At 44.9% G+C, this 288358-nt stretch overlaps 1 protein-coding gene across 1 annotated transcript; it reads right to left on the reverse strand.

The window, feature by feature from the left end:
* Positions 1-5644: 5644 nt before the first annotated feature.
* On the reverse strand, positions 5645-233978 carry LOC119646908 (homeobox protein invected). Its single transcript, XM_038047578.1, has 4 exons — positions 232143-233978; positions 28242-28247; positions 6982-7088; positions 5645-6833 (listed from the first exon to the last, which is right to left on the reverse strand). Exons 1-4 carry the CDS (start codon positions 233728-233730, stop codon positions 6585-6587), a joined length of 1950 nt encoding a protein of 649 aa, XP_037903506.1. The 5' UTR covers positions 233731-233978; the 3' UTR covers positions 5645-6584.
* Between the last annotated feature and the right edge of the window lie 54380 nt (positions 233979-288358).

Below are 288358 nucleotides of genomic sequence, written 5' to 3' on the forward strand. Positions count from 1 at the left end.
TTTCGCTTTTCTGCGGGTTTAGAGAGAGTTTCCAAAGAGTGAAGTACCAGTAAAGGCCGTCTAAATAGGAATTCAGGCGGGCTTCACTGGCCGGGATATTTTTGGTGGAGGTGTAAAGGATGAGGTCATCCGTGTATTAGAGGATTCGGATTGAGTTTGTGTGCGAGATTGGTTAGGGTAGGTCTGCGGTGAACAGGGAAAAGAGGGTAGCCTGATCTTTGAGGGATGCCAGTCGGACTTTAGTAGGGAGAAGAAAGGTGCTATTGGATTTGAACTTGGGATTTCCTCCCGTCAAGAAACCTAAGAATTAGCTTGCATAGGTGCCGTTGGGAATGGAGGACTTCGGAAAGCGAGTCTGTATTGCCATAGGGAGTCGAAAGCCTTCTTTACGTCGGGGAGACAAGCTATGGTCGGTCCAGTTGAGCCCCAGGAGGACGTCCGATTTGAGTACGAAGAGTGCGTGCTCAACCGAAATTTGGACGAATTGAAAGTTGGGGATTGTGTGATTGGAGTCACAGCACTCGTCAATGATTGCTTTTATGTTTCGATCAAAGATCTTGGCGGAGGATGATAGGATCGAGATAGGCCAGTAGCAGTCGACATTTAGGTGATTCTGGTTCTTTTTTGGAATGGGAACTATCCTATCTGATTAGGCAGTAGTTCATCATAGAGGCATAATGGACCAATGCTAGGAGTATATTTTTTCAGGACGATGGAAAGAATTTTGTCAAGTCCAACCCATTTTCTTTTTCGAAGTGGCGAAGGACGCCATGACGGAGTCTGGACTGACAAAGTGGATGGGGAAGGTACTTTCACGCAGACTTGGGTCGGCGTGTGTTTAGTTAAAGGGGTTTTGGATAAGTTGAGAGATGTGTGAAAGAAGGGAGGGAAAGAAGCTGGGAGATTTTTCCGTTTACCTCGTGGTCAAAACGTGGCTCACGGAAGTGGAGGGTGCAGTGGTGTGCTTAAAGGTTCACCTTTTCTATTGGGGTAGAATCACATTTTGTTGGATTGATTTGTCTAAACGTGGGCAGGCCTTACTGAGTTTCTTGTACATCCCAGGGTTCATTTCAGTGTTGGAAGATATTTTGTAGAGGATCAGGACTTTTTCGACCTGTCTAGTTCACGAATTTCGGAAAGTAGGTGAGACAATTGTGGAGAATATCTATTTCTAAATAGTCCACCAGAGGGTCTTTTCGCATTTGATAACGTAATGAGGTTGCGGTAGTTTAAGGGACGAGATGGGATCAGTTTGTCACATACTTGCTGAATTGGTTCAGTGTATTGACGAACTCTTTGATCGATGTTGTCTTTGGAAACTGTACTACTGGATGGTAGTAGGAGGGGTTGAGATTTGAGAGCCAGGGCACTTGATGCCTAGGATTATGGCATCATGGTCACTGATTTGAGGGAATGTTTCGAGAAAGGGAAAGGTGTTTGAGAATAACAGGTAGGTTGCTGCTAATCAAAAAATGGTCAAGGTAGGAATGGTGGTAGCCTTTGTTGAATGTTGGAAATGCCGGGCTGAAATGGGCTAGGTTGATGGTGGGATAGGTGGTTGTGAGGAAACGGTGGAATTATTACCCGTTCTGGTTCGACCGTGCATCGAACCAGGACGGGTATCTAACGTTGAGGTCTGTGCCCATAACTAAGAACCACTGCTATCCGGTAGAGCGAGGTGGAGAGGCGCAGAGGGACTTGATACTGATGAAGTCGTAAGTGTCGAGGAGTTGGTTAGGGCAATAGACGGAGGCAACGAAGACTTAGGTTGAATGGGATTGGAAGAAGATGAGGGTGGCTTCAATTGATTTTAAGGTGTTGAGAGGTGGGTGTGTTTGTCTGGCTGGGAATTTTTCGGTAATGAGGATGGCCGTTCCACCGCAGATGTTGTCACCCTGAGGGTTGGCCTGTGGTCGGTCAGTCCGGAAAAGTTTGAAATTGGGAAAAGACGGTGTGTATCTATAGTTCAACCCAGTTTTACAAAGGAGAGGTATGTGGGCTTTGTGCTCGCAAAAAAAAAAATTCGAACGCGTCTCTGCGAGCTCGACTAATAATAAAGTTAATGTTCAACTCGATTATCTTAACATCCATTAACGGATATCACCCGCAGGAATTCTTGAGATTTCCTGGCGAGCTCAAGGAGGCCAGAATTAGAGATTGTACTAGGATGGGTTATACGGGTAGGTGACTATGGCGAAGTTCCGCTTTGTGCGGCGTCTGTTAAGTACATGGACGGACGGGTGAAGGCGGGATTGGTTGTGGCCGTTGTGGGGAGAGAGGGTGGGTAAAAAGCGCACATTTTTGTGCATTTCTCCTTGCCACTACCTGGACAAACCGAAGCCATTTTCTGTGGTTGGAGAGATGGTGGTGGCCCTCGCAGTTGACGCACTTTGATGTCTGCTCTGCAGTTTTGGCGCACTCACCTAGCCCATGAAGCTGGCTACACTTGACGCATTAGTATCCTGAGGAGAGAGCGTCTAAACCGCGGAGGATGAGGCTGATAGTCTTCTGGGCAGGGAGCGTATAAGTGAAGAACTTATTACGGTCCTCCACTAAGATCTGCCTGGCGGTAAAATAGTCTTCCAGTGTTTTGGTTAATATTTGATGTGACTTATCTGATTTTTTAAGCAGGTAGCTATTAGGGAGGGGGCGTTTGTTTGTTGGTATTTTTAAACGTTTCTAGGTTCTCGACAGCAATGAGTGGAGGGATTTTTCGAATTACCAGCTGTTTGTTCCTTGTTGTGGCACTGCTGGTGCTAGCTATTGATTGCCTCGTCTCCTCTGATGATGGTTGCTTGGCCGTGCTGGTGGGACGTAGCTTCTTGGCTTCGGCGAGTGTGGGGAAGGTTTCGGGCTGGGACCCCGTTGGGAGCCCAATTGGTGACTAATCCACGTGCATGGTCGTGTCCATCTCCTCCGGAGGAAGACTTAAGGAAGGACTGAGTTGGGTATTTCAAACTGACCTTCTCAACTACTTTTTCCTAAAAATTCAGTGACACGATCTTTATTATTTTTTCGGCATTTTATTTCCCATAACTTTTTATCAAAATGCAATGCAATCCACAATACAACTTTTTTCTTAACTTCCCTTTTTTTCTCATTCACTCGACCCTAACAATATTCGATAGCATTCTTAGAGATACTACAGTGACGGTGAATGTCCTTTGGTAAATATACTCTAGATGATCAAGATTGTTCCTTATTTCTCATCAACTAAGGTCAGTCCGGCTCATTTCGTGTAGGACTTCACCATTCTCGTTACCTCCATCGCGTAGATTCCTCATTTTTTGGGTAGTGTGTTGTGTTAACCACATTTTAGCCTTCTTCGAAACCAACAACACAGTGCCTTTAACGATATCCTTGCTATATCAATGTACTCTCCTAATGTATGATATAATAGTCTGCCTATAGCTTACGAGTGTCAGTTTCTTTATGTGTGTTCAGTGGGTAAGGTTATTCGTTTGCAGGGCGTTTTCTCTTCTTCCTCATAGTCGCTGCAGTCCACCTCACTCCCCCCATGACTTCTCAAGCTGCTCGCACTCCCCCTCTACTGTTCTGCGCCAGACGCTCTTGAAGCGGTCCTCTCGTCGGCATCTTTGGAGAGTAGATTTCACTGCATGGCGTAGCCTCCCTCGCAATTTTTGCCCCTCCTTGATTTGTGACTTATCCACTGCCAGTAGCGCCCTCCAATCATGCGTACGAATGCCTAGCCTGCCGGCTGACTTAGTTTTTCGTTTGACATAGTGTCAGATCAGCGTACTCCGATGACACAATGCAGGTGGATATTGACACATAGCAATACCGAAAGAACATTAGCACAGAACAGTCTCAACCTGATCTTCCAGAGCCATTTGACCAAGGTCCATGACCCGGTAAGAGGGGAAACAGTCACTGAGCAAATAGTGACAGGATGCAAACCTAGCGGATTCCGTTTTGGACCGGGAACCTCCGGGATTTTACCTCGTTCTATCAAGTGATATTTTGGGCCATCATATGTCGCTCTGTGTCCGAATAGCTGAGTGGTCAGAGCACAAGGCTGTAGTACGGAAGGCTGCGGTTCAAATCTCACTGGTTGCAGTCGGAAACAAGCCCGCTTTCTGTCAATAGCGCTTTCGAGATGTTCTTTGATGCGTTCAAAGATTACTTTAGCTAATTGCTTTCTATCATGAAAGTTGACTTTTGTTTCTGTAAAAATCTTCATAGTTTACGTAAAATTATTTGTTACTTGGCAATTTGTTAATCAGACATATCGAATGACTGTTTAATGTGGAATTCATTTCATTCAATTTGAATCAAATGTAAAAAAAATATAGGAAATGCATAAAGTGTCAGAAATGTCTTTCAGCATTCGCTTATCTCATTCCAGAATCTGGGAGACTGCCAAATGTTTGCCGAGATGACGTTCATGGAGCCTATCAACACTAACGAGCAGAAAACAAAGAACTGGAAATAATAGCGGAATACGTGTGAGGTTTCGTACAAGACGGGGATCAGGAGCCGATAAGAAGGACAATAAGGTCGAAGATCAATGCTTTCATTCCCTAGAAGATTTATGAGCTGCCTGGAAGTTCGTACAATGATTTCCTCAACAGACCACATTCACTCAACCCTACACTCGCTAGACAGTACGCTTGCAAAATGCACGAGGCCGACTGTTTCGTTACTTACCACGATTTTCTTACAACTCTGGGTTTTTATTATGACTTCATATTTATCGCTTCGCTACCCACGTTTCCACCACCGAAATATGGTTCTTACCACTACCCGTAAGCACGAGCTGTTGAGTTCATAGGTCCTTTTCTAGCCATACGCATCGTCTGCATGCATTCCGGGGTTCCTGTCACATGACCGAAACTTGAACGACTCGTCCTCCTTCATAGTCGCATAGTTTAATCCTTCTAATTTTTTCACCTGATCGTTCGACTTACGTTTCTTGCTGCTGCTTTTAAAGCTCACTTTGGTCACGGTTATCAACCCTCGATTCAAGTTGATTGTCTGAATTAAGTCCGTGAAAAACGGATGGAAAAGGAACGGCAGCGAGCGTGGGAATAAAGCGACAATACACTTGGCTACTTCATTTTGAAAAGATTAGGAGCTATCATGTTTTGGAAGCTCGTTCCCAAATTTAAAATCCATTTTATTAAGTTTGAAATTGATCCTACAAGTGTTGTTCTTGCCAAGATTTCCATTGGTTAAAATTCCGGGTAAAGGTAAGAACAATACCAAAAGCAGCAACAAAAAAATGTTAATGATCATTTTGGAATATTAGAGAGTCTCTATATTAAAATGGAAAATATTTTCCCGTCAGCTTGCCACTAGGCAAAGCGAGCGAATTGTTGCCATGAAACCACGGACAGTGGCCCGGGTTGGGAAATCGATTACAAAACATCTGCCAGCTGAACAACACAGATGGCGGAAATGCAGTTCATTGGTATTTTTCCAATTCTGATATTTACTCTTGTGTACCTATGATTCATTAAAAGCTCAAAATCACATCCCTGCGGTCAGTGCTTATCCACGACTTCCATCCCTTTTAGTCGCCTTTTACAACCCGCTCTAGCCCCTAGACAAAGGAAATTGAAGAACTTACCTTGCTCGTTACTATTCCATAAAATAAAAACAATTTATTTATCTAAATCCGTTTTCCTTTTATTTTCTCGTGTTTATAATTAAATAACCTCTTCTTACACATTTCTTCAAAATATTCTTCGATTTTAAATATTATACAATCCGAAACTTTACAACACCAGGAGCCTACTAGCGTAATTTTAGAATTAAAATCAAAATAGAAGCAAATAAATGCAAAGTTGTTTTTTTTACCAATTAAATAAAATATTTAATAAATTACAAAATAGCTCTAAGGAATTCGCCGTCAGCAAATAAGGACACTACCCTCCATTTAAATAAAAGTCATTTATTTTATATGTACACGTTTGAAATATTCAAAATCTATTTTGTATTGGTTTCCTACTGTTTCAATTCCAATTATTCTAATCGATAATAATTATATATACTTATTAGGGCATTCAAGACTAGTATAGAGAAGTCTAAGAGTTTTGTAGGTATACAACAAGTTCTTTCTCATTCGCATTAGGTGGCATTACTTATTAACAGTATCGTCTTCCTCTTAAAATATTCTTAATTTAGGAGTTGTATCTATAATTTAGGTTTCGGTAATTAATCGAATTTATACAAGTTGTTGCTCTCATTTTGAAAATATTACTTCAACGAATTTTATCTGATTTTCTCAAATAATTCGCTTTTTACTATGCTGAGAATTCACCCTGTCGGAGTTTAGTACACTTTTCTTTATTGAATCTTTGAATGATAACTAGGGAATCTAGATAACTAAAAAAAGATAGTTCTCATTGTGTTGGGAAGAAAATGGATTCCTTCAAGATAAATTTTCATATGTCGTATATTTTCACATCGGCACTGTTACATTGTAATTTTTCTTCAGGATTGGAAAAGTCAAAACTGACATTTTGCTAGGATCGTATGGAAACATAAAGATATAATGGCACTGGACGGGTCACAGTCGCTTCTGTAGAGCAACACCAAAAGATCCCAACTACTGCAAGGATTCAAGCAACACCTTTTGAATGAAGTTCCTGGAGTTCCTCCTCTTCGTGTGTTAAGGGTACAGTTGAATGATTATACAGTCCTTGGGCCATCAATTGTAGAGCTAAAGGATTTTTCGTTCCACTCGCCTTTTTAATTTTTGCACGTTTATTTTGAAACCAGATTTTTATCTGAGCCTCATTTAAGCCTAATTCAGCGCTGAGCTGTTGTCGTCGACGTTCGGTAAGGTAGCGATTTTCATTGAACTCATGCTGTTTGGGAGGAATAGAGAAAGTGAAATAAGTAAAGGATTAGGGGATGAAAGTTGAAATTTAAGATGCAGTTTTAAAGTTGAAGCGTGTTTATGACCATTCAAAAAAATTCTGAAATAGAATTATAATAAAAATATTGGAAACCTACCTTCAATCGAGCTAATTGTGGGCCACTGAATGCCGTTCGCGGACGTTTCTCATCTGATGATGTTCCCTTTTCACTAGGGGGTTTCTTTGGCTTACGCGTGCGCGGACCTAGGCGACAAGGAAATTGATCATTAATTTTCCAGTTTTATGAAAAGTTTCAGTTTGGTAAACTATAAAACACACACACATACATACTTCTGTTATTCATTCAAGAATATGATCTAAACATAAATCAGGTCTTCCCTAATAATATTTATGATAAAATCTTAAGATACGTGCTTACAGCTACAATTTTTTTCAGAAACTGGATGGTAGGCTGGCTCAGGACATGCAACCTCAGTGCCTTAGTAGTGGCAAGCTTGGCTAATTTAGCATCTAATGCTGTAAGGGATCTTAGTAGAGTGGAAATAAGATCTAAACCGGATCCTTTTCACAAAAGCTGGGAGGTAACCACTGAGGGCAACATTACCCCTATGCCCCTTAGGAGATTCGTCGCAGGACTCGAAAAGGAACTTGCATAGTCTCTGGATTGACATAATTACCGATGCCGTAAAAGACGACCGTGGAAGGCAACAAACTTCAACAGCGTTTGTTTTACTGGGGGGAACGCATAAATGAACTCGGTGAGTTCATCAAGGAGAGACGGAATATCTATCAAAATATCAGGGCTCTGGTATGTGGCATTAGGTTATCCTATATTAGGGCGGTAGAGGAGAAAAACGTCCAAGCGTCATGTGGCAAAATCACCTGGCAGACACAGGTGACGCTTCCTCAACTTAAGGTAGGTGAGGATGCGGCAAACAAAAAAAAGACGAAAACAAGTAGGGAAACCGGAAGCTGGACGCTTCAGGTACGAAAGGTTTTGTGCATTTCTCAGTACGTAGCACGTAATATATGCATATACAATATTATGTGAGAATATCCACTTTCGGATGATATTGACATTTATAGCCTTTAATTTGCAAAGAAGCGACAATTTTGACGTATTACAACTTTGCTCGCAATAGTGCGATTTCTACTAAACTTGGTAACATCATGCTCTATGTTACACCCTATATTGTTGCGAAATTTGGTGGTCCTAGCATGAACTTAAGGGGGGTTTTGCAGCGAATTACTAAAAATTATAGTAATATACTATTATTAACTTTATTTGTGCAGATATCAGTGTGGAAGGTATTTCGGAGCCAAGGCACCATATAGTGGCAGCCTCTTGAGTTTTTTCAGATTTTTCGGTTTGGTAGTTTCTGAGAATGGCCCCCGTAAAGGAATGGTCACTTTCAACCTCCCGCACTCCCCACCTTTCCAACAAATGTTTTTGAAAAGTACTGACCGAGACCTTTAATTTGATACCCCACATGACTATATTTGATGAAAAAAAAAATTACACCCCCAGGATGTAACTCACTGTATGCGTGAGCGTTCACAGTTCCCACCTTTCTACCAAATTTGGTGTTAATCGCTGTAACCGTTTCCGAGAAAAATGCGTGTGACGGACAGACAGACAGACAGACAGACAGGCAGACAAACAGACAGACAAACAGACATACATATGTCTTTTGGACACGGTGGGGAAAATGCTAGAGTGGGTAATCTATAATAGTTTACTCCCGGTAGTTGAGAGCCAAGGCGGCCTTTCAGATCGGCAGTATGGGTTCCGTAAAGCCAGATCAACCATTGATGCCATCAAATTGGTTACTGGCTTGGCCGAAGATGCAATCCACGGAAAGGGTAGTACCAGCAAATATTGCGTGGTAGTAACCCTGGACGTGAAAAATGCATTCAATCCGGCCAATTGGAATCTAATACGCAAATCTCTAGCGAAAGTTGGTATTCCCGCCTATCTCGCTGCTATCGTCGATAGTTATTTAACTGAAAGAACGCTCTGGTATGACACTGATGACGGACCCCAGGAGTACGTTGTTTCCGCGGGTGTCCCACAGGGCTCCGTATTGGGCCCACTACTGTGGAACATCATGTGCAACGATGTGGTGGGTTACGCTGACGACATAGCACTGGTTGTTGTCGCAAAGCATCTTGAAGATGCTGAGTTATACTCACGCGAGGCAATCAGTGCTGTCAAATGCTGGTTGGAGAGCTCTGGTTTGACGCTTACGGAGGAAAAAACAGAAGCGGTCCTCATCACTAAGCGCCGGAAGAGAAATTACGCCTGTGTTAGAGTCGGGAATCATATCATCACTTCCAAGCCGGCCATCAAATACTTGGGGATGGTGATAGGCAGGAAGCTCAGCTATAAGCAACACGTACAGTATGTTTGTGATAAATCATCCAAAGCTAGTATGGCCCTGGCGAGGATGATGCCGAATGTGGGAGGGCCACGGCATACCTCTAGGTTGCTTATAGCCAGGGTGGTGACCTCAATCATGCTCTATGCGACCCCAGTTTGGAGGGAGGCGTTGCGGATGTCAGTTAACACTAGCAAACTGAATGCAGTCTACAGGAGGACAGCTCTGAGGGTATGCTCTGCCTTCAGGGCTGTCTCAGATGATGCAGCATTCGTCATCTCTGGAATGATGCCGATTGACATCTTGGCAGATGAGATGGCGAATATATACCATGTGAAGCCAATCTCTCCCTTATTGCAGACGAAGGAGGCTGAGAGGGAGAGATCCATAAATAGTTGGCAAGAGCGGTGGGAACGCTCGGGAAAGGGTCGGTGGACTCACAGGCTCATTCCTGCCATCAAGGAGTGGTTGGAGAGACGACACGGTGAGATTAATTATAATCTCGACTTCCATCACTTTGCAGGAGCATATACTAGTGAGCACGATAGGTCGATAAGGTGCAGGAAGTGTGGAGATGAGGACCATCTTATCAAAGATTCCACTGGAGATCCCCGATGTATGTTGTGCAAAGGGAAAAAATAAATAGACGACCGGCGCGTTGAAGGTGTCCGGCATATAGGAAGAAGCTAAATGAGGTTGTGCACATCAACCTCAACCACTGCTATGCAGCTCATAACTTGCTATCGCAAACCATTCCAGAGTCAAATGTGGACGTGGAGGTAATATGTGAACCTTACCGAAATTACATTAGTGCTACATGGGTGAAAGACTCATCTAGAAACACGGCCATATGGGCAAGCAGACGGCAAGTCATTCAGGAAAAAATGAACTGAACATAGACTGGAGAAGTCGAGTTACGAACACCAGGGGCCAAATCCTGCTTGAAACCTGCGCACACCTGGACACCGCACGTTGAATGCGTACTCACCTTCCGAGGCAGAAGGCTAGGCTTAATCATCGATCTGACTTAACCTCAGTGCTTCGTTGGCCAGAGGGATGATCTGGCAACCACCTTTCTCTATATCAGAAACCTGGGAAGCGACGGTCGAGTGAGTAACAGAGTGGAGAAGTGAGTAGTTCACTGGAGCTTTCGAAGAAGAGACTTTCCTGGCGGCCTTAAAAAGAGTAAAATGAAAGATTGCTTTGGAAGATATTTTCCTTTTTTTGGCTAAAAGTATCTAATCTATTCAAATACGTATTTCGATGGCCAACTGTCCCCTTCTTTAGTGTTTTATTTTCTTTGTATAGATACTTTTAACCAATAAAAAGGAAAATATTTTCTAAGGCAATTTTTCATTTTAAGACTTCGTACAAAGTTGAAATGAACAATATTCGTGGACAAAAATCACCCCAAGTGACGTGCCCGCGACTCTTGTTGAAAATAATTGCCATCCTTTTCTCCCAACAGGAGGAAAGTGGACCTCAGCCCACGGTCCCACAGGATGTCTTCACAATCCCCGGGGCGACCGAGGAGGAACTACGCGAAACTTGTGGTCGAATTGGGGATATTAAGGCTCCGGAATTGGACGGGACTCCGCACAAAGCCCTGAAGTTTCCTGCTAAAATCAAACCTTTATAAACACATTTTAATCATGCATGGTAGAAGGAGTGTTACCCGCCAGAGAAAAAGGCACCTGGTGCATCCTCTCATGTGGCCCTATCTGTCTTTTAGACACTATGGGGAAGATGTTGGAGATGGTGATATACAACAGGTTGCTACCGTTCGTCGAATTAGCGGATGGTGTATCGAAGCTACAGTATGGGTGTCGCAAAACAGGATCAACGGTCGATGCAATAGCAAAGGTCGTAGGCCTGGCCCGGGAGACATCGGCCGCTGGTAAGTGCTGCGCAGGGGTGATGCTGGATGTCATGAATGCCTCTAACTCGGCCAACTGGGGTTTGCTAAAGGCGCTCTAGCTAATCTGGGCGTCCGAGCTAAGTAGCTAGGATAATCGAGAATTACCTCTTGGAAAGAGACGGTACGAGACGGACGAATATGTTGTGACAGTAGGTATTCGTCAAGGCTTCATATTGCGGCTCCTGCTCTGGAACATAATGTATAATTAAGTGCTCGCATGGAAACACTGATTGGTTTTCAGACGTGTTGATGGTGGTAGCAGTTGCAAAACGGCCGCAGAACTTGAAACTGAATGCAAGTGAAACCATTCATGCCACCAAAACATGGCTCCAAAAAGTGAAACTGAACCTGATGGAATATAAAACGGAGGCGGTCCTTATTACCAATCGGAGGAAAAACAATACTGTCAAAATCCGAAGTCGTTTCAAAATCGATCATTAGATACTGGCGGGTAATGATCGTTGCCAAGTTGAGCTTAGACTTCTAACGAATTAGGCAAACAGTTTTGACCGAAGAACGGGGGCGAATCGTCCTGAAGTGACTACAGACTTCCGGAGAGCCACTGGCAGGAAGCTGTACAGGAGATGACAGCAACGATGAGATAATTTCGAAAAAGGCCGCTGGACCCATACATTGATCCCGAATTTTGGGAGAAGAGGAGAGTTTAATTACCACCTAATACAGTTCCTTATAGGACACGGTAGATACAGGAAGTACTTGAATCGCTTTGGATTGGATGAGTCACAAGGCTGCCCCGACTGCGTCACTACACCCCAGGAGCTGAAGCATGTTATGTTCCATTTCCGAGATCCACTATTGAAAGAGGCTGGATTAACGATGCCCTCAACGCAATTATCAGACCGCACGATTTCGCGGAGGAGATGCTCAGGTCGGAAGAAAAATGGATTGCGATAAATGCAAAGGAAAAACTGCAGGAACTGGATCAAGTATGGAAAGTGCGACGAACGTGCGACTTAGCCGTGCCGGTGTAAACCAGAGCTCTCCTTGCGAAGTAATACTTCTCGGTGGACCCGCGAGGATATGGCCGTAGAAGTGGGGTGGTTTTTGTGGGTGAAAATCTCACACATCGCCGCGGCGTCTTTTTAAGATTTCTACCTCCATCCATAAAAGGAAATAAAGAAGCCTAGCTAGCTTCTAGCTTATTTGTTAACCCTTTGGTTAACCTGACACTAGCTGGATATATCCAGGCATGATGATGATTGATGGCTCAATTGTAAGACATAGATGTTCGAGAAATATATAAAAATTAACTGAATTATCTAACATTTCATTTGAATTAAACTCCGCTTGCATTTTATTATTATCATTCTTAACGCTAAGCTAAGAACGGTTACCATTCAACTAGCTCGGTCATCGCACCGTCAAAATTAAAACAATTTACTCAGTTTTCTATCCTGGCGTTATCTGGATGTACCTATTTATATATATATGGTTACACACCGGAAGATGAAAAGAATCAACTTAACTCCGAGAGAAAAAGCTTGAAAATTTTCTGAAAATCTGCATAAGTCTACAAATAAAACCCGGGAAAATCAAGGAACTCGGAGCAAAAGCACAATAATCTCTGTAATAAGGACGATTGAGGTGGATCCTCACGAAGAAACCGGATACGATTTTAGTGAGTGAGAATCCCATATGTAGTACAAACTGGCACAGCAGTGGCTTTGTAAGATTTCTTCCTCCTCCAACTATTAGAAACCCGGAAAAAATAGACAGCCAAACAATTTTAATATTTCTTTTCTACAAAGCCCTAAAAACAACCCTTCATTTCATTCATCTATCGCATTACCGCCCGCCTTGCAGCTCTCTATGTTTCCTAGATTCGCTCGACTAGATAGACCAATGAACGTGGCGTCGCGGTATTGTCGACGACGATATTTTGTCGAATCGGTGGCGTAGACTGCTATGATCACATCTGAAATGAGAGCATTTATGATCGATGTTGGACTGCCCTCATTATAAAAAAAAATATTAGAGAATAGTCTTTGATGGCATTGTTGATTTGCGCTGCCAAGAAATCCTTAGCTGAACACCGAAGTCGATAGCAAACGACCAAAAACTGACCACAACAACGATCAATGCGCTAGTTAGTAATTTGAGATCTCTTGACTCGACCCGGATCAAGTGTATTACCGAAAAAAATGGTGTATTCGATCCAAAGGAACTGATCCCACCCCAAGAGTTTACATTGAATTCTTTCCAACATAAATACTCTGCAAGGATCATATGTAGTTAACTCCACTCGGGGTTCAGGAAAGTATTTGCTTTTTGCTTCTATAGCGTGACTATCACCCATCCCCCAAAAGCCAGGGAATAATTTTCACAGTATTCGATTCAAACATACAAAAACTGTTAACATTCCACTGCTTGTACCACTTCCAGGAAGAGTATCATAACGGTCATTTGGAAAACAATGACTTAAGTAATGAATTTTCGAGAACCACAAGAGGACTCCTTAGTGTCATTATACAACCATAAAACTCTCATTTCTCGACCAATAACTGCTTAATTCCCAAAGTTCCAAGATGACATTATTGCTTTGCCTGCTTGCAGGCATCCAATTGAAATCCCTCGAAACTCTTGAAATAAAGTGGTAAGTGTCCAACTTCACCAATTTTAGGAAGCGACCCTTCCCTGACACTCTGCCTATGCCTGGAGATGCTTGAAAACAATTCGTAAACTGAAATAATTAGAATCGTAATAACCGTTTCACTCCTAAGAAGTCAAGAAACCAGAACTTGTGAATTTCAACAACCCTTCCTTGGATTTCGAGGAACTTATGTCATTGAACTATTTGGTTTCGAATACGTCTATGTACTTCGTTGAGGCGAGAGGATTCTTCTGGTTGCCATCCCCTAAGTATTGCAATGTTAATTTCTCAAACATCTTTTTCCACGCTAATATCCTCGAAACAATATTGACATGAAAACATTCAGTTCCAAGGATAGAACAATGTACGACCCTTCTGTACTTGGTGGCTTCCTTAAGGATACCAAGGAAGTAATTCTTGGCTCGGCAAGAAATGTTTCCCGCCAGTTTGAAATTAACTACACTTAGTCATGATGAAATAGCAATGATATGCCATTTTGGGGTTGTTTAATTGTTTTCAACCCTCTAAGGGAAGTTTTCAGCGGATTTAACTCCAACTATCTATATGTACGTTGGTATGTTCATGGAGCGCTCCTGTAAGCATTTTCTCAGTTCATTTCAATTTACTTTCAAAAATTGAACTTCAATTTACGAAACAAGATCTTCAGATTTAAGGTGGTGTTCCTGTTTGAGGGTGTATGAATCTGTTTTCGATTCAAAAGGAGGAGTCGAAAGAGTCGAAAAATTTGTGGTTATTGTATACGCACAGACTTCAGGTTCAAATGGAGGGACGATACAAGGGTAGTATGTGCCCCAGCATGGTAGGCCGTGGTGTACTACGATTAAAAACTAGGAAATGACCTCTGATTTACTACCTACAGCTCTGCTACCAAATCGTACTCTCGCCTACATGTGGTATCCGTCGGGCAATGGTTGACTCTGGGCTGACGTTTGCAGCATTTTACCGAAATGACTTTCAGGCTAATGCTATGAACGCCTCTGTCCCACTAGTTCTGGCAGGCCTCAGAGAATGCTCAACATTTTGTCCCCATTAGGATGGTGTTGTAGGTCCAGAAGGACCATACGTGATTAACACTGATGCAATTCTGAGCGCAAGACCCATAACCCGCTGAACGTGGATATAAAAATGGAGTTAGTCACGGAAGGAAGCAATATCCATAAGGCGAAGCAAATTACAAAATTGGAAGAAATGTTGGAAGACGGAAAAAGACGTTCCATTCTTCATAGTATGCGGATATACTGCGTGGTGTCAAAACTGACCCGAAACCGCAGGAAATCGACAAAATGTTGTCCAGAAACAGGGATCCATTGCTTAAGCTAAGCGAAAGAGGAGAAAAATTAGATGAATTCAGAAGGACCATCGGAGGAGCCCTGGACGTTCAAATCCTAACCCAACGTATTACCGTCGAATGTAAAGACATCGATGAAATTACTGACAATGAGGACATAGTCGCGGCGATTAACTGTCAACTCGAAATCGGAGAAGCAGTAACATAGGGAGATAATGCAGGATATCATTGTCAGATTGCGAGAGGCAACTGAACATGGAAGGGCTCTTTTCAATATGCAGTTTGGATTCAGGAAAGGTCACTCCATTGCCGATGCAATGAAAGTAATGGTATACACTGCAGCCACTGACATAGATGGTGAGAGATGGCGATGGGATCAGTGCGCAGGTGTGAAGAATGCTTTCAAATCGGTAAACTGGTCGGCCATCGAAACCTATCTCATTCGAATGAACATTCCCCGCTACCTGAGGTACATAATGTCTAACTACTTTACAGAGAGAGAGAGCTAAAGTACGAGAGTGGCCAAGGCACAAGTTACTACCGTGCCTCAGCTAGAATCCCTCAGGGGTCGACTCTAGGTCTACGTTTGTGGAACATCAGGTTGGCAGAAAGGATAAAAATGATAGGCTTCATCGACGATATTGCTATGTTTGTAGTTGCAAAGCACATTGGAAGAACAAGGGTTGGCTGGAAACTGGCGGACTAGTGCTCGCAAATCACAAAGCAGAAGCCGTTTTGATAACACGTTGGAAAACCGGTGCCCTGAGAATGATTTGTGGCGTTCGAATCATATAGTCAGGCTGCTGCCGGAAGATATCTTAGCTGAAGAGATGTCACACACCTTCATCAGAAGAACGAGAACCCATGATCAAGAGCGAAGAATGGGCATCATCAATGATCACATGGTAGATCCAGATGGGAAAAGGGGTATAATTAGGAACGGGGCGCAGGATGGAATACATGCAGGAGGAGGCTGCAGATTAGGAGCTAGGGGTTGATACTAAGGATGGGTAGGTTTTATAAATGGGATTGGGAGTAACTGCCGGTATAGAAGACTATTCTACCTTGGGGCTCGAAGAGGCAGTTTTAGGATTGTCGGGATAAGAGAAGTTGAGAGAACAGATGAGTACGAAGAAAATTGTCCTCAGCGTTCTCAATCTGCATGGCCTGGATGATAAGGGAATTGAAGTGTACTACAATTTGGTTAACAAATTAATGGCCTACAGGCGTCTATACGGGGAGTTTGACAGGAATAGTATAGGATTTGGTTTGAGATATACTTGAGATATCTTGAAGCACTAGCGGAGGATCTTCCGTTCTCTTAGGGGGAGCCTCTCTATTTGGGACGGAGAACTATCGAACCAGAAGATGAAGCCAACAGTGAGAAGAGGTCTGATAAGCTGTTTGTAACAGAATAGCTCGGGGATTCGGGGCGTTGGGGCGCTGTATTTTGGGACGGTATGCAGGGATTTGCGGACACCATTTGCACGGTTTAGTGCCTTCGAAACATTAGATGCGTGAAAAAGACGGGAAGTTCATTGTCACCCCTAGGTAGGTGACTTCGTTCACAGTGGGAATGGGCGTTCCATGGATTTTGAAGCAAAGGATGGAACTTTCTCTCCTTACTTTTGGCGTGATCCTCATGTTGCCGCGAAACACAACTGTTTCACACTTTGGGGGATTAACGGGTAATTTCCAAAGGGTAAAATCACTATAAAGCTCGTTCAAATAGGAATCCAGATGAGCTTCGCCAGGAGAAATATGTTTAGTGGTTATGTAAAGGATCAGATCATTCGCATCAGGACTCGATTTAGGTAGGTCAGCGGTAAACAGGGAAAACAAGGTGGCTAAGGCGACTGAACCTTGGGGAATGCTCGCTGGACATATATATGGGGATGAAAAGAGTTGTTGGATATTAACTTGTAATTTCCGCCCATCTAGAAAGTTAAGGATTAACTTACAGAGGTGCAGATGAAATTTGGGAACTTCAAAAAAACTTGGCATACGGAGTCGGGCAATATCGGAATAAGCTGTTCTTAGGTCTAGGAAGCAGGGTATGGTTGAATTCTTCTGGTCAATACCGTGAAGAGTATCTGCTTTAGAGACAAGAGAGAGCAGCGCGTGCTCGACCGGGTATTTAGGTCGATTTGCAAACTGGAAACCGGAACCGGAAAATAGACTTAATAGTCCGCTCGAAGATGTTGGCGGAGGACAAAAGGATGGAGACAACGCTGTAGCTATCAGGATTAACAGGGTTTTCGTTTTTTTGGAGATGGGAGTTATACGAGCACTCTTCCAATCGATGGAAAAATGGGTGTTGAGTGCGCAATGGTTGATAATTGGGGCACGGAAGGTGGAAATGCTTGGAACATTTTTTTGAGGCTATGGATGGGATTTTGTCAGGACCTACCGATTTCTTGTTTTTTTAATGCCACGATCGACGCCGTGACCATGTCCTGTGAGAGGATTTGTGTAGTATGAATGCGATGGGATGGGATCGATTGAAGTCGGTAAATTGATTCGTTCACCGGTTGACCGTATGTGCAATGTGAAACAGTATGCTTGCAGGAAGTGCTTTGCTAGGATGTTAACCTTTCCAAAAAGGGAGATGATTAAGAGTAGGATTGGGGTATGTTAGGTTATTTTACCCAGGGTTAAATTCGGTGTTGGAGAGGTATTTGTGGAGGTAGTCGGTATATAAACTCCTCTCTCGGGTGGCGCTCTGCTACAAACCGCTTCACCGTCGAAGCAACTTTTCATTAGCAGACTTCCCTATAATTCTTCTTCTGATGAAGTTCCTAATTATATCAGAAGTAAAGCTGGTTTATCTCTATCGCCTCTTTCATGAGTGAAACTAACGAAGGATGGCTCCTCCGACCGCGTAATTGCATCCTTCAAAGTAACGTATCCAACCCTCCTTTTGGCCGCAAGAAATATTCATTAAGCCTTACCAGCGGAATAAATTATGAACAAATTTCCGTATCGCCTGCCACGCCGCCCAGCATTAACAACTTATTATATTTATGTGAGAGGCCTACGTACCAAGCTGTCGTGTTTCAATCTTTCTGCTCCGGCTTTCCAACACCATCTCATCTATATTACTGAAACGTGGTTGGATGATAGGATCTTAAGCTCTGGGCTCCTCGAGGGGTTGTCTGCCTTTCGCTGCGACAGAGATCGCGTGGCTCCAGGTAAGTTAGCTTGTGGAGGTGCCTTGATCGCAGTTATGTTCCTCCTATGAGCTGAATCCATCTGTTCTTCATCTTCTATCCACTATGATTGCATCACCTTGTATGTTTTCCCTCCCAACGCCAGTTCTTTTATTATATGTTGCATATACTTCCCTTACCACAGTCCCTGCGATCTGTACGATGAATTCTTCGACAATCTTTCAGAAGTCCTTACTGTAACTTTCCCCTCTCTTCCCTTCATTTTTTGTGGTGAATTAAACCTCCCTTTGGTCTCGTGGTCGTCTCTCCCTTTATTCATTTTCATCAACACCGTGCTAAATCTTACTCTCGTACGGACTTTGACCATTTCAGCCCTCTGCGATCTTCAGTTAAGTCGCTGATAGTTAAGTCTAGGAAGAATTATCTGGACAGTGTTGAAATTGAATGGGCGTGTAGTGCTACTAATCTTCTGGATTTCACCAACTTTGTGGCGAAATGCTTCAACTCTCGGCAGAAAGTCCACGTCATTTACCAGGACTTTTTATAAGGCCTTTGTCCAAACTCGCCTCTCCCAACATTCGTCTATCACTTATTTCATGACTTGGCTTCTACCTCTCCTTCCGATCCTATAGCGTTTCCTTTGATGGTTGCACTTCTCTTCTTTTTTCCCTCACCTCTGGTGTGCCACAGGGTTCCATTCTAAGACTTCTTTCATTTTTATTCTTTATTAACGACATTCCCTCTATTCTCACTTGTTCTTGCTTGTTATACGTTGATGACCTCAAGCTGTTTCGTCCCCAATAGATTGCGTTTCCCTGCAGTCAAATCTGGATACTTTGGTCCATTGGTGTACAATTAATAAGTTAGATCTTAATGTCAGCAAATGCTACTCGATGTGTTACTCGGTTAAAACCTCTTCCAAACCTTTCTCCCACTCCCTTGGTGGTTGCTCTCTGTCCTACCTGAACTCTATCCTCGACCTGGGGGTAACCTTCGACAATAAAATCCGTTTTGACAGCCACTACTTCGATATCACCAATCGGGCTTTCAAAATGTCAGGTTTCATAGTGCGTTCCTGTGTTGATTTCACTTTGGCCCAACCCCCATAATGCTTTTTAGCTCCCTCGTGAGAAATATCCTTGAGTATTGTTCCGTGATTTGGTCCCCCTGCTGTTGGATGGGAGCAACAGTGGATCAAGTCTGGACTTAAGGATCCGGTCAATGAGCTTCCAGTTCACCTTCTGGTAATCGGAAACTGAGGGTGGGAAGGGTCAATAGCCACAGCGGAGCGGTTGAAGGATGCACGGATGTGGTTTAGTACATAGGCGGGAATTAACGTCCTTGAATCACGCAAGCCTTTGGTTTCCGCTGATGTCTTTGGAAGTTTTCCACATACTGGCTTAGCCGAAAAAGAGGTTCAAATTGACAATTATCTTTACGAATGCACGAAAATTTGAGGAATTTTAATTACAACCCTTCAATGAAACCGGAGTTTAAATCAGTTCAGCGAACTCCTAGACTAATCAATGCAGTAGAAGGGATTCACTCTGAGATCCTTACTATTTCTCGATGACAACCTCCACTTTGTATAATGGAAAATTCAAACAATTCCCCCAACTCACCCCCTTAAACGAACATCTAAAAGTTCTGCCTGCGTAACTCCCAAAATGGAAGCAGCAATTTCCAATTGCCTTACTGAATGAACTCCACTTTTGAAAAGTCATTGACTAAATGTATTCATTCGCTTTATTGCTACGAACCCATCGTCCTCGCAATGGAAAGCTCATTTTAAAGAGCAATTCGCGGAAATTGTTTTTAATTACGTTTATTATTAACATGTCTGCCACTTAAATGGCTCAACACCCTCCGCGCTTTCTTTGTCGACCAGTGAACAACTCTTTTAATTTTACGGGCGCACGAGTGTTAAGATTAAGTGTCAGCAATTATGCTTTTGGCAGCGCATTAGCCCAATGAGGACTTATTTCTCAGAAATTTCCACGTCTTTCGTAAGACCGTGTAAACTTTAATGGCAGCTCCCAAAGAAATTCGAGACATCCTCTAATATGACAGAAATAAATTTACTCGGCAACTTTTTCAATTATTTCGTTGATATGTTTTGTTGTTTGTTGTTTTCGTTTGTTGTTTGGGATTCAAAATTGTTCTGGAGTGAACGGACAAATGTCACCGTTTCGTGGAAACCTGAAAGACATTATCTATTGTAACAAGAGAACAGGTTGCAGGTCGAGTTAGATTGATTTTTCTTTGGAAAGTTAGAGGAAGCTAGGAGCAAAGTTAGATACTTCGAGCAGAGTTGGATAACTGCTGCCACGCGGTCTAGTCTTGCTGAAGAGCTTCTGAAGTGAACGCTAGCCCTAGTTTAGGGTTCTAGATTTGAGATGTACAATCCATCTTGCAACCGCAGTAGAAGATTTGAATATCTCCTCGAAATATTGAAACAAGATACTTCCCCGGACGACCACACATCCTGCTCCTCCAACCACATTTCGAAGGTTGCCTATCGCTGATGTGAATCAAAACATATTTAGAACAATCAATCTGAGCCGAAATATCTTTGTTGGGACCTCCGAGTAAAGCATTACCCTTCTAGTGTGGTATGATGTCACGAATGTGAAAAATGTGATAAATTGCAATGGAGATAATCTGGGAATGAGCTTTGTGGCTTTATGGCTACCACTGCAGGTCGTTTGTTCGATTCTGCTGTTAATCCCCTTCATTGGAGCTACTGATGTTATAATTTTTCTTTTCAGGTGTTCCACATAATGACGGCTATTACTCTTCTCACTACTTAGCGAGTTTCCTAGAGCTTATGATATTGTTACTTTCTCGACATTCGATATTTTATGAGGCTTTGTTGTTTTTTGAGAATAGCATTATTTATTGGGCGATAGACATGACATTTGAAGGTTTGACAAATATTGACCGTGAATAGTAATCCAATACTTTGAAAAATTAGGTAAGTGGTCAACAATTTGCTTCAGGTCATTTAAATGAATACTGTTTTCTCCTCTCCTTTTCCTACAAAGCGTACCAGCTTCCTGGGGTTCCTCGGTTCACATTTGACAGTTTTTATAATATTTATATATTTCTTGAGCTTCTTTCTCATTTAAAAGCGGCGTTAAATCGTTTTGTTCGGATTTCCCATTTTTCTTGGTTATAGGCTTGATCTAGGTGGAGTTAAGAGGCTTTCAAATCGCCCCCTTGGGTTCGCCATCGAATGCATTCTGCTCACAGCTGTCAAAAAAACCCCGTCGTCCTGTCTCCTGATAAGAACTTCTATAAGCTCCAACTGTTATGAAGGAAATCAGTTGTTTAACTTTAAGCGGCCAGCTTTTCTGGAAAACTGCCCACCCAAACAAACATCGGACGACAAAACCACTCATTAGTAATACTCCAGAGGATGACATTGTAGAGGAGTTAGCCATGGAATCCAAGCGCTGTAACTGCGGGGGCTCTCATCTCCTGTGCGACAATAAGAGACTAGGCGTAAAGAATACAGCTCAGCGGGAGCAACTATCGGAGCTGATCGGATCGGTCAGCGATCTAATGAAGTTCCTAGAAAGCAGACTTCAGGTAGCGGTACCTTCTACGTGCGGCCAACTATCTGCATCGCAACAATCTGAAGTAAACGTTAGAATCGCGTGTACCGGTGGCATTCACACGGATCCCGAAAGTGAAATACTCTTCCAAGTTGTGAAGAAGATAAACCTCAAGAGGAAGGCCTTAGAGTGTCATTAAAAAATACTAAGGCGGACAAGACACTCATTTTAGCTAAGTCCATTAAGGACTATAACAAAATATTCTCTCTTATCAGAAAGGAAACAACAAGCACCCTACCAACCCTAATAATTCAGTGTCTTATGACTAAGAGTCTCCACAGGGAACAGATCCTAAGGACATCCTTTCGGATTTTAACATGGAGCACTTTCGATTAAAAGTGCGTTCGGTTGCTAATTTTCTTGCAAAGAAGGAAACGACTTTTCACAAGGAAAATCCTTCGTTTCCACTGTTGTCCCAATCGGGGTTGTTCGTTGCTACGTTCGAGGTTTTCAAAGCGAAATATATCTTCCACCAGAAGATCACTTCACAGAGTTAAGTGCGTTGATGATGTCCAGTATTTTAACTGCTAGAATTTCGGTAATATTGCGCAGAAGTGTCATTCAATAAAAACGAGCTAAATGCCACCTGTTGCCGCTTTCGATCACGCTGTTCCGCAGGGTAGAGGCGCTGAAGCAGAGTCTGATGAGATCGCCTCTACCCTGCGATCGAAACCGTCAAGTCAATATTATAATTTTTAATAGCTATTAGTTTCTCCGAAGCGCTCCTCCTATGTAGAATACGCCAGATGCACTCCCTGTTCACACTATCCAAATCTTCCTCGAAATCGATAAAGAGCAGGTGAAGCGAAGATTTCAACTGCATGCACTATGTTTCCTAGGGTGATGATGTGACTAATGCAGGAGAATCTGGAGCGGAAACTTGATCTCGGTTCATCAGACTTTCGAAATATTCTTTAATACGTTCCAAGATTGTTTTAGCTATTATTATTTGAGCGCCAGGGGCACGCAGATACGCCTCCAATTGTCACATTCAAAACGGGTGTCCCTTTTGGAGTTTTAATGACCATTCCCTTCTTCCACCCTCTGGGAAAGATCTCGTACGAGTGAAAGAAGCAGATCGACGGTAACTGCGGGTGCAGTGATAAATAACTCTCAAGCCTAGAAGCTTTACTCCGTTTAAGATTAGTAATGGCCGAAATAAGTTCTCGTTTTCTTTGAGGAACAATCCATATTCGCCTGTTACGGTGACTAGCCATTTCATCCAGAAGAAGAGAAACCTCAACGGATGCGATAGGGTTAAGAATCGGGATGAAATGTTCTTTCCATCTCTTTAGCTGCTCGCCATCGTGGATCAACCGTTGATGACCTTCACAGGACCATAGAACGATTTGCAACCACATGCAAGTTCCTTCGTGATGCGGTATACGCTTCTGAAACAATTGCATCCTGCGGCAATTTGCGCTTCCCTGACCAGCACAATAGTAATTTCCCTTTTCTCACGGCGCAGACTACTATGTTTAACTTCCCGGAATTTCATTGAGTATCAGCGGTCAATAGAGCCTTCAACCCCTTCCGTTCATCGATTCGCTTCCACAATTCGGCAGTGAGCCAGATCTTATGACGCTCCTTCAGGACGTGGGCGACAAGCTGCGCAGCATACAAGGAAAAAACATTTTTGACGTCAGCCCAATTTTCATCGATATTTTCAGGCAGGTTATTCAATATATCTGCCGTCCGATCAACAAAATCGCTCTCCCCACTATCAAGCGATAGCTGATTCATGCAAATGGTCCATGTTGATGTTGACGTTGGGGGGTCGTAGCTAAACAGATGGTGATCCCTTTTAAGACTGATTTCAATGCCTCTGCACATGTAGGAGACAGCTCCAATCGCAAAGCGGTCGATCTGATTACGAATACAGTTGAAATCCAGCCGACCTTATGGCAATAACGAGGCAGTGGAAGCTGCAAAAATTCACGAACATCCCATTATCGTTACGGTCGCCAAAACCGTGTTACTCATTCATATGTTCGAGGAAGGTGCTGAGAAAACTTGGCATTCAGATAATCTACTGCGATTACAATATCAATGTCGGGAAGCCTCCCTTGAACTGCGTGTAATTGCTCATAGAAAACATGGTTCTCCACTATATCGGAGGTGCTCAGAGGTGGCGGTGAGGAAGATGGGGCGGCAACCCTATCGGCCAAACCAAAACCAAGTGGTCGAGGAGAACCTCCATAGTGGTGGCACCGGGAGACGCTAAAATCACTTTGGTGTGCCGGCCGTGATTCAGTAGGCAAATGCTCCAAAGGCCTAATCAGGGTGATCAGATCCGAGTCTGCACGGGGACTCATCTGAAGTGGCAAATTGGTCACGAAACCTTACCAGGGGTATACTGGTACCATGGGAACCGGGAAAGCCCCCCTAGTGGGAGTTTCATGGTGGTTGTGGTTGTGCTCAAGCGAGAAGAGACCTTCGGGCCTCGACGTGGTGTTGCGTATCAACACATGTGCCGTACTCCATAGTTCGGTAGAGATTTAGGTAATTCTTGCATCCACGAGTATGAATGCTAAGCCATGCACTTGGTATAGACTGGTACCGTTGTTGCTTGTCTCAGCGGGGCTCTGATTGTGGTCACAAAATCAATCGGTGTCTTAAGAGGACCGTAGGATTAAGTCTTACGACAGGTGCCTACGTAAAACACCATGGGATTCCACTATATCGGAAATCTCCGTTGGTCCAAAACACTGTACAATTCTTATGTTTCTTACCACTGACCAGGATCTTTCATTCAGAAATCTGTCAGAAGCCGGCTCCCAGATCAAAAGAGCGCGCCACACCGTCTTCTACCACTCGCCTTTCCAGCTTTCCATTATTGTAACAAGCAGGAAAAGAGTACTCTCCAGAGTTCCATTATCTTTTCCACTTAGACCCAGAATGTCCAGCTTATATCGTTAGAATTGAGTTGGAGAAAACGAGCATTCTGAGGATACTCGACACCGTTGTCAAAGAGAGTGGGCATATTTCAGAAACAAACCATAAGTCTTCTGCGTGAGGAGAGTCCCGCAGTCCCCCCATTCGTGGCGTTGTTGTTGTTTCTGTGGCCATAAAATTTCTTTCCCTTTTAGTCATTCTTAAGCTCAAAAACACAGGGTCCCTTTTGAAATATTCATTGAAGTTTTTAAAAACAAGCATGCCCCATTAAATTCGCTTTCAGTCAACGTGACGTTCCGTCTCTCCTTAGACATTATTAGCTGATCCAATATGAAATATGACTAACTAATTTTGAAAAAATGTTACGAAGGTGGGTCGCATTCATTTCATTCAATCTTACGAGTGGGTTCGTTCCGTTTTGGGTCATTGTTGTTGTTAAGGAATCTTCGCGAAAGGAAGCCACCATCCTCCAACTAAAGGTCCAGTTCGTTTTGGTGGGTGCCATTACGAGGTTCGACCCAAGGATCAGCTTATTAGGCGCCTGTCAGTAAGTGAAAGTGCAAAGCTGAATCACTCGCTGACTAACTAGATGCTTGGCAAACACGCCCTCAGTCGGCTGCACTGTGAAATGGAGGAGCTCGGTGGGGACGAACTTGACGCGGAGTTTCTGTTGGAGGACGCGCCGGTCGTATTAGCGTGCGCGGTCGGCAGCTCCCTGGAGGTATTGACTGCCACGACCGATAAAATACACGAGGTACATGCACGCTCCGTGATCGCCGAAATATCGGGCGAGACCACCGAGATTGCGAAAATGTAGAAGCAAACAGCTGCTCTTACAGGATTATGGCCACATTTTCACCGTCCATCTCATGAAATAGACGTTTGAGTAGTCACGTGCCACGATCTGCACCGAATGTGTACTGGTATCATCGTAGATTTTCAGGCAGAACCACTAAGTGTACCACCCCATTCACATTTATCGCAGCACAAAAAAAAAGAAAAAGTTTGCTTGAAGACGCAGCGACGGCTACCCGAAGCGCAGCAAGAAGGGCAACAGGCGCAATTTTCTAGTGGACCCTGATTGTTTCTGCAGCAGCTAAAATTAGTGATAGCAAGCACCACGCCAATTAGCATTCACGGCTGCAGGCAAATAGACATGATACTGGGCTTGCGTAGGACTTTTTAGTGGCGTTTCGTTTTAGCTGACATCAGCATCCCCATATTACGAAATCACGTCTTGTACCACTACGAACTACTGGTGGATATGCGGCATAGACCCTTCATAGAAACCAAAGCGTCTCTTAGGTCGTCAAGGGAAATTTTAACCCGCTCAAACAACAGCACTCTTTCGATTGGTTTTGGGGTCCACGTACTCGCCCAATCATTACTACCAAATGTGGTATTTCCTAGCCAGATAAGCTTGATGTTTAGTACCACATAAAACTACCCTCTCTCCAATCATTTCGAAACTGTAGTGGTACAGGACGTGAGTTCCTAATATGGGGATGCTAATGTCATACCAACAAATGGTTGTTATTCCCGAAAATATTCCAAAGGCAGCAATTTGCACACCTTTCGGACTCTTTGAGTTCACACGGATGCGTTTTGGCCTGTGCAGTGGGACGCAAATCTCCAGACATTCATCCACTCTCTACTACTGAAGTTAGACTTCCATTTCGTCTACTTAAGCGACGTTCTGGTCGCATCATCCATCCCTTCGGCACATCTCGAGTACGTTTTTCAACACTTCCTTGATCATGGCCTAGTTGTCAACGTTGAGAAATGAAATTCCACCTATCGCAGGTGAAATTTCTATCTAATTTCACCACCCCTTACGGTGTACAAGCCGACCCAGGGTAGATAGAAGACGATTCGAAACCTTGTTTCCTGCCCAAAGCAGTGCACTGCCAGTCACTCCATAACGCTTTCCTGTCTGGAGGTAAAGCCAAAGAACCGCGGGAGGTTGTATGGTCTCCAGAAACCACCCAGATGTTTGAAACCACTAATCAGCAACTGGTAGACGTTACATTTTTGGCATTTCCTTAGCAGGATGCACCCGTAACCATGCTCGTCGAATGCCTTAGACATCGCAGTAGGCACTGTTCTTCACCAGTGAACCAAAATTAGCAGCCTACGGGTTTCTTCTCAAAACATTTGAATCCCGCTTAACGGCATTACAGCATCAACAATCGTTACCTACGTATCTGAGCATTAAATACTTCCGTTCTTCCCTTGAAGGCAGGCTGTTCACCTTGTTTAAGGACCATAAGCTTATCAGTTTTGCTTTACGACAAAACCAACGACAATGCCTCACCTCGCCAAATTCAGCACTTAGCCTTTATAAGCCAATTTATTTCGGACGATGAAGACAACTTATCCACTGAAACTTTGTCCTGCTCTCTTCTCGGAGCTTGGTTTCAAACATCATTGGACAATGGCATACCATCTGCTAATATGGCACACGATGATCCGTACCGGTCGCAGGTCTTGCTTTTCGTTTTCCTTGGCCTCCATGCAGCCGCCCACGAAGAGTTTTCTGCCTGTCCTTATGATCTATTGTACGGCAAGAATCTACGACTTATCAGCTACCTGGGCTTCGCAAGAGAAACGACCTAAGAGAGTCTGAGTGTAATTATGTGGTGTTTCCAGCGATTAATTATTTGAAATAATAAAACACTTGTTTTTTCTTTTTCGCTGGTATAGGTATATTTATTTTTGCAAATACCGATATTTCGGAGAGATTGGATTGTTGCGGGAGGCCGTTGCCAAATTGAAACCGCCTCCACCATCTCGTCACGCGCAGCCAGTTGTCAACACCTCTAGGGACATCGGTACCTTTAGCGACGCTCTGGCACGTTATACCAGATTAGTCGAAGTATAAGAGTCCTACTTTGCAGACTATTAAAGTTTTGCAATAACTGTCAGTCCATATAGGTGAGGGAGATCCAACCCGGAAAATCTATAATGACAGCAAAAGGAGACGTGGGAGAGCCTGCCTCAATTGAAGCAATGTCGTAAGCCAAGACGCCAGAGAGCTTTTAGTGATATCAAATTGGTGGACCTTGGTGGAAAACCGTGATGCCTGAAGGTCCTTATCAAGGTAGGCCTACACCATATGTGCGTCACACACTAATAAGTGAGGACGACCCCAATTACGCAGAGACTGATAAGCTATTGCAGAAAGCTAGAAAACGAAAATCTTAGCTCCTGAAAAAGTAGGAAAATAATAGTAACTAAAAACTATTTTAGCCACAAAGGTTATCCTTCTTGATAAATGGGGGAATTTATTTAATAAACGTTTATATACATATACCTGAAAACTGATGCCATCAATTCAATCACGATAAGCCATGAGCTCTCCCATTTCAAAGAACCCTTGTAAATGTGAGCTTATCAATAAAGTTTTCAAATTGAATTCCTTAACACCCTATAACTCACTCATTCACCTCCACTCGCACTTGTCACCTCTCCATTAGATTGTCGGGAATGCATACTTACTTCGTCCTGAAATAAAAAGAACAGAAAAAAATAAATTAATGACAATCTATAAAATCGCAATTGATTAAATTCGGGAAAGAATGTAAAATTAAAAATAGTCCAAGGTGGAAAAGCCATCCTTGGTGCGGATTCACCTAAGCAAAACGTTATTATCATTTCACCGGCACAACACAAGGCTACCATCCCCAATTGCATTTCAAGGCAAATGGTCTGTATCAAATTCACGAAGGTGAGGGTAGTAAAAGGGAAAATTCGCCAGAGTGAGAAGAAATCCACAACGACTAATGGAACAAATCAATTTTCCTCGTAAGCACTTTGTTGGAAAATGCGCGCCTTCTCCAAACTTATTATCTTGCCCAGAACACGTGTTCAATTGATTTCTCCCCCCATTCCGGCCTACTTCGTGACGATATAAAAATTTTAAAACCCCGTTAAAGACTACGAAAAGAAAGGCAATTTAGAGAAAAAACGGATCTCAAAAATCAACAATATCAAGACATTTCAGAGGGGTGAGAATGCCGTGTAGCGCGAAGAGTTCTGCGATAAGGCATTATGTCAAGGGTAGCTACCAGGCACTCCGGGGTGCAGAAGGTTACCCCTACCCCGGTTCCGACCGGGCTTGGACATATCGGGGCCGAATTGTCAGCAAAGCAATGGAGCGCAACGCAGTAAAATCGAGCAAGGACTCTAAAGTTTCACCCACTCATTCGACTCAATGATGCCAAGGCAAATGTGGGGACAACGTGATACCTCCCGCGCACAAACGGAAGGGTTGCTTCGACAATCAACCAGGCCAGGCATTCTCGCCGAGCGAGAGTTGTGTCTATATTGAATTGAGTTTTATTGAAAATTCCGGAAATTTTCCGGATGAAGAAGGCCACGTTACAGATTGGATGGTGTGACGAATATTTGATTGACTTTTTATTGCTCACTCGTTCGGGATATCCTTGACATTCTGCCGGATCAGCTATTACATGGTATCGCCTCGAGGAAGGACAACGACATCGGCGCGGATTAAATTTATAGACGCACATAGGTTATATGGCCAAAGAGCGGGGATATATGCGTGCGTAATTAAACAGGAGTTATCACACAGATCAACTTATCACCCGGTCCTGACAGATGATTTCGGGTTTTACTAATTACAAGTCAGTTTTTCAACGTTAAAGTGACGTAGGAGCTACGACATGTTGAGCCGATGAAATGTTTCATTAAATTTTCCCACATCAACACTGAGAACCGTTTCATTGAATGGGACCAATTAAAAAATCGATTGCCATTTATTGTAAAGTTTCCCTGCTTCGCAGGCACCTCGTCCTATTTGATCCTTCACTTTTTACGTTTTCATTCAATTTCAATTATCTAAATACGTATAGAGTCTGGTAGCATGTACGCTTTGCCAGACAACTTTTCTGCTCGATTAGTCCTGAGTAGTCTCGTGTTTTAACAGACACGCCGCCATGGAGGATTTAATTAAATTTTAAAACAATGACATGACGAATTTCAGGATTAGTTCAGAGGAGTTATTTCCATCGCAGATTACACAAATACAAATATAATCATGTAGCCATGGCTACAGCTTGAATTGACTTGTTGGTGCTAGCAATTGTGGGGATTTATATATATTACGTTTCGTTGAGTGAATTGTGTCTGTACGGCCTTGGGCGTGAAGGTAACTCAGCGCAAGCATCCCATTGAAAAATTGAGGAAAATAGGTCTTTTAGATAATGTAATATAGGACTAGCCCAACAGAAACTTCTTTGATGATTATTCTTGCCGGAGTGGGGGAAAATAAAGAAAATCCTCCGGAAAACAAGGAGAGGCACATGAGACCAAGCGTTAATCCAACTTCAATAGACTGAGAGGCTAAGGCGCGACTGCGAACGGTGAACTCAAGCTACCAGACGACCTTCAGTTCCAACTACCCTTGCCTTTGCTAAAATAAACTGCCAAGATTGACCAATGGTATCTTCCTCAGTGAAACAAAGACCATGACAGCCAGTTAAGAAACAACACACAAAACACCAAAAACAAAAATTGAAATTAAATTTGAATTGTGGCGGTCGAACCCTGAGCTCATCGATGGAGAACTCGAGTCTGGGCACTGTCTCTCCACTTATTCAATATTCGGCGTCGACGGGGTGATGTGAGGGTAGCTCTGCCAAGGTGGTAGTTGCGACGTGTATCAGGAGCCAGCCCCTTCGGGACCCTGGTCGGGAAGTGTGCATTGAACCGGTGTTAGTAGACCGCGTTGGCCCGAGCGGGCGCTGATCCGTCCGTGAATTCCGGGATCAGTTAAACGTAGGTCAGGCCTCAGGGAACTGGGGTAGGGGCTGCGTTCTTGACTATTGCGGCCCGCTTCCTTGCACACGATGCGCTGGTACCTTTTTCATGGAGAATATTCAGAAAATTATAAAAAAAAACGACGAAACAACAGACAAGGAGGAAGAGCTGTGTGCGTTTGGGCGGAGCACAAAAATGTGTCGTTCACCGCAGCGATCAGTGAAAGAGGCAACGAGGGCTGATATACCCGATGAGACACCGGGGCGCCCAAATAAAGAGGAAGTCTCATCAAGTGGCGCGACTGACCATGCGGAGATGGCAACTCCATTACCTTGCAGTGCCCCTGTTTTGGAAGTAAGCTCAGTGAGAAACGCTAGTCCTGAGCAGATGGATTTGGACACAAATCGAGTGGAAATGCATTCGACCGTCCTCGCTAGAGCTGAGGAGGAAAGGCTCATCAGAAAATGCTCAGCAGTGGTGAAACGTATGCGGTCGGCAACGTTCCTTCAGAGGAACGTCAGCAAAGGCGTCAAAAACGGGCTGATGGAACTGGAGGAACTACTGGACCGGATTTCTTTTATAGACGAACGTGGAGAGCAGCGGAAGACGATTGTAGAGCAGAAACAGTCGCACTCCCCGCTGAGAATGCTGTTTGTGTCAAACGGACTGCAGATAACCCTCTGCAAAGTGAACAGGGGAAAAAGCGAAAAGAGGACGACGTGCCTGAAGGAGACTTTATCGAAGTAGTCTCCAAGGCCCAAAAAAAGAAGGCGAAAAAGGATAAAAAGAAACAACGGACTCCGTCGCTAGAGACATGTCTGTCCAAAAACAAGGAGACTGCCAACCCAAAGCCAGTAGCGGAAAAAACGAGGAAACGAAGAAGGACTAGACCATCGGCTCTGCTCATTAAGCCGACGGAAGGCAAGACATTTGCGGAAGTCCTTAGTGAAATCCGCTACAGGATGAAATCCGAGGAGAACGGAGCAGAGGTGTCTACGATACGGAAAACGAGGAGTGGTGGAGTTCTCGTCGAACTGGGCCCAAAGACGACCAACAAGAGGACGTTCTGCGAAGCGGTCAAGGGGCTATTGGGAGAGAAGGCTCTTGTTTCCAGCCTAGAACCCATGTGCTCTCTAGAAATACGGGATCTTGACTGCCTCACAGAAAAGGCCGAAGTAGAGGAGGCGCTAAAGCGTGAATGTCCAGAGATGACCAATGCCCGGGTAGGTATTACCTCTGTAAATGCTGGCCGTGGTGTAAGTCCCCGAGCAATATGCGAGGAAACTCCTTAACAGCGGGAGAATCAAAATCGGATGGGTAGTATGCAGGGTACGAATGCGGATAGTCCCCACCAAGTGCTACAGGCGTCTGAACTATGGACACACGTCAGCAGCTTGCAAGGGTCCGAACAGGAGGACAGCATGCCGGAGATGCGCCCAAGCTGGTCATCAAGCGAAGAGTTGCAAGAAAAGCGAGAGTTGTATTCTCTGCAGGGATCGTGGCGCGTCTGGCCAAAGCGTCGCACACACTGCGGGCTCAAGACGGTGTCCGATCTTCAGGACGGAATTGGAGAGGGGTAGGGTGCGAACGCCATGATCCGCATTTTGCAAATTAACATGCACCGGAGTGCAACCGCTCACCAGTTGCTAGCACAGTTCGCTGCGGAAGTAAATGCTGATCTAGTGCTGATTAGCGAGCAATACCGAAACAAGGACCCGTCCTCATGGTATCTCGACTTATCGGGCACCGCTGCCATCTGGGTTCGGGACGACGTTCGACTTTGTGTTCTTGCCGAAGGCCGGGGGGACGGATTTGTTTGGATCCGGTGTTTAGGGATAACGTTTTTTAGGGTTTACCTGACGCCGAATGAGTCGATTCCGGACTCTCATCGCCGGCTTGATGCTCTGGAGGACGCCGTTTCGAGCACGGAGGGACCCCCTGCGTGTGGAATGTCGCGAGGGTGGACACCGGAAGGTTCGTCGAAGCTCTTGGAGCAGGTAGGGCTGCGCTGGGGGGCACTCCGGGGGGTGGTGGTATCGCAGCTGACACCGTCGTAAATTCAGTGATGAATCTGATAACGACGGCGTGTGAGGCTTCCATGCCCCGGAGGGGCCCCAGGCGCGACAAGCCTTCTATGTACTGGTGGACGGCAGAAATTGCCGACCTACGGAAGGAGTGTCATAAGCTCCGCCGTTTGGCACAACGTTTGTACGCCAACGGGGAGGCATGTGCCATAAAGGCACAATATAGATCAGCAAAAAGGAGACTCCACAGCGCTATAAATAAAAGCAAAGCTCGCGGCTGGCAAAATCTTGTTAATGAGGTGAATGATGACCCGTGGGGACTTGGCTATAAGCTTGTCACTCGGAAAATCGGGGCTCTCCGGAAGCTCTGCGTATCGAGCACCGACCAGATGGACCGCATTGTGCGGGCATTGTTCCCCAGACACCCCGTACGGGTTGATGTAAATAGCGCGGAAAGCGTCGTGGATTGCCCCCTTTTCACAATGGGAGAACTCGAAAAAGCGGTTCTCACTATGAAAAACAGGAAGGCGCCAGGTCCTGATGGCATCCCGGCGGAAGTTTATAAACTGGTGTTCCACCAACGGCCAGAATTGCTGATCGAAGCGTTCATCGCGTGCTTGAAGGAGGGCATTTTTCTTTGTCGCTGGAAAGTAAAGGAGGCCCGGAGCTCCCGTCTGCATACAGACCGCTGTGTATGCTTGACACGGCCGCTAAAGCGATCCGTGCTGCCGGGGACTTATCTGCAAGGCAGTTCGGGTTTAGAACAGGAAAATCTACATTGGATGCTGTTATGGAGGTCGTAGATGCGTTTAATCGAGCGGGGGCACACAGTCGCCGATCTCGACGGATAGCGCTCCTCATAACGCTAGATGTCAGAAATGCCGTCTCCGAACCGGCTGTGGTGGTGATTGCGGGAGTGATCCCCGTTGCCCTCCTTGCCAAGGAGCGCAAAGCTATCTGTCGCCGTAAGGGCGAAAACTTAAGAGAAGTGGTTGCCCGTGAAGAACATCAACGCACCCTTAATGAGTGGCAATTTTCTTGGCAAAATGAGCCAAGGGGCAAGTGGACTGCGTGGCTCATCGACAAATTAGACCCATGGTTGAACAGAAAGCACGGTGAGATTGATTACTTCCTTACCCAACTTCTAAGTGGGCATGGAGGTTTTCAGTCTTACCTGCACAGGGTTGGGAAGGCACGATCTCCTGATTGTGTCTTCTGCAATAAAGTGGCGGATGACGCTGAACACACCTTTTTCTCTTGCGAGAGGTGGGACGGCCTCCGGCAGCAGCTTTATGCAGACACAGGGGAACTCTCTCCAGACAACATTATCAGAGAGATGCTGAAGAGCGCTGGCACCTGGAATCGTATTGCGCATTATGTTCGGGCTCTTCTTACTGCGAAGAAGATTGAACTCGACCGGCAGAGGGATCGGACGGTAAGGGGTTCCCTGAACTAACAACTCCCTTCCTCCCCTCCCCTCCCGTTGGTGAAAGGAATTCCCTGACTTGAAGGCTCCCAAAGCCGGGAGAGCGGCAGGGCTAGCCCGAAGTAATGTGTCAAACGGTTCCAGGCTAGTTCTCTGATGACAGGGAGGTGTTTAGTTGGTAGTCCAGCGTGCTGTTCCGGGAGTCCAGCACTCTGTGCGTAAACGCATTCACTTACCCTACTCCCAAAAAAAAAAAAAAAAAAAAATAGAGATGTAATTGTTAACGAACAATCCGAAGCAGGCCAATTCTATCAGCACTCCTGATCCAGGACTCCAGTCGGTGCCACCTGCTAAGGCATTTTGGAAAAAAACTGCCTCTGGGCAAAATAATGCCTCTGGCAAACCATGTCTGAACAAACCACTAAAATTGAAGATAAGGTTTGTGCGGAGCTTCTGCAGCTTAGGTCAAAACCGAATTGGCTGCAATTTTCCGTTGATCTTATTTCGTCAACGTATATGGTAGCAAAGAATAATTAACTAGCAACGTACCAACACCAATCCATCAGGTTAGGATCAAGAACGGCGAAAGTAGCGTCGGAAAAAACTCCTCCTAGCTATAGAGATCAGGTCACAGAGCTGCTATTACTGGAGAAGTGTTTTCTCTGGCTTCCATAATGAGATTTCGGAACAGTTTCATATCTAAAACCACCTCAACACCACCATCTGCATACCGGCAACAGAATAAGAGAAAAAGCAGATAAGCCTGGAACATTCCCTATTATAGAGGTTTGTGAACCGGATGTTAGAAAGGTTCCAGGACAAATGGGCTGGTGGCTCTACCACAAGCTTGGGACAGCGTCGAAACAATGCCAGCTTCCAATACTAGTGAAAAGAAAATGCGGCGCTCGCTATCCTCATCTAAGCCATCCTGTGGCATAATGTTCGTCCAGTAAATGTATGGGATTGTGAAGGGTTCTACTAATTAGTTAGCGATTTTTTTTGTTGTTGGTGGAAAATCTTAGAAAGACTCGTCCGCTCCCGCTCCACCGTGCGAACGCAGTTAAAAAGGTTGCGTGTGGGATTCGTACTCACTAAAAATCATCCCCTTGTCTTTCCAACTCCACCCTCGCGGGAATACCATTTCGTGGGATACCCCAGTTCGTTTCGACTTCAACATCTACGAAACTATACTTCCCAACGCTTGATTCAGGTTCTTTCTCTCCATCGCGAACCTTGGGCAGAAAAATATCACATACTCTGCATCCTCCGGGACTCCAGGACAATTTGGCCAATCATTTAGCCGAAAGTGGTACCGATACTGTCTATAACATCCACTGTGATGCCCCGTGAAAAATTGAGTAACGTGGTAGTTGATTTTTCTGAGATTTCTCTCAAGTCATACCCTAATGTTGGAAATGAGCCTGTGCGTCCATCAATCCATTGAAGACTCGTTCAATCGACGTTGCCAGAGATCATGCGACTCCGACCTTGGGCCTTCTTGCGTTTGGTGTGCTCCTCCATATGTCTCAAGTGATATAGCACATTAAAATCATTCGCCAGAATATGGACTGGCCACAACCTATACGTCCTCATCTGACTTACTTTTAAGGCGCTGTAAAATTTCAAACCCGTCAACCTATAGATCGAATTCACCTTCTCTGAGATTTCACAAATGCCTTCGCCCATACAGACGAAACGTAAAGCACCACTCCGGCTGAGTGCTCAGAGGCTATAGCTTCTCTCCCCCACAAACCGCAAACAACGTTGGGCAACATTCTTGAAAGTGCGGCATTGGCACTAGCTGCCTGCTGTTATGTATATTCTCAGCTCATTTCGACTTCAATAGTCACCATCAGGTGCTTGATAGCCGGCTTAGAGGAGACCATATGTCCACCGACTTCCGCCTTCACCGTATTTTTCTTTATGCGGTTCGTTGTTAAGGCCACTTCCGTTGTCTCATCCGCCAGCATCAACCCGGTCCTTTGCAGCCATATTTTTACCACTTTTGCCGTCTTCCTTGCATAAACCTCCAAATCCTCTGGGTGCTTTGATGCTAAAACCTCAGGGAGAGGTTACAGAGAGTTTTCTCTGAGAGATAATTTTTGACCAAACTCGCCAAATATCCAGGAACACCTATGTCAGCCAATGCGTCTTTAATTTAGGCCCAGTTAGCGGAATTAAATACATTTTTAACATAACTGTGCCCATATGGCGTAGCAATGACCAGAATTCAGTGTCTTTTGCCAGGTTGCCCAGCATACTTATTGCATCACCGTAGAGTAGGCCGAAACCTATACTGGTGTTGTGGCAAGCCATTGCCGTTTTGGATGATGGTTGACAGTCCGTTATAGGCGACTCTCTTCATTATGTTCCCCATTGTATCCATCAGATAGTTCGGGAAATAGACTGGATCCCCGGGTGGCTTATTGGGTTGGGAAATATTCCATCTGTTAAGCACGCCTCGAAGGAAGTGGTTTGGCCTTATCTTCACTGCCAACTTCAAAAGCTCTGTTAATGATGTCGTCCAAACTTAGAGCCCTTTTGTCACCGATCCTATAACAACTATAACTGTTTGCCTTCCGCTGTTTCCGTTGTGAGGGAAGAGAGTTGCAACAATTTTTTTCAGAGAACACGGACAGGTCACCTGGGTTGATCTTCGCATCCTTTTCATCACCACCAAGTAACCCCCCTCGCCCCACCCCTCGCAATAGTTCATATCGATATCTTCGCACAATCGTTTGAAAAAGCCCCCTTTATTTCTGCAAATCGCCTCTTTTGAGCGGGACCGCAGTTGTCCATGCATTTTCCCTCCATCGCCGCTACCAGGTTTTAAGCCTCCTAGCCCGAACACATGCGGCTCGTAAACTTGCGACTTCGTTGTTCCACCAGCAACTGGGTTGTCTATTGGGGAGCAGTCGGCTTCAAGGGTATATCAAAATTCGCCTTTCTTTCTTCACTCGAATCGGCAACCCACCCAATGCTCTGTGAATACTCCTCGTGGAGCTCGATTCGCCCTTGATCTCCATGAGAATTGCATGGTGGCCACGATCAGAGATTGTCTCTATGGATACCTTGTTGTGGCACGCATTTACGAACGAGTGTGTCCCTTGAATGTAACTTTGCCGAGAATACACAGTTCAGACCTTCATAGCCAACTCACAGGGAATGCTAGGAAGACTAGACTAGTTATATTCGCTAGGAAGGTTAGATGGGCCAGCGACATGTTGCCTACCTTGTCATCTTGGTACAAACAATCAAGTACTTAAGGATCCATTTTGACTCGAAGATAACGCGGGAGCATCACATTTACGACAGGTTCACTGGTTGGATGCATAGATAACAAAGCCTATTTTGATATAAGCATGCATCGTCTGATGGCCGCTGTTGAACTTTGTTGACAGCAGAAAGCTGCTACCACAGATCCAAAGGATCCATTGCCTAAATATTACTAGAGTGACGAGTACCAGACTGACCGCGGCAGCTATCCTAAATCTACCCTCCATTCATTTGAAAAAGGAAGTGGAAATAAGCTAACGACGCATTTAGGCTTGATACCATTGGCCAACGAAAGAGCACCAATCATACGGTCAATGGTCTAACTGAAAATCCCAGGAAAGTATCAGGTAACCTTAATGCCCGTCGATCATATGGTCGCCAGATTTGTCTTTGAGAAGACATATTCTATCTAGGTGAGGATAAATGTCATTTTACTGATAGCAGAAGATCGTTTGCTAAAAAAAGGCAAATCTGTTTCAACAATCAGACAGCATCAAATAGCTACACCGAACATTACTAGTAATGGGAAGATTAAAGGACTGGCCTCCCGAAGGTCCAGCTCCACAATGAGGAACCCAGTGCCAGCTTTTTGGGTTAGGCCGTTCACTGTCAAGGGTACTTCAAATGGTAAAGCTGCAAGGAGTAACGTAGCTAAATCCATAAATTTGAATTGCTGGTGATATGCGAAAATCTTTATAAAAAAAACCCTTGATCTCTAGAGCGGCATTTTCCTGTTCCTATTTAAGGTAGAGACGAAAACCATGATAGGGATTTTGACAGAACACTGTTTCTCCAAATACTATCATATATGAGATAATGGTCTCTGCTATATTTTACCAATGCAAAGAAGAGGAGAAGACGGCCCCCCATTTCATCTGCAGCTGCCTAACTGCCTTAGATCCTGCATGGGGATACCTCGGAAAGGTTTCGTTCAACGAAGAATCTGCACAATCTATCCTTTTTTAAAAACATTCTGGCGCAGGTGGGAGGTCGGTAAATAGTTGATTTTAGTAGATAGTACTTCACAATGAGCTTCATAAAAGACCTGAGTGTTTGGTCCTAAGGCTCCCCTCGTTAGAATAGCCTAGCCTAACCTAAGCTAACCCATCATAATCATGCATACATGCACATATCCCCGGAAAACAAAGACATCAAAACCATGTCAATCTCTGAATAATCATTTGGCTACTGTTCAATATAAAGACATGACTCCGAACAAGGTCTCACAATGAATTAATCTCGTGTATCTAATCGACAACATTAATTTATTCAGGATGGCATTCCGATTCGGGCAAAAAACGTGCTATCATATAATACATTGAAGAGTTCAGAGAAAAACGAAAACTAATTAAAATTCGCGCAGTCATCATGCGTGGCAAGCAGAAGAGGATTAAGAAATTACTCTATCCATAGAGGGCAGGAAAAAAGAAATTATTCGGACAGAAATAATCGCAAGGAACCACCAAAACTGCAACATTCCAGACCTCCCAAAAATAGTCGCGTTCCCGATCTGAAAAACAGATTCAAGACTTTCTAAGGGAGTTCCTATATGGAGATTACGAATATCCACTGTATGGTTGACCATCATTCTCATCAATGCCATAAGGTTGGTGTAGTTGTTTTGAATTAAGGGAACCATACATGAGCGAAAGTTTTACTAGTTTAATAGAGAGGTACTTGACTGAATCAAATGACCCTATTTTTTCGGGCAAAACTTTCGGTGGTCAAAGGGTAGTAAAGGTCCCAGAGCGAAACGTGGATAGGTACCCACGATGGAGCATAAAACCTGGGAAATGCCTGCTGAACCAACACCAACAGCTCTGCTACCAAACCCTATTTCCACCTCCACGTGGTGATCGTTGGGAGCTCTTTCTTAAGGAAAAGCTGCAGACGGAGAAGGATGAAGGCGAACCTCCCGCGCCTAAAAACGGGACAAATTGTACCAACTGGTCTTACAGGTTGGGGGTTGGGTAGGGCTGACAACCCTACACGGTAAACAACTTGTTACAAAGCCACAACAGGAGCCTCGGACTGGAAACCATGCCCAAAAATGTATGCATCGTTATTTACAAGATCTTGGTATTCCAAATTGCGTATGAAGGTCGTCCGTCCCTTATTCCTATAGATGACTTCCACTAACTCCAACCTTAACATACCATTTTTCATTTTAGGTAATAACGACAGACACACGTCACTCGAATCAATATAAAGCCTCAATATAAAAGCCTCACAATGGTTTGTAGTCTGGTTTCCTTTTGATTTTTGGCCAACAACCTTGCATACCCATTGTATACAGACTTTTTGAAGGTCATTTTCTCTGATGATCTTATCGGTATCTCCTGCTTAAAGTGGCTTAATCAACAGTGAGCCATGGTTAACCAGATGAAGTCAGAAACTGCAAGGACATTTTCATCAACAATACTAAACCTTTGCCATCGATTATACCTCAGGTTACGTTTTCGCTCAGTCTTGCAAGTTCAGCTGAGCACTTGGGTCGGAAACAAATCGCGATCACTAACCTGCACCTTCTCTAGATATGTGGAGGCTAGCCCCATTTGTTGGCACAACAAGATTCCGCGCGAACGAGGAAGACCACGCGATCGCCATCTACAACGACTTTTACGGGCAAATCAGTGTGACTGTAAGCCATTACTAGGCCATCGTTCATCAACGGGGCAGCTCCGCTTCATATGGTCCTCAAGGACAATGGGAACTGGCAAACGTGTAGGGATCGCTATCCAGTACGACACATAGCAGACTCCACACAGACGCTCCACAGCAACAAGATCTTCTTCGTAATCAACTTGGTGCGAGCTTTCAACCAAATACTAGTGGCAGAGGAAGATATTGAAAAGGTTGTCATCACAACAGCATTTGGCCTGTTCGAGTCACCGTTCAAGACTTGCGGATAGCGCAATACAGCGCAGACATGCCTGGACGACAAGGTTACCCGGGAACTATTTTTTGCCATCCATATATGAACGACATCCCCGTCTCATCCATAGACCCACCATCCGAGAAGATCGAAGCCGTCTGCAACTATCCGAAGCTGAACACCGCCAAGGAGTTACGTCAGTTTCTTGCCGCCGTTAACTTTTACAAGAGCTGCATGCCAGGCTGTGCTAAAACACAAGCACCACGCAACAGTTTTCTCGTCGGTAACTTCAAAGGGAATACCGAATTTCGTTGGACTCCTGAAGCTGAAGCGGCTTTTCACAAGGCAAAAGACAACATTGTGCAAGCCACCTTGCTCATCAATCCTTAGGCTGGACCGCTACTTGATATCCGATACATCGCTGAACAGAATGACATCGGAGCCGATGCGTTCTCTTGTATTAAGGGAACATTAAAAGAAGCTAGAAGCTGCTGAAATAACGAGATGACAAGGTACATAACGAGATAACAAGGGCTGAAACAACTACTCGCTTTTCCATCTTCACTCCAACTGAAGGAAATAACGCTCGCTACGACATTTCCACGCAGACTGCTCAACCATACATGCATCCAGTCTCCAAACCAGAGGACATCATCTGGTCATCCATCCGGGCCGACGCATGCGCATGGTTGTAACTGTGTATCCAGTACGACATAATCAGTATGCCTTGCTTAGAGGGCCAACTATATTGTCTTACAGGTGTAGGCAGTTTCTCTCAATGGCCCGAAGCGTTCCCAATGTCGGATTAAGAAGCTGACACCGTTGCTCGGGCATTCTATAATGGCTGGATATGTGGTTTCAGCACGCCTCTTTGAGTGAAAACTGAGCAGAGAAGACAGTTCAAATCACACCTGTTTTCAGGTACGACTCCTCCCCGTACAACGCCATACCACACTCAAGGCACCGGATTTGTGAAGCTACTATTCGATGCCACAAGAATGCGCAATGGATGCGCGAATTACCAAGAATTCTTCTAGGCATTCGCGCAGCGTGGCGCAAGGATTTAGAAACCACTGCCGCTGACCCTGTTTATGGCCAACCACTGCGGCTTCCTTCCTTTTGAGCGTTTTGATTCCTCACATATCATTTGTACAAAATCAACATGTCTATACCGATACGTGTAAAAATTATGCGCGACCCGAGTTGACGCAGGCTCAAGGTGTAGTGCCCGATGCTCAGAGCCCATATTTGTGTTCGAGGCTCGAAACTCAGACGATCGCTCTCGAACCAGTCCTTAAACTCGATAGGCGACATAGTCGTCTGTCACTCTTACATCCCGCGTCTAAGGATCAACTCAACCCACAGGATCTCTCCTGGTAAACTCTTGCCGCAGAGCGCTGACAGGTCAAGCTCAGCAGAGCTCCATTGACCAAGAGATGACGTCGAAGGAAGGCAATAAAGATCGCGAAACTCCTGATCCCGTCGAGGAGACACACTTCTGATGTCAAAGAAAAATAACGAAAGGTAAAACGTTTATCAAAGATCGCAATTGTAGCCTCCAAGAATTTCTGGTCGAAGTGTGTGCGAGACATTTTCCCGTTTGCGTGTGCGTCGCTGAGAAAATTCAGGAAAGAAAACAGGGAAAAAAAAAAATTCTGCTATATTTCCCTCCCTTTCTCCTCCTCCTTGATCCCGAAAATCCTTAGTAGGGAAATCCTCCAAATAATGGCCTGAAGATATCAAGGATGGGAGGGAACCTCAGAGGCCGGCCATCAATAACCATCTGAGGCAGAAGAAGCAAGGATCATGACTATGATCCGTGGTGGATCTTACCTCTAAAACACGGTACTCGGGTCCGGAGACTTACGGCTCCACGCGTACGTTTAAGCCGTTTTTTTAATTTCCAGGTTTAGCTCGCGTTCTGGTTCATTTCGTTAGGCCGTTGCGAATTCCTTTGTTCGTTGACTAGATCCGCTGCAAACCCACGCATTGGTATAGACAAGTTAATTTTGTGCAAATAACACGTGAGGGATCAAAACCCTCAAAGAAAGGCCCCCACATTCCCGAGCCTGGCTAGCACAGAGGCGTGCCAGCACGTGTCAACCGAGCACTTTGATGAAGCTTCAGTATTTGCGGGCGGAACTTCACGGCCAATTTCGCCAATTTTTTAGGTTTCTGAGATAGCTCTTCCCTCTAGGTCGTCTTCAGCCACTCAGGATGATCGTTTGATCATCCGATTTCCTCTAGGATCATTACATATCTTTATCGACCACTGGGAACCTGCCTACATACTTCGGTTGAAGCCATATGATGGGTGATGAGCCATTTCCACAGATTCTTTCCACCCCTTCAGACAAGGGTCGTTACGTCCTTTGAGTGGACTGTGGACCACGCTTGTTTCCTTCTTCTTGGACGAACGACGAACGAGGACAGCCACGCAACGACCATCGACAACAACTTTTAAGGGCAAATCAGAGGGAGTCGGCTATTAAGAACCGTCTCGAATATGGACGCCCTGGTGCTGGAACCATGGACCAACGACCCAATCTGTGAATCCTAATTCATTGTGGTTTTGCTGTCAGTCTTCAATAAACTGTCAATCTTTGGATAAACGAGCAGAATTATGGGTATTCCAGTTCTCTTTTTCTTCAGCTGTTAACTAAGGAACTACTTTTGGTTCTAAAAAGTCATATGCGAGTGATTGATGATGTTCTAGTGGTCCACACTCAAAATAGTGGAGGAAAGCTGATCAGAGACAGAAAACAGGACTATTCTGAAAACTCATCGCAATAGCGTAGGTCTTGTTAAAAAAATATTTCTTTTATCTATAAAATTCAATCTTCAATCTGAATATTCAATCAGGCAAATTTATACAATGTGTAAGTGCCCTATACAAAGTAAGTCTCTCATGGAATCAAACCATTCTGGGGGTCCACAAGAAAGAAGTTTTGGGCCTTGCGGGACCCCATTGCGGCGATGTACAGTACTGGGTCTGTCCTATGATTGATGGTTCCAAAGTGAACGGGTTTTTATTACTTGTATTCGATTCGGAAGGCTCACAATAGGCGACAGCAGTCTCGAAGATGTCTTCATTTATGGTGCCCGCGAAGACCCCGTTACTGGGCACTGAGCCCAGTCGGTCTTTATGAACTTGACTTAGTTTCAAAAGGCTCCCAGTAATTTTCAGAGATTAAAATTGTTTTTCTCTTTGAGATTTAGACAATATTGATACGATGGTGGTCACTGCATGACGTATAGACGCCAATCTGGCGAGTCTTTTCGGATTTGGGTTGTAGCAGATTGAACGGAGTTTGGTCCATATCTAGAGGCGATTTGGCAATCTTTGGATTTGACGATTATTTAGCAGTAAAACCCTGCTATTAGCGAAACGTTTTGCAAATAACCTGTAATTAAGTGCTTCATAAATGCAATTATTTAGAATTCTGTGAGACTGCGGAGATTCCTTTCGGCTCCTCGAAGTGACTCAGAGACCTTGGAAGTTTTTGGGGTTTGTCTGATGAAGTTTTTTGCCTCTGTTCATTCCGCCCACGAAGAATTTCAATCTATTGTGCTATCAGCTAACAAAGTGGTGGTATTAGCATTCTTGGATGTTACTGGGGGATGCGCAGACGGTGACAATTACCGCGTGTTTTCGCCTCGGTTAATATTGGGTCAATCCAATACTTTTCCAAATATTATTGGGATATTTGGAAAGAAAGTAAGATATAATCACTTCAAACCATTAGCTTACGAGGTAAGTGATTTTCTTCTGATAATCTTCCAACGAGTTCACATGCTTTCCCAACTCTCCACATATATTTTTTCACCCCATGCAACGTGTAACCTACACCGATGACCAGTCACCCTACTTTCCCCTTTCTGAGAAAGTAATATCGTTGAATTTTGCGAAACGCTATGCCTTTTTTATTCAATTGGAAATTTGATCCTTTTACTTCACATAATTTCGTTACGACCGTATCGATTTGGGCTCTGGTGCGAGAGGTGTTTAATAAGTCGGTGAACTTGTCCTCGTACAATACAAGCTGTTGCCTACTTGGCCTACCTGTTGTCTTCCAAATCCGGAATTATTGTCGTTGTATTAAATGCAACAACGTTTTGTCGAGTGTCAAATGTCATCGACAATTTACATTTCGAATTTACACACGACAATGACGACAGGTTGAGATATCAGGTTGCACGAGCTAAGAAGTGAGTTGGAAGCATGATTCGCTTCTTTTGCTTTGTGGTCCATGGTAACGCGTCGGTGATGATAGTGCTATTCAAAGTGGAGGGCATTCGATGGAAATATCGTTAACTTGCAAATAAGTTTCACTTTCTAGCATGTACTTTTGGAAATCGTCCCCAAAGCAGGACTAAATTCTTAAAAGTCACTCCCAGATGACCCCTTTCCTTCCGAAGAGGAGTTGCCACCAGCTAACCAGAGGAACTCCTACAACGACCCCATGCATCGATACCTTTAGCATTTTCACATCCCTCTCGATGCTCAAACCAATGCTACTTGAAAACACTTGGACTTGGGGTATTACCGAAGTTGAATTATCGATACCAGGTAATAATTCAGGTGTGCGGAGGCAATTGTAAAGTGAGACCATCGTCATGTTGGAACTACTACTAAAGTTGCCCACTTTGAAGCATGTCGGTTGTAATTTCATTTGATAATGTGTCTGCTCATTGAATGAGTTAATTAATTGGTGACCTAATCGCAATACAGGTGTTAATTTCATAGCCTGAGTATGGTCGTGCATTTTATTGGTAACTAGGTACAATAGGAAGTGAAATTTCCGTGTTGGGCAATGAAGTGGCATTAAGAGCGTTGTCTGAAGATGCAACTGACGGTTAGGCCCCAACAACTGCACAGATCACTTGACTTCTAAGTGGACATCCTAGTTTGGGTTGATTAGTAAAGTGAATACCTCCCAAAACCTCCCAAAGTAAACTATTCTCTATGAAAGTCCTTACAACATCCTGAGAGCCTGGAAGTCAGTGCAAAATGATCCGAAATAGATGGTTAGTAATAAAGCAAGGACGTTTTAATATCATATTTCTAACCCAATAGTAAAACCGTCTTATTCTTCTAAGAAGGGCGTCCTTATATGAGGTGGGGCGAAAGTAATCACTCTAATGGAAAACGCCATAACTTTTGCAAATGGCGCCAATTGCCAATTCGGTTTTGACATTTGGGAAGTACACGATACAAATCGACAAGTTTTACCTCAATTCAGCCCTCCTTAACACTCCTTGCTTCCCTTGTCAAAAACTGACGTGACTTGACTTCCCTTGTCAGAAACATCCTGGAATATTTCTGTGCAGTCTGGTCCCCCTTGACAACCCCCCGGACCCTCTTTTACAAAAAGAACCTTCCACGGGTTGATTATCCGTCACGACTCCGCACCCTCAATCTCCCCTCCCTACAGCAACGGCGCATCTTTTCAAACTCTGCAATTGTCTGATGGACTACTCTGCCAACTCGGATATTAATTTCCGCACCGCCTCTCATAACACACGCAGTGCGGACAGTTTTGAAGTACCTTTCGCGGAGCTCGAGGTTTAATTCCACTCCCCGATCCCGACGCTATACCGTCCTACAACGCCCTACAACTTGTGTCCTTTGATTCGTTCTCCTTCTCTAGTTTTAAGCGTAAGGTAAGCCATTTATTTGGTCATCCCTCTGAGGACAATATGTAATTAGGAATATGTTTTCTATGTATTGTCTGCATCAAATAAACAAATAATTGTTGGCGCAGCGTGAATTTCGTCGCAGATTTCCTGAACGTCCAACACCAACTGGACAAACATTGCAGCGTTTAGCCACTTCCCTTGAAGGTGATATTCTCAATAACCGGAGGAGAAGAATCCGGAACCGGCATTAGCCGGCGGTCCCTACGAAGAATTTTGGAGGAAGATTAGGAGATGTTCCTTTGCAAAGTGCATACTGTTGACCGCCAGACACGTCTAACCTAGGCGCAAGCCATCCTGAATCTCAACGAAGAAGGGGACGATTTTTCATCGAAAGTTATCATGAGCCATGAAGCTCATTCCCATCTTAGCGGTTACGTGAATAATCAAAATAATCGTCTCTGGGACGCCGAAAATCCATGTACGAAGAGCCATTACACCCGCACGCTGGAGGAGTCATCGGACCATTCTTCTTTGAGAACGTTGCGATTATGGACGGACCGCGCTACAGAGCCAGGATTACCGATTTTTTTCTTCCTCAAATGGATGAATTGGGACCGGAGAACACATGGTTCCAACAGGACGGTGGAACCGCGCACGCTGCTTGAGCCACAACTGATATTCTGAACGAAGTATTTCCGGGTCGCTTAATCTCTCGCTTTGGCGAGTTGCAATGGCCAGTCAGATCACCCGATTAAACTGTTCCAGACTTCCTTTTATGGGGTCCTTTCCTTTGAAAATGTGGGCGAGGTGATACAAGTATCGCCTATTCAAAATACCAAGGAGGAGAAAACGGGGAAGAAACTGCGCAAAAGGTTGAATTAATCAACAGGCCAGCAAACCCCCCCAAAAAAAGGCCTGAATTTCCGGAAAGTGGAGCACGTGAGAACGTTCCCCCGACTCCGGAGAAAGGAAGTGAACCTCTTAATCTGAATATGGAAGCCTGAAGAAAGGTAGCACCTAGGGAAAGATAGGACTGCAGGTGGTCGTGGTCGTCTCCAAATGGATTAAAGGGTCGTAAGCTAACATTCTCAGAAGAGTGAGGGCAGACCCCAAACCCACCCTTTTGGGAGACAATGTCATTCGCATTAGATGGTCCCTGAAAACAGACTTTATGTTGGAGCACAAGAAATCCAAGAATCTTATCACGAACAAATCGTAAAATCGTTAGGACAGGAAGCCGAAGATCATTATAATCTGCAAAGAGATAGGTTAGATCATAGAGAAGAATAGACTGTGTTATGTCGGCTTAGGGAGCAGGTGGCACTGAAGCGATGTTTTATATGCCTTGGCTTTGGTCACATTGCGAAGCAATACAGTTGTTGCGGAGTAGAAGGCCATATCAGCAGGGGCTGTGTAGCGAACCCAAATAACTTACCGTGCAAAGGGAAGGAGTGATTGGACTATCGGCACATTGTAGGTAGCAACAATTACCCCGAGTACAGAAGAGCCCGCAACACAAATCGCAGTTGAGGTTGACAAAAATCAACCTCAACCACAGCCAGGCGATACTGGACTACCTCCCGCAAATTTGAAACCGCCCCTATATTTCCAGAAAACTCTACATTTTTTATGGTAGCTATATGAGACCCTTGTCACTGTTGCAGTGTTCGCGACGGAAGCAGGATTTTATTCGACTTCTTTGGGATTAATTTGATCAGGTAATTCATTCTATAGTGTGCAATCACCTCAAATTTCGCCGCATATTTCATATTATTAAATGAATTCGGGCGAATTGATCGTGACAGAGGGGAATGATCTGCCGAATCCGTCAACGTTGCTGGGCATTTTGCTGGCAACATGAACTCGAGAAGTTCAAGGCCAAGTTTAGTGGGACCGGTTGACCGAGGAGATCATTTTGGCTCAGATTTTGACTTGCTGGAAGTGAGTGTGAGTTGACAGTTGTGCTGTTCTTTGTGCCAACAAACAAGGAGGAAGATTTTAACCCCGAGAAATCACACTTGGAAGTGAAGGAAGTGGATCATTTTTCATTTCGAGCACATTTTCTTTTTTGTTTTTTTTTTGTTAACATCTCGTATTTCCTTTAGATAACTTCACTAAAAGATGAAGGATTTGTGGGATTCGTTGAACATTGTCCGGACGGATCGAAACCGCTAAATTCCTGTAAAAGCAGATATTTATTTCGGATCTCTAAGGGGCAGTCAGATCGTCATTCATTGTGAAGTTGAGCTCCCTGATTTCTAGATGTGGCACAATTGAAAGGAGAACGGGAGTTTGTCGTAACGGAGTCACATCGAACGAAGGATGGCTTTCCGCGATTTTCCTTTTTCAATCAAAAATCTAAAAAGATTGTAGCTCGGAGGATTTTCCGTAGTTAATTGTTTCGTGTAGTTTCATCGGAATTTTTATGGATTTGGTAGCCTGAAAACTTGCAAAGTTAGCCACCTAGCGTGGTGAAAGTACAAGATTTTCTCTTTGTCGAATGAGAAATTTGAATCGCAAAAAGGATACTTACAGTGTTGAGTTTCTTTCCTGCGTTTGTTTCGCTTGGAAATTGTGTGACATCGAGTGCGGGAAATTAGGAAATGACTCATTGTTTGGGAAGAGTTTTGCGTTCAGCGTAGAGGAGATGCTATGCCAGTTTTCGACCCCAAGTGTTTTTGTTGATTTTCTTTTTGATTTTTGTGAATTGTTGTATGATTCCGAAGAAATTCTGCTCGCGAAGGAGTGTTGGCTGGACTGCATCGTTAGCCGATTGTAGTTAATGTATTTAATTTTTAAGCGACTCCGTGCTTACTCAATAATTTGGGAATCTTATCGCTAGGTCCGGTAATCGAGCTGCCCGCAAGTAGCGCGTCCATGATATTATATATATATTTTATTTGCATTATTGATGGTTGCAATGGCGCTAGCATTCGCTCTAATACTTATACCATGCACTTTAGGTAATTTCTCTAATTTGAGCACATTTTCCTTTTCTCCTCCTCCTTGACCCCACAAAACCTTTACATATGGACATCCTCCAGAGGCCAGAGGATGTCAAGGAAGGGAATCTCAGGAGCCGCGCTTTATTGAAAATCTGAGGCAGAGGAAACAATGGTTTAGGCTGTGATCCGTCGTGGATTCCCCCTCCCTCTTCTGAAGCGGCACTGGGATCCGCAGACTCATATAGACATGACAAAAGACACGTAGGGGATCGAAGCGCTTAAAGGACCCCCACACATTCCCGAGCCTGGCTAGCACAGAGGCGTGCAAGAACGTATCAACCGCGCGCTCCGATGGAGCTTCAGTATTTGCGTGCAGACCTTCAAGGTCACTTAGCCAAATTCTTTTAAGTTTTGGGGTAGCTCTTCCCTCTAGGTCGTCTTCGGCTACCCACGAAGGTTCTTTGACCACCCTGATCCAGAGGAGATCATTACACTGTGCAAGTGATAAGCCTAAATGACACTTTGAAACACAAAGATGATCATAAACATCCATGATGAACCGAAAATAAAATCTGGAGAAACAAAAAACAATTTGTTTTGTCTAAATATTATAATGTGTATCGAAATGCGTTCCTCGTCCATGCCGTGATCTGCCCTGTTTCCTTTCTATGCAGGGAAACCCAAACAGTAAACGGCCTGGTAAGTCAACTGATAAGAGCCGCAAAGGGAGGAGAATTAAGGGATGTAGCAAATAAGCAAAATCATTTGTATGTTCACAAAATACCTTGGTTTAATAAAATTCAGAGTAATTTAGAGTAGTAACTTATAGGTTATGAGAAATAGTGAAAACCAAAACTGGTGGTTTGCAGAGCCAGACTGATAAATCTGTTTATATGGTCTCCTGAGAAAAAGTACCATAAATGTGAGATAAGTGAGCTTCTGTGAACTTTATTATTTTGTTAATAATAGCGTCCAGTTTCAAACTATGGTGGTTGCTCACAACCTGCTGCATTAATTACAATCTTTATTTTAAAGCTCCCTGGTTGTCGAGATTCTTATATGTATGTCATGCCGCTAGTCAAATTTCTTCATAGTGACTAGAAAACCCACTTTTAATAAACTACCAACCAACCTACGGACTCTATAAATCTCTTTCGATTTTATACCCATGTTCTTCCTGATAATTAATGCCAAACATGACTTCAATCATTAAGAAAACGCACACCAAGCGCCAGATGGTCTATTAAATCTCAATTTAGTGGGTAATCTATAAATATCACACTATCACCTACTTTCTTCATGTGCACATTGTCAATGCGGCTCCTCCCAAACTCCAAGTTGGACGGAATTTTCCGACAAACTGCGCCTACATGGCAACCCGCACACGTGCGTCCGTTTCTGATCTATACCGCTCCTCGTATAGATTTGAGAATTTATAGACACTCTTGAAACGATTTAGTACTCCTCCTACTGGTAAAAAATGCTCAGTACATTGTGGGGCAGGTGATCGTTGTCACTTATAAAGAAATTGGAATTTGATTGACATATTATTCATAAAGTATATATGTATATACATTTGGGGGAGATTAATTTGATAAAGGGGGCTGAAATCTGAATCTTCGTCGCCGCCGGACCCAAAAAAATGCTCCCCCCCCCAGGCTATAAAATGAGAAATTAACTATCAAATCTGCAGCGTTATATAAGGGACATAATTAGCCAACTTTTGTTTAAGGACTCGAATTGGTCCTCATCTTTGTACTGGATGGCGGACCGCAATAACTTTGAAGAGTATCTAACTTCACTCGATATGATTCGTCAGTCAATATAATCGGAGCAGATACCATCAATAGCCGCTTTCAATTACGACCCCCCCCCCCCCCCGGATGGAGGTGAAGCAGTATCTAAAGAGAATTAGATAACCAAAAACAAACAAAAGGGAGCGCAAGTATTCAATCTCCCTCGTTTGGAGTCAGAAAAATAAAGAGGGGATGAATCGTTGATGACAGAATGGCTCACCATGTACTCGACTGCCTTCGTATTCCATGAAGGATTCATCTCACCGCTTCATCCCCACGAAGAAGAAAGTTAGTTTCTCAATTAATTCTGAAAAATTCTGAAACAAAGAAGCAGCAGTTTCACATAAAGATAGGGAAGGACACTCCTCAGAAGCTCGGACGACAATACATTTCAGCATATAGCCGCAAAGGTCAGTAAATGCAGCGACTCCTGGAAGACAATCACCTACGAGACGTTAAACCTAAAAGACAAACACAATAAACGACTAGCTCTTGTGGTATTCTACTAAGGTTAGGGGAGGAAACTCTACCTTACAGGGTGAGAAAGGAAATTGGGACTCAGGAAGACTTGCTTCCGGGGATATAGACGTGAAACCTAAAACTAGAAGAATGAAGGCAAGTGTACATAGAGCCTAGACCGGAACAATGTTGATAACATATTGATTCTCTACCCAACACAACAAGACGAAGTTGTGTGCCCGAATAAGCTACTTCCATGGATTCAAGGAACCTGAAAATAATATTAGGCCTGAATCCAGGAAATGTTGGGGCCCCACGTTGGGCGCCATTTGTAATGAAACATAGGAGGTGACTATGGCCATCCCCATTGACTATGGTCAAACAGAATAATCATGCTAATCGTCTCCAGCCAACACACTCATTATAAAATGATTACCAAACTGGGGCCTTACTTTCACTATAATTGAATTCAGTTTGTTAAACTTCGCTTCCCGGCTAGTCTTCACTTGATATTATCTTCAAACTTTGTCGGTTATAGGACTCTTCCCCATGGAGCAAGTGTCTCTTTGTCAATCTGTGAAGTAAAGTTTCTTTAAATTTTTTATTCTTAGTGGAGCCAACAGCCAAGGAGGTCTAAAGCCTGCCGTATAACATACAGTCAAATCCTGTCAATTAGGCCTGAACAGTTCCGAGTCCATTCGGGTGCCTGTTGGATTGAAAACACAATACACGTACCGCAAGCTGGACGGCACGCGGGGGCCGTGAAAGGGGTTTAGACGTAAGTTCAGAAATTTTTTTGATGTTACCCGTTGTATGTAAAGAAATTCGCAGACCACACGTTATTACCAAATTTCGTGACCATTTGTTCAACCATTTTCGAGTAAATCGCGTGTGACAGACAGACAGACAGACAAGCAGACAGAAGTGGAGTTTATGTAGCACAATTCAAGTAAAGTATTCGAAGACTATAAATTTCAGGACAGAAGAGGATGAAGTAAACTAAGCATGGCAGAACGTGAAACACAACTCGGAGATCAGGCCGTAACCCGGCTACGGAAGATTGTTTCACAGCCAAGACACGAAACACAAAAGTGTGTCAGGGAACCCATTGACGATTCGACGACGACGGTACATAAACAGGTACAAAAGAAAAAAAAGGATGGATCCTCCATCAAAATATCAGTGAATGCTGGAGTAAAAGGAGCCAGCAGCCGAAGTTGCACTTTAATTAAATCAAGAAAGGAGCGGGGTGAAGGTGAAGAAGGAAAAATGATTACAAAACCAATCCGTCAAGAATCGCTGGTAATAACAGCTGATATCAGTCCTATGCTGATATTTTACGGAGGATCACGGCAGATCCTACGCTGAAGGACCTTAGGGAGGGTTGCTGTTTGTACTATCGAAGGAAAAGATGGATCATGATGATCTGCAAAGGAATATCGAAGTTTCACTCGGCGAGCAAACGACCGCCCGCGTAAGTCGGCCAATAGTTACGATAGAATGTAAAATCTTGACGAGGTCACTACCAAGGAGGAAATTTGTGCAGCGCTCAAACACCAATTGAAACTGGAGGACGTGCAAGAAACGGTCATGAAAAACCTAAGGAGAGGGTATGGTACACAGGCAGCGACTCTAACTATCTCTGCGACTTCAGCTACAAAAGCACTCTCTACTGGTGAAATCCACATCGATTGGGTGATATGCTACGTGAGCAAATTCCACTAAAAAAGTGTTTTAAATGACTCGGATTCGGACATATGCGAGGGATTGAGGGATTGCTCTATTACTGATAGATCCAAACTACGTCGATGATGTGGAGAGGAAAATCATCATTATCATCAAATCCTCACTGCCATCTATGCTGGAAAACCAAAGATCGCGATTGCATAACGGGTAGCACCAGGTGTCCAGTCTACAGAATCACTTTAAGAACTCTACGTAAATGAGGGTCATCCAGATGAATCTGAATCACTGCCGCCCAAAACCTGCTAGCACCGAAGGTGTATGAAAAGGAAATTGATGTTGCTATTGTCTCTGAACAATACAAACGTTTGGGAAATAGACATAAGTGATAATCGAGCCTTGCAGCAAACAATCAAGCATCGCGAACACGTTTTTGTGAAGGTTAAGATCGATAACCTCTACATTTATAGCTGTTATGCCGCTCAAAGCATGACAATACTAAAGGATTGCAACACGTTAGATAAACTAGCAGGAAACGCCAAAGACCGCAACCCCAAAATTATTGCTGGCGGCTTCAATGCTTGGGCAATGGAAATGGGAAGCCGGGAATCAAATGAAATGAGAAGAATCGAGGTTTTCTTCTGCCTAAACGTCAGCTTGGGCAAGATCGGAAGCGAAAACACTTTCAGGCGTGGAGAGCTAGGCTCCGTCGTGGATCTTACTTTCTTAAGTGATTCGCTGCTCAAACGTCTACACTGGCATGCTAGCGAAGAATATACACATAACAACCACCAAGCGATATACATGACAATTGATAAGGGACCCAGAACAATAAATCCTCACCTGAAGAAACCAAAAACAAGTTGGTCTTCAAGAGAACTTGATGAGGATACATTTCTGGAGGTATTGCAGTGGAACGGCCATAGAAAAAGTATCGCAACTGCCCCAACAAAGATACGGAGTATGTGACGCTTCCATGCCACTCTCGGAAGCCCAACCCTAATTACTGGTGGAACGCTGGAATAGCGAAGTGTCGTGCAGAGTGCCTCAAAAGCAGAAGGTGGACTCCACGCCGAAGAAACACGCCAGAGTATATACAAAGGTACCTCGAATATAAACAGACACGGGCAGTGGGCCATCAAGAAAAGTAAAAATTATTGTTTCAAGCGATTTTGTGATGAGGAAGACACCGATCCATGGGGAGAAGAGTACATGTCGGTTATGTCGGCAATAAAAGGCAAAAGGTTTTCTCCTATTATGTGCCCTAATTATTGTAGCAGATAGTTTCGATATTGTTCTCCCAACATCCGGAAAGAATATTCCCAATGATATCAATGAGGGCCGAATACATCCCTCCAGTAACCAAAGACGAAGTCCTGGACGCAGTGAAAAGGGTCGGGGATACCGCAGCCCACGGTATTGATCGAATCCCCAATAAGCCGCTGAAACCGACAATTAGAATGGCACCAAGCATCTTCGGACAGGTATTTACAGACTGCCTTAAAGAAGGGTCCTTCCAATATTTATACAGACTACCTACAGCTTAGATAATACAAAAATTTGTATTGAATCCGAGGGCAAATAAGCCGATAGGTGAACGAACATCCTATAGGCCTATTTGTCTTCTGAATACAATGGACTGGGTAATCTATAACCGAAGGAAGGCTCGGTCAGCAGTTAATGTTACCAAACTAGTTTTTGAGCTAATCAGAAAAGCCTGCAATGAAGGGAAATACTATGCACTGGTTACTTTCCACATCAAGAACGCGGGCTCAATTCTGCAGATAGAACTAGATCATCGAAGCGTTCATCGCGGCACAAACGCAACAAGCAGAAGCTACTTTATAATTTGGACGGAAGGTCGAAAATGTATGATATGACGGCAGAGCTCCACAGGGGTCAGTTTTGGGTGCCCTGCTTTGGAACTTAATGTATGATGGCGTTTTATGGTTCCGAGTAACTAAACAAGCCGTTGTCGTCGGATTCGTTACAATAATAACATAACATCCAATCACCGCGACGAAGTAGAGGTCTATACAAATGGGACTGTACGGAAAATCAAGGCTGGGTTTAAAGGCCAGCCGCTGGAGCTTTCCGAACACAAGACGGAATTGGCGCTCTTTATAAAGCGGCGGAAACAGAAAGCAATTGAAATTTGCAACGAAGCGCTTGTTTTTAGCTCTCAGCCATCACTGAAATACCTGGAAGTAACATTCGACCTCACATAAAGCTTACTGGGCAGAAGCCGGCGACTATCAGGTGAACACCGTGAATAGACCGATAGACCAGTAGCTTCCTCCAAACTACAATTCTAAAGCGGTAGCAGCTCATTTAGAGTGGACAGCCAAGAGCTGAACAGCCCCGCGAAGCAGTACCAGAACGATGGTCCCGCGGGGAGAGTGTGGAGAAAATATGAGAGGTTTTAGTCGATAAGAGTCCGGCATGCATGTCCTAAATTCCAGATGCCTATCCATTATGGATTTCCAACAATAAAAAAAAGACAAGCAAAAGGACAGAGTAAACCAATTTTAATAAGGTCTTGTTTTACACAAAAACTTGAAAAGACAAACAGACAGACATTGAATCGATTCTAATAAGGTTTTGTTGGTAATAGATAGACATGGTGTTGGCCAATTAAACAAAGAGCTTTCTATTATACAAAATAACATGTGACTCAACGTTGAGATGATACACAGTAGAAAACCTAATTTGTGATGGAACATGAACCGCCTAACCTTCACTCAGGCCTCAGTCGAGCCCGACAGTTATGCAGAGAGTGGAATATAGAACTTACAGAGAAGGAAACAAACCTCAAGTTGTATAGTGAAGTGTGAAGGAGCTCTATTCAGGGACTAACATAGGCTTTTAGTGGGTCGTTAGAGAGCCTTACGAGTGATCACGTACAATAATTTCATAACCATTCAGGGATTATTACCTTAGCAAAGAAGAGATAGTGGCTGCCATAAGAGACTTGAGAGTTAGTAGTTAACTCTGCAGTAATCATAGCCGAAATAAACTTCGGGCCATGAAGTAAAACGTTTGCCAAGTTGGGCAGATCAAACATTGGATTGGAATTCATCCCAGTATTATGGGAGTGGCAGATATCAGAGATGAACTCAGATGTCCCTAGCGACGACCAATGCTGCCAATAATTTCGCTACTTTTGCAGAGAGCTATCCAGAGAAAGAAGGTTGTGGTACGATCTGATGGTGGATATTATCTCGTGAATATTCCACAACGCTCTCCCTCTCTCTCGGGACAGAAGGTGAACATAAAACTTACCATGACAAAGCGCTGTAAAAGAAACCAACTTGCCATTAACATAGAGAATCATATCGACGTGTATTAAGTTAGTCATTATGTGGGAGTGATGCTAAACACAAAGCTCAATTTTAAGCAGCTCCTGTAGAACACTAGCTACAAAACGTCCCCCAACAGTATGGTCTAGGCGAGCATGATTCCGAATACAGGTGTTGTGTGATATATACTCGTATTTAAATTGTTTACGTCTGCGGAGAAAACGTGATTCTCTTAGCTTAAAATTTCCTTGGGATCCGGAGTAGAGACACAAAGAAAAAACTAAAGCGGCAATAGAGGGGCCCGCATAATTTCCCCACTGGGCTTGGATTTCCTCTTCCTCCCCAGAAATATTTAGAGAACCATTTTCCCTAAACAATCAAGGACATGTTTTAGTTAATTTAATCTTTTATTGCATTCGATTCAATCCAGGCTATCACAATTCTTTGTCACAGCTCTTAACACTCTCCCCTAGTAGGCATATTTCAAAGTTGAATTTTTACGTTGAGTTTACAAGGTGATTTTTTGGTTGGCCTCCTTTGGCCGGCGGACGAGACTAGAATCACCTATTATTATTATTCTGTTAAGGGAAAGCCGCACCGCGTCCTTGAAGAACTATTGTGCCCCTTTTACTGGTTATAGTGTACCTGTTGATCATAGTATCTCAAGCAGGCCTGTAACCGTTAGGAACTTTCGTATGTTCCCCATTTCCAGAAGTTTCAGCTTTGCATCTGGTATTAAGTGTTCTCCCAGATGTATCGACCTACTTTGCACAAGTGCCGGACACTGTCCCAGGACGTGCATAGAGGTTTCGTCCTCCTCCTCACAGAACCTGCAGGCAGTGTCCATAGATATCCCTAGCTTCCCTAGGTGATAGTTCAGCCGACAATGAGCAGTGAGAATTCCCCCTATGATTCGGAGGTTCTTTTTGGATAGGTTTAAGCAATTCTTTGTACGCATGGGTTCGTATCCCCCAATAAGCACCCTGGACTGCTCCATCCCTGGTAAGTCCGCCCAATATAGTTCCCTCAACCGTTTCTCTTCGTTTCTTAGATTCATAGCCATGAAACCGTTTCCGATTCCACAGAAGGGTTCTGGCCCGTGTAAAGGCTCCCTTCTTGGCTAGTTCATCCGCTGCCTCATTGCCTTCCAACCCAGCATGGCCTGGAACCCAAAGTATCCAGACCTTGTTGGACGAGCCGAGTGTATTCAGTCTCTCAATGCATTCCCATACCAGTTTAGAGTTCACCTGGTTGGACCTAAGTGCCTTGATCGCTGCTTGGCTATCGGTGAGAATAGCTATGTTCTGCCCCCTGTAGTTCCTTTGCAGATTAAAGGAGGCGCATTTGTCTATGGCGTAAATTTCGGCTTGGAATCACCTAAGACTGTTGAAAAAAATGTCGTCCTGACATTTGTCCCCCAGTCTCGTGTCAGGCCGTCAGCTGTTCGCTGCGCCTGAATGCTGCGGCGAAGGCGAATTTGTAATGGCGCCAAGGTTCGCGCCTCCGATTTTAAGTCTTGGCAGTGAGCTAAATGCTACAGTCAAATAAAAAATGAAGGAGCCAAGAGCCTGCGGTCGAGTAAGGGGAGGCCTCCCTGTTCACGACCTTCGTAACTATGTATTATTGTCAATATTGTTCTTAATGAATGTCTCGCTGTCTCCAAACCTGTACACATTCGACTGATGCCACTCAAACGCTTCTCACTGTGCTCAGATGCTCCACACGATGGATACAAGGGCGTTGGGGCTTGTATTCCGTTTGGCGATCTGTTTGAGCGCGGTCCATTGAATACAGATGTGTTTGTTTTATGTTATTAGAAGATGTTTTAATACGCGAGCGAAATGAATGCCGTGAACATGCTTAATTGGGCCCCCCGTGTTGTATTTGCATGTGTGGGGTCCGCAGGTCTGGAGATTTGCGATATTTGTGCCGGGGCTGCGCAGTCTTTCTGAAGTTTTTCAGATACTACAAGAGAGGCGAATTGTGATTGCGATCGCAAGTCTGGCGGTCGCGCGATCAATTCAATTTCTCAACTAAAGTTTCTTTAAGTTACACGCTCAAGTTCATGACGATGATGATCCATTTCTTTAGCTTTTACCAAGTCTTACATTGATTGCACACGCTGGGTCACGAGATGCAATTGAAGATCTAATGATATTGATCGTGCAGAATGGGGTTGGAGGAAAAAGATACTTACATACGGGGAGCATCTTCATCGAGCCAGAAATTCAGGGCGGCTCCAAGTGCTCAGATGGTGCTATTGGGTCACAGCGACTAAAGGCCATCACTTACCCATTCTCATCTGTATCTGTTGAGAATTGGTCACATATCTCCCTCCCTATATCATGTTCTATCCAAATTTGGATACTTCAATTGCAAATCAAGATTTATATCTGAAATTTAAGATACGACAGGCGTAAATCTCGAATTCAAGGGGGATTTGTCATATAAATCTCCAATCCTCAAAGCAATACTTTCCAATTTCAATTTACAGAAAAAAAGATACACTTCTCAGTATCCCCAACCATCTTTACGGTTCATACGTAATCAGCCAAATATAAAAAGATATCGATGGACGGCACGATCGATGATCAGTTGATGGGCAGTCATGTGGTCGTCTTATTTTACAGCTTAAGAAGTTTTGATGTCTGTATTAAGAGGAAGACTAGCTCTGAAGGCTATGCCGGTTCCCAGCCCACATGGTAGTAAACAGACGACGATACGGTTGTTCACCAGCATAATATGTTGACAGACACAATTTTTAAGGTGATTTCCAATCGCGAAAGCCTCTTGATGATCGAAATTGTGCGGAGCCAAGAGAGACATTGGGGGACCCACAAGAACTTAATCTGAGCAATTCGACCACGTCAATATCTTGCAATTAAGGTGAAATGTGGAGGTTTTGAGTGAAATATGTCCAAGCAGACCACCCATTGTGTTAACCGCGATACGATATGATCTGCGCTAGCGGAATTTTCAGTGAAGGTGGTCTGCCAAATAATCTCTTCGCGGTTCATCAAGACAAATAGGATTTTTTTTTTCAGGGCACTTGTTCGGTTTCGCAAGGCCGGTTTTCATCTGATTCCAAAGTAGATAATCATAATAGTTCTAGTCCGTATCAATAAATGTGAGATTAGCTTAATTTTCATATCTAATGGCATCAGATTTCAGGGAAATTCATCAACCTTTTCTAAAGGTGTTGAATTCCTTTCAATATCTCAGAGGTAAGGAAGCCATGACTCATTCAGAGGTAGCTGACGTTTTTATGTAACAATTTACTAGAATTATTGCAATAATTAGGGTCATTACGCATAAAATGTGATGTGTCTACAGCACAGACCCCACAGCCCACTCCAATGCACATTGCATGATTAGCAAAACACCTTTGCACTATCTCGAAGATGGCTCCCTTCAACTACACCGATTACATCTAAGTTGTGATAACTTTTCCCGTACAATTTCCTCCTCAAGATTTTCCGTGATGCGTTTAATTACACGGAGTTTTCCCGGCTAAGTACTACGCACAGTCATCAAATCAAAATGTCTACATCACTTCTCAGATTTCAAGAATAACAATTACTTTTATTGTTGCACAATTTTTCTGTAGAAACTGATTACTCATGCAGAGGCTTTCGTGCAATGATTTATTCATTCTATTAAGTCGGCATTTAATTGCTCAATCAATTATTAAATGAAATGCTACTGTTGCCGCTTGTGGTGCAGGCGGCCGGCCTCTAGTTAACATGTCGACACCCATTTGGATGAATGCTGCTGGTGACTTTGGCTAAGATGCAATAGAAAAGTTATTAAGCAATAATTACTTCAATTGCTTCCAGATGACGATAGATGGTATCAGATTTTCGCAGTGAGTTTAGATTACATCCGTGATATATTAGTAAGAGATGCTTTCAGGCCGGCAACTATGCCTTGTTGAAAATAGGTCATGGGACCTGACTGTCGGAGAAGGAGGTAGTTTAGATTAGATCGAAGGGAGAGCTCCAAGCTCTCATGCGTTTAGTAGTCCCATCTTACTGTCCGCCTACAGGACAGCTTCGCGCCGGTTTTTGTCCGCAGAGCTAGACAATGTTCAGATTCTTCGTTGAACAAAGGCTTTTCCACCTTATCTTCGTCTGAGATCTGAAGAAGCCAGGCAGAGACCCAAGTGAAAGGGGGGGGGGGCATCTCTTCCTCTTCCTTACATTGGCTTAAACTAACTGAGACCACCACCCAAATCTTTCCCATTTGGTAAGCCAGTGTCCTGTTAAAAGTCCTACCTGGGTTTCTAAGTCCCACTTCTTAAAGGAAAATAAAAATGTCGCTCTAGAAGCCCTGGGTTCTCTGACAAAATTTTTTTCAATTGGTCCCGCCATTGTGGAGCCACACCCTTAGCGAACGAGTCTGCCTCCTAATAACCAGTTGCGTTCGAATGCCCTGGCACATCAGAGATATTTCATAGAGTCGGTTGAGCTAACTAGTTGTATGTGGTGCTGCTACTGATAAAACTGCTGGACTGCGGGAACAGATTCAAATGGTTCGACCCCCCGTTTTTGTCACAAACACTCTTCTGCCGCCACTAAACAGGCACATATCTCCGCCTTCCGAAAGGTTAAAGGTTATGCGAGAGTACCCCTGAGCTCACTCTATTTTTCGTAGTTGCCGTGGTAGTGTTTCCTGCCCACTCCTTAGTAGAGTATATCCACACAGTCAGATACAGCAAGCCGTGCAAGTGATAAGCTTACAGTAGCAAGACGAACACAAGCCAAACACAGGCATCTATGAGAGCTGGGATTCGAATCCAGAGCAGCGAGAGTGGGAGGCTGTTGGTGAAGATTATTAAGTCTTTAATCCTAAAAAAGTCGTGGCCATTCTTTCTTAGTGGATACGACAAAGAAGGACAATTTTTGCCTGTACATACACAGAGATGTGAAAATTTTAAACAAATACGTCTGCTCCACCTAAACAATGCGAACGATGAAGCTAAAGGGGGCTTTCCAGCCTCGACCTCGCGGGACCACTATTTAGGTATTACTTCCCGGAATGGCTTTGTCTTTAGCTATTCGGGCTTCTGCTTTCTACTTTCTTGCTTCATGCTTCCTTCAGCAGCTCATTGTGTAATTTTACGATTGCGGAGGAAAACAGAAGCCAGTTCCCTTCGTGAGGAGTTAGAGAGTATGGTTAGTTGGTTTCTCCCTGTTTCCACTCAAGTTATACCAAAATGTTGGTAATGATCTTGTGCATCCAGCGACCCTTCGTAGACAACTCCAACCTGCGTTGGCAGAAATCATACGCCTCTGACCTTTTTCTGTGTTCAATGTGCCCCTCCATACGCTTTGCATGATATACTACACTCACTTCTTTCGCCAGAATATCGACTGGGATCATGACTATCAGTCCTGTCTCATCTGACCTGGCTCTAAAAACGCTGCAAACTCTCACTGCCATCAACCGATAAACCGAATTCACCTGCTTCCTTCCCTGTCAGATTGCAAATCCCTCCGCCGACACAGATGATACGTAAAGCAGAATGGATCACACCCACCCGGCTAGAAGTAATCTCCGACAGTATTTTGGCCCACAAATATTCGCCAACATTTTTACAAATGCCACGGTGCACTAGCTGGTTTTTGACATGCATATTCCAAGTGTTTCTTAAAGCTCAGTTTAGCATAAATCATAAGCCCCAGGTTTTCTACAATTCGCTGTTAAGACCGCTTTTGTTTTCTCGTCCGTCAAGATCAGCGCGGTTCTTTCTAGTCAGGACTTTGCCGCTATCACTGTCTCCATTGCAAAAACCTCGACATCCTCTGAGTGCTTTGCAATAACAGCCACAACTAACCCAATCGTAAAGCCGATAGTCATATCCTCTTCGAAGAGCAAATAGGAGATCCAGTACCGAGCCCTGTGGCGGTATAATGACATACTCTCTAAGGCCCTCGTCCGTCCAGTGCCAGCAAGTTCTCTCCGAAAGATATTTCTGGTAATTGACGGAGTTAAATGCATTATACGGTATAGTAGCCATCAGAACCCCCGTCCTTTGCCAAATTCAGTGCTTATAGCATCCACCGCCGAGTCCATCCTGGCGCTCCGACAAGCTATTGTCGCTTTCGACGATAGATAGCAGACTGTTGTAGATGACTCTCTTCATCATCTTCCACATTATATCCAACAGACAGATCGGACAATATTACACTGGATGTCCAGATAGCTTATTGGGTTATGGAAGCAACAATAACTTTTCCACTCAGCACCGAATATTCTTTTTTTTTAGGCACATTTCGAAGGGGTCAGCGAAAAGTATGGACCAATGCTCCACTGCCAGCTTCTAAGCTCCGTTACAGATGCCATTCAAAACTGTGGCTTTGTTATCAAGGATCCTACCAAATCTAGAAGCCATGTGATCGGTGTGCATGAGAGTCATTTGATTTATGGCCTGGGATTCCCAGATGGACGCATGACCCCTGCCTTTACACGTGCCGAGGGTATCACGTCTATACGCGCCATTAGTTGCTTTCCACTTCACCACTCCATAAATAGGAGAGGGTAGGCTTTGGAATAATTTCAACTTTCACGAATGGGGTAGTTCTAATCGCCCCTGTAATACTTAAGCAACTGCACTTTAGGGTCTTTACTAGCAACGTCCTGCTGTTAAAAAGCTTCTATCTTATCTCCTTTTCGAGATATACTCGTAAATGCCTGACTGTTCACACTAGCTGAATTTCCAGCCCTGGTAAGGCGATTAACATGTGCACGCACGTAACGCTTGCAGTGAACATAACTAGTTCAATTTTCTTAGCATCCACTACGAATCCAATACGGATACCCGTGGGTTATCTGCAAAATTGTATCCAAACAGACAGATTCTATGTCCACAAATTTGCTGATAACTATAACAGCTAGATCTTCAACAAATGCTTGCAGAAGGGCCTTTGAATCCTTTCTAGGACTCACAGCAATGAAGAGAGAATCCCTAACTGTTGGTAACTCATAAGACATCCTGCCTCAATAACCTCCTATCCGACCAATATGCGAATCTTTCACTTCAACCTGTAAAGAATGTAAAGGATTAACAGCAGAATGATTCTGTAATGTCTTTCCGCGTCATAAATCGCTGCAAATGCGGAAATAATAGAAGCCACCTCCGATCTCCATGAATGCGAGTGTGCCCTTTTTCGGATAACGTTCTCTCAATTTTTGCCGTGAAATCTTGAAGTGCTTGCCATCCTGAACCGCTAATTTACATCTATGGAACCAGCTAAATGCCTACTTTTCCGATTACCTGACACTATTTACCACTGGAAAGTCCAGTCTATAAGTTAAGGGCTTCATATGGGTGTCGGCCTCTGAGCTGTAATTTTGGAAGCTTTCTGGGAAGTGCTCTATGAACAGATGATTTGTCGTTTCTTCACCGTTTCGAATGCACTGAACAAATAGCTTATTGAACGCCTGTCAGTGAGTGAAACCGCTAAGCTAAATCACTTAATATAGGAGTTCCCGCTTGGTAGCAGTGAGCCAAACCAACTGCTGCAGAGACCTCCGGAAAGTACACAGGTCTTCCTAGCATGTTCGGATTCAAAGCCTCTGAGTACGTTGGCCGCCATCATCGACAAAATCCGTGGATCTCCGCACGCGAATTGTGATTGACGAAATATCCCGTGACACATTAAACCAGATGCCCTAATTGTAGCAGGCGGTGTTTTCGTTTTTAAATTGGTGAAGATGGTTAGGGCTTTGCGCTCGGGATGCGGGACTAGACCACGACCGAGATTCTCCTCACGAAAATAAAGATCAGGTAAGAAGTCATCAGGCCCCTCCACAAGTACTGAGGCATGGTGGCATCACCGAAAGTTGGCCAAAAAAATTACAAAACGTATCAGCTCCTGCATCTAGTCTTGGTCCAACGGACTCTTCGAGCTCCAATAGAAGACTTTTAGACTGTCTAATGAGTAATGGGCTTCGGACGTTGCCTTAGATACTGCCTTTCACCGAGAGGTGAACTAAATCTGGCTTCTTTTCAATGCAATTGAAACCCACTCAACGGAAAAAATCTCTGCGAGATACGAGGGTACGTTTTTTGTGTACAAATGTCACTACATACCTCCATTGACATTCATCGTTAGATTGACAAAGTTTTGACAGATCATTTGCATTTTCTCGAGGAATGTGCGAGATAGGTCCCCAAATGTCCAGGGAGGACCACAACCGGTAGCAACAAGGTAGTACCGACGAAAGGACTATATTTTCATCTGTCAGTCTCTTGGTCCAATTCGTATGATGCGCAGCCATCCCCCTTCCCGCCCCTTTCTTGATCTTATAATTTCCACTTAGCACCTAGCGATTATCCTGCATTTGAAGTCACACTCAAGTGGAACGTATTTCCAGCCCGGCATCATGAGTTGAAAGACGCGGTCGAGTGTTAACTGCGCTATGCGACGGGCAAAGATTGCCAAGACTACGAAAAGCAACGAAAAATAGCGCAAAATCTGCAAATCTTTTCATCCCTCCCCGAAGAACTAACATTACGCATTACTTCTTAAGGGAGACAAAGAGTAGCTGGACTAACTTTTATACCTACATACATACCATATATTGCTATAGTATGAACCTTGGTCTCTTCAATAGTCACTGTGCCTACTATTTCGAAAGCAATTTTCGAAAAATCAGTCAATGAACCATGGCGTTCAATAAAGAGGATCCTCTGTAATCGACCCATTAACGATTGCCTAAAATTGGAAATATATCGCAGCGTTGTTCGCTCTGTCTGTTTCCATAGTTCTGAGTTCTAGATAGCCACTAAAGACGACGAATATCAACTCATGGATATGGAGATGATATTGGTCTGGTATCATCCTATTGCTATTGCCTAAATCGTTGTGTTTATGTCCGAATTCAGGACATTGGTGATCGGGATAAGGTGGTTGACACAAGACCCTATTTTGTCCTAGTAACAAGCCCTATAACCAGCTGAAAAGGAAGTGCATTTAAAGTAATTCACTAGTGTAAATGTCTCGAAATAAGTGAAAGTGACGAAAACTTTAGATCCATCAGAAATCAGCGCATGTTAAGGAATGAACAGGGGTTCGTGCCCAGAGACGGTTCTAGAATGCAAGGAATAAAGAACAAAGTGATCGTGACAGAAGAGCGAAATTCGCTTGTGAATTCCATCGTTGATTTGTTCACAGGGCCGGAAGGACAGAGAAACTAGCGAGATTCCTCCGGAGGAGACCCAAAGGCTTCGTGGTACTTAATGAGGGCATCGAATGTACCACTGACTTTCTTTAGCGCTAACAACTTTACCCTCGTCTATAAGTAGTCTAGGTTAGGTTGCCGCCGCATCTCAAAGGATTTTACGTGAGTATCTGTAGTTGGAGGCACAAACCCGCAGTCATCTTCACATATTCATTGAATTTCTGGCCATAATCGGAGCCCTGCTATGAATGCTATAATAATGGAGTCGGCTTATATTCAGTGTAGGCTCACCATTCATGCCAATGAATCTAACTCTTTTGCTGCATTTAAGGGGCATGGCCCTGAATCGTAAGTCGCAATTTTATACATTGGACCACTAAATAGTTATAGCCACTCAAAATGGGAATAACCAGAGGCCGCATAAAATTTCCACAAGAGATATCTCCTGTAACACCGCCTCTAAAAGAGGTACATGGTACTAGATGTGTGAGGCTATATAGGAAGAACCAATTCAGATGGGCCCCCTGATAATTCGGGTTCGATCACCACCACGTATTAGGTAGACACTACCGGTAATACTGGACCAGTCCTAGCTTAGGTTAGCTAAACCAGAATATGAAAAACAAAGCTCGTCACTATCTGCGGTAAGCTAGCTATAGCTTGTATACCCCACCCATAGTAAACCATAGTACATGTAGAAAGTCAATGTATAAAAAATCTGGGACCGATTTTCAGCTGGTCCCTAAACCGCGTAAATGTCAGTCAGGATCTGTGAAGCTTGGAAAATCGGGAAGTATACTCCCCAGCAATCAGGCCATCTATCAAGATCATTGATGTATCTCTTGGTAAGTCTGTTCAGATGATTTTCTCTCTGCTTCGCTCGGTGTCTTTTGTGAATCTTAGAAGGGCTTGGAATGGACCACTGCAGGAAAATTTCCCTTCGAAGAAGACCTTTCTCAGATATCTTCGTTATACGTGTGAGGAAACCACTGGCTGTCCCTCATCTTCTATAGATAATCAGACTCACCCCCACGATTTTCTCGAACTTTTTTTTTCAAAGGGATAACAAAAGAAGCGTTCTAGCACTCTCAGGTTTCTTCAAAAAGTTTTTCGCCTACCTGCATACATCCTGAGAGGTTCGCTCTTCAGGAATCTTTAAAATTCTATGTCCATGAGCATCACAGCTACTGCTAAGTGATTTCCAAATGGGCGCATGGTAATGCGATTGATGATTTTTTTCATGCGAAGATACTCTCAATTTTCAGAGTTTTCCCACTCGGATTGAGAGTCGGAATTTTGATGTGCGTTAAGCTCTTCAACTTTACGATTATTCTCCTCTAGTAACGTGGCCAATACTATTCCTGGTAATGGGATTATCATTGCTATGTTTCTGTCAGCGTGACGGTTCTCTTTCGACGGCTGTAGTCCACTATTCAAGAAGTTTCTAGTTAAAATGATTGCTTCATCAGCATCACAGACCTTTCTTAGATAGTAAGATAGTTGATTCCAAGCAACTCCACACCAGCCTTCGAGAATCTGTGAAGATAGAATTGGCTTCAATTTGTTGCTCCAAATCACTTATTTCCGCATTGATGAGTCCATTTGGTTTGCAAGGGTCGTCAGTGATTAATCGAGCCGAGTCCCGAACTATAATCTTCTGTCCCATCATTCATAAACCTGTCGCAAAACGGATAATTTACATCTTATCAAATAAAAGCGAATTACGACTGCGAAACACTTTTGAATTCATGTAATTTCCATGCAATCCGTGCTTGTAATCCTTGTTCGTTACAGTGCAGCTATCCGCGGATGCCACCCACGTAGGAACCACTAAAGGGAGTAATTTCCAGTAACTAGTGTAGCGCATCAGGCGCATATTGCGCTACGAGTGCAGTCTCCTCTACGAACCAGAATTATTATGTACGTCTGAGTGTTTGAAGTACTTCCATAACCCATAAATCATGCAGGGATTGTCTGTAAGCGATTCCGATGAATTCGTCAGTGACATATACCCCCTCGGTCCTGTGGCCAGCCAGCCCGGCAAAGATTTCCAAGACTACAAAAACCAACCACATGCTGCCGAGGGGGCGGCAAGGCGGCATGCAATGTGCAATTACATCAAGAAATGCATAAGACGTGCATTTGGTATGCCGCATCTTAAAAGATTTGCTGGGCGATAAACGCTCTTGATACGGAATTTGCCAGCTTCTTTTCAGAGTCGGCCGAAGATTAAGAACAAGTTCAGCGGGCATCATGTTTGTGTAATGGGAGCATATGTGCTTCCTTAATTAAGCCATCTGTCAATGAATGTGGGCACTTTGTGCTTTTGTTTGTTTGATGTGTCGCTGCGAATGTGGGCACGATCAAGTATGTGGGCCAGTGAAAATATACTTTGGTTATGCAGAACTGGTTGCATGATTGGCATAGCGTATCTGTAGATAATGCGAATTTTCTAGGAGCAATTTGCAAAATATGTAGATTTTCGGGAGAAATTGAGGCGATGGTTGGAAAAGGGCAACTTTGAATGAATAGAATACATTCGCCCAATTTGTAACAGGTGGTCAGCTCCTTGATATATTGAAATCCTAAACTTTCTCTTTGAGCAGCGTACAAGCTTAACTGTGACCACTCGGCTCAAGATCTCAGGATGATTATTCGAACTTTCCCCGACAGCGGCCAAATGGCGCCCAACGTGGGTGCCCATACATCAAAACGTATCGCCACTTGCAAGGCATGGGCTGACAATGAAAGGTGCCGTTCACAATGTGAACACCCATGTCGTCTCGATTGTAGATGACAGAGCAACACAACGCCAACAAAGAAATTCATTGCCCAGTCAGGGGGAAGCCCATCTCAAGTCGAAAGTCCACAATAGAGCTCTCATTGGCAGGCTCCCATCTGATTTATTCATATGCAACCCGACCTTCACTACTTTCTTCTCATCTAATCTGCCATTTGGTTGTAACACTTGTCTAAAAACAGTCTAACCTAATTGCGATTAAACATCCGCTTCGCGCCGAACCCGCCTTCTCCTCTGGTTCTTCTTATAATGCTGTTACCTTACATATCTCCCCGTCCAACTCCATTCTGTTCATCGTATCTTATATATACTCCCCTTGTGCTTGCTCCTCCCACCTGCATAAAGAATCGTTTGACAGTTTATCTAAACTCCTTATTGTACTCTTTCTTCCGCTTCGAAAGTTTCAATCTCCCCATGATCAAATGACTCAATCATCCTAGCTACCCAATTCCTTCTAACAACCACCCCCACTCTTGCCATTTACATTCCTTTTTTATGCCCTGTAATTCAACACCACCAAAATTTCCTTGGACTCCACTGCACTTTCGATCTCTTTCTCTCTAACCTGCCCTAATACCATCTCTCCATATTTCTTTGCGTTCAACATCCAGCACTTTAATTCGGCGGTCCTCCGTTCAAACTCCAAAACCTTGCATAAATCACTTAAGTCCAATTTTGACAGTCTCAACTCAGCTTTTGCTTCAATGAACCAAGATCGCATATTATCTAGCTCAACCTGTGATCAAACTCTTAGTAATCTTTGCAATATCCTTTCCGATCTCCTCTATAGTTAAGCCCCTTCTCCTCCTACTTGTCTGTGTTCTTCCCCAACTTGGTTCACCACGGAAATTCCTGACAACATCCGGGTGAAGCATGCACTGCGGAAGTTTCTGGCTTCTAAGAATGGCTTCCACCATACTCATTTCCAGGCCATGAGTTCTACTGTGAAGTTTATCACTAAAAAAGCACATAAGAGATACTTGTTGAACCTCGAGACCACCCTTGCTCGTGGTGGTTTGAAACTGTTTCGGCCCCACTCTTTCAATTACCGTAGTCCCACCCAAACTTTCCCTTCTTCCATCAACTTTGCTGAATTCACTACCAATTCGCTAGAGCAATGCTGTCAATTGTTCTATTCTTCCTTCTTTTCCGTGTTTACTTCCCCGACTACCACGCCTTCTATGCCTCTTCTAAGTGCAGACTGTTCCTAATATCTCGACATACCTTTTCTTACCTTCTCATTAGTAATTTTCACACCAATGTCCCGCTTGGTCCCAATGGGCTTCCTAACCTCTTCCTTGTTGATTTTCAGCAAAAGTCTGGAGGTCTCTAATGCTTCAAATATTCTGAACTTTATCAACTTCGGTGCTAAATGTCTTAATTCACGACAGAAGGTACACGCTATTTCCACCGATTTTTCCAAAGCCATAATATTCTTTTCTCCAAACTGTCCTTACCCAGCTTCCTCTCCTCAATAGTCTCATGACTCTCCTCCTACCTATCAAACCTTATCTGCAGAATTTATTTTCATGGTTACTCATCCCTTTCCTTTTTTCCATCATTTCTAAAGCTCTAAGCTCTAAACTACGATTCCAATTTCTTATTAGTGACCTCCCGTCCATCCCTATCTAGTGGGGTTTGTTTTACGCAGACATTCTTACATTATTTTCCTTTGCTTCGTGTCCGCTCAATTAACAAGCTAACACTAAACGCCAACAAATGCCGCTGAATATGCTATTCGCGTAAACTGTCCCCACATCCTTTTCCTACTCTCTTGGTGGACAATCCCTATCACTACCGACCTCCTTTGGAGACCTAGATGTATTTACGCTGACAAACTTCATTTCAATTCTCACTTCGCTGACATAATTAAATCGCGCTTCTCAAATATCTAGTTTTATCCTAACTTTCCCCATCGACTTCACCTCAATCCAGCCCTCCTTAATACTTTTCAACTACGTTGTTAGAAACATCTTTAAATATTGCTGTGTACTCTGATCCCCCTTCCACAACTGTGACTGTAGCACTCTTGAAGCTGTACAACGAAAATTCACCCGATCCCTTTTTTTTCAAAAAGAACTCTCCTTGTGTCGACTATCCTTCCGGGCTTCTCATCCTCAATTTCTCTTCCTTGTAACAACTTTGTAATTGCGTGACCAACTATTTTGCCAACTTCGATATTATATTAGGCAACGCTTCCCGTAGTACACGTACTGCAGGCATTTTTGAAGTCCCCTTCGCGGAGCCTAACAACTACTTTCACTCTTCGATCCCGAGATTATACCGGTCCTACAACTCCTTGCAACTTGGGTTCTTTGGCTCTGTTTTCTTCTTTAGTTTTCAGCGTAAGTCAATCCACTTATTTGCTCCTCCTTCTGAGGACAATACATAATTAGAAATTTTCTGTTCTGTGTATTACTTATTAAATAAAAAGTAGCAGACGGACCTGGTGCGAGCTCGTTGGCCGTGGTATGCTCTAGATCGAAAAGAGCAACACCCAACAGCACATGCAAGACCTACGGTGGAACATACTGGAAAGCATGAAGCAGATTTCAGCCTTGCATCAGATCACAATACAACTCATCAGACGCTGCCTCAACTCTCCAGGTAGCAGCGTGACCAAAAGTCGCACAAGTGGGAATCATTCCATTTATATTATAATCGCAAACACGACATGAGTACGAATTATATCGAAGTGAATCCGTCGTAAGTTCAGACTTAATCCAAGCCGAAGTGAATTTTTTGTTGAGGATGCAGGGAGTCCTGAGTCCGCATTCACTTGATGTGATCCGTCATCAGGACTCTCTGCACTCTCATCAAAAAAAAGTTAGGCATCTACTCCATACCGCTCTGCTCGAGATCAAGTCTTATGCTCCCCTCAACAAAAATGAGAAGATTATCAGCGAATGCAACACATTCAGCTGCCAAATTAAGTTCGCTTAGTAGTTCGTTCATCATCACGATCTAAATAAATGGGCTTTCGATAGATCCCTGTGAACTGACGTGTTTGATATTCATCTACACACTCTCATTAACATCTTGGGTGAATGCTATTCTACTGAGAAAGTAATTCTTCCACAGAGCTAATCCCAAGCAGAGGCACTTACGAATTTAGACAACACCGAGGACTAATTTAGATAATCAAATGCACGTTTGAAATCTACAGAGACTCCAAGAACGTACTCTTAGCACAACGGGGTGATGGAGGTGGATCTGCCACTTCAAAAGCCGCACTGCATGTCCAACAGCAGATGAAATGCTTTCATCTACTGTCACAGTACCAGAATCCTGGGAGAAGGAATGCAGAAGCCAGGAGAAGAAATATAGCCCAATACGTCCAAGGATAACTCCTATCTTCCTTTGGTGATTTTGGGAGCCTAGCAGTGAGACAGCGTTCATACAAACCCTGGACATTAGACGAAGGATGAAAAAGTTAAAACACCTTCTCTCCTGTGTCGGTTTCGGGAAACATAGAAATTGAAAATTGGATTGGATACAGTGGATTACAGTGAAGTAGTCCCTCGCGGCTGACCGGTCAGCGTAATGAATGGAGTGCCACCAATCTCGCCAAGAATTTTGTAAAAGTTTCCAAAAACAGGCTTCGAAAAACCACGAATTATTTGAAGAACTGGAGGGGCCTGGCCTGTATCGGTAAAGAGAGCAGCAAGTCTGCGTCAATCGTTTTAACGAAGCGCTGGTGGAGATCGGAGCATAGAAAGCGAGGGAAACGATCGACGCCTGGAAAGGCGGTATTTGTAAAGCCGGCTTCAGAGTAGGAACTGATGTAAAGGAATAAGCGAAGAAGCCTGCACTCTTATACCGGGTAAAATAATTAGTAAGAAGCCTGCTGATCACACGATAGCGGAGCTACATGTTTATACAGATGAACCATGGTTCTAAACTCTGCGACTTTATCAAGTGTCGAAAAATTACACATGGAATCCGAGGAACAGAAGGGCTACCGGGTGGGTCAAGGGGTTGCAAAGAGCAACTCATTATCGACTCGGTAGTTGTAGGACAAGCAACTAGAGGCCAAAAAAGTCTCTTTGGTTGCTAGATCGATTATGCCAAGGCTTTCGATAGCGTCCCGCATTTCTGGCTAATCGATGTCCTATATCTGTATGGCATTGATTCCAAACTAATAAAGTTTTTGGCGACAGTCATGGAAGGGTGGTACACAACCTTACCGGCGTGTGATGAACGCGGTACCAATACCTCAGAGCCTATCCATATACGTAGAGGTATCTTCCAGGAGGATTCGTTGAGTCCCCTTTGGTTTTGCATGGCACTGAACTCCCATTCATGGCTACTGAATGATTTTAGGGTATGGTTTTTCAGTACGGTATTGCCTACGTGCTAAGTGCGAATTCACACCCTTGATGTACTAATATGACATCAAGTTGTATGCTGCTACTGACGACTATCCTGGAAGTCTGTTGCGAATAGTAGAAATATTCGGCCGTGATATTCGGATGGAGTTTGGATTAGACAAGTGACAAGGCTGTAACGGTACACTACAGTACAATGTAGGGGGCAATGTGTTCAGTATTGTGCTCACCCGAGATCATTACCCTGATTTGACTCAGATACTCATTCGCAGCTGAATCTGCTGATATCCGACATCTAGTCGCGATAACAAATCCCTCGGCCAGCAGTGAGATTTGAACCGCGACCTTCCCCTATGACAGCCTAGCGCTCTAACCACGTGAGCCATGCAGACACTAATCAATACTTCACAAAAAGGTAAGGTCACCTATGCCGACATCATGGGCAAGGTTAAAGCCGACCCTGTATAGAACGTTCTGGAAGAGAACGTGAATCAAGGACTGATATTGCTGCCCAACGGTGGAAACACCTCTTCTTTTTTGCAGAACGAATCTGAGGTCAGTTTTCAACAAGAAAATGTGTTAGTAACAAGTAAGCAAGAAACATTGATGCTATACAATTATAGGGAACCCGGGCAATCTTACATTTAGTGGGGAAGAAACTCAGGACGGTTTACTGAAAAGGAGCTATTGCTTAAATGACTGAAGTGTTCGTCGAGCCGTTGCTATCCAAATAAGATTTTAGAAGCTCCAGAGAGTAATGTAGATCAAAGGATGAACGCTTGAAGCATGCGACGCCGTTGTGTCGAGATAACGAACGTACCCCAGCAGCCAGTCAAATTACTAGTGGAGTGAAGAAGTCTTTCAATTACAAACTGCGTGTTCACAATGAAAAGACTGACCACTGAAAGTTGTAATTATTTTCGAGGTAAGCTTAGGTACGTTTTGGAGCCGAAGCAAAGCTTAGACAGAGGGGTCCTGGGTACCTTTGCAGAGAATAATCTACAACAAGTCCATTTCTGAGAGTCATTACGTTTCATGGAGCTCGATCTACACTGGGTAGGATGATGGGGAATGCTCAACTTTCACCGCCGCTTTTGTCCAAGGGCTGCGGGTATACCAGCCCTGCTGGACAACTTCGCAGCGGGTCGCCCGCCAAGAACAAGAAAGTCCCCATAGTGCGGATGCAAAAAGCCGAAACCGCATTTTGAAATAGCAGACTAGCGCCCGCCAACGTAACTATAACTTTTTGTTCCTCAAGTCAAACGCCTTGCTACTCCTGAGGACGGATACTTCTAATAATACTATCTGGGCTGCCCTTGAGGAGTGGGAGTTTCCCTGTGATACCCGACGTCGTCTGAGATTTTTCTCTAAGCCATTGTAACTGGAGATAGGCTACTGCTTCTACAACCGGAACCTGCTCACGGTATTCATCGCCCTCAAGCAGTTCCAATGCCATCTGGAAGGGCGCTCCTTCACAGTGTTCATCAATCATCGAATTATGTGGAGAAATTATACAGGCCTGGGGAGGCCCTATTTTTATCCGGTCTTTTCCATTCCAAGCCTCCAAGAAGAGTTTTCCACCCCTCTCGTCAGGCCTGGTTATGGTCCATGTATAACTGTGTATTCAGTCCATCCGTGCTTGCCCCAAATAAGTAGTCCAGTACCCCGGACTTGTAACCTGTACTTCATATGTTTCCATTCCTAGAGTGAACCCCAGTAGCATGAAATCTGTCCGTCTCTAGAGCATTCCAGAATAGTATATTCCTCCTCACATGCTAGCAAACAAATGTTTTAATGCATGCCAACAAGTTTTATTGTCTCGCTAACATGGTCATCTTGAATTAATACTAATCGTTCTTATCCCCCAAGGCATAAATTATCAGCTTTTTAATACTTTCAATTTTTTTTTTAAGACAATTCACTTGATCGACAAGGAAATATGTCAAAAGCATGGAACCTTCCCAACAGACAAAAAAAAAATCTGCACGTACATTATCTCATCCAAACCGACCAATATATCGCCATCTATCGTTCACTTTCCAATGCCGCGGACCACGCGGTGGTTATTAATAAAGACCACACAACTGACAAGGAGACCACCCAACTTGCGACAGTGAGAGTGAATTATGTTGGATCCCAAAGCCGCCGTTCGCATTCGCATTCGCCTAAGCGCGCGTTCGTAATCAAAATGTGCGCGGGGAGAAGGCCAGTACCGTAACGGATGAGCTCCACATGTGCAAAGCTGATATCAGAGAGGATTCGCCTGAAGACATTGCCTCCGCTTAACTAGAAACGGCCAAGACAAGTGCCTTGCGGCCTTCGCAATCCCAGCTCCTACTTTGTTCTAGCGACTAGACAAAATCCATCTAAAATGGTTATATCTGAGGAGTACAATTGAAGCAATTAAGTGAATGCAAGATGTTAACGCAATGGCACGCACTTCCATATCGAGAAACCTCGTATGCTGGTGGTATCTTCACTGGGTCTCTGGTTTCTGGCGGCTGTCACATGGGACCCCCCGTCTGCTTGGACCCTCACCTCGACCTCTACTTCAGCCTTGGCGGTCGCACCAGTACCAGCCATCTGAACTCTAAGCCCCGACTCAGACCGGCTTCAATGGTCATCTATCTCCGCTTTGGAGGAATCCCTTAATTAATGTATGACCAGACGAACTGTCCGGCGAGCGCTACATTCACAGAAAATCCCAATTAGCTTTGCCTTCTACTTGATGACTTAATTAAGCCGATGTGGCGCCCATATTTGGGTTTAGTCGGTCCCGAGTTTTGTTGCTTTCTCCGCATTTTTTTCTCCCATCAATTTTTTTTCCCTGTGGGACCGGGGTATGTATGTCGTTCTTTGTATCGACGTGAATTATGCTAGGCGCCTATCGTAAAATATACCTGTTCCTGGGTGGTGTTCTAGAGCAAGGTCATAGCGAACAGGATGAGGAGCAGTGCGGGGACCCACCAAATTCCAAAGACCTCTCTATTCAAATCTGCGAAGGGGACCATGTTCATGCAAACCCCATAAAAGGTGGTTTTTCTTGGAATATCTTTTGTGTCTATGATCAAAACTCTACACTTCCATCAACCCCGAGAATAGTTGTTGGTGGACGAATTACATCTCAGACCGCTGCACATCCAATGCACTCCCATCCTCCATTCTTGGACCCAAATTTTCCTGCATTCAATCTCGTCGGCAATGTCCAAAGAACTTTCCTCTAATGAATTCGTTACGTTGCGTTTCGATTCAGGAAATGTGTCAGAAGCAGCATCCACACGAGTACCGGAGCGCAGCCATCTGGGACCGCTGCTGTTTAGGCGATGCACCGATACTGCACACAATCCAGATGCTAGAGAACCGTCTAAACGACATCGAACCTTGTGGAAATTGCTTTAAATGAATTGGGGGCCTATTTATTGACACTAATAGTGGTGTCCCGCTTCCCTACCGCGTCGTTTTGTCTGACGCGTATTGCTTGGGGTATCATCAATTGATTGATGGCATAGCGCCCTCGTCAACGTCACCTCCACTGACTGTTTGTTTGGATTATTGAAATCTTTTGTTGGCAGCTCGATATTGGTGTTCTTTTCAGTTTTCAAGTTTTTTTTTTCCTTGTTTCCTTGGATAATATTTGCGGTGAAATATGGGCATTGGATTGGAGTTGAGGAATTCCAATTTGTACATGTCAAAATATTTGGGATGTTGTATTATCCTACGATTTGCTGATGACATTCAAATTTGTATACTTCTGGCAACTATTATGGCTGCAATGAGAAGTTTCTATGATGAAATATTTCATCAATCTTCACTAGTGCTATCTGAGAATCGTAACTATCATAAGTAAACGTAAAAGTCAAGGAAATGTTTGACAGTTGCAAATTATTTGACCTTTTGTGCCGTAATTCCGCAAGGCCTGCAAAAACTCAATTCACCCTTGAAGCCTTGGCTCAAAGTCCTACTTTCCCATGAGATGTTACCTCCTTCATTTGCGAATTTCCGAACCTGACTCTGGTTCATCTCTGCATTCCCAAAATAGTTCATATCCTTGTCAACTTAGCATCCCACCCCAACTCCAGAAAGCATTAAATCCCAGAAAATTCTTTCATAATCCACTAAATAAATCATCCCCTGTTAAAAGCTTCTAATTATCTCCCTCCCCATCTACCGCAACTCTACTAACATATGTTCCCGCATTACTCCCCATTGTTGTGCGAAAAACCTTCCACTCCCTCTCGTCCAGCCTTTATTCGAGTTAATAAAATTTACTGGAGACATATGCTCCGACACACGAGTGGGAGATTTAACAGATAAAACACCACGGGGCTGTTGCTTTCGCCACTACCCACATAGATTCCCACCAGAGACCAGTCGAGGAGTCAACAAATAAGGGATAAACGTCGAGGGTGAAAGTTGTATGCATACATTAGCAGAAAAATATGAAATGTTACCAATACCTCCCCCTAGGCCTCCAAGTTGTCTAGCTGCTAAGCACAACCCTCATCATAATAAACATTGAATTTGCTGATTTTATAGGGTGTGTAATAAGGTCTCGTTGTGTTTAACCGAGATAAGCCGTTTGAGGGTTTTTATGGGGAAGTTTCTTGGGAAGGGTGGCTTCTAGGGAGTGCAGTGATGATAAGATGGCAATAAAAAGGAGTATAGTGATTTGCTGAAGAAGATACAGAAGCGGAGAAGTAAAGTAAAGAAGTGATTAAATGTTCAGATTGATTTACTGCAGGATGTTGCTAATTTTATCATTTTGAGGAGTGACAAATTTTTCATTACCAACGAAGGTTGAAGGAGATACAAATTTTATTGGAATGAATTTAAACGAATTAAGTATCCCGACAATTAAAAACAAGTCGGGAAACCGAGGGGTAGGATCATAGGGAGAAAAGAGGTGAAAATGATGTACCCCCGCCCCTGAAATTGCGCAATTTGTTAATCTGTTTAATTTTGTTGATTTGTCTACTCCGGCTGTCGCGGAAACTCCGAGCCCAGAGAAGTCCTCCTTGTCTCTCTTGATGAGTCTGTTTCAATAGAATTCTTCCCATTCTTATGGATCAAATGGTCTAAGATTTCGGTGAAATTTTGGAAAGAAAATATTCGACCCCAGGAAACTATCCAAGATCTCTGGAACCTGCAAAAAAAGTTCCGCCACTGCTGCAGTAATTGTGACTTTTACAGTGCTGTTAATATATATCGGCGGTCAAAGGGTAGTATAGACCTCAAGGCGAACCGTGGATTGGTACGCACAATGGAGTATAAAATCTAGGAAACGCCTATTGAACCAACAACAATAGTTCTACTACCAAACCCTATCTCCTTTTTCTTAATAAAAAACTGCAGACGGAGAAGAATGAAGGCGAGTCTCTAAAAAACGGGGGAAATTGTACCATTGGTTGGGTAGGGCTGACAACCATACACGGAACGCCGATATTACGAAACCACAGAAGGTCAAGATGGAATTTGAAACGACGAACCCGATAACAACAACAGAATAACGATTTGCGCATTTTTTCCTTTAACGTGCACTCCCTGTACAGACCGAATGCTGCTCAGCATTTAGCCGATACCCTGTTCCAATATAAGGCTGATGTAATAGAGCTGCAACAAAAGCGCTTTACAGGGACCGGTTTCCGATGATATGTGGAGTCGGCGCGGGGGTTTTCTATAATAGAATACACAAAATGTATCCGTGTCGTATGGTCTCCCGGGTTTTACCAGTATATTCCTAGCGAAAGTACTGGCGATACTGAAAGTCTGTCGATGAGTGGAGCATGATCTAAGCCCCAAGCGTAATATAGCCATTCTGACCGACAGCCAAGTGGACATCAAGACCTTGTACTCAACAACGACATCCACCAGGTTAGTGAGGAAGTGCAGAGACACCCTCCTCTGGGTTTCCGGACATAGGAATCTAGAGGGAAATGAGCGGGCTGACGGATTGGCCAGGCGGGGCTCTGCTCTTGACAGTCCTTCGACGGGTTCAATCGGTGTCTCGCTGGCAATCTCCTCAGAGAGTTAGGTTCTTAGCAAAAAAATTGCGAACTCTTGGCTGAGTTCGAGAGAAGGATCCTCCGAAGAATTTTTGGCCCGCTACTTGAAGATTGACAATTCCGTAGCCTACAGCGATACCCCGGCCGTCTGGTTATGGATAAAATCCAGCTCAATAGGTTGCGGTGGACGGGCCACTTAATCCGTATGGATGAAGATGATCCAGCCCGGAAAGTCTATAAGGGCAATATCTATGGTAGGGAAAGAGGACGAGGAAGACTCTGTCTGAGATGGAGCGATGGCGTAGGTCAGGACGCACACAACTTTTCTGGGTATCGAATTTGTGGACCTCGGCGCAAAACCGGGGTGCCTGGAGTTCCTTACTAATGCGGGTCTTGATCGATGATGATGCATCTAACTGCCGTGGACAACAGATACTTTTTTTTTCAAGCCCAAAGAAAACCCGTGCCTACCCAGGAAAAATTCTCACCATCGCTACCAACTGCCAGCTTTTAGGAACAGAGATTTATATTGTTGCCGGACGTTGTAACTCGTCAACAAAATTGTAGGCACTCTGTGTCGACTTCAAAATTATGTTTCCTTTTCTTCCATAAATTAAGAAAATGTTTTTTTTAAAAATAGATTTTAGCAATTTCAGGTAATGAGTATGCAGAAAAGCAACCCTAAGCCAGGATGACGTGGGGTGGAGTTGCCCATGCCATCCGATGACAATGGCAGCAATAAATGCCACAAAAACAAGGACAGTGCGCTAAGTATGATAATGTGCTGTGTAAAAATGAGAATCAGCCGACTCAAATTAAGTTGCTGATGAAAACGATCAGCGAATTTATGGACAAAGTGAAATCCCTGCAATCTATGCTGGAGGCAGTTTTTGCCGCTGTGAACGTGGAACAACACCAAGCCAACAGAAGTACTAGCTGACTGTACTCCACTGCGCGAGCTACGTGAAGCAGCGACTTTGTCAGTTCGTCCAACGCGTCGAACCGTCCGTCGGCGGAAAAAGCAACAAGTGAGTGTTAAAAGTATAAGTGCTCCCCAAGTGCCAAATGTCAGTGCTTCCTCTGGTAGTGCTTTAAAGACCAAAAAGGAGAAAATTCCTCCAATTACGGTATATAACATTAATGTTCCGCAGATGCTGAAATCACTAAAGGGCAAAGACTAAAAGGCGACTCTAAAAAACACGAGGAGTGATAGAACCCTCTTTTTTTCATTAAAGAACAAGGGTTATTGCCACCACAAGAACCCCTCCATCCCTTAGAACTCAGTCCATAATTATCCACGGTCGCCACAAAGAAACTGACCCTGAAGAAATTATGGTCCAACTCACTTCAGAGCACCCACTTCTGAAAGTTCGGTTAAAAATTTTGTAACCAAATAAGATAAGGCCCTCCAGAGGAAGAATCCTTCGCTCTTTTATCAAACCTCAATCTGGTATTTTTATAGCCAACTTTGAGCCCTCCCAAGAGCTAAGTGAAGTTTTCAAGGTGAGGTACATCCTCCATCAAAAGATTACTTTCGAAAAGGTCAAATCAGTGAAGGAAGTGCGTGTGTAACAACTGCCAAAACTTCGGGCATATCGCCCAAATTTGCTCGATGCGTTAAATACGCGAAGAGCCATCCACGTGAGGTATACTCAAGACCCACGACGGAAGTTCCGTCTTGGCACACCTCCTGTCGAAATTGGACAGTCAATATAAATGGGGAAACTCTGCTAAAATGGATCCACGATCTTTTTTCGTTTACTAATATTGAAATGGTTTTGTCAGGTATACCGGCAAGACCGAGTAGCCAGTCTATCCTCGACTACTTTCTGCTGTCTGACCAAACCACATAAACGAGGCAATTTTTGAAATGAGATTTTGGCCAGAAGACGCTGCTCTGACGCTCGCAAAGCATAAAACTAGTTTTGATCACCAAGCGAAGGAAGCAAACGTCGATAAGGATCAGAATTGGCGAGCACACAATGCCGCCGCCGACTTCTTATCTCGAGAGTTGTCAGCTCCATCTTGCTTTATGCAGCTCCAGTGTGGGCATCGGCACTAAAGCTGGAAGCAAATAGAAGGAAAATCGCAGAACCCGCAATTTTTTTTACACAAAACCTTAATTGTTTATGCTATCTTTTTTAAGATTTTGTTGAAAACTGTCTGTCTGTCTGTCAGCTTGCTAGTCTTTTTTTTACTTTTTTTAAGGAGGAGTTAGTTTACTTTAGCCAGGTCTACTTGCTTCTACCCACCGCGACTGTAACCGCTCCTTCCTCACCGTTTCTGTTTTCCGCAATTTGCTACTACGATCATTGAGTTGATGACATCGCAATTATCCTAGCAAGCTCCATCCGAACAAAATTTTCCAATGATAGCATTCAACCTAGAGTCTCCTCGAATTTCCTCTTTTCTGCCGCGAACCTTGAGCGCTGGAAAAGCTCGCGCGCTGGGTCCTCCGAGACCTCATTGCAGTTTGGACAATCAGGTAAGGTGTCCAATTTAAACCCATACAGGTATTCCTCTCGGATCTCCCTTTCGGCTTTTTTCCCTTCTGATAAAGGAGAGATGGATTTCATATTATACATGTCCATCATCCCAACTGCCAAGATGTTAATCGTCACCATCCCTGAGATGACGAACGCTGCTTCATCTGAGACGATCTGGAAGGCAGAAAATACCCTTAGGGCTGGTCTTCTATAAACCACACTCAGTTTATGTGCTCTAAATAAAATATGCATCACTGATCCACTAACTCAGCATCCTGGCTACAAACACTCTGCAAGTATATCACAGACTTCCTACATTCAGCATCATTCTTGCCAGAGCCATATTGGCGGTGGATATATTTTCGCTAATATACTCCACGTGCTGCTTAAAACTGAGCTTTATGTCTATCATCATTCCCAAGTATTTCATGTCTGGCTTGGAAATAATAATATGACTCCCAATCTTAATGTGAGCGAAATTTCTTTCCCGTTTCCGTCTTTTCTTCTGCAACCAACCCCATCATTGTGGCCTCCCCTGAAATCAGAAAATTAAGAACATCGTTATACTTGGTGTTTCGCAATGGAGGACCCAGTACGGAACACTGCGGGACACCGCAGAGGCAACATAATCCTGAGGTCCATTGTCGTTGTCATACCAGAGCATCCGTTCTCACAAATATCTGTCCACAATAGCAGTGAGATGGGTGGGAACGTCAATCGCCGCCAAGAACTAATGAATAAGGCTCTAATTGGCATAACTGAATACATTTTTCACGTCCAGGGTTGCTACCACCCAATATTGACTGGTTCTACCCTTTTTATGAATTGCGTCTTCGGCCAAACCATTAGCCAATTTAATGGCATCAATGGTTAATCTAGCTTTGCGGAACCCACACTGTCGATCGTAGAGGCCTCCTTGCCTCTTAATGACAGGGATCAATCCATTATGGATTCCCCACTTCAGCATTTTCCTCCTAGTGTCTAGAAGACAAATGGGTCTACAGTAGGATTGGTCACCTACATGTTTGCCAGCCTTAAGCAATAGTACCAACTATTTCCACTTCCAGGCTGCACGCTTCGATTTCACGGCGAACTTCAGAAACCCTTTGGTATTCCGTCTGGGTACGAAGTTTTGTTGTCACCTATCCTGCTGCAGATTCGTTACAGCCTGTCTATGGTTACTGTCAAAATTGCCATCACATTCAGAGATCCCTGAAATATGTGAGCACCCCTCTCTTTTTGGGGGAATAACCCTTGGAAGGCAAGAGAGTAGGGCATCTATGCAAATTACCGGCCTCTGAGCCCTCTCAACATAACTCTATAGACACTCGCCTACGGGTTTACATCTGCCTTAGAGCAGAGCTCCTTAAAGTATTCCCTTTTGCTAAGCTGGACGGCCGGCTTGAGATTTTCATGGACTTGCATGCATACCCCTTTTGCAGCTGATTGATCCGACCTACCGCCCTCTGGGTCGTTCATCTCACTTGGTGGCAGACTGAGCGAAGGCCGGCCTGCACAAGTAAATCCTGAGAAACCATGCAATGATTGAGATTTATTTCAATAAACCTGATTTTTCCATTGTAGTCAATTCCTTTCTGAATTCACTTCCTTTCTCCGCACAATAGGCACCTGGGGGTAAGACCTTTCTCCCAGCACCTTCTGCATCGAGCGAACTAATCAATGGCGTTGCGGCATGCCTTCGCGAAGTGTCCAAACATGAGACACTTAAAAGACCTCTTTAATGAAATTTGCTATTTCGGATGGCAGACAACCCATCCAATTTGAACTTTCCCTGCTTCTGCGCTACCTATACTGTTAGTCGTATTATGACCAATGGAGAATACCATAAGCTTTCCTCAAACTCGTAATGGATTCTTCACCCAGTTTCTCCAACTCACAGAGTGCAAATTTCTCTTCTGCATGTTACTTCGTCGATTTTGGCATCACCAGAGAATCAAACCAGCTTATTTTGCGGTTGGGTTTGGGCTTACATTCTTACAAGACTATGCTAACGAAAGAATTGTAGCCGGATGACCATAAACAATGTCGCGAGCTTGCTAATTGGGCGGCGGTCGACAGTCAAACAGCTAAATTTCCAGAAGGAATTTTCTTAAGTTTCAGAGTCAAGTCCTTGACGTTGACGCGGTCATCATTTGCAATCAATCCTCGATGTGCCAGATGAGCTTGCTCGGAAAATCAGGGGAAATTTTCAGATCACGAAATAATATTCAAGGATAGTTCTAACCTGGAAATTGGCGAGAAAAAAGAACCTAAAATAAAACCTGATATTCAGCAAGCGTAATTAAAACGAAGTACACCCAAATCTTGAAATGAACTGAGATAATGATAAAGGTTGTCTGCAAACGAATAGGAAAAGGAAGTTGAGCAGGTTTTGAGCAAGTAACACATCAAGTTCAGGGCCCATATTTTCAGAAGACCAGGGCATAAAGCGTAGGAAATTGATAGGAATATTGACACATTAAAGTTATCTGTGTAGACAGGAAGGGAAGTAAATGACAAACAAGTCGGAAAACTATAAGCTGGACGCTTCAGGTATGAAAGGTTTTGTGTATTTCTTCTTCGTGTAAATTTACTGTGGAGGGGCTCGGAACGCCAGCACCGGCGACTTTTGGGAGTGGGCAATACCTCGACTACAGTGCCCCGGTAAAGAAAGCTTAGTCACTATGGCATCTAATGCTACAAGCAACTTCAACAAGGAGGTGTTTAAACCGAGCACATCGCTCCCTAGAATACCCATAGCAAACGCGCAGAAGGATGTGCCCTAGAGAGGACGTTGGTCGCTAAGAGCCGCAGTGACGCATCCGAGCGTAAAGAGTTAGGGGTGGTTCCTCAGTATTGAGAGCCGGATCCGTTTAAGAGGACCTCAACGATTATGAGATCTCCCCCAATATCCAAGGTCTTAGGAGCGCCATTAACGCCAAAAAATGTGCGGAAGGCAGAATGGAGGCTTTGGACCAGAAACCCGACCTAGAAAAGTCATCCTTGATTTTGCCTGGACTGAAAATTATTGAGTTATCGGAATTCCTCAAAGATAAACACAACGTGCACAAATCAATCATGGCATATGGTAAGTGCCATCAGGGTTCTATATAGCAAATCGCGGAAAGATGAAAAAGATTTGAAGGAGAGCCCTACAATTACTGCTTCGACGGCGACGCAGCTGATTCTCAACCGTATACTCGCAGATGGGCAGAGGAAAAAAGGGTTCGTGAAAAAGAACATCCAGGACATTAGCACGTTCCCAAAAAAGAAAAAGGCATATCACCCGCTTTGAAGAAGGGGTCGAACACCTCGGTAGGCGGGTAAATAGTGCCTAAAACACCAGGGGAGCCGATGTCTCAAAAGGTGCTCGATGGTTGAACTAAGGTTGGACCAAGAAGCCGAAAAAGAAAAAAGAGAGATTGAGGATCCATCCCGAGGCAATCATCCTTTCAAGCACGGGTAGTGTGCCCTATGCAGAGATACTAAGAAAAGTGAAAGCTGACCCTGATCTCGAAGACCTGGGGGAGGGGGGGGGGGATTCGGAGGAGCCAATAGGGGCCTGGACAGCGGGCATGTTGCCCAAAGCGGCCAGTGTCGCGAGTTCAAAAAGGCGCTAAATGTAACGAGAAAATGACGTTGATCCAAATCAACCTCAATCTCTGTAGGGTTGCGCAAGATCTGCTCTCAGAGCCCACCCATGTATCAGAGGTGCAAGTGGCTATAATAAGCGAACCCTAACAATAATGTATGGGAAATCAATCCAACATGTGGGGCGACCTTGTAGGCATACGGGGAACAAGTCATACAGGAATCTGTGAGGCAGTCCACAAGTGGGTTCGTATGGACAAAAATAGACGCCATATACGTCTACAGCTGCTATGTTCCTTAAAGCCTGACGTTGACTAAATTTGAGGATATGCTGGACAAATTTTCTGGATGCAGAAGTCATCGCCGGTGATTTCAATGCATGGGCCACAAAATGAGGAAGTTCACTGACGAATGCAAGAGGAAATTGTCTCTTGGAGCCTCCAAGAGACAATGCCCACAATGAGACAAAACCTTAAAAAAGGATTAATAAGAGGCTTAAAGAGAATTGTAAGGACTAATTTCGAATTTAGCTACTTGAAGTTAGTGAATGATTCGTAATGCTGTTTGGAACAGAAGGACCCAAGATATACAAAGTAACCCAAGGACATTCCATTCTTGACCAAGAGTCACAAACCATTCTTCTACCAAAATTGTAAATGCAGCCATGATTTCATCGAAACATACCAAAACAGTCATCTTCCATTTATATACACACATTACATATATATACCTGCAGCTATAAACGAACCTGTCAATAATTAATTATTTGATTCGAGCCCTGTCGCATTTATTATCAGCTCCATGTCAGCTCTAAGTGGAAATCAATTGACCGTTTTGGCTGCAAACGTTGTGTGGGAATTTGTTGACAAGTGGCTACTTATCTTTTCCATTTCTTTTTTGTTCTCGTTAGGTTTGCCAGGTGTAAGTAGGTAGCCCCCGTTCCACATTACCATCAGTCAGGCATGAATGCGTGATAAAATTCGATTTAATTGTGTCCCTTTTACGTTTCCAATTCCCATTCAACCATGAACCCTGATAAAGGCTTTTAATTAACAGAAACGAAACCGATGGTGGAGGAACTCAAAAAGGTGTAATCCACGAAAACTAGCCACTAATTTGATAGATTATTGATTGATTGATTAGATATGGGTATAGGTTCAGATATTGACATTGTTTGATTAATATTTCCATTAATTCTTACTTTTGGATTGAAGGAATGAGTGGGTGGACTTATAGGGCGAGTTTCTTATGAGGAGTTTGGACGGATTGGATGTCCGAAGGCGGTTTCTTGGAAGAAACTTTTGAGGGAGTAAGTGTATCATTAGTTTCAGCGGTTGAAAAAAAACACACATGCTGGAAAGTAAAACATATGTATGGTGGATCAAACTTAAAAGTCAGGAAAAGTTTGTCAAACTATAAAACAATTGAGTATTTTTAAAGAAATGCCTTACTGAAGGGCACCTGGGAACATGACAATGCAATGACCGCGACTCCCCTGGACAACACGTTTTGAAACCCTAAAGAGTCTTTGGGTTTAATAGAGTACCAACTGAAGGCTAACCTCGATCTTCCCAGCTTTTTTTACGCAGCACATCTTATCGGTCAATTACTTACTAAGGTTACGGCTCAAATTAGGTATGCTGTCAAAAAAAATTACCGGTAATTGGTCAATAAAATACAAAATATATGTTATTTATTCAAATTTATTGTGTCGCCTTTAAAGTGGTCACCTTTCTGAAAAAACACTTATGATAATGAATAAACCAATCATCAAAGTATTTTCCAAGCGCATTTGCCGGAATTTGCTTCAGTTCTCGCCGCAAATTCTTTTTTTATCAGTCTCGGCCCATTTGAAAGGCGCCATTGCGAAGGTTGTTGACTAGCTGCCATGTCAAACTCATGAGGAAGGCGCCATTGCTAAGGTTGTTGACTAGTTTGCATGTCAAACTCATGAGCCCATGTCTCATCACCAGTTAGAATGCGTTTTGTGAATTTTGGGCCGAAATAACATGTCTTCAGCGACCTTTAACTGACTTAAATCGAACACTGCAAACAAATTAAATGAGGAACTTACTGATTTGATTGGACAATCTGAAGCAACGGTTCGTCCAAAGATGGAAAGTCCAAGTAAATTCATGAGTGCATAAAATTTTAGTCCCGTGTTTTAGCACTAGAGATGCACTCAATGTCTCACCCCATGGTCATATTCCTGACTATCAGTCAGTCATTTCGTACGTAAACACCTTCAGAGAAACTGGTTTCACTTCTACAAATTGCCTGCACCAACTTAATCTGGACGATTTTGTTGCTCGACAGGAACGTCTTTTGGCATACCTCGCAGCGTACTTCTGTTCTTCAGGGGTAGATGAGTTAGGATAATTGGTTGATGTCTTTTGTAAGAAAATCCTACAACGGCTGGTCTTTGTGCCTGATGCATCAACGAACGTCTGAAATCCAAAACTTTCCCCAGTGCTTTTGCCGTGTCGCCCACTATGGTTCTGAATGCTAACTGACTATAAAAGGCAATGAACAGTGGAGACCAAAATGTTGCGTTGGACCAGCGACATAGCGCGCCATTGTGACATCCGCGATCGATTGATTGCATCAATTGTAGAAAAACTGCGAAAGAGGTGTCTTTGATATTGTGTAAATGTAGTTTGCGCTGACAAAATCTCACACGCCAAGGTGGCGAATGGGAAACGACCCCAAGGACGGCTTGATAAGCTAGATGGTGATTTGAGAGCCCCGTGTGATGCAATACCAAGTATAGAAAGTGTGCAAAATGTCGCCGTATCATTAGCGATGCAATGGTCAAGTCTGTATTACATAGTTTGAATTGGGAGATTGTTTGTTAGCCGAAGTCTTAAAATGAAAGATTGCCTTGGAAGATAGTTTTCCGTTTTATTGGCTAAAAGTATCTAATTTAAACAAATACCTATTTCGGGGACCAACTGTCCCCTTCTTCAGTGTTTTATCTTCTGTGAAGAAGGAGACTGCTGGTCCCCGAAATACGTATTTGTTTAAAAAAAATATTTTAAGCAATAAAAGGAAAAAATATCTTCCTGCCTTATAACCATCAGCAAATCTAATTCGTCTATTAAATTTCCTTAAATTTGGCACTGCAGGCTGTTGAACGCCAATGACCCGTTTTCAAGAGGTCTGTCTCTGGACCGTGTATGCCTTGTATGTATGACACGATGATTTCCTAGTGACAGAGATCAGGTTCCCTTCGAAGCCGTTGGCCGTCGCGTAAGAAGATAAGGAATCCCAAGAGAACGGATTGGGAATCCTACACAATGCACCTGAGCAACAACAATGCCCACCTTCAAGGGGGCGGTGACATCAGGAACGAATTGGAATTAGAAACGGTGGTGGACGACCTCAACACAATCGTCATTGACGCATATGAGGCCAGCTGTCCGGCCAAGATAGTCAAGTCATCAAGGGATGTACCATGGTGGAACAGGAACTTAGCCAGAATGAGAACGGAGGTACGAAAACTCTTTAACCGGGCAAAACGAACCGGGGACTGGCGGAGGTATAAAAATGCACTGACTGCGTATAGCAACGCGATCAGGGAAGCGAAACGGAACAGCTTCAGGGAATTCTGTCAAGGGATTGAACATATCACAGAAGCAACCAGGCTGTACAAGGCTGTAGCCAAAGACGGGGGAATATCCTCTGTCTGCTTGAAAAAGGAAGATGGGACATTCACCGAAAATGAGGAGGACAGAGTACACCTGCTTCTCAGAACTCATTTCCGGGGTTCTACCCCTCGGCGCCAGGCGACTACAATCTACCTGACACCCCAACAACGAATAAAAGGGGAAGGAAAAAGAGCTGAAAACTAGCAAAAGAGGTATGCTCAGAAGCTAGGCTAAGATGGGCAGTGGGAACTTTTCAACCAATGAAATCTCCCGGAGTAGATGGCATTTTCCCAGCACTTATCCAGAGAGGCCTAGGAATTATCTTAGAGTCTCTTCTGAGGGTGGTAAGGGGGAGCATAGCACTGGGTTACATACCAAGGGCATGGAGACGGGCAAAAGTGGTCTTTATTCCGAAAGCGGGTAAAAAGGATCCTTTTCACCCTAAATCTTTCAGACCAATCTGCCTAACATCGTTCGTACTCAAAACGGTGGAAAAGGTCATAGACAACTATATTAGAACTAACGTTCTAAACCGTAATCGCCTACATCACTGTCAACACGCTTACCGGGCAGGACGGTCAACTGAAACTGCTCTGTATCAGCTGACAGAGGTACTACGGGACGCCATAGAAACAAAAGAAATTGCGCTGTGCGCGTTTTTGGATATCGAAGGAGCATTCGACAACACATCGCACACAGAGATACAGGATGCCCTGAGCCGCAAAGGAGTGGGAAACACCCTGGCACTCTGGATGGGCAAAATGCTAGGAAGCAGACAAATAGAGGTACAAACAGGTACAAATTCTATTATCATGAACACCACTCAAGGCTGTCCACAGGGTGGAGTACTATCGCCGCTGATGTGGAGTATGGTAGTGGATGAACTCCTGGACGTGTTAACTGATACTGGAATACAAGTCCAGGGCTACGCGGACGACATTGTTCTAATCTGTAGGGGCAAATATGAAGATACCCTATGTGATAGAATCCAAACTGGATTAAGGGTTACTAGTGCCTGGTGCAGGAAGGTGGGACTGCGGATCAACCCAACTAAAACCATCATAGTACCATTCACTAGGAGGCGTAAGCTGGATCACCTGAAAGCCATAACATTACATGATATGGAGGTGAAACGAGAAACAGAGGTCAAGTATTTGGAAATTACGCTAGACCAAAAATTACTCTGGAAGACACATGTCGGAAACATTTGTCGAAAAGCCACGAAGGCTCTGATGACTTGCAGAACCGTAGCAGGAAAAAAATGGGGTTGCAACTCGAAGATACTACTTTGGATATATACTGCAATAGTAAGGCCAATGATTACCTATGGAGCGGTAATCTGGGCAGAAAGAACCCAACTCAGCACACAAGCCAGGGAATTACATAAGCTCCAAAGGCTGGCTTGCGTGTGTATCAGTGGGGCCATGAGGACATGCCCAACGGCATTCTTGGAGGTCCTTCTGGGATTAACCCCTCTCCATCTGCACATACAGATGCAGGCAAGGAGATCAACATTCAGGATGGCCGATAGTATGAGTGAGGCGGGGAGCTGCCTAAATCGAAGGAAGATTGATATCCTTTCTAGGCGGTATCCCGAATTACTGATACCGAGGGACAACATGACAACGAGGTTTCACTTCGATAAGAAGTTTGAAACACGTTGGAGTAACAAGGCAAACTGGGAGAGGGTGGCTGCGACATACGGCTTAAACCAGCAACTGATTACTTGGTACACTGACGAATCCCTCACAGCAGAAGGGCCGGGTGCCAGTGTCATTGGTCCAAGGAAAATAAACTTTGAGCCAATGGGCAGGTATACTAGCATATTCCAGGCGGAAATTTACGCCATAGACAAATGTGCCTCCTTTAATCTGCAGAGGAACTACATGGGGCAAACATAGCTATTCTCACCGATAGCCAAGCAGCGATCAAGGCACTTAGGTCCAACCAGGTGAACTCTAAACTGGTATGGGAATGCCTTGAGAGACTGAATACACTCGGCTCGTCCAACAAGGTCAGGATACTTTGGGTTCCAGGCCATGCTGGGTTGGAAGGCAATGAGGCAGCGGATGAACTAGCCAAGAAGGGAGCAGGGATGCCTTTACACGGGCCAGAACCCTTCTGTGGAATCGGAAACGGTTTCATGGCTATGAATCTAAGAAAGGAAGAGAAACGGTTGAGGGAACTATATTGCGCGGGCCTACCAGGGATGGAGCAGTCCAGGGTGCTTATTGGGGGATACGAACCCATGCGTACAAAGGATTGCTTAAACCTCACCAAAAGAACCTCCGAATCATAATGGGAATTCTCACTGGTCGTTGTCGGCTGAACTATCACCTAGGGAAGCTAGGGATATCTACGGACACTGCCTGCAGGTTCTGTGAGGAGGAGGACGAAACCTCTATGCACGTCCTAGGACAGTGTCCGGCACTTGTGCAAAGTAGGTCGATACATCTGGGAGAACACTTAATACCAGATGCAAAGCTGAAACTTCTGGAAGTAGGGAACATACTAAAGTTCCTAACGGTTACAGGCCTGCTTGAGATACTATGATCAACAGGTACAGTATAACCAGTAAAAGGGGCACAATAGTTCTTCAAGGACGCGGTGCGACTTTCCCTTAACAGAATAATAATAATAATAGTCCTTGTCAGCTATGACAGCTGCGGTTTGCAGTTACCATAATCGATTCAAGAGTGGATGATAGACTAAGCATTAGCGGCCCAGGAACTGCAGTACCGCCGAGACACTACAGGTGCAGAGGAACTGGGAGGATTTTTCGTCACCCATGTAACCGCCCTCCATGGGCTGCCTTGTTTTCTCCTCCTCGCTGGCACACAACCACTTTATTAATTACTCGCGTAAACGATTATATGAGCTGTCTGTCACAGACTCTCTAATTATGTCGTAGACTCCGGTGGCAGCACCGCCATGAGTCGCAAATATTGCTGTTGTGGGTCTTACCTAAATTTTAGTCAGCTTCTTTATACGATCGTCTGAAGTGTTCGATTTTACTTCTTATGATAGCATGATAGCATGTGATTTTTTCTAGGTCTCTTTGCATGAGCAATCATGAGATGCTCATATCCAAATCAGGTTCTAGTTGCCTTGAGGTAGGTCTTGCGACATTTCTCGGTTTCAGAGTTCCATCAAAAATTTGGTATTCGTATCTAAAAACGGCTATAGCTTTCCATGAACGCGCCACCTTCTCACTGTAACTTGTTTGTCACACCCATTTTTTGTAAAAATTGTGATAATAATAATAAGAAACTTCGCCGTGGCCAGTCCCAAGCCCGGTTGTGAAAGGTGGAGGGATAGGAAGCTTCCATCTGAATGGCCGTATGCCACCGCAGCGTCTCAAGGGGTAGATGAGGAAAGTGCAGGAACTTTGCAGTCTTGCAGATTACTCACTGAGGAACCTACCACCACAACTGGCAGTTAGGTGTAAAAGACAAACCCCAGAAAGAGGAAAAGGAGAAATTTGAAGTCTGATAAGAATAACCGGCGGGAATCGTCTGACTTTGTGGCTGGGTCAGGATCCCGTAATGGGGAGCACGGCCCTGAAACTGCTAATCCTGGGGCGGTTAAATGTCTAGACGTCGCGAAGACAAATATTATGTCTTCGTCTGCTGCAGCTGTATGACCACAGTCTGTGGCGACCATTTTAGCAGGTAGTAGTAGGCAGCGGATGAAGTGAACTGAGGAGATGAACCTCTTTATTATCCGCTCCTACTGCGAAATAATGGCGGGCATGTAGAACATCTTAGCATCCGTTGTTGCGTTTGAGATTCGTCGAGCGTTTCCCGCAACACGACCACATGACTGTGCAGTGGGTCAGCAGACCAGTACCGCTTTGTTACTCGCAGCGAAACAATCCCAGCCGTCATCAGTCAACATGTTCGACTCGAGGTTATCGCGAAAACTAGTAGCCAAGATTCGATAGGAGCAGAGGTGGCGGCATTAATGCAGGCAGCAGTTTCAGTACTCGCCGAAGCACTCTCCTTCACCGTCCTGGTCAAGTCTCCACGGGGGTCCGGGACGAATTCCAAAAAGCGTATAAAGAATGCTCGGAAATGGATCAATTGCAAAGACCAGGTCCTCTCAGGCGTAACTCACTAAGGGTGAACATTCCAGCAAACGGGTGAGAAATAACGTGCATAGGGTTTACTGAAACCATACCATCTGTAGTGAAACACCCGTGGTTGAAATTTTGGACATACTAAAGCAGAAAATTTCAGCACAAAAAGTTTACCAGTAGATATGTGCATAAATCAGATCATGAGTCGGGCGGACGAATTTTTACCTTTATTCACTGGGAGGTTAACTACCTTATCCCTAAGAAGGACAGACAACTTACCAACCCTCTACAAATTCATAAAGTCCATTATTAGTGGAAGGGCCAATGCGCACCTCAAGGGGAACAACATTCTGTCGGAGTAGCAAAAGGGCTGCCGAATCGTGTCAAGGGATTGCAAAGGGAAACTCATTGTCGACTCGGTAGTTGAAGGGCAAGTAACTAGAAGACCAAGTTAGTTGCTATATCGATTACGTGAAGGCTTTCGACAGCGTTCCAGATACCTGGTTAATCAATGTCCTACAACTTATTGAGTCCCCTTTGGTTTCGCAACGCACTGAACCCCCCTTTCATGGTTACTGAATGATGCTAGAGGACATGGTTTTATTATAAAGTATGGCCTACGTGCTAACTGCGAGCTAACACACTTGCTTGCTTTTGCTGCCATAATATTGTCAGCTACAGGTATTGTATCGAAATCCCTCAGGGCTGTCTTATGACTCTAGTTGAAACCATACAGAAATACGCCATTCTACATACGATGTTGCGGGGAGTTCTCGACGGATTCTCTTACTAACCTACCACCGGGCACTACCACTTGCGTTCCTTTTAATATTTTAAGTAGATAGGATCATCCGAGCCCAAATGCTTGCAGTAAGTACTAGTATTTGATAAAATCAAGCATCCACCGAGACTGTGATAACTCGGAAAAAGATGATAATAATGGTTGGGCTACGAATCCAATCGTTAGAGCACTGGGCTCGCCCGAGATTATTACTACGATTTGACTCAGGTACTCAGTCACAGCTGAGTCGACTGGTGTCCGACAATCACCCTCTGCTACCAGTGAGATTTGAACCGAGACCTTCCGCTTTGACAACCTAGCAATCTAACCACTTGAGCCATCCGCAACAAGCAAAAAATGGTGATACCTGTTGACAGTTTGGTTGAAAGATTGGGGCTATGAATTTACATACAGTAAGCAATATCATTCTGCGTTGAGCCTCAAGGGGTCGCCATACAATCAAAATTGAGAGTACAATTTTTTAATATTTCTAGACCTGAGAAGTCTCAATTAGTACTTCCCAAAGCAGGTTATAGTTTTGACATCAGTTGCAGAGTGAGAAATTTAGAGCATTAGACTGAAAAGTTTAGTCCAAACCCCACTATTAACAACGAAATTATAACAGATTAAAGTTGTCTGTTTTGTATAACTTTGCTGCAACCTCAGGTATCATATGTAGAAAGAACCCTAGTATACACTATAAGCTTCGCATAAATAGAGCCATCGAGCACCTAAATATTTTTACATAAAAAAATCCACAAAACCTCTTATATCTGCAGCGCCGAGTTTCCCGCTTCTGGCTTGGCTACTTGTAAATTATGAAGCGCACATTTTTACTTGCATCTCTTGAAATGCATCCAGAAGCAATCACCCCAAACAAATCCCTCACGCACAAGTACAAAACAAAAGTTTTAATTTGACTCCTACCAACCACAACTACTCAACTCTTTTCCTTTGGTTGTCTGGCCAAGGCTTCACCAGAATAGGCGCGAAAATTTGGACGGTGCTTCAAGGATTCGATACTTCTAGTCCTACTGCTCCAATTTCTAGACAAAGTGCCACCTCAGGAAGGTATATAGATGCAACATATCACTCAGGAAATCTCGTGTCAGTTGACGGTGCAACTGGATTTGCAACTACAGAAAGTTTAATTTCTACAAATATCAGGTCAGGATCTCCTATTTTAGTCCCTAAATTAAGATTGCGGCATTTAAGTTGAAGTTACATCGACTCTGTAAAAATCTAACGAAACACTCCAAATATCCTGACTTACGTTGTCACTTTTTTCGTAATTACTGAGTAAATATAAAATTCAGAATTTATCAAGTCATCAAGTCCGACAGGTAACTCTCAATTAGCTTAACTAAGTAACCAGACGCATAAATTTTGGTCAATGACTCCTTAATGCGACCCCAGTTCGCGGAGTTGAAGGCATTTTTTTACATCCACCATCACCACGGCATAGCACTTGCCAGAAAGCATCGCCCCCCGAGCCAAGTCCACCACTCTTATCAGCGCGCTGACAGTAGAGCGAGCTTTCCAGAACCCATATTGTTCATCCGCAAGACCATTCCCGGCTTCCATGATAATGAGCAATCTATTGTAGATGGTGCGCTCAAACAGCTTGCCCATAGTGTTCAACAAACAGATAGGCCGTTAGGATGCTGGGTCCTCCGGTGGCTTGCCGGGTTTGGGCAACAACACCAGTTTCTACCTTTTCCATTGTGGAGGAAATACGCCTTCCGCCATGCACGCCTCGAAGGTATTGATGAACCAATCAGGTCTGGTCCCCACCGCCAGCTTCAGGGCTTTTTTAGGGATGCTATCCAAACCCGGAGCCTTGCAATCGCCGATCCTACCGCAGACTTCCCGAAATTCCTTTTCGGTAATGTGAGGTATTACCTCCACCTCGAATTGGGCCTCCGTTTGATACCTGCTCCCCGTATGGGGAGGACAGAGCGTGGTTACAATTTTTTGTAGAAGCCGTGGACAGATCACACTTCATAACCAGGCTGTAGGCTATGCATCCACACACAGTCACCTAAAGCAATCTCTTTTGCTCCTACGAATGGTCTCCTTTATTCTGCCAGGCAACGTCCTATGATCCCGTTCGCCCTCCTCGTGATCGGGTTTACCCCTGGATCGCTGGAACTGCTTTCTTGCTCGATGGCATGCCGATCTTAGCTTCGCGATTTCGCTATTCCACCAGTTTGGCTATTTGCTTGCAAATTTTCGCCTCCGGGCCATAGCAGCGTCACATGCTTCGGTCACCCATCGCGTGATTCTCGATGCCATTTCGGTAACCGTGCCATTCAGGTTATCATGACCTGCCAGAGTTTCAGAGCACGTATCCTGCTCGAACCCCCTCGTCGTCCAGCTCGGCATTCCTACTCGCTTTCTGCGAGCATTCAACCCACCATTTGGTCCACCAGCGACTTTAATAAAGATCGCCTGGTGGGCGCTGTGAGTGTAATGCTCACTGACATACCAGGTAGTTCCCCTTGCAAATGCGGTTCTCATGCACGGGAAATCAATGATAGAGCCCAGGCCTATCCCTCAGAAAGTAAATGAGTTCCCAACATTGGGAAGTACAACATCCAACTCGGAAAATGTCTCTAGAAGGATACGTCCTCTCTCGTTTATCCTTCGACTACCCACTCACAGGCCCAGGCATTAAAGTCATCTGCTATAATTTTCGAATTTATGACTCCTTGCGTCCAGCATCAAATGGTGCAGCATCTCTTCGTACTGCGTACGTGTTGCGCTAGGAGGAGCGTAACAGTTGTAGAAATGAATCCCGCCCATCTTTACTCTCACGAAATCAGCTTCCGGACGTTGCATAAGCTTCTGAATATCCCGCACGCCCATATCGCTGCTTTACCGGTCTGTTCCCTGGTCTAGACACCATTACGGTAGTTGCGATAGGGTTCACAAATGATGGCAACGCCAATTCCTTTCTCTCGGATGGTTTGTGAAAGGTCTTGCGCCGCCTCGTAGTTACTGAGATTGATTTGAATCAAGCTCATTTGGGCCTTGAATTTAGCGCTCTCCTGAATACTGGACGGCTGCTACTACCGGGAATATGTTGATTGTCGATGTCCTCCTTTCCTTCGCACAGCATGCATTTCAGGTCAGCTGTGCACTCCTTAGCGAAATGTTCATCTCCCTCGCACTTTCTGTACCGCTTTGATCTATCGTGGGCGCTGGTGCCCAAAGCCAAGGCACCTGAAGCATCTTTTCATGTCCACTCGTTCTCTGAGCCGACAGTTGACCTATCTTGACTCTGTCCGCCGCTAGTGATTTGGACACTATCTCTGCTGGCAGGCTGATAACTGCAGCCTGCATCCCCCATAAGCCGTTCGCATCGATTTGACTGCCGATTCCTGTAGTCCCGGAAGCTCAAACACCTTTTCCACTGCTGCACTGACATCCTCCTTCGTGGTAACCTCATCGATATCCTTGCACTCGAGTGTTACCTCCTGTCGTCTGGCCCTTACTTCAGTCTGCTGATCAAGGGATTTTTCCACCTGACCGAGGAATTCCTCCGCTGTTTTATCATTCGACTTCTTTAGCTCCAGCGTGAGGTCTCCCTTCAGCGATCGTCTAATTCGATTGACGCTGTTTCCTAGGTCCCTAAGCTCTGGGTCCGACTTAGCTTGCTAAAGAATGTCAGCATAAGTTGCTTCCCCCTTTTTGGAAATGACGATCACTTCTGGCCGTATCCTCCTCCTCTCCTTCCTCTTCTTCAAGACAACGTTGCTTCATGCCTCCGTCCCTCGCACTTCATGCTCTGCCTGATTTGCATGCATCACAGCTACCGTCTTTCCTTTGGCATCTTTGACTGTTTTCAATGCTTGCTCCGGTTTCTTTGGAGAAGGGCGTTTCATCTTTTTGGGGATCTGTTGGGGTCCAGGTATTTCACCCATTCCGTCGCGGCTTCCTTTTCCAACGTTCTAGCCGAATAACCTTTGCAGAGCAGGTGTCACCTGTATCGCCTGAGTGACTTTCTTCCCTGGTTTATAGGCTCTTTTCTCCTCCTGGGCTCTGTCATACGCCATTCTGATATCTCTAATCACAGCCTTAATATTTTGGTGGATGTTCTTCCTATCCTTTATGTGGTCCGGTATCGAGTTAGGTGTCCCCTTTGGGACACCTGCAACCGAGGCAGTACAGTCGTCGGTCATTGTCGGTCAGGAGCCGGTTCGCTCCTTCCGTCCGAAACAAATAAAACAAAAAAGAAGGGGATAATCATGGAAAATTGCGACTCCCACGTGCAGTAATAAAATCTCAAAGCGCCCTTAGCACATATTGTAGTGACCATTCGACAGTTTCATAACTTTAGATACATAAAGGCTTCACCATTACTTGCACCAATCCGTTAGCCAAAAATGCACTTAATTGTGTGGCAGAATGCAGAGATACATAGCATTACAATGTTAATTGCAAGTTATAGATATGTGATCCACTTCCAGAGGATTTACCTTGAGGCAGATTACTAGATGACCTCATCCAAATAGTTATAGAATTCTGATTGATATTACACACAGCATATTACAGGCTTAACACTTAATTATTGCGAAAATTTTCCTTATCTCACCGCAAGCCAAAACGCTACTCAATCACATTCGACAAAATTCAATTCCAACCTGTTATTGGCATAATCCAACAAGGATCAATAGCCTCTAAATCCCGTTGTAAAATGATTAAGCAATTATCCAAGTTTTATAAATAACTCGTAAAGGTTTTTGCTAACTTGTACTACGATTGGCTAACTTTTCACTATAAATCATTTTAATGGCAATTTAATTCTTTGTAATATTGAACTCAATTAACATATCAACGGATTTGATGGCTCATTTTATTGCTTTTCCAACTTGAAATAGTTTATACGGAATAAACAAATAAATTAACGAGATTGGATCAGGTATCATAAAAAGCGAATTGAAGCTTTTATCTGGAAGTATATAATTAAAAGTTGACATAAACCTGTGATAAAGTTAAGTGACCAGGACAATGTATATTGGGACCAGCGCTTCCAATAACATTTGCACTCTAACTTACCCCCTTCCACTCACGCTAGAGAACATAAACAATTGTAAGAATTATAGCTCACAATAATTATTCTTATCATTCCTGTCCTTGAACAGTTCCAACCGGCAGGACTCTCCCCCTCCAAGCTTCAAATTATCATCAAAATCCCGTAACTCTTCACACCACTCCAACATTGAGTGAATTTTATTATGTGATCATTACCTAAGATTACACACGTTTTACACACTCCAAAGGATAACAATTGAATAAATTCACAACTTCCCTAGGGGTCATTCAGGCATGAGCAAGAGCCGAGAGTACCCTTCAACATCACCGACAGAAACCACCCTCTGTCAGTCTATAAATCCACTCCAACGTTCACGAAAGAGATAACCTAGTGTCGCTCTCGGCTCTCCTGGTGTTGAAACAAGGTACAACGCAGATAAACAAACGAGAAAATGCTTTTCATCGGGGGTGGATTGCGAATAACGTACAGAAATACATACAAGCTCCCCTGGGGCGCCGGTATGGCCACTTTAGCTTTAGCTAGATTGTTTGGGAGTAGCGAAAAAAGGTGGATTAAATTTTGGTGTTTTGGGTGGTTTTACTGATTCTATTATTGTCGGTGGAAACTGGGAGAAAGGAAGAACAATTTACAAATTGAATGTATCACTTCACGGAAAACGTGGGTGTCTGTCCCTTTTTTTGCTGGGGTGTGTTTATTGTGCAGCCAGTGGTATCATCACTTTACAATATTTCAGATGGGGGATGCTGTTGTTGCTGATTTTGGCTACGGATACGAGGCATGAATTATAAATGAAGTTTTGAGTTGTGTTCTTGGTGTCTGCTTTTCGCAGATTTGCTTAGTCATTTTTGAATTGTTTTCTTTGATTATTTCGTTAATGGAAAAGCATCTTTCGAAGGGTGTACAATCTGTGATTACTTTTTTATATATTTCAGATATAGCCTCAATTAGGTCATACCAACTTAAATTTGCTTTTGCCGTGTCTGTAAATCATCGGAATAGACTACCTTCCCCAAGGTCCTAGTACAAAATCCAACGAATCTCGTGTTCCACGCCATTTGTAGCTTTTTAATATGAACCTGTCCAAAGTAGTCAACTCCATCCCGGACTTCGTTATTGCTTTGCCGAATGAAGATGACATTAGTTTCCTAATTTGATCCCTAGTTAGGTTCCAGGGGCACTTGACTCCACCTTCAAAGTTTGGGTTAAACACCTTTCCTCCGTAACTTGACTCATACCAATCCACCCTTGTTAAGTAGCTTTCCTTGGCTACCCTTCGTCAGAGTATCACAGCTGATAATTTTTATATTGGTCTTGGGAATGCCAGCTTCCAGAAGTCTCTAAAAATACAAGCCTTTGAGACTAAATGATGGAAGACCTAGGTATAATCGTCCAAGTTTCTGAGAAGCTTCCTTCCCGAGCTTTCTATGAAATAATCAATTTTTTTGTTTCAACTATTTCAAATGAAATGATTGTATCAGAGTTTATTGCAAATGGCGCCCAACGTGGGACACACATTGTAATGGGTGCGGACTTTGAAGAAGATCACAATGACCATTCGTCTCAACTGAAAGTAGCCGGTAGGGCAAGACTATCACCTAAAACAGAAAGAGTCGCAAAAATTGACAATATAAGCCTGCCAACATGGTTTCGCACCATGCATATAATTTGCCTTGCACCGAGCAGATGAAAACATCCATTCAATTGTATACGACATTTTTTCTTCCCCTATTGTCCAGCATATGTTAGTACCTCCCGTTGTTTTCTTTTCAAATTCCTGAATACCTGACTCCACATTACATAAAAACATCAACGTATTTCAGATACGCATTTATAAATTATCACCTTCATTTCTTTTCCGTTTTAAAATTTTAACACAGAACGCTCTCTCTTTTAAATTTCCCGAAATTCAAGTAACATTTTCATTTGTTGTTTTCCCTATAAATTGTACGGCCGGTCATATCCATGCCCATGATGTGTACTAGCGAACGCAGTTTGTCTAGCGGATCGCCCCGGGGAATTGTGAAGCATTTATGAATGTAGACATTGCTCCGAAACGGCTAGATACACGCAACATAGGATTGTTGTAGAAGTGCACAGAAAACTTGTTCGAGAAAGTACTGCAGATGCTTCACTTTGATGCTTATGGACTAGAAAGAAACATTTATAGGATTCAAGTGTATCAGAAAAAGTGACTTCAAAATTATTTTTTTTTTTGCAGTGGTTTTCGCATAAAATTGGCCGCCAGATTGTACGACTTGTGCGCGTTCCTATAGATTTAAGATGTTTTAAAAGAGTTGGTATCGCTATTTATACTAACAATGATCTACTATAAGTCGAGTGTGTGCCCAATTTTTGGCGTTATTATTATTGGTACCCAATGAAAATACATATAAAGTGATCGGATTGGGAAAAAATTAAAAACAGTTAAGATCGATTGGTAATTCCTCGCGGTTGTGAGCAATTTTTCTTTGGGGGTGGAGTTTTGGAGGTCGATGAAATGGAAGATGGAGTTTGTTATGAGCCTATGGGGAAGGAACGTGACTAAATTCTCAAAATTTAAATGTCCGCTTCGAACTTAAATGAATCGATTAAACGCCCAAAAAGTAGAACCGGTAAACATTGAAACTGACAAGAGCATTATCCGCGTGACTGAATTCTAAAGGAAAAGTCCTCGCTTTTCGGCCGCCATAGCTTCAAAATTTTCGGGGGCGATGAAGGTTGAAATTTGCGACGACGGATAAGTATTGGCTAGAAAATCAAAATACGATTGAAGTCACTAGTCTTGTAGTGTATTGGTAATTGAAGAACATTTTTTGGATGCCGCTCGCATACTTGCTTTTAAATTTCGTGCCCAGTAGCCCTTTCCCCCCTTTTCACTTCTCTCCGAGCCTGGTTAGCACAGAAGTGAGCAAACGTATGTCGATGGGACTGTAATATTATTTGCGGGCGAACCTTCACGGTCAGTTTCCCTATTTTTTAGGTGTTTGAGGTAGCTCTGCCCTCTTAGCTGACCTTGGTTAACTCGGATGGTCTTTTGTTCATCGTCTAAACCATCAGAAACAGCTAGTTGGAAAAAACCTGCATGAATTCCTGCCTGAATCGCTCGCATCTTCCTGAACAGGCCTCTGAAATTCTGTAAATAGTATCCTTGGCCTGTTCCACACTGATCACATAGATCATCCATATAAAAAGCATACTTTATTTCCTCATCACATGCATTATCCTCTGCTGCTTGATGCAGCGTTCAGATGGCCTGTCATGGAGCGCAATCAACCCCATAGGTGTAAAAATACCACAGGTGTAGAAAGCGATATGCCTTGGGGACTGGAAGCCCGGGAGAAGCTCCATATACAAGTATGGAAACAGCTAGAAGTTATTGGGGGCAGTCAGAATCCTTGCGAAAAAAACTGGTATACAAACAATTTGTTATCGAACAAAAAAAGAGTCTTCAAATTTTATCACCAAAATCTTTCACTGTTGTGCATAAATTACGAGAGGTTGAAATCTTTCATCAGAAACATGAACTAGGCAAATCGATGATCGATTAGACATTCTCAACCAGGCAAGTCCTGGAGAAATACTTTTCGTAAGCTTGAGGGCATGTTCTGGGTTTAAAAAATGTGATGCTCTGATCACGAGTGCACTAACGGGCAACCTTAAAGTGGTTCCAGCACTGGCGGACGATCTCAGTTCACCATTTTAAAGCGCGAGCGGCACATAGTATGTCAGAAGTTGCAGATCCGTCCATTGAAGGAAGGCACGGGACAATATGTGGGAGAGGGAATTTCAGCTTGATATTCGTACCAAAAAAGTCTGACAGTGATTAGAGACAGTGACTATATGTTCCTTATTAAGGCAGGCCTAGACCGGATACCGGTTGTTGCGCCGTTAATGATGATGATGATGACTATATGTTGCTTTCCTGACAAAATTGAAATTTACTGCTGAAAATTTAAATTTAATCCCGGCAAAATTGAAATGAATCGTCAGACCTGTGCTGAGCAGACGACGATAACCAGGAGTGTTTAGCGCTAAGACACTTTATGAATAAGAATATGGGCACTGCTACACCATCAAATGCGCCAATTTTCAGAAAGGGAAATTATAAACGGATCGAGTATTTGGCAGCACGGTGTGGGAGAAACCTAGCCTCCAGTTGGTAAAATGACCACAGCATACCATCTAATCTATATTTGATCAGATATAAGACTACCTTTATGTCTAAAAACATAAAGCTGTGTCAATTGGCAACAAGGACTACATTGTTACAGGACGAGGTTTACATATTTCTGGAATAAGAGCCATGAGTTCGGATTAACAAAATCTGTAGAAATATCAGAGTAAAAGCTGCCTGGATCTCCTAAGTTGAAGGATTCACAGGAGTGCTTGTACCCTTCTATCGAAATGGGAGGCGTAAGGACTGTCCATACACCATTTCTACTGCAGTTGCGTCGAGGTCGACAGGCACGACAGGCAGTGCTTCCGTCCAGCGGCTATTGTGACATCTTATTGCTACTCTCAGTTAAAAACGCTCAACCATGCCATTATCTGCTGGATGGTATGCTGTATGGTGTAGGTTGTACCGATCAGGTTGCAGAGTTCTTGAAACAACCTCGACTCAAACTGTCTTCCTTGATCTGTGATGATCCGGAGGGGTATGTCGAACCTGGAGATTCATGTGTTAAGGAACGCTCTGACAGTTGTGATGGTTTCTTGATCGAGGATTGGTACTTCTTCCGGCCAACGTGAGAAACAGTCTACAATGGTCAGGCAGTAGCGTTACCCCTCACAAAAAGACGTAACGATAACATCCAAATGGTCGTGCTCGTGCTCGTGATGGCCAAACATACTTCTGTGTTATCAGTTTCCTGTTCCTGAGTGAGATAAGTAGTGTAAGCTGTTTGTTTTTGGTTGAGTGATGCAACGTCGGATGATGCCAGTGGATAAACGGATGGATACACGTGATGTGATGTATCACCACAGCTTGCAGTTGACACCCGGAACCTGGAATAGACGCTGCAAGTTTTGCGTAATCGATAATTGATTTCAACTCCTAAATGCCCCAGATTACGCCCGCGACAACCGGACACGTGCTGGATATCGGTGGTAAACTGTCCAATATAATCTAAATGGCGAAATTCACGTCGTGATCACTCGTGCGTCAGATTTTGGATGTTCAAGCGATTTCGCCTGTTCCATTGCGGCTTTGGAAGCTTGAAAAACTGCTGTAGATACACTGGTCCAGTTGATTAATGATATTCCTTTAATTCTGCCGTGATGAGTCTCGTTGGGTGGTGTACTGTTGCTACTCTGAGTAAGAACCTTCTGTAAAAATCTTGGATGTTCCGAACTAGGTATTCGTGGACGGAAGTCCGAGGGTTAAGTGTGCGATAATCTCAGCGCTCCACTCGTTATTCTTTTGGGCATTATATGCAAGAGTGCAGCCCACGAACTATTTGATGGACACGCCAATCCCAGTTGCGTCCGGACGATTTATTTCCAGAAACTCATGTAGGATATCATGATAAGGAGTGCCTTCAGCAATTGTTGATGTGGTCGGGATTGTACATTCTGCCATCTCTCTTAGGCAGGTAACAACAACCTGAACCAACACCAACGGCTTTAATACCAAACCCTATCTCCACCTCCACGTGGTGATCGCTAGGAGCTCTTTCCGAATGAAACACTGCAGACGCAGAAGGATGAAGGTGAGTCTCCTGCGCCGAAAAACCGGACAAATTGTGCCAACTGGGCCTCGAGGTTGGGGGTTTGGTGAGGCTGAAAACCCTGCACGGAAAACCGATGTTACGAAGTCCCCGCAATATCCGCAGCTAACAGATGTCCTAGAGATGAAGCATCATCATCACACAATCACCAAAAGAGGGTTATTATTAATACGGCCACAAACATACTTAGCCCCAGCCCCAAGAAAAGTCGGAAGGGCAGCTTCGACGATGAATGTAAGCTAGCAACGGAACGGAAAAATGCTGCATACCGAGTAATGTTGTATTCTCAAAGAACGTCTGCACGCACAGATATCTATCACGAACTCCGTCGAGCGGAGTCTGTGAACTGGAAAATTACAGGGAGCAACCGCACCAAGCCCGGAAGTTATACACCTCCATGCTCATCCTGCCGAAACAAAGAGGGAAATCTGATTTCCGACAGAATGGGTATATTGGAGCGATGGGTTGAGTATTTCGATGAACTGCTCAACAACCAAAATGCCGGCGAGTTGGCGGTTTTGTCAACTGAAAACGACGAACAAATGCTGCCACCAGCACAAACAGTCCGTGCAATCCACTGGCTTAAAAATCATAAGTCGCCAGGAGCCGATGGAATTACAGCCGAATTGGTTAAATATGGAAGCGACCAATTACAGCAAGTGGTTCATCAACTTGTACTCAAGGTGCGGGACAGCGAATGAATACCTGACGACTGACAAAGAGGCATTATCGGTCTTATACATAAAAAGTGAGGTATCACGTTGCTAAGTACCTTCTAAGAGATATTGTTAGTTATCTTGCTAGGCCGGATAGCCCCATACGCCCAGAACATCATTGGCCAATACCAAAGAGGCTTTACTCCAGGCAAATCAGCAACAGATCAGATTTTCTCTCTGCGGCAAGCGATGGAAAAACTGTTGGAATATGGACATCAGTTGCACCACCTTTTCATCGACTTTAAATTTAAATTGATAAGACTGGCCAGATAAGAGCGGTCTACGACAAGGGAGGAAATCCATGCACGGTTGTTGGCAGTCAACAGAACCTATTTCAGCTTACTTTTCTGTCATCGTAGCTGTTATCGATTGTGATTTTCGACCCTTGATAGGGGAAATTATCAACGGTCTAAAAGTTGTAGTCTCCTATCATTATTCTTCCCGTTTGACCAGTGCAGTTTGATGATGTTGGCTGGCTGTTTTTTTGGTGCTAACGTTGCCACCATATATTTTGCCTGGCCTTAATTGATGTGCCGCCCAGTGCAGTTTTTACTGTTCCGCTCGAAACGTCTCACCATAGGGTCAAAGCTGTTACTGTACAACACAATGATCTTGTCAGTCCTCATTTATTCCTCAGAGACCTGGGTTCTTAGCAAGAAAAATTGCGAACTCTTAGCGGCGTTTGAGAGAAGAATCCTGCGAAGAATTTTTGGCCCCCTACATGAGGATGAACGATTTCGTAGCCTACATAACGACGAAATCTATGAACGATACTATGACCGTAGATAAAATCCGGTGGGCGGAACACTTAATCTGTATGGATAAGGATGATCCAGCCCAAAAAGTCTATAGGGCAATATCTATGGTAGAAAAAGAAGACGAGATGGAGCGATAGCGTAGGTCAGGACGCCAGACAGCTTTTAGGGATATCGAATTGGTGGATCTCGGTAGTTGACCTAAGCTCTGTCTTGGCAAAAACCTTCGATCAGAAATGTACCATTGCCACCTCAGTAAACCTCACCCGAGACTTGGAATTCATGTCGCAGCAGATGGAAAAAATCCGAAGAATCTGTGGGTGGCGGGCAGAGGAATATAATGAACTCAAGACAACAAACGAGTCGCAACGAGTGAGGATCTAACAGGGACATACAATATCAAATGTATAAAAAGGGCCCTTATTTTTAGTTCTCCTGTGGGGATTTATTTAACTTAAAGCTCAGCTACCAAGATATAATTATACACCAGAGGTAGTGGGGGACTATGGAGCAGTCCGAAATCGTGAGTTTGGAGCTCAATATGACTAACCGAGAATACTATCAAGTTGAGGGACAAATCAATAAGCTTATGGAAGAGCAAGATAAATCAATGTTGAAGCCCGTAATCTCTGAATTTTCTATGTGGATTAGAACCCTAGTAGGAAACGTCGCAGCCTAACACTATCGGTTCCATAATATTCGGTCCATAAAAGAGTTTGCTGAGTACGTCTTGCGTATCAGGAATGAGGTCCCTGGAATAGTTCTGTCAAAACTGGACAGACCCAAACAGATCTCTGAGGTGCATCCAGGATCAGTATGGTTTCGAAATTAGTTTGTCTTCATAGAACACTTAATTCCTCTCGCCTAAAAGGAAAGATTCAAGCGGCCTTTTCGAGTGTGAAGAGTTCTTCTTTGAAGAGGAAGCAACGGAAATGCACTCGCGATTTTATGAAGCTAGGTTGTTTACCTGGGGACGAGATATCGAATCGTAGGACTTATGTAGTTTTAAAAAAATAAATTTTAATTCTTAATCACTTACTAAAAGAGTCTTTTATAAAAAGAATTAAAGATCTCATGGGAGTTTTTTTTCCTCTTTTTTTAGCATTTTCAGGAGGAAGCCTTTGAAGAAACAGCCAAAGGCAAGCATCTCTCGGATAACCAAACCGTTGGGAGAATCCAAGGTCGGCCTAAGGCATAGATATTCCTTCAGCATATTTTCTAAGTTGAAGTGAATGCTGCTCTGGGTACGTGGCCCCTGTGACAGGATTATCAACGTGACTGAATTCTTGAGGAAAAGTGCTCACTTTTCGACCGTCATAGCTTTAAAACTGAAGTTTTAAATTTCGTGCCCTTCAATAGTCCCCCCCCCCTTTTTCACTTTTCTCCGAGCCTGGTTAGCAGAGAAGTGTGCAAACGCATGTTGGCACGTGAACGGAGCTGTATTATTTGCGACCGAACCTTCACGGTCAGTTTCGCCATTTTTTAAGTGTTTAGGGTAGCTCTGGCCTCTTAGATGACCTTAGTCAATTCGGATGGTCTTTTGGTTATGGTTCAAACCATTATTGCAACCTACGATATTTACACATATTTGCGGTAATATTTAGATGTTTTAGAAGGGCCTTTAGTCAAATATCATGCCGAAAAGAAGAGAAAATTACTAAAGCCTTGTATGACCGATTAGAGGCTGATATCACTCACTTTTTGGCAAGAACTAGACACTGTCAAAAGAATATATACAACTATATGTGACTAGCAATCACCCCCGATAGCTGTGCAATGCGCTAAGTGAGCGACTGCAAACATGGTTTGTTAGCACGTTTACTAAGGGTGAAGTTGGTGGAACAACATAGTAACAACCTGTTAACAAAAAGATAGACGCTTGGCCAGGATCCTGGAAACTGAAACACAACAATGATCCCAGCAACAGATTATGGGACATGGATTTGGAGTCTGTAATATTTACTCCTTAACCAGGGTAGGCGACACCCTCTAGTTAAGTCATTAATTACAAATTTAACATGCGAGAAGAAACGAAACTATTAAGTAGAAAAGCGTTTGACTTCTGAACGCAGTCGAGAAAATTAGGGAATGGATTAGTCTCGGAAAGGAACAAACCTCTTCAACCGAAGAAATGACAAACTTTACTTTTAGCTATCTAGAAAGAAGACAGAAAGTATAACAGTAGAATATAAGGATTGCCCAATAAGGGCCATACAAGACAAATATGGATGGTCAAAGAAGACAGCTGACAAAATTCTAGCAGAAAGAAGCACAAGCAACTAAACAACGAACTCCGTAAATTGAATAACCCTAGAAATAACAATTTAAGGTCTGCCTATCACAACTGAGCTTTTCATGGGTTTGAAGCTCAAACTACATATTTCAAGGATGTGACCATGCTCCAGACATACTAGCAAAATCGAAGAATGCTCTAGAACCCTTTAGAAACTACAAAGCTTCATGAGTAGATGGAATACCAGCGAACTTATTGAAAGTAAGAATTGTGGTACCAGCAAAAGCACTTCATAAATCCTTCGACGAAATTTGGATGGAGGAGCCCTCCTGAAAAAGCTGGTGTACAAGTAATTTGTTGGATTTATGAAAAAATCATCAAATCCTGCCATAAACATCTTTCACTATTGTGCACAAATTACAAAGTGCCAAAGAGCCTTACGTTAGGAACACGAAGGGAAATTCCAACTAGGAACAGTATTGGCGAAAATAAGGATCGACGACCGACGTAAAGATTCTCAGGTAGGCAAGTCATATGTTTGAAACAAGCATCCAAGAGTATCGACCGTGCAATGCTGCACAAACTTAGTCAGGTCCCTTAGAATAGAACAATTATGAGACAAGCATGACCCCCCGTGAATGCAATCGATGCAAATCTCCTGGACAGGCTTAAAAAATTTCGTAGCCTGATCTCGAGTGCACTGATAGGCTTACTGAAAGTTGCTCCAACATGCAATCCTAATTGTAATTTTTGACCCTTGGCCAAGTTCACCATTGTAAATATCGAACTGAGCAGCCCAGAGAATAGAGAGATACTGGATAGGCGACCTCCAAAAAAGACAAGGGACATCATTTGGCTGCTTGATGAATACAATTTCGGGTCGATCTTGGACGCTGCAGAGTCACGTTTACGACCACCAGTAAGGATAAATCCCAGGATATAGAAGAAAGGGAGGGGGATTCAAATTAGTGTTCAAACTGGACTAAAAGAATCTCAAAAAGATAAACAGCAGAATACTTTGCATAGGAAAACGAGACCCTTTTCGAATGAGGATATCGGCATTACTGCACACTAAATGCGAAAAGTCTCAGAAAAATATGTTATAAGAGGATCGAGCCTTGGGTGAAAGGGTTTGCGGGGAAAACGGTGGCATCAGAAGACAAATTAAGCGCGGTATATGAATGAAAAGAACAGATTGTTTTTTTTTCTTTAAGGACAACTCCAGCATATTTAATCACATATATCGATAATTCGGGAGCCAGTTACTTCCTTCCTTAGTACTTGCAATACAATGATTACGGTATATGTTCGAAAGCAGAAAGGTTGATTAAACCAATCTATAGCCTACCAAAGCCGTTTCATTTCAATTAGCAGCAAGGATGACAAAGCTGCAAGGCAGGCATTACATGTTTCTGGTACAAGAGCTGCGGTCATGTTAGCAAGTTATGTGGTGGGGTCAAAGGGTAGTATAGGTTCTAGGGCAAAACGTGGATTAGTACCGAGCGTAAAACCTGGGAAACGCCTGCCGAACCAACACCATCAACACCGCCTAAAATCGGGACAAATCGTACCAACTGGTCCTCTGGGTTTGAGGTTCGGTAGGGGTGACAAACTTTCTTACACGGAAAAGAACTTGTTACGAAGCCACAAGCAGCCTCGGAATGGATCGATGTTACAACGACGAACCCGACAACGAAAACGGAATAACGATTTGCGCATTTGCATGATTGAATGGTGCATACCGAGTAATGCTGCATTTTTAAAGAATGCGGGCACGCGCAGAGACTTATCACGAACTCCGGCGAGCGGAGAAGCGACTTCACAGACGGAAGAAGGAAGCCTGGGAGAACCAATAGGTCTGTAAACTCGAAAATTACAGGGAGCAACCGCACCAAGCCCGGAAGTTATACACCTCGATGCTCATCCTGCCGAAACAAAGAGGCAAATCTGATATCCGACAGAATGGGCATATTGGACCGATGGGTTGGGTATTTCGATGAACTGCTCAACAAGCAAAATACCAGCGAGTTGGAGTTCCCGTCAACTGAAAACGATCAACAAATGCTGCCACCAACACAAACAGTCCTGCAATCCACTAGCTTAAAAATCGTAAGTCGCCAGGAGCCGATGAAGTTACAGCCGAATTGGTTAAATATGGAACCGACCAATTACAGCAAGTGGTTCATCAACTTGTACTCAAGGTGCGGGACAGTGAATCAATACCTCACGACTGGCAAAGAGGCATTATCGGTCTTATACATAAAAAGTGAGATATCACACGTTCCTAAGTACCATCTAAGAGATATTGTCAGTTATCTTGCTAGGCCGGATAGCCCCATACGCCCAGAACATCATCCGCCAATACCAAAGAGGCTTCACTCCAGGTAAATCAGCTACAGATCAAATTTTCTCTCTGCGGCAAGCGATGGGAAAACTGTTGGAATATGGACATCAGTTGCACCATCTTTTCATCGACTTTAAAGCCGCCTATGATAGCGTAGCCAGGGTAAAACTATACACGGCCATGAGAGAATCCAGTATTCCGATAAAATTGATAAGACTGACTAGGGTGACCCTGACCAATGTGCGAGGCCAGATAAAAGCAGCAGGATCACTCTCAAGACCATTCGACATCAACAATGGTCTACGACAAGGGATGAAATCCATGCACGGTTGTTGGCAGCCAACAGAACCTATTTCAGCTTACCTTTGTGTCATCGTAGCTGTTATCGGTTGTGATTTTCGACCCTAGATAGGGGAAATTATCAACGGTCTGAAAGTTGTAGTCTCCTATCATTATTCTTCTTGACCAGTGCAGTTTGATGATGTTGGCTGGTTGTTTTTTGGTGCTAACGTTGCCACCATATATTTTGTCTCGCCTTCATTAATGTGCAGCTCAGTGCAGTTTTTACCGTTCCGCTCGAAACGTCTCACCGTAGGGTCAAAGCTCTTACTATGATCTTGTCAGTCCTCATTTATTCCTCGGAGACCTGGGTTCTTAGCAAGAAAAATTGCGAACTCTTAGCCGCGTTTGAGAGAGGAATCCTCCGAAGAATTTTTGGCCGCCTACATGAGCAAGGACGATTTCGTAGCCTAATAACGACAAAATCTATGAGCGATACCATGACCGTCCGGTTGTGGGTAAAGTCCGGCTCAACAGGTTGCGATCGGCGGTTCACTTGTGTGTGTGTGTGTGTGTGTGTGTGTGGTGGGGAGAAGCTACAGCTTCTGAGCACTCAGGCCGTGTTGGCCCATTGTACTCGCGTCCCCCGTCTAACGGAATATTCCGGATTCGTTAACGTATCGTAGGATTTCCGTTAGTGGATGTGATGCTACCCGTCGTAATTGGAGAACATCGGCACCAAAGATTTGATGCCTGATACGTCCATAGGCGGGGCATTCACATAGGAAATGCTCCGTGGATTCCGCTTCCTCATTACAGGAGGGACACGTATCATCTTCGGTAATTCCTATTCTGAACATATGCCCAGCTAGTGAATTATGGCCTGTCAGAATGCCCACAATACACCTGCAAGTCCTCCTGCTTTTCGACAGGATAAACTTTGCGGTATGCATGTTGGGTTCTGGCAGGAAAAGTTTGGTGTGTCGAGCAGCATTAAGGCTCTGCCACCTGTCATTATGGGAAACCTGTTCCCAGTTTTTGAAAGCAGATTTAGCCAATGCTACTGATACCCCAATTGCTGGCTCCGGTCCCGGCATAGGGGAGATTGACCCCTCTTTCGCTAAAGCGTCCGAGATTTCATTTCCTTCTATGCCACAGTGACCAGGTACCCAGAGTAGTTCCACCGTATTGAATCTAGACATAGAATTCAAACGGTTTCTGCATTCCTGAACGATTTTCGAGGTGATCAAAGGACTGCTCAATGCCCTCAGTGCAGCTTGACTGTCACTGCAGATTGCGATGCGCCTGCCCTTCAACCGCTCGTCAATCACCCAGTTTGCCACCCTTAGGATCGCATAAACTTCGGCTTGAAAAACCGTTGCATATTGTCCCAAAGGAAAAGCCCACTTCTCGTTTTTATTCGAGAGGTAGACTCCGGCTCCAGAACCCTCTTCTGTTTTTGAGCCATCCGTGTAGAAGACTTCCGTATATCCCTCCACGCATTCCTCTGGGTCTTCCCAGTCTTCTCTACGCTTCAGGGTAACTACATATCTTCTACCAAACAGATGTATGGGGACACGAGAATCGGAAGGCATTGTAAGAACTGGATTCAGTCCTCCCAGTAACTCTTCCAATGCTCTGTGCCCCCCACATCCGTTGTTTTCCCATAGATCTAATCGAATTAGCCTATGGGCTGCTCTCATTGCAGTGCTTTGAATAAATATATCCAGGGGCTGCAAATTGAGTAGTGCATTCAGAGCTGCGCCGGATGTCGTGCTCATGGCACCAGTGATACCGAGACAAACAGTTCTTTGCAGTGCAGCTAGTTTATGGTGAAAACCTTTTTGTCTCACTTTAACCCACCACACTACGGATGCATATACGAACATCGGCCTAATGATGGCAACGTATATCCACATTACCACATGAGGTCTGAGTCCCCATGTCGAGGCAAAGGTCCGTCTGCACAGCCCATAAGCTGTGAGAGCTCGTTTCATCTTTACCTCTACATGTTTGTTCCAAAGAAGTTTTTTATCTAGAGTAACCCCCAGGTATTTCACTTCTTCGGAGAGTTGAAGGGTAGTACCCCTCATCTCAGGGAGGCAAAGTCCATCCAGTTTTCTCCTTTTTGTGAATAAAACCATTGTGGTTTTATTTGGATTAACGGACAAACCATGTCTAAGGCACCAGCTGTCTATCAAATCAACGGCACGCTGTATATTCCTACACACCGTTCCAAGATCCCGATCAACAGCAAGTACAGCCACGTCATCAGCATAAGCTTGAGCGTGTATTGGCAAATTTTGCAGTTCGCATAGCAGTGAGTCGATCAGCATACTCCACAGAAGCGGCGAAAGCACACCTCCTTGGGGGCAGCCCTTCGTTGCCTCCGTAGTCAGGTAGCGATCGACCCCTACCTCAGCGCACAGCAATCTTTGCGTTAGCATAGCATGGATCCACTTAATTAAAGCATCATCAACACCATGCGCTCTGGCGGCATCACAAAGTTTTTGAAAAGGCGCACAGTCAAAAGCCCCTTCAATGTCCACAAACACCCCCATCGCGTACTCACCATTCAAAGTTGCATCCTCTATCTTTGTGACCAAAGAATGAAGAGCAGACTCACAGGACTTTCCACGTTGGTAAGCATGTTGGTTTTCACTAAGTGGGTGTGACCTAAGTGCCTTTCCACGAATGTGACGCTCCACCAGTCTCTCCAAACCTTTCAGCAAGAATGAAGTCAAGCTGATCTGTCTGAAGTTCTTTGGATTAGAATAGTCATCTTTCCCAGGTTTCGGTATGAAAACTACCTTAACCTGTTGCCAAGAAGAAGGCACGTAGCCCAGAGCAAGACATCCTCGAAAAATATTTGTTAGAGGTCGCTCTAAATGCTCCATACCCTCCTTTAGCATTGCCGGATAGATGCCATCCATGCCAGGTGCTTTGAAGTGTTCAAAGGACAGTATCGCAGCTCTCACCTTTTCAAGGGTAACAACCGCTTTCGCAGTGTTCCAGTTCCTCTTGCAACACTTGCGTGTTGAAGGGGTTGCAAGAACCGTCAACTCTCCCCCTACCACTTCTCTCACCCGTTCCCCCGGGTGGTGTACTTCCAGGAGGGTCTGTACTGAGTCCAGTCTGGAGTTCGTGAAAGTACCGTCGGGTTTTCTAAGAGAATCCAACTTGGCCGACTCATCCCTTTTGAGGACTCTGCACAGCCTTGAAGTCTCCCTTTCGCCTTCCAGTTCCTCACAGTACGCTCTAAAGGAGTCTCGTTTCGAGCACCTCACGAGCCTCTTATATTCACGTTGTGAGTTCCTGAAATTTAACCAGTCTTCGTTCTTGTTACTTTTGCAAGCACGATTTAGAAGTCGCCTGGTTGATTTCCTGAGTTTTTGCAGTTCTCGGTTCCACCAAGGAACTGTTTTACCGCTTTGGCCTCGGGAAATAGGACAAGCCTCTTCATAACACTCTAAAAGTGTGTAGTTCAGAGTTTTCAATTCATCTTCCAGCACCAAAGGAGTCCTTAGTCGCCTAGGGAACTGTACTTTATTGCCAAGAAGTTCATTGAACTTTGCCCAATCCGTTTTCCTAGGGTTCCGCCTTTGTACTGCAGACTGTTCGCCCGCAATAGTCAGATTGAATTCTAGATATCGGTGATCTGACAGTGAGACCTCGTCTAGCACTCGCCAGTGTGTAATCAACTCTAACAATTTTGGGGTACAGATTGTTAGGTCAATTACTTCGCTTCTTCTCGGTCCCACGAACGTAGGGGCGCACCCCACGTTTGCAGTCATAAGACCAGCTGAAGTGATGAAATCAAATAGCTTCTCTCCTCTTGGATTGCATTTGCTACTGCCCCAACAAATATGTTGAGCATTCGCATCGCAACCTATTAAGAGTTCGAGACCACTTGATTCTGCATACGCCACCAGATCCCTAAGTTCTTGCGTCGGTGGAGGATACAAAGAATCATAGGGTAAATAAGCGGAGGCAACTATGATGTTTTTCCTCTCGCCATTTATCTGGTATTGTATGATGACCGTAGCTAAGTCCTGGGAACAATATTGTCTCAGCATAGTTGCCTCTAACCGTCTTGACATCAGGACGCAAGCTCTCGGTCTTATGGATCTTTCGTCGTAGAAGATCCTAGCCCCTTTTACTGATCCAATACCACAGATTCTGTTAAATCGAACCCACGGTTCTTGCACCAGAAAGATATAGGGTAAATCCTGTAGCTTTGTCATTCTCGCTGCCAACAGGTAGGAGGGAGCTTTGGCATGCTGCAGGTTGATTTGACCAATCTTTATGTTTTTCGACATAAACTTAGTCTATTGTCTTATAGAAAACAGTTAGAAGCGTATGCGGCAGTCCGCGTATGACGGGGTTTCCCCCACACCGTACCGCCAGAGACTCGATCCCCTCGTGATTGATTTCTCTGAGAAAAGCCGTACTTGGGAGTACCGCAATTCCCATGTTCTCATCCACGAAAGATCTCACCTCATCCCGCAGAGCATTCGTCTGTTTTCTACTTAGCACCTTACTTGGTTTGCGGTGTCCGGGTTGCATAGATTCGATCACTCGAACTGGCATCAAGTCAGTTTCGTTCACGTCTCTGGCTACCCTTCCTTCCGCCTGTTCCTTGGAAGGTGTAGGAGAAGTTACTAGCAGGTAGGATTCACTCTGTAGTCCCTTCCCCAGTGCGAGCCCCCATACGGGGGTTCCGCCCCTGTATGCACTATCCTCCGCGCACGTCTCCATTGTGGGAGAGCGCACCGAAGATGCTGCAATTTGCTCTATGTTGTGTAAGTCGAAGACCATCATTGTTCTTCGCTCTCAAAAATGGAGATGATGCCCTACAGTCTCCTGATATGACTGAATTTCAGTCTATATAGGAAAAAGTGGAGCACCATATGGTGACTTCCCCTGAGCACATCTAGACTCTGTTGGTCCAGTTCGAATACCAAGTTGAAGCCCTCCACGTTTGTAGATTGGTCCTTCCTGGCATTCATGAACTTCACCCTCCAGTGCCCAAAGTCCATGCCCGGGTTCTGTTCACCCAGCAAGCGGATGATGTCCTCTGCCTTCCTTCGAGGGCCCGGTAGCCAACATCCGACATGTTCTGTCCTGCGTAGCTCAGTGTTCACAATAGTGAACTTGGGCCGACCGCCGGAACTCAAAGTTGGGATTACCTGCTGGAGCCACTTTAAGGCAGCCTCGTCAGCGCACTCCAAATGTAGAAGCCCATCACGAAAACCTTGATCGTTAAATCGTGGCTTCGTTCCAGGCTCCATCATTTTCTTCCACAGGCATTCCTGGAGGATGGTAAATTGTCCCTCTGACATTTTGCCATCCTTGGAGGAAACTCCCACGGCAGCAGTCAGAACAGAGGCCGCAGCTTGCGCATACGTCCTCTTCCTTCCCGCCTTCGTGTTCGTATTCCTGTGGGAGGGACCAGCTTCATTGAGATCTCTCTCGCTGATTTGATCACCTCCCGGCACACCGGTCCTAATCCCCGCGAGACGCGTGGATGTAAGCCCTGGTGCGGAGCACAGTAAAGCGTCGGCCACAGCAGATGTGTTGGTCTTACGCTTCTTGCGCGCATTACCGCTGACTGAAGAGTCTGGTGCGTCCAGTGTGGATCTTACCGGGGTTTCCAGTTTATCCCCACCTTCCGCCGGAGATTCCGCTACCTTGCGTCCGATTTCTCTGGGTGTTACCGCGCCTAGTGGTACAGCCACGTCCATGTCCTCATTCCCAAGGTGCTTCATCTTCCTTCGCAGTGCTCTCTTCTGCCGTCGGCTTAGGGCCTTTCCAGGTTCACGGTGTTCGGACCGCTTGGATCCATTTCCACATACTGGCGTTGAACCAGTAGCGTCCACGTCACCAGCTTCCCGTTCTTCCGCTCTTCCCAGTAAGGATGGCGGAGAAGGTTCTGACAGGCAGGGTTCAGCCTGTAGTCCCCCCTCCTTAGTGGCCGAAGTTCCCTTCTGCCAGGCCTTTCTCTTCCGCTTGCGGGTAGATTTGGGCTGTAGTACCGCGGACGGGCCGGCCGTAGTCGGATTTCCAGTTTCTCCCAATTTGAGAGTTTCCGTACTTTCCTTTCTGGCTAACTTCGCCGTAGGCACTAAATGCAAACTTTCCACTGAGTCGGAAAGCATGCCTTCTACAGATTGCTCTATAGGCAAATATGAACGTGGTGAGGCCTCCAAAATCCGCGCCTCGGCCGCGACATGATTGCTCATGGTCGCGGGTGGATTCGAAGTCTGTGACTTCTTACCACTTGGAGAGTTTATATCCATTGTTTCCATATTCATATTTTGGACACCCTTAGTGTAGCAGTAAACTACTACAGGCTCCCCCACCACGACAAGGTGGTGTCCGAGGGGGAGGGCGGTTCACTTAATTCGATAAAGTCTATAAGGGCAATATCTACGGTAGAAAAAGAAGACGAGGTAGACCCTGCCTGAAATGTAGCGGTGGCGTAGGTCAGGATGCCGGACAGTTTTTATTGATATCGAATTGGTGGACCTCGGCGCAAACCCGGAATGTCTGGAGTTCCTTATTATTATTATTATTCTGTTAAGGGAAAGTCGCACCGCGTCCTTGAAGAACTATTGTGCCCCTTTTACTGGTTATAGTGTACCTGTTGATCATAGTATCTCAAGCAGGCCTGTAACCGTTAGGAACTTTAGTATGTTCCCCACTTCCAGAAGTTTCAGCTTTGCATCTGGAATTAAGTGTTCTCCCAGATGTATCGACGTACTTTGCACAAGTGCCGGACACTGTCCCAGGACGTGAATAGGCAGTGTCCGTAGATATCCCTAGCTTCCCTAGGTGATAGTTCAGCCGACAATGACCAGTGAGAATTTCCACTATGATTCGGAGGTTCTTTTTGGTGAGGTTTAAGCAATCCTTTGTACGCATGGGTTCGTATCCCCCAATAAGCACCCTGGACTGCTCCATCCCTGGTAGGACCGCCCAATATAGTTCCCTCAACCGTTTCTCTTCGTTTCTTAGATTCATAGCCATGAAACCGTTTCCGATTCCACAGAAGGGTTCTGGCCCGTGTAAAGGCATCCCTGCTCCCTTCTTGGCTAGTTCGTCCGCTGCCTCGTTGCCTTCCAACCCAGCATGGCCTGGAACCCAAAGTATCCAGATCTTGTTGGGCGAGCCAAGTGTATTCAGTCTCTCAAGGCATTCCCATACCAGTTTAGAGTTCACCTGGTTGGACCTAAGTGCCTTGATCGCTGCTTGGCTATCGGTGAGAATAGCTGTGTTCTGCCCCCTGTAGTTCCTTTGCAGATTAAAGGAGGCACATTTGTCTATGGCGTAAATTTCCGCCTGGAATATGCTAGTGTACCTGCCCATTGGCTCAAAGTACATTTTCTTTGGACCAATGACACCGGCACTCGCTCCCTCTGCTGTGAGGGGTCCGTCAGTGTACCAAGTAATTAGTTGCTGGTTTAAGCCGTATGTCGCAGCCACGCTCTCCCAGTTTGCCTTGTTACTCCAACGTGTTTCAAACTTCTTATCGAAGTGAAACCTCGTTGTCATGTTGTCCCTCGGTATCAGTAATTCGAATACCGCCTAGAAAGAATATCAATCTTCCTTCGATTTAGGCAGCTCCCCGCCTCACTCATACTACCGGCCATCCTGAATATTGATCTCCTTGCCTGTATCTGTATGTGCAGATGGAGAGGGGTTAATCCCAGAAGGACCTACTGATACACACGCAAGCCAGCCTTTGAAGCTTATGTAATTCCCTGGCTTGTGTGCTGAGTTGGGTTCTTTCATCGAGAGTTACTTTTCGGACAGACTTCTCTGGTACGAGACATACAAGGGGCCGAAGGACTACATTGTGACAGCAGGTGTGCCTCAAGGTTCTGTATTGGGACCGCTGCTGTGGAACATAATGTACGACGGAGTGCTTGGCCTTCGCGTGCCGGAGGAGACAACGCTGATTGGTTTTGCGGACGACCTGGCGGTAGTTGCAATTGCAAAGCATCCCGAGGACGTGGAGCTTTATGCAAATGAAGCCATTCATACCATCAAGTCATGGTTACGAATGGCCAAGCTAGACCTGGCGGACGAAAAGACGGAGGCAGTCCTCATTACCAACCGTAGGAAGAACAACACGGTTACCATCCGGGTTGGTAATCGTGAGGTCGTCTCAAAATCGGTTGTCAAATACCTGGGGGTGATGATCGATGCCAAACTGAGTTTCAAGGGACACTTGGATTATGCGCGAGAGAAGGCAGCAAATGCCAGCTCATCCCTTGCAAGGATGATGCCTAACGTGGGAGGACCGAAGTATAGTCGCAGGCTACTCATCGCGGGAGTGGTGAGGTCGATCCTGCTATACGCGGCCCCTGTCTGGGCGGGAGCGTTGAACCACGCTGTCAACCGGAAGAAGATAAGTTCGGCATACCGTCCAATTGCGCTAAGGGTGTGCAGCGCATTTAGGACGGCGTCGACGGAGGCAGTGTGTGTTATCGCAGGAATGATCCCTATAGATCTTCTAGCGAGCGAGGCACACTGGCTCTACGAGAAACGGAAGGCAAATCCAGCCGAGGTGAATGCGGATTTCTGAAAAGCCATCAGGAGAGACTTGTGTGGCAAGTGGCAACAACGATGGGATAACTCCGACAAGGGCAGGTGGACCCATACATTGATCCCGTGCATCGAGAAATGGGTCAACCGAAAGCACGGAGAATTGAATTACCACCTGACACAGTTCCTTACAGGGCACGGTGGCTATAAGAAGTACTTGCATCGCTTCGAGTTGGACGAGTCTCCCAACTGTCCTGAATGCGGTGCTACACTCAAGGACCCGGAGCACGTTATGTTCCATTGTCCCAGATTTCTGCAGCAGAAAAGGAGGTTGAACAGCATCTTAGGGGCGGACATCGAGCCCTCGAACCTGGTGGAAAAGATACTGAAGTCGGAGGAAAACTGGATGGCGGTAAATGAGGCAGTAGCCGTGGTGCAGACAAAACTCCTGGAGTTGGATCGAGCTCGGAAGGCGGCACGACGGAGACATGATATGGACGAGCTTGTATAGCGAACCATAGCCTCCCCCGCGAAATAATACTTCACGGTGGTCCCGCGGGGAGGGGCGGAAGAGTGGGGGTGGTTTTAGTGGGTGCGAATCCCACACACTGCTGCAACCTGGCGCAGCAGCGTCTTTCTAAGATGTCCACTTCCATCCATAAAAAAAAAGATACAAGACCTGTCTAAATCTCTACCGAACTAAGGAGTATGACACCCGTGTTGAAACGCAACACCACGCCGAGGCCCGAAAGTCTCTTCTCGCTTGAGCATCACCACAGCCCCCATGAAGCTCCCACAAGGAGGCCAACCGCAAACAACCGAGCTGTACTCATAAACGACAGGAATTCTCCCGAAGTATATGAGTCCAGGGGCTACCCCGCGAGCCAGGCCAGTCGCCATGTTGATTGCAACGCGACGGTTGATCTCCTCTTACGAAACCCGAATTGCTTGTCGGATAGGCCTCCTTCCTTTTCCGCAACAACGAGCAGCTTGTTGTATAATACTCCTTCAAATAGTTTACCAATGGTATCGACTAAACATATCGGTCAATATGAGGAGGACACCCAATGGTTTACCTGGCTTCGGAATAAGTATCAACTTTTGCAGCTTCTTTCTCTAAGGCATGCCGTAAACATTTTGACAAATATACATGATGCTGTCCTGACTGCCACTTTCAGGGCGATATTCGGAATTCCATCTGGTCCTGGAGTGATATTTTTAGCGAATTTCCTTACTGCATCAAGAATTTCCTCTTCTACCACTATATGAATTTCGTCGGGGTTTACATGGACTTTAGGTAGATTTGCGTAGTTCACATCCTCTGGGAAGAGAGTGTCCACTATGTTTTATAGTAATTTAGGACAGGTAATCGGTGGGGAGCACTTGCCTTTCAGTGATGAAACTACAGACCTGTAGGCTCCATCCCATGGATCAGAGTCAGCTTCAGTACACATCCGCTTAATGAATTCAAGTTGATTCCTTCTGCGCTGGAAGCATTTCCTAACTCTGAGGCAGTTTTTCCGACATTCCTCAATTTCTGAATTCCACCAGAAATTGGGATTTCGTCTTCGGAAAGCTCGCTGTGTATACTCTTCGCTGACAGGCATCACCTGTTTGACTCTCTGTAGAGGAGGAATCCCTAAGTCAGAAAGATGTCGTAAATGCCGTATATGTTGAGAAATTTCGAGTGAAGAACATATCACCGTAGAAGCGATTTGAAAGGAGGTCCATACCGGAATCCTAGAGTTATAAAAAATACATTTTTAATGGCAGTTCTCCGAACGTAATTAAGTGGATGAAACTTTTATCCACATGAACCTCCCTTATATCCTTCTAGAAAACACAATATTACTCAGCGACGTAATAATTGGATATCCAGCTGACAGGGAAAGCTATTTTAGACCATTGTTAACATTTCAGATACCACTGCAATCACAATCTCGAATTCAATGATAATTTCAGCCCACTCTGTGCCAGTTCAGCATATAATTTTGCCACCAAATTGGCACCTTTGGCTATTTGTAAATATCAACACTTCATTAGCAAACAATATGGGAAACGTGGCTTGGCTGCCGCATTCATTACGACCCAAAATAGCGAAAACTTTGTTTATGGCCACAATATCCTTTAGCGTTTGTTGAAATATCTCTTCCTATGTAAGTCCGCATCTACAATGCTAAACAAAACCGCTGGAGGTTGTTTTAATTCGGCTATAGGAGGTGTGCAGAGTTCATTTTCTGCACACTATCTTCCAGGCAAATCGGTGCTGGGACTGTGCTGGTCATATTTTATCAAGAAATAATTTAGCGTTATTAATTTTCACCTCCACATTTGGCTGCCATTGGATGCAATTGAATGGATTCCTTATTGCGACAGTCTCGCGAGGTGATAGTGCTGTTTGGTATGGAACAGGGTGGTTTGGGTGGCAGACGTAGGAGGCTGTAATCCCAAGATCACTTATTAAATTGAGCCATTCCATTTATCAATTTGAACGGTTATGACTTGCGGTCCTGTGGTACGTGTTTTCCAGTGGTGTTTGGCTCACTCCACTATGAGTTTTCCAAATAAGAATGTGACCGGCTATTCTGGTTATTTCAGATTTATATTCTTGGTAAATGCACACATGGAGGTATGGAAACCGTGAAGATAGCCAGGAGAGACTAGGCAGGTTCAGATTCAAAGTTACTGAACCTAAGCAAGAAGCATAACTTCTAATTATTTAAAATAAATCTGCACGAATTCAATTCGGTCTCATAAATGCACCCTGCATCCATATGTTTTGCATGCATGCATTGCCGGTGCATCTAATTCTTTCTACGGAAATCTCTATCTAATCTTAACCGTGGGGTAAATAAAATTGCAATTAACTTCTCTGCCGAGTTTATTGCGGTTGGATTTGATCTTTAATTGAGCAGATTGAGTAGAAATTGTGACTGTGGTTTGCGTACTTTCTTAGAGTGCACGCACATTTGCATTTCTCAGCGTTCGCCTCAATCTGCATACAACTTGCAGTAAGGCTCAACGTGACGGCAGGCGATGTAATATTAGATTTGTTTACCGTTTCGTCATATTGACACTTTCCCACTGAAGTAGTCATTTGTTTGCCAGTGACTCTATTCTGTTGAGGCTCCTTTCATTCAGTGACCGTTGGATAATAATTAATATCGTATTTAGCCCGTGTGGTATGTACTCGTGGTTAGTTGCCTGTTGAACAAATACCTGAGACACTGGGTACCTTGCAGGTGGCCTCATCAATAAATTTGCGTGATTAGCTGTTGTCGTCGCGCCAATTGGTAGACATGTCTGTCAGCATATTGTCCACCAGTGGATTATTACGACAAAGGCATTCAATTATCAATCATTGATGGTTTACCTCGATTGTCTTGTTTGCATGCATATCGGAAAAGGAGATACGAGTAGCAGATATAGGAAACTAATACTAGGCTTATGCGGGGCTTTATTGTAGCCAGCACGATTCACTTCGCTCGCTTGCGTTTGTTCTTGATTTCTTCGCTCAATCAGAGCAGATCCTTAAGGCTATTCTTCAGTAGACCGCACCCAGTTTATGGGAATTACCTAAAACATGTAGCGCTTTTCCCTAAACAGGGACTACATACATGGAGTCTGTGTCTACTGCACGGTGCAATTAGAGTGCCTGAGCCGTTAGACCGTCCTCCCACCCTTGTGGGATGGCTTGTTTTTTGGCTTTACCAGATGGTAAAGCCCCCTCCCTCATCGAAGGACGCGACTCTAGCTTGTCAACTTATGCAACACCACAACCACCTCGATCGAATCCAACGTCAATGTTGAGCTTCGCACAATATTGCGAATGGGCCACACTCAACCCCGAGGTTTGCGTTTGCCCCAGATTCTTCTGACGTCGGTGTGATCAATCGTTCGACAGTCTTTGGGGCTTATCTTGTAGATTGAGGAAACGCATCTCCAAGTTCTACATGGCCTCATTGACGCCAACTTTGCCGTTGTATCAACAGCCGAGCCTTTCGCAATGCTCTTTTCTTGTCGCTGACCTTGTCAGCGGGCTATCCGAGTCTTCGTGTCTCCCTTTTCCCATTCTATCCTCTTATCCCCTATTTCATCTCCCACACAGTTTTCCCTTTAGCCCTATTTTCTTCTACTTTCTTGGTGGTCAAAGGGTAGTATAGGTCCCAGGGCGAAACGTGGATTGGTACCCACGATGGAGCATAAAACCTGGGAAATGCCTGCTGAACCAACACCAACATCTCTACTACCAAACCCTATCTCCACCTCCACGTGGTGACCGTTGGGAGCTCTTTCTTAACGAAAAGCTGCAGACGGAGAAGGATGAAGGCGAGTCTCCCGCGCCTAAAAACGGGACAAATTGTACCAACTGGTCCTCCAGGTTGGGGGTTGGGTAGGGCTGACAACCCTACACGGAAAACAACTTGTTACGAAGCCACAACAGGAGCCTCGGACAGGACGGATTTTAAAACGACGGACCCGGCAACGACAACCGATCAACGATTTGCACATTTTCTCATGGAACGTGCGCTCCCTGTACAGAGCCGATACCCTGTCCCAATATAGGGCTGATATAACAGCGTTGCAAGAGATGCGATGGACAGGGACCGGTTTCCTGGGGAAGATTCACTACACCATATATTATAGCGGTCATCCAGTAAACCATGTGCTCGGAGTAGGTTTCTTAGTCAGCCAAAAAATTAAACCTGCTGTTATCAGTTTTGAAAACATAAGCGAACGGCTATGCACTCTGCGCTTGCGAGGCAAGTTTAGAAATATAAGCCTCATAAACGTTCACGCCCCTACAGAGCAGACTGCAGAGTCGGAGAAGGATACCTTCTACGAGGCAGTAGAACAAACCCTCGAAGCCTGTCCCAGATATGATATTAAAATCATATTTGGGGATTTTAACAGCCAAGTAGGGAAGTAGCCCGTATTCAGGCGATACGTTGGCTCCCATAGCTTACACGAAAAAAACAAATGATAACGGACTGCGGATAATTCAATTAGCAGGGTCACACGAAATGGTTGTATGGAAGTACCTGGTTTGCGCGAAAAGCGGTCCACAAACATACGTGGGCCTCTTCAGACGGAACCACTTTCAACCAAATTGACCACGTGTTGGTCGAACACCGCCACCTCTCAGCCTTGATGAATGTCAGAACATATAGGGGGCCCGATATAGACTCGGATCACTATCTCGTTGGCATGGTACTCCGAGCTAACAATACCGCCTAGAATCCGCTCTGACAATCAGGTGAGAGTGAACACTGAAGCCATCCACAATACAACCCTCCGCGACACCTATAAGAGGGAAATGGATGCCGCAATAACCGCAGTCAACAGAGGATCTGGAGATGAAGCATCAACAAATGATCTTCACAATCACCTGAAGAACGTTATCATGGATACGGCCACAAACATACTTGGCCCCAGTCGCAAAAGGAGTCGGAACGGCTGGTTTGACGATGAATGTAAGCTAGCAGCGGAACGGAAGAATGCCGCATACCGAGTAATGTTGCATTCTCAAAGAACGCGGACACGCGCAGAGACTTATTACGAACTCCGTCGAGTGGAGAAGCGACTTCACAGACGGAAAAAGGAAGCCTGGCAGAACCAACAAGTCTGTGAACTAGAAAAGTACAGGGAGCAACCGCACCAGGAGCGCAAGTTTTACCAACAAGTCAGCAGGATGAAACCTTATACACCTCGATGCTCATCCTGCCGAGACAAAGAGGGAAATCTGATTTCCGACAGAATGGGCATATTAGAGCGATGGGTTGAGTACTTTGATGATCTACTGAACAACCAGAACATCGGCGAGTTGGAGGTCCCGCCAACTGAAGACGACGGACAAATACTGCCACCACCAAGTTTAGGAGAAACAGTCCGTGCAATTCATCGGCTAAAAAATCATAAGTCGTCAGGAGCCGTTGGAATTACAGCCGAATTAGTTAAATATGGAGGCGACCAGTTACACCAAGTGGTTCATCAACTTGTGCTCAAGGTATGGGACAGCGAATCAATGCCTGACGATTGGCAACGAGGCATTATCTGTCTCATACATAAAAAGAGAGATATCACACAGTATAGCAATTATAGAGGTATCACGTTGCTGAGTACAATCTATAAGATATTCTCCACTATCTTGCTAGGCCGGATAGCCCCATACGCCCAGAACATCATTGGCCCATACCTAAGAGGCTTCACTCCAGGCAAATCAGCAACAGATCAGATTTTCTCTCCGCGGCAAGCGGTGGAAAAACTGTTGGAATATGGACGACAGTTGCACCATCTATTCATCGACTTTAAAGCCGCCTATGATAGCATAGCCAGGGTAAAACTGTACACGGCCATGAGAGAATTCGGTATCCCGATGAAATTAATAAGACTGACTAGGCTGACCCTGACCAATGCGCGAGGCCAGATAAAAGCAGCAGGATCACTCTCAACACCATTCGACATCAACAACGGTCTACGACAAGGGGATGCGCTATCATGCGTCCTCTTTAACCTGGCGCTCGAGAAAGTGATCCGTAATGCTGAGGTAAATGCAAGAGGTACGATCCTCTTCAAGTCCACCCAACTACTGGCCTATGCTGACGATATCGACATCATGGGAAGAACCACCCGATACGTACAAACTGCCTTCATCCAGATCGAGCAGGCGCAGATTGGCGCGAGATCTTGGGCTGCACATCAATGAAGGCAAGACAAAGTATATAGTGGCAACGTCAGCACCGAAGACGAATCAACCAACAACATCAAACCGCACTGGTCAAACACAAACACGAACAAGAATAAGGATAGGAGAATACAACTTTGAGACCGTTGACAATTTCTCCTATCTAGGGTCGAAAATCACAACCGATAACAACTACGGTGATGAAATCCGCGCACGGTTGTTGTCAGCCAACAGAGCCTATTTAAGCTTACAAAGACTGTTCCGCTCGAAACGTCTCACCATAGGGTCGAAGCTCTTACTGTACGAGACTATGATTTTGCCAGTCCTCGTGTATTCCTCGAAAACTTGGGTTCTTAGCAAGAAAAATTGCGAACTCTTGGCCACGTTCGAGAGAAGAATCCTGCGAAGAATTTTCGGCCCCCTACATGAGGATGGACGATTCCATAGCCTACACAATGACGAAATCTATGAGCGATACCATGATCGTCCGGTTGTGGACAAAATCCGGCTCAATAGGTTACGGTGGGCGGGTCACTTAATCCGTATGGATGAGGATGATCCCACCCGAAAAATCTATAAGGGCTATATCTATGGTAGAAAAAGAAGACGAGGCAGACCCTGCCTAAGATGGAGCGATGGCGTAGGTCAGGACGCCAGACAGTTTTTAGGGATATCGAATTGGTGGACCTCAGCGCAAATCCGAGATGTTTGGAGGCAGGCCTAGACCGAATACCGGTTGTCGCGCCGTTGATGATGATGCATTTGTGGTTCAGAATTCAGCCCTGTGCCGTTTGCCGAGTTTTGCACCACCGTGCTGACCTGTTTTGTAGTCCACAGGCACGAAAAACCCCGTTGGTTGCAGTAGGCGGATTTAATTACCCGTGTTGTCCCGATACTAAAATTAGTGTCAGGCTATTTGCCTGCAATCGGATTCCCCGCAAAGTCCTCTTAATTGTTTTGGCTTAGACCAGAGGCATTTCCCCAGATAAAGATTTTAGCCCGAGTATACCTAAAAAGTTGACCTATGGGTGACGTTTAATAATTCACCCTGTCGCCAATGACAGTAATTTCTACATTGCCAGGTATAATTGTTGTATGTTATCTCTCCAGCAATTGACAGGTCTAATTGAGATTTTTCCAAATCTCCTTAAAAGTTTAGCATCTCCTTAAGAGTTTAACATTATGTCGGGTCCCGAAATTATATTATATTGTCACAGCCTCCAATTTCCCAGGTTTAAGGGGAATATCAAAAACCTCACGGGATACAGACATTAGCCCAAGTCCTTTGTTAAAAGTTAACCTATGGACCACGGTTAACAATTTGCTCGGTCGCCAATGAGGGTAATGATCGGGTAATATCCATATTCCGGAGGTATAATTACAATTCCTGTTATCCCTTTGGGAATTGAAAAATCCAACTATGATTTGCCCAAGTTCAGGTGCTAATTTGTATGATTAATACATCCAACTTCCCAGTCTCAAGGCAAAATATTGTAACCCCACGGAAAATCCTTTGGTCACGATACCCTCGGAGTCGTGCTTCAGATAATTATAACATCCGCAGCCCCCTTTTTATTTACTCATGCCCTTTTGCGCACTTTGGACGTTTGAGATGCCCTAGCTCTCTGATGTTCCCCTATGTGCGTTCGTCGTGCGCAAGGCTCATTGCGGAATCCTTTTTGGTTCTCAGCACCTCCCCTGCAAAAATTCTCAATTACAGGAAAGAGCTTCTGCCCAACAAGGTCTTCCGGTTGCAGTGGTCATGTTCGAAGTTCAGCCATGCTTGCATTTACTAGCCTCTGCCATTTTTCATCATGAATCGGACATTCGTATAGCAAATGAAGTTCCGTTTCCTGTGCTCCGCAGTCGCAGCGACTACTTATGCTGAGCAGGAATTGCGTTTACTTCCACTTGCAGACACCATGTCCTGATAGAAATTGGTTTGTGTAATGGTTGGTTATCATCCAATTCATTTTCAGCCTCCCTGCAATGTCTGGGAAGAACAACCTTGTAATTTGCTTCTTTTCACTGTTTTCCCATTTGCTTTGCCATGGTCTAGTCATTGCTGCCCTCAGCTTGGTTTTCATGTTTATGGAGTGGTCTCCATTGAAAACCTCGTCTTCCACTAAGAAGCTGATCCCCTTCCTCAGCATGTAAAAATAATGTATCTCCATTACTGCCAGTCTTATCGGCAGCTGTCCCGCTAGAACGCAAAGGGCGTCAGTCGAAGTGGTCCGATATGCTCCCGCAACAACGAGAAGCGCCATTCATTATACTGACCTAGTGGGCCCTATATATGCTTCGCTCGTATGCCGTACGCATCCTATCGCTCCATAAGTTAAGATTGGCAGCGATAACCCTTTGTATAGAATGGTTTTTGCCCGATTTCCTAGTCCCCACTCGGAATTTTCGAGGCCGGCAAGCTGGTTAAATATCTTTTCTGCCTTGCTAGTGATTTTAGGCTTATGTCTCTTACATCTACTGATCCATAAGTCCGGGTACTTTAAATCTGCAACCTTTTGAATAGTGCTGCCCTGCTGCGGATAAGCCTTGGCCAACTCTTTTTTCTTCCCTCTCGAAATTGTCTTCTATAGCTTTCTTTCGGTCCCGTAAATAGCTGAAGATGAGCCCACAGAGCGCAAGCCACCAAAGATGGTCGACTTCTGACTGTTCCTAACAATACTCTCAACTTCGTAGATTGCATCCTCGGTGCCTTTCCCTGCACGGAACCCAAACTGTCGTTTCGCAACTCTAGGTACGCCGTCAGCCTGTTAAAGATAAGTCTTTCCAGCAATTTGCCAGCCACCGGGAGCAAGCATATTGACCTGCATGATTTCACCTCTGCCCTGTCTTTTCCCTCTCCCTTATAGATAGCTCGAATCGATCCCACCTTCCATATCGCAGGGAAAACTTGCTCCTGTAGACACTGGTTATACATTCCCAGCATCTGGTGTGGAATCGCTTCGCCCGCCCTTTTAAGGACTTCTACCTCGATTTGGTCAGCCCCTGGCGCCTTACCGTTCCGAAATCGGTGGGCTGCAGCTTCCAGTTCTTCAACTTCGAACGGCCTATACACAGCAAGATAGAACTCACTACCCCAACTATAAGCAGCCTGCGAATATGTCCCAACCCTCCTACGTTCGGCATCATGCTTGCCAGGACCATACTCGTAGTGGATGCTTTTTCGCAAGGATGCTTTAAGTTGAGTTTTCCGTCTATGATTTGATTTGGCAGGCCTAATTTCTATCGCGGCGCTTAGTGAAGCAGACTCGCTTCCGTCTTTTCCTTCACGAATGCCAGTCCAGCACTCTCTAACCAAGCCTTAATAGCACTGTTGGTTGGTGGGAACACCACCTTCGTATTAGGTTCCAATTCATCACGTCCAGGGTCACCACCACACAATATTTACTAGTACAACCCCTTTCGTGAATTACATTTTCGGCCAAGTCAGTAACCATTTTCATGGCATCAATGGTTGATCTGGCTTTACGGAACCCATACTGTCTATCTGAAAGGCCTTCTTGGCTCTCGACTATCGAGAGTAATCAATTATGAATTACCTGTTTCAATATATTCCCCTAAACTAGAAGACGTATGGGTCTACAGAAGGACGGTTTCGCTGGAGGTTTGCCAGCCTTATGCAGCAGCACCAGCTTCTGCCGCTTCCATGGTGCAAAAAAGGTACACATGCACGCTGTTCAAACTCCACAAACATCTCCCGTATAAATTTGACAGTAAGCTTGAGGACCTTATTCGGTATGCCGTTCAGACTCGGGACTTTGCTGTCACCTATTCGGCGGCGGATCTCCAGCAGCTTGTCCCTGCTGGAAACGGCGTAACATTCAGGGGCCGCTGGAATGTGTCAGAACCCCCCTCATGCTGGGGAAAGAACCCCTGGATTATTTTTAACAAAAGGATAGGGCACGTGATTTGCGGAGACGAGCAGGCTCTAAATCGTCCTATCATGATTTTGTAGGCGCTACCCCCCGGATTTATGTTCGCTTCCGAACTGAGCTCCTTAAAACATTCACTCCTACTCCGTTCGATAGCGAGCTTTAGGTTCTTGCGGTCTTCACTCTAGGTATGCCTCTTTTGTGCCTGATCTAACTTACCTTTTGCCGTATGAGTCGTTCGTCTGGCTTTGTGGCAAATCGATCGAAGGCTAGCAAATTCACTATTCTACCAATAATTGGGTCTTCTAGTGGGGAATGAGCATCTCCTAGGCATCGGATCGTCATTATCAAAGTCGCAACAACCGATTTCCGGTCTAGGCCTGCCTTAATAAGGAACTCCAGACATACCGGTTTTGTGCCGAGGTCCACCAATTCGATATCCCTAAAAGCTGTCTGGCGTCCTGACCTACGCCATCGTTCTATCTCAGGCAGGGTCTGCCTCGTCTTCTTTTTCTAGATATTGCCCTTATAGACTTTCCAGGCTGGATCATCCTCATCCTAATCCGGATTAAGTCACCCGCCCACCATAACCTATTCAGCTGGATTTTATCTACAACCGGACGGTCATGGAATCGCTCATAGATTTCGCCGTTATATAGGCTACGGAATCGTCCACCCTCATGTAGGGGGCCAAAAATTCTTCGCAGGATTCTTCTCCCGAACGCGGCCAAGAGTTTGCAATTTTTCTTGCTAAGAAATCAAGTCTCCAGCTGCAGCTTTTCGCTGTACTTTTCGAGTTCACAAACCTGTTGGTTCTCCCAGGCTTCCTTTTTCCGTCGGTGAAGTCACTTCCCCGTCGCCGGAGTTCGTGATAAGTCTCCGCGCTTGCTCGCATCCTTTGAGACGTACCTTGCATCTTCCTAATTAAGCTCTGCATTAGAGTTGGCCGAAATCCATTTTTAACAGATGTAGATCAGGCATTCGATAGAGCCAAGTGGCGAAACCGATCACGACGAGCCGACCCCGCTTATGAATGGGACCAAAGGTGAAGAAAATGAAGGAGAAGAAGAGTAGCTGTATCCACAATGTACGCCTTTTCTTTTTCGAACCTTTGCTTAGTGAATTACATAGACAAAAGTCTGTGCACCATGGATCGGTAGGCGGCCACTTTATGCTGACATCAGTAGTTAGACGTCCTGACAATGGCATCTTGTATACTCGATGGCTTCCTATATCTATCGTATTCGAGGCAGTTATTCCTCTTCAGCACTTTGATGTCGAAGAAGGATGTGCCACGGTTTGATTCCTCTTCCATCGTGAATTTTACCAACCAACCTAGAGTTTGGTTACGCTATGTGGATGACGTTTTGGCCATTGTAAAAGAGGGGGTAAGCAAATCATGCTGGATTACATCAACGATTGCCATCCTAAAATAATGGATGGAAGAGGAATCAAACGGTGGCATCCCCTTCCTCGACATCAAAGTACTAAAGAGGATTAGATATATATAGGAAGCCATCGAGTACACAACGTACCATTGTCAGGACGTCTAACCATTCACATCAGCATAAAGTGGCCACATGCCGATCCATGGTGCACAGACTTTTGTCAATACCTGCTCATGCTTTTCACTAGCAATTAAACGCAGTTCAGGAAGGGAAGCTTCCTAAAGGCGACACTGTGATCGTGATGGGTGATCTGAATGCCAAGGTGGAATCTGACAAGTTCTTCGCGACCGCAACTGATAATGCTGAGAGGTTCGGGGATTTCTGCGACATCTACCGCCTCGTCATTTGTGGCACATGGTTTGAGCAGAAGGCCAGTTGGATTTCAACTGATGGACACCGTACGATCAATCAAATCGACTACATACTTCCCACCAATTCGATCGGCAGGGAGGGGACAATTCTCAGCGTAGAAGTAAGCCGGTAGGGCTTTAACCCGCCCCACGATGTAATGTCTCTAGATAGTTCCGTGGGGCATAGCGGGTGACGGGGGGTGGTTTTAGTGGGTTAAAATCCCACACTGTGGCTTTCGATGTCCTATTAAAAAAGTAGCTTTTCTTTTTATATCTTGGCCGGGAAGGAACAATTCTCTAAGTTGCGAAATCCTAAGAGCATGATCAGGTTAACAATAGCCAAAGCAAATTTTAACTCAATACCGCATAATGATTTCACCAATTAATGGCCTCAACTAATAGGATCAATTCATGATCCCAACTAATACGGAATTTCTGCATCACATTATCCACTCCTATTATTGTTTTCTGACAGAACAACCTAAATTTCCACATAATTTTCCAAATCTTTCCAAAAAAAAAGATATATCCATGGAACTACAGCTACACTATCTGCAAGTTAATTAGAAAATCAAATTCCAACTTTAGATAATTTGTTTTGAATGTAAATTTGAATCTGAACAAGCTGTAAATTCGTGATTTCCGTGCTAACAATGTAACAACCATAATAAAGCGTTACACAAAGGAATATAATGCAGGTTTATTGATCTAAGGCTAAGCACCTTTAAAATTTTAGTGGAATAAAGGAAAACGATCTGTAATTTTATCGAAAACTGTTAGCGTTCTGAATTAACATGAGACCGCGAAGTGGAAACCAATCCAGACCTACATAAGTGTTTCGAGTTTTTAGCCTTTTTTTGGAGTAGCATGAATGCATTTGAATATCTTAATGAGACTGTAATGCTTAGCTCCTGGTTGGAACTTGAAGTATGATCTGTAAGGTGATTAGCGACGCTGTTTAAATATTTGGAGATAAATGTTGATGCATTCTGTTAGATATTACCATACACATGATAGCGATAGGTAATGTGATCGTCGTACAACTAACAGAAAGGGGCTATCTCATAGGTATTGCTATGAACGTTACATTCCTTAACAATGAAACTTGCATAATCACTGATACGGCTGGGGTAGCTTGTTAAAGAAAGATATTGTAAGTTGTTGTAAGCTAAGCACCCTCGAAGAACTCTATGCAATGTAGTAACTAGTAAAGCACTCAAAGGGCCAAATACAGGCCAAAGTTGATCGATGGTAACGATCCTTGTTTATTTCCGAACCAAGTCAACCCCCATCTCCCAGGTGGTAGCCCGGGAAAACCACAAATCAGCCTGGTCAGGAACTAACGTAAGTGGGGTTGACGACGACAACCCGGGATGGCACGAATGAACTGACATTTGTGGCATTCTCTTACCTTACTACATCAGAGACGTCTTATCAAAACGGCTTTCATGCTAATGTCACAGCAACCTCCGTCCCGATGATAATCTTGGCAGAACTTTTTTTTTTATTTTTTGGAAGGTGGAAAGGTTCAAAACCTATCGCTTTCTCCTGCCATACGGTTACGTGAGACTTTTACTCAGTAAAACCACCTTCTTCTCCTTCGCTTACCCCGTTGGACTGCTACTTCGGTATATAATCGCGAGGCAGGATCAGTTACTAACTGCGGCTCCTGTCGTTATATGTAATTTTCCTCCGAAGCTCCTCCCTCCTGAGCAGATTGTGGATCGCCTTCATTAATTTTTCCGCCACCATCCAAGTTTTTTCAGAGGCTAACATTTCATCCACGATATTCTCGGGTGACAACCGCGCCCCGGCTTCAATTTCTGCCTCCGCTCTATGTGCGACGAACCTCGGGCAGTAAAAAACAACATGCTCTGCATCCTCCGGAATCATCTCGCATGTCGGGCAATCTGGGGAGTCGTCACCCCCGAAGCGATAAAGGTAAGCACAATACTCTCCGCGTCCCCTTAGGAATTGAGTTAGGTCGTAGCTAACTTCACCGTGCCTTTGAGTGATCCATTTTGAGTCTAGCGTCCTTTAGTTGAATTATCCCATCTTTCTTGGCACTCCAAAATAGATTCACTTCGTGCTAATTGCCGATGATAGGTACAGGACTCGCCAATTGCATATGATGGGTCATAGAGGCGACGACCCTCGGTCGCCAAGATGTCAATGGGGATCATGCCTGCCATCACACAAGCCGCTTCGTTTGATGTTGTACCGGGAGCGCACGATGTTCGCAATGCACACAATCGGTATGGGGCTGCGATTCTCCTTCTATTTTCTTCCAACTTCAAAGACGGTGCCCGAACTGGAGCTGCATAAAGCAAGATGGAGTTGACAACCCTCGAGATCAAGAGCCGACTGCTTTGCCTAAGACCACCTATATTTGGTAACATTCTTGCCAATAATGTAGCCACTCCGGAAGCTTTGATTGCTAAATTTTGAAAATGGGACTTGAATTTCCGTCTTTGGTCAACCATGACTCCTAAGTATTTGAGCGTTGGCTGCGACTGTATGATGAATCGTTCGCTTGGTAATCAAAACTACCTCAGTTTTATGCTCGGCGAGTGTCAGACCAGCTTCATCTAGCCAAGACCTGATTTCAAAAATTACCTCGTTTGTGAGTATCTCGATCTCATCAATATCTTGTGCCACGATAGTCACTCCGATCTCGTCTGCGAAGCCAATGATTGTCACTCCTTTGGGTAGTTAAAACTTTAAAATTCCGTCATACATTATTATCCACGGGAGGGGATCGAGGACTAATCCTTGTGGAACCCCACAGGTTGTTGTATACGTCGAAGGTTCATCGTCCGGATCGTAACACAATATCCTCTCCCGGAGAAATTTCATGACTATGAACGGCAGGTATTTAGGAGCGCCCAATTTGGTTAAAGCCGCAATTTTTTTGCTCCATTTTGCGTTTTGAAGAAATTCTTCATGTCGAGGATAACTACCGCGCAAGATTTATTGGCATCCATTGTTTTTTTCGCAATTTTCGTCACCGTCGTCTTGGCAGAACTACAAATACTTTGGAAGCTATAATACCATTAGGTGCAGGCTCAGTTGACACGCACTGCCGATAAGGGCTTGATCCTAAACATGAACTCCCATAAGGAATTTCCTCAACTCATGTGTGATCTCCCTGTTAGAAAGACAATGGTGGCGATCACTTAAGACTTCCTCCATAATTCAATTACAACAACAATGACACCAGCATAAATTATTACACAACCGGCAATAGCCGAAATTTACAAAAGGTTATCTACTGAAGAGGTGGAAACGCCCATTGGGCTGCTAGAGAAGGGACTAGTAGTGAGTTGAACAGTGACATCGTGGAGGGTAATATCTCTGGTGGCCATAAACAAGAGACATATCGGAAAAACGTCGCAAGCAAATATGGCAAACTGCCTTGTTGAGAAAAAAGATCAACCAACTCGAAAACCAAGCAGGAATGCAAACCATCTCCCCGAAGAGAACGAATCGCATAGAAAAACAAGGGTACAAGGCTGGTCTGAAAAGTATCCGACCTAAACGTGAAGATGGCAGCACTCGTCAATAAAAGCTAGGGTGGTTGCGCATCTTCTGACAGATACTCACCAAAATTTCAGCCATTTTGAACGCTCAGTTGTTGTTTGACAATCGTTTGGGTTAGTCGATGTGAGCATTTTTGTGAAAATGGAAAAAATCGAGTATCGAGATGCCATTAAATATTTGTTATTGAAAGGCAATACGCCTACGCAAATTAAAGATGAAATGGATTCTGTGTTTGGGAATTCTGCACGATCATTTACCACCGTCAAATTTCGGGCAGCTGAATTTAAACGTGGCCGTACAAGCTTGGGAGACAATGAACGTTTGGGACATCCAAAAACTGCAACCACTGACGATAACATCGCTAAAATTCACCAAATGGTGCTAAACAAGCGTCGAATTAAATTGAGGGAAATAGAAGAGGCTATGAATATGTCACATATTGAATGAAGGTTTAGGCATGAGAAAGCTGTCCGCGTGTTGGGTGCCGCGTTTGCGCAAGTTAGACCAAAAGCGTGTTCGAATGAGCATTTCTAACGCTCGGTTGGCGAAGTTTAGGGGCCATAAATCAGAGTTTTGGCGAAGATTAATTATTGTAGATGAAGCTTGGATGCACCGGAAACAAAAATACAGTCAAAACAGTGGACTGCGAAGGGGGAATCAGCTACAAAAATCTAGCCCCATGCGAATCCTTTTTGTTCCCTAATCTAAAAATTGCGCTCGGAGGACAGAGATTTGCGTCAAATGAGGAGGTCATCAGCTTTGTTAGCAATTATTTTGCAGAGAAAGACGCCGAGTACTATTTGGACGGATTAAAGAGATGAGAACATCGCTGGAACAAGTGAAGGACTTACAACGAGACAATAAAATGAAAATAAATTTAAAGAAAAATTGCCTTGAATCATTGTTAGTCGGAAACTATTCAGACCACCCTCGTAAAGAAAGAAAGGCTACCCAAGCACTGCACGGTGGTCTTACGGAAAATGAAGGCGATTACCATCGTCCAGCGAAACGTTTCTATAAATGTGGAAAATGGCGTAATGAACTCCAGGACCTTATTACATTCCAGCGAAACAACTCGAAAAATACCGAACAGGAGCTGAGGTAAAAGCAAACAGCTGCGCAGAAGTCGGAGCCACCAGTCCGCCAAAGGGCGAACAGACAGTTGATTGAGGGAGATAAGGGGAAAGCAGGATAGATCTACCGGAAAGGAAGTGGCAAAAAAACTTTCGCCAGGTGATAACCAAACAGGTCAGGTAGTGTTGAAAAAGACGAAAATACAACAACAACAAAATAATTTGGACAGCAACGACAGTGTCATCAGGTCAAGGTCAACTACGACGACAACATCAGTGCTAAAGAAAAAGAAGAAAGAGCAAAATAGGGTCAAGCGCCATTCACATTAAGCCGGAAGAGGGAAGATGTTTAGCAGATTTTTTTTTAGAAATGCGCAATAACGCTAAACCAAGAGACTGTGCAGTAGACGTTAAATCTTTCCGGCGGGCTCGAAGCGAAACTTGAGTCTAAGACTGGGAACTGACGTTCTGCAAGACAGTTTAGACCATTCTAAACACGAAACTGGTGGCTTTCACCCTAGAACCTATGTGCATTCTCTAAAATAGGGGATTGGATTGTCTCACGAACACAGAGGAGGTGGACGAAACGCCAACGTCAAAAGGACAAAAAATGAGAAGACAGCGACCTAGATTCTTCATTTCAAAAAATAAGATCAGCTGAATAATTTGCTAGATAAGGCGAAAAGTCGTTTCACCTCGTTGCTTTAAGTGCTGGACCGACGAGATTTGCAAAGACAGAAGAGAAGCACTTTGTGATACAAACATCGCGAACCGGTGCACACAACGAAGATTTGCGCGTCGGGTAAATGCTGTGTTCTTTGCAAGGACCGCGGTTTGCAGAAAGAAGGTATGGCTCATATGCCTGGTTTCAGTTGGTGCCAAGTCTTCAAAGGAGAGTTCCAATAAGGAAAGAATGAGAACACCATGATCGACTTGGTGCAAACGTACATGCATACAAGTGCAACTGCTCGCGGTCTGATAGGAAAGTTTACTCGTTACTCCTCAATAAGCAGCACCGAGGTAAGCGTTCACCATCGCGGTATGACTATATGTCTGACACAGCTGCCGTCTGAGTAAGAGAAACAGTCAACTTGCGAGTGCAGGCTCATTGCCGAGGAAATGGCTCCCTTTGGATTCGTTGTGTAGAAGTGCCTCCTTTCGGCGTTCTCCTCATACCGAACGAATCTATTGTGACGAAAATCACTTTGGAAGATTATGTGTGACGTCAATTTGAATTGTAGTAATGACAATTAGCCAGGACACTAAAATTAGATGACTCTAATCCTAGTAACCAGATCTTGTCAAAGGCGCAAAGTGTTCACATGACTTTCTGGAATGTTCCGTGGGTTGTAAAACGGTTGGAAGTCTGCCCTCGGAGTCAGTCTAGTTCTAGAGTTAGAACAGATTGTATCGGTTATGAATACGCGTCGAATTGTGCCAGTTGAAGAAATTATTCTATAATTAATTGTGCAGTACGTCCTGATTGCATGCATACTATCCCTGACATGACCTTCGTTACGGAGTCCTTAGTGTCAGCGAGTACTGAAAGAGTTCACGGCTAATCATCACCAGTGCATTTCCTTCGAAGCGCAAAACGGCTACCCCAATGTTTTGACGCCCATCATATACCTACCGGGTGGAAAATTTATATTGACAAATTTACTGAAGCCCTGTCAAGAATGGTAAATGAGCCACATAGGAGAACTGCAACTGAATCGTTAGTGAAGTCGACAATGACCCAAGTTTAAGTTGGTTAGCAGGAACCCCCCTGTTCCATGGAAGCAATGGAAATGAAGGAAATCACAGGCACTCCATCCAAACTGACGCTGCGGGTAAGAGGGGGAGTACTGATTAATACCCACTCTTCACACCACGAAAAACAAAAAAAACACCAAGACTGGATGGTATTCTCAACAAAGTGCTGAAACCTGCATTCAAGTATAATATAAGCCAGACTTGCTACTCAGTGCATTCACTGCATGTTTGATAGCGGGGTTTTTTCCTCCCCGCTAGAAGGTTGCAAGACTCGTGCTGATAAGCAAGAGCAAAGGCGAACCTGAGACGCTGTCAGCATACTGTGCTCTCGGTATGGATACAGCCAGAAAACTGCCTGAGAAACTCATAAATCCAAGATCGACTGATGGAATACGTGCTTCAGGAGGCTTCTCACCAAAATAATATGGGTTTAGAGTAGTGCGATCCACAGTTGATCTGATTGAGGCAGTGGTCTAAGCGGTAAGACTGTCTGCGGTGCACAGTCACCATTGTCGCCGGGTGGTACTTCTCAATTCCATGAAGTGATGCGACATGCTCAAGGCTTTGGAAAATTGTTTCCATGCTCCAGGCTACCTTTTGTGGATATTGAGGGACTATTTGAAGGACCGCATCTTACTCTTCGAGACCCGGAAAGGACAGCACAGAATGAAGGTAACATCGGGGCTGGTTCAGGCATTTGTTCTTCGTGTGAACCTTTGAAATACCTGATGCAATAGAGATGCCTGATAATTCGCTCTTGGTTAGATACGCATATGATATTGCGGTACTGGTTGCCACACGTTGAACAAGCACCGCGGAACTAGGAATAGTAATGCGGTAGGTCAGTTGATGTTAGTTAGGGAGAAAACCGAAATGTTCGTCCTGACTACGGAGAAAGTCCTCCCTTTTCAGATTGGTGAAACCGTGGTCTTGTCGAAACCGGTTGGGAAGTATCTCGTCATTATGATAGATACGAAGCTGAATTTCTTCGTGCAGAATCAAGTTGAACGCTTATGTCCAATAACGGAAGTCCCTTATCCAGTGGGAGTCGTTTGTTGATGAATGCAATACAGTCCCTCCTTCTTTACGGCTCCAAAGTAGACACTCATGTCCTCAGTGAGGAAATCTACCGCAAGCGCCTAGACTTTATGAGTTGCGTCCGCCTATCGTACCATTTCCGAGTCAGCAGTAATGGTGATTACAGGAGTTATTCCGATTGTTCTCCAGGATGCTGAGCGTAAAACAAGTGAAAGAAATATAGAAGTCGCCGTTTGTAAAGAGAGAGCCCGCACTCTCAACGCATGGCACCAATGGTGAGAAAGAGCTTCGAGTGGTAGATGGATCGCACACATGGGTATCTTCAGTCTTACCTGCACACAATCGGAAAGTCACGGTCGACCGATTGTATATACTGCAAAAATGAGGTGAATGATGCCTGTCACACCTCTTTCGTCTACAGAAAGTGGAAGAACTATCTTCATCACCTGTTGGGGTAGACGCACCTTAATTGAGGCCTTACTTCAGGACCAAGACACGTGGAACAGCATGGCACGGTACACCTAAGGCACTCTTAAGGCGAAAAAGAGGGAGGTTAATAGGAGAGATACTATGGTAGGTACTAAGGCTCCCTGAACTACCTAAGGTAATATGTCAAAAGGTTCCGAGATCGTATCCAAGAAGCTGGCAACGTGCCTAAGGCAGGAGTTCTCATTCCGCAAACATCGTTACGTTTACCGATGGGTTATAAATTCCTAAAATTAAGTATTTTCACTACGATTTTTTGAAAAACTATAGAACTCCGCGAAGATGTCTGAATAATACTTACTTCATATTTATTGGAAATTTAAAAATATTGAAAGGTGTGCCATTTCCTAAGAGTCAAGACTTTCAATTAGAATTAATTGGTTTCAATTCCTTAGAAACCGCCGCCATACCATCTTCCAAAAGTGCCCAATTAAAATTGGCACAAAGTAGCAAATCATTTCTATTGATACCATGTCAAGTAGATCATCGATTCCATTTAGATAATTGACTTTTCTATAAATCACAATTTGTCATTATCACAATTGAATTTTCACAGATTCAAATTTAAAATAATCGAATCATCACCCAATTTCCGACTAAGATGAAAACGGCCAAAATGGCCTTCATAAAACTCGAAATGACCCAAATAATGTTCGGTTGAAAGGGAACCAACAAAGCAGAAAATCAAGCTTTGATCCTTGATGAAAAGGGATCTATTGTTATGAAGCGTAGGAGTACTATGGGCGGTACACGGGGTTGGGCAAAGATTTCAAAATTGTTTGGAAACGATTTGAGTGTGATATTTCCAGAACATGTTGGTCCTTGGACATTATCATGAAAAATAAATGCACTTTCGGGAATTACAAGTCATTCAACAATTTTGAATTAGCTCGATTGAAATGGAATCTCTAACTTTAGGGGAAGGTATCTTTAGGTTGCAGGTGAGAACTATTTTACCTCATTATCGCAATTTGTTCCCTTTCTATTTTAGGGAGGATTAGATCCTTACTATTCTCCACATTTCGAAAGGATGAGAGCGACAACTTGCGACAAGTTAGTTTTCGCGGAAAATTATGAACCTTGGCGTTTCAGATATATCAGATATAGCGAGACATACAGCATTTCCGGAGTGGAGTGACCGTAGCCAGTATTCCAAATGGTGGAATTCAAAAAGATTGTATCCTTGGCTACAATATATAGTTGCTGTTGACCCTTAAATTGGGTGGGTATAGCAACAGGCTATTCATCACGATCCCAATGCCACTTTTGGGAAGACTCCTGGACTGCATTTAGTTGCTCAGAGAAGGCTTTCTTCCTTCGCCTATGTCTCAGAAGCTTCCGCTGATCCACAGCACTGTGCTATTAGGATATTCCTCATCCTGAATCTGAATCTTGAAGTCGGTATCCTGTCAGAAACCGGCATGCAGATAATAAGGGTGAGCCTGGCGATTGAGCATAGTCAGACAGACAGACAGACAGACCTATCCCAAAACCTGAAAAAAAGTAACCAAGGTATCTGAGCAGGTTCATCTCAACCTCTAAGTGTAGGTCTACTGAAATAGCCCATCGAACTGTATCTACACCTCTTTGTGCTGGCCAGGTTCGAGAATGTGTGGGGGTGAAGGTTTTTTTTTGACATGTAGGGGTGAAGGTCTTTTTTAGCACTTCAATATCTCTTATGTCATTAACAAAGGTTCGCGGATGGTGTATCTCGTACGTTGGAATCGGATCGGAACCTGGAATATCGCGCGACATGATGCAAATACTGCGAAGGCGAGCTGAAATTTATAAAACAAACAAGTCGGGAAACCGGAAGCTAGACGCTTCAGGTATGAAAGGTTTTGTTGTATTTCTTTTATAAAGAGATTTGAGTGTGCATTTGCCCCATTAGCATATAGCACGTAAAATATGCATATATTATGTGAAAATAAACACTTTCAAGTGATATTGATATTCATAGTCTTGAATTTGCAGAGGAGCGACAGTTTTGACCTAGTATAACTTTGTTAGTAATAGTGCGATTTTCACTAAATTTGGCAGGATCATGCTCTATAATGTAGCCTACATTGCTGAACTTAAGGGGGTTTTCCTGTCAATTACTGAAAATTTTAGTAATATACTATTATTAACTTTATTTGAACAGCTATCGGTATGGAGGGTATTTCGGAGCCTAGGGACCATATAGTGGCAGCCTCCTGATTTTTTTCAGTTTTTTCGGTTGGGTAGTTTCTGAGAATCCAGTCCCTACCTTTTCAACAAGACTGGCTTCGAAAAGTACTAACTGAGACCTTTAATTTGATACCCCACATGACTATATTTGATGAAAAAAAAATTTACACCCCCCTTTTGCATGTATGGGGACCCCCCCCCCCCTTAAATTCGTCGTAAAAAGATGTAACTCACTATATGCGTGAGCGTTCACAGTTCCCACCATTCTACCAAATTTGGTGTCAATCGCTATAACCGTTTCCAAGAAAAATGCGTATGACGGACAGACAGACAGACGGTAAACCGATTTTAATAAGGTTTTTTGTTTACACAAAACCTTAAAAAAGGGACTCGACTATAAAATTAATAATCTAAATACCACGATTGAGAAGGAAGATATGGGAGTATTTAGTAGGTTACTTCTTCCTTGAATATAGGCTTCAGTACACTCCTACCCGACCACTTATTCAAAATATTGGTAATGCGGATTATGATCATACATTCGACTGGAGCAAACTATTCGTGAAATGGATTTCAGGTTGCTGAAGCTTTGGCCTACCGACAAAGCATCCTTTCTCCGAGAGAACAGTCAGTTTTGCACTTATTTCTGAGAAGGGTTTTCTATTTAGATGTCTAGATCCGATAAGGTTTAGACAATTCTTAGGAGTTTGTGTTGCGTACTAGTGCAGTGATGGGAGCTTTGTGCTCCTTCTCGTCTGCTCCGAAGCAAACACAAAGATGAAAAGACGCTCTCTCCATTAAATTGTGCACAGTAAACCAATTTCCTTCTTTATAAAATATACTTAATCCAACAATTGTCTAAACCATTACCTGGATTACGTAACACGACGAACATCTGGTGTCATTCTACCCCGTGACCGAAATGCGTCATTTTCTGGTGGGACACATTTTCAACTCAGCGGCCTTTACCAATAAAATTGTCCACCACGTCGGTGAATTTCGATCGTTACTTGGCTATGCTGGTGGAGTTTTTGTTGAGTACTTTTGAAGCAATGCAATTACAGAATACCTGACACCAACGCCAGAGGTAGAGCGGGAGCACACCATCCCCGGTGTCTCCAACTCCAGCCCCGCGGGACCACCACTTAATATTACTTCGCGGGTTAGGTTTGCTTTTAGGTACTCGTCCATCTTCGCCTTTCGGCTTTCCTCTTTCAGGAACTCCTTCTATATTTTCACGATTGCGTAGGAAACTGTAAGCGAGTTCTCCTTCGACCTCAGCACCTCCGCAATAAAGTTCTCCGGCATCACGCTACTGCGCAACGCATTTTAAGTTCCGCCTCTCTATTGCAAACGTTGGATAGTCGAACATCACATACTCTGCATCCTCCGGTATGTCGCCGCATCTAGGACAATTCGGAGAATAATACAATGCAAAGCGGTGCAGGTACTGGCTGTAGCAATCGCCGTGCCCAGTGAGAAACTGGATAATGTGGTAATTCAGCTCCCCATCGTAGACTTAACCAGATATCATACGACCCTGACCTTGCTATATTCCTGCGTTTTGTGTCGTCTTCCATGGTACAGGGCATTAATTTCTTTTGTCAGAATGTCGACAGGGATCATGGCCGCCATCATCAGCACAGCCACCTCTGATGTGGTCCTAAAAGCACTGCAAACCCTCAAAGCCGGCAGCCAGTCTGCGAAAGTTTGCAATCGCCTCTGCCCACACAGGTGACGAGTAAAGCAGCATGGATTGCACCACTCTGGCTAAAAGCAACCTCTGACAATATTTCGGTCCACCAATGTACACTGGTTTCCTTTTGGCATACATATTCCCTGTGTTTCCTAAAACTAAATTTAGGGTCAATCATCCCCCCAAGTATTTGGGGGGGGGGGGGGGGTTATTTATGGTCCACTTTGTTACCACCGAGTTCCACTTTCACAGTGTTCTTTTTCCTGGGATTCATTTTTAAAACCGCTTCCGTGTTCGCGTCCGCCAAGGTCCGCCAACCCCTTTCTAGCCACTGCTCTACTGGTCTCAGTATTTTCGTCGCGTAAACCGACACATCTTCTGGTTTTTTTTGCTTTTGCAACCACAGCTAGGTCATCTGCAAAGCCGACAATCATAGTATCTCTGGGATCGGAATATGAAACACCCCATTATACATAATATTCCACAACAGGGAACCCAGTGCCGATCCCTTTGGTACCCCGACTGTGGCAATGTACTCCCTTTACCAGAAAACCCCTCTGAGGGACAATTTTCCACGAGATTCACGAAATACCCGGGGATACCTATGTCAGCTAACGCCCTTTAATTCTGTTCCAGTTGACCGAGTTGAATTCATTTTTGACATCTCGCGCCAACACGGTACAGTAGCTGCCAAAAATCAATGCGCCTTTTACCAAGTTCACTACCGTGCTTATGGCTTCCACCGTAGAGTGGGAACGCCGAAAAACAAACTGGCGCCATTACTGTTTTCGACAATGTGTAGGAATCTATTGTATGTAACCTTCTCCATCATCTTCCTTATTGTACCCAGCAGGCAGATAGGACAGGCAGGCGGACGTCTAAATGTGGCTTGTTAGGTTTGGGAAGCAACACCAACCTTTCCCTTTTCCACTGGACAGGAAATATTCCTTCTTTTAGGCACGATTCGAAGGTATTGGCAAAAAAAAGAGGGGGGGAAGGGCAATCTTTACTGCCAGTTTCAAAGCTCGGTTTGGGATGTTCTTCATACCAATCGCCTTGTTATCACAAATGCTACCACATGTTTCCCGTAACTCCTCTACAATTACTGGAGATGTTATGCCCATTTAGCTGGACACTCGTTTGCGTTTCGATATTTTCGTGGTGAGGAAACAGAGTGGTAACAAACTGTTTCAGGAGGTCACCTGTGGTGATCTCCGTAGCCTTTTCATTATACCACCTTGTGGACATCTCCCCAAGGATTTATATCGGCATTGCCACACAACTGTTTGAAGTAGTTTTTTTACTCTTGTCCTGAACGTCTTCTTTTAAGCGGCCACGCAGTTGCCTGTTTGCCTCCTCTCGACCGTCACCACCAGGTTTTCCCTGATTTGAGCGCTGCGGAAAACGTATACCCCTCAAAAGATTTCGCCATCCAACCGAGCAAACCACCTGCTATTCGGCGAGAATTCTTTTCCGAGCTCAGTTTGCCTTTGATTTCTATGCAGATTGCCTGGTGGTCGCTGTGAGTATAGTACTTACTGATATTCCAAGCGACTCTACTGACTAAAGCAGCACTCGCGTATATCAAGTCAACTATATAAACCAGGCCCTTTGCCCTGAAAGTGTACCATGCCCTAACATTTGTGAGTACCATGGCTAGCTTCGCGAATGCTCAAGAGCTCACGCATTAAAATCGCCTACTATTAAGATCGGCCAACGACCTCTTGCATCCAAAACCAGAACGCTCAGCATTTGCTCATACTCGGCAAATGTAGTGCTAGGTGAAGCATAGCAGCTGTAAATGTGGATTCCTTTCACCTTCGCTCTGACGAAGCCTTCTTCCGGGTGCTCCATTATTTCCTGGAAGGCTTGTTCTCCACAAGCGCATAGAGCTGCCTAAATACCACCACCGTGGTTTAGAGATGGCTCACAAATTATGGGCACATCCATGGTTTTCTCGCGATTTGTTTGTGAGAGTAGGTCCTTCGTCGCCTGACAGTGGTTGAGGTTTATTTGTATCAATCGCATCTGTGTTAAGAGTTTTTCTGCATTCTGACCACCTGCTACCTGCCTGTGTGCAATGTGCCGATGATCCATACCCTCCTTCCCATTGCACAATAAGCAATTTGGGTCAGCTCCACAGTCCTTGCTGATATGGCCTTCCACTCTTCATCTCCTGGATTGCATCGACCTGTCATTTGGCCTGGTGCATGCCTTCCAAATGTAGCCGAAGCCGAGGCATTTAAAGCATCGCTTCAATACCACCTGCTCCCTAAGCCGACACGCAATCCATACCCTATACTCTCGCTGCTGCTAACAGTTTGAATACTGTCTTTACTGGTAGGATAATGATGGCGGTTTGTGTTCCCCGTAGGCTTTTCTCAGCATTTTCACCGCTGACTCCTGTAGTCCACACGAACGAGCTGCTTCTCCAAGGCTTCCCGGACCTCTTCCTTCGTGGTGATCTCATCTATATCTTTGCAGATTTTAATGATCTCCGGTCTGCTAGCTTTTATGTCGGCTCCTGTCCTAATGGCTTTCCAATTTGGCTCAAGAATTTGTCCGCAGTTACATTCTTGGATTTCTTGAGCTCCAACATAAAATCCTTTTCTGGGACTATCTAATGCGGCTGACATTATCTCCGAGGACTCAGAATCTCTCAATCCTTGAAGAAGATCCCACTTGAATGCTTTCAAGACCCGTGCGTACACCCGTGAACAGAGGGCTTTAGGGAATACTCTCCTGAACGGCCGATTCAACATTGGCTTGGAGTATTGTTGATGGAGGAACTAGATATCCACTAAGCATGAGATACACTATTCAGGGACAACGAGTTGATTTTATCTTGTGTGCTGCCTTCAAATTTCTTTCCGATCTGTTGCAAATTGCCTCCCATTCTGGCAAACCAAGAAATCAGATTATTCCCATTAGGAATTCCCGTAGCTTGCTAGCGCTTCCAAAACAATTCCCCGTTCTGCAGCACAAGCGTTCCACCGAGTGTAATTACGTGCAAAGTACGTAATTAGAGAATAGACGTAATCGTACAAAACAAACGTGAACATGCAATTCAAAGTGACTCTTGCCAACTTCCCACAGAAATAAGTTGCTATTCCGCGACGTTTCGTAAGTGAGGCATTTACGTCTGTCGCTGCCGCAACAACCTCAATATCAGTCATTACGCTCAGATACGCGTATGTAGTCCTACTTACTATCATTACGCGGGGAAATTATTAATTTATTCCCAGCGAGCCGTCTTTGTCCTTGTTGCCAGACAAAAGGGCCCGTCGCGCTCTTCAACAATTCACTGGACAACCTTTCTATTGTCCATGCGTCTGGAGAAAGGGGAGCCGGAGGAGCGCGTGTTGGTACGAGTAATAGTTTTGTTGGGGTTATTAAAGCAAAGACACCTCAACGCTTACCAGACAACCTCCGCAAAACCCGAAGGATGAACTCTTATTGAATGTTTAATGATGAATTTGATAGACCTTCTTGCATTGCAGTCAAGTGCTAATAATTTCTTGGAAAATGCGATTGAGTTCTCGATGGATGGGTTCTTGTATTTTTCATGCAACAGCTGCGGCAATCTGCGACATTCACGTAAAAGTTGAGCGAGTCGCAGGAATGCTAATTGCATTCATTACGGTTAAATGAGTGCAAGGTGAAAACACATTTGTGAATGCAATGCAATAGAAGGTATTTGCCTTCAGTGCATAATGTTTTGACGGGGAAAGATATTGTTATATTGGCGACTTAATCGAGATCGCTCATGTTAACATTCAAAAACGTGAACTCTACTGAAGAAACTGCAATGCCTACCACAAAGGTAAAGTGTCCTGATGAAGCTTAGCGGGAAACTAAAGTCTGGTAGGGACATCCCTTACCATCGACTTATGGCTAAACCGAGATATTCGTCAACAAAGTTGAAGTAAAATTCGCATCGATTGCCTGCCTCGTGCAAACCGCCGTAATGAATGCACTTGCACGCGTCTGGCACATGAGCTCTCGTGATCGGGCTATGTTATAAACGGCCCAAATTTTCCTTGACTTGGCACAGCTCGTAAGCATTCGCCATCTTAGACCCGCGGCTGCTAGATAGTGAGAGTAGACTCGGCCGAAGGGCTGCCAAGAGCAGAGCCTCGCCTGGCCAATCCGTCAGCCCGCTCATTCCCCTTTATGTTCCTATGCCTGGGAACCCAGAGGAGGGGGACCTTGAGCGTGCCGCCCAGACGGTTCAGCGCGTCTCTGCACTGCCTCACCAGCTAGGAAGATGTCGTCGCTGAATACAAGGTCTTGATGGCCGCTTGCCTGTCGGTCAAAATGGTTATGTTACGCTTGGGGCTCGAATCTCGCTCCAGCCATTGGCAGACTTCCAATATCGCCAGTACTTCCGCCTGGAATACACTGGCGAAACATAGGAGACCATACAACTTGGATACACATTGAAAGCATCTGCCGGGCAGGACTGCCTTGCCTTGGTAGTGAATAGCATCAGTTGCGTTTTGGTTGAGTTTATGCTGAGCCCCCATCTTGCATCTCAGGCACATCTTTAGCAACGCTCCTTTCATGATGTCGCTCATAATGGACAGCAACATCCCGATACTAATATCACCAAGTCGTCGGCATGCGTCACCACCTTCATCCCGATGATGCCCAATGTCCGTAAAATTTGGTCCATTACTATTAACCACAGCCTCGGTGAGTTGGCGCCACCCTGAGGCGTGCCTCTGTTCAGAGAGTCGACTGGATTAACCTGGTACTTAGCATGAATATAATCCAATGCGTAAGATACCTCTCCAATCCAATACCGGTTAAGGCTTCCTTGATGACATTGGTAATAACGTTGTTAAAAGCTCCCTCAATTATCTTGTGGATTTTCCTTTGAGGTAGGCATGCTACGACTTAGGAAAAGGCGTTCTCTCCATAAGTGGATGTCGAGAAAACCCTCTAGACTCTTCAGCACGAAATAGGTGAGGCTGATTGGCCGAGAATCCTTCGCGCACTCATGACAGCGTCTGCCTGCTTTCGGTATGAAAACCACACGTACGCGTCTCTAACATTGTGGTACGTATCCTAAAGAGATGCAGCTCCGGTAAATCTCAACAAGCCAAGGCACAACCTTTTCCTGTTGCTTCTGTAGCATGACTGGCATTATGCCATCTGGGCCTGGAGATTTATATGTGGAGAAGCTGTTTATAGCCCATCCGATCTTATCCTCGGTAATTACCGACTTGATAGTCTCACACAGCTGCGGTGGCTGCAAACCCTCCAAGCAAGGTTCTAACTCACAGTCCTCCTCGCTGGCGGGAAAGTGCGTTTAAATCAGCAGCCCCAAGGTTTCCTTAGAACATTCCGTCCAGGAGCCTTCCGACTTTTTAAGAAAGGATGGGCTCTCATGTTCCTTGGACAGAATCTTATTGAGCCTCGCGGATTCCCTGGTGCTTTCGATGTTCTGACAATAGTCCAACCAAGACCGCCTCTTGGCGGTCCTGAAGGCCGACTTGTACTTTTCCGGCAATCCTTGTATGGCTGCCAATATTTTTGCCTGTTGCAGATGTTGAAGATTTCTCTGGTCAGCTTCCTGAGGCTGGAGAGATCCTCATTCCACCACCGTGGCAGTGTCTTTTTGCGGTACATAGTAGGGCACGAGACTTAAAAGGCGGTATCGAATGCCTTTTCCAGAGCCGCAACCTTTGATTCCAGTTCGTCTGTCGTGCTAATCTTACCAATTTGCGCATCGGAGAGTTTGTTCTTAATTATTTGACCAAACTTTCTAGAGCCGATCCTCCTGGGGTCTCTGAAGGATTTGGAGACCTCTGCGGTGAGGTCTAGACTGAAAAGTATCCAACTGTGATTAAAGAAGGATCTCTGGTCAAACACTCTCCAGTCCTCCACCCTAAGAATCCCATTGTCGATTATTAGGGTGATATCAAGGACCTCTTCCCAACCGTCACAGTTCTCCGATCAGGGGAAATGGAAAGTTGGTGTACTGCCCCTTTTACACACCGATCGGTTTGAAGTAATAATAAAATCAAAGAATGACTCACCTCTCTCATTGAGCCGCCCCAAAGCGTATGCCAAGCATTGGCGTCGCAGCCTATCAACAGGTTGGCTTTCTTTGTTGCTATGGTGTTCGTCAGATGTTGTAGTTCTAGTAGAGGAGTATAGTTATCAGATGACGGGCATCAACGCAGTATCTAGCCTGCCTGCAGTGACTCTTGTGGCAGGTGTATTTGGACACCAGTTCTTGGCCCGAATCGGCATCGTTCAGTCAGAAGTCAATTAATCCAATTAATCGGATCTCCGACGTCTGAATAGATGACCCGCTCGCCGGACCGTCACAACACCACCCACGAGGAGTAAACTTACAAAGAACACCATCACTGGAGATAACGAAAGTGTATCATCTCACACCAACCACCCGACAGGAGATCTAACTCCTCCAGAACCATCGAGGCAGCACCCAAAGCCCACTTCAGCACTAACGTCAATAGATTCACTTATTCGCCATCAAAGGACAAAGTTCATGAGGTCCACGTGCGACCCATGGTTGGTGAGTTGTCTCTGGAAAACTTAGTCCAGGCGGCCCAGCTGCAGCAGATGGTAGCAGCATTAACAGCCGCCGTCTCTGATTTGGCAGAGGCCGTCAGTGCTTTTTGTTCGGGGAGTAGGACTAGATCAAGGTCTAGATCTGCCTCCTGAAATGAGTTAGTAGGTCGTCGGGACCTTCGGAAAGTACCAAGGCATGCTGGAACTATCGTAGGTTCGCTGAAAAGACGAACAAATGTACCAACCCCTGTAATTTCTCACCAAAGAAATCAGACTTGCCGACAGTTCTGGTGACTGTTACCCGAAAAATCTACGAACCCTTGAGCCGGCGCAACTGGCTGGTCGATACAAGCGCTGAAATCTCGGTTCTTCCTGTATTCTGGCATCATAATTTAATACCTCAATCGTTAAAACTCGCAGCAGCAAATTCTGCGTCAATCCGTGTGACTGCAGGCGCCTACCCATCTTAGGCGCGGATTTCCTGTGCTACTATGATTGCTAGCGGATATACATATTATGTTAAGTCCCTCGTTAACCCCACAACTTCCCTTAGGTCATCAGGAAAATCTGATCCTGCTCATCCAGCACTCTTTCCATCGTTTTTGAGGACGTTGATGATACACGTATTCGCGGACTTCTTCAAAAATACCCAAACAGCACTACTGAGCGTAGACTCTTTGAGCCCGTTCAGCACCACATCAGCACTACTGGCTCCCCGATATTTTTCAAGGTGCGTTCATTTCGACCGCAGAAGTTCGCAGTAGCGCGGAAAGAGTTCAAAGAACTTCTTAAAGAGGGTATTTGCAGACCTTCGGACAATTGTTGGTCTTTGCTAATTCACATGGTTCCTAAATCCAATGGCGAATGGAGATATTGTGGTGATTACAGACGTCTAAACGATCAGATGATTTCTCACCGATACCCTATCCTACTCATCCATAATTACAGGTACTTCATCACAAACTGCCTTATTTTCTCGACTTCGGACTTGGTCAAGGCATATTATCAGATCCCTGTAGCTCCCGAACACATTCCGAAAACGGCAATATGCACACCTTTCGGACTCTTCGAGTTCACTAGGATGACTTTTGGACTGTGCAACGCAGCGCCAACCTCTCAGGGATTCCTCCACTCTGTGCTGCGAAACTTCAATTTCTGTTTCGCATATTTGGATGATGTTCTGGTCGCGTCTTCCTCTGAATCGAAACATTTAGATCATCTCTTGTGATTTTTTCAACATCTCTTTGAGGCCGGCCTAGTTCCTAATTTTGAGAAATGCAAACTTATACAATCGCAAATGTGATTCCTCAGCCACCTGATTGCACTTGAAGGCATCCAACCGGATCTAGTCAAGGTGCAAGCGATTTCGAGCTTCCCAGTTCCAAGAACCGTTAATGTTCTTAGATTCTTGGTCATATTAAACTTCTATCGCCGTTTCTTACCCAAGACCGGCCATCGTCAACCAATCGTTAACGCCTTCTCATCTGGGCCGGAGACCAAAGTCTCCCGTCCGATGGTGTGGTTCCAAGAGGTTATCCAGACTTTTGTGACCACCAATCAGCAGTTAGTGGATTCTATGCTTCTGGCATAAGGTACCTCAGCAAGGTATTGCTCTTCACCAAAAAGTGAATTAAATCTGGCAAATCTTCTCCAAACAGCTCAATCCCGCTCAATAGAACTACAGCACCCACGATCGTGAGCTAGAAGTCACGTACTTCGCAATTAAATACTTCCGGTATTAGGGTGTTCTTCATGGACTCACTTTTCCTTTGAAATAAAAGCCCGACAAAGCGTCCCCTCGCCAACTTCGGCTCTTCAATTTTATCAGCCAGTTCACTTCCGACATTCAACACATGTATGGAAAAGATAACGTGACTCCTAACGCTTTGTTATTGATTTTCAAGCAATCGCCGAAGGGCAGAAGGACGACGCAGTTCTCCAGAGCTTAAGGACCAACTCCATATAGACATTTAGGGAGTTTCCTATCTTCGGCTCAATATCCACTATATGTATACTGTGAGACGTCAGACAGGGGATCAAGGTCATATATTTCGGCCGATTTCCGAAATGACGTATTCATGCCGTTCCCGATCTGGCGCACCCAGATATTTGGACAGCGAATCAGTTAGTCACCGCGAAGAATTTCTAACTGTACATGAACATTAAGCCAGACAATGCATCGCATGCCAGAATTGTAAGACTACAAAGCATGTTAGGAAAGAGGTAGGAGTGTTCTCTCGTTTTACCAAGCATTTCCATACAATGCACCTCGACATCATTGGCCCTTTGCCTCACAACCATCGATAGGTTCACGCGGTGGCTTGAGGCGATACTGCACAATCTTGTGCTGAGGTCCTCTGTCGAGAATTGATTCAACACTTTAATGTGTCGCCGACCAGAGAATGCAATTTGAGTCCTCCCTTTTCTAAAAGTTGGCCGAAGTCTTCGGCTTCAAACGTCACCGGACAACTGCCTACCACCCGCAGTCCAACAGCATGCTCGAAAGGTGGGATAGGACGCTGAAGGCCACTAAAATGGCCCAAGACGACCCTTCTTGGTCGAAGGTCCTGCCACTCGTTTTACTTGGCCTCCAGGCAGCCAATCAAGCAAAACTTGCTGGAGAACCTGAGACTCCGCAGCGACCTGTTCCCGACTTCGGGACTCAATGCTACGGGTCTGTGGCGTCTGCTCAAGGACACAATGCCAAAGCTGAAGCCGCCACCACCCGCCAACTATGTGAAAACCGTGGCTAATGTGTCCAGGGATATCGAATCCTGTACGTATATCCTAATTAGGATGGACGCTCTTCAAAAGCCACTGGACCTACCTTATGAAGGCCCTTTCGAAACCCTTAAGCGAGGCCTCAACATCCCCATAGCTCCCCATATCCTATGTTTTTGTTATTCTACATTATATCCTCCGCATGTAATCATTTTTCAAGTGGCCCCATTTAAAAATATTTCTTAACCCTCCTGAATTTCTCCGAGTAAATTATACTCATCAACACAGTAACATCGAACGTCATTAAACCTTTCTACAAGCGTGTGAAACTATCATCCAAATTTACTTGGTACATATCTTCTAACTTTTCCTCATGCATCCTAATCCAAATAAATCATAACAAAATCGATCTTCATCCAGATCAAACGATCAATCCAAGAAATGATCTTATATATGAATTTGTAAACACACGTCAAATTTGTATATATGAAACGTTCAACTGTAGTGAAAAGTTAATAGGCTTTTAGAGATGATCGCGTTTATTTGACCCCTTTTCCCGCATACCCAGTAGCTTCATGTGAATGCCTAGTACACGCTCACACGGAAGTATTAATGAGTTCTAGTTAAATAGATAGATGTAGTCAGAAATCAAAGATGAAATGTTATGGCAAACACTTATTTTTCAACCGTCAAAATTTATTTTCATTTGGCGCCAACATTTCTCTTCGGATTTCATCGCCATTAAAATGATCCCATACAGAATAATAGTGCATTAGAAATAGAGTATGCCTTCACGAAGAAAATGCAGAATTATTTAGCAAAGATACAAGAATTAAAAATAAAATAGATACAAAAAAATTGATGAGAAAAAGATGCTTCATTATTTACTATTTTAATCGCTACAACCTTGTCTATTCTCAGTCTACTAAAAGCACTAAGGATATTTGACAAAATTTGGTCCCCCACCTACGCACTAGCAATTCTCAACGACGCTTACCCTCGGTGATCGATATACGGTCACGGATTTCCCTATGCGAAGCGGAGTTCAACGCCATCACGTTCATCCCCATTTCCAGTACCAATAAGAGCTATCAATTCCTAATGCTTGTCGATCAACTTCCACGTTTCCGAAGTCAACCAACTCTTATGGTGTCCCTTAGAAATGTGGCCAATAATTTGCCCTAGAGAAAAGAGAAATTACACTCAAACAAGAATAAAGGGCTTACCAAATATCCACAAACCTGGCAACGAAAAATTGTCAAACTCACCCACTCAAAATATCGCCAAGTGACTATTGAATAAGCTTAAGCAACTTGGGGGACTAGCCGTTGGAAAAACTGTCAGAGCTATATAGAAAGGACCTCATCAAAAAACTAAAATTAGAAATTTACGACACGGGACGAACGACTAGGAGGCCTTGTTTCCAGACATCCCAGCGAAGGAGGCGCTTTTGTATCTGGAGGTGTGGCGTGGAAAAGAGAAGCAGGGACGCTCATGAAACTTGCGGGGGCATGCTTGTCGGAGAGCCACCTGACATTCAGAGGGAGGTTCTACAAAGAAACCAGAGGGGTGGTAATGGAGAACCCTCTTTCACTCTTTTTGAGTGACGTATTCATGGGCAAGATTGAGAATGATCTACTTTCCAAAGACCTGCTGCCAAAGGTCTGGTCAAGATATATAGATGACATTTTCACCTTCGTCTATGAAGACAAAGTCGAGGAAATCTTAGAGGTCCTGAATAAGGTACATCGGAACCTTTGATTTACAATGAAGATAGAAGTCAATGAAGAACAAAGGGATCCCTTTTGACATCTATAAGAAGCCTACACATACGAAGCGAATGATACCAGATAATTCTAACCACTTCCATTCACAAAAAATAGGTCCTTTCCACGTCATGATCCACCGATTGTTTACCACCCCCCTCAGTGCTGAAAGATTTATGAAAGAAAAGCAAGGCTGATGCCAGCAGACGAGAAGGCAATCGAGCCACATCTAGACTTTGAAATATGCATACAATATGATGCAGACGTTGAATCAGTCGGGCCATAGGCAATAATGGAGAATTACGCCAAATTCTGACTATCAGATCCTACTAATGCAAATGTAGACACAATGGGGCCACAAATAAGGACAGAGAAGTATGACAAAACCTGACTGATGAAGTCGGACCACAATAGAGGACGACGGACGACGAAGAAATATGACAAACCCCGACTGTCATGTTTGTCTAATTCGGGCGAGGACGCAATCAGGCCAGGGAAATATGACGAATCCAGGACGGGACCATCATAATTTGGAATTGAGGGAAAAGCAGCATGTACCGGTCTTTTCCTAAATCACCATGAAGACGAATTTAACACCACGCAAACGCCTTCAATGTTCAACACTTGACATGGACAACGACAGCAAACTTCATATTGAATAGTTATTAATCTTCTCTAATACACCTGTCCAAAGATTCAAGTGCTATCTAGGCGTGCCTTAGTATGGCTGCACTTTTTTTACGAATGGAGTGCACATCATGGTTGTTACCCAGCAAAGTTTTCGAACGAATGTAGTCTCTTTTAGGGACGAATTCGGTGTAGGCTTGATTATACCACATCCGCTACGCTGTGAATTTCGACTCTCCGAGCTGAGGTCGTCCCTGGGTTGTTTTTTATTTTTTTTGGGGGGTAGGGTAGGTGAATGCATTTACGCACACAGTGTTGGACTCCCGATTCGGTACGTTGTCGGACTACCAACTAAACACCTCCCCATCATCAGAGAGCTAGCCTGGAACCGTTTGTCACATTACTTCGGGAACTCTCCCGCCTTGCGGAGCCTTCAAATCAGGGAATTCCTTTCACCAACGGGAGGGGAGAGGAGGAAGGGAACTGTCAGTTCAAGGAACCCCCTGCCATCCGGCTCCTCCACCGGTCGAGTTCTATCTTCTTAGCAACGAGAAGGGCCCGAACGTAAGGGGCAACACGGTTCCACCTGTCAGCAGTCCTCAGCATCTCTTCGACAATGTTGTCTGGAGAGAGATCCCCTGTGTTTAAATAGAGCTGCTGACGAACCCCATTCCACCTTCCACAAGAAAAAAAAGTGGGGTGGGCATCGTCCACAACTCCATTGCAAAACACACAATCCGGAGAACGCGCCTTTCCAATCTTGTGCAGGTAAGACTGAAAATTTCCATGCCCACTTAAAAATTGGATAAGGAAATAGTCAGTCTCACCATGCTTCCGATTCAGCCACGCACCTAAGTTGCCGATGAGCCGCGCAGTCCATCTGCGTCTAATTTCATTTTGCCAAGAGAGCTGCCACTGGTCTAGAGTGTGTTGCCGTTCTTCGCGAGTAACCACCTCCCTTGGCTCATCTCCCTTGCGCTTGTATATGGCCTGACGCTCCCTAGCAAGAAGGGCAACGGGGATAACTCCCGCGATCACCATCACGGCCGGTTCAGAGACTGTGCGGTACGCAGATGCCCCCCGTAAAGCTCCCCGTCTCTGTACTTGCGCGAGGCGTCTACGATATACCTCCTTGTTAAGAGCGCCAGCCCATACCTCTGCACCGTAGAGCAGGGCAGACTGCGTTGAGCTCATCAGGAGATGTCGCGTACTAGACGTAGGACCCCCAATGTTTGCCATTAGCCTACTTAATGCCGAAACTCCAACCGCAGCCTTGTTTGCTGCTGCTTGGATTTGCTCAGAAAAGCTCATCTGTGAGTCAAGAGTCAACCCGAGGTACCGCTGATTTTGACTCGATTATCGACTCGCCGAACGATATGGGGCGCAGGGTCGGAATTCTCTTCTTAGTCAGGATGACTACTTCGGTTTTTTCCAGTGCAAGGTTGAAACCATGAGTAGTCATCCATCCGCTTACCCGTCGCATCAATATGCCGAGTCTGCTTTGCGCCTGTTCGACAGTGCGTCCAGCAACAAGCGCTGCAACATCATCTGCGTAGCCGACCAGGCGCGACTCTTCTGGCATGTCGAGTTTAAGCAGACTGTCATAGGTAGCGTTCCAGAGATCCGGCCTTAAGATGGATCCCTGTGCTACCCCTGACGTGACCTCCATCCACCTTTGACCCTCTAGTGTTTCATAGAGCAGGGAACGGTTCCTCAGATAGTCCCTCAAAATCCGTAAGAGATAGTTCGGCACTTTGAAGGTATTGTCTAGTGTGCCTAGAATGTCTTTCCATCTTACGGAATTGGAGGCGTTTCTCACGTCAAGCGTTACGAGGAGCACCACCCGTCGAGTTCGGCGGCTATGTGCCTCTGCTCGTCGAACGGCGTCCACGACCTGCATGACAGCATCAATTGTCGATCTCCCTGCCCTAAAACCAAACTGCCGGGGAGATAAATCTCCGGCAGCGCGTATCGCTTCAGCGAGTCTATTTCTGATGAGCTTTTCGAGCAATTTCCCAGCAGTATCAAGCATACATAGTGGGCGGTATGAAGACGGCAGTTCGGGATCGCCTTTCCCTTTAGGGATCAGCGCAAGCCTCGCAATTTTCCAACGAGCAGGGAAAATACCCTCTTTCAGGCAAGCGTTGAATGCGCCGAACAGTAGGTCTGGCCGGTGTTGGAATACCAGTTTGTACACCTCCGCTGGAATACCATCGGGTCCTGGCGCCTTCTTATTTTTCATAGAGTGGACTGCCAGTTCCAACTCTTTTACAGAGAAAAGTGGACAGTCCTCTGCGCTCTCCGCGCCGACGTCATCATCCCATAGAGGGTGTGCAGGGAAGAGTGCCCTCACAACGCGGTCCATCTGCTCGGCCTTAAGTGAACAGGGTTTCCGCAGAGCGTCGATTTTTCGGGTTACAAGTTTGTAACCAAGTCCCCACGGATCCCCATTCACCTCGTCAATCAGATCTTGCCAGCAGCGAGCTTTGCTCTTGTTTATTGCGCTGCGGAGTCTCCTTTTGGCTGATTTGTACTCCATCATTATGGTACATGCCTCCTCCCGGTCGCCTAGACGTTGTGTTAAGCGGCGGAGCCTGTGACACTCCTTCCGGAGCTCTGCGATTTCCACTGTCCACCAATACATGGAAGGTTTGCTGCGCCTCGATGTCTTCCTGGGCATGGAGGCTCCGCAGACCGTCGTTATCAGGTTCACAACTGAATTTACGACAGTGTCAGCAGCGGCGCCACCGCCCCCAGGAGTACCCTTCAGCGTGGCCCCACCTGTTCCCAGAGTTTCGGCAAACTTCTCGGTGTTCACTTTCGCGACGTTCCATACACAGAAAGATCGCTGGGGTGGCGCACACCGAGAGTTTGTGTCCACCACTTCGAAAGCAATGTATCGGTGGTCACTTGCCGAAAAGTCTTCCTGAACTCGCCACCCGTCCACCAGCGACACAAGTGATTCCGATGCGAAGGTTACGTCTGGAATGCTTCCTTCGCAGCCCGGGCGCCGGAACGTTGGGGTGGATCCGGTGTTTAGAACTACCAGTCCTGTTCTCGCCGCCATTTCCAGAATTCGTTTCCCTCTGGAATCTGTGTGAGGCATGCCCCATTCAAGTGCCCTAGCATTGAAGTCACCCCCGACCAGGATCCGCCCATCCGTGCTTAAGATAGCGTCCTCCAAAGCCTCAAGCCTCCGACGAAAGTCCGGCATCGTCTCATTCGGCGTAAGATAGACAGGTCGTCCCTGAGTAGGCACACAAACGATGTACTGGCCTTGTTGGTTTCATAGAGCACTGTCAGGAAGTACTTCTCACATTCGGAACTTCATCTAAGATCCAAAGCCTCTGCAGCATTTCCTGAAGCTCGAGGTCGATGTTGACGTGAAGATTATGTGCAGTTGGTTGATCCGGAATGTAACCTGAAGATCCGCTGCGCCGTAGATCCGCTTTATAACTCCATCTTCATTCTGTTCGTAGACGTCAGCGGCAAGTATAATACCGATGGTCCTGGTATGAAAATCAGAATCGGCGACCTGCAAGCCCTAAAGGTGAGACCACCCTTGCAATGGTGCTTTAGATGATGGCAATGAAGCAATTGGCTTCGGAAGGATATGCGCTACTATGTGAGTGGACTTGGTTGGGTTAAAGTGAGCTCGCACTTGAAGTTAAACTGCTCGTTGAACGCTGACCGACGCCTGGCCGCCTATTCCAACTGTGGACATGGCCTTGCGTTAGGTGATTAGAGAAAGACTGACATAGCTAAGTTGAAGCTTGCTCAGTGTGCATGCTAAAAAGCGTGAAGTCTCTAGTCAAAGCAAGCACCTGGAAAAGTACACATCCAGGGCAAAATCTTAACTGCCATAGTCGAGAAGTTCAAACCAGGAAAGCGTGTGGAAGGCAACCGACAAAATCCTAGATATCTGGAAAGTCCATGCTAGATTGATCATCTTCAGGGAGCACGATTCTTAGAAGAGATGCTTCAAACGTTTCATGTACCGCCATATTTTAGTGACATACGGCAGTTCAATCGATCATTGATCGATGATGCAATTGAAAGAAGCAGGCACAACCTCAGAAACACTTCCCAGAAGTGTGCCAAATTTAGATAGGCGTAAACTGGAACAAGAAAATAAGGTTACTCCAAATCCAGCTCAACCCCGGTAGAATGATTTAAAATTTGCCCCCTCCACTTACTAGTCGGAGAAGCAAATTACTAAATTAGTGAGGAAGCCGCAGAGAAACTTTAAAATTAATATATGAGTGACTTATTTGACAGGCAGCATTACCAGTATGAAAAAATCAAGCCATTCAACAATTTGTAAGGCAGTCATTAACCAGCTTTGTGTGGATAGACACCATTTACTACGCCAATTTCTATACTCTTCCAAGTCTCGCATGGACTGAATTAGCAAATACGCTAGAGGGGCTAGCACCGTATGTAAGCCAACGGCGATCTTAATGTACGCTGCACCCACTCGGCCTATACGTATTTCTTTATAAGTCCTGAAACATAGAAACCACTGGACAGGACCCACAGACGATCTTCCGGATTGGGAGTCTTCATGGCAAAAAATGAAGGAGACAAAACTGTTTGTAAAAACAATGGGCAAACAAACACTTACGGAGGTTTGTTTGACCAAGACACCTCGGGAAAAGCCCTTCATATGACAGTGTGACAGCATGGAACTCATGAATGTCGAAACCATATGTATGGCCTTGGAGAAAGCCCAACTGCTGGTGAAGTAACGCATTGCAGAAATTTTGGTCGGCTTACCACTAAGTTAGAGAGCAGCCCAGAGATCTATAGGCAACGCTGCCCAGGTAAAGGGCCGTGCCTTCAAAGAAGGCCAGATGAACCTCAAGCAAGCTAGCACAAGCTCTTAACCTCTAGGAAAACACAAACAGAGTTGTAATGACGCTCGTTTTTCATTAACTATCTTATTGTGGAAGCTGTTCACAAGGTTTTCCTTTGGGAGAAAAGATGCGGTAATTGACTAACAACCTTGAAGAAACCCATGGTAACGAGAGAAGAAACATTGGACTATTGATACCACAAAATTGGTTGCTGGATTGGCTAAATAGTGTCTAAGCAGTGGACGCAAGGGTGCACTACCAAATATTAACCTTGATAAGCAAAACGCATTCCAATCTATAGGGAACCGAAAAAGGAAATCCATGGTGAAGGCTGATGTCCCCAATTGGCTGACTAGCAGAAAGAAGGCGTGAAGGTGTGATAAAGAAATCGTGCCCAAAGAGTCGGAAAAACCTTGTTGGAGGATACGACACTGGAACTTTGTTGTTTGCACCAGAAATCCAAGTGGAAAAATCAAGCGTGTCAGCCCGTGCATAGGACGTATTTTATTGCAAAACCAAACTTCTTTGCATAACTCAGTAACCATGAAAGGGAGTTCAGTGTCATGCAGAACCAAAGGACAATGGAAAATGCCGCTCCGTGTATGAATGGGCTTTGAGGTATGGGTACCCTCAGATGAGCCCATTGATAAGGTATGCCACCCTTCCAGGACTGTCACCAAAAACTTTATTAATTTTGGATAAATTCGAAACTACGCTATCGAAACCCTTGGCGTAATCGATGTAGCAACTAAACAGGTTTCGTTGGCCTCTATTTGCTTAACCTACAATAAACCGAGTCGATAATGAGTTGTCCTTTGTAACTTCTTGACCCGATTCGGCAGCCCTTCTGCTCCTCGGAGAGAATGTTATTGGTCTCGAGGTGTGTATTGGGGTAAACAAATAGCCGGTCTTGCGTCTGCTGAGTTTTATGACGGTAAGTAATCCCCGCAGGGAGGACGAGTTGAAATTCCTCCGACCGACTAATGATCTGATTTATACTATGTGCCAACCGACCATATATACTGGTGAACTTTTTGTACCAAGAGTTCTACACCCGGTCCAGACCAGGACCCTTCCAGTTCCTCGAGCTGTTTATGGCTCGTCGAACCTCCTCTTCAGTAACATCTGCATAACTCATGCCCCTCATAGTGGCATGGCGGGCGTCTTCGGTGATAATCCACTCAATATGATGGGCGGGTAACTCACGAAGTCCACCCCAGTATTCTTACGCTGCCTTTACCAAAAACTGCACTGTCTAGACGCTCTGTTGGGATTCGTGGAGAGATCTGAAAAGGCTCCGCTGGTTCTTGACGTACGTTACATTCTAGACACGTCTTGAGTAGAGTGACTTTCGCCATACCGTCGTAACCAACTGCATACGACAGAAACTTTCTGCTTTAGTATGTCCAGAATTTCAATTAAGGGTGTCTCACTGGTGATGGTATAGTTCCTGTAAGTCCTCTGTACTTTATTCCTCGCCCATCTGGTGGCATTGCCAGTGCCTATTTGATGTCCTGCTTTAGTGACGGGCTGCAAGCAGACAGGAAGTTTCTGCTTTAGTTTGTCCAGAATTTCAACTAAAAAAGGGGCATCCTCCAATTTTCTGGCCTGAAGATATCAAAGTAGGCCCCGCCTCATTGTGTATCTGGGGCAGAAAGAGCATCGATTGAGGATGTGATCCTTCGTGGATCTTCACTTTCGATCGCGACACTCGGGTCCTGAGTTTTACGGTTGCACATGAACGGTCGGGTTGGTAGACCACACATTGGTAAAGGAAACATGAAGTTTTTGCAAAATGACAGGTGAGGAATCAAGGTGTTCAAAGGAACAAGCAAGATTGCCCACGGAACACTTCTTTTCAGCTTCAATATTTATGGGCACTTTCGCAGTTGATTTTGGCAACCTTTTTTTACGTGCTGGGATAGCTCTCCCCTTTTGGTCGACTCCGGCCACTCAGGATGGTTGTTTGGCCATCGACCAATCACATCATTGGCCTCGCCCAGAAAGCAACATTTCACAAAACGCACGCAAATCCGTTGTTCTATCTATCTATAGAGGGGGCAGCTGAAAAACAGAATAAAGAGGCAGAATTCATTGTAGACAGGATAAAAAAGTGCTTTAGACATCATGGATGACAGCAGCATCTTTTATGGACCTAGCATCGAGGATTCAGTGTGTGCTAAGCCGATAGAACTCGTTTATGAACGTTTTATTCCAATTTTTTTAGTGTTCAAAACTTCAAAGTCGATGCAAGGAGTAAGACAGATGCAATTGTGAAGACAGTCGATCAGTCACAGGCTAGATAGTTCAGGATAAGACTGCCCTAAGGTGTAGTATTTGACAGTACTCCAATAGAAGAGCATACCAGAGTGTACCAGCATCTTCTAAGATTTCGTCCTTCGGGAAACAGATAGACAAGCAAGCAAGGAACATTAAATCGAATTTAATAAGGTTCTGATTTATACAACACCTTGATAAGGACTTGGTTGATTGGAAACTATATTGGAAGTCCTGGTCTATGGAGACTAGCCGATACTCCGCACTAAGATTTGTACTTTTTTTGAACGTCGTAAATTCAGTTGCCAAAAATAATTATAAGTGAGAATACTTTCAAAGGGTAGAATATCTGATAGATACTCGATTATTCGTAGATGGGAGGTCTATTGGATAATGAATACTTTCAGACCTTTACAGAAGCGAAAGCACAAGATTCACATAATGAGTCCCATCTCCCGATTTTCAAAATAAACCTTCTAACCACAAACTGAAATAATATCCGAATCTCATAAAAACTCTTAAGATTATTCCACCATCATTGCTCAAAACGGAAACAGAAATGAACATTTCATAGTGTATGGGTCAGTGACTAACGACTCAACAACAAATCGGACAATGACTCTTTCAGTGTGCCTTCAACTGCAATAGGGCATTAGTGGGTCACAGGAAGAACAAAAACCGCATTCATGCAAAAAAGATACAAGATATGACAACTTCTACATGGAGGCCAGTAGCCGAAATCACTTTATTAGCGAGTGAGCCCCTGACTGGCTTTTATAACCGGTCATATCAGGCATCTGCATAATCGAAATGAGTCATTTTGAAATGGCCGTTTTGCTTAATTTAGTGCAAGGCTCGCTGCTCGCGAGGGCAGAAAGAACAGTGGTCCCAGTCGAGACCCTTGTGGTACTCCATTGTTTTTGGTGTGCTACCATTGTTTGACTCTGAATTCGGTTCGTATTTGAGATTTGAGATCTATGCGAAATGGGACCGAGTCTCAAGTACATAATCTGGAAGTAATTCTTAACGAAGTCGTTGATTTACAAATATCTGTCAAAGCACTTACAGAAATCGAAATAGTTGAAGGCACAACCCTTCGCACTCTCAATATTTCACTAACCTTGAAAGTTATTGATTACAAATAAAAAGTAATACTCTAAGAAACTGGTCCCCATCCAAACAAAAGGTCCTGAAAGAGTACGCTTAACCAAATCGGTAACACATCTCCATTTTTTCATTACTCCCCAATAAAGCAAATCGATTTGGGTATATTCAAATGCAACATACAAATCTCATCAAAACATGTCAAGGAGAGCAACTTGGACGGGAAATGCAATGATTGATAGGAGACTCAGACCGCCAAATTTCAACATTCATGAAACCGCGTAATAATTTCTGCAGCATCTTCACCAGACTCTGACCACCAACTACCATTCAAAGGGAATTAAGTAAACGGATTTTGACATATAAACAGGATTTATTTTGCATGGATTATTAAATTGTAGTAGTATTTCAATTTATATTTTACATTTCAATTTCGTCCATGCATACGAATGACTTGAGAGGAACAGGCAGAATTTGGAGGGAGCTTAATTTGCGAAATTGGAGGATGCAGATGTACAGTGATTGGACTGAAGTTATAAATAATAATGTCAATTATTCTGATAATTCTCAGACGGTTGGAAACTTGGTCATTATTGGGAATATCTTGTTGGGAAGGGAAGAGGAATGGGGATGTAATTTTTGGACCCTCTGAAATGAATTAGAGGGACACCTCATTGGCGTCATCAGCGTTCTCTCTTCTTTTAGAAGGACCTTAATAGTTGGCTCTATGTCTTTTAGGATTGGTTAGTGCTTTTCTTTCAATTATGTGTCAATATCCATCTTTCATGAAAATCTTAGAGCAAAGGCAATCATACACCATTAAAATGATCACCAATAAGTGGGCTTTGTCAGGAGTTATGACACTACTGATAGAATTCAAGTCGTTCGCCCCTCTGTACATTGCCTTCCTCCACCCAGAGAAAGCGTTTGACCGCGTGCCAGATACGCTTTTCTGATATGGACTACAACCCCACCACCAGCAGAACTCAGTCTCAACTATCCAAATGGGGAATATTTTGAGGCCTAGATTTCGTACAGATACACCGTTGTAAATTTTTTCAGATTTTTCGGCTGGATAGCTTCTGAGAACGAGACCTGTTTCACTTTTTGGGGCACACATTTTGAACCTTCATTCCCCTATAAAAGAAACAAGATCAATTTCGAAATGTACTAATCGAGTCCTTTCATTTGATGCCCCACATGACCATATTTTGTGAAAAAAAATTTTACACGCCCCTTTCGCAAGTATGGAGAGCCTCTCCAAACTCAACATACACATCACAGAACACACCTTCTCACCAAATTCCATGACATTTGGTTCAGCCGTATCTGAGCAAATCGGGTGTGACAGACGGACAGCCAGACAGGCAGACGTTGAATCGATTTTAATAAGGTTTTGTGTGAAACAAACGAAGACGGCTACACGGTTTCGTACCAGGTCAGAGGCAACTCGTCTGACCCTGCCTCACCTCTGCCCTGGGAACAGCCTGACCGAAGCGATCCGCAAATATAAAGTGCTCACTTTATATAAACGAGGCGTCGGTGAACCAAAAAATAGGGAGTAAGTTGCTCCCCATTTGGTCCGGTCCGACATCAACTAGATACAGACTTAGGATCCCTCAATCCTCAAACAAAATATTGCATCCAAACCGGTCCATGTCTTTATAGGTATCTCCATCCAACGTCCGGCGCTCAAAATCTAGATAAAAAATTACAGATATTGTCAGCTGCTGTCATGGCTACCATCGAAAAATTGCAAGCGTTACCTACGGTGGAAGTCCCACCACATCCGAGACAAATCCCTACCTGAATTCGCCTCAGCATCCAGGTGAGCCGGAAAGGAAAGAAGCCAGAAAATTCTCTTATGTACATTAAGCAAGTGGTAAGCGTGAGGTCGACTCGGCTTAGTTACAAAGTAATGTCTCAATGCTTGGCTATACGCTTCAACGCATTCCACTCTTTTCCAAGAAGTTGTTAATCCTCCTCCACAGTTCATTGGTTATACTGATGTCTGCTTGCAGTCCGAAATTACCTGCCTCCTTCTGTAAACCATGACGAAAACAAAGCCCATTGCCAAGGCACATTAAGGACGTCATTGATAACGAGAATAACAAGTACCGATAAAGAAGAGGAGGGAGAAAAGAGAGGGCCAGAAGCTATCTCAGGCACCCGGAACAGCAAAATTGGATACATTGTGTGCATTGAACAGGTATTAGTAGACCGCGTTGCCCCGAGCGAACGCTGATTGGTCCGCGGGTTCCGGGATCAGCAAAGGGTAGATCGGGACGTTTACCCCTGCGAAGAACGCAGTAAGGTCTGAAATACTGGGATGCGCAACAGAGATTCAGCACCTACGATGGAGGCGGCAATCCAGACCGTACCATGCAATGCGTTTGACGCGGAAAAAAGCATAGGGGAAACTACTGACGCTAACCAGTCGAAAATAACCCAAGTGGCGCTATCCCCTATTCTTGCGAAAACCGAAGAGGAAAGGCTTATCAAGAAGTGCGCGGCAGTTGTAATGCGCACGCGCTCTGCAACGTTCCTCCAGACAAACGTCAGCAAAGGGGTGAGAAACGGACTGATGGAGCTGGAGGAGCTCTTAGACATAATTTCGTCTTACAGAACATGGAGTGTAACAGAAGATGCGCGAAAAGCAGAAACAACCAAGCCATCGCAAACTTCAAACAGGTCGCAGACAGCCAGTTGCAGAGGTACTGGTACGAACTGGGGTAAAACGAAATGAGGAAGGGGCATCTGAAGAAGACTTCACTCAGGTACTCCCCAGGGCTCAAAGGAAGAAGGCGAAGAGGGACAAGAGGCCAAAACAAACCGCATCATCAGAAAATCTCAGCTTTAAATTAAGCGTATACAAAGTATGGAGCACTGACAGAAAAGGTATAGAGGCGAACGAGAACTAGACCGCCAGCACTGCTTATTAAGCGGTCCGAAGGCAAGACCTTTATGAAAGTCGTCAGCGAAATCCGTTATGGGGTCAAGCCGAAAGATAGCGGAACAGAAGTCTCTTTCATTCGGGAAGCGGACGGTGGTGGAGTTTTAATCGAATTAGGCGCGACGACAACAGATAAAGGTACTATCTGTGAAGCGGTCGAAGGATTACTGGGAGAGAAAACTTTAGTTTCTAGCCTAGAACCCGGATGCCCTCTGGAAATCCAAGACCTTGACTACCTCACAGAAAAGAACGAGGTAGAAGAGGCCATCAAGTGCGAATGTCAGGAGGTAGCCAATGTCCGAATTGATGTCACCTCTGAGAACTTCCGGGGTAAAAAACTCGCTGTGATGGAAGTTGCGGAGCAATACGCGAGGAAGCTTCTTAACAGCGGGAAAATCAGAATTGGTTGCACGTCTGAAGCCTGCCGGGGACCTGACAGAAGGACGACATGCCGCAAATGCGGTTAGGCAAGCCATATAGCGAATATTTGCAACGAGAAAGAGAGGTGCGTTATATAAAGGGATCGTGGCGGGTCTGGTGAGATCGCTGTGCATACTGCGAGCTTGGGGCGGTATCCAGTCTTCAGAGCAAAACTGGAAAGAGCTATGACACTATGAACATGATCCGCATCTTATAGATAAAAATGCACCAAAGTGCAACCGCTCACGAGTTGCTGGCGCCGTTCGTTGCGGAGACCAAAGCTCTAGATCTGGTCCTCATCAGTGAGCAGCACCGAAACAGGGACCCAGCTTCGTGGCACCCCCACATATCAGGTACCGCTGCCTGGATTCTGGAGGGCACGCAGTTTTGTGTTGTTGCCCAGGGTCAAGGGGACAGTTTTGTCTGGGTTCGGTGTTTAGAAGTAACGTTTGTCAGTGTCTATCTCATGCCGAACGAGACGATGCCAGACTTTTAACGAAGACTTGACGCTCTGGACGACATCATGAGCACAGAGGGACGGATCTTGGTTGGGGGTAACTTCAATGCTAGAGCACATGAATGGGGCATGCCTGACTCAAACCCCAGAGGGAAACGAATTCTCGAAATAGCGGCGAGAACAGGTCATTGTAATACAAGCAATATGATCTAGCTGCCTTCCTGGATGTACTATAGAGGGACGTTAGAACCAACACCATCAAGGAAGCCTTGATGGAGGAGTATATTACGGATCTAGTAGGTAGCGACTTTACTAGAGTTGTGAGCCCTGATTGATAGTGATAAACAAAATTCAACGGATATTGGACAGGAGTGGAGTGGAGGTGGTGGCATCTGCCAACGATTTGATGATATTGGCATCAGGGATGTTTTTCTCCATATGAGTGAAAGGAGCGTTGAGGAAGGTGTGCCTGTGGGCCGCAAAATGCAGATTTCAGCCAACCGAAACGGAGCTAATGTTATTCACCACTAAGGCAAGTGCACCCCAAAACCCAGCTCCCGCGCTTGAATGAGCAAAGATTGTTTATTTCCTCAAATGTGGTATCTGAGTATAATTCTGGATCCGAAGCTTAATTGGAGATTGGGTTGGGTTAAAAAGGCATATACAACCGTCCATGCCTATAAGACGACTTTGGTAAAGAAATGGGGTCTCCGCCGAGGATGGTTCCCTGGATGTACACAGCGGTCGTAAGTCCCACCCTAACGTACAGCTCTATTGTGTGATTGGAGGCTTTGAGCAAAAGGTACAATAGAACGAGGCATAATCGAATTCAAAGAATCGCAAGTGCAGGTGCTACCGGCGCTCTGAAGTCCTACGCAATAGATGCTCTTAATGTATTCATCCTCCACATCCTCCCATCAAACCTCCATATTTAATACGTTGCAGCGTACAGTGCTGTCAGACCACGTGAGTCCGAATACTGAACAGCGAAGCCCTACGGCTATAGTAACATTCTAGACGAAATACATCGAGAACTCTGAGCTCTCCTCACGGACTACGCCAAACGCAAGCCGAATTTCACGAGAAACTTTGCTGTGAACTTTCCAACCAAGGCAGAATGGAAGGCAAGTGGCATGTTACAAAACTATGGCACAGGATTCTTCACCGACGGATCAAAGATGGTATGTGAAATCGGTGCTGGAGGTATACACAGTGTATCCGAATCCTGAGATCTCCCAGGTTTTGCTAATGTATTCTTAATGTCCGAACCGTAACCGACTCACATGCGACCATCAAGGCCTTGTACTCAGCAAAGACATCTTCCAAACTGGTGGAGCAGTGCAGAAATGCGCCAAGCAGTCTGGTCGGAATGCTCACCTTCCTCTGAGTTACCGGGCATAGGAACATAGGGGGAATGACCTGACTAACGGGCTGTTCAGATGAGTAGTCTGTGTCCTGCTGGCTGCTATCAAGGGTGTAATCTTCTTAGTAGCCGTAGACCTCAGATTGCGTGACCTGTGCCAAATTAAGGAGGATTTGGCCCGCCTGTAACAAAAACCGATCGCGAAAGCCTATAGGAGTCCAAGCCATCAGACTCGGCATACCCTACAATTCGCGTTGCCCAACCTGCGGAGAAAATGAGGAAACCATCAGGCACTTCTTTTCCGATTGCCGAACTCTAGCTAAAGCTAGACTACGGACACTATAAAAACCATTCTTTGAGGACCTCAGAGAGATCTCTAGCCGTAGGGTGGGCGAGCTGCTTCCCTTCGTGAATACTACGGGCTGGGTCTGAAGATCTAATTTTGCTGGATTCTGCCTCTTTGCTCTTATCGCAGCAGTCATAATCCAAGAAATTCATGCCATCAAAACCAAGCTACCAACGCCCGATTTCTCCGGTTATAGCAACACTTGGTGGTGAGGCAACCTTCATGTCCTTCATTCGCAGTACATCCCACTCTCCTCGGCTAGGAACCTTTCCACCTTAACAGTTCCCGGCCTGCATGGATTTGGCATTTCTGCATGTCAGTATCAGACCAGTTGCGTTCACATCACCAGCTTCCCTTTTTTCGGTTTTCCTGGTAAAAGGTCGTGATAGAGAAGATTTATCTCCTATTCCCCTCCGTTCTGCCGAACTTTCCTTTTCTATTTTCTGAAAGAATTAGGAAAGTACTACCGACAGTCCGGCTGCGGCCGTAGGTACTAAGAGAAGGCTTTCCACTAATTTGGAGTGCATGTATTCCACCGAATTTTTGATGGGTGAACATGAATATTATTAGACCTCCATAATCTGTACCTCGGCTGCGGGTTAGTTGCTCAAAGTGGAGGGGGGGTTGATTCGAAGTCTATGATTGTGAATGGAGGAATACTTGCTAAAAATCGAAGCAATGGACGCAAAAGTTTCAATTCGTCGGAATTCACCTATCCTTGATATCCCGAAATCCCTACCGTTTGCGACTATATTCTATGTTTGCCAGCAGCGTACACCGGGCAACCCCGGATAATCCAAAGTATCTACATTTTTGGTTCCTATACGGCATTGGTGGTCAAAGGGTAGAATAGGTCCCAGGGCGAAACTTGGATAGGTACCCACAATGGAGCATAATACCTGGGAAACGCCTGCTGAACCAACATCAACGAGATCTTGGGCTGCACATCAATGAAGGTAAGACAAAATATATGGTGGCAATGTCAGCACCAAAAACCAACCAACCAACAGCATCAAACCGCACTGATCAAACGAGAAGAAGAAGAAGATAGGAGACTAGAACTTTGAGACCGTTGATAATTTCTCCTATTAAGGGTGGAAAATCACAACCGATAACAGCTACGACGATGAAATCCATGCACGGTTGTTGGCTGAAAACAGAGCCTATTTCAGTTTACAAAGGCCGGATACTGGTTGTTGCGCCATTGATGTTGATGATTATCTTTGCGACGGCAGGGAACACGTTATTTGGGATTTTGACGATCATCCCCTTCTTCTACTCTTTGGAGAAGATCTTGGATCCCCAAGATTTTCATATGAGTGGAAGCAGCAGATCAGATACCTGGCTTTACTCCGTTTGAGTGCATTGATGGCCGAAATTATTTCTCTTCTGCTTGGAGGAACAGTCCATATCCGCATGTTACTGTGACTAGCCATTCCATGCACAGGAGAAGAAACTTCACCGGATGTGATACGGGTATGAACCGTAGTGAAGTGTTCTCTTCCACCCCTTCAATTGTTTATGAGAAGTCGAAAGTTAACATCCTTCACAGAACCATCGAAAGTCCTGAAATCATTGTGATCTGATACCGGAGTTCAAGGGCGTCACGCCCGCCATCAATCGCAGCGGTCAGTAAAACTTTCAACCTCTTCCGTTTATTGATCCGCTTCCACGATTCCGCAGTCAGGCAGATCCCCTCCGGGACGTGGCCGGCGCCCTTTGTACCACCCGAGAAAAGAGCATTTTTCTTGGCAGCCCAATGCTCATCGATATTCTCAGGCGAGTTACACAGCATATCTGCCGGTCAATCAACAAGCGAGCACTGTCGAACGACAGTTAGGTCATACAAGCGATCGATATTGAATTGTGGGAGTCGCAGCTCAGCGTCTCTCTTGTTAGTCAGAAGTGGTCAATCTGATTATTCGTACGACGTCGGTCCCTTGAAACCCAATTCATCTTATCGCAGGCTGCTCGAACAATGTACCACCAATGACGAGACGTTGACCATTATCGTTACGTCTGCCAAGACCATGTTTCCCCATCATATGTCCGAGCAAGCTGTTGTAAGGCCCACTTTGGCATTCCATGCTTTGGTGACGGTTTAACTGCTCAAAGGCAGGTGCTGATTCGAAGTCTGTGTCCGGGAATGAAGGGATTTGTCTAAAAATTCGAAGCAAGCTCAAGTTTCAAATTGTCTATAGAATTGAAACCGTATGTAGCAAATCGAGTGAAGAAAATCCAGGCCCCCACTTCCAGAACGGATTGGCGTTACATGAGATCGGCCGTGAATCCTACTGATTGTGCGAGCCGATACCTCTGAGCTGCGGAGGTTCTGGACCATCATCTTTAGTGGCAAGGCCCGATGTGTCTTCGCGTGGAAATACTAGCTCCGGATACACCTATGGCATCGACTTCCCCAGTGGTTTTGCTACGGGCTTAACTGGAATTGTCGTGGTATCGCCAGCTATCATTCGTTCTTTGACTATCTCTACTTAATGTGCTCTTGACAAAAAGGTCATCTCGCAACTAGAGCGATTCAGCCAGGTTCGGGGTTTATTGGGCACCGTGGTTCGAATACGGCATTGGACTCCTTTGCGAAGACATCTTCTTTGCAGTTCCATCTTGAGCGCTTAGGAATTGGACCAGGCACTTAGTCCCGTCGTATGGATCGAGCAAGATAGTGGCAAATTCGAGTCCTCTCCTTCCACTTAATCCATATCTGGATCGCTATGCTTGGGAGGACGACTCCAACATTCAGAACTCCTACTCCCCAGGGTCCCCAGGGTCACCATTTACGACAAGTTAAACCAGTGCGCGTGCTTAGGGAAGATGATGCCCCAAGCACGCGCACTGGTTTAACTTGTCGTACATCAGACGCACGTCACTACTCGCCATAGCGGAGTGCAACTCACATTACAAGAGTTGCACTCATCAGACCACGCGTAGTTGCGTCCATGGCTGTCCAGTACGCCGACGACTTTGAAAGAGGCTCATCGAACAACAAATGGGACCACTTGCCGCAACGCGCATTACCGGCTACTTTCCATTTTTGGCTACAAGGGTAGACTACTGCTGTCCGTTCATACTGCGTGTGGGCACTGTTATGATATAAAAAATCCGCGCTAAAAACTTCAGACACTTTTGGTACGTAGCAGTAGTAAAATCCCAAAACGAGCCAGCATAGAGAGCGAATGAAGCTCTCGTACTATTTCGCTCTGAGTCCTCGCACGTCCACCTGAATCACGCCCACCATTTCTCACCATATGGCTTCATGCCGGAAACTCTATTTTAGGAAAGACGTAGCAACTCCAGTTGGCCCTGAGTCCAGGGTAGTTGCTGCGGTTTCGTCCAATGGACCTCGTGTGCTTACCAGCCGGGGGTTCTAGGGCATTTCATAGTTAGATTTTGGCCCACTGAAGATTGTATAAATATATATGTAACCAAAGGTTATGGTTGTACCTAAAAGAAAAGATTAATGAAGAACTATTTTTAAGATAACGTTCTTCTTTTAATTTGGTCTAGGAGCAGTGGTAGTACCGGGTAAAACCCAAATGAAACCGATGGTTACCTGTACGAGTATAAAAGCTAGAGAATTTAGCAAGAACTTTAAATGTACTGCTGCACTTTGGGAAAGGGACCCCAAAGTGCATGGTGACAGTAAATCAAAGTAACAGCACCAACTGTACCACGCAGAAGATATATTTAGCGATCTTTGTATGCATAGCTACGCAAGCAGTACACATCGAGGTGGTGGAGGATCTCACCTCTCACGCATTTCTCGACGCATTCACTCGCTTCATGGGTCGTCGAGGTCGATGTACCGACCTCTCTCTAATGGTACGGCTTTCGTCGGCGCGACTAGGCTCCTTCAGCAGGATATGGCTATCTTTGCATCGGAGTAGAACCAGCAAGAGTTGGGGGATCTTGGTACGACCTGGCATTTCACATTATACCGCGCCCTTACCAGGGAAGATTATTGGAGGGGGTCGTGGAAATTTTCAATTTTCTTCGATTTTCGGGAGGCCTGCCACCGGCCGATTTTCTGCGATATCTCCCGTTCCTGATGTGGTAGCATGAATCCTGAATCAACACCATTTCCAACTATACTCTAGGTTTGTTACCAAAGTGCACGAAGAAGCCCTGGATAATCCAAAGAGTCTCAGCGTTTTCTGCATTCAATTTAGATATTCCAACTTTCAACTCTACAGTCTTCACTTTTAGAGACAGGCAGCTAACTTAACTATCGCTTGATTCATCTGTTCAGTGACGCGTGATTAAGACTGCCTGAAGCCATCGCGAATTGTCATGTCCCTTGACCTTCCATATTCCACTTCTTCGATCGGAGTTAAATAAGTATAATTTGACATTGAACATTGGATATGCGAGACATGAGCTTAGGGATCCGACCCAGAAGTCGTTGTCTAAAAAGGCTTGACCACGTCTTCCACCATACTTGTAGAACACTGCAATTAAGCGCTGATCAATGTACAAAGCCACCTTGCAGTTCAACGCTTCTGTTGACAAACCTCAACCCCTGATCCTTACCTCACACCTGCCTTATTTCATTACATCCGCTGGTGTCCCTTAACATCATTTATCACTTCCATGACTCAATACATGATGCAACGCCAATGCCACGATCACTTTTTTAAAGTGAAATAAGGGGTTACAAGGTGAGTCTCAGAAAAAAAACTTAAATTATTCCAACAAAATGAGTTCCAACATGTCATTTATTACTAGCAGGAAGCCACACTGATTGCATTCCATCGAGTAATCAAAATCAATAATCGCTGTCTTGATTATTCAGAGTATCTTAATCTTCTGACCATACCGATCGTTGCCCAGCCTATCCTAACAAGATCAGTATTTACGATCGATTTTATTATCAATCTGGTCACTACACAATCTGTTAATTAATCTGTGCTTCCTTCAAGCTACCAACCGACTTTGTGGTAGGTAGATCATCTTATATGACTCTAGTGGCTAATCGTATGCGCAGATCTTCCAAGAAAACCCTTAATCTAGATCATCACCGCCTTGGGGATCCTCTCCACTTGGACGTCTTTGTCGCAGGCATCGTTGTTGTAGTCAACATCGTCATCATCGTCATCAACATCATCTCGTCAAGATCAGAACAATTTTTCTATCTTAATAGAGAAATTAAATGAGTCGCGCGGTAGTGATGATGTGGTCATAATGTCGGTCATTAGGAACAAAAGCGAGTTAAATATAAGTCAGAGCAAAACGACGGCAAAGGCCGCGTTGATGTTGAAAAAAAGGAAGACCAGAAAAAATGAGCATGCTCCAAAGTCATAATAAGCATTGGACCAACCTCAACGTTTTTCACTAATTAACTCATTAACGAATCATCTAAACATAAATGTTTTCGTGTTTTCGTTTGTAGTGTCCGCTACGGTGGGAGCACGATGGTCCTCCGTTGATTTCAGGTTTCTGCATACCCAGGTGGTAGACCAATCTCTGCTTATAAATATAGTGAATATGAAAGGTGGCGCACAGGGTGGGTTGATATTACAGGTGAGAATTCAACAGGGTTACAATTAGATCCCACAGATACTACTAGTATCTTAAATTGACGTGAATAACCTGAATCAGCGTTTTAGAACTCCATCAAACCACACGCAAGGGCTCAAAAAACTTGTAATAGGGCTCACATGCTTCCATTACACGAACTTCACAGACCAAACCCATTCATTTTCACTTTCACCCTACAATATCTTTTGTGATTGAAAAGATATCAAAAATATATCACACGGCAAGTGCACTCCCAGCAATTAGAGGCTGTTTCGTAGATACTATTGATATAGTGATCGCGTGAAGTTGCCCGTGCACCTTTCAAAGATACATGCATCCAAATTCAGCTCTATTTTCAACTTTTGCTTCTAATTTATCTCCTCGATTACATGAATATGTATCAAATCTTATGTCATCTCTAATTAGAAATGCTCGTATACAAGTACATCTGTGTTCCTTGGGATTTTGGACTGAGACACTAATCTGTCATTTGTATCAAGGTAAGAACGTTTGCAATTCAAGCGGCTCAAATTTAATTAAATCTAATTGACTTGTTTTTGGGTACAGTCCTTGTAAAGCGTTTACCAATCAGATTATCTAATTTGATGGAAAGAGATACTATTTAATTACACTACATACACTATGGATTGAAGTTTTAATCCTATGTGGGACTAGATAAGGGGGCTCCTCACTTAATTCTTTAAAAAAATGTGCATTACCAAACCCTAGACGTCAAAGATTTTCTTCCCCAAAAAAAGATTCTGATTTAAATTGCTAAAACAAAAATGGTGACTCCGGTTCACTTGAGCTTGGCTGGTCCCAGTACAGTGGGAAAAAGAGGAGGAAAGAGTTACTACAGCCTGAATATTCGAGGGGGCATTCTAACCCGTCCGCGGTACTACAGCTCAAATCTACCCGCAAATGGAAGAGGAAGGCTCGGCAGAAGGGAACATCGGCCACTAAGGAAGGGGGTCTACCGGCTGAATCCTGCCTGTCAGAACCTTCTTCTTCACTCTTACCGGGAAGAATGGAAGAAAGGGAAGCTGGTGAACGCTACTGGTTTCACCCCGGTATGTGGAAATGGATCCAAACCGCCCGGACACCGTGAACCTGGAAAGGCCCCAAGCCGGCGGCAGAAGAGAGCACTACGAAGGAAGATGAAACACCTTGGCAATGAGGACATGGACGTGGCTGTACCACTAGGTGCGGTAACTTCCAAAGAAATCGGACGCAAGGAAGCAGAATCTCCGGCGGAAGGTGGGTATAAACTGGAAACCCAGGTGAGATCCACACTGAAAGCACCAGACTCTTCTGTCAGCAGTAATGCGCAAGAAGCGTAAGACCAACACATCTGCTGTGGTCAACGCTTTATTGTGCGCTAAATCAGCGAGAGAGATCTCATTGAAGCTGGTCCCTCCCATAGGAATACGGACAAGAAGGCGTGAAGGAAAAGGACGTATGCGCAAGCTACAGCCTCTGTTCTGGAAGCTGCCGTGCCGTGCCGCTCGAAGGATGGCAAAATGGCAGAGGGACAATTTACCATCCTCCGGGAATGCCTGTGTAAAAAAATGCTGGAGCCTGGAACGAAGCCACGATTTAACAATCAAGGTTTTCGCGATGGGCTTCTCAATTTGGAGTGCACTGACGAAGCTGCTTTGAAGTGGCTCCAGCAGGCAATCCCGAGTTTGAGTTCCAGCGGTCGGCCCAAGTTCGCTATTGTGAACACTGAGGTGCGCAGGACAGAACATGTCGGATGTTTCTTACCGGGCCCTCGAAGGAAAGCAGAGGTCATCATTCGCATGCTAGGTGAACAGAACCCGGGCATCGACATCGGACACTGGAAAGTAAAGTTCATGAATGCCAGGAAGGACAAATCTACAAACGTGGAGGGTTTCAGCTTGGTATTTGAACTGGACCAAAAGAGTCTGAATGTGCTCAGGGGAAGTCACCATATTTTGCTCCACTTTTTCCCAGATAGACTGAAATTCGGTCATATCAGGAAACTGTAGAGCATCGTCTCCATTTTGAGGGCGAAGAACAATGATGGTCTTCGATTCACACAATAGAGAGCAAATTGCGGCATCTTCGGTGCGCTCTTCCAGAATGGAGCTGCGCGCAGAAGATATTGCGTACAGGGGCGGAACCCGCGTGTGGGGTCAATGGGGGGTACTGGTCACTGTGGCGTAGAGGGAAATGAAATCACGGATGCTTTAGCGAAAGAGGAGTCTCCCCTATGCCGAGGCCGGAACCAGCAATTGGAGTATCAGTAGCATTGGCTAAATCTGTCTTCAAAAACTGGGAACAAGATTCCCACAATGACAGATGGCAGGCCTAAATGCTGCTCGACATACCAAACTTTCGAACATGCGTACCGTCAAATTTATCCTGTCGAAAAGCAGGAGGATTTGCAGGAGTATTGTGGGCACTCTGACAGGCCATAATTCACTAGCTGGGCATATGTTCAGTATAGAAATTACTCAAGATGATACATGTCCCTTCTGTAATGAGGAAGCGGAATCCACGGAGCATTTCCCACGTGAATGTCGCGCCTATGGACGCATCAGGAATCCGATCTTTGGTGCCGAAGTTCTCCAGTTGCGACGGGTAGCATTACATCCACTAACGGAAACCCTGCGATACTTTAACGAATCCGGAATATTCCGTTAGACGGAGATGGCGAGTACACAGCCTAAGTGTTCAGAAGCTGTAGCTTCTCCCCTACCACCACACACACAGCACAATTCAGATCCATGATGATTAGAGGGGGGAGGGCGTGTGTAGTCTACTATTGCTGGCGTTATGCAAAGGAGCTTTACTAGAAGCTTCTGATAGATTCTGCTAGGTAGGTACTGCCCTAGTTTGTATATCAACTCCGAGATAGAGGGTTAACATTAAGTAGTCACGAATTGTCAGACTTGGCAAGTACCGAGTCGTATATATTCAAAATTGAATATTTACTGAACCATTTGGCTCGTTGTGTAATTGGCTAAGGTATTCCAATCTTCAACGTTGACAAAATTGTTGTTTCAGATTCTCTGGACGAGTTGTCACCTCCTCGTCATACCATATTGTGTATTTCCATCGAGCAGTTCGGCCAAATGTTCAGGCATTAAAACATTTAGGTTGTTCGGTTCAGTAAAGAAATGCACAGTCGTCCTAAATTTAAGCAGGTCTTGATCTTGGATCAGTAAAGCGGCATATAAGCATAACTACATATATAGGCCTTTTTGATTTAGGCACTTCGTGCGCTACCCCTTTTATAATAATGCGATCGGCGACATAATTACCAGATCGAATGAAAGCCTTTTTTGGTCGTACTCACTTCTACGAAAATAAACAAAATAATCCGAATCGGTCGAAGATGAGTGAGCCCCCACTGGATATAAAAAAAAAACGCCGCAAGAACGACCAAAGCCCTCCCATCGACTCAGGCATTACCACCGCGTTCGATTCCCAAGTGTCTTCGCAGAGTAACTCCAACACGATCTGCGGCTCCGATGCGCACCAATAGCTGTATCCAAAACAGAGAAAGTGGTTGTATTCAAAAAACGAAATAGGCGTCTACTCAAAAACTCCAAGAATAAATCAGAAAATGACCTCATTTCAGACCTCTAAATAACCATCATGTTGTTCAAAGCGACCGTCAAATAGCGCCAATCGCGGCATCGGCAGCAACGACCGAAGATATGGAACCACTACCATGCCCGAATTCCCAACGAAGCCACACCTCATCAGACGAACCCCAGCAACCTGCTTCAACAAAGCAAAAAGAGGTAAGTCGTAAAATACCACCACTCGCCATAGTAGAAAGGAAGGAAACTTTCAGGACTGCAAAGTCAAAAATCGCTCAGAGACTCCCCAACAGCTACCTGATTAAATAATCAGGAAACACGGACCAGATACTGGCTAAGTGACCGTAAATCCTAAATTCTGGTGGAGAACCGAAAAATTCTTTACCTACACCCCTCCTTCCCATAAAAAACTACACTCCGTGGTCTCCATACTTTCTAACTTCTGGAGTTCAACTATGAGCTGAATGCTCAAGGAGCCCCGAGCGTCATCATGAATTGGGCAAACTTACTACTAACAATGTCAATCTCGAAATGCTGCTGATCACATTCGACGCATCTATCGTTCCATAAAATCGATTCAGCGCACCTTCATCCGCTTCTAGCAAATTAAGAATAAACAGGTGCCGCAATGCAGAAACTGTCAGCCACTGAACGACGCAGCAACAAACTACCACTTAACTACCATCGCCTCATGCGCCAGGGAACAGCCACCTAAGTATAATACATAAACTTTGGGGCGACAACCACCCCGCCAAATATCCCAACTGTACGGCCTTCGATCGGGTCGTGGCGAGGAAAAACGCTCGAATCACTAGCCGCCCGATTACGCAGATGCGCTACGAATCAGCTCCACATAACCACCATCTCCGATCCTGACTTCCTCGAGTTCGCCAGGAAATCCCAGAAATTCCTGCAACCCGATGATCAATATCCTGACTTCCAACATTGAACGTTTGAATAATCAAGTTAAACATTAACTTCATTATTGGTCAACCACCAAGGACGCAACACATGCGGTAGCTCAGCCATTCAAGTGTTTGCAACATTCATGTACTCACAACTTTTTCAATCTCCCAACACTTTCAAGTCTATTGAAATCACCTTTACCTCCAATTCACGTCTTCCACAGTCTTCGTAGCATCCATTCATTGTCCTGATCGGTACCGCGACACCAACGAACTGCACAAAATTCAATCCTCCTGTGCGTCCAGCCCCGCACACTCAGCAAAACCCCAATCCTCATAATTAAAGGAGACCTGAACACCGAACGAGACACACCTCCATCAATTTCTCAACGACCCGTACTCCAGCAAGAACCACAGCCACTTCAGTCCACCTTCAACAAAAGGTTCTTCGTTCAAAATTTCACCCTTCTAGGATCGAAAACCACAATCGATAACAGCTACGGCTACATCTGTGATAAGAGCAGACTCCGCCGGCGATGACGATGAATATCTGAGAATGTATGCTCAGGTTCCTTTAAAACCCATATAGTTACTAAGCGAATTGTGCGATGACCAAAAGACCATTTGCCAAAGTCGACCACGGGGCAGAGCTACCCACAAAACCTAAAAAAATGGCGAAATTGGCCGTGAAGATGCACATCACTCTATGCTAGTCAGGCTCAGAAATGTGGAGGGGAAGGGACTTTTGGATACTTCAGCCGCTCGCACGTCATTACAAACGTTTTCATGTGTCCTTGAGCAAAACAAAAAGCTTAAAATAGAAGAAGCTTAGAATTGAAGAAAGTGCCAGCAGCGTTTGGGAATCACATCCTCCCTTGACATCTTCAAGTCTTATATATGAAGGATTGTCCTTATATCTCGTGTGAGTCCTGTCGGGGCTACAGAGAATTAGGGAATGAATCCTTGAATTTGAAGAATTACATAAATTAGTTATCGAGATTTTTACTTACTTCAACAGATCAAAAATAGTCCTTCGGAAAGAACCAAGAGACCCGAAAAAAATACAAATTGGTGGACGTCCTTACCTGAAAAAAAAAATCAAGATTATAAGATAAGATGAAGATAAAACGTAAAAATAAACTAACTGAAATGGTTCTATAGAACATGTTACAAGATTTAAGTTCCTTCTTTTCTATTCTTGATCTACTCTAGAAGTCGCATTATAATCAGCAACCATAAATATTTCGTTGGGCTCTTAAATTTAACGTCTAAGTTTATGCGTCTTTGCAGAACCAACTAGCATAAGCACCCATGGGAAAGAAGAAGAAGAAAGAACTTCAATTTCGTAGCAAGGACAATCTTAATGATTTGAGATTCTGCCTGCTTGATCATTTTGATTTTTCTTTGACAATTTTTCCACAAACCCCTCTCAACATTGGAACTCCCCGAAAACTTAAAATTCATTTAAATATTCCAAATAATAACAAAGCAATTTTGAAATATTTCAAAAATGATCATTAACCTTTTTTGTTGTTGCCTTCACTATAGAGATGATAATGCTGCATATTATTAAATACATTTTTAAAGTTTGTTTTAGGCGGGCTAACCTAAAACGTTGTGCACGCAAATGCTAGGATATTGGGATGATTTTGCTGTTGGGAAGAGGTCAATTTGATGAAAAACAGTTAAACGTTAAATATAGAAAAGGATGAATAGCTTTTGTTGTTGTCCCAGCCGATGATGAACAAAAAAACGTTTTCATTGGCGAACCTCTGGCGATTACAGGACTTAATTCAAAAACTGTCCCAGTCCAATACCCGATCATGTTTAATTTTACGTAGAATTTGGATGCATACATCATTTTCCGCGTAATACACTTAGCTCCCGCGTACCATCAAGTAAAAATGACATTACCAGACCCATTACAAAACCGGCATAAAATCGCCCTAGTAGCACCACTCATATTAGTTGATTATGTTACGATATGACATTTGGTTTACGGAACGCTGGGTAAAACGTTCCAGCACTTAGTAGACGCAGTACTACGCGGTCTCAACTTCTATTACATTGACTATATCACCGTCGCATCGAAGAAACAACATGCTTACCACGAAAGCATTTTTAAAAGGTTTCAACGTTTGGGACCAATAATTAACTGCCAAAATGAAGTCACTTAGCTGGGATATCTTGCCAATAAACATGGAATTCGGCCTCCACAACCCCACATCGAAGCAATTTCAAACTACAAGAAACCCGAAACAGTTGAAGAGTTACGAAAGATCCTGGGCACCATCAGCTACCGATGCTCAACGAATACTGGTGGACCTTATTACGGGCAACAGGAACTATGACAGACAACGAATTTTCAATCTAAGCGGAAAAATGCTTTAAGAAATGTTAATAGCTTATGAAAAAAGCTGTGTTGTTTTACGATAAGATGCATCAGAGCTTCCGATAGGTGCAAGTGCAGACCAGGATGTCGACGATAGAATTACACCATGTGGTCGATCACAAGTCAACGACGTTTGTCTTTCGACAGACAACAGACCAAGCATCGTCACAACAATAAAGACAGATTATATAGCCCAAATATGCACCGACATAGTTCTCGTCAAAGGCACGTCAAAATTTACAGCGGGCGCCTTTTGTCGAATTAACGCCATCACAATGTTAACCACCATTGACGCTGCCGAAATAGTCAAGCATCGAGAGGACGGCGATTAGTCGAAGCGCCTTGTTAAGGGCAAATTTGCGCTTAACCTAAAACCGAAACAGCTTGACGATAGCCTAACCATCTCTAGAGCGAACTGTTGGGTGCCAACAACCGTGCGCGGATTTCATTGCCTACCCGATCTGGATAAAGGTAGATTGTACATCTCGGGTTGTTCTTCAATATCGTCTGCGTAGGCCAGTAGTTGAGTGGACTTGAGGATAATGGTGCCTTTCGCATTTACATCTGCGTTTGACCGAGTACCACACGAACTCATCTGGTATGCTTCACGACAACCCTTCGTGCCAGAAGAACTCGTGCGCTGGGTTCAATTGCTCTACCACGATCCGAAAAGTAAAGTTCGAAGTATGGCGGGTGTATCAAAACCGCTTCGTGTCTCTGTTGATGTTCATCAAGGAAGCGCCCTCTCACCACTCCTCCTTGTTCTTTTTATGGAAACCGTCACACGGGTCTCAGATTGAATTTACAAAAAACCGAATTTTTGACGACCGATCCCCATGAGACAGGCACAATCACTGTCAACGGCAGTGATCTGCCCAGAACTGAGCGATTTAAATACCTCGGGTCAACGCTATCAGCCAATGGACAACTGCGTTATGAAATTGCTTTACGCATTAACGCAACCTGGATGATGTGGCGTTCCACAACTGGTGTTCTTTGTGATCGACGTATCAACGAACGTCTCAAATCTCAAATTTACCGCAATGTCGTCTGTCCAGTCACTCTCTATGGTTCTGAGTGTTAGCCGACAATAAAAGACAATGAACGGCGTCTTGCGGTAATGGAGACGAAGATACTACGTTGGACTAGTGGCGTCACACGTTTAGATCACATCCGAAATGAGGATATCCGCGATCGTTATGGGGTTGCACCGATCGTGGAAAAGTTGCGAGAGAGGCGTCTTCGATGGTATGGTCACGCAATTCGTACTAACGGGAATTCACTTGCCAAGATTGGTCTGAACATCGAAGTCGATGGTAAACGACCAAAAGGCAGGCCTAAACAACGGTGGCTTCATACGCTAGATGGGGATTTGAAAGCCTCGAGATTGCACCCAGATCAAGCATTCGATAGAGCCAAATAGTGAAGCCGATCACGACGAGCCCCGCTTGTGAACGTGACAAAGGCTGAAGAAAAAGAAGATATTTATTCCCCAGTAATAACATCTCACATAAAGGAAGAGATGACTGTTTTCCGGGTCAAAAATTCTTTCGATAAACTCAGGAGCAATTACCAATCATTGAAGACTGCGCATTTCGATTATTTTCGGCCTAAACTGCCGATGTTTCAATTACAATTTGTATTGATTATCGGATTCCGTAAATTATCGAATTCAATTGGAAATTACTCATCTCACCAGGGTTTCAACAATGACCCCAAGATATCTTTTCATAATGGCGTGATATGATCGCATCAAGTGCGGCCCACTATGAAACCAAGCGACCAAATTTTCATGACTAGCAAGACCCCAAGTGATCCAACACTATAATTTCTTCTGTGCCTGAAAAGCTGTGAAATTGATGAGACACGGGGCGCTATACGCACCATGCGATTCGACCTACCGCGATGAAATTCCCGTTGAAAATCTTATCAACATTTCACCTCATAAATAATCATCTAATTGCAGAGATATAAAATATGCGGAGAGTGTTTAATTTTTGAGGTATCTAGATATGTACATATTGCATGTGAGTAGGTTCAGACAACTCCTTTTTACCTGCAGATAGTACATTTAGATAGTCAACTTGTTTACTCAGATTGCTGATACCCTGGGTGTGATACTGTTCTGCCACTAGAATAAAGGATCATTGCCAAAATCAGGACCTATAAAAACCAGCGCAATTATTCCTCCTTCCCTTTTTCGATATCTGTGAAAAAAGCAAGACCAATAAAAATAATTAATATGGACATTTCAGAACGCTAAATTTGTCGACGGAAAGTGTTGGAAAAAGTATCAAATATCGATTTAAATCACGATGGTTCCGAAAATTATGATATCTTTCTTCAGCTAGTTGATCAGAAGATGAATGGACAGTTGATCTTGCAGACCCCGAAATTCGAGGGGTATGGAACCTACGCCGTAGATCTGCTTGAGTCACATGTCAGATACCTCCAACAGACATCATAAACCATCAGACTTTCAGATCGGTGTAACTTGACTTTAGATGCGTTTTATACTCTGGATGGCGATTTATGGGGGTTCAAATTGGATATGCTTTTCTGTGAGCAAGATTGACTTATGTCGTTTGAACCTTAGACTTGAAAATGATAGGAGTTGGTAAAACTTTCACCTGGACCAGTTTCTGGACTCCGTTGCGTAGGATCCCATTAGTGGGTCTGATGGTATACCCACCAATAGTATGGTTGCGCCTACTATCCATCCAAAAGCTGCGTTTCTCAAGACGACCTGATTCGATTTTCTCCCTGTAATTGCTCAATCAGGCGCCCATGCAGAGTATCTGATAGTTCAATGCAAGTCCGTTATAATGTTCCTCTTAGATTTTGATTCATCAATCTGCCTATCCGCCTATTCGCCTTTCCATCCATCCATCCGTCCAACTATCCAACCATTCATTCATCCGATTAAGACATAAACGATCGATCTCCCGCATATGACTCTATTTTTGGGCACCACCGATCGCCGCCAGCCTAGTTGATTGGGGACCAGGTGAAAAAACGCAGATTGTTTGACAAATCTCTATGTTGAAGTAATGTCACTTACGAGGTCAGCATTTTGTTATTGAGATGACGCGACGGACCCTCGGCGAAGTTTCAGGCTGAGATCATTAGTCTTTGAGCTCCGACTCTAGCCAAGAAATATGGAATGCACTATGTTGAATGTAAGATTTTTATGGAGTTAATTCGTGTAAGAGGTCGTTAGACTGTGATAGAAAAGATCTTTTGAATAACATTTTAATAGATTCTTTCTTGGCATGGTTTTTCTGATATTATATGAGTAACATTGATGTCTACATTATGAAGATACCGCTCTCGGGATATAAGTGAACATGACCTAATTATAGGCATAGGAACAAAGGTTTCATTTTCACAAAGAATTGTTAGATTAGGGGGGGGGGCGATATAGGGCGGTAATCTAGGCAGAAAGAACTGAACTCGGCACACAACCCAGGGAGTTACACAAACTCGAAAGACTAGCATGCGTGTGGAAAAGGAGCTTAATTCGTGATCACCAGTTGACCGGCCGAAATTTGCCGGAAGGACGTACGTGGATTGTGGGGTCGAAAAGTGGAGAAAATTGTTCTCTGCAGATCTCGTGGCGCACTGCGGACTCAGGACGGTCTCTAATCGTTAGGGCGGAACTAGAAAGTGCTAGGGCGCGACTCGTATGATCTGCATTCTATGATACAAATTAACATGCACCGGAGTGCAACCGCTCACCAGTTCACTGGGGAGGCAAAAGTTGATCTAGTGCTAATCAACGAGCAATACCGAAACAGGAATCCGGTTTAATGGCATCTCGACCGTGGCCCTTATGTTCTTGCCCAACTCCTGGTAGGCGGTGATTCCAAAGCTGGGGCCCTTGAATGAGGCACACCTCACAATTCCCCCCTTGAGAAAGAAATCGCCAAGAACCCAATTAACAAACGCATCGAACGTCACCATTTCTTAAACTTGATGAAGTTAAGATCACATAGTAGCTGAAACCGCGCGGGTTCCGCGGAAGAACCCGGGACGTGATCCAGCGGATGGGGTTACCGGGCGAACCTGACGCTTTGCGGACGTTTTTTGGAGCGTCCTCCGGTTCGGCGAAGCCCTTCAGCTTCCACAAGGGAACCCATATGAGCCTGCTTTGAACGACGCGCTTGAAGAAGTGTTCCCGTCGCTCCAGGACTTTAAAGGGCCCTGGTATGATGAGCCTCCGAGAAGCGTCCACCCTAATGATGACCAGCGAGCCCGCCTCGAGGTCCCTTGTTGTGTTAACCTCCAACGTTGTATGTTGAGAAGGTGAAGTCGCCGTAGTTTAGAAACCGCGTCCCTGAACAGACGCAGCATGCTGGAATCGCTTAATCTTGATACATAGTCTTTCGGAAGAGCAAAGTTCCGCGTCGGTCTCCACTCGGTCGTTTTCTATGTGGCTGCAGTGGTTTTGTTACGTCGGGGACGCGATTTCACTCCTTTCTTCTTTCTCTGCTTTGGTCATCTGGTTCCGCTTCGGTGGTCCACCTTCGCTTCACTCACTAGTGCCACATAAGACATGCTCGTGAAAACAAAACCGCGGGAGGCACGATCCCCCTGTGGCAGCGGGCACATTCAGGGTGCCCCTTTTCGGTTGCGCAATCCGGCGGCGTAGTTCCGCCAACTGGAGGCGCAATTTGTGCTCATAGGGGTCCCAGCGCATGCCACACACGTTTTAGTCACATACTTATCGGTCTCAATGGGGAGACCATAGAACTAGTCACGGACTCCTACGTCATGCTAAAGGAGCAACTCATACGCCGGCTATCAATGAGTGAGAAAGCAAAACAGAATGACTTACTGAACGAGCTAACGTTGGGCCGCGGCCGACAACGTCTACGAGCCGTACCCACGCCCGTTGTTGCGGAAGTCTTTGGAGACACATGTCGGGCGGACGATCAAGTTCAGCCCTCCTCTATCGCAGATGAAAATAGCTGAAAGGGAAAGATCTATAAGTAGATGGTAACAGCAATGATACCACTCAACACTGTATCGTTGGAGACTCAGGTTGATCCCCACCGTTGGGAAGTGATTAAAGAGAAAGCATGGATAGATCAATTATAACCAGTTTCTCACGGACCATAGAAAATACCATCAATACCTGTATAAGTCTATATTAGACACCTCACCTGGTTGTCCAAATCCACAAGGGGGCCCGGGGGGAGCCAAAGTAAGCTAACTCCGCCCCGTGAAGTAATACCACGGGACAAGTCGTAGTCAGTTATGCAAAACGGATTGAGCGCAGGGGTGTTCTCGGGTAATCCGATAATGGAATTGGGTTCACCTCTGGAAAAAATGAGCTGCCGGGCCTCCTCAGCCCTCGGACGAAGATATCTTGCTAAGGGTGTCTTCAACGAAGAGTCTTTGTATTCTCTACCACTGGAGAATATTCTCAGATTAGCAAAAACATGCAAACGCCGTAGGCGAGAGGCCGGTGAAGAAGATATCTAAAATTACCCTGATCAAAAGCCTCCATCGACTGCGATCGTAAGTGATCCCATTTGGCCACCGCCTGTAAAGGAATGAAGTACCAATAACAACTCTCACAGGATATCGCTTTGACTGCTCGAATAGACCGTGTTCAAGGCCAACATATTTTTAGATGCCACAATCATAGAAAAGGTCAATCAGATTACCCAATAGAACACACAAGCGTGTGATGGTAGTATGCGCAAAACTACGACTCCTCGCTAATAGATAACCTAACTACTGGTGAAACAAGAAAATTCCATTACTTCGAAAAAGGTAACTTTACCAGATCAATGCAACTGACTTGCCATGCTTTCTCAAAGTAATTGAAATTGTTGCCAATCTTTTTCCTCTGTACAAGAAGAGCAACAGTCAAACGAGGAGTAATGATATACTTGGTGGATACAATGAGGGAGAGGACCGAAAAGTTGAGGCTGTTCCAGCGCAGGACTCTCAGGTATGGGACGGACGAAGGCCCTAGAGAGTACACCATTACCGCGGGGAGTACCACAAAGATCAGACTAAATGGAAACACTCTCCCAAACCGGCTATAAAATAACTGGGAGTCATGATTAATGCCGAGCCAAACTTTAAACTACGCCAGAGAATCCGGGACAAGGGAGTTATTACGGTGCTTTATACAAATGTTATCAACGCCCCTTTAGATCGGATTTTCCGAGTTGTCTGAGATATGGTAGCATTACCAGAGACCTCAGAATATGTGATATTCCGCGGTATGAGATCCCCGACTGAAAAAGAAGTTTAGACAAGGGACTGAAAATGATCATGAGTCCGGAAAGCATAATTGAGAAGGTGCTCAAGTCGAAGTTGGTTGCAGTTGATCCCGCAATTGTTGAGAGTCAAAATAATTTGCTGGAGTAGGCAAGAAAGATAAAAGTGAGAGGAGAAGGAATCATGAGGTTTCAAATGCAAATCTCTTTCCGAAATATTCCTTAAAAACTGTTTCCCCCGCCCCGTCAACCGATGGCTTCGCTGAGTCCCACCCTAAAATGGAAATACCAAAGTACCGATCTTTGACAGGTGTGCATTCATGCGATCTAACACCCTAACACCTCGTAAGTCTTTGGGTGTTAAAAAAACTGAGACTTGCAATCTAGAGTATCAAGGACAGCCACCCCGGGGGGCCAACCACGAATAACTAACCTAGAAATAAACTTTCGGGAAAGTCCACCTCGAGCCGTTGAGTCCTGTTTGGACCTCCACGTCTTCTTTACTACAACCAACTACTACCCTCCACGTTTGCCAAGACCATATTTTTACAAGTATCAACATCAATATATCTCATAGCCGTTGTAACGGCCAAATGATGGATTTTAGGGACCAATTTTGATTAGGTGGCATTTTGTGTGTTGATTATTCCTGAGCTGCCGAGCCTTAAATAGAAAATCTAAACCTGGGGTGAAAATTACGAAGATCCCCATATTATCCCTTTATTTCAAATAAGAAACCCGATAGAGATAGAGTCCCCGCTTTCCCTCCTCCTACAGTCAAGCGTAGTTACTTGATTTCTATTGACAGCGGTAGCTGAGACCGGATCCAAATGTCCACCGCTGTAGCATTTCTCGGGCCTAAATCTCTGAGTTAAACAATACAGGCTTATTTCAAGGCTACAACTCAGGAAGCACCGAAATAAAAAATTTGAAAAAAAACATAATGTTGACCACATTTTACGAACTTTCTTTCTCTAAGTTCTTCCCAAAAGTATAAAATGTATTGCTGATAGTATAGAACACAATACCGAAAATTTTGGTGGAAGCCTTAACATTATGAACAAAATTATAGTAGTTCAAAATTGTCTCTTCGGCGTATATTTACTATTCCCTGAGACATGACGTGAGAATTGCATTATACAATTGTTTCTCGACAGATTCAGCAATGAAGCTCGAATTAGATGAAGACGAGCCTGCAGGACTACTCAATGAAGGCCAACTGACATATTATACACCTCCTGTGTGGAGTTGCCAAATCTCCCATCAGGCGCGTCCCTTCGTGCGGATAAGGGAATGCTCGGCGAATGTGTCATGGCCGGAGATGTGCGTGTATGGGCATGTTTATGCGCAGGCCGGGTAGGTGGGAAGTAAACGCCCACCCGTGGATAAAAATTGGCTATGGGAAGGATACCCAGAAATAAAACCAAACATGGAGGAGCAGAAGAAGAATGAAGTTACGGTGCAGGGCTTCGGAAACCCAGTACCGGCGGTTTTTGGGAGTGAGCAAGCGGGCTCCCGGCCGTCGATATCCAACGATCGCAGTGCCCCAGTAGTGGAAACCTTGGCTGGCATGGCATCTAATGTTACAAGCGTACGGGAGGAACTTGAACTGGCTCCAGTGATGGACCCGTTCAGAAGGAGCTCGATTTTTCGCAGATCTCCTCCCACACGGGCACAAGCCCCCACGATCACTACCCCCAGTGGGAAGCGTATAGCGGGAGTCTTCGATGAGGAAGAATCACTGACGCCGATTCACCCGCGCGATGTTTTGGGCAATGATCAGTCTGGAGCTGCCTTTACTGCCCTCGGTAAAAAGATCATGGAGTTGTGTGAGTTTATAAAGGAGCGCAGGAACATTCACCAAAATATAAGGGCCATGATAAGAGGCATCCGTTTAACATACGGCAAGGCCCAGGATGAACGAGTAGGGAAGTCGCCGATTGGAAAAGTGAACCAGGCAACTCAAGTAACGCCGGTTCAAAACACAAAAGGGGAGAAACCGTGGAAGAGGCTGCGCGAGAAGCTGAATGACTCAACAGGCCAGCAAACCCCGAAAAGAAAAAAGGACTCAACTCCCAAAACGGCGGAGTTCATGAAAAGTACGTCTGAAGCTCGCAGTGAAAATACTGCAGTGGCTACCTCGAGAAAAGGGATCGAACCTTCAAAGGCGGATTCGGAAGCTTGGAGGAAGGTAGAACCGCGGAAAAGAAATTATCGGAGGAAGATTAGACCGGAGGTGATTTTCATTTCCAAACAGGACGAAGGGTCATACGCCGACATTCTCAGGAAAGTGAAGGCAGACCCCGAACTCACCAATTTGAGAGACAACGTCAGCCGCATTAGACGGTCCCAGAAGGGAGATCTTATGTTGGAGCTTAAGAAATCCAAGGATGTAACCGCGGAAAAATTCTTAAGCCAAATCGGGAAGACTTTAGGGCAGGAAGCCGCCATAAGAGCTAGCACGCCGGAGATCACTATAATCTGCAAAGATATAGATGAAATCACGATGAAGGAGGAGGTTCGCGAAGCGTTGGAGAAACAGTTCGATCTTGCCAGACTACAAAAGTCAGTGGTGAAAACACTAAGGAAAGCCTATGGGGAACACAAACCGCTATCATCAGCCTACCAGTGGAGAACGCACTCAAACTGTTAGCAGCAGGGAGAGTGAGAATAGGCTGGGTTATGTGTCACCTTAGGGGACAGGTGGCGTTAAAACGGTGCTTTAGATGCCTTGGCTTTGGTCACATTGCGAAGGCATGCACTAGCCCAAATGACAGATCAAAGCAATGCAGGAGATACGGAGTGGAAGGCCCTATCAGCAAGGACTGCGAAGCTGACCCAAATTGTCTACTGTGCAAAGGAAAGGAGGGTGTGGACCATCGGCACATTGCGGGCAGCAGCAGGTGCCCGGAATACAGCAGAGCCCTTAGCACAAATCGCAGATGAGGTTGATACAAATCAGCACCCGGAGGAGGGCTTCATCAGAGCGAAGGTGAAGGGCATCCACATCTACAGCTGCTATGTTCCACCCAGCACTACACTCGTCGAGTATGATCGGATGCTTGCCGCTCTTGTTTTGGATGCAAGAGGACGTTGGCCGATCATAATAGGAGGCGATTTCAACACGTAGGCTCTTGAATGGGGCAGCCGGATAATTAATGTCAGGGGACGTGTTCTCCTCGAAGCGTTCGCGGAGCTGGACGTGGTACTGGCGAATGTTGGGTTTTCGTACACTTTCCGGGGAAGGGGCCTGGGGTCTATAGTGGACTTGACATACGTGAGTGCCACTTTAGCCAGTAGAATCGCTTGGCATGTCAGTGAGGACTATACTCACAGCGACCACCAGGCCATCTGCATAGAGATCAAGGGCGGATCGAGCTCGAAAAAGAGTTTTCGCAGAATGCCGGGTGGTATGCTTGGCTGGACAGTGAAAGCTTTCGAGGGGGACACGTTTTCCGCGGTGCTCAAATCCGACATATCCCTGAATGGTACGGCTGGAGAGAAAGCCACCCAGATCACTCGATGGGTGACAGAAGCATGCGATGCTACTATGCCCAGAAGGCGATTGCTCCCCAGTAGGCAACGCAACTACTGCTGGAACAACGAAATCGCAAGTTTGCGAGCCGCATGTTTTCGGGCAAGGAGGCTTTGCCAGAGGCTCAAGGGAAAACCCGGTGGCGACAGTCGAGAGGAGGCACACAAGCAATTGCGTGGCCGCCTAAAGGAAGCCATTCGGAGGAGCAAAAAGAACTGCTTCAAACAGCTGTGCGACCATGCCGACATAAACCCTTGGGCGAGGCTTACAGAGTGGTGATGAAAAGGCTGCAGAAATCACCCCAAGTGACCTGTCCGCGCCTCCTGAAACAGATTGTTACCACTCTGTTCCCTCACCGCGAAAATAGGGGAAGGCAAATTTTTGTCCAGCTAAATGACGGCATAATACCGCCTGTAACTACGGAGGAGCTGCGGGAAATATGACTTAGGTTCGGTGACAACTAGGCCCCAGGTTTGGATGGCATCCCCAACCGAGCTTTGAAACTGGCAGTGAAGACTAGGCCCGAACTTTTCGCCAACACTTTCGAGGCGTGCCTAAAACAAGGAATATTCCCTGCCCAGTGGAAAAAGCAAAAGTTGGTGTTGCTTCCGAAGCCTGGCAAACCACCTGGAAACCCAGCGTCGTATCGTGCTATCTGCCTGTTGGATACAATGGGGAAGATGATGGAGAGAGTCATCTACAACAGACTCCTACCCATCGTCGAAGCCAGCAATGGTTTGTCGGAACGCCAGTTTGGTTTCCGACGCGCCCACTCTACGGTCGACGCAATTGTCATCGGGGTAAACCTGGCAAAAGGTGCACTGATTTCTGGCGGCTGCTGTGCCGTGGTGGCGTTGGATGTCAAAAACCCATTCAACTCGGCCAACTGGAATAGAATTTAAGGGGCGTTGGCTGACATAGGTGTCCCCGGATACTTAGCGAATTTGGTGGAAAACTACCTCTCAGAGAGGATTCCCTGGTACGGGACGGATGAGGGCCCGAAAGAGTACATTGTCACGGCCGGGTTACCACAGGGATCGGTACTTGGTCCTCTGTTGTGGAATATCATGTATAATGGGGTGCTTGCTCTTCCCGTCCCAGAGGGGACTACGATTGTCGGCTTTGCTGATGACCTAGCTGTGGTTGTTGCAGCAAAACACCTAGAAGATGTGGTGGTTTACGCAACGGAAACAGTGAGAGCGGTAAAGTCCTGGCTAGAAAAGGCCGGGCTGACGTTGGCGGACGCGAATACGGAAGCGGTATTAATAACGAACCGCAGAAAAAATAACACTGTGAAAGTGGAGATCGGTGGACATACGGTCGTATCAAAGCCGGCTATCAAATACCTGGGGGGTAATAATTGACACCAAATTGAGTTTTAGGGAACACCTAGAGTATGCATGCCAAAAGGCAGCCAGTGCCACCACGGCACTTGCAAAAATGTTGCCAAATATTGGTGAACCGAAACATTGCCGGAGGTTGGAGTGGTGCACTCCATCCTGCTCGACTCGTCGCCTGTGTGGGCAGAGGCGCTTGCAAACTCTCAGAGACGGAAGCAGGTGAACTCGGTTTACCGGCGGATGGCTTTGAGGGTTTGCAGTGCTTTTAAAACCACATCAGATGAGGCAGTATTGGTGGTGGCAGGCATGATCCCGGTTGACATTCTGGCCAAAGAAATGAGTGTCCTGTACAATGCAAGACGTATGGAGGGGCATGCACAGCGTAGAAATGCGGCAAGGTCAGAGTCGCTTGATCTCTGGCAACGCAGATGGGACGAGTCAACGAAAGGTCGGTGGACGCACAGGCTCATTCCCAACATTAGGGTGTGGCTTGAGCGAAAACATGGGGAGACCAACTACCACATTACCCAGTTCCTCACGGGACACGGTGGTTGCTACAGGCAGTATCTGCACCGCTTTGGGTTGGATAATTCTCCGAACTGTCCCAGATGCGATGGCATACCAGAGGATCCAGAGCATGTGATGTTTAACTGCCCACGATTTGCGATGGAGAGAAGGAGCTTAAACCAGGTGCTGGGCAAGAGCGGGACCCCGGAGAGCTTGGTTACTGAGATGCTGGAGTCCGAGGAGAAGTGGCTCGCGGTTGGCTCCGCAATCATCCAATTGCAGGAGGAGTTGCTGAAGGAACAAAGAAGGAGGAAAGCTGCAAATAGGAGAAGGATGAGTGCCTAAGAGCAAACCTACCCCGCGAAGTAATACCTCAATGGTGGTCTCGCGGGGCTGGGGCTGGAGAGACCGGGGGTGGTTTTTAGTGGATGGTGTGAATCCCACACGCGACCGCTGTAGTTCCGCCGTTCGCAACATATTATACACCTGAGAGTGGCCGTAATAAGAGAGTACTATGCGGTCATGTATCAATACATTCTAGGCCGAAAGAGAAACAAACCAAGAAAACCATGTACTCTTACATCGGTTCAGTTCTGGAGAAGGAGATTATCTTACAACTACAAACTAAGGCAGGATACGCTAGTATTTAACTGCGGGTTCCAGCCTTGCTCTCATCGCTAACAAAACATTTTAACAGTTAACCGTTTTTCGGAGCAAAGAGATACAACTAAATGTCGATTTGAAAGGTATTAGTCGATCCCAATGATCAAATTTTAATGTCTGCCCCACAGACCAAGTAGGGTTACCAATGATAGATTGCCTGAAACTCAATCCTCACCTGGTTGGAGATTCAATATTGGAACAAGAGAACCGATTAATCCCCCTGAACACAAGCTTTCCGGAGTGCCAGTCCCTGCCTGCCAGACAGTATGGTACACTTCCTGAGTGGTTTACTGGAAAAGTTAGACCGAATAATGGATTGACAAAGTTTTTCTAACTCTCAATTCGTTTTCATCTCCCATAATCCTTGGTGATATACATATTTATGTGTATCTCTCTGCACCTAAGCTGGTGCTAAGTCTCTCTAATCCGCAGCCATTACCGATTTCATGTCCTGTCACCACAAATTAACACGATATCCTTCCAAACTCACGAAGGCATCAAAAAGGCATCCTATATCCGCCAATCACTATACCCCGACTCCAATTTAGTCGGCTGTTATCTATCATGTAGTGAAAGTTGTTTAATTTATTGATTAAAACATTCGAATAATATCAAGCAAACATACACAACACCTGACTTATATAACATTTGCCTTAGTACTACCACTATGTACACTTGTTCACTAATAGATGCATTATCTACTTGCCAGTATCTAGTACTTGACTTAACGAGTGATAGGTAGATAGGTACAAGTGAGTGCGGCACAGGTAAATCAATTTAGCCAATTACGGCAATTACTCGCATAAGAGTATTCATTCAGTCGTGCTACCACACCGCATCAGAAGTATATACATATGTGCAGTACAAGTTACACAGGTACATACATCCCAATCCGATTTTACTGAGGACTTGTGGAATAGATAGAGTTGTTAGATCACCTGGGTAATTCGTTTTTAATTCGCCTGACTAAATTTAGTATGTGCGCGGTTCCGCCGCACTGGATTGAGCCAAAATCAAGCCAACAACCGTGAACGCAAGGTACCGAACATGTTTTTCAGTGTTCAAAACTGACATGTATATGTAACGAGCCTAAATCGATAATGAAAATTGATCTGGATTTGAATCCGAACTTTGAATGTAGGAATGTGATGATTCTGACAGAAATTAGTTAATTAACCGAAAACGAGCAATACATCAAACCCAGGTGGAAAATGCAATAGAACTAAACTCTTATTCAGAAGTTTACATCCTCAAGTAGGCTCGGTCGTCCTTCAGTAAAAAAGTTATCTTCCTGGATGATGCATCTAATTGTGTGCTAGCATGGAAATACACATAGCAGTGCAATGCTGAATATAAAAAGAAAGGATCAATAAGCAAAATGAAAATGGTCATTTAAGCGTAATATGAATAAAATGAGGTAAATTTTTAACATAACAAATAACAGGAAATTGGAAATGAGTTGGAAATGATAAATAATACTATGCAATGCAAAAATCGAAAGGCTGCGAAAAAAATTGATTTTGTTCCCAAACGTGTAAGAGCATAAAAAAATCCACATAAGGAGCATGTCGTCAAACTGACGGACACTACGAGGGGCATCTTCGTTTTTATTTTCCGGTAGATACCGAGACAGGGAAGAGACCCCATAGGGTTCTTCTCGGCAACACCTCAAGCAGAAGGAACATCAGATGAGGATGTCACCCATCGTGGATCTCTCCTTATCGCCACATTGGGTTTATGACTTTTCCAGCTCCATGCGCGGTTCAGCCGATAATTTTTGTTTGCCCATTTAGCTGAGATTCTCCCCATCATAGTACTGTGATACGATGCCAACGCATTATGAAGTTTTGTACATGAAGTGAGAGAAAATAAAGTATCTAAAAGAATCGAGGGACCTACACTCAGAGCCTGGCAGACCGGTCAACTTTCGCCACTTTTCATATTCTCGGGATAGCTCTTGTGTTGGCTATATTCAACCTGGTTAGTCACTCTGGTTTTTTAAGGTTTTGTGTGGAGAAATATCTTATTAGAATCGAGTCGATGTCTGTCTGTCCGTCCGTCTCTTTTTTAGGGGGTGGCTTGGACACGCCAGTGTGTGGAATTCTTACCCACTAAAACCATTCCAACTCCCCCCAAGCCCCGTGGAACCACCATACGGTATTACATCACGGGGTGGAGTCACCTCATTTTAGCTTGGTTCCCTCTCGTTTCTATGTAGTATACGTAACCGCGCTTTTCCAGTCTCCTCTACCTTTCGCAGTTTGCTCTGGATATATGTATCCCAGTCTTCTTGACATACTAACATTCTTCACACTAAATTTTCTGGCACGAGTACCTCTCCTAGAGTCTCCTCTAGATTCTTCCTTTCCTCCGCAAACCTTGGACAGTGGAAGAACACATGCTCAGGCTCCTCTGGGACCCCACTCCATTTTGGACAATCGGGTGAGGTATCTAGTTTAAACCTGAACATGGTCCGTGAGAAACTGGGTAAAGGAGAGATAAATTTCGCATTGAATAAATTCAGCATCTGATCTACCACGATGTCAATGGGCATCATTCCAGAGACGACAAATGTTGCATCCTCTGAGACAGTCCTGAATGCCGAGCATACCCTCAGTTTGTTAGCGTTAAATGTAACCTGCAATGCCTTCCCCCAAACTGGAGCTGCATAGAGCAGGATCGAACTCACTACCCTAGCTATAAGCTAACTGGAAGCATGCCGTGACCCTCCCACGTTTGAAATCATTCTTACCAGGACCACATTTTCAGTGCATGCTTTGTCATAAGCATACTACACGTGTTGCTTATAGCTAAGCTTCCCGTCTATCATCACTGCCAAGTATTTGATGGCAGGCTTAGAAGTGATGATATGATTCCCAATTTAAATACGGGCAAAATTTCCTTCACGGCGCTTGGTGATAAGGACCACTGCCGTTTTTTCCTCCGCAAGTGTTGCTTCTGTTGCTTAACAGCACTGATCGCTTCCACATAAATATAACTCTGCATCTTCGAGGCGTTTTGCGACCACAACCAACGCGATATCGTCGGCGTAGCCCACCAGTGTCGCTTACTCCGGAAGGGGAAGTACATCGTTATACGTGATGTTCCACAGCATTGGGCTCAGTACGGAGCCCTATGGGGCACCCGCAGAGACAACGTACTTCTGGGGTCGGTCATCGGTGTCATACCAAAGCCGTTCATGTGAATAGCTGTTGACAATAGCTTCAAGATAAACGGGAATACCAATCTTCGCCAAAAATTCCCATATTAGGTTCAAATTGGCCGAATTGAATGTATTTCTCACATCCAGGGTTACCACCACGCAATATTTGCTAGTACTGCCCTTTCCATGGATTGCATCTTCGGCTAAACCAGTAACCAATTTGATGGCATCAATGGATCTGCCCTTACGGAACCCATAGTGCCGATCTGAGAGGCCTCCCTGGCTGTCAACAACCGGGAGGAATCTATTATAGATTCCTCGTTCTATAATTTTCCCCAGTGTCCAAAAGACAAATAGGTCTGTAGGAGTAGGAGGTTGGCTCACCTGGAGGTTTGCCAGCCTTAAACAGTAGCACTAACTGCTGTCGCTTCCATGATGCAGAAAATATCCTCTTTCTGAGGGATTAACCCCTGGATAATTTTTAACAAGAGTGAAGGGCACGTGATCTGCAGAGATGATCGGCCCCTGAATCGCCCCATCACGATTTTATAGGCGCTGCCCCACGGGTTTATGTCCGCTTCCGAACAGAGCCCCTTAAAGCATTCCTTTTGCTCCGTTGAATTGCGAGCTCGAGGATTTTGCAGGCTTCCTTATAAGCGCACTCTTTTTGCCATTGGTCGATTCTGCCTGACTGACTGAGTGAGGTCTACGATTGAGGCAGACCCTCCTTTCTGAAAGGTGTTTACATAACCTTCATTAGCCAGAATTATATCCAACTGTGCAAAAGCGTCTAATAGACTGCGGCCCCTTGCATTTGTCTCTCTGCTACCCCACTCACGGGCCCAAGCACTGAAGTCACACAAAGCCGCTGTATGTTTGACCCCCACTACATTGTATGATTTGTCGACTACATCCCCATATCGCGGCTCCACCAGTCAAATCTGTAACCCATATGCCACGGTGACGGTTTCTATAGGGTTCGCTAATGATGGCAATTTCCACCTCAGATTCGTAGGTGATCTGCTCGAGTAAATCTTGAGCGACCCTGCAATGATTGAGGTTTATTTGAATAAACCTAATTTTTTCATTGAAGCCAGCGCCTTCCTAAATTCCAGGCATTTAGTTCTTCCGGCAATATGCCGGCATTTGGGGTCCCTATTGCACGCTTTGGCAATATGGCCTTTCTGCCCACACCTTCTGCATCGATCGGACCGATCAATGCCGGTGGTGCACGCCTTCAGGCACTTGAAGCACCACTTTAGAGAAATCTGCTCTCTCAGACGGCAAACAACCCATCCGATTCGAATCTTCCCGGCTTTCCGCAAACACACAATGGATTCCCCGGCAAGTCCCTCCAACTTAAACTGTTCCATCAAGGCAGTGCAAATTTCTCCTTTGGATGTCACTTCATCGAGATCCTTGCACTGTATATAGACCTCATGTTTTTGGGTCCGTATTGTGACATTCTCCCCAAGTGAGTTCTTAACCTGAGTTCGGAAGCCATCAGTTTTCCCCAAACTGGTTCTTTCTAGTTCAAACATGAGGTCACCCTTTTGGGTCCTTCGAATCTTGCTAATATTTCGGCCTAGATTTTTTAGGTTGTTAGGTTTAGCTTTGACCTTTTTCAGCATCTCCGCCAAGGGTAAACTTCCATTGCTGGAAATCACAATTGCTTCAGGACGAATTCGCACTTTTGCCTTTTTCTTCGCCTTTTTATTAACAACCTTGGCCCATCCACCGTTTTCATTCTCCTTGGATTTTGCCGATTCGATTGCCGGAGTTCGCACTTGGGGGACCTGCTTTCTCTCTTCGGTGCGTTTAGTTCCATTTTTCGAAACTATTTATATGGGCCTTTTTCCTCTTAGGCGTGTGATGATTTCCCAGAGTAATCACATCTTTCTCCCGGACTCTCTTGTTTAGTGGCAGGTTAATTGCAATACGATTAGGTGTCACTTGGGTCGCCTGTGGTACCGTTAGGGCAACAGATTTTGATTTGCCCTTGGAATTTCGTTCTTCCTGCTGCGATTTGTTGTAGAGCACTCTAATAGCTCTCACCATATTTTTTATGGGTTGGTGCACGTTGTGCTTGTCCTTGATGAACTCCCGGTCATGGAGTACCACTTGCTGCTCTTCTTGAATATCTGCGGTCGGTGTTATTGCTGTTTTTGTTGTCCCCTTCAATTCATTCTTCGTCGATTTTGTTACTGGTGTTCTTGGTAGAGTGGTAATTCACTTGAACACTTTCTTTCTATTCCAAATCTAAAACATTTGTAGCATTAGATCCACGGTGGCCAACTTGTCCACCACCGAGACACTGCGGTCGAGGGATATCGACAACCAGGAGCCCGCTTGCTCACTCCCAAAAGCCGTCGGTACTGGGGTTCCGAACCCCTGCAGCGTAAGTTTCCTCCTTCTCACGTCTTTCATAGTGATTTTATTTTCGGGGTATTCTTCCCCATAGTCATTTTGGTCGCGCACCAGAGGTAAGCAAAACACTAGCCCATGAACAGTCAGAAAAGAAAAGTGCATGAACACATATTTACACATCAATAGGTATGCCCCAATCCGCCAGTTGTGGTCGCACCTGAGGGGAGATCTGGCCACTCCTCACAGGTCTGCCTCTCTGTCTGTCTGTCACACCCGACTTACTCGGAAACGGCTAGACCGATTGTCATGAAAATTGATAAGAGCGGGTGATCTGGGGGAGGGGGGGGGGGGGGAGGGGTGCCCATTTAAATGGAGGGAAAAAATTTTTTTCCTAAAATGTGGCAAATGGGTTATCAAACAAAGGGGCTCAATTACTACTTTTCGAAACTGGTTCCATATTTGATATCGGGTGAAACACAGGGGAGTGAGGGCTCAAAATATAACAATCAAAAAATGTAATAGGTCTCGTTCCCAGAACCTATGCAACCGAACAAATCTGAAAAAAGTCACAGTGATGCACCAAAATACATCCGATTCTGGCCCGACCCCTAGGAAAAATAACGACCATATTCCAGGACCATATTTGGCAGCAGAAGTATGGATTTATGGGGGTTGTACAATGGGCCTAACAATGGCCTGAGTGTTCGGAGCTGCGGCTCCCCCCAGGAAATTAAACTAAAAAACTACATCCGGTTCCGATATCTGCACAAATAAAATTAATAATAGTATATTTCCACATTTTAGAAATTTAACCGGAAACCCCCATTATGTCCATCCCAGGAGTATAAAATTTGGCATGGCTGTAGTGCAATTTGGTCAAGTTTGAAGAAAATCCAACTATTATTAACAAAGTTATAGGGGGTGAAATTTTGTCATTTTTTGTGAATTTCGTGCTCGAAGCGCGAACTTCCCGTATTCCAACTTGTTCTATTATACTTTAACATTAATTCCAGAGAAAGATATGCTCTCACAGTTTCTAAATTAGTTAATGCATCTGACGTCTAATTTGACAGATGAACAAAAATATTCCTTGACATAGTTTCGATCTATGCAATTTATCCAAGATGCCGTACCGTAAACGTACAATTTTCTACATACATTCCAACCGCATTCATATGCGTCCAAAAAATCAAAATTGATACCAACCAAGTATTACAATATCCTTCTACATGAAACACAAACAATTTTGAATTCCTCCATATTCGCGTGTTTATTGACTCGTTCCTTACTTTCTGATTTGATAGTTGTGGCAGGTATTTCACGTATTGTTAGTACTTAGATGTTTTTATTTCCCCTACTTGCATATGCATGTGTACTTTCATATTTTATTAACTCGTCTTTCGCAAAAATTAAATCAAAACAGGAAAATCTGATTGAGGTCAACATCCTTCAATTCCCCTATTTTCAGGGTTTATTTGGCGCGATACGGAAATTTTTAGTTAGCAGTTAGACTTGGGATTGACGATGGTTAAGTGAGATCGCGTGCAGCCACCCCCAACATGCAATAGTTCAATTTAACGACTTTTACTTAGAGGGAAGGGGTTCTTGCACAAAGGAATAAGGATACTTTGTTCTTTTGCAGGATTTCAGGTTGACGGTTGCGCCGATTTACATGGATAACGAGATAAATAAGGGTCAGTATGTGTAGAATGTGGAGTGAATGCAAAATTCAAACTTCAAAGCGCGTCTCTGAAAAGGACCCAAATATTCCCCTACTATTAATTAATTAAATATCTACATATGTCCAGCTCAATTTAGATACCAAAAGCTTTCCTCTCAACTTGCTTTCCACATTTCTTCCGTACTAAACCCTTAAGCCTTCCTGACTCCAAAATTACTGACCACACATGATTGATATCAGAACCTTTTTTCAACTCTCCCTCGTTCATTTCAGTAAAGGAAGAAAATACCCAAATTCCAGGTAATTGTCGTCTTCTCACGAATATTATTTCACCTACGCGCCGATCCTCCACATGAATGACTGAATGTTTTCCATACTTTCTTATTCTTTCCATTGCATCTTTCTTGAGCTGACCAACGTCTTATAGCATTTTTGGTCGTTTTGCCTTCTGCCAATTGATTGCTTGCGCATTTGTTTGTTTAAATTATCCAGAAAGAAAGGTTCACTTTGAATGTTATTGATATCCTTGCGGTGGGCCCGAGTGAATTCGGTAGGTCGACATGTTAACGTAAAATCATGATTATCGGAAATTCGAACGAAGAAGACATTGTGACACCTTCTGTGATTATGATGGGGGACCTTTACCCAGGTGGAAATTGAGTGAAAGATTTTCGGTTAACTTTTCACTCCTGAGTGTTATATTGCTGAAATATAATAGTCTAAACTATATTATGGCTGACATGACAGGCTCCGGTTCTCCTAACGACCATGGCTATTGGTAGGTTGTCAATCATTGTTACTCCATGGCTTTTGTTCGAAAATGGAATCAGGTTCTCAATGTGACGTAAGCGGCGATCCAGCAGGAAGTCCACACCGCCCCGTCCACTCTGCAGTAACTTAGTCTCTTTCGACGCGCAATCCCTCTCTACTGCTTCAACGGGCTACAAAATTTCTTCGGTCACTAAGGCTCCACCATGGGAGAGGGAATAATACTGGCGCTGTACCTGATTCTCTTGAGTGCCAACTCTCTTGCACTGCCCGCTACACACGGTTCTGGTGAGACTCCAAATGCCATCTCCGATATCTGTCTCATGTGTAAAGCTGATAGAGGATTTTTTTTTATGGATGGAGGTGGAAATCTTAGAAAGACGCTGCTGCGCCAGGTTGCAGCAGTGTGTGGGATTCGCACCCACTAAAACCACCCCCACTCTTCCGCCCCTCCCCGCGGGACCACCGTGAAGTATTACTTCGCGGGGGAGGCTCTGGTTCGCTATACCAACTCGTCCATGTCGATCCAACTCCAGGAGTTTTGTCTGCACCACGGCTACTGCCTCATTTACCACCATCCAGTTTTCCTCCGACTTCAGCATCTCTTCCACCAGGTTCGAGGGCTCGATGTCCGCCCCTAAGATGCTGTTCAACCTCCTCTTCTGCTGCAGAAATCTGGGACAATGGAACATAACGTGCTCCGGGTCCTCGGGTGTAGCACCGCATTCAGGACAGTTGGAGCACTCGTCCAACTCGAAGCGTTGCAAGTACTTCCTATAGCCACTGTGTCCCGTAAGGAACTGTGTCAGGTGGTAATTCAATTCTCCGTGCTTTCGGTTGACCCATTTCTCGATACACGAGATCAATGTATGGGTCCACCGGCCCTTGTCGGAGTTATCCCATCGTTGTTGCCACTTGCCACACAACTCTCTCCTGATGGCTTTTCGGAAATCCGCATTCACCTCGGGTGGATTTGCCTTCCGTTTTTCGTAGAGCCAGTGTGCCTCGCTCGCTAGAAGATCTATAGGGATCATTCCTGCGATGACACACACTGCCTCCGTCGACGCCGTCCTAAATGCGCTGCACACCCTTAGCGCAATTGGCCGGTATGCCGAACTTATCTTCCTCCGGTTGACAGCGTGGTTCAACGCTCCCGCCCAGACAGGGGACGTGTATAGCAGGATCGACCTCACTACTCCCGCGATGAGTAGCCTGCGACTATACTTCGGCCTTCCCACGTTAGGCAGGCATTTGCTGCCTTCTCTCGCGCATAATCCAAGTGTCCCTTGAAACTCAGTTTGGCATCGATCATCACCCCCAGGTATTTGACAACCGATTTTGAGACGACCTCACGATTACCAACCTGGATGGTAACCGTGTTGTTCTTCCTACGGTTGGTAATGAGGACCGCCTCCGTCTTTTCGTCCGCCAGGTCTAGCTTGGCCATTCGTAACCATCACTTGATGGTATGAATGGCTTCATTTGCATAAAGCTCCACGTCCTCGGGGTGCTTTGCAATTGCAACTACCGCCAGGTCGTCCGCAAAACCAATCAGCGTTGTCTCCTCCGGCACGCGAAGGCCAAGCACTCCGTCGTACATTATATTCCACAGCAGCGGTCCCAATACAGAACCTTACGTCTCGTACCAGAGAAGTCTGTCCGAAAAGTAATTCTCGATGAGCCGAGGCAAGTAGCTAGGAACACCCAGTTTGTCCAAAGCGCCTTTAATCCAGCCCCAGTTGGCTGAGTTAAAAGCATTTTTGACGTCCAGCGTCACCAGAGCACAGCATTTGCCTATGGCCATTGCATTTCGAGCCAATTCCACGACCTTTGCTACTGCATCGACCGTAGAACGGGCTCGTCGAAACCCATATTGCCGCTCTGAAAGACCACCCGCAAGCTCGATGAACGGGAACAGCCTGTTATATATCACCCTCTCCAACATCTTCCCCATGGTGTCTAAGAGACAAATAGGGCAATATGAAGAGGGCATGCCGGGTGATTTTCGGGGCTTCGGTAGCAACACCAGCTTCTGCTTCTTCCACTGGGCGGGAAACACTATGATAGAAGATGACACCCCGTTTCCATATAATATTATAGCTTCTTTCAAGTTAGTGTATCCTCACAACCTCGACGCCCTAGTCCAACCCTCCTTTTAGCCATAGGTACATTAAACCTTACAATAATAGGGGGTTTGCCAAGGCAGCGGTTGTCATTATTGATACGTATCTAGAATTTCACCTGTGTTGAGAGTCTCCCTAATGAATAGGGCGTATGTGTCTCAATCACAGGACTTTCGGGAAGGTAATTTTGCGTAACCACGTACTGTTCACTTATAGAAGACTTGGAGCAGATTATCGCGTACCTGGATGAGGTAATTCCCAGTCTTCACGAAACAATATACATCCTGGGAATGAACGCGAAAGTGGTCCCCATATGTAGCACAAGGTCTCCCAGCACACATCTTGCCACCGTGCTATACGTACGAAAGCAGTATTGTCTGAAATGCTACTGAAGCACGTTTTGTTTTGTTTAAATATCCCATCAAATGGCTATACCCTTGACAGCTCCAGTAACGTCAGTGAGACTGACGTGACATTTGTTTAGTCATGGAAATTGCTTAATGGGTGTAATATTAGTGAGGATACTCCTACTGAGGTCTTGCTGATCAAAAGGGGTGTGAATGGGAGTGTAGATCCCCCTACTTATGCTAATTCATTGCCATGTATATGGGTGCAACTTCGTGAAATATGTTCCTCCTTCCATCCCTTCTCTAAGTATGTGGTTTTGTCTTTGGATGAGAAAGTTGAATTTTTGAATCAGTCAATACGAATTGTCAATAATGAATTGCTAAGGAAGCCCAAACGGAGGGCTCCAAAACATGTTACTTGGTGGGCAAGCGCTTTTCGCAGTAAATGAAGAAAAGTCCGCCGCCTGAGGAAGAGATTCTAAAGAGCGCGCCGTCAATGTGATGTTGATCCTCTTGTTGCTTTTGATCAATTTAGTCTAACTTACAGGCAAGCTGTATTGGGTTATAAAGAAGTGTAGAGGCAGTCGAAGGAAAAAGACAGGAGGCACTTCGTCGGTGACCATAGCGGTCCCTGATATACCAAGGGAATCGAAATCATGACATTGTCAGCATCAAGGTAAACGGATAGCCTATGCTGACATGGCGCAATAATGTTTGTGCCTTGCTGGTTGAACTATTACTGAAATCCGAGCCTTCGATATCTTCTGGCTAATGAACTGAAGTTCGCCCTGTACAATATTGCGATATCGAGAAGAATATAGTGGGGTTTAGGTCCTTAAAGTCACCTCGCTGGGATGGGATGACTGAGGAGATGTGCAAAACCATTTAGCGGGCCATTTGTGGAAGAGCTAGTTCCATCGTAGGCAAGCATTCGAGGTGTCAGTGAGCGAGGGTGCGTTAATATCAAGCGCAGCTGACCACAAGAATTTACGCAGATCCATTTTTATGAAACTCGATGATGGATGAACTGTTACGTGAGCTTAATTCGATAGTTGAATGGATTGTTTGCACAGATGATCTCTTCATACCCGTTGGGGTGAATGGCCGACGGAACCTCATGCGTGTATATGTGCATCGTTAATAAATGACCTCTTAAAGACGGTATTGCGATCTCAACGATGAAAATCCTCGCGATGTGGCTGAAAGACAACTTTCGTCTTACGTCACTCACGCTCGCAACTGATCGAATTCAGGACGCGATGATGAAGTATGAATGGGATCTAAGCAAGAAAACTGTATACAGGACCTTTCTGCAGGTTCTACGTACGGGTCCCCTATCTTGTATAGTTTTGCGATGACGGTGGTGAGCAGTCGTACCGTTTCGACCGACACCATGCAGATATTGTTGAGTGTTTCTCCTCTTGATCTAGAAGTAATCCGGCGTGCCATGACCTACAGGTTCAGAAGGGTAGTACCACTGCTGCAAACCAATTTTGTTGATAAGACGGCAGGGTTAACACCACTTGCGCTAAAGCATATGCGCGTACTGCCCTCCGACGGCGGAGGGAGTTCCTTGACTGCTTGATCTGCAGTATAATGAGCGACTAGCTAAGGAAGCCATGGTAGACAGCCACCAGTCGAGTATGGTTTATATTATTGTCCTCTTGTGAAGTCTTCTGTGTTATGTTGAACGCAAAGAGTTAATTAACTGGTGTAAATGTTTCGTTGCGTTCTCCGTACCGCGCTGATTCCAGCCAAGGCGTTGGGAAGTGCTCTCCCGACGCAGCCGAGGAGGCCAATCAAACCCTATCTGAAGCGGCTCTTGCTACGAAGAATCATCGGAGTTTCTTGATTATGGGAACCAGAATGGCCCTTTCAGAGAATAAAGTCCAGGAGAATTCCTGGGGGATATACTCTCGGCAGAGTTATTCGCGGTTGGCTCCCTAGAAGGAGTTTAACGATGGTTGTTCTAATATCATTTGCAGAGCTCTTTGTGATCTCTAGCGTTGAGTTGCGCTCTACAAATCGGTCGCCCTACCCCTTAGTTGCAGCAGAGGTATTAGATAGACCTCACATCCACTGGTATAAATACAGATTGCTGTATTACTTAGGACATTTTTCCACCCAATGCAAGCCCATTTGTGATTTCCTGTTTCCATTTCTGTTGTCTTAGCCCCTCTTACCAGTACGAGGAATTCTTCGATAAATCGTCAGATACCCTAACTCTACTTTTTTCCTCTCCCCCATTTTTTGTTTATGCTGATTTGAATCCCTGTACTTCACAATAACACCTTCCAACATTTCTCTTTCCTTAGGTACCTTTATGAACAGCTGCGTTGTTCCTCAGTTCAACGTCTACAAAAATCGCTTAAAATGCCCCTTTGCTCACCCGCCACAATTCTCTTGTGGCTTACATTATAATTACTTTTCTTCAGTGAATAACTCGTCTTCTTCTTCTTTCTTCCTCTAGCAACTTAATACAGCCAGCCCCGGATCTCCTGTAATACCTCGCCAATTCCAAGACCTAGATGTAACTTTCGACGATAAATTCTGCTTCAACTGACACTGCGGGGATGTCTGCAATTTTGCTTCCAGAATGTTTAGCTTCATATTGCGTACATCCTCTGACTTTGACTCAATCCAACCCCTCTGAACACTTTTCAAGTATCTCGTACGTAATATTCTTAAGTATTACTCCGTTATCTAGTTCCCTTCCCGCAACTGTGATTGTCTTATCATGGGAAAAGTCGAACACAATTTCATCCGATCCTTCCCTTCTCTTGTGTGGGCTATCATACCCGATTCCATTGTCTTCTCCCTTACTGAAAGCAACCTAGATCCTTCTTCGATATGTCTTCCATCTTTAGACTTTCTTGTGACCTGATGGGCTGCTCCATCTCTACTGACATCATATACCGCACGTACAACGCCAACATTTTTATGTGGCTTTTGCGGAGCTCGGTCTTTATTTCCAGTCCCGATCGACGAAACAAATCGTTCTAGTCGCGGATCGAAGTAAATCAATAAAGATTAACTCTACCAAACACCTTCATATTTGAGAAATATGAGATTTGTCTTTATAATCTGGATGGCCGTATAATTACCAGACTTCTTAGGAAGTAAATTTTTAGAAAATGCGTAGGCTCCTCGAAATCCACCATTACAGGTTCGAGAAATTCAGCATTGGACTTGTAACTTAAGCAATGCTAGATGAGCTGATGGGTCTCCTGAGACTACCCCTTTTTCATCTAACGCACAGTGCTATTGTACGGCAATAAGCGTGACTCCTGTCCGAGGGTGATGCTTATACAATTGCAAAACATACCTTCGTCATCTGGGAGACTTCCAATACAGAATAGGAGGTTTTCTATGACCAATTTAATGCAGTGCACGAGAGACTTCCTGAAGGTGATATTGTGATCATGGCTGATGATTTAAATATAAACGTGGTATCTGTCAATACTTTGCACGGACATGTAATGGGAAAATATGGGCTTGGTCAAACCAACAAAAACGATGAGAGGCTTATTATTCGACCGCTTTCACCGACCTTTTATGTCTCCCAGCTGTCGTTCGACAGTAGAAGAATTATCGAAGTCAAATCATCTCTGGCATCAATACCCTCAAGCGTAGTAAAGCCGACGGTCTTACTGCGAAATTTATTATCGCAACTTCTGCGGTTTTGCAGAACTGCGAGCTGCTACTTCATAAAAACTGGGAGAAGATTCCGTAAAAAAGCAACCGTCTTAATTGCGACTATTGAAGGGGTATTTGCGTGCGTGCACCTATCGAAAAGGTAATAGCTAAAATAATCCTGGAACATCCTACATTGACCGAACCGAGAAGAGATCTTCACCTTTTCTTCGTCTATGCCTTGCAATGGAACTCACTATCCAAGGATGGACGACCAATTGGTAGCACCAGAAACATATAACGTACAGCAATAGAGGAGTCATGCAAGCTTCTCTGGAAGTCCTGAAGGGAACTGAACCGAACCATGATGCATAGACATAGCTGGCGTACTGTACCTAATTCAGGGATCAATGAGAACCTTATATTATAGATTTTACCGAAAATTGGTTGCGCATATTTTTTTGGCGAAGTAGAGAATACGTCAATTCCGAAGTGTCAAACACCCAATTTTAGAATTTTTTAAAATTAAGCTATGACTTCTACAGGCTCATTGGGTTCGTTAGGTAGATTCGTATGCATTACGCATCAAATGACTTTTACTTCAATCTACAGAAATAACATCCATGCTAGAAGCTATTTACCCTCATAATAAATACAAGATAATTAAGACATAAATAATATCTAGAATATTAATAAATTCCATTTCTTTTCAAGATTAACCAAGAAAAAATACAATTTTCTTTATTTGCACGTCCATAAATTTGACCCTGGCGTGTTTTCAAAATAGAAACTGATTTGCAAGTATGTTTGCATAAATCATTTGCAGAATTTTTTTTTTAATAAACGCACGCAAAATGCATTTCAGAAGGTGTTAGCTCCCGGGACGAAAGTAAAAAGGAGATTAATCAGCAAGGGGACCTACGGCCAAGATGTACGGACATACAAAGAAACGCAGTTATGGTGGCTACTTTCATGATACTTGCAGCATTATTGTGATAATAGGAAAGGGTCGGGAAATGTATGTAGACACGATTGAAAGCAACAGGGAGCACAAATGTAACTTTCAGTAAGGATATACGAGTATGTAGTGAACTAAATTAAGAAAATGTTCGATATTGATCCGTCATATCCTCAGCATGTTATATTTATTAAAAAATCTAAAAATACTTTCAGCGTGTCTACTTCGAATATATACAATCCTGAAGAGAAGGAGAGGGAACAGGGGATCAATTATACTGGAAAGTTTTGTGCAACTCCTAGTATAATTAAGGAAATTGTGCGTCATATTTGGACTTGTTGCCTGCTAGAATGCTACAGTCAATCAATTTAAGCCAAACTAACCGCGAATATATTCTACAAGGCAGAAGTTAAAGCGCCGGTTGCCCTATCTGTCGCAATTGAAACCCTGGACTTGTGCTTAATTTTAGAAAATTTGCTATATTAATCATTGGCACAACATTCCAGTTGGACCAGAGCCTTACAGCATCTTAGAGCACATTATACTATATTACTTTAGAGCAATGTCATTTACGGTGCGATGGTTGAGTTCGTTCAGCGTCAGCTTCTCGACAGCATTGGATGGGTTCGAATCTTGGTCTTTCATGGATGTTTGTATTGGTCTTCCAACTCCAACTTACTCCTCTCTAACTAACAAGTATGGATTTTGAGGGTGTACATAATCAAGAAGTAGTCCGATATTTTAAAGAAGCCTGCTAATTTGCTTGTTTGTTCAGCAATGCTCTCATGTGTAACAGCGAATAAGAAACGGTGGAACCATGGCGGATGACGGATCCGTACGCGATGGAACAATTTTATTGACTTTCTGACAACCACATGGATTTGGGACCAGCATCTCAAGCGCTAAAACTTATTAACTACAAAAATGGCTCTCAAGTTGTAACAAGTAAATTAATTTTACGGTGGTCATAAACCGTCCAGTTCGACCGGGGTAGACAAGGAGAGGAGAGCTATCCCGAAAACCTAGAAATTTGGCGAGATTGACCGTGATGGTGCGCCCACAAATACTGAAATTGAAATTCTCAATTGATGCTTCTCTTGCCTCAGATGCTCAAGAGGCGAGGCGTTTGAGGTTCAACTCCTGGCTTGACATCCGGAGGATGTCCCTTTCTAATTACAGTGAGCCTTGCGGACTAGAAAGGGGGAACAGATAAGCCTCAAATCGGTCTCTATAATCGAGCAATCCATGCAAAGGCAAAATAGCAAAACGAGGAAATGACAGATCCAAGAAACTTCATTAAAAAGGAATCAAATTACAAATAAAGGAGAGGGAAAAAAATATAAAATAATAATAGAAATGAAAATGCACAAAAAAAACAGCCCCCCCCCTTTAACGCTCTGATGGGAAGGTTCACACAATTGAATTTTGCCCGTATAAGACAACTCAATATAAACGCTATCTTCCATGTAGGTCGTCTGGTTTCGGGATGGCGTTCGTCTTCGTGTCCTTTCCCAAGGCCGAGGAAATCGTTTCGTCTGGATTCGATGTTTAGTAAAAACGATTTTCAGCGCTTACTTGACGGCGAATGAGACCACGCCGGAGTTTTGGCGCCGACTCGATGTTCTGGAGGGCAACGTTTCGAACATGGGGAAATGAATCCTGGTAGTAAGTGACTCTAATGGTAGGGCACTTGAATGGGGTATGCCTCACCCAAACTCCATAGGGAAACGGATCCTGGAAAAGCCGGCGAGACTCAGGCTCGTAGTTTTAAACATTGCTTCCACCCCGACGTTTCGGCGCCCAGGTTGCGAAGGAAACATCCTTGACATAACTTTTTCGTCAGAATCTCTGGTATTAATCCCCACACATCCCGTGCAGTTGATGTCAAAAGTGCGGAGAGCATCGAGGACTGCCCTCTTTTCTCAATAGAAGGTCTCGAAGAAGCAGTTACCACGATGACAAACAAGAAAGCATCAGGTCCTGATGGTATCCCGACGAAAATTGACAAACTGGCAATCAACGCTTGCCTGAAGGTGAACATTTTTCCTTGTTGCTGGAAAATGGCGAGACTCACGCTACTCAACAAAGGAAAAGGAAACCTGAAGCTTCCATCTGTATACCGACTGCTATGTACACTTGACACGGATCCACGGTAGATGCTGTCATGGAGGCCGTGGTTCGAGTTCATCAAGCGAGGCAAACAGCCGGCGATCTCGACGGAAAGTGCTCCTCATAACGCTTGATGTCAGAAATGACTTCAATTCCGTGAGATGGGCAGACATGATAGGCATATTAGAAAGCTCATCCCCGTCACAAGCTATCTCTTGCGAATATTGAGGAATTATCTGAAAGGTCACTCCTTGCTCGATAAGAAGCTAGAAGACCAGAGGAGGTGGTGATCACGTGGGGAGTAGCACTCGGATCCATCCTAGCCCCGGATTTCTGGAACGTTTCTTACGATAGTCTGCTAAGACTCGACATATCAATAGAGTCGCACCTGGTCGATTATGCAAACGACGATGTGGAACTTATCGCCGAACGCAGTGAGGCGCAAAGCAGACTTGACATATTGATGCAACGAGTAAGCGGATGGATGACTGCTCATGGCAGCAACGACAGGGCTGCAGCTGGAGTCTCGGCCTTGAGTCGACTTGCGGCGAATGTTGGGGCCCCTAAAAGGAGACGCCTTCTTATGGAAGCAATGCAGTCCGTTCTGCTCTACGGCGCGAAGATATGGGCTGCTGCCCTTGACAAAAAGGTCCATCGTAAGCGACTAGCCCCAGTTCAGAGGCGGGGAACCTTGCGAGTGGCGTCTTCTTATCGCACTATCTCAGAAGCGGCCGTGATGGTGACCGCGGGAGTGATCCCCTTTCTCTCCTTGCTAAGGAAGTTAAAGCTATCTACAGGCACAAGGGCGAAGGTTTAAGAAGGGATGCTGCCCATGGTGAATGTCAAAGCACATTTACCGAATGGCAACTCTCTCGACAAAATGAGCCAAAAGGCAGATGGACTGCGCGAGTCATCGACAATTTAGAACTTTGGCTGAACCAAACACATAGTAAGATTGATTACTTCCTTACTCAGCTTCTACGTGGACATGGGAGTTTTCAGTTTTATCTGCACAAGATTGGGATCTCCTAATTGGGTGTTCTGCAATGGAGTGGTGGACGCCGACCTTGTGAAAGATGGAACGACTTGCGTCATAAGCTTTATGCAAACACAGGAAAGCCCTTTCCAGACAGATGGTGTCGTGTTGCGCAGTATGTTCGGGCTCTTCTTATTGCAAAGAAGATTGAACTCGATCGGCGGAGGGACCGGATGGCAAGGGGTTCCCTAAACTAACAACTCTCTTCCTCACCTCCCCTCCCGTTGGTGAAAGGGATTCCCTGACTTGAAGGCTAGCCCGAAGTAATGTGTCAAACGGTTCCAGGCTAGTTATCTGATGACAGGGAGGTGTTTAGTTGGTAGTCTGACAGCGTACTGTTGCAGGAGTCCAACATTCAGTGCGTAAACGCATTCTCCTACCCTACTCCCAAAGAAAAAAAAAACCAAAAAAAGAGACTAGGGAGGCAAGGGACGGTGCTTATTAGAAGCATTCGCCCAGTTGAAGTTCTGGCCAACGAACTTGATGTAAACACTTATCGAAAGGAGGACCTGGTTCAATTGTAGATCTGACTTTTGTCAGCCCTGCGCTGGCATTGGATATGTCCTGGCAAGTTAGAGAGGACTTCACGTACAGCGGCCGCCAGGCAATTACCTTTGAACTAACGACGGAGCCACAAGGCAAGAGAACCGCACCGCGAAAGCGGAAATCCAAAAGAACACCAGGATGCTCTGTAAAAGCGATGGATGAGCAAACATTCATGGAGATGTGGTTAGATGCGCCTAGCCAAGCAGGAACTTCCAGCTCTCCTTATCACACAAAGCATCTCTAAAGCATGTGACGCGTCGATGCCTAGGAGACTCTCATTCCCCACTAGAAGCCCCAATTATTGGTGGAATAGTGAACTTGCCCGCCTTTTATCGATTTCTTAGAGCTAGACAAACGGCTCAGAGGGCAATAGGTAGGATCGATCAAGGCAAAAGGAGCATCCCTATAGAGAACCCCGCAAAAGCCTCAAGCTGGCCATCCAGCAGAGTAAGAGGGAATATTTTAAGGAGCTTATAGTGATCACCGCTTCGTGGTGGGAGCGGAATCTCATTCGCCTTTTTCTGAATTAATTTGCTCAAATAATGCATCTCACCGCAGATAGCACATTATTGAATGCATTCGGGCGAATTGATCTTGACAGAGGGGAATGATTTGCCGCAACCGTAGACGCACGCGCATGTTGCTGCAACATGAACTCTCGAAGTTGAATCGAGTTCAAGGTGAGCGTAGCGGCATGGGGACCGGTTCATCGGCAGACAGCTGATCAACGGCCGGTGGGATTTAAAAATTTCACTGTTTTTGCTGAAGCCGTGTAGAGTGGAGTTGGTTGGTTTCTTGGTCTCCCGAATTCAGCTTCGAGCATTATGTAAGGTAAGTTTTCTTTTCAAAATTCTTACAAGTAATATACTGACTTGAAGAATACATTCCATCCCCGTAGTAGGTGGATCCCAATGGATTTTTTTTTGGTAAGACGAGAATTCAAATTCGGAACGGAAGTTGGCGAGTAAAGGTATGGATGTCGTCGAGGCGTAGTCGGAAAGTCAGGGAATTAGTTTGGTGACTAGCGGGGCATAGTTTTCCATGTTGTAACGACGTTAATCACGCTTGGGTAAAATTGTGCATGGGCGTGAGGCGGCAGGATGAAAAGTGACAGAAAACATAGTCCGCCAAGAGGACGTGATTAACATACGGCAAAACGTTTGTCAAAAAGGAGTTCGCTTTCCTGCCGCTAATGTGAATTTCCTCAGTTTCCCGCTGGAACAATCGTGTAGTGATTTTGTGGCGAAGTTTTAGTTTCGAGCTGCGATAGACCTTCCCCATTGAGTGTGCGACAACCATAGAATATCGCATTAGTAGCCTCCAAAAATTTCGGGTCGGAGTATGTGCGACACATTTCCCCCTCGCGTGTGCGTCGCTAGGAGAACCACGGAAAGAAAACTAGGAAAACAAAAGTTTTTCGGTATATTTGTTGCCTTAAATTCAGTAGTATTTCAGTATACATATATTTTCTTCCTTTTCTTTGAGACAATCCATTACCTTGTTAATAAAAAAAAACAAAACAACAGTAGATACACGCCACGCCGAGCTCGAAGTGTAAAAATATTTTTCTTTTGTATTTTTCTTCGATTTCATTTTTTTCTATTTTTCGTTTTTTCTTTTTTTTTATATAAAAAAAAATTGTAATATCTACATTTATTTGAGGACCTCTCCCCCGGCCCTTTCTCTTGACCTCCTTCAACCTAATTAGGGACATCCTCTAAATAATGGCCTAAGGATGTCAAGGATGAGAAGGAACCTCAAGAGCTGCGCCTCAATAACTATCTGAGGCAGAAGAAGCAATGATTGGGACTGTGATCCGTCGTGGATCCTGGCTCCCGGGTCCGGAGACTTACGGCTCCACGCACCCGATCGAGCCGTTTTTCTTTTATTTTCCAGGTTTAGCTCGCATTCTGTTTTTTTTTTCGTTAGGCCGTCGCGAATTCCTTTGTTTGTTACCAATTTTTTAGATCTGGCGTGGACCCGCGCATCGTTAATTTTGTACTAATGACACGTGAAGGATCAAAGCGCTCAAAGGACCTCCCCCCACATTCCCCAGCCTGGCTAGCACAGAAGCGTGCAAGATCGTGTCAACCGAGCAGTTTGTTGTAGCTTCAATCTTTGCGGGCGGACCTTCACGCACGTGTCGTGCGCTGGGTTCAACTGCTCTACCAGGATCCGAAAAGTAAAGTTCGAAGTATGGCGGGTGTATTAAAACCGCTTCGTGTCTCTATTGGTGTTCATCAAGGAAGCGCCTTCTCACCACTCCTCTTTGTCCTTTTTATGGACACCGTCACACGGGATATCCAACGTCCAGCGCCCTACACACTGCTGATGTTCTCCTAGCATCTGATAGCAAAAATGATCTGGAGCAACTTGTTCAAAAATGGAATGATCGCCTCATGCAACACGGTCTCAGATTGTCCCCATGAAACAGGCACAATCACTGTCAGCGGCAGTGATCTGCCCAGAACTGAGCGATTTAAATACATCGGGTCAACGCTATCAGCCAATGGAGAATTGCGTTATGAAATTGCTTCACGCATTAACGCAACCTGGATGATGTGGCGTTCCACAACTGGTGTTCTTTGTGATCGACGTATCAACGAACGTCTCAAATCTAAAATTTACCGCAATGTCATCTGTCCAGTCGCTCTCTATGGTTCTGAGTGTTAGCCGACCATAAAAGACAATGAACGGCGGCTTGCGGTAATGGAGACGAAAATGCTACGTTGGACTCGTGGCGTCACACGTTTAGATCACATCCGAAATGAGGATATCCGCGATCGTTATGGGGTTGCACTGATCGTGGAAAAGCTGCGAGAGAGGCGTCTTCGATGGTATGGTCACGCAATTCGTGCAAACGAGAATTCACTTGCAAAGATTGGTCTGAACATTGAAGTCGATGGTAAACGACCAAAAGGCAGACCTAAGCAACGGTGGCTTGATACGCTGGATGGGGATTTGAAAGCCTCGAGATTGCACCCAGATCAGGCATTCGATAGAGGCAAATGGCGAAGCCGATCACGACGAGCCGACCCCGCTTGTGAACGGGACAAAGGCTGAAGAAAAAGAAGAAGCTATGGTCAATAGCTAATTGCAAGAGCGGACGCTCGGGTACAATATGGATGATGGACCCAAGGAGTACATTGTCTCCGCGAGTATCCTACAGGACTATTGGGCCTACTACTGTAGAACACCATGTCCGGTTCCGGAGGAGGCCACGGTGGTGGGTTACGCTGATGATATAGTACTGGTCGGAAAAGTAAAAGGGCAGGAACTGCGAATCTGGATGTCAAAAGTGCAACCATATGAAATTAATGCTACTTTTAACTAGATGTTCCAGACGTACCACTTTCACTATTCCATAATAAACATTACTGCGAGTAGCCTGTCAACCTTATAATTGAGATACTCGCCAAACCGTCGGCGCCTTGCACACTCCCCATAAATTCTCTCTGGTACCACTTGATGATCCTCCATAACCGTAACAGTTATTCTAGAAACTTTACATATCAAATTTCCCATATCTTCACCTGCAACGGATACAAATCAACACCAGATAACTGTCCATAAAATTCTTTGTTTACCGAAGGATGTCTTCCTGCTGCACTGGTTAAGCCTAATCAAATGGAAACTGATGAACGAATTCCACGAATAATAAACACAAAATAATGACATGGATGTCTTCATATTGGCGGAGGTGACTGGGCATTTCAGGAATTGTTGATAATGAAATCGAAGAGGATCGGTTGGGATCAACAAATCTGCGGTTTTACAACATTTTGCTTCAGTGCTGATCAATTTGTTGCATGGCTTTATTGCCTCCGAAGGTGTCAGTTCTGCAATAAAAGATGCATGGACCACAATAACTTCATAACATTACGATCAATAGCGGTATGAAATCAGTGGGATTTACGTCGCTCACTCCGCTGATGATCGCTCATGGACAAATCCAATCACAGCTGTGTGACGCGATTTACACCTCATATGGGAACCAGGTGAACCTGATACGGTTACCGATCGCGATCGGCTAACAAACTAATTATAATAATTCTGACCATCGAGAATCATCCATGACTACTCGATTGCTGGTGGATCGCTATGCTGTAGGTTAGATCTTGAGCGCGACTAGCGATTAGCAAGTGATATCTGCGAGATACTCAATCAAAGATCGCAAATTTATGCAAAGATATTCGGCTAATCCAAAAGCTCACCGCGCAGGGATGGGGATCAGTGATCTCGTCCATTAACTGGATAGCACCAGGTGAAACGAGAGAAAGAATCCAAAGAAAGAGAATCCAATCTAAGGTGATCACGCTGAAAAGACGGATAGTACGTATCTGTAATTTTTAAGTGCCATGCTGACTTCATTATTCTCCTTCAGCAACTTGGGTGGTCCTGGTTGGGGCTTGAACCGCGGCTCGCGCGATCACTACTCCACCAGGCACGTATGTATGCCTTCCGTATTACTTACTGTTTCTGCTGATCAATTTGATTCCCCCCTTGATAGGCATGAAGGGGATCGGATTATGTTCTTTCTTTCGGAACCAGATCATTTTGTTTTTTGTTGGCTGCGGTGTCGTTACTTTTATTCAATTCGTCATGAGATCGAAATCTGCTTCTAATTGAGGTAATTGTTTTTACATACTTACTTGCGGTGTGGCATCGATCGTACGGATTCGATACTTTCGGAGAAGCTGATCTTGGACTCTTTTTTGCTAGAAGTCATTCCATCGGCGCGTAACTCGCCAAGGCAAAAAAGTAATTGTGATCAGCAGTTTAAGGACAAATGGACATGTACGAATCCACTCAGATCGTTTGATGTTCCGCGTGGCAAACGCATGTAGACAGACGGTGACAGGTAACAGGAATGGGCTGGAATTTATGTAGGCCTAGCTGTTCCACAGCACCCCACGAACCCCCTCGTCCCCTTCTTCATCCAAGTGCGTAGGATACATCAGACCATTTGCTTCCGTAAGGTGGTCATATCGATCCTCAGATCTCAAATGTCCCTCCAGACCACGATAGACCCACTCGTTATGATATTACCTCTAATCACTTAATTGATCAGCAACTTTACAATGGTTGACGCAATAAAACGCTTTGCAATGCGCCTCTAAACAAATCACAATGCAGTCTGCGTCCATAATGGACTAAGCGCGACAGACAAGCCCATCTAGCCAGCGAAATTACAGTATTTGTTTGTAAATCGCGACTGACTAAGGAAGATACTATGCTTACTGCATACTCGTACGGTAAATAATAGCTCTCTTCGGTGGAGCTAATATGGTAAGTTGCAGAGCAAAACACAAATAGGCAATCATCTGGGATGGCGAACGTCGTCGTCTTCGTTGTCTACCCAACCGAAGTAACCACGTCATGTATCATAACAAAACCTAATTAATTGTGAGATCAAATGACTGGTTAATTACTTAAGTTGTTTAAGGGCTGTGATTACAACGAACGTCTGATTACTCTGTTTAGATAAGAAATATCAAGACAAAATCAGATATATTAGATGGGAGATACCAAGGAGTGGATTGCAGTATATTTATATGGATGGTTACGTATGCTTAGGTTTTCCAATGGATTTCCTTTCCATGTTTGAAGACTCAATGGTTATGTCGGCTATGTTTGTCGTTATGAAACCAAAATATTGAAAGGCGGGTTGTTAAGTGACAGCTAATGCAACCTTTTGAGTGCCGCACTCATGGATTATAGAAACCAACAAGGATATATTATTCAAATGTCACCTAGGTCTTCAAAAAAGCTTTCTGCTAATACTATTTTATGGTCTCACTAAAAATAAACATCTACCGGGAAATTGTAATGGTTTCTGTCCCCCTTTCTGTTGATACCTCAACCAAATCGCTTAACTTCAGGGTTCAGAGGAGAAAGGGTTTTGCATTAGAAGAGCCATGTTTTTTCTCAATATTCCGACAATATGAACTCGTAACTGACCAAGGAAGTCAATTTGAATTTTGATTTCTCACTGTTTACCAATGCCAGAAATCCCAGGGAAGACGACGCTTGACCGACCCTCTAAAAATTATCCAGGTCCACTTGATAACATCCACCACAAGGATGCTACCACCAAAGGTCGTCGGCGTTCTTTAATGGGTCACTCACAATACGGGCACCCCGAGGTGCCCAAGTAAGTAGTTCTGACCCCCTATTCCTTTGTTCCTTGTATACTTGAGATAGTCTCACGGTGAGGAGCGAACCCAGTATGGCCAGTAGACGTAAAGACACGCAGGGAATCCTCGGAGCCTTCGACAGTTTTCTTCCACCTAGACCCCCAGCCCATATGCCATTCATCATGAACGACGCAACAACCGGTATCCGGTCTAAGCCTGCCTTAATAAGGAACTCCAGATATCCCGGTTTTGCGCGGGGGTGCGCCAATTCAATATCCCTAAAAGCTGTCTGGCGTCCTAACCTACGCCATCGCTCCATCTTAGGCAGGGTCTGCTTCGTCTTCTGTTTCTACCATAGATATTGCGCTTACAGACTTTCCGGATTGGATCATCCTCATCCATATGGATTAAGTGCCCACCGCGACCTATGGAGCCGGATTTTAGCCACAACCTGATGGTTATGGTATCGCTCATAGATTTCGTCGTTATGTAGACTACGGAATCGTCCATCCTCATGTAGGAGGTCGAAAATTATTCGGAGGATTCTTCTCTCGAACGCGGCCAAGGGTTCGCAATTTTCCTTGCTAAGAACCCAAGTCTCCGAGGAATACATCAGGACTGGCAAGATCATTGCCTTGTATAGTAGGAGTTTTGACGATGGAGCAGCCTAGGGTGCTTATTGGGGGATACGAACCCATACGCACAAAGGATTGCTTAAACCTCGCCAAAAAGAACCTCCGAATCATAGTGGAAATTCTCACCGGTCATTGTCGGCTGAACTATGGAAGCTAGGGATATCTACGGACACTGCCTGCAGGTTTTGTGAGGAGGATGACGAAACCTCTATACACGTCCTGGGACAGCGTCCGGCACTTGTACAAAGTAGGTCGAGGCATCTGGGAGAACACTTAATACCAGATGCAAAGCTGAAAGATCTGGAAGTAGGGAACATACTAAAGTTCCTAACAGTTATAGGCCTGCTTGAGAAACTATGATCAATAAGTACACTATAACCAGTAAAAAGGGCACAATAGTTCTTCAAGGACACGGTGCGACTTTCCCTTAACAGAATAATAATAATAAGAGCTTTGACCCCATGATGAGACGTTTCGAGAGGGACTGTTTTTGTAAGCTAAGATAGGCTCTGTTGGGTGTCAAGAACCCTGCGTGAATTTCATCATCGTAGCTGTGATTTTCAACCCTAGATAGGAGAAATTATCAACGGTCTCAAAGTTTTAGTCTCCTATCTTTATTCTTCACGTTTGACCAGTGCGGTTTTATGTTGCTGGTTAGTCGGTTTTTGGTGCTGACGTTGCCACCATATATTGGATTGGGGAAAAGGAAATGTCGTATTTGTGGTCAAAATTTAACGCTTTTTTTAACATACTTAGAATTATCCGATTTGAATCAAATATGCGCCGTTTTATTCGAAAACTTATTGCCATTTAGAAGGCAACTTCATTATCCCCTCCTTTGCAAAAAACTCAGACAGCCAGTTTTCGCAAGCCTTTTTTGAGGCCAACTTAGTAGCACCAAGAGCGTTTTGCATGGACCGGAAGAGATGGTAATTACTTGGTGCCAGGTCCGGACTATATAGTAGGTGCGATAAGACATCCCAGCCGAGCTCCCGTAGCCTCTGGGGGATCATCAAAGATATGTGAGGCTGAGCGTTGTCCTGGTGGAACACAACACCATTCTTATTGACCAATTCTGGCCGCTTCTGGTCAATCGCCTGCTTCAAACGATCGAGTTGCTCACAGTAGAGGATCGAATTGAGGGTTTGGCCACAGTTGAGCAGCTCATAGTGGATGATTCCTTCCCAATCCCTTCCTGGCCCTCAATCCGGGCTTGGCGATAGTTTTGGTTGGCTCACCGTACTTCGACCATGATCTTTTTCGCTTGAGGTTATAGTGCGTGATCCACTTATAGGACCATCCGCTTCAAAAATGGGTCGAATTCGTTCCGTTTCAGCAGTGCATCGCAGGCGTTGATTCGGTCCAAGAAATTTTTTAGCGTCAACTCTTGTCGCACCCAAACATCCAGCTTTCTTGGAATTCAATCTTCTGCAAATGGTTCCAAACAGTTTTATGGTCTATACCCAGTTCCTGGCCAATCGAGCGAGTGCTCACATGTCAGTCTACTTGGATGTTTTCGACGATTTTATCGGTTTCTACGACGAATAACCTACCAGTACGAAGTGTACCTTCGACATCCACTACACCAGCAGGAAATCGATCAAACCAACGCTGTGCCGCCTTAATTGCATTTTTACCTCTCAGGTAGTAAAAACGTAAAATATGACGAATTTCTTGCTTGGTGGACTCCATTTTTGACGCGCTATAAATTGAGACTGAAACGTACGATTATAAAACTGTCAAAGAGACACTTGTAGCGCACATTATCGTTCTCAAATCGCCGTATAGTATGACCCGATACGATAAGTACAACACAAGATATGTTTAAGTGTCGCCATCTATTGATAAGATACCTTTTTCCAAAACCCAATATTTTGTATTGCCTTCATTGATGTGTAGCCCAAGATCTGGCACCGCCTGCTCGGTCTGGATAAAGACAGTTTGTACGTCTCGGAATGGTCTTCCCATAATGTCGATATCGTCAGCGTAGGCCAGTAAATCGGTGGACTTGGAGAGGAGTATGCCTCGTACATTGAAATCACTTTCTCCAGGACCAAGTTAAAGAGCACGCATGATAGGGGATCCCCTTGTCTTAGACCGTTGTTGATTTTGAATGATCTTGAGAGTGATCCTGCTGCTTTTATCTGGCCTCGTACATTGGTCAGGGTTTGCCTAGTCAGTCTTATCAATTTCGTGGGAATACCGAATTCTCTCATGGCCGTGTACAGTTTTACCCTGACTATGCTATCATAGGTGGCTTTGAAGTCGATGAAAAGACGATGCAACTGATGTCTATATTCCAACAGTTTTTCCATCGCTTGCTGCAGAGAGAAAATCTGATCCGTTGCTGATTTGCCTGGACTGAAGCTTCTTTGGTATGGGCCAATGATGTTCTGGGTGTATGGAGCTATCCGGCCTAGCAAGATAGCGAAGAATATCTTATAGATGGTAATCAGCAACGAGATACCTCTATAGTTGCTGCACTATCTGATATCTCCCTTTTTCGGTATGGGACAACCAATGCCCCGTTGCCAGTCGTCAGGCATTGATTCGCTGTCCCACACTTTAAGTGCAAATTGATGAACCACTTGGTATAATTGGTCGCCTCCATATTGAACCAATTCGGCTATAATTCCATCGGCTCCTGGCGACCTATGATTTTTAATTCGATGAATTGCACGAACTGTTTCTTTCATACTTGGTGGTGGCAGTATTTGTCAGTCGTCTTCAGTTTTCGGGACCTCCAACTCGCCGATGTTCTGGTTGTTCATCAAAGTACTCAACCCATCGCTCCAATATGCCCATTATGTCGGAAATCAGATTTCCCTCTTTGTCTCGGCAGGATGAGCATCGACGTGTATAGGTCATCCTGGTGACTTGTTGGTAAAGCTTGCGCGCCTGATGCGGTTGCTCCCTGTACTTTTCGAGTTCACAGACTTTTTGGTTTCACCTAGGCGTCCTGTTTCCTGTGTCGCTCGAAGGAGTTCGTGATAAGTCTCCGCGTGTGCCCACGTCCTTTGAGAATGCAACATTACTCGGTATGCGGCATTCTTCCGCTCCAATATGCCCATTCTGTTGGCAATCAGATTTCCCACCTTGTTTCGGCAGGATGAGCATCGAGGTGCGTAAGGCTTCATCTTGCTGACTTATTGATAAAATTTCCGCGCCTGGTGCAGTTGCCCTTGCACGTTTTGAGTCCACAGACTTGTTAGTTCTCCCAGGCTTCCTTTTTCCATCTGTCAAGTCACTTCTACCGTTCGACGGTGTTCATGATAAGAATGCAACATTACTCGGCATGCATCATTCTTCCGTTCCGTTGCTACATTCATCGTCGAACCAGTCGTTCCGACTTTGTTTGTGAATGAGGCCAAGTATGTTTGTGGCTCTATCAATAATAATAACGTTCTTCAGGTGATTGTGAAGATCATTTGTTGATGCTTCATCTCCAGGATCCCAGTTGACGGTTATTGTGGCATCTATTTCTCGCGTATTTATGTTGCCGAGGGCTGTGCTGTGGATGGTTTCAGTGTTAACTCTCACCTAATTGTCAGAGGGGATACTGGGTGGTGTTGTTATTCGAGCTTGGCGCACCATGCCAACAAGATAGTGATCCAAGTCTATATTGACCCCCCCTATATGTTCTGACATTCATCAAGGCTGAGAGGTGCCGGTGCAGGGTTCAGACGGTTTTTATTATCTCGAGAAGGAGTTTCGTATTATAAGAGCCATTTTTTTTTCTTATTCACTGACTTCCTATGCCAGAAATCCCGAGAAAGGTGACCCTTGAGTGACCCGTTAAACCATTCAGTTCTAATTGGTAACGTCCACCACCAAGATACTGCACTCAGGGTCGTCTACGATATTTAACTGGTCGCTCAGGATACGTAGTAGCCTTGAGAAAGTTTTCCGGTGAAAAGCGAATCGCGCGTGGCCGGCACACATTAGGACACACAGAGAGTCCTCGGAGCCGTCGACAGTTCTCTTCCGATATGGATGAGGCGATGTGAGCCTAGCTCTCCCAAGGTGGTGGTTGCGACTTGCATCAGAAGCTATCCAATTCGTCTGACTTCCGTGATCAGCAAAGCTTAGGTCAGACCCCAGGAAGGTGAGGTGCAAGCTTTGTCCCCGAAGGTACGCCTGTTCATGACTACTGCAGGCCGCTTTCTGCATGCGATATAAAATAACAAGACTGCCAAGATTGACAAAATAGTAGTCGACTGTCCTGCGCGGCAGTGTTGAACTTCATGCGGTCTACAAGGTTCCTCTTGAAAAACGTCGACGAAGGCGTGAAAAACGGACTAGTGGAACTTGAAGAACTCCTGAAGCACCTATCCTTCTACAGGCAAATATCAACAGCAGTGGAAGCCGCTCGAAAAAACGGAAACAATAGCGCTTCCCACTACGACCACCGTAAGCACGAAAAGAATGGCAGACAGTTCATTACAAAGCGAACTGGCGGAAAAAAAGCGGAAAGAAGAAGTCACGATACTTCATTCACCTATCGAGACAAGTTGAGGGTCAAAAGAAAGTCATCTGCCCGAAGTCAGAGTGGTTTTACGAATGGTGGATTACCAAAAGAAAAGGGAATGAAACGAAAAAGGATTAGACCATTCGCTCTGCTCATTGATCCAACGGAAGGCAAGACATTTGCAAAAAGTTCTCCGCGGGATCCGCTATAAGATCAAGACCGTAGACAATGGAGCAGAAGTATCTTCCGTACAGAAAATGGAAAGTATTCCTCGTTGACTTAGGCCTGCAGGCATCCTTCTATAACGCCGTCAGGGGAATACTGGGAGAAAATGCTCTAGTTTCTAGTTGAGAGTCTATGTGTTCTCTTAAAAACCGAGATATTTACTGTCTCACAGAAAAGGTGGAAATGGAGAAAGCCATCAAGGATGAATGTCTGGAGGTAACCAATATGGATAAGTATCACCCCTGCAAATACTCAAAAGCAAATATTCGCTGTGATGGAAATGGCCGAGCAATACAAGACAAAACTCCTTAACAGCGAGAAAATCAAAATTGGATGGGTAGTGCGTAAGGTACGCATGCAGAAAGTATCCACCAAGTGTTACAGGGTGCTCAGAAGTGGCGGCGAGGAAGATGGGGCGGCAACCCTATCTGTCAAACCAAAACCAAGTGGTCGAGGAGAACCTCCATAGTGGTGGCACCGGGAGACGCTGTAATCACTTTGGTTTGCCGGCCGTGATTCAGTAGGCGAATGCTCCAAAGGCCTAATCAAGGCGATCAGACCCGAGTCTGCACGGGGATTCATCTGAAGTGGCAAATTGGTCACGAAACCTTACCAGGCGTATACTGGTACCATGGGAACCGGGAAAGCCCCTGGACTCACATACTTCGGGTGAACTCCTGTTGTATGTGAGGACAGCTCGGTTATTTGCGGTTAGCCCCCCTAGGGGGAGTTTCATGGTGGTTGTGGTTGTGCTCAAGCGAGAAGAGACCTTCGGGCCTCGACGTGGTGTTGCGTATCAACACGGGTGCCGTACTCCATAGTTCGGTAGAGATTTAGGTAATTCTTGCATCCACCAGTATGAATGCTAAGCCATGCACTTGGTATAGACTGGTACCGTTGTTGCTTGTCTCAGCGGGGCTCGCATTGTGGTTACAAAATCAATCAGTGTCTTAAGAGGACCGTAGGATTAAGTCTCACGACAGGTGCCTACGCAAAACACTATGGGCTTCACCAAGTGTTACAGATTCCTAGATTCTACGCATTGTTCTGCAGTCGGCTAGCGATCTGAAAGGAGGACAACATGCTAGAGATGCGACTCAGTAGGTCACAAAGAAAATACTTGCAACGAAAACGAGAATTACATTCTCTACGTCTGGTGAGAGTATTGCACACACTGCGGGTTCGAGGAGATGTCTAGTCTTGAGGAACGACAGAATAGGAAAGGGCTTGGACGTGGCTAATATGATCCGCTTCCTACAAATTAATTTGCACTGGAGTGCAACTGCTCTTCGGAAGTCCTGCATACTTAATACCGATCAGATGACCACATTGTATGAGCATTACTTTCTAAAGGTCCCATAAGAGTTGATGGGAACACCCCGGAAGGCGTCGAGGACTGCTCGCTTCTCACCATGAAGGAGCTTAAAGAGACAGTTTGTCCAGGTGATGGGAGTCGGTGTTACCGGTATGACCCAGGAACCAGTCAAGCCAGTGAAAGATTTCCAACTTCCGCAGACCAAGGAAGCAAAACAGGTAAGTTCAAATCTGAAAACGACTGTCATTGCCTTTTTGATATCCCCTGGCCAAACTTGGATTCCTCTTGCCTCCTTCTCCAAGACCAGAGCCAATCGATCAAAGTCCACAATTTGACGAGAGAGCAAGCAAATGTCATCAGCGTGGTCGAGGTGTTTGAGAAAGGATGACATCATCTGTAGTCCCTCTACAAACCCATGATGGCGTATGATTCACATATACGTCCTCAAAGGTTGGGGAGCAGGGGAAGTTGAGATACAGGCGAACATGAAATGTAGATTTTAATGATCCACAGAATGGCTTAGTAAACTGCATTTATTGGAGCTTTTTTGGTAGCTGCGTTTTATTTTCAAATATTCCTTAAAAAATTTGCTTAAAATATTCAATTTTTAAAACACTCATCTCACAAATAAGGTCAAACAATTGTCATCTTTCACCTCCGCCCGCCAGTTGCGAAATTCCGCTTAAGATGCCTGTTTTCCACAGTGGTGGTGAAAGGCGCTTCAAATTATACAGGCCTCGAATTGACAAGGTAAGGTGGGGTCCAAGTAGACTGCGTCTCAACATCACCGTGTGTGCCTGAATGTGCTCAGTCGTGGAGCGTCTAGCCGCTAGGCTCAACTCTTCCGATTCCAAGCGAGGTCGGCCATCATTACTTTTATGTTCAAATTTCAATTCCTTCGGATATATAATGGCCCACGGTTTTCCCCGTCCATGGACGAAGTCCTCTTTTTAACCTAAATCTCTGTTGTGCGTGTCAGTAAGATAGGCGACTTTTTTGTAGTCGCGCAAGACGGACCAAAATGTCCAACGGATGTCCCCATATTCTGAAGACCGGCTAGAACAGAAGTATGCAGGCGGATATCACCGGGACATTTCAGTTGAGCTGCACTTATTAGTTGACGGACCTAGATGGTCAATGCTCGCAAATTGCCATAGATGATTTGACTCTATCCTTTTGGATCTTTGACAGCCACGTGGAATTAGGTTCACGATCTGTCTTAATGAGCAGCTCCAAACGTCCCTGTTATGGGCCGAGGTTCACCCAATCCTATCTTCCTAGTTATTGTCTGACCTTTCCACCTAAGGTAGGATCCACCTTTCCATCTAAGGTAGGGTTTACCATGTCTTCTTCTTCTACTTCTCTTGTGAGTACAGGCGATAAAGACAGTTTCTTTGACATAATGGGCAGACACAACAATATGGGTATCCAAATCAATTTCGAACTATTAGTCTGACATCTCGCATTGAAAAATATCGAGGAGCGATTGAGACCAAGAACACCATCCGGTAAGGAAGGAGCCGTTGGCCTAGAAAATGGCACGGACGCCAAACAGGAGCAGAGATTCGTTGCTTTAAGTGTAATAAACCCATGAGGCGAGGCATTACCAACGAGCACGAAGAAAGAAAGAGAGGCAATTATAAAAAAAAAAAAATCGATCGCATTTGGCCAGGAATTGTGTCTCAGTGTCACATTTTTGTGGAGACAATGAGTCTTTCGTAGACATTGACCGTTGAGTTTCACTAACAAAGTAGATACCGAGATTGCCAGAAAAGATTAGGTACACTTCTCCCATTCTCACTCTCAAATGATCCCTTTATTCTGAATCTTAAGACAAGTATTGACAAGAGCAGGTATCCATGGTATGGAGCACGCACGCACTAGTGGGTGCTCAGTAGACTTCGTTACAGAAACGATTTTCTTAGTCTGTGAAGGAGCGGAGGATTCTGGAAGTATTGTTGAACAACACCTCAACCCAGATCGGCTGCAAGAACACGTGCCTGTGCAGGGTGTTGCGCCTTATCACCCGCAGTAATACAGTTCTGGCCCTCTTCAGAAAGGGTGTATGATTTTAAGTTATCTTCGAACCTGATGGCCAAAGCCTCACGAGGAAGAAGTTGCGACAAGAGCAACACAGCTTTGCACTATAGGCAACAGATTCAGTACTCGCCGAAACACTGTCGGGATGAAGTCTAAACTGACTTTCCCACTCAATGCTGTTTTTGATAATGGAAGCCAAAGAATATTGAAGTGAAATTTTAGAAGCTTGCCACTCAACAAGCTGACCATGATGAGTGGATTACCACCAAAAGGAAGTGCCAGACCAATATCCCTTTTATTTTGAGTATGTTAACGAAGAGAGGAATAAATAGTTAGAAGAACGGAAAGAACCCTGGCCAGGAACAGATGCAGAATTTGCAGGTCGGTTGCCACATAATGTAAATCAGATCATTAGTAAGCTACATGATAGGCCACCTTTCTACACTGCAAAGATTACCTACCTTCTCCCTAGAAAGGACAGAGTACAGGATCCAGCGGACACAAGATCAATTAGTTTGTTACGACACCTTTACCGTCGGTGTATACTTCGATAAGAATCCTAAATGAACTAAGGCAGAACCTACAGATCCTACGCATGATGTGTTGTCTATAGTGGAAACTTTGATCAGAGCAGATGTATACAAGGAAATATTACAACCTGGATTCCTACCGGTAAACCCATGAGCATAGCGTATTAAACTCGGTTAGGTGCTATTTAGGCCAACTCAGTAACCAACTCATGGTAGCCGATCCAGGCAATGGTGCCATAAGTAGAGACAAAAGAGGCTTTACCGAGATTTTGAGACACTGAAAAACTTTGGTCAACTAGTCCATGGTCAGTCCAGGACAAAGAAGCCAGAACTTCGTACACTCAGACAACAAATCCCTTAACAAAAGGTACCTATGCTTTGGAAGTGCCTTTCAAGTCAGAAAAAAATCTGTCGACAGTGTAAGTGACTCCCAACGGATTAGATACATTTGGCCTAGGCAACTAGAGCGTTTTTAGGACAAGAGCCAGGTCTTGATACACAATACAAAGCTTTCATGAAGGAATATACCAACATGGGACACAGGCAGAAAATACCTACAAGTCATGTTGTAGCAAGACCCGCCTATTATCATGCAGTCATCAAAGAAACCAGCACTAAATCTAAACTGCACGTAGTATTCCATACTACACAAAAAAATTATGACATATTATTGAATGATCTACTATTCACTAGTCCAACCATTCGACGAAATATATTGTATTTACTTCTGTGATAAAACAGACGAATTAGAGGTATTGCTCAAACGGCAATTCAGGACATCGAATCATCATAAGCTTTTGGGGCGTGTTTCAGTAAAGAATGAAGAAACCCAACTTCATCTAAACATTGGCCTCACCGCAAGCGTAAAAAATTAGGCCTTCGATGGCACCCGGTATCGGACAAATTCTCCTACGCGGTGGATCAGGGCTACAGACAAAAGGGGACAGGACCCCCAAGAATGGTCAAAAACTGCCCTATCCACAAAAGGCGACAAGTTGACATATGACAATTACTACTTTGTACGTCCTATAAAAGACGAATTCGACTTTACGACGATAAGATGATTGGTGAATGCCAAGGAGATTTTCAGACTGGAAGGTCGACCATTGACCAGGTATTCAAGGTCAAAAATGTACTGGAAAAATGCTGGGAATTCAACACCGATGTCCATAAAGTAAACGCTGGCTTCAAGCAAGCACATGATAGTATTCACCGAAATGTACTGTAGAAAGTAATACTTGATTTGGAAACTCCTGAAAAACTGGTAAACCTTATCAGAATGGCAATATCTTGCACAACGCCGCACCTCAGGATCAAAAATGGACTCATAGGTGCGTTTGAGACAAATGTCAGGTTAAAAGAGGGAGATGAGCTGGCACCTCTACTATTCAATATGGCACTGAGGAGAATAATAGCAGCTGAACCAGAGGACGACCAATAACGAATCAGATACAATCATGAGTTGTACCAAATATTTGGCAACTCGGAAGTCTCGTTGTTGTTGTTTTTTCGTTTGTCCCCTGGGTTAAACAGAACCTGATATCACCAAAAACAGATGCTCCCACTCTGGATAGGAGTGTTCCTGAATTGCCTTCAGAACATCTAAGGGGGAAAGTTCGACCAAACTTGTGGGACTAGAGCACGTACACCGGCCACCATAGAACTTTTAAAGACTTAAAAAGGGGGTCAGAAGCAAGGGCATGTATTTTGCCCAGTAGGTGATGCAATGGCATAGTTTCTTTGAAAAATTGACAAGTATGGAAAAAATCTGTAATGATAGTAACCTCCTGCTCACCCATCCTGAAAGCCACCTTGATGGCCTGAAAGACAGCAAAGAGTTCAGCAGCCAAAACCGAACTGATGTTCAAGGAAAAACCTGAGACATGCGTCCCATCCGGACCAACCACCGCACAGGCAGACCCCTCACGCATGAACGCAGCATCAGACACAAGCACCAGAAAACCCCTTGATTTAGGGCGCACTGCCCCACGCAGCCCCCCAAATCATACGACAAGATAACCTGAATCTAACTGCAGGTTGCCGGAATAACATTGGGAATTACAGTATCAAACAAGCTGCGGAACGACTTATAGATCGAGGAGAGACCATTTTCAGCATTCAAGTTCTGAACCACGATATTGAGTTGAGTTTGTTTTCCAAATATTTTGGGGGATTCATAGTGGACGTAGTGGCATACTCTATAATGGGCCTTACCACAGATCTGTAGAGATTAATGCCTTACGGGGTGTGAGACCCCAAGAAAAACCAATTGAAAAATTAATCAACCTGTCTGTCCTTAAAGTTTTAGGAATAGTAGAGCTCAAGTGGTCGCCCCTGCCTAAAAAAGTGATGGATTTGACATGAACAAGGGTAAGAGTATTGATTTTAATGAGCAGGGGTTTTGCCCTGCTTTTCTTGAAGGATATAGATTGGGATATCATTGATGCAAGCCGACGTAGATTTGCCTACCGAATAGGCATAGCAATTAGCAGGCAGAACTTTGTATTCATCAATGAAATTTTTAATACGAACCTGGATCATGGAGTTAAGCAGTTTGGCAAACACTTTAATGAGAGCAATAGGGCGGTAACTGGTTTAAATTTCTGGGTCCTTAAGTGTTTTTGGGATGGATACCATCCGAATAATAAACCAGCCCTCTGAAGGGCTCAACCAATCTGATGAGGTTAATCCCCTGTAGCAGTACAGTGAATGTTTCTGGCGCCAACCAACGTATATGTTGATAAGTGATATTATCCTTACCGTCAGCACTTCTAGGAGAAGAGTTGAAAACCAGTGGCATACTTGAGGATATCCAGAAAAGAAGGAGAAGGGGGTTTTTCTTAGGATCCCAACATGGAGACTTGTCGCTGAGGTAACCACGAAAACTCTTAATGGATTTCTAGAAGAACTTGACATCTTTCATCACAGAGAAGTCAGACCAAATTTCAAACTAACGCTCCCGCTTCGCTTCAGCAACAGCCATCTTCCACAGACGCTTGACCTCCTCAAATACGAGAAAATTTGCGGAGCTGGATCTAGCCTCGAATCGCCTATACGTGATTTGTTTCCTTGTAAAGTATAATTTAAGCTCCGGGGCCTACCACGCCTTCAGCTGGCCCATGTGATTAGTGCAAGGTCTAGTTGTATTAGCAAGGGTTGAAAAAAAGTGGGCATTCCATTGTCAAGAAAATTAAATGAGGAGTTGAGGAAGTCTCAAAGTTAATAAAACTTCGGAAGTTGCAATGAGCTGGCCATGTTCAACGTGTGGACGATACCCGGATACGTAAAAGGGAGACCCCGAAAACGCTGAGCTGATTCCGTTGGCGAAGACACCGTATCGCTTATCAGATTTCAAAATTGAAGGACGCAATAGATAGTTGGAGAAAGGACATCCTGAAGAGCAAGGCCCAAAATAAGCTGTAGAGCCTCGATGAACCTGCATTTCCAGGACTATGTAGACGCCGGCGAAGATACCAACAATAAACCATTCTACAACGAAAAATCGAGCGAATCACAATGTTCCAGCTATAGATTAGATTAAGACCATCATCTACTCCTCCAACGGATTAGGCCCCTCCAGCAATCACGCAACGCTTCGGCCATGACTTCCCTCGCTCAATTGTACCATCACATTGCACCACGAATTGAGGGTTACTTCACTGGTGAGACTCTAATTCGTCTCCTTCATAATTGTCAGGAAGTGCAAAGTGTAGTCCTCACCCTCATTGCATTGACGTTTACAAAACAAAAATCTGACACATTTAAAACTACTGAAGCAGGAAATACTCGCGAATTTAGCAACGAAGTCGAGCATTTCAATGATCCTATTGGAGATTCCAAGCCTTTTGTTCGAGACGTCCTTTGAGACCCCAAGACGTTCCCAACTCTTGAAGCTCTCGCCGGAACATTCCTCTCGGACAATCTACTCAAACCATTGCAAAAATATTTTACAACGCTCTGTAAACCTACTCGCTACTGGGAGAATTTCCCGGGGGATTTTCTCAATAACCTACCACTGGTCATCACCATCAATACCCTTCCGACACTTTTTTAACTACGCAATACCGCACTAAGTCACTAGGTGTCAAGCAGTTAAGCTTCAGGGAGTCACTTAGTGCCAGTAGTGGTTGAAACCCAGCATCAGCCGATACATATTGTGGTAACCCAAAAATAATAAATGTCATCTAAAAAGATGCATGTCTCCAATCTACTCTTTTGTGGAGCGTGGAGTCTCCAGGCAGTTTCTTTGTTTTTATTGTATTTCCCCCTGAGACTACGCATTGGTTTCGTTATCACCACACTTAACGCTGTACAGCTAAAAAGCTCCAAATAGTAAAGCAAGCACCAAGCGAAGCACAAACATCCATGACAACTGGAATACGAACCCAGCGTATCACGGTTGCGAGCCTGACGCTCAACCCCCTAAATCATCGCGCTGTCGTTGGATAGTTTAACAACTTCCCTAAACAAATCACATCTCCTCAGGAGAACAAGAACATGTTTTTTGCCAAAGGATTCAAACCAATCAGAGAAGTTCCCAACTAATTCCATTAATTGCGTTTGTAGAATTTTTAAAGGATTTTTTTTTTTTGTTGATTTGGTTTCCCAAAAACTCAGGATTAGGAAGCTGCCGAATTTCGACAATTTAAGTTCATTTTGGGTCTACCGTGCTTTGTAGGAATGACTGGATAAGACGCTGTAGGAAATTTTTTTATTTAGAGATTGAGGAGTGCTAAGTCCGCATCGACTTAATGCCGGACCGGACCAAATAGAGACCAAGTTACTCTCACTCTTTTTGGACCACAGACCCCTCTTTTTTGGACACAAAAATTTTCTAACTCCGGTCAATCTTTAGTCTGAAGTGTGAGCGAATTCACGCTCGATATAATTCGCACCCATGTTGTGGTTTGCGAATTATAATAAGGAGCGTACCTGCCACCTCCCACCTGCGAACCGCTTTAATCACCCTGCTCCCAAAGCAGAGATGATGCAACGTCTGATGAGTTACCTATGCCCTAGTACGAAACCGTAAGCCGTCTTGGTCCCTTTTTAAAGCTCTAGGAATCTTTTGATCCTTTTTGACACTTCGTTACCAAATCACATCTCTGTGATACTCGTAATATCCGCGTAGTCACATGCACAAAAATTTGCGGAAACCTTTACCGGAAATAACTTGATAAGCAAATGAAGCCAAAAAACGACCCCCAAGGACACTGTAACATAAGATACCCTTCGAAAACCTAATAATCCCAAAATTAATGTTACTATCCTAAACCCTTCCCCAAAGTAAATATCTACTCACCAGAACTAGGTCGATCACTATACCGAGTGCAATAGACCCATGCCGGCCAAACTACAGGTCCACCGCTTCCATTGTTCACGCTGCCACCACTGCTGCTTCCACTCTCCGTCGTTGATCCACCCGAATTCGAAGCAGCCGCGGGGGTTGAAGAACTTGAAGGTGATGTAGCCGTGCAAGTGGAACTAGACTGGGACGACGACACAGCCGTCGCTACATTGAAATTAGGGCTAGACGATGCAGAACTTGGTGACGTGGCCGTCGGTACTGGATCAATGGATGTTCTTAAATTCACTGAAGGGGTTGAAATTGCACTATTACTATTTACACTTGATCCCGCTAGGAGCGAACTGGTCAAATCAATGGGAGCACCGTGTTTTTCACTGTTCGTTCGATTCGAAGTCCTGCGACCATTATGGGATGATTTACCACCACCGGCACTTTGTCCAGCTGCTCGTTTTAAAATCGGGTCGGTTATCCTTCGGCCAAAGTCTGCTTTAAGGATATTGTCTATGCTGAATTTCAGGTTTCTTTCGTTTAAATTGTTGTTTAGAAGCTGATGGGGTAACAGAGGGTGGTTGTGGTGCTGATGAAATTGATTAAGAGATGAAGGTGGTGACTGCGATAGCTCCCTCGAAGAAGACAGCCCGAAGGCAGTCAGTCTACTCAAGGCTGATTCCTCGCAAGTAAGTTGTGATGAGATTTTGGAAATAGCATTCAGGTGCGACTGGATTCCTCCAAAGCTAGAAAAGGTATTTGCATTTTCCGGTGGCCTGAATCCTACTTTGCACATATCAGGACTCAGGGCTCCATGGTGTAGCTGGAATGCACTCGCGCGAGCAACAGCCATGAACTGCATCTGCTGCTTCATCAACTGCTCCGCGTAGAGGTGGGATTTCCGTAAGAACTCTTCTTGCAGCCGAGTTGGACTCGGCCTTATAATAGATCCTGCCTGCATACCCAGACTTGAAGGACTGGACAACAGTCCTGGATCACCACTTTCCCTAATCGAATTAGAGTCACTGCTAGCATCATCGTTGCACAACGGCTCTGATCCACCTCTAACCCGGTTATCCTCTGATAAACTCGATAAGTTGTCCCCGCTCTCGCATTCATCAATCCCTTGATCATGATCGTTGCCTGTTCCACTGAACCTGCTTCGCTTGGATACCGACCCGGTGGCAGCACTTCCATTGTCACAACATTCTTCCTGACCTACAGAAAGTTCACTGTCATCACTACAACAACTCATACGGTCATTGATCTTATCACAGTTGTCCCGATTGTGATCGTGTTCCATATGCGAAAAACTACGCGTCCGTCGGCTTTCCTGATCAATTAAGACGCTAGAATCCATCCGGATTGGAGAATTGCCGCAATTCCGGCTATAGGAGCTTCCGGCACTGCTAATCCTGGGGCTGGTCACTTCATGGTGACGCTCGAGCAAGAGACTGTCAGACTGCCCCAGACCAACCCCAAGAGACGAAGGTGGCGATCCTGATCCTGTCGAGGAAGGCCGATCATTACAATACATGGGAATCGGCAAAACGAGCGGAAGCAAAGGGATCGGGCGTGTGGTCAATGTCGTCATTGGATGCAAGATTCTGGGTACAGTGAAGCTAGAAGAACTGCGATCTCAGTAGACGATAAGTGTCGTTACAATATCATAACTACGCTACTAGACACTCTAGTTACTCGGAAACTTCGTCACTTGTCTCACTTAGCCAACTTCCGGTAACGTGGGTAAACCAAGAACAATCACTGTTTTTGAACGCCTCAAATGGAGCCGAACCCCGCAGCAGAGACACACACCGTCATTCACTTCACCACGTCGTTTCAAGTCAGACCACGTCGTAGAACTGAGCCCCAACTGTCTCGATTGAATACAACGCGGGAGGCGGGCCCAGCCCCAATTTGCACTAAAATGCCCGCACCATAAGCACCTCCCCCATTCGCAACTCAATCGACATCAACCGGCCGAGCCAGGGGGCGGAGCTTCCGAACTTGTTCTCTTATCAGACACATGGCAACTCCCTTGGAAATTCTCACTCGTGATTGGCGGACGTAAATACCAAGGTAGGGTCGTGGCAAGCATATATAACGCACACAAACACGAGCCATCTTATATCTGAAAATAAAGATTTCCGGAAGGGATTTCGCTCGGCATGTGCATGTCAGATTCGTTTCCCCTGACGACTCTCAAGGGTTGGAATGGAGTCCGGTTGGAAGGATAAATCACGGCTTGAGTACATAGAACCAGTTCACATGCCGAACTCTAGCTGCTCTCCTCACTCAGCCAAGAAACAGTCTCCGTCGTTATCTACACATTCTACAATCTGAGCTTTCCAGATACTTTGAATAAATACCGAAAGCGAGAAAACATCTGCTGAAATAATTTCAGGAAGCCACGAACGGGAGAAACAGGCCGATATGTACTTGGAGATACTTTCCCGGGTTCCCTTTGTTTGGCTGCGTGGTCTCTGGTGTGTGTATCTTTCGTGTGCGAACGCTCAGATACTTCTCTCTTTTCTCCGCAGCTTGCAGATGCGCTCGCGGGTTGCGGTTAATGCTTCGCCCTACGGTGTGTGCACTCAACGTGAAAAGGAGGTTCGATAAAAAGGTGATGAGTTTGTTTCTTCTTTTGTGTGGTATTTCCATTCTTTTATTGTCGCGTTTGGTTGTTTTTCTGGGTTTTGTCTTGTTTTCTTCGTGCACTGAGAACAATCTTCTTTGGATTAATGCATTACGTGATGTGGATGTGATGTGTTTGTATGGCGGTGCACGATACGCACGGCTGCGTATTTTTTTACTTTATCTGCTTCACATATTAATTTTTTTTTCCATTGGGTTCTTTTGTGGATTGGAGAGGCTTTTTGACGATGATGCTTTAGTTGTGATGTGTTAATTCGATTAGCGAGGTTTTGACGTACATGTTGATATTGCAATGGCATTTAAGTTAGCTTTTCACAAGCGTGAACAATGGGGGTGAATAGGTCATGTGAGATACAGATTATACTGCATAAATGAAGTCTCAAATCAAACGAAGTTTACACAGCAATCTATCTGCGATTGAAAACTTGAGGGAGTATTTAACTGTTTTTCGAAAGTCCACGATGTTCAGTCCGAATTAATTGGCCAAAAGAAATAAGTTTCCATTGTTTAATGAAAAGCTTATTAGAATTAATAAGTAAAAAAGAAAGGAGTAATTTGGTTGAGCGTCAGCATCTCGATCTCGTTGTTCCGTAACTTTAAGCAGGAACTAGAACGGGCATATCTAAATGTCAAAGTCTAGGCAAACATAAGGCCCAAACATAACAACAAAGTGACTGCGTCCGTTCGCAGTAAGAGAGATGTCAAATGAAGTTCATTACACGGGCTTGTATGAGACATTATATAATAAATTCGGAAAATCGAACTTTTTCGATGCGTGAGAGAGAGTTTGTTGCGTCATTTGCAACATGGCGGCACTTTTCGTTTTCGGCTGTTAGATTTGAATGGGATTAATTAGCATGAATTCGTTCCATTCATCAAAATTGAATTTAAGCCGGAGGTAAGTGCACTCTTGGGGACACCAATTGCATGATTTAATTAACATAAAAAATGCATGTAGGTCGATTTTCCGCGCACAAATTCGCGGCATTGCAAATAATATTCACGTTTATTCAATTGCCGAATGCATCTTGCTACTGGTTTGTCTGTGCCGCCCGTTTTTGAAGCATCGACCCATCCTTCGGCTTCGATAGCCTGAGCTGCAAATAGCGATTTCCCTGGAGGCATGTTTTGACCGAAGGCGGTTTGATCGGAAGCTGTTTGCTGCCCGAAGGCAGGTGTTTACCCCTAAGTAAGAATTTTGCCTCTGCAGGTGGCGCTGGCTGGAGCTTGGGGCAAGAGCCACTTTCTACCTAGGCCAGGATGTACCGTCTACGGCCACATCTTAATCCCTGCAACCTTTCAGCCCTCGCACGGTAATCACACCTTGGATTGGGGTTTTGTTTACCGCTTAGTTTCAGATGCCACTTATGATTCCCTAGATGACCTTCCCTACTGAACTTCTTCACCACGACACCCGTAAACGGAAATTTCATCGCATTAGTACAACAACCCTGTTCAGAGTTATCTGAAGTCTACTTCAGATGCATCGCCTTTTTTCTATCGTAGAGACAATGCGCTTTATTGGCTAAAATGTCTATACAGATTAGTCTATAGAAATTAGTCCTGCGATGTTACTCGTCCGATATCACTCCTAGACTATCATGAATGAAATGCCCATCGTGAACGGTGCTCTGCGGTGGCGGCGAGGAAGATGGGGCGGCAACCCTATCGGCCAAACCAAAACCAAGTGGTCGAGGAGAACCTCCATAGTGGTGGCACCGGGAGACGCTGTAATCACTTTGGTTTGCCGGCCGTGATTCAGTAGACGATTGCTCCAAAGGCCTAATCAGGGCGATCAGACCCGAGTCTGCACGGGGACTTATCTGAAGTGGCAAATTGGTCACGAAACCTTCCCAGGGGTATACTGGTACCATGGGAACCGGGATAGCCCCTGGGCTCTCATACTTCGGGTGAACTCCCGTTGTATGTGAGTACAGCTCGGTTGTTTGCGGTTGGCCCCCCTAGTGGGAGTTCCATGGTGGTTGTAGTTATGCTCAAGCGACAAGAGACCTTCGGGCGTCGACGTGGTGTTGCGTATCAACACGGGTGCCGTACTCCATAGTTCGGTAGAGATTTAGGTAATTCTTGCATCCACTAGTATGAATGCTAAGCCATGCACTTGGTATAGACTGGTACCGTTGTTGCTTGTCTCAGCGGGGCTCTGATTGTGGTCACAAAATCAATCCGTATCTTAAGAGGACCGTAGGATTAAGTCTCACGACAGGTGCCTACGTAAAACACCATGGGCTTCACTGCCCATCGTGAACATACCTCTTAGGACCTTCCAAAGGCTTACTCGTAGCTTGTGTCATTTTTACAATAAGGAAATTTTTCCACTGCTGAACAACATCTGGATTTCGGAGAAGCCGGTATTGAATTTGAGGGCAAGTCTCTATTCGCCTGCGCGCAAACTTAGAATCGCCATGCAAGCGAAGATAAGAGCCACCAGATGTTTTCGAAGCCACTGTCAGTACCACTTTTTACGCACATTTCCAAATCTACTGCTGATTGCGATATGTTTGATCTGATTAGATATTGCCGGTCAGAAGAAATTTAACTGATAGGCCCCTTCCTCCAACAATCTGCTACCAATGACGAACAGATGAAAGTTGCTAAGTTTGAGGGAAGATTTGGGACTGGGGCGGAAAATTTTCTGAGCCCAGGGCACGATTTCCTTAATTCGTGGAAAGTTTCTGAACTCAGGATGGTGTTCGCAAGGCGAGAGCTGGTGTGTTGGAGGTACAAGGAGCGGATTTTGCTTCGAATTGATAGGTCGAGATCGTATATCTCGGCCTTTAGAGTGTCAAAATGTGGCGAGAATCTGATTCTGAAGAGTCTTCGCCGAAGTGTTTTCTTCATTTTGATATCTTCTAGGATATCATTAGGAAGTGAGATGAGGTTTTTATACCCGAGGGTCTGCTGTGGGATAAGCTCATCGCATGAACATGAGTTAAGTGAGACGGTCGACAGCTTCGTAGATTGCGGTGTTAGTGATTTGAAGGAAGGTTGGGAACTCAATGCTGATGAGTTCCTTGCTTATGTGGCGATTGATGCATTTCCAGTTCGTTTATTGAAATCCGGTACTGAGCGAGGAGGAGGGTTTTTGACCCTTCCTGGCAATTTGCAGTCGAGTATGACCGCGTCATGGTCACTAAGTCTAGAGGTGATTTCTAGGAACGGGAAGGCGTTCGGATTTGGGACGGTGGTGATGTTGGAGGGGATGAGGAAGTGGTCCAAGTAGGAGTGATAGTTGAAACGGAAGAAGGTTGGTAGTGCGGGACTAGAGTGCGATAAGTTGCGGGCTGACGATGGTGAGGTGAGCCACCTGTGGAATTGGTGATCATTGAAGTGTGGGTTTTGGTCGTGCCATGAGGGGTGTTTAGCGTCCAAGTCTCCGCCTACGACGAGAGCCCAGGCTTTGGCTACTTCGCGGATTTGGTTTGAGCAAAAGGACAAAAACTTGGATAGATCAGAAGGATCAAGGATTTGATGTGGGCAGTAGATCGCTGTAATGAATACCGTAGTAGAATCGGCATTGATCGAGACCAGAATGACTTCAATAGATTTGAAGTAGCCCACGGGGGGGGAAGTGCTGTGTCGATAGGAATTTATCGGCGATGAGCACAGCGGTTCCGCCCGTGATAGTGTAGCCGAGCTGAAGAGGCTGGAAGTGATCTGTTCTGAACAGATTATAATTTGGGAAAGATGGCTTGTGCTCCTTAAGGAATAACTCGAATTCGGAGTTGTGGAGGTCGAGTGGATGCACGTGGCGTCTGCGTGTGACACCGGTTGGGGTACGAAAAAGGGAGTATCGATGGGGCGTCGTGCCCGCCCCGGCGCTGGTTGAGGTTGGAGTAAACGCTGGAGTAGAGTCCTTTCTACTCCACTGCGCACTCGGCCGGATCCAAGTTGGGTCGTCCAAAGAGTTAACAATGATATAGGAAACGTCAACAGTTGGCTTTTTAGATTAATTAGGTAATAAAATTAACTAGCAACTAAGGTCTGGATTCAGGTATTTAAGGACAAGCTTGACCATAAACAGTTCAGACAAAAACTCACAATTGGTCCTCGAAATACCGATATATGAGGGATAAAAGAAATAAAATTTGTTTTTTTTGTTTCGTTCAAACATCAGTAGAGTACGAACTACCGAGAGTTTCGTAGTGGTTGTTTTTGTATTCAATTGTGTCATCTGATATGGGAAATGAAAAATGGCTACCATAAACAGGAACATTAGAAAAGTTAGAAAGAGTTTGTTGAATGTGTCGGGTATTTTGTTGGATTAATTGGAGGAGATGTTGGGAGAAGAAGAAAGGAAAACAAAAAGGGAGGGTGTTAGGATTTGGATCGGTCGGAGAGAAACCCATGGAGCACAAGACAGTCTGCTGAAAGAGTTCATGTTCGAAGACCCACGAGAGGATACTCTTGCAATGAGAATGCCTCCTAAGGCTTTCAAACAGTTGCTGCAACTTGTTAACACCATTGATTCGACATGAGGACACTTTAATGGGGGATGCCATAAACCCAAGACCTTGCCACTGGCAACAATTTCCGTACTCTTCAGAATATGTACTGGGTCTCAAAACCGTGGATTTCCAACTTTATTTCTGACGTTTGTGATGCTATTTATGTATGCCTACAAGATTCTTTATCTTCTTTTTCTACTATAGATATTGCACTTTTAGACTTTCCGGGCTGGATCATCCTCATTCATACAGATCAAGTGACCCGCCCACCGTAACCTATTGAGCCCGATTTTATCCACAACCTGTCGGTCATGGTATCGCTCATAGATTTCGTCGTTATGTAGTCTGCGGAATCGTCCATCCTCATGTAGGGGCCAAAAATTCTTCGGAGGATTCTTCTCTCAAACGCGGCCAAGAGTTCGCAATCCTTCTTCCTAAGAACCCAAGTCTCCGAGGAACACATAAGGAAGAGATCATTGTCTTGTACTGTAAGAGCTGTGACCCTATGGTGAGACGTTTCGAGCGACACAGGTTTTGTAAGCTGAGTTAGGCTCTGTTGGCTGTCAAATACCGTGCGCAGATTTCATCGTCATATCTGTTATCGGTTCTATTTCTTCTATGTTTGGTGGTGGCAGCATTTGTGAGTCGTCTTCAGTTGACGCCACCTCGAACTCGCCGATATTTTGGTTGTTGAGCAGTTCATCAAAATACTCAACCCATCGCTCCAATATACCCATTCTGTCGGAAATCAAATTTCCCTCTTTGTCTCGTCAGGATGAGCATCGATGTGTATGAGGTTTCATCCTGCTGACTTGTCGGTAGAACTTGCGCACCTGGTGCGGCTACTCCCTGTACTTTTCGAGTTCACAAACTTGTTGGTTCTCCCAAGCTTCCTTTTTCCGTCTGTGAAGTCACTTCTCCGCTCGACGGAATTCGTGATTAATCTCTGCGCGTGCCCGCGTTCTTTGAGAATGCAACAATACTCGGTATGCAGCATTCTTCCGTTCCGTAGCTAGCTTATATTGATCGTCAAACCAACCTCCTTTTGCGGCTGGGGCCAAGTATGTTTGTGGCCGTATCCATAATAACGTTCTTCAGGTGATTGTGAAGATCATTTGTTAATGCTTCATCTCCAGGTCCTCTGTTGACTGCGGTTATTGCGGCATCCACGGCATCACGTATCGTCTGAATACGGATTCCTTCCCTACTTGGCTGTTAAAATCCCCAAGTATGATTTTGATATCATATCTGGGACAGGTTTCGAGGGTTCGTTCTACTGCCTCGTAGAAGGTATTTTTCTCCGACTCTGCAGTCTCCTCTGTAGGGGCGTGAACGTTAATTAGGCTTATATTTCTAAACTTGCCTCGCAAGCGCAGAGTGCATAGCCGTTCGCTTATGTTTTCAAAGCCGATAACAGCAGGTTTCATTTTTTGGCTGACTAAGAAACCTACTCCGAGCACATGGTCCACTGGATGACCGCTATAATATATGGTGTAGCGGCTCTTCTCCAGGAAACCGGTCCCTGTCCATTGCATCTCTTGTAACACTGTTTTATCAGCCCTATATTGGAACAGGGTATCGGCTAGCTGCTCATCAGTTTTATCTCTGTACAGGGAGCGCACGTTGCATGAGAAAATGCGCAAATCGTTAATCCGTTGTCGTTGCCGGGTTCGTCATCGTAAGATCTACCCTGTCCGAGGCTCCTTTCGTGGCTTCGTAACATCGGTTTTCCGTGTAGGGTTGTCAGCCCTACCCAACCCCCAACCTGGAGGACCAGTTGGTACAATTTGTCCCGTTTTTAGGCGCGGGAGACTCGCCTTCATCCTTCTCCGTCTGGAGGTGGAGATAGGGTTTGGTAGTAGAGCTGTTGGTGTTGGTTCAGCAGGCATTTCCCAGGTTTTATGCTCCATCGTGGGTACCAATCCACGTTTCACCCTGGGACCTATACTGCCCTTTGACCACCTTTGAATTTTTATCTATAAAACCATTTATTTGCTTTTTTCCGATGGGGGTCATTTTGGACCCACGACACCAATTACATAGCTAAAAATATCGCCACTAGTTAAAGGTTGAGCTTATCAGTAAAAAATAAAAGGGGAAATGTGAGCAATTTTCGGTAGAGGTTGAATGTAAAAAAGAATAGATAACTTTCCAAGAAGGCGCGACGGGGAAATTGGTTAAATATTTGCATTTTTTACATCTAAGATCACGCGACTGGTGCATTTGAAAAAAGAGATCGCACATTACCCGACCCAGAAGAGTAGTCCATTTTACGTTGCCGAAGTCGTTTCCGTTTGATCCGCCCAATCCGGGGCTGTATTCTGGAATAATAATAAAAAACTTGTTGTTTCTTTTTCGTTGGTGTGGATATTTATTCTTGCAAAAACCGATATTTCGGGAACCACTTGTTCCCTTCATCAGCGCTATTCTGGGTTTCTGGACACGTTGATATTTTCCGAAAAAGCATTGTCAACGCTTTGCTCAAGCCCCTAACAGGGGGGTTGGTCTGGATACCTTTTTTCTGCTTTAAGCGCGGAAGGCTCGCCTTCGCCCTACTCCGTTTGCTATTTGATGGCAAAACCCCTAGTGGTTACCGCGTGAAGGTGGAAGTAGGATTCGATAGCAGAGCTGCCAATGTTAAAATACGGGATATAGCGTAGCGGAGAAGTTTCCCAATGTGCTAGCCGTGTACCGGATAACGTTGTCATCCTGCGATCCTTACTATCATTTGAGAGAGGAAAGCTTGACTCAAACCAGCTCCTGGATCAAGGGCACTGATTTCTGCATGATTTGAAGTTACTTCTTCTACTTGCTCGAGGGAATCATGGGGCGATTCACTTGGCACAGTATGCCAGTAGGCGGTCGATCAGTCGCGTAATTCATAAGAAGACACTATCACACGGGATATCTAAAATTCAGCGCCTTATACACTGCTTTATGTTTTCGTGGTGTCTCATGACAAAGCCGATCTCGAACAAATTGTTCAAAACCGGAATGATCGCCTAATGCATGATGATCGAAATGAAACAGACACTATCATTGGCAGTACCCTAGCCAGAACTGAGCGATTCAAACATCTCGGATCAATGTTATCAGCCAATGGTGAAATGCGTTATGAATAGAGGGATGAAGTCGCGTTCCACAACTGGTGTTCTTTGCGATCGACGTATGAACGGACGTCTCGGGTTCCAATCTTCAGAGCAGAACTGGAAAGAGTTAGGACGCGATCAACATGATTCGAATCCTACAAATCAATACGCACCGGAGTGCAATCGCTCACGGGTTGCTAGCACAGTTCGCTGCGGAGAACAAAGCTGATTTACGACTCATGAGTGGCAGTACCGAAACAAGCACCCAGTTTCACCTTGACATATCAGGTACCATCGTCATATGGGTTCGGAACGGCACCCTCCTTAGGGTTCTTACCCAAGGCCGAGGGGACGGCTTTGTCTAGATTCGGTGGATGATGACGTCGGCGCGAATAGCGTCCACTTTTCTCTATAAAAGAGCTGAAACATGCAGCCCTCTCTATGAAAAGCAAGAAGGCGTTAGGACCCGATGATACTCGTAACGCTTGACGTCAGAAACACCTTTAATTCCGTAAGATGGAAAGCCATTTTAGGCATACTTGGCAATACTTTCCACGTGCCGAATTATCTCTTACGGATATTGAGGGAATATCTGAGGAACCGTTCTCTGCTCTTGGAGACGCTAGAGGGTCAGCGGAGGATGGAGGTCACATCGGAGGTAGCACAGGCATCCATCCTAAGGCCGAACCTCTGGAACGCTACCTATGATAGTCTACTTAAACTCGACATGCCAGAAGAGTCGAGCCTTGTCGGTTATGCAGATTATGTCACGGCGCTTGTTGCTGGACGCACTGTCGAACAGGCGCAAAGCAGACTCGGCATATTGATGCGACGGGTAAGCGGTTTCATGGTTTCCTCTTTGCACTAGAAAAAAACGAAGTAGTCGTCCTGACAAAAAAGAGAATTCCGATGCTGCGTCCCATATCGTTCGGCGAGTCAAAACCAGCGGTAAAGTACCCCGGGCTGGCTCTTGACGGGTAGGTACGTGGCTGAATCGGAAGCATGGTGAGACTGACTATTTCCTTTCCCAGTTCTTAAGTGGGCATGGAGGTTGCACAATCTTCGGATTGTGTGTTTTGCAATGGAGTTATGGACGATGCCCATCACACTTTCTTTCTTGTGGGGGATGGGATTCGTCAGTAGCTCTATGTAAATACAGGGGATCTCTCTCCAGACAACATTGTCGAGGAGATGCTGACGAGTGCTGACCGGTGCTAAGAAGATAGAGCTCGATCGGTGGTGGAGCTGGATGGCAGGAGGGTCCTTGAACTGACAATTCCCTTTCTCCTCTCCCCTCTCGCTGGTGAAAAGAATTCCCTGATTTTAAGTCTTCTCAAGGTGGAAGATTTCGGGGACTAGCCCGAAGTAATGTGACAAACGGTTCCAGGCTAGCTCTCTGACGATGGGGAGGTGTTTACTTACTTGTCCGATGACGTATCGTTTCCGGAGTCCAATGTATTAATCCATCCTACCCAAAAAAAATCCCCTGTTCTTCTTTCTCTTTTTACCGCATTTCTCCCGAAATCTGCACTCATCCTCGTTTCCATTCAAATTCTACAGTATGCAGGACGCGTTATCGAAACCTCAGGTATTCCAGGAAAATCAACTGTTCAGACGAGCTTCGCCGATATTATTCATCATCATCATCAACGGCGCAACAATCGGTGGCAGATCTAGGCCTATCTTAATAAGGACCTCCAGATATCCCAATTTTACGCCGAGATCCATTATTCAGGAGGAAGCTATTCCTCAGTGACACCCTTCCCCTGCTACCAATGCTGCACTCCAACAAGGGTCTACGATGTCGCACGAATCCTCTAGTTCCAAATAACGTTTGAAGCATTCGAACTTCACCGAATATCGCTTTCACTTTGTTGCAACATTACTTCAAAAAGGATTTTATCGCTATATAAATGCTAGAAGTTCCGATGCCAATTAAAGTTGATTTGGCTACCATCAGCGAGACCACATTGGGCGCCAATTAGAAAAACGCATTGTTCCCTCTACAACACGAAGTGAATGCATTTTACGCTTGCGAAAATCAAACTTTCTGCATCGATAAGATCCGTCACACTCAACGCAAATATTATGCAAAATTGCCTGCAAACGCGGTGCGATGAGGTCTGAATATTGGAAATTGACACCAATCAACTGTGCAATGGAAGACGGCGTCCCTCTTCCGCAATGCTGTTTACCCAACCGTCTGTCCAAGTGATTACATTTCAGCACCTTCCCGTGAGGCCTTGAGGGCAAACGGATCAAGTGATGGTAGAATAGTGAAAACACGGCAGCAACAAATAATGTGACGTGTGATATCCAATTCTCACCTTAACAATCAATTAGCACCTTCTTTTCAGCCACTATTCACGACTGAGCGATCTTTAAGCACATAACGAGCGATAATCGGGTGCCAATTGGGCCTGGGTCTAACAATATTTGAAGCGGCCACGTACTTAGGCTCGGTGCCTGCAAAGTGTGCCTATGAGCAAGCTGGGGTTTCGCCAGCAGCGCAGACCATATTAGACGGACCCAATAGCGAACATAGAGAGATCATAGTTGCCAACAACCGAACAACATAAACATGCGCGATCAGTGTCGTGTAAGGTTAGGTTGTTGGACCATTGTGGTTGCAGGGTTGCAGTACGGGAAATCAGGCTCGAATGTCGGTACCAAAAGTGGTAATTGACAGTTAAAGACCGTTCTACAAGCGTTTGGTGACCACCTGAGATTAATATCGCTGTGGAAACGTACACCAAAAACATTTTCCAAGTAGATCTAGGGAGAACATTTCCACATCTTTAGCACCCAAGGGATTACAATGAGATTAAGGTGTGTGGTCCAGTGTTGGCAAACCAACTTCATCGCAGGCTATGATGCACACCGAGGTATGGAGTAAAGATGATTTCCACTGGTCCTAGATCCCAAGGTTCGGTGCCAGTGTCGTAACTGGTAATCGATACACCACTCTCGATCCGTCCTCCATTTTAGCTCGGCTACAAGGAGAAACGACAGAAGCTAATCGTTACGAGATCAAATGATCTGCCCGGTTGGAAAGCGTGTAAATGAGTACGCTCGTTTGGTACAATGGACTCCATTTCAGGCCTACTATTGCAGCGAATTCAACTAAAGATCACCAGCGGGAACGGAAGATGCACTTAAAGTCAGCAAGAGAATACATCGACCATCAACCCTAGATGGATATGCTGTTGATATGCGACACTTGTCCACATTCCAATTACATGGTTGCGAAGAGAGCCATCACTGGTCCGCGGAATCTTTGCCATGAGTGCATGTGGTCTGTTGCGCAGATGGAAGAGACAATTAGTCGCCCAGGTTACACCTTAGCCATGGAATCATCAGCTATTCAGACCCAAAGCGGCAATCCTCCGAGGAATTCGATCCGGACAATCTCAGAAGGCCATTCCTTCGTGATGTATGTATTCCCGTAAACTCTCTTCGTCCATTACAAGAACAATTCAGCTCTGCTATAATCTGGTGCTATTCTAGAAAGAATGCATTATGTATGCGGTCTGATTCAAAGTCTCGTTGGCAACCAGACAGTCCAGTTCAGACCAGTCGGCTTGGCTTTGGCGACCGTGAAACAATGCCCACAAGAAAACATAATGTCCGCGAACAAATGACCAAACTGCATTTAACTTCTTTCCAGATAATTGAGCATCATCAGGTTCGCTGAGGATCTGGTCTTGTGAAGGCAGTAAATGTGTCTACAAATGTTTTTGCAATATCTAGTTGTCTGAATGTTTGACGAATTTATTATCGATCTTCAAAGTTCAGAACAAAGATCGCGGATACGCTGGCAGGCATCGGCAAGATCGTCGCACAATCGGTCATTATGAATATGATCAAGACAACTAAATGCGGCAGATCCGAGGGGTTTCATTTGTTCATATGTCCATGTAGGGAGAGACTGCAGATCAGACGTTGAGTGAAACAGAGGCGACTTGTTATGTTCCCTAAAATGATTGAATTTTATTGAATCCTGGCCAAAATGGAAGCAGTAACCAATAAGGGGACCATATAGGATCACTTCATTTAATAGTAGACAAAATATGGAGAAACTATAAGCCTCCTTGTGTGGTCCCTTCCAAAATAATAAAAAGTCGAAAAAACTTAATTTCCTTTGACAAATATCCCCCCCCCCCTCCTCCTCCCTATCTATCTCTTGTTCACCCTTTCTCCCTGATTTCTGGGGGTTGACTGACAGTGCCCAACTGTCAAAATCTCCGACTTTCTGTTGATAATTATTTCGAGTTCCAGGGACACCGAGGAGGCCTCTGGTCACGAGTGGAGGGGAGGCATGGGGGCGGGATCGTCAGTGAAAATAATTCATCCTTGAGGCAGGCAGTGGAGCGAGGGGTGGCCTATAGGGACTAGTGGGATTCAATGCATTGTAGGTATGCTTCGAAGATTGACTGTCTATATGAGATAGAAGGGGAACATCGTGTAGACGTATGTTGAATAATTTTGGGCCTAGTATAATAATCCGTCAAACGCTTCCCCCGTCCGAGGGTTTGGAAAGAATATCGGGAAGTTTGATTAGTTTAAACAGGACACTACCGATCAAGACCGGATCGAAGATTTTTTCATGGTTGAGTGATTAGGCAATGGTACAATTGCCTATCTTGAAGAAGCTCATTACGTGATCCTGGAATTGAAGAATGACCTGTTCCATTGAGCGACTTTTAGTTTAGTTTAGTTAACTGGGGGGAGCCGCAGCTTCGAGTACTCAGGCCATTGTTAGGCCCATTGTATTATCCCCGTAAGTTGCCTATTCAATGGCTTCCGCCTACGGTGTTCGCAGGCTTTAGCGAATCTTAAAACGTTCTCCAGAGGCAGAGAGTGTGCAGATTCTTCATTGAAGAAAACCTTGCCAAGGTGTTTTCGTCTGAGATCTGAGGATGCCGGGCCTGCCCCGGCACCTACATGAGGAATGTTTCGTTCAGTTGGCCAAGTTTCAGCAGCACCTGATGACAACTCCATACCAACTGGCTTGATAAGTTGTTGCCATTTAGTGCTGATAATGCCGCCCGACTGTCGGAACTGATTCGAATGGTGGTGGTCCATCCATTTCTGTCGCAGACATTTTTCTGCTGCCAATGAAATGGTATATATCTCCGCCTGGAATATGGTCGTCATTTTTCCGAGGAGTCGGGCCAGTTCTATAATCGGATTCTCCGATAACACCCCTGCGCCCGATCCATCCTCCATGGCTGACCCATCGGTGAAGATTATTAAGTCGGTAATCTGAAAAGGCTCATGGCCACTTGTCGGCCATTCTTCTCTTTCGGTGATTACGACAGTGTATGTCTTTTCAAAGACGAATCTAGAAACCATATGATCGGTCGGCATCAGAGCTACCGGATGTTTTTCAAGGAATTTCCAGATACACGCATGACCGTTTGATTGGCCGCCTTTCCACGCCCCAAATGTATCGAGCCTATATGCGTCGTTGGCTGTTTTCCGTTTCACCTCAAAGTGCCGCAGTCGGCGTAGTACTCATTGCTCCAGTAATACTTAGGCAACCAAGTCTCTGAATCTGCGTTAGCAGCTTCCTGCTGTTAGCAAAGTTCAGTCTTGGCTACCAGACGATGCATCCATACATCAAAATGGGTTTTATTATGGATGCATACATCCAGTATATCCGTTTAGGTAAAAGTCCCCAGGTCTTACCTATCGCATTCCTACAGCACCAGAGCAATCTGCAGGATTTCTGATATTGTTCCTGGATATGATGCATCCACGTTAACTTGGAGTCGAAATGAACTCCTAAGTACTTGACTGTTTGTGCCAGCTGGATTTCCGCCCCTGCTAAGGTGGGTAGCGTATAGTTGCCTCACCTCACATTCCTAGTGCACATAACTAGTCCAGTCTTCCTAGCGTTCACCGTGAGTCCATTGCGGAGGCACCAGCTGTGGATTACATGCAGAGTTGCATTCAAGCGGTCACATACTGTGTCCGCAACTTTTTTTTTTATTTTTTTTGGGGTAAGGTAGGTGAATGGATTTACGCACACAGTGTTGGACTCCCGAATCGGTAAGTCGTCGAACTACCAACTAAACACCTCCCCATCGTCAGAGAGCTAGCCCGGAACCGTTTGTCACATTACTTCGGGCCAGCCCCCGAACTCTCCCGCCTTGCGGAGCCTTCAAATCAAGGAATTCCTTTCACCAACGGGAGGGGAGAGGAGGAAGGGAACTGTCAGTTCAAGGAGCCCCCTGCCATCCGGCTCCTCCACCGGTCGAGTTCTATCTTCTTAGCAACGAGAAGAGCCCGAACGTAATGGGCAACACGGTTCCACCTGTCAGCAGTCCTCAGCATCTCTTCCACAATGTTGTCTGGAGAGAGATCCCCTGTGTTTAAATAGAGCCGCTGACGAACCCCATCCCACCTTCCACAAGAAAAAAAAGTGTGGTGGGCATCGTCCACAACTCCATTGCAAAACACACAATCCGGAGAACGCGCCTTTCCAATCTTGTGCAGATAAGACTGAAAATTTCCATGCCCACTTAAAAATTGGGTAAGGAAATAGTCAGTCTCACCATGCTTCCGATTCAGCCACGTACCTAAGTTGCCGATGAGCCGCGCAGTCCATCTGCCTCTAGTTTCATTTTGCTAAGAGAGCTGCCACTCGTCGAGTGTATTGCCGTTCTTCGCGAGCAACCACCTCCCTTGGCTCATCTCCCTTGCGCTTGTATATGGCCTGACGCTCCCTAGCAAGAAGGGCAACGGGGATAACTCCCGCGATCACCATCACGGCCGGTTCAGAGACTGTGCGGTACGCAGACGCCACCCGTATAGCTCCCCATCTCTGTACTTGCGCGAGGCGTCTACGATATACCTCCTTGTTAAGAGCGCCAGCCCATACCTCTGCGCCGTAGAGCAGGGCAGATTGCGTTGAGCTCATCAGGAGACGTCGCCTACTAGACGTAGGACCCCCAATGTTTGCCATTAGTCTACTTAACGCCGAAACTCCAGCCGCAGCCTTGTTCGCTGCTGCTTGGATTTGCTCAGAAAAGCTCATCTTTGAGTCAAGAGTCAACCCGAGGTACTTTACCGCTGATTTTGACTCGATTATCGACTCGCCGAACGATATGGGACGCAGGGTCGGAATTCTCTTTTTAGTCAGGATGACTATTTCGGTTTTTTCCAGTGCAAGGTTGAAACCATGAGTAGTCATCCATCTGCTTACTCGTCGCATCAATATGCCGAGTCTGCTTTGCCCCTGTTCGACAGTGCGTCCAGCAACAAGCGCTGCGACATCATCTGCGTAGCCGACCAGGCGCGACTCTTCTAGCATGTCGAGTTTAAGCAGACTGTCATAGGTAGCGTTCCAGAGGTCCGGCCCTAGGATGGATCCCTGCGCTACCCCCGACGTAACCTCCATCCACCTTTGACCCTCTAGTGTTTCATAGAGCAGGGAGCGGTTCCTCAGATAGTCCCTCAAAATCCGTAAGAGATAGTTCGGCACGTTGAAGGTATTGTCTAGTGTGCCTAGAATGTCCTTCCATCTTACGGAATTGAAGGCGTTTCTGACGTCAAGCGTTACGAGGAGCACCACCCGTCGAGTTCGGCGGCTATGTGCCTCTGCTCGTCGAACAGCGTCCACGACCTGCATGACAGCATCAATTGTCGATCTCCCTGCCCTAAAACCAAACTGCCGGGGAGATAAATCTCCGGCAGCGCGTATCGCTTCAGCGAGTCTACTTCTGATGAGCTTTTCGAGCACTTTCCCAGCAGTATCAAGCATACATAGTGGGCGGTATGAAGACGGCAGTTCGGGATCGCCTTTCCCTTTAGGGATAGCCTTGCAACTTTCCAACGAGCAGGGAAAATGCCCTCTTTCAGGCAAGCGTTGAATGCGCCGAGCAGTAGGTCTGGCCGATGTTGGAATACCAGTTTTGTATACCTCTGCTGGAATACCATCGGGTCCTGGCGCCTTCTTGTTTTTCATAGAGAGGACTGCCTGTTCCAACTTTTTTATAGAGAAAAGTGGACAGTCCTCTGCGCTCTCCGCGCCGACGTCACCATCCCATACGGGGTGTGCAGGGAAGAGTGCCCTCGCAATGCGGTCCATTGTGAGGGGTGGCATATAGGGGCTAGTGTAGGTATGCTGTCAAAATTGACTGTCCATATGGGTCCATATGGGTATGGACGTATGTTGAATAATTTTGGGCCTAGTATTGACCCTTGAGGAACTCCAGATCGTACCTAATAATCCGCGAAGCGCTTCCCCGTATCCGAAGATTTTTTCAAGGTAGAGAGATTAGGCAATGGTCCAATTGCCTATCTTGAAGAAGCTCGTTACGTGATCCTGGAATTGAAGAATGACCTGTTCCATCGAGCGATAATTTTCGAAGTTGAACTATCTCAGTAGGATTATAGATTTGTAGTGGAGATTCAGATGATTGAGGGTTATGCATTCGAACCCCTTTCCGACGTTTGGTGGATGAGAGGTTGGTCAGGTATCTTTAACGTCTCCAGTGCAACCCGGTTTTGGGATAGGAAACAGATGAGCATTTTTCAAAAGTGGAGAGATGTTGCCGCCAATTAGGCAATTATCAAAGGGTACTATAGGGTGCACTCTGGATGAGGGATGCTGCTGCATGGCACATAGTTGGAAATACCTCAACTGCGCTTTGTGAGGTGAAGAAGGGGGCCAACAGCCAACCCCGCATTCTTTCCACTGGTGATACCTCAGAAAATTAAATGGAAAAGGATCTTCCCATACCAGCCTTTTTTCTCTAAGCTCAGTTACTACGGTGTCATTCCATAAAAAAAAAATCGGAGGAAGACCGCTTCCTGAATGATGGCTTGATCAATTCTGGAAGACAGTCGGTTCATTATTTCGGAAAACCAGAGATACTCCGACTTTTCGGGTGCAGGTTTTTTTTATAACATACCAGAAGGTTGAATTAAGCTCCTGCAGGTTGGCGTTGATCTCTTATTCAGCGATTGTGTATATTTCTTTGGTCTTTTCTTTTTGGTTCATCTCTTTAGTGTACACTTAGCTTGTCAAGTGGTGGGCACAGGCCTCTACTCAAACCCGGTTGAAATAAGCCTCAATTGATAACTTTGAAGGACCGGCGCATTTATGAGCAATAATTGGTAAGATGTCATATAAGTCAAGTGAAAAAAAGAAAGGCATTATGATCAGAAAAAGAAGCTGCAATTAAATAAAAAGTTAAAGAAGGAACTCCTGCATATATGATAGAATATAGAAGTCTAGCTATGGTCCAGATTGGAACCTCTCAAACATGTCTAGCGTTAAAGTCACCTCTGAAAAGAAACGCGTCTTAACTGGATACCAACTCCCATATTGTAGACATTACTGAATTAAAAGGACACCTCAGTCTGCAGAAATTGTGTGATCCAATAAGACTAAAAGATATCTGCTCCCACGTAGTGTTAGTTCCCACGGTGTTGGTGGCATTTTACAAGAAAACCGAGGTCTCTTCTGCCGAGATGCGGTGAGCATTTAAATGGGTCTTTGTCAGTATGGCTACGCCTCTGCCAGAATCGTTCCGCCAAATTTTAAACCCAAAATGCATAATTGCGTCCCTTCCAGTCTGGTTTCATTTAATAGGGCAATATCGCGACCAGACCAGCCCACCGCAACCTATTGAGCCGGAGTGGAGCATCAGATGGTGGTTGTCACTGACCACCTTCACACTCTTTATCCTACAGTGTTCGAATTCAATGTACGGGTTCTGTTCACTCAGCATGCGAATTACATCGTCTGCCCTGCTCCGAGGGTCGGGTATCTAACATCTGACATGTCTCCAGACATTCACAATAATGAACTTGGGCTAACCAACACAACTCAAAATTTTAATTACTTGATAGGACCACTTCAATTCGAAATGGAGAAGCCCATTGCGAAAACCTTAACTATTAAACCTTAGCTTCGGTCCAGGCTCCAACATTTTTTTCTACAGGGATTCCCTGAGGAGATAAGTCTACAGCTTGATCAAACATCCTCTTCTTTCCCGCCTTCGGGTTTGCATTTCCTTGGGAGGGAATAGCTTCTTTGAGATCTCTTTCGCTGATTTAACCACATTATAAGACACCGGTCCCCGCAAGGCACAACAAAGTGTTGCTTACCACAAATGTGTTGGCCGAACGCTTCTTGCGTGCATTACCTCTGACCAAAGAGGCTAGTGCGTCCAATTCGGGTATCCTCTCCACATACCGAGTGCAGCAGGGGTACAAGCTTCTCAGGCTGCCTTGGAATGAGGTAAAATATGTTGCTATAACCCGACAATAATAAAGGATCGTCGATGCATTATGCTCCCAAATGGGTTTCTTAGAAATAGTTATCACCAATACCCATGTAAGTATGTAGTAAGAGTAGTGAAAAAGGCCTTGGGAACATTTTGCTGTGTTAGATTCTGCTGGAGTCTCTGGGCTCCTGGTCATAAGAAACTATAAAGAGAAATGAACAGGCCAACGGACTCACCAGGCGCGCCTCCGTTTTTGACAGTCCCTTTATATGGGCAGTCGCTGGCGACGAGTTGGTGTCTTCAGATGGCGAAAGTTCACCATTTGCGTTAAGTCAAGGACAATCCGACTTTACTACAACAAAACTCAATCGCGTAAGCTTATGAGGAAAACACGGGCAAATGCTTGCAGCATTACGGCGGTTTGCACAATGTACTAGCCTTTAGAGGACCACGCCGCCAAATTCGACGTAACCTATAATTTGCATCATCAAAGGTGCGGAGAGGAGACAGAAATTCTCAACACTTCTTTGCGGTTATTATTATTCTGTTAAGGGAAAGTCGCACCGCGTCCTTGAAGAACTATTGTGCCCCTTTTACTGGTTATAGTGTACCTATTGATCATAGTATCTCAAGCAGGCCTGTAACCGTTAGGAACTTTAGTATGTTCCCCACTTCCAGATGTTTCAGCTTTGCATCTGGTATTAAGTGTTCTCCCAGATGTATCGACCTACTTTGCACAAGTGCCGGACACTGTCCCAAGACGTGCATAGAGGTTTCGTCCTCCTCCTCACAGAACCTGCAGGCAGTGTTCGTAGATATCCCTAGCTTCCCTAGGTGATAGTTCAGCCGACAATGACCAGTGAGAATTCCCACTATGATTCGGAGGTTCTTTTTGGTGAGGTTTAAGCAATCCTTTGTGCGCATGGGTTCGTATCCCCCAATAAGCACCCTGGACTGTTCCATCCCTGGTAGGCCCGCCCAATAAAGTTCCCTCAACCGTTTCCGATTCCACAGAAGGGTTCTGGCCCGTGTAAAGGCATCCCTGCACCCTTCTTGGCTAGTTCATCCGCTGCCTCATTGCCTTCCAGCCCAGCATGGCCTGGAACCCAAAGTATCTAGACCTTGTTGGACGAGCCGAGTGTATTCAGTCTCTCAAGGCATTCCCATACCAGTTTAGAGTTCATCTGGTTGGACCTAAGTGCCTTGATCGCTGCTTGGCTATCGATGAGAATAGCTATGTTCTGCCCCCTGTAGTTCCTTTGCAGATTAAAGGAGGCACATTTGTCTATGGCGTAAATTTCCACCTGGAATATGCTAGTGTACCTGCCCATTGGCTCAAAGTACATTTTCCTTGGACCAATGACACCGGCACCTGCTCCCTCTGCTGTGAGGGATCCGTCAGTGTACCAAGTAATCAGTTGCTGGTTTAAGCCGTATGTCGCAGCCACGCTCTCCCAGTTTGCCTTGTTACTCCAACGTGTTTCAAACTTCTTATCGAAATGAAACCTCGTTGTCATGTTGTCCCTCGGTATCAGTAATTCGGGATACCGCCTAGAAAGGATATCAATCTTCCTTCGATTTAGGCAGCTCCCCGCCTCACTCATACTACCGGCCATCCTGAATATTGATCTCCTTGCCTGCATCTGTATGTGCAGATGGAGAGGGGTTAATCCCAGAAGGACCTCCAGGGATGCCGTTGGGCATCTCCTCATTGCCCCACTGATACACACGCAAGCCAGCCTTTGGAGCTTATGTAATTCCCTGGCTTGTGTGCTGAGTTGGGTTCTTTCTGCCCAGATTACCGCTCCATAGGTAATCATTGGTCTTACTATTGCAGTATATATCCAAAGTAGTATCTTCGGGCTGCAACCCCATTTTTTTCCTGCTATGGATCTGCAAGTCATCAGAGCCCTCGTGGCTTTCCGACAAGTGTTTCCGACATGTGTCTTCCAGAGTAATTTTTGGTCTAGCGTGATTCCCAAATATTTGACCTCTGTTTCTCGTTTCACCTCCATATCATGTAATGTTATGGCTTTCAGGTGATCCAGCTTACGCCTCCTAGTGAATGGTACTATGGTGGTTTTGGTTGGGTTGATCCGCAGTCCCACCTTCCTGCACCAGGCACTAGTAACCCTTAATCCAGTTTGGATTCTATCACATAGGGTATCTTCATATTTGCCCCTACAGATTAGAACAATGTCGTCCGCGTAGCCCTGGACTTGTATTCCAGTATCAGTTAACACGTCCAGGAGTTCATCCACTACCATACTCCACATCAGCGGCGATAGTACTCCGCCCTGTGGACAGCCTTGAGTGGTGTTCATGATAATAGAATTTGTACCTGTTTGTACCTCTATTTGTCTGCTTTCTAGCATTTTGCCCATCCAGAGTGCCAGGGTGTTTCCCACTCCTTTGCGGCTCAGGGCATCCTGTATCTCTGTGTGCGATGTGTTGTCGAATGCTCCTTCGATATCCAAAAACGCGCACAGTGCAATTTCTTTTGTTTCTATGGCGTCCCGTAGTACCTCTGTCAGTTGATACAGAGCAGTTTCAGTTGACCTTCCTGGCCGGTAAGCGTGTTGACAGTGATGTAGGGGATTACGCTTTAGAACGTTAGTTCTAATATAGTTGTCTATGACCTTCTCCACCGTTTTGAGTACGAACGATGTTAGGCAGATTGGTCTGAAAGATTTAGGGTGAAAAGGATCCTTTTTACCCGCCTTCGGAATAAAGACCACTTTTGCCCGTCTCCATGCCCTTGGTATGTAACCCAGTGCTATGCTCCCCCTTACCACCCTCAGAAGAGACTCTAAGATAATTCCTAGGCCTCTCTGGATAAGTGCTGGGAAAATGCCATCTGCTCCGGGAGATTTCATTGGTTGAAAGGTTCCCACTGCCCATCTTAGCCTAGCTTCTGAGCATACCTCTTTTGCTAGTTTCCAGCTCTCTTTCCTTCCCCTTTTATTCGTTGTTGGGGTGTCAGGCAGATTATTGTCGCCTGCCGCCGAGGGGTAGGACCCCGGGAAATGAGTTCTGAGAAGCAGGTGTACCCTGTCCTCCTCATTCTCGGTGAATGTCCCATCTTCCTTTTTCAAGCAGACAGAGGATATTCCCCCGTCTTTGGCAACAGCCTTGTACAGCCTGGTTGCTTCTGTGATCTGTTCAATCCCTTCACAGAATTCCCTAAAGCTGTTCCGTTTCGCTTCCTTGATGGCGTTGCTATACGCAGTCAGTGCATTTTTATACCTCCGCCAGTCCCCGGTTCGTTTTGCCCGGTTAAAGAGTTTTCGTACCTCCGTTCTCATTCTGGCTAAGTTCCTGTTCCACCGTGGTACATCCCTTGACGACCTGACTGTCTTGGCCGGACAGCTGGCCTCATATGCGTCAATGACGATTGTGTTGAGGTCTTCCACCACCGTTTCTAATTCTAATTCGTTCCTGATGTCACCGCCCCCTTGAAGGTGGGCAATGTTGTTGCTCAGGTGCATTGTGTAGGATTCCCAATCCGTTCTCTTGGGATTCCTTATTATTCTTTTTGTTTCGGAGTTACCCTCAATGTCGAATCTGATTATCCTGTGATCAGACATTGACGGTTCATCCAACACCCTCCAATTCCTGACTATCCCGTTCATTAGGGTATTTCCTAGAGTTATATCTAGTACCTCTTGTCTGGTGCTGGTCACAAATGTTGGAGTGTTCCCTACGTTGTATATTTCTAACTTATTACTAAGAATAAATTCGAGAAGGTACTCACCTCTACGATTAGTGCCACTGCTTCCCCACACTTCGTGGTGGGCGTTGGCATCGCAGCCGAGAAGAAGTGGTAACGCCCTCTCCTCGCAATACTCCGTCAGCTTTGCGACTTGTTCCGGTGGAGCCCGGCTCTCGTCTGCTGGGAAGTATCCCGATGCTACAACTACCTCTCGAGTGCTCCTCTCGGCTTCCAATGAGACTTGGATAGCCACAAGGTCCCCGGTTAAGAACTCTGAAAGACATATGTATTTTAAATTACGGTTGAGAATTATGCAAGCTCTTGGTTTTTCACAAGAGGAGTCCCAAATTACCTGCATGTCTCCTCCTTGCAGACCGCGAATCTGCCCCCGGTACCCCCAGGGCTCCTGAGCCAGCACTATTCCAATGTTCTCCTTGGAATTTGCCCTTGCAATCACTGCAAATGCAGCTCTCGCATGGTGGAGGTTTATCTGGGCTATCCTAGTGCTGGCCATTGGCTCCGTTATTGTTTGGAGCTCTTCTCCACTGTCGGAGTGTCATCCTCCTCCTCCGACATGGCGCTTTCCTGCGCGTCGCTGTCCACCCCGAGCCCTAGCAGTCCTAGGTCTAGGTCGTCCAGCTTCTGCTCTTCACTGGGCAGCAGGTCTATTTCCCTGGTTGATCCCGTTCTTTCCTCCTCTATGGCTTCCGCGACTTCTTCAGGGACCTCGGTAAGTTTTCCACCCGATGCCTTCTCCGAGGTCTCTTTCCTTGGCTTTTCCTTGTGCACATGCACGGGTATGTTGCCAAATCGGTAGTTGATATGACAACTCCGACGTTTAATTGCCTCTAGGGATCGGTCATCTACCCCGATCGTGAGGAGTTTACCCTTTCCCTCCACCTTGTTTCTGAAGACTCTCCATAATCGAGTATGGAGATCTTCGTTCTGAGCAATTAGGAGTCTCATAAGGTCTTCTGTTACTATTGCCGCGGCCTTTGGGAGAAAAACTATCACCATGTGGGCTCCTGGTATATCATCTCCTGCACATGTTGACAGTTCCACCCCTTCCCAGCCTGGCAATCTAGGAATTATGGTTCCAACCCATTCTACTGTACCTTCCGTCGCGCAGTCCACCAGCATAAGGCCTGGTCGAAAGCGTATCCCGGTGAACACCAGTTTCGACGTCCAACCCTTAATCATCTGCTTGACGACAAGTTCTTCAATGATTTCCTGTTCCTCCCGAGTGAGTATTTGCTCGGGAAACCTTTTTGGGAGTATGGCCAGTCGAATGTCCTTGACCGCACTAGCATAGCTAATGCCGGGCTTCCTGGGTCCTGCCTTAACTCCAGACCTGCCCGGGTTTTCTCCTCCCGTGGGTTCAGGTCTGGGTTATTTGGGTGCATTCCCTTCATGCGGGCTGATCTCTGCTGCTCCCCGCTTTCTCGGCTCCGGTAGAGATGGCTTAGGTCTGTCCTGAGCCTTCTTAAGGGCCTCTTCTGGTTTCAGGCCTTCCTTCAGATAGCGCAGCTACCATTTAACCCCGGCGCCACTGAGACCTGTCTCCTTCCTGACGTCTGTTATATTTATCTCAGACGTGCTTTTGCTGGTCCCTGCTCTTTGAACAGTGGTGTTCGTTGGCTGTAATCCACGCAGTATACCAATGCTCACCTTGGATCCACTGCTTGACGTCCCAACTTCTCCCTTTTTGGGTGTAGTCACCTGGCTTTCAGTAATTCGGAGACGTGCCTCCGCCTGATTAACCAGTTTTGGTGCGGTACGGGGCCCCGCTTTTTTGGTTTTTGTTTTTTTTCCTAGTTTTGTACTCATTTGATTCCCACGAGTATGGGGGTTAAGAGGTCCGCCGTGCCATAGCCCCCCGTAGCACGGTAAGATCTAACTTACTCACTGAGGCGACCAGGTATTAGCGAGGCTCCGTTCGAATACAGTCAGTTACCCCCGACTGCAAACTATCCAATGGGCACGGTTCGCATGACACCCTGGATTGGGGGAGGTGTTTTTCGACTCCCCAGTCTAGATCCGTAACGTTTTGTTAATAGTAGGGTCACCTCGTACAGGGTGTGGCTATCACCACTCACTAACGGTCTTGGTAGACGAGAGGCTTGGCCCCTGAAAAGGCACACACCGTCCCAGAGGAGAGACAACTCATCCTTAGAGAAAGATAGGTTGGCCTCAGGGAGCTATGTTCCGCATTAGTCTATCCTGCAGTACACTGCTTGACCCTCTTTGCGGTTGCTCAGATCTGCCAAGAACTAGGATGTCGAAACAAAATAAACAATTCTTGGTTAATCGGAAAGATATCCTTTGCTGTAGAGAGCAAGCTGTTATCCTTCGGCTAGATTCTGCTCTTCTTATCCTTCCTACTTAGTAGTTTGCTGCACCAAAACGACGCTCTATAGCGCTAATCGGGTTCCTCAGAGAAACCACTGATACTTACCTACCCATGGTGAGTGACGGAGAGTTGGCAACTCCATCTGCTGTAGCGTTGATACGGTTACTTTTGCGCATTATTCAGCCTTGAAATAGGAAAAGATGAGAACCGATCGATTGATCAATCTCGGCTGTTTAATTGCAAGGTTTTGCATTATTTTCTCTAGTTACTTGCAGTAGATGTCCATTATAATCATACCATGTTTTATGGAGCATGTGTGGGTTGCATATTCCAGGCGTAAATATATGCCATAGACAGATGTGTTTCCTTTAATCTACGAGGAGTAGAACATTGCTGTTCTAACTGACAGCCAAGCAGCGATCAAGGCACTTAGGTTCAACCAAGTGAACTCTAAAATGGTATAGGAATGCCTTGAGAGACTGAATACGGTTGGCTAGTTCAGCAAGGTCTAGGTTCCAGGCCATGATGGGGTTGGAAGGCAATGAAGCAGCGGACGAACTAGCTAAGAAGGGAGCAGGGACGCCTTTACACGAGCCAGAACCCTTCTGTGGAATCGGAAACGGGTACATGGCTCACCAAGAAGAACCTCCGAATCATAGTGAGAATTCTCACTGGTCACTGTCGGCCTAGGGAAGCCAGGGAATCTACGGACGCTGCCTGTAGGTTCTGTGCGGAATGTGATGAAACCTATATCCACGTTCTCGGACAGTGTCCGACACTTGTGCAAAGTAGTTCGAGGCATCTTTAAGAACACTTAATACCAGATTTAAAGTTGAAAGATTTGGAAGTAGAGAATATACTAAAATTCCTAACGGTTATAGATTTGCTTGAGATACTGCGATTAATAGGTACACTATATAAGCAGTGAAAGGGGCCCAACGGTTCTTTAAAGACGTGGTGTGACTTCCCCTTAACAAAATAACAGTTGTGCTGGTGTAAACCAGAGCCCTCCTCGGGAAGTAATTCTTTACGGGAATATGGGAGGAGAAGTGGGGGATGGTTTTAGTGGGTGAGAATCGTACACACTGCTGCCACTGACGGAGCAACGAATTTTTAAGATTTCCGCCTCCACCAAAAAAGTCTCACAGGGCTCATTCCTTTCTTGATGTATTATATATTCTCCTAGTAAAAAGTCAATGTACGGGAGTGATGTCGAGGCGGGTGGCCTAAAACTTTGTCGAATCTGAATCGATAGTTTCCATAGACAGTCAAAAAGGAAAACTCACTTGATATTCCAACTGAGATCATTTGCCTTCATTCATTTCAATACATTCCGAATTTAGAAACGTTAATTGCACTAATTATTATCAAAGTCTCTAACAAGTGTCCATTCATCTGGATGTCATCCATTCTTTATTTAGATACCAGTGGACGGTGGTCATTCAATTTCAGCAATCATCATTTTCCTAATTTGATCTCCCTTTCTATCTATCCAACCATGCACTGTGATGGTCCCCATAATGTTCCGTTCAACATATCACAAGTAACAAATTTCAAATTATATCGGAATTAAATGGAACGAATTGACACGATGATAGCCATGTCATTTGGATTTTGTACAGAACTTTTAGTTATGGACGACTTTATGTGCTTCACATTTTAGCTACTTTCAGCGGATAGTAAATAGCAATGCAGTTGTTGCAACTGAACGCTAAGAATAAACATGGAGGGCTCCCATCAGGGCCGCTGCATCATCAAAATGTCGTTTAGGAACAGCAGTATGGACATTCAAATGTCATAATTAGACGGAATTGTTAGACAAAACGTAACATGACAATCTTAAATTGCGCCATGCATTGAATTATGCATTTATATGTCAGTATATGGGGATGACGATGATGACTGGCCCGGACGCTTGATGGCCCCTGAATGGATGAGAAGAGGGAATAGCGTGACCACTTTCTACGTCTGTTTGGATGCACTACCTTCATAGGTGGTGAGTTGACAAAAGGCGCCTAGCGACATGACCCTAAACAGGATATTTTTATTACTGTATCTGAAGTAGTAACCGAGTAATCCCCATAAGATAAGTCCTAATTGGGACCATCTAAAAATGTTTCAAAAAAATTTCAGGGGTCAGAGAAGCGTGTTCAGCTTTCAGGAATATGAGATCCCAACAAACAGTATATAGCGATGACCCCCTGCTTCCGGCTCCCCAAAGTTCACACGATAGCTCATCACCTCTTTCCCAGTATCTGCAGCCAATCCCGGCGTCCTGACGCTACGCATATTTCAGATTATACCGACTTAATGTTTGTCTTATGAAAATTGAAAAGTCTGAATTTCTAAATTGTTCTCGCCGAGCTGGAAATTAATTCATGAGCACGAAACAGCTATTTTGTGAAATGTATAAAGCATCCGAGGGCACGTAAAATCAAACAAGAAGAGTGTGCTGAAGTGATAGCGGCCATAATTCATATCATGGTGGAGCAGAAGCGCATCTGCTATCTGAATGAGATTGTTCATATTTGTTGTGGAAATCGTTTCGAAAGTGTCTGCTCTGTACAAATAGATGAGAGAAAATATCTGATTGTGATTGTTCTGTGGATTTTTCAATTGAAGGAAACTGCTTTACGCAATTACATAGATGCGGGCCTACCACGCACTGTGTGGTCATTGCAGTTTCAGCTAAATATTATTTGCATCCTTTGAGAAATCTAAGAGTTCTATAATAAATAATTGAAGTGAGAATTCGGATAACGTCCTAAGATTGCCCTCACCTGTTGAAGGTCACGTCCAGCGGAGAAATTCGCAAAATCCTTTCAAAAATCCAAAGTACAGAAAAAATATCTTAATTGGCGGTTTGGTTCAGCATCACAGATATACTCATCAAGTACTACCGCTACCGCCGCCGTTTGATCCGGTCGTTAAGTTGATGCAGACCTAGGACTCCCCAATCACTAAACAAAAATTGTCTAGCCCCGACCAAGACCAGGCGGATTTACGTTAGATATAATTCGAACCTTTGTCGTGTTTTTCGAATTATAAAAGAGAGCGTATAACACCTCCGACCCGCCGAGAGAGCAGCCGAACGCAGCAGACGTCCTTGTACAGCAGCAAAGTGGTAAAAGTTTTGAGAATTTTTAATAACAAATTTATTTTCTTCTTTACAGGAGTGGATACCTTTTAGTGATAAGCGTGATTAGTGTTAAGTTTCTTGTGAATAGTAAATAGTTTTTTGAAGAGTTTTTCAGCCAAAGCAGAAATTGTAATGGAAACAAGGGCCCAGAAAGCCCCAGAGGTCCGATTACTATCGGACCAAACCCAAGAGAATAGTCTAATCGTCAGTCTGCAACGAAGTCTGGAAGAAATAACCAAGCAGTTAGCCGCTGCAAAAAGAGAAATAGAAGAGCAGAGAAAGCAGAATGAGGGTCTGACAGCTCTCATCAAGAGATGCAGGAGTCGCTCGACCTGCAAAACCACGGGAAAAAGGAAAACGAGAAGCGATTACGGATCGAGAGTCCACAAGTGTCGGACTGCGAGAGTAACTCCTCATCGGAAGAGGAGATGTCCACCGACAACACGGACAACACCGCCACCGAGCAGGAGGAAGATGTGGACTTTCCACCTCTGCGGCCACCGAAACCAGTGCCGACTCTACCGCCCATATTGAAAAAAGTAGTGAAAGTAATGAAGTCACCAGAAAAACAATCAACGCCCACAGGACAGGAAAGTCCTAAGGCTAAAGAAGCTGAAAAGGGTACGGTACCCGTAATTTTAAGGCAGCCGTCAAAATCGCCAGCAATAGAAAAAAAAAATTAAGGAAAACAAACATTAATATCTTCACGCTAGGAGGATACACCTGGGAGTGAGGATAACTCCATAGCAGCCGAGCGACCACCGGAAGCTCACGAAATTTTTTAGGGAAAGTGGAATTCAATTCCACACATATCTTCTCCCAGAAGAGAAGAACATTAATGTAATAATCCGGGGGCTCGAGGGAATAGCGTGAAAGAAGACCTTGAGGATCAGGGCTTCCATCCAATCGAGTGCTTCTTCATAAAAATGAAAAACGGACCCTCCAGACTATTAAAAGTATTAATGCCGAAAAATGAAACCGGCAATGTGAAATCGATTTGCCACCTGATTGTGAAAATCGAGTCACAAAAACCGAGAACTTCACAATCACAGTGCCATAACTGCCAGCAGTTTGGATACTCTGCGAACAACTGTTTTGCCGACGCACGAATGTGAAGGATCGCATCACTTCTGAAAATGCGACAGGAAGCAGGAGCAGAAGGCAACCTGCACCAACTGATGGCGGAACATCCAGCCAGCTACGGCGGATGCCCAAAAAATCCCAAAAATATCAAGAAAACCTTCGCCCAGATGGGAAAATCTAACCCTTCCCCAAAGGTATCACAGGTATCACAACCAACCAACAAACCGACAGGAAAAACCCCAACAGCATCAAAAACTCCCTCTTCCACAGCGAACCCGAAGCCCGTACAAATGGATCAAGTGCTGAGCAGCATGCAAGCACAAATCCAAAATATGATGGAGTTAATGATGACCAAAATGATACAAAATGTGTTTAACTCGCAGATCCCTCTAGGCAACCCAACCAAGAACCAGCATGGTAAGCATTAAGCTTAACATTATCCCGTGGAACGCAAATTCCGTAAAAGGAAAAATGGGAGAATTGAAAGAATTCCTTTACGAGGCAGAAGTAGACATACTACTCATCCAAGAAACGTTCCTCAAACCAACAGACCCACTTAAAGTACCCAACTACGAAATATACAGAAACAACCGACTTACTGGTCGTGGAGGAGGAACCGCAGTCCTCATCAAGAGAAACATCGAGCATCACCGCCTGGAAACACCACTCATTACTGGAATGGAAGCTACAGTCATCGAGGCAAGGACAGGACCAGCTGATGTAAAAATTATATCAGCCTACCGTCCACCATCAGCAGATAATTTTTCAGAGTACCTTCAACTGCTACTCAACGAGGACAAACCGACTTTTCTCGCCGGGGATCTGAACGCGCGTCATCGAGACTGGGAAGCAACCCGAAACACCAAAGCGGGGAGAGAACTGCTCACTTTCCTAAACGGAAACGGAGCAACTATTCACGCACCAGAGGAACCAACACATTATGGACGCAGCACGACCGGCAACATAATCGATGTGGCTCTTACAAAGAATTACAACAACCACATCACAATCAACGGGTTGGACGACCTCTCGTCGGACCACAAACTGGTGCTATTTTCAATATACAACATATATATTGAAAATCCGCCGAAAATGATAAAAAGCACCAACTGGGACACCTACTGCCACAGTCTAAGACAATACACCACAACGACAAAACTGGAAACATCGGAACAGGTAGAGACAGAGATTCAAAACCTAACCGCCCAACTAACTTCAGCCAAACAGGAGAAGCTCAACGGAGACAGAAGCAAACGACCAACAATACTACCGGCTCCCAAGAAATATTAAAGAAGAATAAGGGAGAGAAATTGCATCAGAAAAAGAGGAAGAATGACAGGAGATCCAATCTGAAAAGAGAAGCGAATCGGCTCACTAACGTCATCAGAGATGACATTGACCGATTCTGGAACGAACAGTGGGAATACTTCCTCCAAAACGTAGAGGCTCGAGAAGGCAAATGCCTACAATTCATGGTCCCAATGGCCTTGAATTCTACAAGGAGGGAAAGGCCGAAGCGTTCGCGGACTCACTCGAACTCCAGTTCAGGGAGAACACCGCATCGGACGGTGAATCTGAAGAAGATTACGAGTCAGAAACAGAGACACAAGATGACTCAACACAAAGAGAAGACTGGGAACTGCAAACAGACCAACTGGAAGTCCAAACTATCATCCATGGACTAAGCAGCAAAAAAGCCCCAGGATGGGATATGCTTACAAACGAGTGCATCAAGAACGCACCGAATAACATCGCCGAATCAATCACCGCAGTAATAAATGCAGTACTCCGTCCCAGAACATATCCAAAAGCATGGAAAAAGTCCATCATCATCCTTCTGCCGAAACCGGGAAAGAACTCAACTTTCCCACAGAACTGGAGACCCATCAGCCTACTTCCAACAATTGGAAAAATTGCAAAAAGGATAATACGGAGCAGACAGCAGGATCAACTCAACGAGCTCAACATCATCCCAGAGGAACAATACGGATTCCAACGAGAGCATTCATGCGAACTTCAACTGGCCAGGGTAGTCCAGCACATTCGTAGTGGATTAAACAAGCGGAAATCGACCGGACTAATAATGTTCGATATATCGAAAGCTTTCGATAAAGTCTGGCACGCAGGGCTCGTAGCCAAACTGAAGAAATTTAAAATATATGATTCACTGATAAGACTAATCCAATCCTTTATTACAGATCGAAGTTTTATGGTGGCACTGGAGCAACACCAATCATTAGAAAGAAGAATAGAGGCAGGAGTACCCCAAGGATCGCCGCTTTCATCGCTGTTCTACATAGTATTGACGGCGGACATTCCAAGACAATTCAACCGCTTCACAGGGATCTCCTTATTCGCGAACGACACATGCCTCTTCCACACTTCGAAACAGGCACGCCTCATCACAGACAATCTTCAGAAGGCCTCCAACACAACGTTGGAATACTTCAAGAAGTGAAAGATCAAAATAAACCCGAAGAAGACCCAGGCAATCTTAATCACAAGAAAGAGAAAAGAGAAACCGGGAAAAATTAAAATCGACAATCAGCCCATCGATTGGAAACCAACAGCGAAATATCTAGGACTGACTTTCGACAGCAGACTAAACTGGAAAAAACACATCAAGTCGAAACGCGAAGCATGCACAGGTACGTTGAATGCCCTTTATCCTTTAATTAGAACTAAGAAACTAAATAATAAGAATATACTTTTAATTTATTTAATTTATAAGCAATTAATTCGCCCATCCCTGCTATACGGGAGCAGTATTTTTTATCAGCGGAGATAGAGAGGTTACAGCCGCCCTATGGAACATGACGAGTCGATGCGACCGACTTGCTGCTCTTCTCAGCGTATCCATCACACCATCAACCAACTCCCCCACAACCCTAAAGTGCCCGCTGCATCGCACCATAAGAACCCAGAAAAACGGTCCAACCAGAACATTGTAGCAACCGGCTCTGGAATACAACAAAATGCATGAAAGGCAACGGCAGCTACGACCCCATCCTCACCAACTGCAACTGCCGCGTCGCCTTCAATACCGCTCGGCAGCCCCCAACAGGCAGCCACCCGAAGACAACCGCCGCCAATAATTTAGAAGCCGCCCAAGCATCCGGTGTAAATCAACACGTGAATCAGGAAAAATTCCCTCCCCCTATTATCCGGCAGACCCCACTGCAACCAAATCTATAACCACCAAAATCCTCTCCACAATCCCTAATAACATCGCCCTGAAGAAAACTTCTATCCACTCTACGTTCGTCCTCGCCACATCCCAGGCGGACTATGAGTCCGCCAAAAACATCCTCAAAGAAGGTAATCACCCCTTCTTTACATCCGCCCCATCTCACCTCAAATCCATCAACGTGGACTAGACTTCCCTGAAGATATTTACAAAGAATTACATCGCCTCGGCATCAGCGTCCATCAATATGAGACCAACTCGTCCCGACGGAATTCGAAACCCTTCCACCTATTCCTGGTCACCCACCATCATCCACCGTTACGAAACCCATAGCAATTCCACTGCATCGTTCAATTTGAGGTAGTTCAACTGCACGAAATAGCCCAGTGCCCAAACTGCAGTGCATTGGTCATGCGGCTTCCAACTGCAATCTACCCTACCGTTGCGTTAAATGCAACCTCCCACACGGTCCACGACAATGCACACATATGACGAGAAAACGCAATTGCCCATCAGATACAACCATGCCCCCCACAAAGCCTAATCCTATCCCTCCCACCAAACCCTCTCAAATTCCCCCTTTCCATACCACTCCATCCCCACCATTCTCATATGCAGCAAGCTAGGAACCTTCGATCCCGACTCCGAAAGCCTCCCAATTCACCACATTCCTTCCCACATACAACTCCCTTTCTTCATCAATGGAGAAGAGACTCGCGCTCCTCTCCTTCCTCCGCCAAGTGTCCCCCAGTAATGTTCACTAAAGTGATATTACTAAACCATAACTCAGTTCTCAATCCACAAAAACTTCCTTTCGGTCCACAAACATACTACTTGTTACCCAATCCAAACTCAACCCAAAGCAATAAGCTGTACATCCCTAACTATACCACCTTCCGCTCCGACTATGTTAACCGCCAAGGCGGGGACACAGCTATATTGGTAGCAAATTCTCTGGACGTCCAACAAGTCTTCATCCCAACCACTATCGCCCCATCCATTGAGCTAACCGTCGTCTCCATTACCTCCTCCATCATATTCCTAGGTAGCTTCTACTACCCCACTCAAACCCTTAATCCTGCTGAAATCTCCAACCTAGCGCAACACCTTATATCTCTCCCAATTAGCACACCTAAACGTTTCGCCCTCATACTAGGTGGCGATCTAAATGCCAAACAGAATTCATGGTACAACACCGCCATAAACGTCAATGAAAACAGGTTAGCCTACTGGTACGCCCAACGCTCCCACCCTCTCCAGCAACACGTTCACTCCTTCATTGACCTTTTCCTGGTAGGCAACCACCTCCTCGTCCACCCCAGCTCCCCTACCTTCCTCCAAGACCTACCAACCATGCCAGGCTTGAGCACTCATGGCGTGGTTGTCCTTCGCTCCAACATCACTGATCGCCTTCCCGAAGGCCAACCTAAACTCCTTCCCAACTACGCGACCACTAACTATCAACGCCTCAACTACAACCCAGCCGACAAACTGTCGGCTATCTGCCTCCCGCCGAAATTAACTTGATAGATGATGCAAAGAACCGGTAACGAAACCATCCCTCTTAGCCTTTAGTCTCGACAAAGAGGCCGACTTGGGCCCGCCCCGAACGTCGAGCTTGAAGGAGTGCTCCCGTCGCTCCAAAACTCCCTCGTACAGGGGTTACAATGGCCTCTTAGGAGGATCCACCCAAATGAGAACCTGTAACCACGTCTCGAGGTTCCTGGGGGGTCGACCTCCATTGTCGTGTGTCGGGAAGGTGGAGTCGGCCGCAGCCTCGAAACCACTTAACCCTACTCTGATGTCCAGCACAGGATCGGTGGGAAGGTGCAGATTCTCTCCGTATACCATCTCCGTGGGGCTGGCCATGAACTCCTCTCGGTAGGCTGTGCGAAGGCCGAGGACGAGGGAAGGCACGTACTGCGACCACGACGGATCTTCGCGAGCCATTAAGGCGGTCTTTAGTCTTCGGTGTCAACGTTCCAGCATCTTATCGGACTGTGGATGGTATGCAGTAGTCCTATGGCGTTTTAAACCGAGGAGCTTGCCTAACTCCGAGAAAAGAGTAGACTGAAACTGCATTCCCTGACCTGTGATGATTACTGCTGGTACACCATTGCGCGGGATCCGCTCTCGACAGAGGGCCTCGGCACATTATTGAGCCGTAGTGTCAGTCAGAAGTACTGTTTGAAGCCACCTCGTAAACCTGTCGAAAATTGTGAGACAATACTTGTATCCGAGCGAGTCTCCCAAAGTGCCAACAATGTCGAGATGGACGGTGTAGAAGCGCTTGGCCGACCTAGGAAATACACCTACTTCCTTTCCTACGTGCTTGTTGACTTTGCATTATTGACGCGCGATGCACTGTCTGGCCCAAGAGTTTAGGTCCTTGTTTATGAAAGACCAGAAGTATTTTCCAGTGACTAATCGGTTCGTCGGCCTGACGCCGGGGGGCGCAAGATCATGTATTGCGTTAAATACTTCCCTGCGAAAATCGGCCGGAATGAATGACTTTGGTCCCTTGTCTGAGGTCTCATACAGTATGTAGGAGTTTGAGCCGAAGATAGGAAGCTCCTTGAACGTGTATTTGGAATTTGCCTCCAGGTTCTGAAGCTCTGCGTCGTCTTTCTCCGCCTCGGCGATTGTTTAAACGCAAAGGGCGTGTGTTCCGTTAACATATTGAACGGACTGCCCTCAAGGGAGAAGCGAAAGTATTTGATGGAAAAGTACGTGACGAGTAGCTCACGATCGTAGGCGCTGTAGTTACGTTAAGTTGGGTTGAGTTGTTTTGAAAAGAAGCTCAACAGTTGCCAAGTTTGATTCACCTTCTGGTGAAGAGCGGTGCCTACTGCTTTGTCTGAGGCATCGACGAACATAGCTAAGGGTGCATTTAGTCGAAAAAATGCCAGCAATGTTGCATCAACAAGCTGTTTTTTGACGATTTCAAACGCCAAGACGGCTTCAGTGGACCACGCAACCTAGGGTCCAGATAAGTAAGCATTGAGGATCGCTTGGTGATGAGCGGCCTTACACAAGAAACGACAATATAACTTTAATATGACCAAGAACCTTCGCAGATCCTTCACGGTAGTTGGCAGGGGAAGTCCTTAATCGCTTCCACCTTGTTTATCTCAGGTTGGATTCCGTCAGGAGTAATCACGTGGCTGAGATATTTCACCTGCTTCTGTAGAAATCTGTATTTTTCAACATTTAGGACGAGTCAAGCCTCAAGGAGACATTTAAAAATGCACTCGAGGTGGTCCAAATGCTCAGCTTCGGAAGAAGCAGGGAGGGGTTGCTTCCTCCAAACTACAATTTTTGGTTTTAAATGTAAATCTTATATATATTTCGGGAGCGATGATATATATTTACATTTGAAACCAAAAATTGTAGTTTGAAGGAAGCTACCCCTTGTCTATTAATTTCAAGCTAAACTACAAATAGCAGACGAAAATCTAATCTCTTAGAAAAGCTCAAGTGCCGAAGTTGGCGAGGGAACGCTTTGTCAGGCCTTTGCTTGAAAGCAAAAGTGAGTGGCTTATGGCCGGTTAACAGTGTGAATGGACTGCCCTGAAAGGAACATCGGAAGTTTTTAATTGCGAGGTACGTGGTGGGTAACTCACGCTAGTTGCTGTAGTTCCTTTGAACGGGATTGATCTATTTGAAGAAGAAGCTCAATAGCTGCCAGATTTGATTTGGCAACGTCTGAAGTATCGACAAATACGGATAGGGGTGCACCTTACTGAAGTAATACCAAAAGCTTAGCATCCACCACCTTGGCGATCTCAAACGCCTGAACAGCCTCTAGGAACCATACAATCAGACGGGACTCTTTGGTTTTTAGCCTCCTTCCTTTGTGTAAAACAAAACCTTATTAAAATCGGTTTACTGTCTATCTGCCTGTCTGTCTTTTTTTCTTTTTTTTTTTTTTTGAGGAGGTAGAAATCTTCAAAAGACACTAGGCTGGACACACCAGTGTGGAATTTTTACCCACTAAAACCCCCTGCCCCGCAGAACCATGATAAGGTATTACATCACGGGGCGGAGTCAGCTCACTCTAGCTCAGTCACCTTTCTTCTATACGCGGCGTTCATAACCACGTTTTTTTCCTCTCCTCTAGATTTCGTAGTTTGTATTGGATATATCCGATCATGGAGTTGACCGCATCCCAATTCTCTTGATGTGCTACCATTTTCGATACCAGATTTTCTGGCATCATTCCAGAGATGACAAATGCTGCATCATCTGAGACACTCCTGAAGGCACAGCACACCCTCAGGGCTGTACTTCTGTAGAGGTCACCACCCTGGCCATAAGCACATGTTGCCTAAAACTGTGCTTCGTGTCTATCACCACCGCCAGGTATTTGATGGTCGGCTTGGAAGTTATGACATGATTTTCGATTTTAACATCGTAATTTCTCTTCCGGCGCTCAGTGATCAAGACCGTTTCCATTTTTCCTCCGCAAGTGTCAGAACAAAGCTCTCTAGTCAACTTTTAACTGATTGCCCCGCCTCTGTGTAACTGAGCATCTTTGAGATGCTTTGCGACTACAACCAGCGCTATGTCGTCAGCGTAACCCACCGCCATGGCATCCCCCGGAAGGGGAAGATTAAATACATCGTTGTACATGATTTTCACAGTATGGCAGTACGGAACCCTGCGGACACCCGTGCAAACAACGTACTCCTAGAGTCCGTCATCAGTGTCATACCAGGACCTCCTTTCAGCGAAATAACTATTAATGATAGCAGCGAGATTGGCGGAAATACCAACCTTCGCTAGGGATTTGCGTATTAGATTACAACTGACCGAATTGAATGCATTTTTCACGTCCATAGTTACGATCACGCAATGTTTGCTAGTACAACCATTTCCGTGGGCTGCGCCTATAAGCGCACTATTTTTACCTCTGATCCACTCTAACTACTGCCCTCTGAACCGCTCTTCTGGCTCGATGGTAAGCTGATTGAAGGCTGATCAGTTCCCCATTACACCAGTAGATTGGTCTTCTACTAGGGAATGAGCACCTCCTAGACATGGGCACGTCATATGTTTCGGCGATGCATTGGGCCACATGGACGGCTCTTTCCGTAGAGGTGCCTGCTTTATCAAGTTGATCTAACCACACATCCATGAAGGTCTGCTCATCCAAAACTATTGCAGACCAGTATGAAATCTTTCTCGGCTTCGGACATGATGTGTCTTTGCCCAGTGATTCGACACATGCCTCAAAGAAGATTGCCTGGTAATTGCTGTGGATGTAGAGTTTACTGACGCACCAGCACATACTACGCGCCAGCGCCGGGTTGACAAAGGTCAGGTCTACAACCGAGCCGTTAGCCAAAATTATATCCATCTTCGCGAAAGCTTCTAATAAACTGCGCTGCCTTGGATTTGACTCTCTGCTACCCCACTCAAGGGCCCAAGCATTGAATTCATCAGCACCTTTGGACCTCGTCCTCTTGCGTCGTGAACAAGATTATCGAACATTTCCTCGAATTCAGACAGGGTCAAACTTGATGGAGCGTAGCAGCTGTATACATATACACCACTTACTTTCGCCCATACAAAGCCACTGGCTGCCTGACTTCCATATAGCCTGTCGACCGCAAGAATCTGTGACTCATATGCCACCGTGATGGTTTCTATATGGTTCACTTATGATGGCGATTTCCATCTCAGATGCGAGCGCGGTCTGCTCAAGTAAATCCTGAGCGACCCTACAATGATTGAGGTTTATTTAAATAAACCTCATTTTCTCATTGCGGTCATTGCCTTCCAAAATTCCTGACATTTACCACTTCCGGTAATATGTCGTTATCCTGTCCCTCTTTCACTTCGCACAATAGGCATTTGGGGTCCCTTTTGTACTCCCTGGCAATATGGCCTTTCTCCCCACACCTTCTGCATCGATAGGATCGATCAATGCTACTGGTGCATACCTTCGCGAAGTGCCCAAACATGAGGCATTTAAAGCACCTCTTTATTCGAGGTGGTTCTCTTAAACGACAGACAAGCCATCCAATCCGAACTTTTCCAGCCGTCAATAATGTCGGCACTGGTACTCGTATTGTGGCCGTTTGAGTACCGCCATATGCTTTTCGTAAGCCCTCAACAGACTCCTCGGTAAGTTCTTTCAACTTGAATTGCTCTTTCAGAGCAGTACAAATTTCTTCTTTCGATGTCACTTCATCGAGATCCACATTGTATGTAGATCTCATATTTTTGGGCAAGTCAGTTTTTAACTTAAGTGCGAAGCCATCAGTTTTGCCTACACTGGATCTTTTCAGCTAAAACTTGAGATTACCATTCTGAATTCTTCGGATTTTGTTCACATTTCCGCTCAAATCTTTTAGGTCGGGATCAGCTTTGTCCTTTCTGAATATCTCCGTGTAGGACAGATTGCCCTTACTGGAGGTAACAATCGCATCTGGACGAAGTCGCACTTTTGTTTTTCCTATCGCTTTTTTGCTGGGAACTTGAGTCAATCCATCGTTTCCGTTCATCTTGGGCTTCGCAACGCTGGCCTACTTTGGTACATTCGCTATATGCTTTCCTCCTTCTGAACTATTAGTCCTGGTTTTCAGAATTGCCTGTCCACCTTTTGTTTCTCTTAGGCGCCTGCTGATTATTTAGAGGATCCCCCTCTTTCTCGCGTACTCGGGCGTCACTTAGGTCGCTTATGATACTGTTGGCACAACAAGGTGCGGCGTGTCCTTAGTGTTCTTTGCCTTCATCTATGATCTATTATAAAGAACTCTAATTGCCACATACATATCGGACAGGTCAACAATTTTTGCCCCAAATTGAGTGAAGGGTAATTGCCCCCGTTCGCAACTCTGCTCTCTATGAGCCCCGACAGAGTTACTCCTTTTATATGCTCCTTCACTTCACCTTGCCTGTACGTTATTCTTTACCGTCTTCGACATTGGTGGAGATCTCATAGTTGACGAGCTTCTTTTGAATGGGTCCCTTTCTTGGTCCTGGAGTACCTCCTGTTGTGGCGCATATTGGACATATGCGGTGAGTGCTATCACGGTTTGTGTCATCCAACGATCTGCCTTCAGTTCATGTTTGTTTGGTCTTGTTACCGGTGTTCTCGGCAAGGTCGTACTTCACTTGAATTCCTCCTTCTCCAGATCTAAATCACTCACTCACGCGGTGGAGCAAGATTGTCATGGATGGCGATCCGGGTCCGATTAACGGACATCCTGAATATCCTGCAGCTTTGGGTGAGCTTGGCTTCGTTTCAGGGGAGGTAGCAATTTCACGTTGTCGTTTAGTGCTGACGGACACCTGCTATGAAGTTGAGTTGATGTTACGGAGAAGCCGATGCAAGCGGTCCTAGTCACACTTAAAACGCTGCCGCTCCTTCACTTCTTGGACGGGGGTCACTTGTCCACTTAACTGGTCGGACAGCTGTTTACTTGCCTGATGTTAGAATGATGTTATTCGATGTATTGAAGTGGCATTGGAATTAAATTTCTTGATAATATTTCGCGATAGCAACTGCATATCTACCAACGGCCTTTGAGTGACTTCTTACGTAGAATGCACACGATCTGAAGGGAATTTATCAAAATCATCATCATCATCATCAATGGCGCAACAACCGGTATCCGGTCTAGGTCTGCCTTAATAAGAAACTCCACACATCCCGGTTTTACGCCGAGGTCCACCAATTCGATATCCCTAAAAGCTGTCTGGCGTCCTGACCTACGCCATCGCTCCATCTTATGCAGGGTCTGCCTCGTCTTCTTTTTCTACCATAGATTTTCTATTATAGATTTTCCGGGTGGGATCATCCTCATCCATACGGATTAAGTGACCCGCCCACCGTAACCTATTGAGCCGGATTTTATCCACATCGCCTTTAGCCGACAAAAAATACTCCTATACGAGAGCCTAAAGTTTCAAACACAACACAAACGAAGGTGAGAACAAGGCACTTCTCAGCGCCTGGACGCATCTCTAGCAACACTTGACAGGCTTTGAAGTCCTCTCTTCAACTTAAAAAAAAAACAAAACATACTCACGAGAATAACCCAACCTGCAAATTATACTATCAACAAAGGATAGGAAAGTGGTGGAATTGGAAAATGAGGCTCAGGAACACTTGTTTGCAAGGAAAAAGCTTAAGTCAAATTTACGTGGAACCTAGCCGAGACAAGATTTGAGAAATTGTTATCTCTCCATCCGACACACTAAATCGAAGCTGGGACCCCAAAAAGACTATCTTCCATTGGTTTATAGTAATAAAAGCAAAAGATCATAGTGCTATGAACCTGGGAATGACGTTCCCCACGTTGGGCGCCATTTTTAATAACTTATATGGATGAGCGATTGTCAAAGACCATCCTGGTTGGCAAAAAAGGAGGACTTAAAAAGGAGAACAAGAAGACTGAACACACAAAATTCAACTCCCAGGACATTGATCGAAATTATATGGCAGGGAAAAATCATTGCGCAAGTTCGGCCGTCGACGGTACATGCGCGAGGAAAATTCCGCGTATAAGTTCTGGGATTAGTGCAGTGTATGTGATGCAGTGATGTCCGGCCACGTGCTTGCGAACGTATGGCTGCGAGCATAGCTGTTTGTGGCTTCCCACATAGAATGGGGAAACACATACAAAAAAAGCTATTTATACGCCATCGACACACCGACCCACCAATACATTAATCGCATGGATCATGTGGCAGCTAGCTACCTCGCCGTAACTAACGGATACCATTCCGTGCCACCTAACCACTTGAATTGCTCCTCCTGTATTCAGTCTTCTTCAAGGAGAGTTGTCTCAAAAACCTAAAAAAGTTCACAAAATTGACCGTGAGGTTCGCCCAAAAATATTATACTGAAGCTTTGTTGAAGTGTCCCGTCGACACGCACTTACAGGACCCTATGCTAGCTCGGCTTGGGGATATGTGAGGGAAAGAGATCCTTTTGAGTACTTCAGTCCTCCACGCGTCGTTGTCCTTCAGTTTCATTATCATCGCTGATAGCAGTGAATAAGGATAAAGGGAAATACAAACATCCATAACGGAGCCGGGATTTGAACCCGGGGTAGTCAAATCGATCTCTGAATTGTTCTGCAAATCGAATTATTTAGGCTAATTTCCGATGATCTCCTGAAATTTCGCTAGGATCCGAGGTTTGGAAAGCCAGGGAAATTACAATCCTTCCAAAAACACGCCTCTTTATATTCATTGTCTAAGATGCATTCTTTGAGTTTGGTGCAGATGCATTAATCAATGACACATTATGTTAGAATTGTATGAGCGTTGTTAATTCTAATTAATTTTCCAGATTTCCACGAGCTGTGGAAGATGATCGTGCATATTACTATTATATTTGCACTTAGCCTAACACACAACAATTTTCAGGCATTGCTTACTTTTGAACAAAACCCATTCATACAATGAAAAACGATTTGCTGTGCAGTTACCAACCGAAATCCCAACCGATCGTGAAATGAGTAGTTTTCCTTAAAGCTCAATTATCCTCCTCTGCTTCTTTAATTTATGATCGAGTTTTGTTTATTTATTACCACATCTAGGTACCATTCTATGTACGTCCAACTCCACGTTCCATCCTTACTTTTCTCATGGCCTGCATAATAGATATGTGCCGAAGTCGCAGCACCACTGCGCGCCTGTATGATTAGTACCTTGAAGATCGTTTATATTTTCCTTATGGATGTTTACTGTCTGCACGCTCTGCTGGAACCAGCCAGCTTCAATTCACTTCTTGCTTCATATAGGCGAGTTCAGCCCAAGACCCTGCTTAGGTTACATTACAATGTGGGTACATAGCTACGTGATTGCTCCAAGATCGGTTCACTACAAAGAAACCCCAGTGTGATCATTTAGGGGGCCTGGGTTTGCAGCTTCAAATGCTTTAGCGTGTAATCGTGTGATATTTATTTGTGATCCACCCCTAGCGTATCTTGTCTCGGCTGTAGCTAGCTACAACGCATGATCATCCTCAGACCAGATGAGCTAGCGCACACCTCTCAACAAGGTGAGTTTAAAGAGTCGGTCGCGTTCTAGAAGTGCAGCCCAGAGAGTTCTTCCTAGGATGCAGGAACATATGATGTGAATTTGTGAAATATTGCCTGGGGACCAGCTATAATTTAAGGAAATACCAATCTTCCACCCTATCGTGTTGCACTTCGTCAACGATCACTTGATCGGGGCACTCTATGACTAAATCACCCAAGCAACGAAGAAAAAGTTTCAAATTATTAACGATCGGAATGGACCTGCCTATAAAGTAGAAAGTTAGTTATTTTATCTCGTGTTAGCTCCATGTCTTGAACTCCATGCAACTACTCCTATGAAGTGCAGACGATATGGGGAATTCATGCTGAGTGCACCTTTATAAATTGTCTTTGCCGTTTTTATGGAGATGTCGAAAACTTTATGAGCCATACGAACTCGTTTGAATTTGCATCACCCGTGGATGTACGCAAAGTAAGACTATAGCAAGGAAAAAAGCAAATACATACTCACATATTATAATTACTATCATTGAACGCTGGAGCTAAGCCTCTAACGAAATTCAATGAAGGTTTAACGGACGCACAGTATAGGAGTTGTCTCGAGATGTTCGGATCAAGATAAGAAGTTCTGCAAATGAAGTCTTCTTGTTGTGGGCTTTCATTAACATAAAAACAATAAGTGCAATTGGAATACTCGAACTGGCTGGTAACATGTTAGCCATGCAAGTGAACAATACAACTTGCATATTAGCAACATCTACATCTCCTTTAATGTACGTAGGGTAGTACAAAAAGTAACTAACTGGTCCAATGCAAACAAATTCCATGCATTCCACAATAAGTTTTATCATATAATAACCTCTGTTAGACGCCTTCCTCTCATCGAGGAAGTAGCCTGGAAGTGTTTCGAGGTAGCCTTTCTCATCTTGTTCCTAATGGCAATTTCAAGTCAGGAAATTCCTTTCCGAAAGAGGGGTAAAAGGGGTAGGAAATCTGTCAGTTTAAAGAACGTCAGTCATACTTTACCTTCACTGGTTGAGCTCAATCACTTTTACGGGGACTCCATCTGTCAGCCCTCCTCAGCATCTCTCCGACAATGTTGCCCCCAAGAGAGTTCCCTTACGTCTGCATAAAATCACTAATAAATCCTACCCGTCTTCCACCAGAAAAAAGGTACGATCGACATCGTCCGCAACTCCATTGAAAAACACAGAGTCAGGGAATTGTGTCCTCCAAATCTTTTACAGGTAAGGCCGGCTAAGAAAATTATCAATCTGATCATATTTTCGCAAAGCTTCCCATCTCCTTATATTGCACATGGTCTTTACGATATACCTTCTTGCCAAAAACACTCGCCAATACCTCCACGCCATAGGTTACTTTTTAAGGTTTTGTGTAACACCAAACGGGGGGGGGATGTAAACATTTTTCTAATTGAATATAGTCATGTGGGGTATGGAGTGAAAGGTCTTAATTAGTACTTTCCGAATCTAATATTAGTTTTGACGTGAATCGCAAAGTGCGCGAGTAGGGAGTCAAAATGTACATTCTTAAAGTGAGACAGGACTCACTTTCGGAAACTACGCAACCCAAAAATCCGAATAAAATCAGGGTAGTCTGCTTAGATGAAATCCAGGCGTCAAAATATGTCCCATTTCGATATCTGCTCAAATAAACTTACAAATAGTATATTATCAAGTTTTAGAAATTGACTAAAAAAAGCGTAAACATAGAGGACAATATTTCGTATACACGTGCCAAATTTCGTGGAAATCTGGCTATTAACGCCGAAGTTATAGCAGATCAAACGCACGAATTTACTACTTCCAAGGCCATGCAAATGAATGAAATTTGAACTGACAGTTCCCTTCCTCCTCTCCCCTCCCGTTGGTGAAAGGAATTCCCTGATTTGAAGGCTCCGCAAGGCGGGAGAGTTCGGGGACTAGCCCGAAGTAATGCGACAAACGGTTCCAGGCTAGCTCTCTGACGATGGAGAGGTGTTTAGTTGGTAGTCCGACGACTTACCGAATCGGGAGTCCAACGCTGTGTGCGTAAATGCATTCACCTACCCTACCCCAAAAAAAAACCATGCAAATAAGATACTGACGTCATAATTAACGAGAATACTTGATCTTCGCCTGAAATATTAAAGTCGAACTTATGAAGAATCTACTTCTGCCCAGCCTTTTTAAGGTCTTATGTAAAAAACTCTTGTGTGAAATCTAAAACTCTAGACATGTTCCATTCCGATATCTGCTCAAATAAACTTACTAATAGTATATTACCAACTTTTAGGAATTGGCTGAGAAACCCCCCTTAAGTTCACCCTAGCAGTACTCAATTTTGCACCAACATAGAGGACAGTCTCGTACATACACATGCCTAGCTTTTTATTTCGACTATTAGTGTACTGCGAAGCCCTTCAGCGACGTGGCCAGGAGTCACTTACGTGTGGCGCTGGCGGATGGCAATTCTACCAGCGGCAAACTAACGCTGGAGGTGTGGACCAGTGTGGAGGCTAGGCTGTCGGGCATGGTCTATGAACATCTCGTGGAGACCGAAGGCAAGCACCCGGGACTCACTCCCCACTTTGATTCATCTCAGGTGGTCCGTGGGTTCCACGTAATAGCTTGCTTGGACCAGTTCTCTAAGGACTTTCTCGTCTCGTGTGTCGCTAAGATCAGTGACGCCTGGGAGGGCGTTAAGCTCAAGATTATCCCTTACGACGAGATTCCCAGGAGACCGGTCGCTCGCATCTGGTTGCCGAAGATCCGCATGGAGAAGGACAAGCTCGTCCATTTCCTGCGCCTTCACAACCCCGGGATTCCCATGGACGACTGGGTTGTTATAAAGGAGGAGGAACCTCAGATAAACAGCCAGCCCGTACTACTCCGCATTAACGAGGAGTGCCTGGAGGCACTGAAAAAGGCTGATTATAAAGTGTGGTTCGGAGTCAGGAATGCCAAAGTAAAAGTGTTCCGTTCTGCGAAACCGGGCGACGACCTTGACCCAATCGACGCCGCCAACGAGCTGTTGGAGGAGATGACGATCGACGGTCCGATGGGGGCTGACAAACCCCCCACGCAAGCAGATCATGCTGAGGGTAACGCAGATAAATCTGCAGCACTCGAAGTGCGCCTCGGCTAATCTGCTCGTCTTCCTCTTAGAGGAAGACATCGACATCGCATTAATACAGGAGCCCTGGGTCGGAAGCGACCGAACCATCAAAAGGCTCCAAAGCAAATATTTTAATTTATTCCACAGCACAGGAGACGCTGATCAGGCTAAACCTAGAGCATGTATTCTTGCGAGGAAGAGTCTGCACGCTTTCCTGTGCGCGGACCTGAGTTCCAGTGACCTAGTTGTGGTCAAGCTGGAGCAGGTGGGGGCAGAGAACGTGTGTATTTCCTCGGCGTACATGACTCATGGCCGATCAGCTCCGCCAGAAGAACTACAACATCTGACGAACACCATAACAGCAAAGAAAGCCAACCTGCTGATAGGCTGCGACGCAAATGCAAGGCATACGCTTTGGGGCAGCTCCGAAATCAACGAAAGAGGTGAGTCATTCTTTGATTTTATTATTACTTCAAATCTATCTGTGTGTAACAGGGGCAGTACACCAACCTTTCATTTCCCCTGCTCGGAGAACTGTGACGGTTGGGAGGAGGTCCTTGATATCACCCTAATAACCGACAACGGGATTCTTAGGGTGGAGGACTGGAGAGTGTCTGACCAGAGATCCTTCTCTGACCGCAGTTGGATACTCTTTAGTCTAGATCCCGCCGCAGAGGTTTCCAAGCCCTTTAGAGACCCCCGGAGGATCGACTGGAGAAAGTTTGGTCAGGTAATTAAGAACAAACTCTCCGGTGCGCAAATTGGTAGGATTGGCACGACAGACGAACTGGAGTCAAAGGTCGGGGCTCTGAAGAAGGCTTTTGATACCGCCTTCAAAGTCTCATGCCCTGCTAAGTACAGCAAAAAGACCCTGCCACCGTGGTGGAACGAAGATCTCTCTAGTCTCAGGAAGCTGACCAGAGAAATCTTCAACATCTGCTACAGGCAAAAATACTGGCAGCCATATAAGGACTGCCTAAAGAAGTACAAGTCGGCCATCAGGACCGCCAAGAGGCGGTCTTGGCGAGACTATTGTCAGAATATTGAAAGCACTAGTGAATCCGCGAGCCTCAATAAGATTCTGTCCAAGGAACATAAGAGTCCATCCTTCCTTAAAAAGTCGGAAGGCTCCTGGACGGAATCTTCTAGTGAAACCTTGGAGCTGCTGGTGCAAACGCACTTTCCCTCCAGCGAGGAGGACTGTGAGTCAGAACCTCGCTTGGAGGGTTTGCGGCAACCCCAGCTGTGCGAGACTATCAAATCGGTAATTACCGGGGATAGGATCGGCTGGGCTATAAACAGCTTCTCCGCATACAAATCTCCAGGCCCAGATGGCATAATGCCAGTCATGCTACAGAAGCAGCAGGAAAGGGTTGTGCCGTGGTTTGTTGAGATTTACCGGAGCTGCATCACTTTAGGATACGTACCGCAGTCCTGGGGGCGCGCACGGGTGGTTTTCATACCGAAAGCGGGCAGGCGAGGTCATGAGTCCGCGAAGGACTTTCGGCCAATCAGCCTGACCTCTTTCGTGCTGAAGACCCTAGAACGCGTCCTGGACATTCACTTAAGGACGATTATGGAGAGAACGCCTTTCTCTAAGTCCCAGCATGCCTACCTCAAAGGAAAATCCACAGAAACCGCCCTCCACGAGGTAATTGGCACGGTTGAGCGGTCGCTACAGTACAAGCAGTATACCCTTGCTGCCTTCTTGGATATAGAAGGAGCTTTCAACAACGTCAGTACCAACACCATCAAGGAAGCCTTGACCGGTATTGGATTGGAAGGGTATCTCACGCATTGGATTATATCCATGCTGAGTACCAAGATAATCCAGTTCAATCTGGGAGGCAACCACTTGACCAGAGCTGTGAACAGAGGTAGGCCCCAGAGTGGTGCTATCTCACCGGTGCTCTGGTTAATAGTAATGGACAAAATTTTACGTACATTGGACAGCAGCGGGGTGAAGGTGGTGGCGTATGCCGACGACTTGGTGATATTAGTATCAGGGATGTTTCTGTCCATTATGAGCGACATCATGGAAGGAGCGTTGCGAAAGGTGTGCCTGTGGGACGCAAGATGCGGACTCAGCATAAACCCAACCTAAACGCAATTGATGCTTTTCACCAGACAAGGATACCTGAATTCCATCTACCACGGCTGAATGAACAAAGATTGGTTCTTTCCTCTAATGTAAAGTATCTGGGTGTAATCCTGGATCCTAAGCTAAATTGGAGGTTGAACATAGAACTGAGGGTTAAGAAGGCCTGTATAGCCTTCTATGCCTGTAAGAGAACCTTTGCGAAGAAATGGGGTATCGGGCCGAGGATGGTTCTCTGGATGTACACCGCTGTAGTGCGTCCGATCCTGACGTACGGATCTATTCTATGGTGGCAGGCTTTGAAGAAGAAATACAATAGAACGAAGCTTAATAGGATTCAAAGAACCGCGTGTGCAGGTGCTACGGGGGCTCTGCAGTCCTGCCCGGCAGATGCTCTCAATGTACTCCTGCATCTCCTCCCCCTAGACCTCCACATCAAATATGTTGCAGCGTGCAGTGCCGTCAGATTACGTGAGTCCGGATGCTGGGCAGCGAAGTCCTACGGCCACAGCAACATTCTAGATGAAATACCTCGAGAAATCTGGGCATCCCCCACGGACCATGTCACACGCAAGCTGAACTTCACGAGAAACTTTGCTGTGGACCTTCCAACCAGGGCAAAGTGGAAAACCGCGGCGTGTTGCAAGACTATGACACGGTATTCTTTACGGACGGATCAAAGATGGCCTATGGAGTCGGCGCGGGGGTTTTCTCGAATTCACACGGTGTATCCAAGTCGTATGGTCTCCCAGGTTTCGCCAGTGTATTCCAGGCGGAAGTACTGGCGATATTGGAAGTCTGTCGATAGCTGGAGCGTGATTCGAGCCCCAAGCGTAACATAGCCATTCTGACCGACAGCCAAGCGGCCATCAAGGCCTTGTACTCAACGACGACATCTTCCCGGTTGGTGGGGCAGTGCAGAGACACGCTCAACCATCTGGGCGGCACGCTCAAGATCACTCTCCTCTGGGTTCCCGGGCATAGGAACATAGAGGGGAATGAGCGGGCTGACAGATTGGCCAGGCAAGGCTCTGCTCTTGGCAGTCCCTCGGGGAATACAGTCGGTGTTCCGCTGGCGGCTGTCGGGGGCCGAGTCTACTCGCACTACCTAGCAGCCGCGGGCCTGAGACGCGAAGGCTTACAAACTGTGCCAAATCAAAGAGAATTTGGCCCGCTTATAACATAGCCCGATCACGAGAGCTCCTGTGCCAGACGCGTGCAAATGCATTCAAGATTACGACGGTCTGCACGGGGCACTGGCCCATAAGGGACCATGCCGCTAGGTTCGGCATACCCTACAACTCGCATTGCCGAAGCTGCGGAGAAGGAAGGGAAACCCTCATGCACTTTCTCTGCGATTGCCCAGCTCTGGCTAGAGTCAGGCTACGGACACTGAGTAAACCATTCTGTGGGAACCTCAGAGAGATTTCTAGTTGCAGGGTCGGAGAGTTGCTTTCTTTCGTGAATGCTACGGGCTGGCTCTGAAGATCCGAGCCGGCTGAACTCTGCCTCCCTGCTCCAATAACAACAGTCACGGTCTTAGGAGTTTGTGGCATCAAAACGGCGCACCAAAGTGCTAGTTGGGCTCCTCGGAGCGGCCACTGATACCTACCTACCTACCCACCTTTTTACTGATATATACTGTGCCTTTGTGGTGCATGCCTCCTCGTTGTTGTGCAAACGTTGTACCAAACGGCGGAGCTTATAACACTCCCTCCGTAGGCCAGCAATTTCTGCCATCCGGCAGTACATAGAAGCCTTGTCGCGCCTGGAAGCCTCACACGCCATCGATATCAGGTTTATCACTGATTTAATGACAGTGTCAGCTGCAACGCTACCAGGTCTGCTTCCTCCAAGAGCTTCGAAGAATTTCCCGATGTTCACAGCAACATTCCACAGGCAAGGGGAGCGTCGCATTGGTGCTCGCCGGCAAGTAGCGTCAATCACTCCGAACGCGATGTACTGGTGATCACTTAGCGAAATTCCGACGCAAAAGTGATGTCAGGAATGCCTCCTTCAGCCCCTACCCCAGTTCCCTGAGGCCTGACCTACACTTAGCTGATCCCGGAACTCTGAAATTCTCCTTTACGCTGAACAAGACAAGCATTTTGGCGATCCTTGCTATCCATATCGAGGAGCTGGCCCACATTCCCCATCTTAGGACAAGAAGGGTTCTGGTTGAACCCCCTGCTTAAAGAGAAACCAATATTTCAGCAGGATATCTGCAGCGCTGGCTTAGTAGTGAATACTAATTGGCACAAATAAGATCTGTTCCAGCTAGGTGTAATGCGGCCATTCAAACAATGGTGATCCCTATCTCCCTTGAGGTACCTAAAAAAAAGAAAAAGGAACCAAACACGTAGTTCAGATTTGTAATTTACATTTATTTTTAAATGCTTCCTGTTCATTTTCGCCCATTATATTATTATATATGTTCTTTTCTGTTTGCGAATTAATTATTTCTTATAATATCAATTGTATAATTCAGAGCTCTTTAAACTTCTTTATCATTTCAATCGAATGTTATTCTTTCATAATATTTTCCTCCATTTTTAAATTATCATTTAAGATATATAATTTAAAATTTAAATATTTTTGTAATGTCTAGGTATGTTATATATATATATATATATCTTCTTATGTCCTCACTTATTCATAGCGTATTTTTTAGAGTAAATCTGAGAAAAGTAGTGAATATGGTTACATCCTTTATTCTTTTATTCGATCAACATAAAAGAAATAAAACTAATAACATTCTGTCAATTAATAAACGGGAAAAGTAAATTTTCCAGAATGTTAAATAAGATAAATTGTATATTGCTGGAAATTGAATGAATAATATTTTCTTTGTAGCATGGTTTGTTGCCTACTGCAGCTATCCGTCTGCGTATAATAGTGTGATGAATACTTTATTTGCCACCCTGATATTGAGTAATATGTATTTGAATAGATTCTATAACCTTTGGATTTCCTGTGGATAATAATCGATATCTGTAGAAAATAGAGGAAAAAACTGTCTTGTCTGCAAATACTTTTCGCCCTTTTACAACTATTTGACTTATGAATTCACAAAGAAATGTTCTTCGTGTTGTTAGTAGTTACCAGAATGTATACTGCCTAACTTTCCCTTTCAATTAGCATTTTATATCACACAATTGAAATTAGTTAAATGTGATTGAATCCCTAGTGGGAAACAGCTTTTTGACTTTTTAAAGTTTCCGTCAACCTTTCTTCAGTTATATTTTTACATTTCTTAGCATTTTAAGAATTAACATAAATTTATAAGATTTCATCTTTGCCGTTTTCCGCAAAAGATACTTATCGGCTTGATTTTCAGTCATTTCAGTCATTTTTAATAAAAAAAATTACAAATTTACTATTTAAAACACGAAAAAAATCAAAAGATACTTATAACAAATCTTTCTGGAGGGAGTAGACCCTAAAAGCATTTTAAGATTGTTTCATGAATCATTCAATGTTTAACTGAACAAAAAAGATAAATATAAATTAGTTATGCGCTATCAGACCCGTATTCTTTATTAACTAGTTCGCTAGAAATCTATCCTTTTATATATTTGCAATTATCATATACCATTATCCAGATTAAGATAGTTAAAATATTATGTACATCAACCTACACATTAACTGATTTCCACTTTTTCTTTTTTTTTACCCCGAGAAATAATATTGTTTTATATATTTAATAAACAAATCATTTTATATCAGTTCTGCGATTTTGTGGTATTCTTTATTCTCTTCATTTTTTTTTTACCTTTTTGCTTTCTAAAAAATATATAAATATGTTTTGTTTTCTTCCAAGTGTATTCTGTATTATATCTATCTTCTCAATGTTTACAATATTAACACTAATTTATGGACGAACTCCTAAACATTTCATTGTTTAAACTCTTTTATTCTTCATAAATACGATTAAATTTTTAAAGTTACTCTTCATCTCCTTCAAATTATAAATTCAATGCAATGTGCATTAACAATATGTAATATAAATGCCAACGCAGACAGTTATATTACTGAAAATATTATAAAATTCATGATTTGCTTTTATATTTAATGCATTTTCGTTAAATGAAGATGGTTGCTTGCTATGACGGAAGGCAAAATTAAAAGCGTAATAAACATAAAAAAAATATATAATGCTAACTTTATTTAAAGGTACCCTTAAGCGGCTTTATTTTTAAGTTAGTAGGACATACTTTGACTTTCAGATATAGATGCTTTTTAATCAAATTTTTGAAGCTTCGCAGAAATGCTGGTGGGAAAGTAACCAAAAAAAACATTTATGAAAATAAAAGTATAGTTGCATAACCTGCTGGTACCAACCCCAAATAAAAAAGATAAAATAAAAGACAAAGGTTGAGATGAGGAAGGGGTGATGCGCAACATAGCTCCCTGAGACCAAATTATCTCTCTCTGAGGATGAACTGTCTCTCCTCTGGGACGGTGAGTGGCTTTTCAGGGGCCAAGCCTCTCGTCTACCAAGACCGTTAGTGAGTGGTAACAGCCACACCCAGTACGAGGTGACCCTACTATTAACAAAACGCTACACATCGAGACTGGGGAGTCGAAAAACACCTCCCCCAATCCAGGGTGTCATGCAAACCGTTCCGTTCGGGGGTAACTGACTGTAATCGAACGCAGCCACACTGATACCTAGTCGCCTCAGTAAGTAAGTTAGACCTTACCGTGCTAAGGGGGATTATGGCACGGCGGACCTCCTAACCCCCATACTCGTGGGAATCAAACGAATACCAGCAATAAGAAAAAAAAAGAAAACCAATAAACCAGAGCCCCGTGCCGCACATAAACTGGTTAATCAGGCAGGGGCACAGCTCCGAAATACTGAGAGCCAGGTGAGTATACCCAAGAAGGAAGAAGTTGAGCCATCAAGCAGTGGATTCAAAGTTAACATTGGTATACTACGTGGACACCAACCAAGAAACGCCACTGCTCAAAAAGCAGAGACCATCAAAGGCTCGTCTGAGATAAATATATCAGACCTCAGGAAGGAGACAGGTCTCAGTGACGCAGGTACTAAATGGTACCTGCGCTATCTGAAGGAAGGCCTGAAACCAGGAGATGCCCTTAAGAAGGCTCAAGATAGAGCTAAGCCATCTCTACCGGAGCCGAGAAAGTGGGGAGCAGCAGAAATCAGCCCGCATGAAGGGAATAAATAATAATAATAATAATCGTTGGCGCAATAATCCACGTTGGATCAGGGCCTTGAAGTGTGTTAGAGCACTTCATTCAAGACCGTAACGGTACACTAGGAGGCAATGTGGTCAGCATTGTGCATGAAGGGAATGCTCCCAAAAAATCCAAACCTGAACCCAAGGGGGGAAAAACCCGGGCAGGTCAGGGGTGAAGGCAGGACTCAGGAAGCACGCCATTAGCTATGCTAGTGCGGTCAAGGGCATTCGACTGGCCATACTGGCAAAAATGTTTCCCGAGCAAATACTCATTCGTCAGGAGCAGGAAACCATTGACGACCTTGTCGTCAGGCAGACAATCAAGGAATGGACTTCGAAACTTGTATTCACCGGAATACGCTTTCGACCAGGCCTTATACCGGCGGACTGGGCGACGAAGGACACTGCAGGATGAATTAGAACCATAGTTCCTAGATTGCCAGGCTGGGAAGGGGTGGAATTGTCAACATATGCTGGGGATGATATACCAGGAGCCTACATGGTGACAGTTTTCCTGCCAAAAGCGGGGGAAGTAGACCTGCTGCCCAGTGAAGAGCAGAAGCTGGATGACCTAGACCTAGGACTCCTAGGGTTCAGGATGGACAGCGACGCGCAGGAAAGCGCCATGTCGGAGTATAGTGAAAAGAGGGCGTTACCACTTCTCTTCGGCTGCGATGCCAATGCCCACCACGAAGTCTGTGGAAGCAACGACACCAATCGTAGAGGTGAGTACTTTTTTGAATTTATTCTTAGCAATAAGTTAGAAATATATAATTTAGGGAACATTCCAACATTTGTGACCAGCAATAGACAGGAGGTACTAGACATAACTCTAGGAAAGGTTGTGACATCAGGAGCGAACTGGAACTAGAAATAGTGGTGGAAAACCTCAACACCGTTGTCATTGATCAGAGAAACAAAACGGAACAGCTTCAGGGGATTCTGTGAAGGAATCGAACAGATCGCAGAAGCAACCAGACTTTACAAAGCTGTAGCCAAAGCCGGGGCAATATCCTCTGTCTGTTTGAAGAAGGAAGATGGGACATTTACCGAGAATGAGGACGACACTCGCTTCAAACTCATTTCCCGGGGTCCTACCCCACGGTGGTAGGCGACAACATTCTGACACTTGACACCCCAACAACGAATAAAAGGAGATGAGAGGAGAACTGGAAACTAGCAAAAGAGGTGTTCTCAGAAGCTAGACTAAGGTGGGCAGTGGGAACTTTTAAACCACTGAAATCATCCGGAGTAGATGCCATTTTCTCAACACTAATCCAGCGAGGCCTAGGAATTATCTTAGAGTCTCTTCTGCGGGTAGTAAAGGGAAGCATAGCACTGAGGTATATGCCAAGGGCTTAGAGACGGACAAAAGTGGTCTTTATTCCAAAAGCGGGTAAAAAGGATCTTTGTCATCCTAGATCTTTTAGACCAATTTGTCTAACATCGTTCGTACTCAAAACAGTGGAGAAGGTCATAGACAACTTTATTATAACTAACGTTCCAACGCGTAATTCCCTACATCACTGTCAAGACGCTTACCGGGCAGGATGGTCAACGAAAACTGCTCTGTATCAGTTGACAGATGTACGACGGGATGCCATAGAAACAAAAGAGCAGCACTGTGTTCGTTTTTGGATATCGAAGGAGCATTCGACAACACATTGCACATAGAGATACAAGATGCCCTGAGCCGCAAGGGTGTGCGAAACACCCTGGCATTCTGGATGGGCAAAATACTAGAAAGCAGGCAAATAGAAATACCGACAGGTACAAATTCTATTGTCATGAACACTACTCAAGGTTGTCCACAAAAAAAATTTTGGCGTAGATCATTCCTTTCTTTACACTCGATCTTATTTTCAGGAAATATAAGG

Source organism: Hermetia illucens, chromosome 1, assembly GCF_905115235.1.
Source record: "Hermetia illucens chromosome 1, iHerIll2.2.curated.20191125, whole genome shotgun sequence".
Classification (NCBI taxonomy): domain Eukaryota; kingdom Metazoa; phylum Arthropoda; class Insecta; order Diptera; family Stratiomyidae; genus Hermetia; species Hermetia illucens.

Bases quoted from the DNA above. Each gene is read 5' to 3' on its own strand.
- LOC119646908 (XM_038047578.1), bottom strand. From the start codon at position 233,730: ATGACGACATTGACCACACGCCCGATCCCTTTGCTTCCGCTCGTTTTG. The intron at 6,834-6,981 runs GTAGGTTTCCAA...CCTCCCAAACAG, and splicing joins CACAATTAGCTCGATTGAAG to CATGAGTTCAATGAAAATCG.